This window comes from Pristiophorus japonicus, chromosome 16 (assembly GCF_044704955.1).
Source record: "Pristiophorus japonicus isolate sPriJap1 chromosome 16, sPriJap1.hap1, whole genome shotgun sequence".
Taxonomy (NCBI): domain Eukaryota; kingdom Metazoa; phylum Chordata; class Chondrichthyes; family Pristiophoridae; genus Pristiophorus; species Pristiophorus japonicus.
The window spans coordinates 92,809,519-93,097,876 of record NC_091992.1 but is presented as its reverse complement, the minus strand read 5'-3'; the positions used below and the strand labels follow the sequence as shown (position 1 = coordinate 93,097,876).

At 50.9% G+C, this 288,358-nt stretch overlaps 1 pseudogene; it reads left to right on the top strand.

Annotated features, from left to right (window-relative positions):
* Positions 1 to 145,700: 145,700 nt before the first annotated feature.
* LOC139226209 (sorting nexin-18-like) lies at positions 145,701 to 148,066 on the top strand (annotated as a pseudogene).
* Positions 148,067 to 288,358: the final 140,292 nt, after the last annotated feature.

Here is a 288,358-nt window from a genome sequence, read left to right as displayed (position 1 = left end):
ATTTATTGTGCTTGGCTGACCCCAAGTGGTAAAAGATATTAAATCACCTAAAACAAAAAATTATTGAAAGAAATACGTTCCAGGGAAAGTCCACAAATAGCTTCGAGCTGGGAGAAATTTATTCCATGCTACAGGAATTTATTTTCTCATATTTTCAAGATTTATCTGGGTGTCTGTCATTTCCTAATTTAAAAATGACATTTATATGTACTTGAATTTTATATTTTTCTTTTGAACAACAGCTATCTTGAGTTCCGACTCTAACACAAGCTGCATTGACCTCGAAGAAAACTGTCCACAGAGACCTAGTGAATCCTGTTTACTATTCTTCCTTTATTTCCATATGCTTTAATCTTCTCCAGTAGACCTGACTGTAAGAGGCCCGCGAACATTGACAGATCTGAGGACTGAAAATGCTTCTCTTTAAAAGTTATCACTGTCTAAAAGACCTAGTGGGCCGAAATTGATCAACTCACTGCCCACTGCCACCGACATTCCTCTATAAGATCCGTCCAGTGCCACTTTCGCCTTGGGCTGGAGCGGGTGGGAGGGGAGAGCCGCTAGGAAACGCCCGCTGACGTCAGCGGACGGTCGAGTGGCGCAACTGAGCTCCCGCCCGCCGAGCTCTCATATTGATGCGGGTGGGAGTCGGCGCCAGAACGGGGGTGGACTGCTGGCTGGAGGCTGGTCTGGTCCCCGACGGTAAGTATGAAGATTCTGAAAAAAAGGTTAGTGAACATTTTATATATTTTTTTTCCACAGCGACTTACCTGGATGGGGTCCCCTGAAGGTCTTCCGATAGTTTTTTTATTTTTCCTGATGATTTTTTTTTCAGCTGTTCGACTCTCCGTGGACTCGACTCCATCCTCGGCAGCACTTGGGCGGCAAGCGCCTCTGCCGGCGAGAATGAGACCTCCCGCCCGCTGCCGCCCAGATTGGCAGCGTACATCCTTCATTTGCTGTCCGCCAACCTTCGAGGGACCTCGGCGATGAATATCCCACCCAAAGTACCATCTGGTACCTCGGCGGCACTTTGGGCGGCACTTGGGCGGGCGGAAGCCTTGACCAAATTTGGCCCCAGAACGTAAACAGGCATAAACAAATAAAATACTTACCTACATTTTTTGAGCCATTTTGCTCTCCATTTTGCTCTCTTCCTCTTTCCCTGAAGCTGTTGACTGCTGCTATGGTACAGTTGCATGGGTCCTCAACTGACCCTGACACCCAATCCAACTGGTCATGTGTGAATCCAGACAGTTAGCCGGCTATTCGATCTAGCAGAGCAGTTGAGTCTGATCCTGTCTTCAGCTGAAGTAGTCACATACATACTATCCAGCAGGGGTCACTGGATTATGATGAAGAACAAAAAGAGCAAGAGCTGAATTTCCTTTTTCCTAACCCAGGGACATTGAGGCCAATTGTAACACGCCTAATGCCACAGCAGCAGAGGCCAGCCAACCAAACAGAGAGCAAGGGGTAGATGTTGACTTTGTGCGATAGTGTAAGCGAGTCGGCAGCCAAGAGATGTCAAGCAGGCTGCCGTCTCATTATCACCCATTTTACACTATCGCCCCAAGTCAACATCTATCCCCAAAACTTGATGCTTGAATCTTCTGGACAGTGTGTCAGCTACCAATTACTTTTCCAATGGATCCAACAGGAAAGATTTGCTTACCTGACTTAATTATATGAGTTGCAATGTTATGTGTCTTGCAGCACCTGACTTCGTCTTCCTCTATGGATGCTTTAGGCTTCAACAAGTAACCATCCAGGGTTGACCATTGGCCACCACTTCTGACATCATTGACATGTCTTCTCAAACTCCCAGGAATTCCCGGCCATCCATGTTTTTCTGCTACCAGCTTATTCTAGCAGAACTAAAGCAGACAATTTAGTATGCTACAGTGGTAATCTTGCAGAATAAGAAGAAATCGTGTAAAAGAGTTTTTAAAAAAACTTAGAGCTACAACTCAGCTTTTAAAAAGCAAAGGCTAATGATCATCAAATGAGGCCACATGGGTCGATTTGAAAAACAGAAATGGGGTGATCACACTGCTGGGAGTGTACTATAAACCCCCAAACAGTCAGAGGGAGATAGAAGAGCAAATATGTTGGCACATTTCTGAGAAGTGCAAAAACTACAGGGCAGTAATAGTAGGGGATTTCAATTATCCCTATATTAACTGGGATAAAATGAGCGTGTAAGGTACAGAGGGTGCGGAATTCCTAAAATTCAGGAGAACTTTTTTAGCCAGTATGTAGCAAGTACAAAAAGGGAGGGAGCAGTTCTGGAATTAGATTTAGGGAATGAAGCCGGGCGGGTGGAAGGGGTAGCAGTGGGAGAGCATTTTAGTGCTAGTAATCACAATTCAGTTAGATTTTGGGTAGTTATGGAAAAGGACAAAGAAAAACCAGGAATAAACATTCTCAATTGGGGAAAAGCCAACTTTGCTAAGCTGAGATGTGATTTAGCCATAGTGGACTGGAAACAGCTACTTGAAGGTAAATCAGTGTCAGAGCAGTGGGAGGCATTCAAGAAGATCCTGAGTGTACAGAGCAAGTATGTTCCTATAAAGAAAAAGGGTGGGACTAACAAATCTGGAGCCCCCTGGATGTCAAGGGACATACATGATAGGATAAAGAAAAAAAGGGAGGCTTATGAAAGATATTCAAAAGGGAGTTAGATGAAGTCCTTACTACTCGGGGGATCAAGGGTTATGGCGAGAAAGCAGGAAGGGGGTACTGAAGTTTCATGTTCAGCCATGAACTCATTGAATGGCGGTGCAGGCTAGAAGGGCTGAATGGCCTGCTCCTGCACCTATTTTCTATGTTTCTATGTCTATGATACTGTGGGCTCAATACTGCAGAAAATCTAGAAGACTGCAAAGAGAGCATGAAAAAATGTTGGCAAGTAAAATGAAGGAAAACCCAAAGATGTTTTATAAATACTTTAAGAGCAAGAGAATAACTAAAGAAGGGCCTATTAGAGACCAAAAATGTCATCTGTGTTTGGAAGCAGACGACGTGGGTATGGTTCTGAATGAGTACTTTGCGTTTGTTTTCACAAAAATGGGGGGTAATGCAGACATTGCAATCAGGGAGGAGGAGTGTGAAATATTAGATGAAATAAACATAGTGAGAGAGGAAGTATTAAGGGGCTTAGCAGCTTTGAAAATGGATAAATTCCCAGGCCCGGATGAAATGTCTCCCAGGTTGTTAAGAGAAGCAAATGGAATGTTGGCCTTTATGGCAAGGGGGATAGAGTATAAAAGCAGAGAAGTCCTGCTACAATTGTACAGGGTATTGGTGAGGCTACACCTGGAGTACTGCATACAGTTTTGGTCTCCGTATTTAGGCTGGATATACTTGCATTGGAGGCTGTTCAGAGAAGGTTCACTAGGTTGATTCCGGAGAAGAGGGGGTTGACTTATGAAGATAGGTTGAGTAGGTTGGGCCTATGCTCATTGGAGTTCAGAAGAATGAGAGGTGATCTTATTGAAACTTATAAGGTAATGAGGGGGCTCGACAAGGTGGATGCAGAGAGGATATTTCCACTCATAGGGGAAACTAAAACTAGGGGACATAATCTTAGAAAAAGGGACCGTCCATTTAAAACTGAGATGAGGAGAAATTTCTTCTCAGAGGGTTGTAAATCTATGGAATTCTCTGCCACAGAGAGCTGTGGAGGTTGGGTCATTGAATATATTTAAGGCAGAGATAAACAGATTTTTGAGCGATAAGGGAGTAAAGGGTTATGGGTAGTGGGCAGGGAAGTGGAGCTGAGTCCATGATCAGATCAGCCATGATCTTAGTGAATGGCGGAGCAGGCTCAAGGGGCCAAGTGGCCTGCTCCTGATCCTATTTCTTATGTTCTTATGTTCTGATGAAAGAGCAGAGGCTCTGACGATCATTTTCTAATCCTCTCTGGCTACAGATGTGGTGCCAGAGGATTGGAGGACTGCTAATTCTGTACCGTTGTTTAAAAAGGAAGAAAGGGATAGACCGAGTAATTACAGGTCAGTCAGCTTAACCTTGGTGGTGGAAGAATTATTGGAAAAAATTCTGAGGGACACGATAAATCTTCATTTGGAAAGACACAGATTAATCAAGGACAGTCAGCATGGATTTGTCATGTCAAGATCGTTTCTGACTAATTGATTGAATTTTTTGAAGAGGTAACACGGAGGGTTGATGAGGGTAGTGTGTTTGGTGTGGTATATGGATTTTAGCAAGGCTTTTGATAAGGTCCTATATGGCAGACTGGTTACGAAAGTAAAAGCCCATGGGATCCAGAGCAAAGTTGGATCCAAAATTGGCTCAGAGGCAGGAAGCAAAGGGTAATGGTTGATGAGTTTTTTTGATACTGGAAGGATGTTTTCACTGAGATTCCACAGGGATTAAACCCTTGCTTTTTGTGGTATATATCAATGATTTGGACTTGAATGTAGGGGGTATGATTAAGAAGTTTGCAGATGATACTAAAATCGGCTGTGTGGTTGACAATGAAGAAGAAAGCTGTAGACAGCAGGAGGATATCAATGAACTGGTCAGGTGGGCAGAACAGTGGCAAATGGAATTCGATCTGGAGAGGTGTGAGGTAATGCATTTGGGGAGGGCTAACAAGGTGAGGGAATACACAATAAATGGTAGGACACTGAGAAGTGTAGAGGAACAAAGGGACCTTGGAGTGCATGTCCACAGATCCCTGAAGGTAGCAGGCCAGGTAGATAAAGTGCTGAAGAAAGCATACAGAATACTTGCCTTTATTAGTCGAGGCATAGAATACAAAAGCAGGGAGGTTATGCTTCAACTCTATAAAATACTAGTAAGGCCACAGCTAGAGTACTGTGTGCAGTTCTGGTCACCACATTACAGGAAGGATGTGATTGCACTGGAGAGGGTACAGAGGAGATTTACGAGGATGTTGCCTGGTCTGGAAAATTTTAGCTATGAGGAACAGGCTGGGTTTGTTTCCCTTGAAACAGAGGAGGCTGAGGGGTGATTTTATTGAGGTGTATACAATTATGAGGGACCTAGATAGAGTGGATAGGAAAGACTTATTTCCCTTGGCAGTGAGGGTCAACAACCATGGGACATCGATTTAAAGTAATTGATAAAAGGTTTAGAGGGGATATGAGGGGAAATTTCTTCACCCAGAGGGTGGTGGGGGTCTGGAACTCATTGCCTGAAAGAATAGTAGAGGAAACCTTCATCACATTTAAGGGGTGCTTGGATGTGCATTTGAAGTGCTGTAACTTGCAGGGCTACGGACCAAGAGCTGGAAAGTGGGATTAGGCTGGATAGCTCTTTGTCGGACGGCACGGACATGATGGGCCGAAATGGTCTCCTTCCGTGCCATACATTTCTATAATTCTATGATTCTATGATCATTGAAAGCTGTGAAGTGACTGAAAAACAGGAGAGTGACTCAAACAGTCGCTGAATGTCCTTGATGGTTCAGGGAGTTGCCGTGTGCAACATGTTTGCTGCATTTACCTACATAACAACAGTAACTGCTCAGTGCAAATCATCCTCTGGGAAGCATTTTGGACGTTTTCTAAGACAAGAGATATCATGCAAGTGTAAGTTCTTCTAATTCTTTCTCTTTTGGATGCTTTCTCTTTGAGAGTTCTATAACTAAGCTTAGTGGCCTACAATTTCCCAATGTCAGCTTGTAAATTACAAAACTTAAAAAAATTATCCTCTTCCTGTCCCTGCTATTTATGGTACTACAGTTTGGGAAAAAGCTGAAATGAACCCATAATTTCTCCTTCTCCACATGATGTTCCATTCAGGTACTTTATTATTTGTACACTTTAGCAATTTTTTCATTACTTACAATGCAAAACAATAAATATTTTTAAACTATCATGAGTAAGAACCTGAGGCTTTAAGGCATCCCTAATCTCAGAGGTACAATCAAATTACTTTTTCCCTGTACGATATTGTAAAATATTCCACTGCTGGCACATCACCCCCCTTCTCAAAGCATGCAATCGGATTTGCTCCTCATAATTTAAAAAAAGTTACTAACTTGTTCCAGAAGGCGGTAGTTTGGGGGCTGAGGTTCCTTGAGGGTTGACCCAGTCTCCCGCCATAACTTGTGGGAGACTGGCAGAACTACTCAGACAGTAGCGGAGACCCAGTTGAATGGATTGTGGTGGCTGTTTCTGGGAGTTTCCCATTTGTCTTGAAGGGGGTGGCACCTCTGGAAACTGACAGCAAGGGGCTGAAGCCAGCAGCAGGGACTCCCTGTGGTGAAGTGAGCCATTCCAGAGTCCAATTGAGCGGTTTGGGACGCCCCCCTCCCCCCCACTCTTGGAGTGCTGAAGCTGAATTTCCCAGCAGGAGAGAATCATTGTCGGCTGGCAATACTTTTCAAAAGTTGTGGAATTTCTAGCCCTTATCTTTATTTATAATGAGACAGTAATATGAAGCACAACATCTGGCAAATACTAAAGTGTTATAAATGCATATACAACGAGAACGTCGTAATAAATTCCTGTTCGTAATAATATTTTTGGATTATTTGGATTCTGTAGATTTCACAAACAAATCTAAGTGCAATATTAGACAGCTTTATACATGGACATTGTTCAAAATCCACCAGCGGCTGGTTTGGAACTGCCAAGTGTTGCCATGGTGTAGCAATGCCAGAATTGGCATAGTTTGCGATTCTGGCAAGGCTTGCTGATTTGCTGAGATATCTTGACACCTTTCCTTAATGAAGTGGTCAAATCCTGTTTTAGTCCAATACCGGATGGGAAATTCAACAATTTATTCCTTGCCACAGAGCCATTACTTGCATCTTTCTTCTTCAATTCATTAAACTCCTGTAATTCCTCAGATATACTTTCAGCCAGTCTGAATGTTTCTTATAGATCTTTAGTTCCCTGTCATCCCCAATAGACTGGAGTTGTTCAATTTGAGCCTTCAATCCTGAGAGTTCAGTAAGTGACTGATCCTCAATCTTCTCCACTTCATTACGGCCCAAGTGCTGGTTCATATGTACCTTATAACAAATAAGCAACGTTTTCCAATTACATTCCTTCCTGGAGATAATCACAAGCTACGACTAGATCACCTTTGACAGTTGGGGCAGTAATTCTCTGATTTGAGTCCATACGCTTTCTGATTGATTGGTTATCCAGTGTGACTTGCTCAGATTGAAAGAATAATTGACAAAAGCTGATCCCATCTGTTCTGAGGCTGTGACTAGAAGTAAATGCACAGTGGTCCCAGAAGACAATTATTTTTTTTTGTCTGCAAACTAGACTGCTAAGGGAGCAGCGTGCGGTGGCCCGGCCTGGAAATCGGCGTGGTCCCGGCCTGCAAGACCATCAGCAGGCCGGGGCCATTGGAGGGAGCAGCGTGTGGCAGCATACCAGTTCAGGGAGCATGGCGTGCTGCTGCAGGGGGGCGACAGCTGTGAAGTCAGGTCGCTGATTGCAGTGCGGGCAGGCACAGCAGGAGGGGCGAAGAGCGGCAAGAGTTTGTAGATGGAGGTGACCGGGGCTCAGGAGAGGTGTGAGTTTGGGGCTCAGAGGAGGCGAGGGCCCAGGGGCAGCACGGGCCAGCCCACACTGCTTTATGTGTGCGCGCTAGGTCCGTGCAGCAGAGCTGGTCTCCAGTCGTCTTGGTTAATCCTTGCCACTGGACCAAGACCGAGCTCTGTCAAGCCCGTGTGGTGGCTGGTGTGCAACGGCCACCACATGTTAAAAAAATCCACGCACTGGCATCTTCCACCCTTCAACATTAGTTCGGGACCTGGAATATTAGTTCGGGATCTGGAACATTGAAACACCTGTGAACTCATCCCTTTTTGGCGTGGAAGCAAGTCATCCTCACTTCGAGGGACTGCCGATGATGAGATGATAAGGAGGGGAAGCTCTAACAACTTCTATCATATTTCCACCTGTAAAGAAAGTCTTGTAACTTCTAACAGATCTCTGGGTTATTTTCAGATCAGCATTATTACCAAACCACTTCTATAATATCCGGACTTTGCCGATATGTCTCTAAATGTTGCCAAAAACGTAAGTAAATAAGCTAGGGTAGACTAGTAACTGAATGATGAGCAATTTATTTTGACAAGGATTTTGGCTTTACAACTCGCACTGATATCTTTGCAAATATGACATCTAGTGTACAGGGAGAAATGTGAAACAAGCTCTCTTCTTGTGAAACCTGTACAGAGTAGAACATATTAAATGCCAGTTGACCAATATGAGACAGGTACCACAGTTACACATAATAAAGGCTTTATTGCCAGAGGCAATTTAAACAAGCTGTTTACATAGACTAAAGTACAAGCATAATGCAGTTCAACTAACAAAACAATTTGCATAATCTATACTCTCTCCTAACCTTGATAACAAAAGCCTGTTAAACAAACTCAGATCCACAATGCTGTTTGCAGGTAGGGTGAGTGAGGGGCTATGACACAACATAAATAAATCCTGGCTTTTGTGCTGTACTGAGAGAGACGTGTCCATCTCTGGGATTTGCTGACACTGCTGGCTTGGCCTGGCTTCCTGCTGACACTTTTACTGGCCCTCTTTCACTGTTCTTTCAGAGTTCCGGCCACTGATAGTTTCAGGGAAAAGAGTTTCAAAGACTTCCATCTGCCAGTTAGACCCAGTGTTGACACAATGATGTAACTTTAACCACAAAAAACAGGTGGGTTGGGGAGGATGGGATGTTAAAATTTTAAATATCTCAAACTCGACCACAACCCGTCCAATTCCGGATATAACGGAGGCGGGGCAGCGGGTTAGGCAACCAACCCACTCCCAGGAGGTGTTTTGGCCATCTAAATATTATAATGAGGCTGCGTGCCTCATATTTAACCTGTCTTCCAGGTTTAACCCTGGTCGGCCGATGTTTCACAGGTCTCGGCAAACCTGGCAGATAAAGGGAGGCGGGAAATGCTTCGTGGAGAGGATAAATGCCTTTCCAGCACTGCTCGTGGGCCAGGAGGGGCGGGAGCCTTACTCCTGCCAGTCCCTCCCAGCATTGACACAATGGGGATCATTTTAATTACAGAAAATGGGTGGGTTGGTGTAATGTATTTGCTTCATGGGTTCTTTGCTTAAGAATTCATAGCAACACATTACTATGAAGAATTAGCTGGTTTATTAACAAAGGTTTAACAATCACACTCTACATTACCAGTTCATCCACTAGGCTCACAACTGCATACCTCATCGTGGATGACCTAGACCCAACTGGCTGGGGTTTTATTGAGTCTTGTGAACATCATGTGACTGGCCAAGCCACTCTCAATGCAACAGTTCTACAAACCCGTGAGCATGCTCACACGTGTATATATTACAGTTTGGGAGGAGGGGATGTCAACATTTAAAAATCTCAAACCCGACTACAACCAGCCATTTGGTCCCCCAAGCTTACCTGTTTCCCTGCCCGTCATTGGACTCCCCTTCCTGATCCAGAGAGGCCCCTCCACAAGTATCAGACCTCTTGGTATCGGGGATCGGACCCTCCGCCTCAGTTTGGTGCCCACCCCCACTGCGATCAGACTGCACTGCCCCTCCCCCTCAACCCCCCACCCCCACACCCTCAACCAAGATATGGGCCCCACAACCCCCAAGCCTCCCACTAACCCAGCTGCAGGCTCTCTATCTGCTCCTGGGGCTGCGGCCTCCTCAAGAGCATTCCCTGTCCGGCAGGTAGCCAAACCCGTCAATCAGGCCGGCTCCTGGACTGGAAACCTGCTTGAAAAAAAAAGAAACATGTTGTGGAGTTCAAACTGCACATAGTGTGTGGAAACCTGGGGGGAGAAATTCGGGGCGTTAGTGGGAAACTAGAAGATTGGGAAAATTTTAAACGACAGCAAAGAATGAGTAAGAAAGCAATAAAGAAAGGAAAGATAGATTACGAATGTAAACTTGCGCAAAACATAAAAACAGATAGTAAAAGCTTTTACAGATATATAAAATGGAAAAGAGTGACTAAAGTAAATGTTGGTCCCTTAGAAGATGAGAAGGGGGATTTAATAATGGGAAATGTGGAAATGGCTGAGACCTTAAACAATTATTTTGCTTCAGTCTTCACAGTGGAAGACACAAAAACCATGCCAAAAATTGCTGGTCACGGGAATGTGGGAAGGGAGGACCTTGAGACAATCACTATCACTAGGGGGGTAGTACTGGACAGGCTAATGGATCTCAAGGTAGACAAGTCCCCTGGTGCTGATGAAATGCATCCTAGGGTATTAAAAGAGATGGCGGAAGTTATAGCAGATGCATTTGTTATAATCTACCAAAATTCTCTGGACTCTGGGGAGGTACCAGCGGATTGGAAAGCAGCTAATGTAACGCCTCTGTTTAAAAAAGGGGGCAGACAAAAGACAGGTAACTTTAGGCCTGTTAGTTTAACATCTGTAGTGGGGAAAATGCTTGAAGCTATTATTAAGGAAGAAATAGCGGGACATCTAGATAGGAATAGTGCAATCAAGCAGACGCAACATGGATTCATGAAGGGGAATTCATGTTTAACTAATTTACTGGAATTCTTTGAGGATATAACGAGCACGGTGGATAGAGGTGTACTGATGGATGTGGTGTATTTAGATTTTCAAAAGGCATTCGATAAGGTGCCACACAAAATGTTACTGCAGAAGATAAAGGTACGCGGAGTCAGAGGAAATTTATTAGCATGGATTGAGAATTGGCTGTCTAACAGAAAGCAGAGAGTCGGGATAAATGGGTCCTTTTCGGGTTGAAAAACGGTGGTTAGTGGTGTGCCACAGGGATCGGTGCTGGGACCATAACTGTTTACAATATACATAGATGACCTGGAAGAGGGGACGGAGTGTAGTGTAACAAAATTTGCAGATGACACAAAGATTAGTGGGAAAGCGGGTTGTGTAGAGGACACAGAGAGGCTGCAAAGAGATTTAAATAGGTTAAGCGAATGGGCTCAGGTTTGGCAGATGGAATACAATGTCAGAAAATATGAGGTCATCCACCTTGGAAAAAAAACAGTAAAAGGGAATATTATTTGAATGGGGAGAAATTACAACATGCTGCGGTGCAGAGGGACCTGGGGGTTGTGTATGAATCTCAAAAAGTTAGTTTGCAGGTGCAGCAGGTAATCAGGAAGGCGAATGGAATGTTGGCTTTCATTGCGAGAGGGATGGAGTACAAAAGCAGGGAGGTCCTGCTGCAACTGTACAGGGTATTGGTGAGGCCGCACCTGGAGTACTGCATGCAGTTTTGGTCACCTTACTTAAGGAAGGATATACTAGCATTGGAGGGGGTACAGAGGTGATTCACTAGGCTAATTCGGAGATGAGGGGGTTACCTTATGATGATAGATTGAGTAGGCTGGGTCTTTACTTGTTGGAGTTCAGAAGGATGAGGGGTGATCTTATAGAAACATTTAAAATAATGAAAGGGATGGACAAGATAGAGGCAGAGAGGTTGTTTTCACTGGTCGGGGAGACTAGAACTAGGGGGCACAGCCTCAAAATACGGGGGAGCCAATTTAAAACCAAGTTGAGAAGGAATTTCTTCTCCCAGAGGGTTGTGAATCTGTGGAATTTTCTGCCCAAGGAAGCAGTTGAGGCTAGCTCATTGAATGTATTCAAATCACAGATAGATAGATTTTTAACCAATAAGGGAATTAAGGGTTATGGGGAGCGGGCGGGTAAGTGAAGCTGAGTCCACGGCCAGATCAGCCATGATCTTTTTGAATGGCGGAGCAGGCTCGAGGGGCTAGATGGCCTACTCCTGTTCCTAATTCTTATGTCCTTATGTTCTTATGTTTGTGCCATTACGGGGTGTGGCGCTGCTAACGACTCCCGCGAAATCTAACAGCGGCGGTAACCAGTAGCGCCCCGCTCCCATGCGCCGGCGATGATGACTTCATCACTATGCGCAGCGACCCGTCTTCGCCCCAGAGCGAAAATTCAGTAGCGCACCCTGAAGCTGGGCCTCTCGCGGGAGAAATTTAAAGGAGAGGTGGCGATCTCAAAATTACAAAATGGCCGACTTACCGGTCACGACCATTTTCCTGTTGGATCGCGGGATCCGTGCCACGATCTTTCTGCCTGGCACTCCGCTTGTGTACCGGGCTACTGCCACAGCACTCCGCTCCCTGGTAGTCCAGGGAGGGCCCCGTTTCTCCCCCGCAGAGTCGGCATCTTGGCCCTCCCCTTTAATGAAGGAGAGGGCCCTGTCTACCCGGCAGCACTATGCATCCCACCGCGTAGTGCTGCACTCCTCTCGATCCCTGCCGGCCCACTCGCGCCCCACAGAGCAAGTGGAGCACGATATTTTGCACTCCACCTGCTCTTGGCGGTAACCCGATTATAGGTCGCGGGGCAGGACTTCCGCTCCTGGTGCAGGAACTCCCGCCTCGCGGCTGTTACCTCCCCCAAATGGGGCGTGACCCAATTTCAACTCCTGGAGTTCCAAATTTCCCGAACAAAACTCCTCCCCCAGCCCGCTCACAAATCCTGCATCAGTCAAGATTGGGGCCAATGTCAAATTCCGGAAATAGGGTCATTAACGTAAAGGGGGTGAGCGCCTGTGTCATTTACAGAGCTTCCTGTGTGTCCGCCCTGCTGGGGGGTCAGGGAGGGTAATCGCGTGGCACATTGTCGCTCCTTCGGGAAGTGGGAGCAGTGGGCTTGGCAGTCAAGAAAGAAGAATCTTAAAAAAACTAACGATGGGATTGGCAGTAACCCCCACTTGGCAGTTTCAAGCCACTTTTGGAAAAACACAGACTTTTGAAAATAAAACTTGAAATGATGTTCATATTGGAGAAAGTCTGCCAGGATCAATGTAAGTGTGCAGACGGACTTTGCATTGGGGCAGAGGAGGCAAAGCTGCTGGGATTTGTGGCAGGGGGTGTCCTGCTTACCATACTGATGCAGGGTGAGTGGGTGGGACACAAGACATGTCAGACATCTAAAATCCTCCCTCTACCCATATTGTGCGATTACCTGCAAAAAAACCGACAGGAACTTTGCAACTCCCCGCCCCACAATTTTTCCTTCTCCTGAAAGTGATGACTAATGCTGGGACACTGTTCTGCATTTGCCAGGCATCCTCTGGCACCTTGCCCAGTGCTGTATACTATCAGTTTATTGCTGCCAGCTTCCAACACAAGGATATTGGACAGCTGGAGGCAAACCCCAAGCTAATGTTACGGGACACGGACAGTGGTAAAAAAAAGAATGAGTGTTGTTAATCTCTGACTTCAGTGAATTCTACAAGTTAACTTTGGGGTTGCCACTGGCCGTTTAATCTCTATGTTGGAAGCTGGTGCCACTAAGATGGCAGTGAACCACTCTAAGAGCAGCTTTAGTGGCTATTATTCATGGATGAGCCAAACAGGAAGTGTTGGCAGGTTATACGACTATGGGGGCAACAGAGCTGTGTCTGAAACTGTCCTCATCAAACATCCATATATGTGCACCTTTTAAAGAAAAAGAATGAAAGACATTTATATAATTTATTTTTCATGACCTCAGGATGTTCCAAAGTGCTTTACAGCCAATTAAGTAATTATACTTTTGAAGTGTAGTCGCTGTTGCAATGTAGGAGACGTGGTATCCAATTTGTGCACAGCAAGCTCCCACAGACAGTAATGTGATAATAACCAGATAATCTGTTTTAGTGATGTTAGTTGAGGGATAAATATTGGCCAGGATACCGGGGAGAACTTTCTTGGAGATGGGGCCTTGGTTTAACATCTCATCCGAAAGATGTCATCTCAGACAGTGCAGCATTCCCACAGTACTGCACTGAAAATGTTTCTTCTCCTAGCACAGGGCGCTCTTACTACCAGCACAAATCACTAGCCTTAATTATTTAAGACAAGTGCCTTAGAGAATGAAATAGAGAACAGTATTCTTTCACCTCGAGTGCTTGAGGGTCGGAATGGTCTATTCTTTCCAATAGCTGTGAGGTCCTAAATGAAAAGAATTTGGGCAGTTTAATCCCAGTTTTCATTATCCATAAAAATGGCCTCACAGTAATTAGCATTAAGAATAGAGAATATTCACTCAGGGAGGCTATAATGATGGCAAGGGTCATGGGTTTTTAGATTGGGTTGAGCTACATTGCTGTAGAATTTAGATACGCTTTAATCTACATTCATCCTATGCAATACTAGTTCCGATTTTCTAATGGTAATACTGGTTGCCAAAAGCAGAAGAGCGATTCTTTCTCAGCACTGATTTTTCACTTACCTTGAGGGGCACAAATTCCCTCGCCCCTCCAGAAAAGTCAATGCAAACATCCTTCTGAAGAACAACACCGTATATGATTGTTATGCAAAAAATGTTAGACATGTCAGACTGCTGTACATTTGGACACTTGGACTGTGAAATTGGAGCCTTTAGTGCTGGCCGTTAAGGCAGGTTTGGAAGAAACAATGGCGGGCCGCCCCGCTTCTGCCCGCTTCTGGTAATCCTACGGCGGCTGCCATTTTGGGCAGATCGGCAGCGCTGCCATTGCCTGCGCTCGCTGCACATATTCAGATGAGGCAGATTGTGACGTCAGTGAGTGTGCATCGCCGATTTGTCACACAATTTGCCATTTTCAACGTCGCTGCTCCAATTAAAGCCGGCCCCTAATCACGACCAGCTGACCATGCGTTCAGTAGCAGGAATGACACCCCCAACAAAGCTATTTAAAGGGATCATTAACAACTTTCAGTTCTACAGGCTCTGTGTAAGTTTGTACAACTGTTTGGAGCTTTCTAGAGTTGCTTAAAGTTGCTGAGGTGACAGGGAGTGTTGGTGCAAGTGAAGAACACCTTGCTCCTGACTTAAAGGGTTCTGCTCACGCCACTTGCTCCCGGACATGGGGGCTCTAATTGCAGTCCTCCTCATGCTCGAGTATGACAGGGAGATGGAGCAGAAGCAGTGAAGAAGAGGACAAGATACTCACAGAGGGAGGCAGAGGAGGGGAAGGAGGGCTCTCAGCAGGAGGCCTTACCACCTCGGGTCTTCAGGGATCACTTCTTCTACCTGCACGCAAGCCAGGCTCCGCTTCACCAAGGAGGTGGCTACTGAACTCTGTCACCTCCTGGAACCAGATCTGCTGCCTCTGAGCAGGGCATTAATGGCTCTCCCAGTGGCCCTCAAGGTCACCGTGGCCCTCAATTTTTTCGACACCGGAACCTTCCATTCTGGAGCAGGAGACATAGCTAACATCTCCCAGTTCGTCGTCCGTCCCTGTATCCAGGAGTCATAGAGGCTCTCTACACCAGGAGATGAGACTTCATTGTCTTCTATCTGAATAGGGAGAAGTAGGAGGAGCATGCATATGGCTTTGCCAGGATATTGGGCTTCCCCATTGTGCAGGGCTGCACACATGTGGCTTTGTGGGTGTCGCATACCAATCCTAAGATGTACTGCAACTGCAAAGGCTACCACTCACTTAATGTGCAGTTGTTATGTGACCACGCACAGTGCATCATGATGGTGAATGCCTCGCTATCCTGGCAGTAGTCATGATGCCTTCATCCTGCGCCAGTCTGGTGTGCCAGCTATCTTCCAGCCACCATGTCGAATCCGAGGCTGGCAGCTCGGAGACAAGGGCTTCACCCTCTACACCTGGCTGATAACTCCCCTCCGCAATCCCACCAATTGTGGCCAGCACTCATATAATGGCAGCTATGCTGTCACGAGGAATGTCATAGAGCAGACCATTGGGTTATTGAAGCATTGGTTCTGCTGCCTTGACCGCTCGGGGGACGGCCTGCAGTACTCACTGGGGCAGGTGTCCCATTTCGTGGTGGTCTGCTGCACGCCCAACAACTTGGCCATCATGAAGGCATAGCCCTTGCCACCATGGGTTCCAGGACCACCTCAGGAGGTGGAGGAAAGGAAGGGAGGAGGCAGGCAGCAGATCCCTGTTCCAGACGGGCTGTCCTTGAGCACCTCACCAAACTCTGGTTCCAGTGACTGAAACCCCAGTTCCGCGTTGCTCACCACTTCCTCATCTTCCCATCCCTCTGTCACGGAACATCACAGCATCCTCCTGGTCACAATGCTAAAATGAGAGCCAACACAAAAGAAACATTATTCATAAATTTATCAAATGCAAATCAAAAGAACAAAGTCAGCTAATCACCTTCGTGCATTCCCTGTCTTTCTGTCTTTCGTGTACCTTTTCCTATCTAGTGCTCCTATGAAGTGCACCTCTAGTGGTTGCAGCATGGCTGGTGGAAGGCTGCTGACTTTCAGTGGGGGAGACTGCAGATGGCCTCACAGAATGACCTCAAGCAGCTCTGGGCCTAGAAGGCCCGGCTGTAGACTGCACCACCTCGTCATGGGTGGCAGCAGTCTGGGCTGGCTGGATGACAGACAGCAACAAGAGCACAGGCGGAGTGACAGTGGTGGGAGTAGGAATGATATCATCTTGAGAGAGAACAGCAGGTTCTCGCTCCACTGAATGACTGCCACTCCCCCAGGGTAGTGCCTCAGCATTCCTAGCCATATGTTCGGGGATAGACTGCTGAGACCCTGCAGTGCCCTTTCCACACTTGTAAACCCAACCACGATGGCAGCAGTCTGAGCTTCCCCTGCACCACTGAGAGGTTGGGTCACTTCCGCCTGTGCTGCACTGGAAGCTGCGACATCGCCTGTCACACCCAGCATCATGGTTGGGTCCACAAGTGCTCTAATGGAGATGCCCATCATTTCCATCCTAGAAATGACAGGGTCCATGCTCTGCACAAAGCCCCATGCAACATTGGAGCCGGACTCCTTCACGCTCCGTGACACTGACAAGAGGCTCTCTGCCATTGCACCAAGCATTTCTGTGTGCGTGCCCATCGCCATTCTTCTTTAGGCTGCCACATCGAAGTCATTATCGGAGTCCTGTGCAGCAGAACTCACGCGCGAATTCACCCTCTGGGGAGCTAGCAGCCGAACTACTCTTTCACCCTGCCCTGGCTGCAGCCCACTCGTGCCCACCATGGGCACATCCTACCTCTATACTGCCCTTTAAAGTACGCATAGTGCCATTTTCTGAGCTGGTGCCTGTGAGTGCCGGATTCAGTGTCGGTGTGTCTTCTTCTCCTTCGTCACTGTCCTCCTCCATCACTTCAGGGACAGGCTGGGCTGCTGGCAGTTCTTGGGTGTCTGAAAGGAGAAATGCACAAGACTCGGGTTGTGTTGAGATATCCATGCTTACACCACCTGCAGCTTGTAAGTGAGAAGAGATCGTGGACTGGGGGAAGTGGGATGTGAGAAGCAGGATTAGGTATGAGCATACCGTCATCGTCAGCAATCCTTTCAACTTCCCCGGGCACCACGGATTCTGTGACTGGCCCTCCAACTATTTCGAGAACTGCTTCCTCTAGCTCCGTGAAGTTCTTAATTCTGGTTCCCCGTCCCCTGGGTCTGCTGGTGCTGCCTACGGTTGTGAGCCACCTTTGCCTGCAAGAGAGAGCGAAGTGCGTCAGTGCGTGTGGTGCAAAGTGTTTGGGTGATATGCCTGCCATGGTTGAATAGCTGGAAGTGTGTGCAAGGTGCGAGATGTGGGTGTGAGCCTTGCAGCAGTGGTACGTGTGTGAGGGTGAGGTGAAGTTATGATTGTGAGTGGTGATTGCTAGAGATTGAAAATTTGACACCGAGCCGCACAAGTAGAAATTAGCACAGGTGACCAAAAGCTTGGTCAAAGAGGTAGGTTTTAAGGAGGGAAGAGAGGTAGAGAGGTGGAGATGTTTAGGCAGGGAGCTCACGAGCTTGGGGTCTAGGCAACAGAAGGCACAGCCACCAATGGTTGAGTGATTATAATCAGGGATGCTCAAGATGGCAGAATTAGAGGAGCACAGACACCTTGGGTGGTTGTGAGGCTGGAGAAGATTACAGAGATAGGGAGGGGGCGAGGGCCATGGAGGGATATGAAAATAGGGATGAGAATTCTGAAATCGAGGCATTGCTTAACTGTAAACCAATGTAGGTCAGCGAGTACAGGGGTGATGGGTGAATGGGACTTGGTGTGAGGACACGGGCAGCTGAGTTTTGGACCATCTCTAGTTTGGTGAGAAGACAATCAGCAGCGCTGAAATCATTATAATGAACAGGCGGCACAAATTTTGAATGCATGGGTGCGGGCACATAGCACTGTGCGATGACTGCGCACGTTTAAGGCCTTATCTAATTTCTAGGCCTTGAATTAATTGGGTCATTTGCCCACAATAATAGGAGAGAAGTCATAAAGCCACTTGGTGGAGCTCCTCACCTGTTGTATAATGTACCATTAGCATTAAATGAATCCAGCAGTCTGGTGTACCGGAACGATGGGTTTATTGCTAATCTTTTTTTCCAGGGGCATTGCTGTTAGTTTGTTTGGTTACAAATTAATGTAGAAATGAAAATAAATGTCTTTGACTGTTATCTGCATCATCATATTATTGAGAAGTATAAACATTTTTACTCTTCTTAAATGTATATTAATAGGATGATGATTATTAGATATTGAATATATTAGCTTTCATCTCTGGAGATCTGCAACCCTAGTGATTAATGTCTATTTATTTGAAGTTAATCACAGTTCTATGTTAAAATGTAATTATGCTGCAACATGCAAATGTTAACCCTGAATCCAAATTCAAGCGTGACCATTTACGACATTAATTCTGCAAAGTGGTTAATGGCATAAACTTGGCACCATCAGAATATTGAAATTCTGCTGTAAAACATCGTCATATAAGATCTTAAGTACAGCATATCTGCTATTCGTTCTTTCAAGCAATCTCATAAACAAGTGTAAAAGGCACATTCACAATTTTGCTACGAATAGGAAACAGGAGAAATCTGCCCTGCGCCTATCATTTGATGCTATCTTGGCCTGTTTGCTTTTGTCACAATGCTGGTGGCCCTTTTCATTTTGCTTTTGTCAGAATGTTGCTTCAAGCTAATTGATTACATTAAGTTTGATATCCGTACTTTGGAACTTTTTTGCCTGATTTTGCTCATTAAGCCGAGAGATGTTGGTGTTGCAAATGGAACACTTTTCTATTTCCACTTTTGGCATGCTATGCCAACAAGACTTGCTCGAGAAGAGATATAGGATGGATTACATACAGAGCACCCTGTATTTTGGCCCAACAGTTATGCCACCTGCCTAAACTTGAAAGAACACCTCCCACCGCGCCAGCAGCCGAGACATTTCCACCTCCCATACCAAGCAACCTTGGCTTCTTTCTGAGTGAGTCTCACAATTTAGTGCCCGATTATAGACAGCTTTGTGATATTTATCACCATTCACCAGGGACTGGCTCATACAAAGATAGGTGGGAAAGCAAGTTGTGAGGAGGGCGCAAAGAAATTTACAAAGTGATATAGTCAGGCTCAGTGAGTGGGCAACATTTGGCAGATGGAGTATAATGTGAGATGATGCGAGTTATCCACTTTGGTAGGAAAAATAAAAAAGCTAATTATTATTTAAATGGGAAGCAATTACAAAATGCTGCAGTACAGAAGGATCTGGGGGTACTTGTACATGAAACGCAAAAAGTTAGCATGCAGGTATAGCAAGTAATCAGGAAGGCAAATGGAATGTTGGCATTTATTGCAAGAGGGATGGAGTATAAAAGCAGAGAAGTCCTGCTCCAACTGTACAGGGAATTGGTAAGGCCATGCCTGGAGTACTGCGTACAGTTTTGGTCTCCTTATTTAAGGAAGGATATACTTGCATTGGAGGCAGTTCAGAGAAGGTTCACAAGTTTGATTCCTGAGATGAAGTGGTAGACACATGAAGAAAGCTTGAGCAGGTTGGGCCTATACTCATTGGAGTTTAGAAGAATGAAAGGTGATATTGAAACATGTAAGATTCTGAGGGGACTTGACAGGATAGATGCAGAGAGAATGTTTCCCCTCGTGGGGGAATCTAGAGCTAGGGGGCATAGCTTCAGAATAAGGGGTTGGCCATTTAAAACAGAAATGAGGAGGAATTTCTTCTTTCAGAGAGTCGTGAATCTTTGGAATTCTCTACCCCAGAGGCTGGGTCATTGAATATATTTAAGGTGGAGATAAGACAGATTTTTGAATGATAAGGGAGTCGAGGGCTATGGCGAGCGGGCAGGGAAGTGGAGTTGAGGCCAAGATCAGATTAGCCATAATCTTATTGAATGGTGGAGCAGGCTCGAGGGGCCAAATGGCCTACTCCTGTTCCTATTTGTTGTGTTCTTATGAGACAGCTTGAACTTATTTCACCTTGGATCTTCAGAGCTCACAGAGAGTGGAGACTCCCACCTCATGAGTCTGGGTTGAATTCAAACATAGGTCTTAGAGGTGACAGAACAGTGCTTCAACCCATTGTGCTAATACTGCAGACAAAATCAATGCCTAGAAAGGTCAGGAAAACCTTGCTGCTAGAATCAGAAGTAGGAGAGGCAGCAGTGCTGGTGCGGACAACCTTCTACAATAAATATCTGTGCAAAAAAAAAAGCCTTCAAGCTGGGCCTAATTTTAGTGCAGGCCAGAATGGCCTCCTTTTGTGCTAAAATTTTTACATCTGTGCTGGTCGTTTGCTAGAGAAATCCGAATTGCAAATCCTAATCTCACAGCCCTGCACTTTCCTTTACCTTCTTCAACCTCAAATATGTATCGACTCTTCCCTGCAAAGGTGCAGTGGTCTCTGCCTCAACCACTCTTTACTATGATTTCATGTGCATCATTTTCCCTGTTGTTGCGACACTTCTGAATTAACTGAAGCTCATGATAAAAGCTGAATATACGGGCACCATTGCCTCCCTCACCTCTGATTCTGGCAGCTCTCTCCCTTAGTGTTGCCAACTCTTGGTTGGACGTATTCCTGGAGGTTTAATCACAACCACCCACTCCGCCCAGTAAACATTGTTTTTTTTTACCGCATTTCCAACATTTCTATAACTCATAAGCAAAAGTGTTCACAGAAAATGAAAAAACACACACTATATTTTTAATGTCCCTATGATTATTCTCCTGGATTGCTCACAGCAGTGTCCAGGAAATCAATCTTCAATTCTGGGAGACCCAGGACAATCCTGGAGGGTTGGCAACCCTACGTCGCATTCCCAATTCTGGAAGCTTTCTCTTGCCCCTCATTCTGAGGCCCACTGCTCCTGTATTCTGGAGCGCGAGCCAGTTCAGGAGGGTGACGACTTTCAGGAGGGCGACTGGATTGGATGTCACCAAAATCCAGGTCGCTGATTGGAGCGTGGGCAGGTACAGCAGGAGCGGCGAGGTCGGGGCGAAGGTGCGGCGAGAGATTGTAGAGCAACGTGATCGGGGCCCAGGAGAGGTGTGAGATACGGGGCCCAGAAGGGGCGAGGACTCAGGGGCAGCACGGGCCAGCCCACACTGCAATATGTGAGTGCGCTATCCATGCAGCAGAGCTGGTCTCCAGTCGTCTAGGTTAATCCTTGCCACCGGACCAAGACCTAGCTCTGTCAAGCCCGTGTGGTGGCTGGTGTGCAACGGCCACCCCACATTAAAAAAATCCACACACAGGCATCTTCCACCCTTCAACATGTAGTTCAGGACCTGGGATATTAGATCCTTCATTGAAACACCTGTGAACTCATCCTTTTTTGGTGTGGAAGCAAGTCATCCTCGATTCAAGGGACCACCTAAGAAGAAGGATTCTGGAGCACCTGATGCTCCCTGTTGGACATTCTGGAGAGATGTCTGTTGGACAGCTTGGGAAGTTAAAAGTTTAACAGTCGAACTACTTTGTATCTTAAAGCAACAGGTTTTCCTGGAAGTGTCATAAAAGGAATGTCTTGTCAGGCCTTCTGATATAAACAGAATGACATTGAAGTATCTGAGGAGAAGGCATTGCTTATTTTCTGAAATGCTTGAGTCAGGAAATAAATGTGAGTGATGACATCACCCATGAATGGTTAATGTTTAGTTTTAGGGTAATAAACATGGGAAGTAGGTGTTTATTCAATACAGATAACAATTGGTCAAAAATGCTGGAGAATGTTACATCAGGAAGTCTCGTTTAAGGGAAATAGATCTGAAGTAAACAAGTGCGAACTGTTTTCACAGTCTGTTTTAGATGCGTCATTTTGACATTTTCCTTTGATGTAGTCAAAATGGTGTATAAAGGATCACAGAGTTTTCAACAGTTTGTCAGAGTGTGTTCGAAAGATACAGAAATCGATAAAGTCGCTCTGTGTATGGAGTTAAGACTGATCACCTTTACTGTGTATCAATAAAGTCTGTTCCGTATACTCCATTACGAAGTCTCGTGTTTATTCAAAATGTGTTGTTGTGAACCAGAGGCAAAAGGAGGTTGCGTAACAGCCCCCCCACCCTCCCAACCCACCTCCAACCCCCCCCCCCACACCCATTCCCACCCCACCCCCACCCCACATCCCCCACCCAACATCCCCCACCCCCACCATCCCCCCCACCCCCCCCCCCCACACCCCCCACCCCCACCCCACCCACACACCACCACGGCATCCAATCATTTTGCTGCAGGTGACTTGGCTCCTTGTCCATGGCTGCAGACTGGCTGTAATCACCTTATTGAAACATTATCAAAACACTAACAGAATGCAACACAGCAAGAGCAATAGGCATTGGTAAAAATCTCATGCACCTAAAATCCTGAAACGGTCCCAACAATTACAGAAGGATGATTAATTGAAGCATTCAATAAATGAACAGTCACTTTGACAAACAGCAACACATGACACTCTGACAGTACCAGCGTAATAATTAAAACCCTCACAGAGATCGACATTTCAGAAAACAACTGATGACTCCAAGCGCCACAGCAGATTGCAAAATATATTGAGTTCACGCTAGTTTTGCTTCTGTTTGCGCTTCTGATTTGTGTCATCATTTTAATATTTGCTTGAGTTACTTTGAGGCAAAAATAACAACAACAACAACTTTCAGGTCCTTTAATTAGAAAAATATTCCCGGGGAGGATATCCTCACAATCAACAAAGGTCAACGAAGGAGATACTGGGAAGGGTGACCAAAATCTTGTTTAAAGAGATGGGCTTTAAGGAAAGGAAGAGAGGAATGCGGTGAGGCAAAGGGGTTTAGGAAGGGAATTCCAGAGCTTGGAGCCTAAGCAGCTGAAGACACGGCTGGCTCCTCGGAGACAAGGGCTACCCGCTATGCACCTGGCTCATGACCCCGCTCCGCAACCCCATCACTCTTGCCCAGCACTCTTACAATGACAGTCATGCCTCCACCAGGAGTATCATTGAACAGACCATCGGAGTGCTGAAGCAACGGTTCCGCTGCCTTGACCGCTCAGGAGGAGTCCAGCAGTACTCGCCTGACCGGGTGTCGCTCTTCGTCGTCGTCTGCTGCATGTTTCTCAACCTGGCAACCATGAGGGCACAGCCATTGCCCGAAGACATGGCCATTGCACCTCAGGTGGAGGAGGAGCTGCAGGACCAGGAGGAGCTGCAGGAGGAGGCACGGCCAGCAGTCACGATGCACCAACACCGCCCCGATCCTGCAAGGGAGGTCCGAGACCATCTCATAAGATCTCGGTTCCAATAAGGTTCTCGCCACTTACTGCTTCCTTTGTGCCTCCCCATAAACACATCAATGAGCCCTTCCTTCCATACCACATGCCCAATAGTGAAATGAGAGACAAGACCAAACAGTAAAGAATACAATCAACATTTATGTGTGCAAAAAGTGCAACATTAACATAACATATATCATTCACTTGTGTGCATCTCCTTATATCCCCTTTTACGTAAACCTACTCTATTACTACGTGTAGTGTGTCCCCTGTGGCAGCAGCACGGCTGGTGGAAGGCTGCTGTGTTTCCGGGCCAGAGACTACAGATGGCCTTTTAGGATGCCCTGGGCCAGCTCTGGGCCTGGAAGGCCCGACTGCAGACTGAAGCATCTCAGGCTGGTTTGGCGGCAGTCTAGGCTGGCTGGGTGACTGCTGTGGATAGTTGCAATGACAGATTGGCAGTGGTGGGATCAGAAATGCTGTTGTCCTGAGAGAGAACAGCAGGTTTCCTGCTCCACTGACCCAGTGCCGCTCCCGCAGGGCAGCACCTCAGCCTCTGCACCAATGTGATGGACCACAGATTGCTGGTCTGCTGCGGCACCGTGTGATCCCCGGTGGATTGTGATGGACCCAGCGGCGATGGCAGCAGTCAGGGCTTGCGTGGCATCATACTGAGACTGCATGACATCACCAAGATGTTGCATGGCATCACCCTGAGACTGCATGAGAGCAGTCTGAGCATCCATTCGAGCAATCATTGACTCTATTGCAGCATCAAGACATTGCGTTCCTTCCACCTGTGCCCTAATAGAAGCTGCCACATCGCCCATGAGACACTTTATGAGGTCTGGATCTGCATGGTCCATCTGGATGTCCATCAGCATCTGCTAACTGGCAATGATGGGACCCATGGTGTGCATAGAGCTATCTAAAATGCGGGAGGCAGATTCCTCCACTCTCCTTTCCACTTGTGACAGGCTCTCAGGCACCCTTGCCATTGCACCTATCATGTCGAAGTGCAAGGCCATCACCCTTTGTTGAAACGCCTCCCCAACGAGGTCCTCATCTGAATCTTGTGGAGCAGAGCTCATGTGCGAACTCGTCCTCCGGGGAGCTGGCTCCCGAGCTTGCCTTACCCCTTGACCCTGCTGCAGTCCACTAGGCCCTGGTGCATCACCCAGTGCAGACCCCTCACCTAAGCTCAACTGCAACGACTGCGTACTCCCAGTGTCTGAACTGGTGCATGCGAGTATGAGAAGCAGTGACACAGTGCTTGCATTGTCCTCCTCCTCCCACTCCCCCTCCTGCTCCTCCCCCATTTCTTCTCCCTGCAGACTGGGTTGTGGGGGGAGGGCTCAGGAGCAAGCTGGGCCATGCGCAGGGCATTACCTGAAAGCACAAATGGAACAAGTGGTGTTAAGGTGAGGGAAGGGGCGCAGGCATGCAGGAGGAAAGGTGGTCAGAATGAAGGTGATGAGGCCTTCTGCTTTAAATGGAAGGTGGGATGAGAGGAAGCCTTTCACTGACCAATGTTGGCCCCAGCGGGCTCGACGGTCCCCACTGCCATGGGGATGGTCACCTGCGGGCAAAATAAGGCAAAGGACTCGTTCCTCCAGGTCTGTGAGCTGGCGCAGTTCAGGCTCCCCCCTCCTGTTTGCTGCTGCTGCCATCTTGGCCTGCAAAAGGAAGGAAGCTTGGTGCGTAACAGTGCAGTTATGTATGTTGAAGAAATGCATGGACAGCTTAAGCAGCTGTGATTCTAAGCAAAGCATCAAATGAGGCAATAACTGTGAGCAGGCACATCCTGAGTTCACTGCTGATTTGTTGAGCCTGCACAGAGGCTGCCCTGTAAGGGTTGTGGAAACAGACAGAGGCTCACAGGTTCAGAGGTAAGAGTTGGGGGAACATGTACTCACGCTCACCACATGAGTGAGGTCACAGAACGTCCTGCGACATTGTGAGTGTGCGGTCAACGACGGAGGTGCCTGACATCTCGGCAGCCACCACTGCCCAGATAGCTCTCAGAGGCTGTGGAGCAGACCTCCCAGCTAGAGGGAAAAGAATGCGCCTTCTATCATCCTCTGCCTTCACCAGTGTCTCCAGTCGATGTCTGAGAACTGCATGGCCCTTGCCCTCTCCCAGCTGCCATGCCGGCCCGCACTAAGCAGCTACTGAACTGTGAGGAAGAAGAGAATCAGAAGGACAAACCTGCAAGGCATCCCCTTTAATGACCAGGTGACGCATTATGAGTGAATGAAACTCACCTGAAATTGGCTGCTCATTTCCACCACCGCCCCTCCACCGCCCTTCCATCGCCCCTCCACCGGCCCTACATTGTCCCTGCACCGCCCCTCCATCGCCCCTCCACTGCCTCTCCAATGTCCCTCCAGTGCCCCTCCATTGCCACTCCATCGCCCCTGCATCAGCCCTGCATCACCCCTGCATCACCCCTGCAATGCCCCTGCATCGCCTCTCCACTGCCCCTCCAGCTCCCCTCCATCGCCCCTGCATCACCCCTGCATCACCCCTGCATTGCCCCTGCATCGCCCCTCCACCGCCCCTCCAGTTCCCCTCCATCATCCCTGCAGCGCCCCTGCAGTGCCCCTGCAGCGCCCCTCCATTGCCACTCCAGTGCCCCTCCATCGCCCCTCCAGCGCCCCTCCAAAGCCCCTGCATCACCCCTGCATTGCCCCTGCATCGCCCCTCCACCGCTCCTCCAGTTCCCCTCCATCATCCCTGCAGCGCCCCTGCAGTGCCCCTGCAGCGCCCCTCCATTGCCACTCCAGTGCCCCTCCATCGCCCCTCCAGCGTCCCTCCAACGCCCCTGCATCGCCCCTCCACTGCCCCTCCACTGTCCCTGCATCACCCCTGCATTGCCCTTCCATCGTCCTCCAGCGCCCCTTCACTGCCCCTCCATCGCCCCTCCACTGCCTCACCAGCGCCCCTCCAATGCCACGTGGAGGCCATTTAGTGCTCTCAGATTTCATGAACAAAGTGCCGAAATTACAAATTTCCTCCCGCCCATCTCGGCTGGCGCTAACTTTTCAGTTAATTCAAATTATGCGCCCCAAACTCAGGGCGAGGCAATTTTGGCCCATTTGAAACATAGAAACATAGAAAATAGGTGCAGGAGTAGGCCATTCGGCCCTTCGAGCCTGCACCACCATTCAATAAGATCATGGCTGATCATTCCCTCAGTACCCCTTTCCTGCTTTCTCTCCATACCCCTTGATCCCTTTAACCGTAAGGGCCTCTTCTCCCATTAATTTAGGGATTATGTGGAAGAAACAGGCTGGCAATAATTGGAGCAGCTACTTCACTTTGAACTGCGTCAAAAAGACTTGCTAACAATAAAACTGGGAAATAGGGGTGAGAAAAATGAACTGTAGGAGGTGAAACAAAGGGATTAAGTACTGGTGTATATTATCATGTGTTATGGAAATATCGGGCTGTCATTAATTGCTAATAAATTTAATTGCAATAAAGTAAGATATGTAACAACTTAGACCAACGGACTGAATGCACCATAGAATACCATTGTTTATACATTCAATTAACTCTTTCACATAGATTGACCTGCTGTGTATTTCCAGCAGTTTCTATTTTCGCCTCCAATTAGTTTCACTGGAAGAATTAAAATGACATAAATTGCAAGAGCAAATTGAAAGCCATTCATAAACTAACCTGAATCCCTCGTATGAATAGGTCAGTTTATTTTTTTTAATTTCAAAATTCCTTAAAGAATAAAAAAGCTGGTTCTGAAATTACGTTGTGAGATACTGACTAATTCTGCTGTTTTAGTGGAGACACTAACCTGTTTGAAATAAAAGGGCCAGTGCCTCCACTAAACTATGAGGGAGAGGAATTTCAGACCAAGCATCCAGCACTCATACTCTGGTATCTCACTATTTCTCCATACACTTGAAGTCATTCAAAACTCTGCTGCCCCTGTGCTAACTCGCATCACCCTTTACCCCAGTGACCCAGTTGAAGAAAGCCTCGATTTGAAACTTCTCATCCTTGTTTTCAAATCCCTCCATGGCCTCATCCCTCCCTATTTTTGTAATCTCCTCCAGCCCTATAACCCTCCGAGATATCTGCGCTCCTCCAATTCTGGCCTCTTAAGAATCTTCGATTTCAATTGTTCCACCGTTGGCGGCCGTGCCTTCAGCTGCCTCGGCCCCAAGCTCTGGAATTCCCTCCCTAAACCTCTCCGCCTCTCTACCTCTCTCTCCTCCTTTAAGATGCTCCTTTAAATCTACCTCTTTGACCAAGCTTTTGGTCATCTGCCCTAATATCTCCTTATGTGGCTCGGTGTCAAATTTTGTTTGATAACGATCCTGTGAAACACCTTGGGACGTTTTACTATGTTGAAGGCACTACATAAATGCAAGTTGTTGTTATTATTTCGGGGACCTTATGCTTGTTCTGTGTGATTACAAGTTAGAATTTCACTAAACACTACAGTAGGGGGAGCTCAATAACTTTAGTAATTGAACTGACTATACAACTGCCTCATGAATCCCATGGAGACAGTGTGGGCGAATATTACCTCATTGTTTTTCCAGGAATGTGCGTGCTTATGTTTCATTTGGACGTGCAGCTCCACTAAGCTGGTTTAGTTTTGCTGCCAGAATAAGGGATTTGGCAGAGCTAACTCAGATATTGATCCAATATAATTTGCTGATGAGGGCTTTTTAGTTGATGGGGTCACATAAATTTGCTAAAATCATGGATACATAACAGACTGGTTTTCATTCAGCCGTAAAAACTCATTTCAAATAAAACAAGGCATGGTGTATCATCTTACTCTTTGTGATCTTGTCGATAATCTTCTCTTCCCCCTTTAATCTCAAGTGGATGAATTTTAAAATAACTTACTATTTGATTTTCATTACATGTTCATGAAAATTTTAACTTTTTTTCAAGTTACCTAGAGGTATAAAGCTGACTTAAATTTTCGGGGGGGAAATTCTGGTCGAAGGCTTCCTGCGGGCGAACGCCTTCGCCCAAAATTTTTTTACCGAAAATACCTGGTGGTCCCGGAGGAACGTAGGATTGTGGTCTGAGGCCTAGTTTTGCAGTCCAGCCTACGGGAACATGTCTTCCAGGATCGAATGCAGGTACAGGGATCACGTGGGTCTGGACCACCAATCACAATGTAGTATTCTCATTCATAGTAATGGGAGCCATGTTCCGATTACTATCAATTAGAACACCTCTAAAATCAAATAAAACACAAACATTAATTAAAAAAAACACTTCACTTTTTTAAAATGAATAGAAATTGCATTAAAATAAATGTTTTGGAGAAAAATGTATTTTTTGAAATTTAGAAAGAAATGTTTTAATAGTGTTAAAAATAAACTTACCTTCATAGACGGGGTTTTTAATATAAAAATTTAACATTTAATATAAAAATGTAACATAAAATTTCTCTAAGTTTTAAAACTCTTATGCTGGTAAAAGTAAGCTACACACCTGCTTTTACCAGGCGTAAAAGTTTGAAGGACGTTCGCTGGGCAAGATTTGGACAAATAGCCCAAATCTCCGCCTGCGAATGTCCTTCTCCCGGGGATGCGTGCGATCTGTCACAGATCGCAAAAGCCGGTTCTCAGCACATACGCATCACGCACCAAGAACCTGCATTTTTCGGGTCTATAAATATTTCACAGTGGCATTTCGTTTCATTTTTCCTAGTATTTTTTTTCCACATGCTTACTTCTGACTAGGATACGAGTGGGATTTTGTTGCGGGTCCAGCGAAACCTCTCTCTGACAGCACAGAGTAATGTGAGTAAACCCTTCTGCTATTCCTCCCTCCCTTAGGTGAAGTGCTTCATCTCTCCTGCTTCTCCAGCTGTCTCCCAGGAATTCATCACTGTAGATTAACCAAGGTTATGAGATTTTTTTTTTGTTGTCAAGAGAACCGTCAATTTTTATGAGACACATTGGTTGCATTTAAGATACGGGGAGTGCATTTTCGCTGTTTTATATTTCTGAAGGATAACTTTATAATAATGTATATTGCACTCAGAATGTTCTTCTCATAAACTGCATACATTTATTTATAAACCTACGTTCCCGTGAACACTTCTGAGATTGTTGCATTGTATTACTTTGGGGCCTCTTATGCCGCTGGCGCTGATCGCAGGCTGGTATCTGTAGGCAGTGAAGTAAAAGCCAGCAGGCCCGAGTTATACTGCTGGCACCCATGTTGCTCTCATCCAGTTCTAATAGAACTCTGGGTTGCATGTGCTGGTAGAGCTTTGCTCACTGACTGTAAAATGCTGGTTAAATCCGAATGCTTTAAATGTTATGAGACAGCTGACTCTCTCTTCTGACATAGAAATTAGCTTTGCTCCTGACTGCAGTTATACTTCAACTTGTGCGAAGCCCATGCAATGTGAGTCTACCTCATGGAGATGGCCTGTCACCTCTTGCCTTGAGGTATGGTTGGAAGTCAGATGGTTTTATCTCATAAGAACATAAGAACATAAGAAATAGGAGCAGGAGTAGGCCATTTGGTCCCTCGAGCCTGCTCCGCCATTCAATAAAAGGTCATGGCTGATCTGATTATGGACTCAGCTCCACGTCCTTGCCCGCTCCCCAGAACCCTTTACTCCCTTACCGCTCAAAAATCTGTCTATCTCCGCCTTAAATATATTCAATGACCCAGCCTCCACAGCTCTCTGGGACAGAGAATTACATAGATTTAAAACCCTCTGAGAGAAGAAATTTCTTCTCATCTCAGTTTTAAAAGGGTGGCCCCTTATTCTAAGATTATGTCCCCTAGTTATGGTTTCCCATATGAGTGGAACTATCCTCTCTGCACCCACCTTGTCGAGATCCCTCACTATCTTATGAAGGAGGTGCAAAATTCACAAGAACCACCCCCCCCCCCCCCCGCCAGTGTTTGGGCTCATTCGAATGGAAATTTAATTTGGGACTATCTACCGAAAAGTTTGGAACCCTAAAGTGCTTATGGAAGAAACTACGAACTTTAATAAAATTTTGGATTTTAAAAGACAAATTCAAGACTGTGGGCATGCCTAAGGAACTAGCAGGAGACAACCTGATTAAGTGAGGCTACCTGGGTGTGAGGACTAAGTTAACCTATCTGGAGGAATGAGTATTCGAGAATCCTTTCCACAAGAGACATTAACATCACAAAATCACCCAGAGATAGCTACCCATCAACATGGGTCTGAAAAACCATTTCAGCATATACATCACAAAGAAGCCCAATCCAGCCTGTATGCGATAACTAAGCACAAAAGGACATTGCAATTATCAAACTAATATTTCCATCAGGATTCAGTTTTCGAACATTAACTCACCCAAAACGTATTAACTTTTAATGAGTCCGCCAAAATATTACAAAGAACAGCCAAGCCCGCCAAATTCATACAAAGGATTCTGAACAGATTTGGCGCCAAGATTATAACCACTGAAATCGTATAACTGGCCCCTGTTTCCAACAGAGGGGATGACATACATGACTGACTGGCAGACTAGTACCACACTACGCTGTGTCATCACAACAAGGAGAGAAACCAACGCAACAGTTGTAAACTAACTTCTCCAGCCTCAAAGTCCTGAAGTCCTGAAGGAAGGAAAAACATCACCATCGCGGCAGCAACAGACCATAGTCAATGTGGTATCAACGGAAAACCACCTCGATCGACCAAACTTGAACAAAACTCCAACAGGAAAAAAATGAAGAATCGAAAAGTTTCCACTCTACAATCTAATCCTGACCTACCAACAGGTAAAACATTACCTAATAGACTATAGAAACCTATTTCTAGCCAAAGAAAAAGGGTACTTACCCCACAGATTCAAAACGCACCCTACCACATCAGCGGACTCAACGCAACTGAAGATTGCGCAGCAAGAAGTCTTCTCCGATGTTCGGGGTACGGCAAGCATACCCTACTACATCCAGCGATCTACCGTTAACTGTCAAAAGGATTGGTAAGCATAGTCCCTGCCTGCCCTGGAGTCCAACCTAGCTAGAATTAGGTATTGGGAGGTGTGAGGTATAATTTTACTGTAACCCCCCTTGAATGTGGAGTGTATAGTTCTTTATTAGAGTGATTGTAAGTTTGACCTTGTACCTTTCCTTGTATTGTCCCTTATCAGAACGATTATAAGTTTGGCCTTGTATTTTCTTACTGGAGTAATAAGCTTGTATTTCCTTGACTGTAATAAAAACAAAGTTCTTTTGCATCAAATCAGTGTCCTTTGCACTTTTGTCATACCCCCCAAATAAATCCAGAGTCTAGAACCCAAGGGAGTGGGAGCAATTCGAACCGCTCAAGTTGGTCAGAAGGGAACCTGACCCCCTCATAGAGACCACTCCCTTACACTTATAAGTTTCAATGAGATCATCTCTCATTCCTCTGAACTCCAATGAGTACAGGCCCAACCTGCATAACCTATCTTCATAAGTCAACCCCCTCATGTCCAGAATCAACCTAGTGAACCTTCTCTGAACAGCCTCCAATGCAAGTATATCCTTCCTTAAATACGGAGACCAAAACTATATGCAATACTCCAGGTGTGGTCTCACCAATACCCTTTATAGTTGTAGCAGGACTTCTCTGCTTTTATACTCTATCCCCCTTGCAATAAAGGCCAACATTCCATTTGTCTTCCTGATTACTTGCCGTACCTGCATACTAACATTTTGTGTTTCATGCACAAGGACCCCCAGGTCTCTGTACTGCAGCACTTTGCAATTTTTCTCCATCTAAATTGTAATTTGCTTTTCTATTATTTCTGCCAAAGTGAATAACCTCACATTTTCCCGCATTATGGGCCCAAATTTAGCCAGGAGTTGCTCCGTTTTGTTGGGAGCAACATTTAATTTTCTGGAGTATCTTAAAAATCCCCATTCTGCACATTTAATTTGCGGCAATGTAAATGAGTTAGTTAGGATTTTTTTTCGTTTAGTTTTTTTCAAAAGGGGCGTTACCAGCCACCTATGCCTGTTTTCGCCATTTAAGCCAGTTTGGACAGCTAATAGTTGCTCCAAACTAACTTAGGCTAGCATATGTGGCACTTGTGGCTACACAGAAAATCCTTGCAGAGAGTTAAGAAATCAGCGCAGGTAGCCAGAGATGGGGTGGGAGGGCGGGCGGGGTGGAGGGAAGCGGAGAGGACATTGCAAAGCACAAAACACCTTCACAACAACATTAGAGAAGCATAAAAACCATCAATAATAAATAAAAAAAATAAAATAAAAAAAGAAAACTTAAGTCCTAACTCGACCCTCCGAGGGACTTGACTTCTCTGAGAGACTTGACATCTCTCCGAGGGACTTGACTACTCTCCGAGGGACAGGACTTCTCTGAGGGACTGGACTTCTCTCCAGGGAAGACTTAATCAGTGTTAGGTCATAACGATTTGACATGTGCCCACACAAAATGCAACGTTCTCTCCACATTGCTGCCTGCTGGCCCAAGTTTTATCGGGAGGTGCTGTTGAAGATTATCGGGTCATCCCTTCAGTCAGGGATAGGGGCGGTGGCTTCAGTTCCCGCTCACAGCCTGCAGGACACGCTGGGAGGGCGAGGAACTACTGCGCATGTGCGCAGACTCCATTGCGCATGCGCGCAGCTGCTGGCACTGTTTTCGGCGCAGGGCTGTAGCACCCCCCCCCCACTCCACGGGAAACACCATTCCAGGACCCGGGACACAGAGCAGAGCGGCCAGAATCGTGAGTAAGTTTTTTGGCGCCGTTTTGAGCGCACAAAGTTGGCGCATCTCTGGAGAGTGTGCTGGAAAAAGGGGTTGGGGAAATTTGGGCCCTATATGCCAATGTGCTTCTGAAACCACATCACATCAACACAAAGCCTATAGTTTAACTGGGCAATGAAGGACATTTGGACCTTCGGAGGCCAAGAATAGACTAAAACAAGGCACCCCTGCTGAATGATTAGGGCTGGATTGGAGGGGTGGCAATGGTGGCGGTAAGCACTTCTGGGCAGGTAGCCAGCTTCCTGTTCGCAATCTTGTTGTGTGAGGCCCCTTGGAGAAGAGTAACCATAATATGGTAGAATTCTTTACCAAGATGGAGAGTGACACAGTTAATTCAGAGACTAGGGTCCTGAACTTAAGGAAAGGTAACTTTGATGGTATGAGATGTGAATTGGCTAGAATAGACTGGCGAGTGATACTTAAAGGGTTGATGGTGGATAGGTAATGGCAAACATTTAAAGATCACATGGATGAACTTCAACAATTGTACATCCCTGTCTGGAGTAAAAATAAAACGGGGAAGGTGGCTCAACCGTGGCTAACAAGGGAAATTAAGGAAGAGGCATATAAATTGGCCAGAAATAGCAGCAAACCTGAGGACTGGGAGAATTTTAGAATACAGCAGAGGAGGACAAAGGTTTTAATTAGGAAAGGGAAAATAGAGTATGAGAGGAAGCTTGCTGGGAACATAAAAACTGACTGTAAAAGCTTCTATAGTTATGTGAAGAGAAAAAGATTAGTGAAGACAAACGTAGGTCCCTTGCAGTAAGATTCAGGTTAATTTATAATGGGGAACAAAGAAATGGCAGTTGAACAAATACTTTGGTTCTGTCTTCACGAAGGAAGACACAAATAACCTTTTGGAAATACTAGGGGACCGAGGGTCTAGTGAGAAAGAGGAACTGAAGGAAATCCTTATTAGGTGGGTAATTGTGTTAGGGAAATTGATGGGATTGATGGGATTGAAGGCCGATAAATCCCTGGGGCCTTATAGTCTGTATCCCAGAGTACTTAAGGAAGTAGCCCTAGAAATAGTGAATGCATTGGTGATCATTTTCCAACAGTCTATCGACTCTGGATCAGTTCCTATGGACTGGAGGGTAGCTAATGTAACACCACTTTTTAAGAAAGAAGGGAGAGAGAAAATGGATAATTATAGACCGGTTAGCCTGACATCATTAGTGGGGAAAATGTTGGAATCAATTATTAAAGATGAAATAGCAGCGCATTTGGAAAGCAGTGATGGGATCGGTCCAAGTCAGCATGGATTTATGAAAGGGAAATCATGCTTGACAAATCTTCTGGAATTTTTTGAGGATGTAACTGGTAGAGTGGACAAGGGAGAACCAGTGGATGTGGTGTATTTGGACTTTCAAAAGGCTTTTGACAAGGTCCCACACAACAGATTGGTGTGCAAAATTAAAGCACATGGCATTGGGGGTAATGTACTGACATGGATAGAGAACTGGTTGGCAGACGGGGAGCAGAGAGCCGGGATAAACGGGTCCTTTTCAGAATGGCAGGCAGTGACTAGTGAGGTGCCACAGGGCTCAGTGCTGGGACCCCAGCTATTTACAATATACATTAATGATTTAGATGAAGGAATTGAGTGTAATATCGCCAAGTTAACAGATGACACTAAGCTGGGTGGCGGTGTGAGCTGTGAGGAGGATGCTAAGAGGCTGCAGGGTGACTTGGACAGGTTAGGTGAGTGGGCAAATGCATGGCAGCTGCAGTATAATTTGGATAAAAGTGAGGTTATCCACTTTGGTGGCAAAAACACGAAGGCAGAATATTATCTGAATGGCGGCAGATTAGGAAAAGGGGAGGTGCAACGAGACCTGGTTGTCATGGTACATCAGTCATTGAAAGTTGGCATGCAGGTACAGCAGGCGTTGAAGAAGGCAAATGGTCTGTTGGTCTTCATAACTAGGGGATTTGAGTATAGGAGCAGAGAGGTCTTACTGCAGTTGTACAGGGCCTTAGTGAGGCCTCACCTGGAATCTTGTGTTCAGTTTTGGTCTCCTAATCTGAGGAAGGACGTTCTTGCTATTGAGGGAGTGCAGCGAAGCTTCACCAGACTGATTCCTGGGATGGCAGGACTGACATAGGAGGAGAGACTGGATCGACTGGGCCTGTATTCACTGGAGTTTAGAAGGATGAGAGGGGATCTCATAGAAACATCTAAAATTCTGACGCGACTGGACAGGTTAGATGCAGGAAGAATGTTCCCGATGTTGGGGAAGTCCAGAACCAGGGGACATAGTCTAAGGATAAGGGGTAAGCCATTTAGAACTGAGATGAGGAGAAATCTGTGGAATTCCCTACTGCAGAGAGTTGTTGATGCCAGTTCATTGGATATATAAAGGGATCAAGGGGTATGGAGAGAAAGCAGGAAAGGGGTATTGAGGTGAATAATCAACCATGATCTTATTGAATGGTGGTGCAGGCTTGAAGGGCCAAATGGCCTACTCCTGCACCTATTTTCTATGTTTCTATGTTTCCAGCGCTCCGCCGGGGTTTTCAGGGCCGGTTTCGGTGGGGCGCGGAGCATTACTGCCCGGACAAGGTGAGCCGGTGTGCAACACCCCTGGTTGCGACAGTGGCTCAATTTTCTCCTACTGCCCGACCCTTAGCACTCTGCAGAGCGCTGTGCTGGGACCGCCTTTGAAAATTAATGTGGACCTCAGGTAAGTGTGACTGTTTTTTATTTTACTTTTTTGGCGATTTATATTGTGGTGAGTTATTTATTGGGAATGTTTTTGGTGCTTTTTTTCATGTTTCCCCCCTCCCCGCCCCCACCCCCAGCCCCAGGTCTCTCACACAACGCTCCGAAGCTGGCTGTTTAGCTCAGGATTTTCGTTTGCTCAGCCGGTCTAGCGCCCTAGGAGAGGTGTGCAACGCCTCACTTAGTGCTCCGCCCCACACTCAGAGCCCAGCTGCTGAATTTTGCTGATTGAGGCGCAAACTGTTCCCGGGCGCAAACCTTCCCGCCCCAGTGCCATTACTGCCCCGAAATGAGCAGAAACGGAAATACAGCCTTTTATAAACTTAATTAGATTGAAAAAGAATGCAATATGTAAAAATGAAAAAGTACAATTGACACTTCTCATGTATGAAGATGCCTCAGAACACTTTACAATAGGAAGAGACTGAGCATGGGGAAAAGAGAGAGAGAGAAATGCATTATGGGCGAAGAAAAAGCATTTATCAGGTTTTTGAAAGCAGGGAGGTAGATAGAAAGGCTGAGAATTCCGAAGTGTACTACTTAAACAAGCTACTACCAATGGTGGAGTGCAGAGAGCAAGTGTTAGAGCAGCAGAAGGTGCATGTTAGCGGGGTGGGGGGGGCGTGGGGCGGTGAGGGGGGCATGGAGATCACCAAGTTAGAATGGACCTAGACCACTTGAAAGTGGAGGTGAAAAAAAATGGTTTTGGTTACAGACTGTGTAATGGGGAAGGATGCTGAGCTCAGGGGCCAAGTGGGACACTAAGTTTGCACACTTTCTGACAGCTTGAGATGACAGCTGGAGAGGCAAATGGACTTCAGCCAGAGATATGAAGATGCTGGTGGGAGCTAATGAGGATTGGCTCAGTCTCGGCAACATTCAAACTGGAGGAAGATAGTGAACCAAAGTGAACCAAGGATGGATCCCTGGAGGGCACCAGGGTTCACCATTTGAGCACAGGAAGAGAAGCGATTGACAACTATTAATACCTTTATTGTCAGGCAACAGTAGAATTAAGAGCGACCAGTGGCCCAGAGATGGACTACAGAAGAGGGACATTGGAGAAAAATGGAATGGTCATCTGTTTCAAAGGTGACATTGAGGCCAAAGAGGAGGAAGAGCGATAGGGAGCCATGGTCACATTTGCACAGGTTACCATTTGTGACTTTCACCATGGAGGCTTCAGCACTGTGGAAAGTTGATTGGTGAGTCTTGGATAAGCAGTGGTGACAGAAATGGGAGCATAATTGCAAGTTAACAACATGATTTTGGAGAGGAACGGTAGGTTTGAGCTAGGCCAAGATTGACAGAGCTTCGGCTGAATTCTTTGAGGAGGGAGTGATAATTGTGATGTTACAAATTTGGGTCTGTTGTAGATTCTTTCCTGGGTTCAGTGGTAATAATCACTGTTGTAAATTGATCACGTGTTCCTTATATGATGCAGTGGGCTCTCACTCACTTGTAACAGTGTAACAAGAGCATCCCCTTGTGATCTGAACCAGGGCCACAATCCTGCCAAACATTTCGGATTTTTACTTTAAAAATGAGATGGGTTGGTAAATGTTAACCGCTTTTGTACTTCACACTTAATACATTTTTTAATCATGCAGACTCCCCTCTCCCCCCAAGATGGTGCTCCACTTTCTTGAATTTTTCATTGCTTTCAATATTCTCTGTCTCTCTCTGTCTCTCTCTGTCTCTCACCCTCTGATTAACCTGCTGTCCTTGTGGTCATTTCAGCCGCTGCAGCCTGCGAATTAAATGAGATCCTCACGGAAAATGTGGTCAGGTACCGGCAGGATCGCATGGAATGGCAGGAGCCTGCCCCCACTGTTTTACCAATAGTCTCAGGACAATCCAGGCCTTAATTTGGTTTGAATCTCACTCTAGTGCATATAGACCAGAGTGAACTTAGATTGTTCACGAAGGACAGTTGATTTATAACCTGTTTCATCATCATCATAGGCAGTCCCTCGAATCGAGGATGACTTGCTTCCAAGTCAAAAGGTTCACAGGTGTTTCAATGAAGGACCTAAAATTCCAGGTCCGAACTAAATCTTGAAGGGTGGAAGATGCCTGTGCTTGGATTTTTTTTAATGTGTGGTGACCGTTGAACACCAGCCACCACATGGGCTTGACGGAGCTAGGTCTTGGCCCAGTAGCAAGGATTAACCAAGACGACGGAGACCAGCTCTGCTGCACGGACCTGGTGCGCACACTTATCGCAGTGTTGGCTGGCCCGTGCTGCCCGTGGGCTATCGCCTCTTCTGGGTCCCGAACTCGCGCCTCACCTGGGCCTCGATCACAGCCCTCTACGAACTCTTGCCACTCCTTCTAACCCAGCAGTCTGTGCGGCCCTTGGCCTGAGAGCACCATCAGAGCAGGGCGGGGAGTGGAAGGAGCAGCATGGCGACGTACCACTCCACGAAGCAGCATGTGCTGGAGCAGGAGAGCAACGGCAGTGAAAAGGGACGTCATCAAGCTGCAGGTCAGTGATTGGAGCAAGGGCAGGTACTGCAGGAGCAGCGAGGTCGGGGTGAAGGAGCGGCAAGAGTTTGTAACCTGTTTACAGTAATTATGTATATACTGGAACTGTGATTTCTCATACCAAAACATCAATAAAGGGAAAGTATACTTCACAAATTCATATTACCATTGCCTTCTAATTTGAAAGAGAGATTTAAGAAAGACTTGGATTTATATAGCACCTTTCATGACCACCAGACATCTCAAAGCTCTTTACAGCCAATGAAGTAGTTTTGGAGTGTAGTCACTGTTGTAATGTGGGAAACGCGGCAGCCAATTTGTACACAAGCAAGCTCCCACAAACAGCAATGCGATAATGACCAGATAATCTGTTTTTGAAATGTTAATTGAGGGATAAATATTGGCGAGGACATCGGGGATAACTCCCCTGCTCTTCTTCGAAATAGTGCCCTGGGATCTTTAATGTTCACCTGAGAGAGCAGATGGGGTCTCGGTTTAACGTCCCATTCGAAAGAGAGCACATCCGACAATGCAGTGGTCCCTCGGCACTGCGCTGGAATGTCAGCCTAGATTTTTGTGCTCGAGCCATGGAGTGGGACTTAAACCTTCTGACTCAGAGGCGAGAGTGCTACCCACGGAGCCACAGCTGATGCCTTAAGTAAACAATTATATAATATTGAGGCAACTCTGACAGTGCAGCACTCCCTCAGCACTGCACTGGAGTGTCAGCTTAGATTTATGTGCTCAAGTTCTTGGAGTGGGACTTGAGTCGCAACCTTCTGACTCAGAGGCGAGTGTGCTACCCACTGACTTGCTCATGGTCTACAGGGCTGTAGTGATACCCGCCCTCCTGTATGGCTCAGAGACATGGGCCATATACAGCAGACACCTCAAATCGCTGAGAAATACCACCAAAGGTCTCTCCGCAAGATCCTGCAAATCCCCTGTGAGGATAGATGCACCAATGTTAGCATCCTCGATCAGGCCAACATCCCCAGCATCGAAGCACTGACCATACTCAACCAACTCCATTGGGCGGGCCATATTGTTCGCATGCCTGACACAAGACTCCCAAAGCAAGCGCTCTACTCGGAACTCCTACGCAGCAAGCGAGCCCAAGGTGGGCAGAGGAAATGTTTCAAGGACACCCTCAAAGCCTCCTTGATAAAATGCAACTTCCCCACCGACACCTGGGAGTCACTGGCCCAAGACAGCCGTAAGTGGAGGAAGAGCATCCGGGAGGGCGCTGAGTACCTCGAGACTCATCGTCGAGAGCATGCAGAAAACAAACGCAGGCAGCGGAAGGAGCATGCGGCAAATCAGTCCCACCCACCCTTTCCTTCAATGACTGTCTGTCCCACCTCTGACAGAGACTGTAATTCCCGTATTGGACTGTTCAGTCACCTAAGAAGTCACTTTTAGAGTGGAAGCAAGTCTTCCTCGATTTCAAGGGACTGCCTATGATGATGATGATTGTAAAGTCCTTACACAATACCACAAATCCATATGAGGCACATTTTATGGACAAGGTCACTCCATGACCTGAACCTTTATTCCCAGGACCAAGAAGTGATGACCCTGCGTGGGACCTCCCTTTATATACCTGGGTGACTAGGCGATGAGTGTCTCCCACAAGTTCACCCCCTTTGGTCAAGGTGTGCATTTCTTACGTATATACAGTATTGCAGTGTTGTTACATAAAGGTTACATACATGACATCACCTCCCCCTCAACATCTTATTGGGATCATAGGTTAAGTCTCTCGGGTGGTCTGCGCTCTCTCGTGGAGCGCCTTAGTTGGGGCTCTGGTTGTTGAGCCTTGGTATGCGTGTCTGTCACCTGTGGTGATTCCGGCCTGTTCGGGTTGACTGCAGGGACTGTGCATGCTGTGAATGTTCTTGTTGCTCGTTCACTGGCGGTGGTGTGAATACCATCTCGTTCTCTTCCTCAGGTTCCTCAGTGTTCATGCTGAACCTTTTTTTGACTTGGTCCAGATGCTTGCGGCATATCTGCCCATTTAAGTTTAACCACTATGAACCTATTCCCCTCTTTATCTATTACAGTACCCTCAAGCCATTTGGGCCCCAAAGTGTGATTGAGAACAAATACAGGGTCATCAATTTCTATACATCGCTCCCTTGAGTTTCAGTCATGGTACTTGTTTTGGGACTGACGCTTGCCCTCAACAATGTCGGACAGGACTGGATGAATGAGGGACAGCCGAGTTTTGAGTGTTCGTTTCATGAGTAGCTCCGCGGGCAGGGCCCCCGTGAGCGAGTGCGGTCGGGACCTATAGGCCAACAGGAGGCAGGATAGGCGGCATTGAAGGGTTGGTCCTTGAATCCGGAGCATGCCTTGTTTTATGATTTGGACCGCACGTTCCGCCTGACCATTGGAGGCCAGCTTGAACAGTGCTTACCTGATATGGTTAATGCCATTACCCAACATGAACTCCCGGAATTCGTAGCTTGTGAAACATGGGCCATTATCGCTAACAAGGATGTCCAGCAAGCCGTGGGTCGCAAAGACCGCGCGCAGATTCTCCACTGTGGTGGATGTCGTGCACAAATTCAAAATGATGCACTTGATCCATTTCGAGTACGCATCAACCACAATGAGAAACATTTTTCCCATGAACGGGCCCGCGTAGTCTACGTGAATACGTGACCATGGCCTGGTGGGCCAAGGCCACGGGCTGAGCGGGGCCTCCCCGGGGGCATTACTGAGCTGGGCACATGTCGTGCACCTGCGAACACAGTGTTCCAGGTCTGAATCAATTCCCGGCCACCACACATGTGACCGGGCAATGGCCTTCATCAGCACGATGCCTGGGTGCTCGCTGTGGCGTTCCCTGATGAATGCTTCCCTGCCCCTCTGGGGCATGACTACCCGGCTGCCCCATAGTAGGCAGTTGGCTTGGATGGAGAGCTCATCCATCTGCCTGTGAAATGGTCTGACCTCCTCAGGGCATGCTCTGTGTGCGGGCACCCAATCCCCAATCAGGACACATTTCTTAATCAAGGATAGGAGGGGACCTCTGTTGGTCCAGACTTTTATCTGGCAGGCTATGATGGGGGAGCCTGCGCTATCAAAGGCATCAACAGCCATGACCATCTCAGCGCTTTGCTCCGCTGCCCCCTCGGTGGTGGCCAGTGGAAACCTGCTGAGCGCGTCAGCGCAATTTTCAGTGCAGGGCCGGTGCCGGATGGAGTGGTCATACGCAGCGAGCGTGAGAGCCCATCGCTGTCTGCGAGCTGATGCATTGGCATTGACGGCCTTGCTGTCTGACAGCAGGGATGTTAATGGCTTGTGGTCCGTTTCTAAAAAGGTACTGATGCTTCCTGCCAAAAAGGTACTGATGCATCTTTTTCACCCCATAGGCACATGCGAGTGCTTCCTTCTCAACCATCCCATATCCCCGTTCAGCTTGAGAGAGCGACCTGGAGGCATAAGCCACAGGTTGTAGTTGGCCCTCAGCGTTACCCTGCTGCAACACGCACCCAACCCCATAGGACGATGCATCACATGTCAGAACCAATTTCTTATGGAGGTCGTACAGGGTCAACAACTTATTTGAACAAAGTAGGTTCCGCGCCCGATTGAAAGCCCATTCCTGACAGTCTCCCCAATCACAACTCTTATGCAGGAGCACGTGTAGAGGCTCCAACATTGTGCTTAAGTTCGGTAGAAAGTTCCCGAAATAGTTCAAGAGACCCAGAAATGAATGCAACTCCAATGTGTTGCACGGTTTGGGTGCTCGTCGAATTGCCTCCGTTTTGGATTTGGTGAGCTGAATCCCGTCTGCAGCAACCCTCCTGCCCAGAAACTCGACCTCGGGAGCCAAAAACACACACTTAGACTTCTTGAGTCGCAGGCCTACCCGGTCCAGTCGGCGTAGCACCTCCTCCAGGTTGTGGAGGTGTTCCTCAGTGTCATGACCCGTGATGAGGATGTTGTCCTGAAATACGATTGTTCCAGGAATGGATTTGAGCAGGCTTTCCATGTTTCTTTGAAAAATCGCGGCCGCTGATCGAATGCCAAACCGACACTTATTGTAAACAAACAGTCCCTTGTGCGTGGCGATGGTGGTCAGTAGTTTAGATTCGTCGGCCAGTTCTTGGGTCATGTAGGCTGAAGTGAGGTCCAACTTGGTGAACAGCTTGCCGCCTGCCAGCGTGGCAAAAAGGTCCTCCGTTCTCGGGAGCGGGTATTGGTCTTGTAGGAACACCCGGTTGATAGTGGCCTTGCAGTCGCCGCAGATCCTGACCGAGCCATCCGCTTTTAGGACGGGAAAGGTGGGGCTTGCCCAGTCGCTGAATTCAGCGGGCAAGATGATACCCTCTCTCAGCAACCGGTCCAACTCGCTCTCAATTTTCTCCCGCATCACATATGGCACAGTTCTGGCTTTGTGGTGCACTGGTCTAGCGTCCGGGGTGATGCGTATCATTACTTTGGTACCTTTGAACGTCCCGACGCTAGGTTGAAATAGTGACTCAAATTGCTGTAGGACCTGTGAGCATGAACTTTGCTCCACAGATGACATGGCGTGCAAATCACCCCATTTCCAGTTCATTTCAGCTAACCAGCTCTTCCCCAACAGTGCGGGACCATTGCCCGGGACAATCCAGAGCGGCAACCGGTTCACCGATCCATTGCATGTGACCACCAACATTGCACTGCCTAGCACTGGAATGATTTCTTTGATGTACATCCGTAATTGTGTCTCAATGCATTCTAGTTTGGGTCTGCTGGCTTTGACTGGCCACAGCTTTTCGAATTGTTGAACACTCATGAGTGACTGGCTGGCCCCCATGTCCAGCTCCATGCGTACAGGGATGCCGTTTAAAAGGACTTTCATCATCATAGGTGGCGTTTTGGTATATGAGCTGTGAATGTTTGCCACATGAACTCGCTGAACTTCAGCGTCCATTGATTTGCCCCAAGCGTCATCCTGCCTTGCAGATCCCTCATCTGGTTCATCCGCCTCGTACATTAGCCTGGTTACAGGCTTTCTGCACATTCTGGCTAAATGGCCACTGAGGTTACAATTTCTGCAGACTAACTGTTGAAACCTGCAAGTCCTGGCAGCATGTCTGCCCCCACACCTCCAGCATGAACTGAGATTCCCATTGTTGTGAACAAAAGAGCTGTTGCAAGGCATTCCTCACTGATTGTCCCTTTGACTGCTCTTGAGCACCCTGTTAGTGGGTGTCAATGGCCCCATCCCGGGCCGCATTGTCCATTGGAGGGGCGTAAATGTCCGTTCAGCCTGCCATTGTCTCTGTTGGAGGCGTACTCTTGGGTCTATTGCTGCCTGGGGTGTCTCGAACTGCCCTTGCCTACCTGCGGGGCTCTGTGTCGCAGTTATGATATTTACTCCCTGATCCATCGCCACGTTGGAGGCAGAATTATGCCCGTATATTATCTTGGTTTCCTCCTCCCCCTCCATAAAAGTCTGAGCCATCAACGCCACCGCTTCCAAGGTCAAGTCCTTGGTCTCAATTAGCTTTCTGAAAATCCCAGCATGACCAATGCCCTCAATAAAGAAATCCCTTAGCATCTCCCCCCTGCAGGTGTCTGTGAACTTAGAGGCTGGCCAAGCGCCGGAGGTCCACAACGAAATCCAGTATGCACTGTCCTTCCCGACGTCGGTGTGTATAGAATCTGTGTCGGGCCATGTGTGCGCTGCTCGCTGGTTTGAGGTGCTCACCGATTAGTTTGCTGACCTCTTTGAAGGTTTTGTCCGCCGGCTTCTCGGGTGCTAACAGTTCTTTCATGAGCGCGTAAGTCTTAGGTCCACAGCTGGTCAGCAGATGAGCCCTTCGCTTGTCGGCCGCTGCATCTCCCAGCCAGTCCTTCGTGACAAAACTCTGCTGGAGCCTCTCAATGAAATCGTCCCAGTCCTCATCAACACAGTAACCGTTCATCTGTGCTGCCGGTGGTCATTCTCATGAGTCGTTGATTCCCGTTTCTCTTCGCCAATGTAAAGTCCTTACACAATACCACAAATCCCCACGAGGCACATTCTATGGACAAGGTCATTCCATGACCTGAACCTTTATTTCGAGGACCAAGAAGTGATGCCCTGCGTGGGATCTCCCTTTATATGCCTGGGTGACCAGGTGAGGAGTGTCTCCCACAAGTTCACCCCCTGTGGTCAAGGTGTGCATTTCTTACGTATATACAGTATTGCAGTGTTGTTACATAAAGGTTACATACATGACAATGATGATACAAAATTGTTTGTTTTTAAATCCACAAACCCCGGTACATTTTGTTATACAAAGGCACTTACCCATACCATTCGGGGCCTAAAGTCATGTTATAAAGCTTTTTAATGCAAGCCATTGACTATTTTATAATTATGAGCGGATCTTTTGTTGCACAACTGATAAGTGGTTGAAAGGGGTTTGAAGAGAGAAGGCTGCTGTAGGGTGTGATGTGGAGAATGTTGCCCATTTCCACTGAAATGTGGTATAGAAGATATTTTTTGATTGATTGCTGGAGAAAATTTGCTTTCCTTAGCCTTTATTACAAAAGGATTGGTGTATAAGAGTAAAGAAGTCTTACTGCAATTATATAGGACCCTGGTGAGACCACACCTGGAGTACTGAGTACAGTTTTGGCCTCCTTACATAATGAAGGATATACTTGCTTTAGAGAGAGTGCAACAAAGGTTCACTAGACTGATTCCTGGGATGGGGTATTGTCCTATAAGGAGAGACTAAGTAGACTAGGCCTACAACTGCTTTAGTAGACTAGGGTAGTCTAAGCTTATATTCCCTAGAGTTTAGAAGAATGAGAGGTGCTTTAATTGAAATGCATAATATTCTTACTTGACAGAGTAAATGCTGGGAGGATGTTTCCCCTGGTTGGGGAGTCTAGAACACAGGGTCACAGTCTCAGAATGAGGGGTTGGTCATTTAGAACTGAGATGAGGAGAATTTTTTTCACTCAAAGGGTTGTGAATCATTGGAATTCTCTATCCCAGAGAGCTGTGGAGGCTCAGTCGTTGAGTATATTCAAGACAGAGATCGGTAGATTTTTGTATAATAAGGGATTCCAGGGATATGGGGATAGGGTGGGAAAGTGGATTTGAGGTAGATCAGCCATGATCTTATTGAATGGTGAAGCAGGCTGTAAGGGCCAAATGGCCTACTCCGGCTCCTATTTCTTATGTTCTTACCTTTTGCAAGTAGATAAATAAATACCACCGTACATAAATAGATAATTCTGTGCATGTAACATGGAGAGTAGATTTCTATCATAACTACTCTGCTAATATCTGTTTTAAGTATAAGTTTTTATATTGAAGACAAAGAAAGATTTACATTTATAGCATCTTTCAGGACCTCAGGATGTCCCAAAGCGCTATACAGCCAATGAAGTACCTTTGAAGTGACGTTACTGTTATAATACACACAGCAATTTACTCACAGCAAAGTCCCACAAATGGTTATTGGATAAAGATCAGACAGTCTGTTTTAGTGATGTCGGTTGATATATATATATTGGCCAGGACATCGGGGAGAACTGCCCTGCTTTTCATATAGTGCCACGGGGTGTTTTACATCCACCTGAGAGGGCAGGTTTAATGTCTCATCTGAAAGATGCCGAACTCCCTCAGTACTGCCCCGGAGTGACAGATTTTGTGCATTGTGGTTACAATCTATATTGAATACTGTGATATAGAACATTATTTTTCTCAAGGTTGGGGACAGAGGTGTTTGACAATTCGGCAGGACAGACAGAGAGGAAAAGGAGGTGGGGTAGCTTTGTTAATAAAGGATGAGATCAGTTCGTTAGTGAGAAATGATATTGGCTCAGAAGATCAAGATGTTGTATTAGTTTGGGAGGAGATAAGGAATAATAAGGGGAAAAAGTCGTTGGTGGGCGTAGTCTGTAGGCTCGTAACAATAGCTACACTGTTGGACGGAGTATAAATCAAAAAATAACGGAGGCTTATAAAAAAGGAACAGCAATAATCATGGGTGATTTTAACCTTCATATTGATTGGACAAAGCAAATTGGCCAAAGTAGCCTTGAGGAAGTGTTCATAGACTGTATTCGGGATAGTTTCTTTGAACAGTATATTGCGGAACCAACCAGGGAGCAGAGTAGCTTAGATATGGTACTGTGTAATGAGACAGGATTAATAAATGATCTCCTAGTAAAGGATTCTCGAGGAATGAGTGACCATAACATGGTTGAATTTCAAATTCAGTTGGAGGGTGAGAAAGTTGGATCTCAAAGCAATGTCCTAAGTTTAAATAAAGGAGACTACAAAGGTATGAAGGCAGAGTTGGCTAAAGTGGACTGGGAAAATAGATTAAGGTTGATGAGCAGTGGCAGACATTTAAGGAGATATTTCATAACTCTCAACAAAAATATATCCCAATGAGAAGGAAAGACTGTAAGAGAAGGGATAACAATCTGTGGCTAACTAAGGAAATAAGGGATGGTATCAAATTGAAAACAAGGTCATACAATGTGCCCAAGAATAGTGGGAGGCCAGAGGATTGGGAAACTTTTAAAAGCCAGCAAAGAACGACTAAAGAAATAATATAGAGAGGGAAGATAGATTATGGGTTCGATTTTCCCCAGTGATTTGTGCTGCTTTTTTGGCATGCGCCGCTTTTTTTGACCTAAATTTTAAAATCCAAGTTACCCCAAAGTTTGTGTGCCAGTGTAACTCAGTTAGTTACGATTTTTTTAGGTTAGTTTTTTTTTTTGCGTCATAGGTGGCGTAACCTGATGTCTGCACCATTTTTTCACAATTATGCAAGTTTGGCCAACTTACAATTCTCCGAACATGGGGTATGTGACCACTCCCAAAAAACCTTCTGGGCACTTAAGAAAAACCAGCGCACATTAAAAAAATCGGTGCAGAAAGACGCCATTGTTTTTAGGCGAAGATTTGGAGGGTGTCAAGCACACACGTATATGTATCATGAAGCTTATTTCTTTCCAACTGAAAACGCAGAAAATGGAAGTTTCATGGAATTCTCCAATTTTGGATTTTTAAAAAAGTGCCACGCCACCATCGAACGTCTCCAAACCGGGCTCGAGGACCGGAGCATCAGCCGGCAGAATCGATCCCTCGCCCAGACACAAGGGCTCGGGTCTTGGCTTCAAAAGAAGCCCAGGGTGGTGGGGGGGTGTGGAAGCTGAACTGAAGGGATGAGAACCCTTACACTATGCAGCAAGCAGCATCAAATGATTCCCGGGGGAGCTGGCGGGGGGGGGGGGGGGGCGGTGAGGGGGAGTTGGGGGGGTGATTCCCGATCTAAGCAAGCCCATTGCACATGCTCAGACCTGAGTGTGGTCCATACTAGGGTGTCAACCTTGGGGAGAGAGACAACAAGGAAGCTTGTCCTGCCTGCTATTTTGAGCTTCTTGTAAAGGTATACAATTTAATAATAGGGGCAAAACTGACAATGCCACACCTCGTGCAAGCCTTCTGCATGATGGTGCTGTGGAGGAGACAATTGTTTCGACGTCATCGCATGAGGAACCTCAGAGCACATAAGATAATGGGCAGGAGGCCTTACCCACGTCGGGTATATCGAGACAGGCAATCGTACTTCCACCTGAGTGATGCAGACTGTGTGAGAAGGCTGCGTTTCCGCAAAGAAGTTGTAAGTGAGATCTGTGAGTTAGTAAAAGCGGTCCTGCAACCTAGAAGCGTCAGGAGGGCTGCTTTGTCAGTTGAAGTGAAGGTTACAGCTGCACTTTCATTCTATGCATCTGGATCATTCCAGGCCACAACTGGGGATGTGTGTGCCATTTCTCAACATGCAACACATATCTGCATTCAGCAGGTGACTGCAGCACTATATGCCCGAAGGAATGACTACATAAAGTTCCCCATGACCGTCCAGGCAATGCGTGAAAGCGCTGTGGGCTTCTCCAAGATTGCCGGCTTGCCAAAGGTGCAGGGCTGCATTGATTGTACCTTTGGAGGATTCTAAGATGTACAGGAACAGAAAAAGCTTCCACTCCGTTAATGTGCAGCTCGTGTGTGACGACATGCATCATGTCATGTCAGTTGATGCAAGATACCTTGGGAGCACCCATGATGCGTTCATCCTATGTGAGAGCGCTATATCTGCCATGTTTCAGCAGCAGCCAGAAGGGCAGAGCTGGGAGATAAAGGGTGCAGCCTCACTACCTGGCTCATGATGTCCCTACGCGTAACCCGGATGGAAGCTGACCGGGAATACAACATGTCGCACATTGCAACGCACAGCATAATAGAGAGGACCATTGGCACCTTGAAACAGCGTTTCAAATGCTTGGACCATTCCGGAAGCTAGTTGCAATACTCCCCTGAGATTATCGGTCAGTGCAATGATGACTGTAGCAACTTAATGGATACGTCCTCCAAATGATGGATTCCCTTCAATGTTTTTTTAATGTTGGCAGCAGTTTAATTGCATTCAGCACAGCATCTAGATGTGTTCCTCAAATGGTCAGTTGTGTGCTGCATGCTGCACAACTTAGCCATCATGAGGCAGCAGCAGCTGGTAGTAGAAGACCCAGCTGAGGCGAGAGTGGCTGATGATGAGAAAGAGGAGGACGAGGAAGCCATGCAACTACCTGAACCCAGAGCACGACAGCAGAGGAGGGCGGGCCGTCGTGCCCCTTTAACGATTGCTCGAGCCTTGCGCCAGCAGCTCATCCGTGAACACTTTGCTGCCTGAAGGCTCAACGGCAACTATTCCAAATGGACCATGTTTACCTTTTGGACCTGTTCCGTAATGTTGCGTTGTGTTAATGGAACAAATAATGGAAATGATTCAGTTACAATTTAAAATATATTTTATTCAAAAGTTTAGCAAACAATTGTTTGTATTTAACTTAACTTTAATAAAAATATTCTTGTATCAAACTTTAAAGTTTTCAGTTAAGATGACTTACAAACTGTGATCACTTACAAACTCTAAGATCACTTACAAACTTTTAAACTTGTAAATTTACATTACTTACAAAATTTTTTACATTTGAGAACAGTTACAACAGTAACAACAATAATAACAATAACAACAACAACAGCAGTAAAGAAAGGTTACACCCATCTCTCCTCCACTTTATTCTAAGATCGCTCACTGTGCTTGGTCTTGTTGATTCCACCCCTGCCTGGTACCAAGCTTATTCTTTCGAACATCTCGGGTCATGCGCACTTCTTGATGGAGGGGTGGGGGGCAGGCGGTAATGTGGAAGACCTGGCTTGGGCCTCTTCAGAGGTTGGTCTGGGGATTGGAGTGGGAGTGACAGTTGATTCTGTCAATGGGCGCAGGGTCTGGGCGTGTTCCCTTATTGCAGCAGCTAAATCTGACATTCCCTCCCTCATGTGCCCTGACAGTGTCTCAACTACCTGCAACATTCCCTCCCTCATGTTCTTCGAGAGTGTCTCAGCTACCTGTGACATGTCCTCCTTCATGTTCACCAACAATGTTTCAATTACCTGCGACATTCCCTCCCTCATGTGCACCGACATTGTATCCGCTGCCTGAGACATTCCCTCCCTCATGTTCCCGGACAGTGTTCCCATTTCTCATGAGAGTGTTGTTACTTCTCGCGACAGTCCTGATACCTCATCACTCATCCCACTGATGGTGTCCAGAAGTGAGCTTGTAAGGTCAATGCTCTCCGCACTCATTGCCATCATCTGAACCACATCTGTTAGATCCTGCAACTCAGGAGAGCGCTGTCGAGCTCTCCTTCCCCTCCTCACCCTGGGAGTGGCTCGCTGCATCTCACTGGGACCTACAGCCTCGGACTGTGGGAAACCATGGAATATCCCAGCAAGACTCGTACCACTCAGGAAAGGGGCTGGCACCTCGATGGGCGGCACCTGCACATCCTCTAAAGCGAGTATAACAGTGGGGGGTTTATCCATCACCTCCACCTCCCCCTCACCCCCATGCTCTTGATCTGGAAGGTGCGATTAGAAGGTGTTCTCCTCTTCAGGCTTGTCCGTGTCTGAATCTTCTTCTGCATCATCAGAGTTAGCCTCAAGTTCTGCAAAATATAACAGAACAGATAAATGGTTAGCAGCAGAGGAAGGGGCATGGTGGGTGGCATGAGTAGGCTCACACAGCACAGGCAGCAGGCTGATTTGAAGGACCACGATGAATGATAGTACATTGCATCAACCAAAGCATAGCTGATGGAAACATCCCCATGAACCGAAGCATGGCTAGCCCGCGCAGTATTTAACATTTAGCAAAGGCAGACTGTGGACTTTGCAGGATTTACCCTCTCCCTTGAGTGTGGGTCCAGCTTGTGCAGTTGCTTTTCCCCAGGCAAGACCCATCAAAGCAGCGACTCTTCCAAGAGTATCAGTGGCTGCAGGTTTGCCAGGCCTCCTCCTGTTCCGAGTTCTTTCCCTTTTGTTGTGTGCCACCTTCCTCTGCAAAGATGAAAATATAACTTTCCAGAAGATATTCGATAAGGTGTCACATAAAAGGTTACTACACAACATAAAAGTTCACGGGGTTGGGGGTAATATATTAGCATGGATAGAGGATTGGCTAACTAACAGAAAACAGAGAGTCGGGATAAATGGGTCATTTTCCAGTTGACAAACAGTAACTAGTGGGGTGCTGCAGGGATCAGTGCTGGGGCCTCAAATATTTACAATCTATAGTAGTGACTTGGAAGAAGGGACCAAGTGTAATGTAGCCAAGTTTGCTGATGATACAAAGATGGATGGGAAAGAAAATTGTGAGGACACAAAAAGTCTGCAAAGGGATATAGACGGGCTAAAATGAGTGGGCAAAAATTTGGCAGGTGGAGTGTAATGTGGTAAAATATGAGGTTATCCACTTTGGCAGAAAAAATAGAAAAGCAAATTATAATTTAAATGGAGAAACATTGCAAAGTTCTGCATTACAGAGGGACCTGGGGGTCATTGTGCATGAAACACAAAAAGTTGGTATGCAGGTACAGCAAGTGATCAGGAAGGCAAATGGAATGTTGGCCTTTACTGCAAGGGGGATAGAGTATAAAAGCTGAGAAGTCCTGCTGCAACTGTACATGGTATTCGTGAGGCCACACCAAGAATACAGTGTACAGTTTTGGTCTCCGTATTTAAGGAAGAATATATTTGCATTAGAAGCTGTTCAGAGAATCATAATGTTATATATGCAGACTATAGATATACTCTCTGTGTAGTCACTGTATAGTTGCATAAGATGGAGACTTGTTTACCTGATGTACTATCAATAAGGTTTACACTGTGTATATACCATGCTGGCACCACTAGAGGGTGCAACTGATGGAGACCGGGGTTTCCTGCTCTGGTGGCAGAGGCTGTATAAAAAGGTAGTCATCATGCGGCTGTCTCACTCTGAAATTACGAATAAAGGACCAAAGTAATTCCAGTTTGAGTGCAACATATTGCCTCGTGGAGTCATTCATTAGTACATTACTGACAGAACACATAGAATCATAGAAGTTTACAGCATGGTTGGAGACCATTTCGGCCCATAGTGTCCATACCAGCCAACAAGAGGCTATCCAGCCTAATCCCACTTTCCAGCTCTTAGGTCCGTAGCCCTGCAAGTTACGACACTTCAGATGCACATCCAAGTACTTTTTAAATGTGATGAGGGTTTTTGCCTCTACCACCCTTTTAGGCAGTGAATTCCAGACCCCCATAACCCTCTGCGTGAAGAAAATTCCCCTCATATCCCCTCTAAATCTTCTACCAATTACTTTAAATTTATGCCCCCTGGTTGTTGACCCCTCTGCTAAGGGAAATAAGCCTTTTCTATCCACTATATCTAGGCCCTTGATAATTTTATACACCTCAATGAGGTATCTCCTCAGTCTCCTCTGTCCAATGAAAACAAATGCAGCCTATCTAATAGCTTAGATTCTCCACTCTCGGCAACATCCTCGTAAATCTCCTCTGCACCTTCTCCAGTGCAATCACGTCCTTCCTGTAATGCGGTGAGCAGAACTGCACGCAGTACTCCAGCTGTGGCCTAACCAGTGTTTTACACAGTTCAAGCATAACTCCCCTGCTCTTGTATTCTATGCCTCGGCTAATAAAGGCAAGCATTCCGTATGTCTTCTTAACTACCTTATCTACTTGGCCTGCTACTTTCAGGGATCTGTGGACATGCACTCCAAGGTCCCTTTGGACATGCACTCCAAGTACACTTCTCAGTATCCTACCATTTAATATGTATTCCCTTTCCTTGTTAGCCCTCCCCAAATGCATCACCTCACACTTCTTTGGATTAAATTCCATTTGGCACAGCAGAAGATTCACTACGTTGATTCCGGAGATGAGGGGGTTGACTTATGAAGATAGGTTGATTAGTTTGGACCTCTACTCATTGGAATTCAGAAGAATGAGAGGTGATCTTATCGAAAGATATAAGATAATGAGAGGGCTCGACAAGGTGGATGCAGGGAGGATATTTCCACGTAGGCGAAACTAAAACTAGAGAACATAGTCTCAGAATAAGGGGCCGCCCATTTAAAACTGAGATGAAGAGGAATTTCTTCCCTCAGAGAGTTGTAAATATGTGGATTTCTCTGCCCCAGAGAGCTGTGGAAGCTGGGTCATTGAATATATTTAAGGCGGAGATAGACACATTTTTGAGCGATAAAGGAATAAAGGGTTATCGGGAGCAGGCAGGGAAGTGGAGCTGAGTCCGTGATCAGATCAGCCATGATCGTATTAAATGGCGGAGCAGGCTCGGGGGGCCAAATAGCCTACTCCTGCTCCTATTTCTTATGTTCTTATGTTTTTATGACAGTTCAATGGACTGTTTGTCAAACTAGATATGATTGGGAATCTTATTGGTACAGTGGCCACAGTGTGGGACAGAATAGCCCTTTGTGTTAAGACGTTGTCAATATAATACTTTAGAGTACCTTTTTTATTAACACTTCATCTGATGAAAGACTTTTAGTATTGCATATTATTGGCATTTTACTCTATTTTAGGTGCCGTTTAAACTAACAGTCAGCTCCATTTTGCCAGAATGCCTAACTTTTAAATACATTCTGATCCTGACATTCATTGAAGGAACCTAGCTGGTTAACCGTGCATTAATAGTAGCTAACAGCAGAAAATCATTGTATTTTTTTTAGTAATATTCATGTAATTGCCAATCAGTGCTACACTTTTGCTTTCAATTGAAATGCAGCAGAAATTACATAAGGAGCAAAGCACAACTTGAGGGCACTAATTCCCTTCCCTGTGGATGGACACTGATTATTATATTATGGGGTTATACATGGGGTTATGGGGTACAGCAGGAGCGGCGAGGTCGGGGCGAAGGAGCAGCAAGGTCGGGGAGAAGGAATGGCGAGAGATTGTAGAGGGACGTGCTCGGAGCCCAGGTGAGGCGTGAGTCCTGGGCCCAGAAGAGGCGAGGGCCCAGGGGCAGCATGGGCCAGCCCACACTGCGATATGTGTGCGCACTAAGTCCATGCAGCAGAGCTGGTCTTCAGTCATCTTGGTTAATCCTTGCTACGGGACCAAGACCTAGCTCTGTCAAGCCCGTGTGATGGCTGGTGTGCAACGGTCACCACATGTTAAAAAAATCCACGCACAGGCATCTTCCACCCTTCAGGATGTAGTTCGGACCTGGAATTTTAGGTCCATCATTGAAACACCTGTGAGCTTTTTGACGTGGAAGCAAGTCATCCTCGATTCAAGGGACTGCCTATGGTATAGGAATATCAAAACAAGTCTGTATAAACAATGGACGTGTACATTGCCTACTCTGTTTCATCTATAATCTTCAAGTGCTACACATTTTGTGGGGCATTCCACATTCCTGAAAGGAATTTTACCTTTTCCTCACATTTACACGATTATACTGAACATTGCATGTTGTCTGTATGAACGATCTCTGAAGATTTGATCATAAAATCATGATTTTAGGATTAAATCCTAATTAATTTACTTACACGCTAAAAGAAAATCGATGTTTTTTCATTCTTTTTGTCTTCCCTTGGCAGTGATCTCCAACGAAACATGTGGAAATGTTATTCCGCAAATTCATTTTGCAGTGAATTTGGACAAGGAGCACCATTAAATTGCAGGTTCCCCATCGGCCCTGTTAGAGGTTTGGAGTAATGATTAATGGTACTATTTACTTCACACTATGTAGACTCAACCTTCTGTATAAAGTAACTATGGGCTGAAGTTTCCCCAGGAGTTGCTTTTTTTTTTGGAGCAACTTGATTTTTCTGGACTATCTTTTTAGTTGCAATTTTGGCCATTTAATTTATGCCAGTGTAAGTGAGTTAGTTAGGTTTTTTTTTAAGTTCAGTTTTTTTTTTCAAAAGGGGGCGTTCCCAGCCACTTACCCCTGTTTTAGGCGTTTGGCCAGCAAATAGCTGCTCCAAACTAACTTAGGCGTATGTTGCCACTTCTGTCTACACAAAAAAAACTTACCTTGAGTTAAGGAATTGGTGCAAGTAACTACATTTAAACCATCACCAAGCACCAAACAAAGCACAAAAAGTAATAAGCAATTAATTAACAAATAAAAAATAGAAGGAACCCTGCACCTAAAGCACCAAATCCAAAGTAATAATCAAGGCAAAAAACAAAAAGGGCCACTGTACAGCAAAATTCTAAAGGGTCAAAGTGTAATAAAAAGGCAAGCCTGAAAGCTCAGTGCCTCAATGCGAGGAGTATTCGGAACCCAGGAGAGGGCTCTGAGCTAGTTAGAGTAGGTGAGAGCGCAGATGAACAGGACCCCAAGAAAGAATGCAAAAGGCAGGAAGCAACAGAGCAGAATAGCACTGGGGTAAGTGTAAACCACAAGGTGATAGGAAGGGACAATATGTATGAACATAAAGGGGCTGCAGGAGGGGTCAAAACTAAAAATCATGGTTTAAAAACTAGTATTAAAACACTCGACCTAAACGCACGCAGCATTCGAAATAAAGTAAATGAGTTGACGGCACAAATCATTAAAATGGGTACGATTTGGTGGCCATTACAGAAACGTGGTTGCAGGGTGGCCAAGACTGGGAATGAAATACACAGAGGTATCGGACAATTTGTAAAGATAGACAAGAAGGGAAAGGAGGTGGGGTAGCTCTGTTAATAAAGGATGATATCAGGGCAGTTGTGAGAGATGACATTGGCTCCAATGAACAAAATGTTGAATCATTGTGGGTGGAGATTAGAGATAGTAAGGGAAAAAAGTCACTGGTGGGCGTAGTTTATAGACCCCCAAATAATAACTTCACGGTGGGGCGGAAAATAATCAAGGGAATAATGGAGGCATGTGAAAAAGGAACGGCAGTAATCAGGGGAATTTTAACCTACATATCGATTGGTCAAATCAAATCGCACGGGGTAGCCTTGAGGAGGAATTTATAGAATGCATACGGGATTGTTTCTTAGAACAGTATGTTACAGAACCTACAAGGGAGCAAGCTATCTTAGATCTGCTCCTGTGTAATGAGACAGGAATAATAAACGATCTACGAGTAAAAGATCCTGTCGGAATGAGTGATCACAGTATGGTTGAATTTGTAATATCGATTGAGGGTGAGGAAGTAGTGTCTCAAACGAGTGTACTATGCTTAAACAAAGGGGACTACAGTGGGATGAGGGCAGAGTTAGCTAAAGTAGACTGGGAACACAGACTAAACGGTGGCACAATTGAGGAACAGTGGAGGACTTTTAAGGAGCTCTTTCATAGTGCTCAACAAAAATATATTCCAGTGAAAAAGAAGGATGGTAAGAGAAGGGATAACTAGCCGTGGATAACCAAGGAAATAAAGGAGAATATCAAATTAAAAACCAATGCGTATAAGGTGGCCAAGGTTAGTGGGAAACTAGAAGATTGGGAAAATTTTAAACGACAGCAAAGAATGACTAAGAAAGCAATAAAGAAAGGAAAGATAGATTACGAAAGTAAACTTGCGCAAAACATAAAAACAGATAGTAAAATCTTTTACCGATATATAAAATGGAAGAGAGTGACTAAAGTAAATGTTGGTCCCATAGAAGATGAGAAGGGGGATTTAATAATGGGAAATGTGGAAATGGCTGAGACCTAAAACAATTATTTTGCTTCGGTCTTCACAGTGGAAGACACAAAAACCATGCCAAAAATTGCTGGTCACGGGAATGTGGGAAGGGAAGACCTTGAGACAATCACTATCACTAGAGGGGTAGTGCTGGACAGGCTAATGGGACTCAAGGTAGACAAGTCCCCTGGTCCTGATGAAATGCATCCCAGGGTATTAAAAGAGATGGCGGAAGTTATAGCAGATGCATTCGTTATAATCTACCAAAATTCTCTGGACTCTGGGGAGGTACCAGCGGATTGGAAAGCAGCTAATGTAACGCCTCTTTTTAAAAAAGGGGGCAGACAAAAGGCAGGTTAGTTTAACATCAGTAGTGGGGAAAATGCTTGAAGCTATCATTAAGGAAGAAATAGCGGGACATCTAGATAGGAATAGTGCAATCAAGCAGACGCAACATGGATTCATGAAGGGGAAATCATGTTTAACTAATTTACTGGAATTCTTTGAAGATATAACGAGCATGGTGGATAGAGGTGTACCGATGGATGTGGTGTATTTAGATTTTCAAAAGGCATTCGATAAGGTGCCACACAAAAGGTGACTGTAAAAGATAAAGGTACGCGGAGTCAGAGGAAATGTATTAGCATGGATTGAGAATTGGCTGGCGAACAGAAAGCAGAGAGTCGGGATAAATGGATCCTTTTCGGGTTGGAAATCGGTGGTTAGTGGTGTGCCACAGGGATCGGTGCTGGGACCACAACTGTTTACAATATACATAGATGACCTGGAAGAGGGGACAGAGTGTAGTGTAACAAAATTTGCAGATGACACAAAGATTAGTGGGAAAGCGGGTTGTGTAGAGGACACAGAGAGGCTGCACAGAGATTTAGATAGGTTAAGCGAATGGGCTAAGGTTTGGCAGATGGAATACAATGTCGGAAAATGTGAGGTCATCCACATTGGAAAAAAAATCAGTAAAAGGGAATATTATTTGAATGGGGAGAAATTACAACATGCTGTGGTGCAGAGGGACCTGGGGGTCCTTGTGCATGAATCCCAAAAAGTTAGTTTGCAGGTGCAGCAGGTAATCAGGAAGTCGAATGGAATGTTGGCCTTCATTGCGAGAGGGATGGAGTACAAAAGCAGGGAGGTCCTGCTGCAACTGTACAGGGTATTGGTGAGGCCGCACCTGGTGTACTGCGTGCAGTTTTGGTCACCTAACTTAAGGAAGGATATACTAGCCTTGGGGGGGGTATAGAGACGATTCACTAGGCTGATTCCGATGATGAGGGGGTTACCTTATGATGATAGATTGAGTAGACTGGGTCTTTACTCGTTGAAGTTCAGAAGGATGAGGGGTGATCTTATAGAAACATTTAAAATAATGAAAGGGATAGACAAGATAGAGGCAGAGAGGTTGTTTCCACTGGTAGGGGAGACTAGAACTAGGGGGCACAGCCTCAAAATACGGGGGAGCCAATTTAAAACCGAGTTGAGAAGGAATTTCTTCTCCCAGAGGATTGTGAATCTGTGGAATTCTCTGCCCAAGGAAGCAGTTGAGGCTAGCTCATTGAATGTATTCAAATCACAGATAGATAGATTTTTAACCAATAAGGGAATTAAGGGTTATGGGGAGCGGGCGGGTAAGTGGAGCTGAGTCCAGGGCCAGATCAGCCATGATCTTTTTGACTGGCGGAGCAGGCTCGAGGGGCTAGATGGTCTACTCCTGTTCCTAATTCTTATGTTCTTATGTAATCAATCAATCAATAACAAATAAAAACTAGAAGTCCTACCAAAACCCGGCCCGGGAAGACAGTGGGCCGTCGATGAGGGAAAACCATTTGGCCAGGGCTAGGAGGGGAAGGGAGGGGAGAGGCGAGAGGAGGGGAGGGGAGGGGAGGGGGAAGGATGGGGGGAGAGGAGAAGGGGAGGGAGGGGAAAGGGCTGGGGAAGAGGAGAGGGGGGCAAGATGAGAGGACGGGGGAGAGAGGAGGGGGTGAGGGAGGAGGAGAGGGAGGGGGAGAGAGGAGGGGGTGGAGAGGAGTGGGGGGAGAGGAGGGGGGGAGATGAGAGGATGGGGAGGGGGGGCAGAGAGATGGGGAAAGGGAGGGGGGAGAGAAGATGCGGGGGGGGAGAGAAGTGGAAGTACCCTCTTGACCAAATGGTACAAATCTCTGGAGGGTCTGGAGCCAGCCCCTTGGACTTCAGTATCCTGAGGATCTTGTTCGCCTGAGATACGGTGGATGTTCCCTCGGCTCAGGCGCATCTGTTCCTGCTGTTGGGGCTGCTATTGGGCTGCCTATGTGACGCAGTTACTCCCGTCCTCGCTCACAGAGGGCCTGGCTTCACGTTTGGGGCACTGATCTTGGAGGGCTTTGGAGATGACCGCTTGCTGATGACAATGGTCCACAAACCCCTTCAATCCTGTAAGAATTTGGCACGTCTAGACTAATGTCTGGCATGGCATCAAACACCCGCATGAATCCCCGGTTCATCTGGTCGAGAGTTACAAACCCAGACCCCCAGAAACTCTTCAGGATTTTACAATCAGGTCAGAGTTGACACAACCTTCAGAGCACACTCTGACCGCCAATGAGGGAGCCCATTTGGCCAGGGCTAAGGGTGGCGTGCTGCGGACCCTTCCCACACAGCCTGCAGCGCGCGCTTGCAGAATCGGCCTGCCAGGAACTGCTGCACATGTGCGCAGACTTTAGTGCACATGTGTAGAGGTCCCTGCACTGTTTTCAGCACAGGGTCCTGGCTCTGCCCACCACATGTTCCGATGCACTACCCCACAGGCCACAGGCCTGGAACCAATGGGGAGAATACGGAGGTAAGAAATCGGCGCCGTTTCTGTTCTACAAAGTCGGCGCCCCTCATGGAGGTGCATCGTACTAGCAGAGGGGGCAAACTTGGGTCCTATGAAGCTAATGAATTTTCAAGACAGCTTCAGTTATTTCTTGACTTTTAACCATCTTGTATAGAAAATTATAAATTTATGAGTTAAAATCAACACATGTTACAGTTGTAATGGCAGTACTTATAACACCATTGCCACAGAACAGTGGGACTAATACCCTAAGTACAGGGGAAGTTTTAATTTTACTCATTCTTGGACAGTAGAATGCCTCTTTGGGGTTCAATTTGCTCTTTGGGTTAAAGCTAGCACACACACTAATTGTGAATCAAGGAATAGTAATTCTGTGATTCGATGTTAATATTTCCAATGCATGTAAATACATAGACCCAGGAGTTTCAAAACCAACTCTCTCCTAGCTCACCTTACTCCTGTTCACAGGGAAAAGGCTGTTTTCAAAAGTAGACCTGTTCTCCTATGATCTGAAACTTACAGCCTTATGCTCATTGTCAGATGCTCAGGTCAGCCATGGTCTTATTGAATACTGGAGCAGGCTCAAGGGGCCAAATGGCCTACTCCTGCTCCTATTTCTTATGTTCTTATGTGACTGGAACATTATGCTGAACACCTTAGCTTCTATATTTTTGGAGGGGGTGGGATTTCTGTGCTTTACAAGGTACTGGGGAATGGAATGTTGTTCCATTTCTGTCAATTGGCATTGAGGAGATTGTAGGTTGGGTGTGGTATTGCTCGGTGGAGAGTAAAGTTCAACAAACTCTTCAGGGTGAAAGGTTCTATTTCCCATTGAAGAATCGCTGAGTGTCACTGCTAATTTAGTGTCAAACTGAGGTGAGCCTGGTAACTAATTCATGCTTGCATGAGCTGGTGTTTTGGCCTGATGGACTGACCAATGGATAATATTGTACTTGGGAATTTGTACTTCAAAGTTGTTTTCAACTCCCCAAAATTTGGAGATGTCTATTCAAAAACAAAATCAAAGTTTGCACACAAAATATAGGCCCCGGTTTTCATGAGCTGCAAGGCCCGCCCATTTGCCGCCCAAAGGACCGCCGATGGCCGTCGAGAGACCGGCTGGTACTTTGCCTGAAAGATTCCTCTAAAGGAGGTGGCAGTACTACCGTCAATCTGGGCGGCAGCGGGCGGGTGCTCTCAATCTCGGCAGCAAATGAGATGGAGTCGGGTCCAGGGAGGGTGGAAAACCTGAAAAGTAAAAAACAAATTACCAAAAAAAAACACAACACCTTCAGGGGACCCCATCCAGGTAAGTCGCTGTAAAAATTAAAAGAAAAAGATTTGCACTAACCTTTTCTTGCAGGTCTTCATAACTACCGTCAAGGTTAGAACAGTTTCCACACAGCGGTGCTTCCCCCTGCTGGTGCTGACTCCTGCCCGCACCAATCTGGCAGCTCGGCGGGCGGGAGGACACTTACCTGACTTGGCCACCACAGGACGTCAGCGGGTGGTTCCCGGCGATACTCCCCTCCCACCCACTCCAGCCCAAGTGGAAAATGGCGAGAAGAGGAAAACGCCTGCAAAACTCGCCGGCAGTCGGCAGCAGTGGGCAGTAAGGCCACCAATATCGGGGCCCTAATTTCTAAGGCACTAAGAGTAACTTTTAAATGATCTTGTCTGCACCATTACTGAGACTGTTAATGCACAAACAACAATAAGAATATAACTTGCAAAAACAAATTACCTATTCCATTGAGACCAGCAAACTCTCCGTTGAATACTGATGGCAGCTCTGTGCCACCACAGCTCCAAGGCTGATGCTGGTGCATCTTTGTGTTTTCACCAGGAGGAAGCAAGAACACATGATCCTGAGAGGCTGTTTCTCCTGGCTGGAGAGTCGAGAACCAGGGGTCATAGTCTCATGATAAGGGGTTGGCCATTTAGGACTGAGATGAGGAGTCATTTCTTCACTCACAGGTTGGTGATTCTTTGGAATTCTTTGCCCCAGGGGGCTGTGGGTGCTCAGTCATTGAGTATATTCCAGACTGAGATCGATAGATTTTTGGGCACTAAAGGAATCAAGGGATATGGGGATAATGCAAGAAAGTAGTGTTGATGTAGAAGTTCAGCCATGAACTTATTGACGGGCAGAGCAGGCTCAAGGGGCCATATGGCCTACTCCTGCTTCTATTTCTTATGAAGCCTCACAGGATTTTGAAACATAGAAACATTAGAAAATAGGTGCAGGAGTAGGCCATTCGGCCCTTCGAGCCTGCACCACCATTCAATAAGATCATGGCTGATCATTCACTTCAGTATTTCTTTTCTGCTTTTTCGCCATGCCCCTTGATCCCTTTAGCCATAAGGGCCATATCTAACTCTCTCTTGAATATATCCAATGAACTGACATCAACAACTATCTGCGGTAGGGAATTCCACAGGTTAACAACTCTCTGAGTGAAGAAGTTTCTCCTCATCTAGGTCCTAAATGGCTTACCCCTTATCCTTAGACTATGTACCCTGGTTCTGGACTTCCCCAACATCGGGAACATTCTTCCTGCATCTAACCTGTCCAGTCCCGTCAGAATTTTATATGTTTCTATGAGATCCCCTCTCATCCTTCTAAACTCCAGTGAATAAAGGCCCAATCGATCCAGTCTATCCTCATATGTCAGTCCAACATTCCCGGGAATCAGTCTGATGAACCTACGCTGCACTCCCTCAATAGCAAGGACGTCCTTCCTCAGATTAGGAGACCAAAACTGAACACAATATTCCAGGTGAGGCCTCACGAAGGCCCTGTACAAATGCAGTAAGACCTCCCTGCTCCTATACTCAAAACCCCTAGCTATGAAGGCCAACATACCATTTGCCTTTTTCACCACCTGCTGTACCTGCATGCCAACTTTCAATGACTGATGTACCATTTATCCACATTATACTGCATCTGCCATGCATTTGCCCACTCACCTAACCTGTCCAAGTCATACTTCAGCCTCTTAGCGTCCTCCTCATAGCACACGCTGCCACCCAGTTTAGTATCATCTGCAAACTTGGAGATATTACACTCAATTCCTTCATCCAAATCATTAATGAATATTGTAAATAGCTGGCATCCCAGCACTGAGCCCTGCGGCACCCCGCTAGTCACTGCCTGCCATTCTGAAAAGGACCTGTTTATCCCGACTCTCTGCTTCCTGTCTGCCAACCAGTTCTCTATCCATGTCAGTACATTACCCCCAAAACCATGTGCTTTAATTTTGCACACCAATCTCTTGGGTGGGACCTTGTCAAAAGCCTCTTGAAAGTCCAAATACACCACATCCACTGGTTCTCCCTTGTCCACTCTACTAGTTACATCCTCAAAAAATTCCAGAAGATTTGTCTTGGACCGATCCTGTCACTGCTTTCCAAATGCGCTGTTATTTCATCTTTAATAATTGATTCCAACATTTTACCCACTACTGATGTCAGGCCATCCGGTCTATAATTACCCGTTTTCTCTCTCCCTCCTTTTTTAAAAAGTGGAAATTGAATTCCTCTCTTCTGCACCATTCCTCAAGCCACGTATTCATCTGAGCTATCCTGTGATTCCTACTCTGACTAGCACGTGGCACTGGTAGCAATCCTGAGATTACTACTTTTGAGGTCCTACTTTTTAATTTAACTCCTAGCTCCCTAAATTCAGCTTGTAGGACCTCATCTAATTTTTTACCTATATTGTTGGTACCTATATGCACCACGACAACTGGCTGATCACCCTCCCCCATCAAAATGTCCTGCAACCGCTCCCAGACATCCTTGACCCTTGCACCAGGGAGGCAACATACCATCCTGGAGTCCTGGAGTCTCGTTTGTGGCTGCAGAAATGTCTATCTATTCCCCTTACAATAGAATCTCCTACCTTTATAGCTCTCCCATTCTTTTTCCTGCCCTCCTGTGCAGCAGAGCCATCCACGGTGACATGGACTTGGCTGCTGCTGCCCTGCCTTGATGAGTCATCCCCCCCAACAATACCCAAAGCGGTGTATCTGTTTTGGAGGGGGATGACCGGAGGGGACATCTGCACTACTTTCCTTCCACTGCTCTTCCTGTTGGTCATCCATTCACTATCTGTCTGTGTAACCTTTACCTGCGGTAAGACCAACTCACTAAACGTGCTATTCACGACATCCTCAGAGTGCTCCAGAGTGAATCCACCCGCAGCTCCAGTGCCGCAATGCGGTCTGTCAGGATCTGCAGCAGACTTCCCGCACATTTAGTCGTCAGGGACACTGGAAGCGTCCCCGAGTTCCCACAAAGCACAGGAGGAGCATGACACGTGTCCGAGTTCTCCTGCCATGACTTAACCCCTAGATTAACTTAATTTGGCAAGAACAATGATAAAGGTTACCTATTAATAGGGAAAAGAAACAGAAAAACTACTCACCAATCACCAGCCAATCACTTACCCCCTTGGCTGTGATGTCACCTTTCGATTTCTTTCTACTTCTTTGTTTACCTTCTGCCCCTGCAGCTGCACCGGCTGGCTGGTCGATCTCCCGCCTCCGCCGACTGGTGGGCCTTTTATAGATCTGCATCGTCCTCCTAGTGTGACATTAAACATACAGTATAGCTCCTCATCATGCAGAGATTCATTAGTGTAAGTTTTCTAAATCTCTGGCATTAAATTGACAGCAAGACCGATTCTTTTAAAACAATTTGGAATATGTTTATTAAATACACACACACGCAGAGACAGCCGTCCTACGGATCTACTTAGTTATAACAGATTCAATGATGTTACAATAGTGAGTTACAGATTTATGAATACATATACAGTACCTCCCTCTGGCAAAGCACACGACCTGCTTCTTGGTCTGGTCTTGTGGGGAGGAAGGTTTCCTGCTTTGCCGTGTGGTCAGTAGAAGAGAAAAAAAGAGGCTGAGCAAGCTTTGCGCCTGGGTTTTTATATCCTTTAAGTCCATTGTTTCTCGGAATGCCCCAAGATTAGGTCTTAGTTCCAGGACAATTCCTTATTGGCTCTCCTCACACATGTGTCCGTCTGGAGGAAAGGTGCCATTCTTTGATTAGGTTAATGGCTTTCCAATTAACATCTTTTCTAGCTTGGTGAGTTTCAAAGCCATGTTTCATTTGTTCCTTGAGCTCTGCCCAGCCAGAGAAGACATGAAGTATCCATTTTGTCTCTTCAAACTGCAGCCTTTCCGTATAATCCTCACTTTCAACATTTATACATACACAGAACCAACTTTATCATTAATAAACACTTTTATTCTTACATTAGTGTATCTCTTGTGGCTTTGCCCATGGAAAGTCATAAACAAAGCACATTTGGGATCTGTACCTTCTGGGGCTTATAAAGCTCCATCTAGCAGTAGAAGTGTTCAATTACATGTATGATTATGTGTCAAAGAAATAAAGACTTACATTTTGAAAGCACCTTTCATGGGCTCAAGACATCTCACAGCACTTTAGAAATGTAGTCACTATTGTAATGTGGGAAACACAGCAGCAAATTTGCGCACAAGGTCTACAAACAGCGATGCAATAATGACATGTTTTTTTAGCGATGTTGGTTGAGGAATAAATATTGGCTAGTACACCAGGGAGAACTCCCCAGCACTCCATCACTACTACACTGAAGTGTTAGCCTAGGTTTTGCGCTCATGTCTCTGGAGTGGGCTTTGAACAACCTTCTGACGCAGAGACGAGAGTGCTACCCACTGAGCCATGGCTGACACGTACAGAATGGAGATGCCAGAATAAGAACTGCACGACATACATAGCATATTTAAAGTGTTATAGATTATAAGGAAGACTAGGCGGTATGATGTCTTCTTTCTTCTATGAAGCTTGGGTTTGAATCTAGCTCACACTGATGGGACAGAGGAAGCACAGAAGTTCATCAAGAAATTCAAATTACCTGAAGCTGCAATGAAGCTAACTGTAATGGTTGCCAATTCTTCAGTAAATTTGGACACGGCCATTTCATGTTTAATGTATTAATGTGCATGCATTACCTCTGTGATACGTTGGGAGTGATTTGCGACACTGGTGTACTATTAATTGCAAAATTTGACTGACTGAACAATTACAGTGATCTATAAACTTGTGTAAAACCTCCCCTTCACTTACTGAATCAGCATTGCTGCAGCCTGAATTAGTCTATGGGAAACCTGTGAACTAAGCTGGTGTTGACCTGTACAATTACTGCAAGGGCTTCTGTGCTTCCAGCAACCACCAGGCTGAAATTTATGGGACACCTTTTCTTCTTCCATTGCCTCCAGATACACCCTGTTGTCATATCAGCCGAAAACCTCTCAACCAACATGTATTCCAAAGTTTTTGGGGGGTTTGGGAGAGTTTTAGAACTGGCACAACTTGCATTTTTCTGCATGCTCAGAGCATTAACCATATGTTTAATTATTGAAATGATACGTTGGACAATTCTACGAGGTGGTCATTAATTTATAACCTACTCCTCAAGCAGTTGCTGCCTGCTGAATCCTTAAAGATTTCCCTCCCCGCTTTCAATCCAACTCTGTCTCCTGATATTGGGTTGTCCTTCAGCTTTGATTTTCCAGCACACACATTCGCTTGATATGCGTGATCTTTTCACAGTGTGTGGAGACTTAAGAAACGCAGCACGCCATTTCAAGCAGTTATTTCAGCCATCTCTCTTGCAAAGACCCAAGAGCTTTCCTGTCAGCAATGGATATCTCGCCTCACAAAATGTGCTAAAGGCTTACAATGGGCCTATGTCAAGTCATATGTGGCAAAAGAATGCTTTGATATCAAAAGAAACAAGAATCAGCATATTCTCAAAATCTGAGGGTATTTTATTTTCTAAAAGAACCAGAAACCAATGTATTTATGCCTCAATTAGGAGCTGAACATTGTAAATATGTAAATATTGTTTTATAACTACGTTTAAAATAACTGGATCAGCTAATAATTGCTCAAGTTTCTTCATGTACTTGTGAACAAATAAACATGGAGGATGAAACATTTATTGCAGTCACCACAGACACTTGCTGTGCCTTCAACAAAGCACCTTTGTAACAGACGTATAACTTATAACAGTTACCGAAGGGACAGTTACCGCAGGGTTTGGGCAGCCGATCGGAAAAATCGAACAGCTGCCACATTCGGTTGTTTTTACCTCCCCAAGCCATATTCAGCTCGGGTTGGGGGTGGGGGGGGATTTGAGTGTTGTGCACTTCTGCCGGAAATGGCGGGGTGAAGCCGCGGTAAAGGTAGTTGTGCAGCAGTGACCTCAGCAGCGTGGGGGCCACTGAAATGCGGCCAGGCCAGAGATATTGAGCATCAAACAGGTAGGATTTTTCCCGGCAGTGCCCGTTTTTCAGTCGGTTCTCAAACGCTACGCCGCTGGACTCTTCCCGCGATCGGGTGCATTTTTTCATTTTCGTTTCTCAATAAGATAGTACCAGAGAGGCTTTAACGATGAAAATAGTGTAAATAAACTGGGGCTCTGTTCATCGGAACAAAGAAGGTTAAGAGGAGATCGAATTGAGGTCTAAAAACTCATGAAGAGTTTTGATAAGGTAAACTAGGAAAAAAATATTTCCACTGGTCAATGAGGCATTTATTGTAAGGCATACATTTCAGATCATCATGAAAAGAATGAGGGGAGAGGATAGGCAAAATTCTTTGGAACATTGGAATAGTTAGACAAAAAAATACTAACGTCCATCTACTTCGACTTCTATTATCCTGATAGTTGCAGGTATAATGAGAAAGGAGTGGATTTTTTTTGTCTCCACTAAACCTGCAGAGTGCTGCTCAGAGGTTTTCAGAGACTTTTGGAGGACTTTCAGGTCTGACTCTTTAGGTGAGGCTGTAGATGAAATTCTGGGCTGCAGAGACCTGCTTGGCAGGGTTCACCTGAGGATGGGAGAAGTGTTGGGAGGGCGACACCTGGTACACCTGCTCAGACGCAGGGCGGCGCGCAGGAGAAGGCGTCGTCATCAGCACTGTGCAGACAGGCAGCGGGCAAGGGAGGCAGCAGCCATGATTCGTTCATTCTGCACCAGACCAGTGTGCCCGCCGTCTTCACCGGCCCGAATCAGGATTGCGGTTGGCTGCTTGGGGATAAGGGATATCCCTTGTCCACTTGGTTGCTCACTCCACTGTGGAACCCCAGGACAGTGCCAGAGCATGCATACAGTGAAGCTCATTGTGCCACCAGGTGCATCATTGAGCAATGCATAGGCTTCCTTAAACAGAGACTCTGGTGCCTGGACCACTCTGGTGGCACCTTGCAGTACTCTCCTCAATGGATCTCCATAATCGTCGTGGTCTGCTGCATGCTGCACAACCTGACCATCATGAGGGGACAGCTGCTGGGAGGTCGAGCCAGCAACACCACTTGAGGAGGAGTAGGAGGAGGCGCAGGAGGAGGAGGAGGGTCCCCGTCACCCCAGATCTCGGAGCTGTCGTCCCCATCACCACCCTGGAAAGGAGATGCAGCTGTGTCTCATAGCTGCTCACTTCAGATAATCCCATCCACACATGACTCTTCAGGTCCCACTTTCAATGGCCATCACAATTAATGCCTTAACGCAGAATTGCTCTCTCCCAGATGAAACACCTGGCCCGATATATGTGCCAAAAATCAAAGATTTATCAAATTATTCAAATCACTGCAAAAACAGAATTTAAAGAACAATATAATAATATTGTAATCAGTTTTTACCCCTGTGCATCTCACTATAACACTTGTTACACGTGACTACCCTAACACTACGCCTAAATGTCATCCCTGTGGCTGCATCATGGGTCCGGGAAGGCTGCTGTGGTTGTTGTCTTGGACCTACAGCTGTCATTCTTAGGATGCCCTGAAAGGCCTCTGGGCCTGGAAGGGCCGGGTGCAGACTGGCCAGCACCCTCGGTGCGTTCTCACATATATGGAGGTGCCTGACACCCTTCCTCATGCATTATGTACTGCCTGACTGCCAGGTCTCCCCACGTCAGGAAACTGTATTCTTCTTTTGTCCTCCACACCGTCCATCAGTGTCTCCAGCTCCATATCAGTGAACCTGTTGGCTCTCCTTGCACCTCTTACACCAGCCAAACTTCCAAACTCCTTCCCCCCTCAGGGCCTTGCTGCAAACCTTGATCTTTAAAAAGGCCAGGGAGCAGCTGGCTCCTTAGAAACCCTTACCTGCATTCTGAATTTCTCAGTGGTGATAACACTCAAATTAAGACAGCCATACTGCTGAAAAATCCACTTTGGAAGGGTTCATTAGCGCTGGAACCCTTTTTATTCACTTTTGGAGCTGAATATGGGATGGCCCAGCCACGAAAAAATTTCAGCGCAAATGGTCCCAAAAAGGTGGGGGGAGCACCAGCTTTCCAGTGGGACTGAATTTCGGGCCCTTCACTTCCCATCTGCTGCTGCCTCATTGTTGTGCACAAACAGGGCGGCATGGTGACAAAATGTTAATAGCTAAAAACTGCCTATGTGATCATGGAATTCCATCTTGTCCAGTTTTAGAGATCTAAAAATGTAGATAGCAAAATGCAGTGCTGTCATTGGCGTGTGAAACCCATCTATTAAACCTGATGTTTTTGAAAACCCGTATTTATCTATGAAAGCAATAATAGAGCCTTGAAGCATTTCTCCAGCAGGTAATTTGATAAATTATTACATGCGCCACATGTCCAAAATCACTGAACATACATTGCCCACACCTTTGGCACAACACACAATGCAAGTATTAGAGTAAAGAAAGAGGCTTATAATGTTGCCAAAAAGAGTAGTAAGCCTGAGGATTGGGAGGATTTTAGAATTTAACAAATGATGACCAAGAAATTGATAGAGAGAAAATAGAATATGAGATTTGTGATATCTTCTTTACGACATCATAAACACACAGACTACAAGATGGTTCTACTGAAAACTTGTCAGGTGATCTGGTCACATGACCCTTTTATTATTATACATCATGTGACTTTTATTGTATTTATAGCAGCTGTTGCATTACCACAGTAGTCCACAAGGTGGAGCTATATTACAAGAGTAAACTAGCAACAGACATAAAAACACATTGTAAAAACTTCTACAGGTATGTAAAAAGGAAGAGATTAGCAAAAGTAAACGTGGGTTCCTTACAGGCAGAGACAGGAGAAATTATAATGGGGAATAAGGAAATGGCAGAGGCATTAAACAAATACTTTGAATCTGTCTTCATGGTAGAAGACACAGAAAACATTCCGGAAACAATGACAAAACAAGAGTCTAGACAGAATGAGAAGCTTAAAGAAATTTGTATTAGTAAAGAAATAGTACTGGTGAAATTAATGGGACTAAAAGCCGATAATCCCTTGGACCTGATGGCCTAACCCGAGCGTTCTAAAAAGGGGTGGCTACAGAGGTAGTGGATAACTTTGCATTGGTTTTGATCTTCCAGAATTCCCTAGATTTTAGAATGGTCTCCACAGATTCGAAGGAAGCAAATGTAACCTCAGTATTCAAGAAAGGAGGGAGAAATAAAATAGAGAACTATAGGCCAGTTAGCCTGACATCAGTAGCAGGGAAAATGCTAGAATCTATTATTAGGGATATGGTAAGAAGGCACTTAGAAAATCATAATATAATTGGGCGGAGTCAACACAGATTTCTGAAAGGGAAATTGTGTTTGACTAATCTGTTAGAGTTTTTTGAGTTTGTAACTAACAGTGTAGATAAGGGGGAACCAGTGAAAGTAGTGTATCTGGATTTTCAAAAAGCTTTGATAAGATGCCACATACAAGGTCATTACACAAAATTAGGGCTCATGGGATTGTGGGTAATATACTAGCATGGATTGAGGATTGGTCAGTGGACTGAAACCAGAGAGTAGGAATAAACAGGTCAATTTTGGGTTGGCAGCTGTAACTAAAGGGGTGCTGCAAGGATCAGTGTTTGAACCTCATCTATTTATGATCTATATCAATGACTTAAATGAGAGGACCGAGTGTAATGTAACCAAGTTTGCTGACAATACAAAGCTAGGTAAGAAAGTCAGCTGTGAGGAGGACGCAAAGAGGCTGCAAAGGGATATAGACAGGTTAAGTGAGTGGGAAAGAATGTGGCAGATGGAATATAATGTGGAGAAATGTGAAGTTATCGACTTTGGCAGGAATAATAGAAAAGCAGAATATGTTTTAAAAGGTGAGAGTCTGAGAAATGTTGGTATTCAGAGGGACCTGGGTGCCCTTGTACATAAATCACATTCTCTACTCCCGGAAGACTGTGGTTGCTCAGTCATGGAGTATATTCATCTGAGAGATCGATATATTCTCGGAGATTAAGGGAATCAAGGAACATGGGGACAGTATTATAAGGTTAAGTTGAGGTAGAAGATCAGCCATGATCTTATTGAATGGTGGAGCAGGCTCAAAGGGCTGAATGGCACCTATTTCTTATGCTCTTATGTTCTTAAGTGTCCCATGGGACTCCACATAACATCCCTGCACAATGTATATGAACGGACAATCTCTCCACATAAAACCAAGCTCATCTCTGAATATGTGAAAGTTTGTCCTCTGATCAAAGGATGTAAGCATGTTGCTAACGACCAAAATACAGATGTGCATGCTGTGCTGTTGCGGTCAATTCTCAGGGATGGAGCCCACAGAGCAGTCTCTTGTACTTGTTTGACCAGCAGTTGTGATTCTAATTATTTTTAGCAAGTGGATTTAACAGTGTGCCATGAATTTGAATATATTCTGTGTACGTGCCATCCACCCCATAGAAACATTAGGAACAAGAGTAGGCCATTCAGCCCCTCGGGCCTGCACCGCCATTTAATTAACTCATGGGTGATCTGCACCTCAACTCCATCTGATCTGTACCTCAATGCCATTTAGTTGACCTTGATACCTCTACCTATCCAAAATCTTCACTGTCGGAGCTCTGTCTTTTTTTATTGTTTATTTTTCTTTATCTAATCCAAAAGTGAGGAAGTTATGCTTCAATTATGCACAGCCTTAGTCTGTCTCCTCTGCAGTACAGCATTGAGTTCTGGGCACCGTACCTCAGAATATTAGTAAAAGTGCAGGATCTTTGTCCTACAGTACCCCTGTGCTCGCTGACCTATATTGGCTCCCAGTTAAGCGAAGCCTCAATTTTAAAATTCTCATCCTTGTTTACAAATCCCTCTATGGCCTCGCCCCTCCTTATCTCTGTAATCTCCTCCAGCCCCACAACCCCCCGAGATGTCTGCGTTCCTCAAATTCTGCCCTCTTGAACATCCCTCATATTCACTGCTCAACCGCTGGTGGCCGTGCCTTCAGCTGCCTGGGCCCCAAGCTCTGGAACTCCCTCCCTAAACCTCTCCACCTCGCTACCTCTCTTTCCTCCTTTAAGACGCTCCTTAAAACCTACCTCTTTGACCAAGCTTTTGGTCATCCACTGTAATTTTTGCTTATGTGGCTCAGAGTCAAATTTATTTGTTTTGCCTTAAAACACTTCTGTGAAGTACCTTGGGATATTTTATTACGTTAAAGGCGCTATATAAATACAAGTTGCTGTTGTTGTTACAGTAATCAGATTAAACAAAATATTAATTAAGCACTCAGGCCCAGACAAAGTGTGAATGGCAACTCATGTTATTTCTATGCACCAAATTTACCATTGTGTCTATGAATTGGCTTATTTGACTGTTCTCTATTCAGAGGCATAGAAACATAGAAACAGAGAAAATAGGTGCAGGAGTAGGCCATTCGGCCCTTCTAGCCTGCACCGCCATTCAAAGAGTTCATGGCTGAACATGCAATTTCAGTACCCCATTCCTGCTTTCTTGCCATACCCCTTGATCCCCCTAGTAGTAAGGACTACATCTAACTCCTTTTTGAATATATTTAGTGAATTGGCCTCAACAACTTTCTGTGGTAGAGAATTCCACAGGTTCACCACTTTCTGGGTGAAGAAGTTTCTCCTCATCTCGGTCCTAAATGGCTTACCCCTTATCCTTAGACTGTGACCCCTGGTTCTGGACTTCCAACATTGTGAACATTCTTCCTGCATCTAACCTGTCTAAACCCATCAGAATTTTAAACGTTTCTATAAGGTCCCCTCTCATTCTTCTGAACTCCAGTAAATACAAGCCCAGTTGATTTAGTCTTTCTTGATAGGTCAGTGCCGCCATCTCGGGAATCAGTCTGGTGAACCTTCGCTGCACTCCCTCAATAACAAGAATGTCCTTCCTCAGGTTAGGAGACCAAAACTGTACACAATACTCCAGGTGTGGCCTCACCAAGGCCCTGTACAACTGTAGCAACACCTCCCTGCCCCTGTACTCAAATCCCCTCGCTATGAAGGCCAACATGCCATTTGCTTTCTTAACCACCTGCTGAACCTGCATGCCAACCTTCAATGACTGATGTACCATGACACCCAGGTCTCGTTGCACCTCCCCTTTTCCTAATCTGTCACCATTCAGATAATAGTCTGTCTCTCTGTTTTTACCACCAAAGTGGACAACCTCACATTTATCCACATTATACTTCATCTGCCATGCATTTGCCCACTCACCTAACCTATCCAAGTCGCTCTGCAGCCTCATAGCATCCTCCTCGCAGCTCACACTGCCACCTAACTTAGTGTCATCCACAAATTTGGAGATACTACATTTAATCCCCTCGTCTAAATCATTAATATACAGTGTAAATAGCTGGGGCCCCAGCACAGAACCTTGCGGTACCCCACTACTCACCGCCTGCCATTCTGAAAAGTACCCATTCACTCCTACTCTTTGCTTCCTGTCTGACAACCAGTTCTCAATCCATGTCAGCCAATCCAATATGCTTTAACTTTGCACATTAATCTCTTGTGTGGGACCTTGTCGAAAGACTTCTGAAAGTCCAAATACACCACATCAAATGGTTCTCCCTTGTCCACTCCACTGGAAACATCCTCAAAAAACTCCAGAAGATTTGTCAAGCATGATTTCCCTTTCACAAATCCATGCTGACTTGGACCTATCATTCACCTCTTTCCAAAAGCGCTGCTATGACATCCTTAATAATTGATTCCATCATTTTACCCACAACTGAGGTCAGGCTGACCGGTCTATAATTCCCTGTTTTCTCTCTTCCACCTTTTTTAAAAAGTGGGGTTACATTGGCTACCCTCCACTCGATAGGAACTGATCCAGAGTCAATGGAATGTTGGAAAATGACTGTCAATGCATCCGCTATTTCCAAGGCCACCTCCTTAAGTACTCTGGGATGCAGTCCATCAGGCCCTGGAGATTTATCGGCCTTCAATCCCATTATTTCCCCAACACAATTTCCCGACTAATAAGGATTTCCCTCAGTTCCTCCTCCTTACTAGACCCTCTGACCCTTCTTATATCCGGAATGTTGTTAGTGTCCTCCTTAGTGAATACCGAACCAAAGTACTTGTTCAATTGGTCCGCCATTTCTTTGTTCCCCGTTATGACTTCCCCTGATTCTGACTGCAGGGGACCTACATTTGTCTTTACTAATCTTTTTCTCTTTACATATCTATAGAAACTTTTGCAATCCGTCTTAATGTTCCCTGCAAGCTTCTTCTCGTACTCCATTTTCCCTGCCCTAATCAAACCCTTTGTCCTCCTTTGCTGAGTTCTAAATTTCTCCCAGTCTCCGGATTCGCTGCTATTTCTGGCCAATTTGTATGCCACTTCCTTGGCTTTAATACTATCCCTGATTTCCCTTGATAGCCACGGTTGAGCCACCTTCGCTTTTTTATTTTTATGCCAGACAGGAATGTACAATTGTTGTAGTTCATCCATGCGGTCTCTAAATGTCTGCCATTGCCCATCCACAGTCAACCCCTCAAGTATCATTCACCAATCAATCCTAGCCAATTCACGCCTCATAGCTTCAAAGTTACCCTTCTTTAAGTTCTGGACCATGGTCTCTGAATTAACTGTTTCATTCTCCATCTTAATGCAGAATTCCACCATATTATGGTCACTCTTCCCCAAGGGGCCTCGCACAACGAGATTGCTAATTAATCTTCTCTCATTACACAACACCCAGTCTAAGATGGCCTCTCCCCTAGTTGGTTCCTCCACATATTGATCTAGAAAACCATCTCTTATGCACTCCAGGAAATCCTCCTCCACCGTATTGCTTCCAGTTTGGTTAGCCCAATCTATGTGCATATTAAAGTCACCCATTATAACTGCTGCACCCTTATTGCATGCGCCCATAATTTCTTGTTTGATGCCCTCCCCAACATCACTACTACTGTTTGGAGGTCTGCACACAACTCCCACTAATGTTTTTTACCCTTTGGTGTTCTGCAGCTCTACCCATATAGATTCCACATCATTCAAGCTAATGTCATTCCTAACTATTGTATTAATCTCCTCTTTAACCAGCAATGCTACCCCACCTCCTTTTCCTTTTATTCTATCCTTCCTGAATGTTGAATACCCCTGGATGTTGAGTTCCCAACCTTGATCATCCTTGAGCCACGTCTGCGTAATCCCAATCACATCATATTTGTTAACATCTATTTGCACAGTTAATTCATCCACCTTATTATGGATACTCCTTGCATTAAGACACAAAGCCTTCAGGCTTGTTTTTTTAACACATACGCTGCGGTTTTTCCTATAGTTTGAAGGAGCTATAATATTGCCTTATCCACTTAGAAGCATTACATCAGAAAGTCTATGAAAATTAGTGCCTTGAAGGTTATCAGACTGTGTGATAAACACATTCTGAAGTAGATACTTAAGCTGCTGTGAAAACATTCAATTTGTTGTTTAAGGAGAATTGTTACTATTAGTCTCTTGTGATGTGTTTGTGCATCTGTGTAATTACATGACTTATAAATATACTCACCCATTACTTGTACCCTGAACAATATGGCCTGACAGAATGGTACTTTTAAAGGGGAGAGGAGAATGCATTGTGTAGCCCACATAGGTCTCCAGTATGCCTTACCTGGGTATGTCATAATTGACAGTCTTGTGGCATACTATTCCATTCATATGATGCATAAAAGAGCAAGTGTCAGTTCATAGGAAAGACGGGTCAGCCTATGGAAGCTGCCACTGTAGTGTGTACATGATTAAAGCGTGCTGCAAGAGAATCCAAGCTGTGACAGTGTCAACTAGGTTCCTTGTGAGCACTATCTGCATCACCAAACTTCCCATCATTTGACCAGAATTGCCATTAAGTAAATTGCAGAAGTTCCTAACAATACGATTCAAAAATCAAGTGCCATGTTGCTACCAACTGAATGTTTTATTTTGTTCTGCAATGCTGCATTAGTGATTCAAGCAAGTGCACTTTTTCAAGAAATATGTTTGGGCAATCTATGCTGTGCATACTCAGTAAAATTATCATGAATTATAAATTCAGGCACAATGGTCTTACCATTTCGGATTTAAGAGCTAATATAATGAAGATGCTACCGATAAAATATCCAGAACAATTCATATTTAAGATAAAGTCAATATCGCTATGTAAAAGTACACCAAAATTGGGCAGGGAGGGGTTTTGATATGGAATCAGCTCTCATGCTTCTGTATAAATGTTGCTGCTGCTGTCTGGAATGAAAAGGTGCCACAGAATACTTGATGATCAGACGAAGGACAATGGAATATACAGCAGGAGTGCAGTTATAACCATAGAAATTTAGAACCATATAAATTTACAGCAGAGAAGGAGGCCATTCAGCCCATCGTGTCTGTACTATAGCTCCACCTAGTGGACTACTGTGGTAATGTAACTGTTGATGTATAATAATAAAAGGGTCACGTGACAAGTTTTTGGTAGAGCCATCTTGTAGTCCGTGTGTTTATGATGTCGTAAAAAAGATATCACATTGGCGGCGTAGGATAGGATAATCGGATTCCCTAGCTGAAATTTTTATTGGTGGATGATTCACCCAGCCGACAGAGAGACTTGGAGAGGTTCTTTGTTTTGCAGCACAGCTAAAACTCCAAGATAAATTTGAAGCACACTGTTGACATTGCCAGAGTCCAGATGGCCGTGCCTATGGGAATAATAGGGCACCTGGGTGAGTTCCATCGTGACCGAGAAACATTCGGAGTGTATGTGGAGCGGCTAGAAATGTTTTTCACCGCAAATAGTATCGTCGAAGTCGCAGATGATGATAACCGTAACCGGGTGGTGTTAGAAGGAAAACGGGCTACTTTCCTGACTGAAGCAGGCTCCGGGTGTATGAAACCCTGAAAAATGTGCTTGTTCACGTCAAGCCAAAGGACAAGCCACTGACAGAGCCCTGGAAATTGCTGAAAGTTATCGTGTTAAATGCCAAGAGTATTGGTGAGTAAACTTTAGCATTAAAAAAGCTATCCATTCACTGTCATTTCGGAAACTTTCAGGACCGAGCGTGTGTGACAACTTTGTTTGTGGAATGTAAAATGAAGCCATCAGAAAGAAGTTGTTGACAGCCCCTCAATCTGACTGTTGATTTCGCTTGTCAGACAGCTATGTCAAAGGATATGGCCGACCAATACTCCCGAGAATTTCGTGCCATTTCCTGTCGTCAGCCAACCAAGCTGAATCGCCTGCAGGTTAGAAATAAAAGGCAGTTGATCCCCAAAGCCTCTGCAACTGGACAAGGTAACAACAGTACATTGAAGTCGTGCTATCAGTACCTGGGACAACACATTGCTCAAAGCTGTCCATATGTGAAGGCAGAGAGTGTTTCTTCCGCAAGAAAACAGAGCATTTTGCGAAGGCGTGCTGACTGAAGAGTAAACCAACTTTCTATGCTAGAAGTAGAAATCACCAGAGACTACATAGCATTGAAGGCAAACAACAGGAGGAGGTTTTGGAGATTCACGTCATCAGGAGCACGAGGGTATCCAACAGCGATTCGCGAAGAATCATCATCCAAGTAGACGTTGCAGGAACCAGGATACCCATGGAAATCGACACTGGTGCATCCGTGAGCATAGTACTGGAATCGTTATATCTCGACAAGTTGAGCGATTTTCCACTGGAGAAGTCGAAGATAGAACGGCGAGGCTACTCAAGAGAGCAAATCCCTGTAGTAGGACGTATCACCATACCAGTGAAATACAAGGATCAGTTTCAGAGCTTGCCTCTCTTAGTAGTGTCAGGAGACAAGCCTGCCTTAACAGGGAGAAATTGGTTGGGATCACTGAAGCTGGGTTGGAATTATATTTTTCATGCTAAAATGAGATGATGTCATCAAGCAATATCCGAAGGTGTTCTGCGAAACAGGCAGTCCGATCCAAGGTTTCAACTCGAGTGTCAGAGTACAGAAGGATGCAAGATCAGTTTACTGCAAGCCACGTCTCATACCATATGCATGCAAGGAGAAAGTTAAGCAAGAACTCAAAAGACTAGAAACTGAAAATATTGGCAGACCAATTGAACAAGTACTTTGGTTCGGTATTCACTAAGGAGGACACAAACAACTTTCCGGATATAAAAGGGGTCAGAGGGTCTAGTAAGAAGGAGGAACTGAGGGAAATCCTTATTAGTTGGGAAATTGTGTTGGGGAAATTGATGGGATTGAAGGCCGATAAATCCCCAGGGCCTGATGGACTGCATCGCGGAGTACTTAAGGAGGTGGCCTTGGAAATAGTGGCTCAGAGGTAGGAAGCAAAGTGTAATGGTTGATGGGTGTTTTAGCGACTGGAAGAATGTTTCCAGTGGAGTTCCGCAGGGCTCAGTACTAGGTCCCTTGCTTTTGTGATATACATCAATGATCTAGACTTGAATATAGGGAGTATGATTAAGAAGTTTGCAGATGATACTAAAATTGGCTGTATGGTTGAAAAAATGAAGAAAGCTGCGGACTGGAGGAAGATATCAATCAACTGGTCAGGTGGGCAGAACAGTGGCAAATGGAATTTAATCCAGAGAAGTGTGAGGTAATGCATTTGGGGAGGGCTAATAAGGAAAGGGAATACACATTAAATGGTAGCATACTGAGAAGTGTAAAGGAACAAAGGGACCTTGGAGTGCATGTCCACAGATCCCTGAAAGTAGCAGGCCAGGTAGATAAGGTGATTACGATGGCATACAGAATGCTTGCCTTTATTAGCCTAGGCATAAAATACAAGAGCAGGGAGGTTATGCTTGAGCTGTGTAAAATACTGGTTAGGCCACAGCTGAAGTTCTGCATACAGTTCTGGTCACCGTATTACAGGAAGGACGTGATTATACTGGAGAGGGTACAGAGGAGATTTACGAGAATGTTGCCGGGAGTGGAGAACCTAAGCTATGAGGATAGATTAGATAGGCTGCATTTGTTTTCATTGGAACAGAGGAGGCTGAGGGGGTGACCTCATTGCGGTGTATAAAATTCTGAGGGGCCTAGATATAGTGGATAGAAAGGGCCTATTTCCCTTAGCAGAGAGATCAACAACCAGGGAGCATACATTTAAAGTAATTGGTAGAAGGTTTAGAGGGGATTTGAGGGGAAATGTCTTCACGCAGAGGGTTGTGGGGGTCTGGAACTCACTGCCTGAAAGGGTGGTAGAGGCAAACAACCTCACCACATTTAAAAAGTACTTGGATGTGCACCTAAAGTGCCGTAACCTGCAGGGTTATGGACCTAGAGCTGGAAAGTGGGATTAGGCTGGATAGCCTCTTGTTGGCTGGCACAGACACGATGGGCCAAAACAGCCTCCATCCATGCTGTAAACTTCTATGATTCTTTGATTCTATGAAGTCGGTAGAGGTGTTTCTGATGTGAAACATACCAAGGTTCCACCGTACCACCCTACTTCAAATGGTGCAACAGAGTGCACATTACAAATTGTAAAACCTGCCCTCATCAAGCAAATGTTGGATCCAAATCCAAAGAAACGACAGTTGTCATTGGACTACAAATGAGCAAACTTTCTGAATACTCCTCATACAATTTCTGGTAGAACACCAGCAGAGTTGTTTCTCAAACAACAGCCACGAACCAGGTTCTCGTTCTTAAAGCCAAACTTGGCACAGTCAGTAGAAGAGAAACAATTAAGACAGAAAGAGAATCATGCGAGAGGTAGAGTAAGAGAGCGAAGTGTGAAATTAAATCAGAAGGGTAGAGTGAAGAACCATCACCATAAATAGTTGAAGTGGTTACCAGGAAGAATAGTGAAGAAATGTGGCCCTCGTACATATTTGGTCAAGATGTTTGATTATGGAAAGGTTAGGTTTGTTCACATTGATCATATTTTACCTACAGATGTGGAAGGAATTGAAAGTTGGAATGATTCGATTATTTCTGATAAGTCAGATAGTCTTGTTACAATTAACAAATCCTACATCAGATGTACGAGAAACAAATCCAAGAGAAAGTCAGAATTTAAGTCTGAGTCTAAGTCAGGCAGACTAACAGTCTGAAGTTGTAGAGAGTTCAAATGTAGATCAAGGATTGCCCTTGGAGGAAAACTCTCCTCAGGCTCAGCCTAGAATAAGTCTAAGTTCGACACCAAGTTTGGAACGTTCTGTTCAAGAGCGAAGGTATCCTCTTTGAAACAGAAAACCAATGGTTAAATTTGATTTGTAAATATGGCAAAATAAGTCCATGGGGCCGATTTTCAGCAAGGCCTTCGTCTGCCCTAGTGCCGCTCAACGTGCTGTTGATGGCCGCCGAGGTACCGGACAGTACTTTGGGCGGGATATTCATGAAGAAGGTCCCTCGAAGGACGGCGGGTGCTAAATGGATGACGTACGCTGCCAATCTGGGCAGCAGCGGGCGGGAGGTCGCATTCTCGGCGGCAGCGGCGCTTGCCGCCCAAGTGCCGCTGAGGATGGAGTTGGGCCCACAGAGATTCGAAGACCTGAAAAAACAAATCACCAATAAAAAAATACAAATCTATCCGAAAACCTTCAGGGGACCCCATGCAGGTAAGTCGCTGTTGAATTTTTTATTTAAACTGTTCACTTACTTTTTTTTCAGGTTATTCAGACTCACCATCGGGGACAGTCCAGCCTCCAGCCAGCGGTCCATCCCCGTTCTGCCGCCAAGTCCCGCGACTCCCCCCCACAGGAATCTGGGAGCTCGGTGGGCAGAAGCTCAGTTGCGCCATTCGGCCGTCCGCTGACGTCAGCGGGCGGTTCCCGGCGGCTCTCGCATCACACCCACTCCAGGCCAAATGGAAAGTGGCACTGGGAAGATCTGCAGGTGGAATGTCACCGGGAGTGGGCAGCAGTCGGCGGCAGTGGGCGGTGTGCTGATGAATTTCGGCCCCCATATCCTTTGTTGTGTATAACCATGCAAGTTATGTATGATGATTATTTTGTTATGATTACTTCTTCATTAAACAGGGAGAAATGTAATATTGCTCCACCTGGTGGACTACTGCTCCACCGAGTGGACTACTGTGGCAACTGCTGATATATAATAATAAAGGGTCATGTGACCAGGTCACCTGACAAGTTTTCGGTAGACCATCTTGTAGTGTATATGATGTTGTAAAGAAGATATCACAGTGTCCGTGCTGGCAAGTGAGGTATGTTGAATCAAATTAACCTTATTTGAATCTCAGCAAAACATTAACGTTTTGACCTTTCAATTTGTATGCGTAGCTGGAGTTTGCATTACTCCAAGAGAGGTCATTAGGAGTTCCAGTGAGAGTGGAAGAGAGAGGACGATGATGTGAACCACACAGATAGGATATGGAGTCGATATTTTCAAATGTAAATCAGTGAACAATTCTACCTTTAGGTTAATGCTTTGCCTGAGGTAATCTTGCAGATTCCTACAAGAGATCTCAACATATTCGGAAGCAAATAGTTCATCAAGATTTGAGAACCACAACTGCAATTGAAATCTATGGTTGTCTCGCTGCATTCCATAAGGGGTTATTTGCCATCAATGTTGCTAACTTGATAAATTATCTTAGTATGTATTAGTTGGCACAACTTCATTATTTCAAAAAATAGCATTATGTGAATGTTGGATTGGTTTGACAATAAATGCTGGCAATAATATAGAATGTTATATTTCTACTGATTATTAGAATTGATTGAAAGTTCTTGTATAGTTCAGCCAAATATCATTATAGTACTGCCACTATATTTATTTTATTGACTATCCAAATCTCATTACTTTTGTAATAAAAGGGGAGATTTGTCCTTCTTCTGTCAGAAAAGCGCAAGTATCTTGAATTACCTCAAGGGTAATTACCTCATAATAGATTAATGTGGAATTTTACATTTGCATTGCAAGCTACCAAAACAGATGTGCAATTGTGTGTGCCGTTTTGAAAATATATTCCATAATCATTTGATTTATTAAATAGTTGTTGGCAACCATTCATAAATTAGAACTGGAACTAACTGGGATGGTGGAACAGTTACTGCCTTTCCTTGGCTTAAAGATCACAGTTAAAACGTGGGTCATAGAAAAGAATGATCAGCAAAAGTCATCCATCTGTTGGTGAGCTGGTGAGGTCATGGCTCAGACACGTTGGTAGCCTAGTTTGCAGTTCCCAAAGTCTTTTGAAATAATGTAATTGTGTCAACTAATTATATTATGCTAATATTATTCATCTATCAAGTTAGGGGGTGGAAGGTGCCTGTGTGTGAGTTCTTTTAATGTGGGGTGGCCGTTGCAAACCACACGGACTTAGCAGAACAAGGTCTTGGTCCAGTGTCAACGGGATCCGAGACGACTGGAGACCAGGCACTGCTGTATGGGCCTATCAAGTTAGTAACATTGATGGCAAGTAACTTCTAATGGAATGCAGCAAGATAACCATCGATTTCAACTGTAGTTGTGATTCTAAAATCTTAATGAACTATTTGCTTCAGAATGTGTTGAGATCTCTTGTAGGAACCTGCAGGATTACTTCAGGTAATGCACGAGTCTTCAGCATAAAACTGCTGACAATTTATCTACTCCATTCCGAACGGGACTGTTGAAATGTGAGAACAGAGTTGTTGCACACCATTTGTGAACGTTGTTGGAATAATGTTGGATTGTTGGGGTAAGGACAGAAATGTTTCATTTTACTGCCAGATTTTCAGTACCATTAAAAATAGTAAACCATTGTTATCTCTGTCAAATGGAAAATCACTGAGGCTGCTTTCCGCATTTATAAGCAACAGCACCTATAATGCTGACTTTGTATTAATGCTTGTTTTTCAGTTACATTTATTTTTTAAATGAATTAAGCTAGAACCCAATCGAACTCATTAGATAAAGGTTTCCTGAATTTATTGCATTGCTGATAAAACTGCAATTTGTCTTTAAAAATGTTACTTGACCTCATCAGTGGGAGGTAGGTCAAAGGATCATTGCAACACAGATTAATCCATTAGAAAGTAACACTATGGGGCGAATTTTAATCCCAAAATGTGGATCAGGTGAGAAGTAAAACATTTTAAAATCTCAAACCCGACTTCAACCTTTCTCCAACCTGCCCATTATCAGGTTTTACAGAGGCGTACAAGAGGCAAGCAGCCAACCCACTCTAAAGAGGCAGGTTGGCAATTTAAATATTATAATGAGGCCGAGAGACTCACTTTTAACCTCTTTTACAAGTCTGACCCTGGCAGGCTGGGTTTCCCAGGCCTTGGGAAACCCGGCAGCTCAAGGGAAGTGAGGGCAGCTTCGGGGAGAAGGTAAGTGGCTTTCCAGCACTGGTTGTGGGGCAGGAGGAGCAGGAGTGCTCCCCCTCCACACCCCCTGCTCCACAAGCTACCTGCTTCCCTGTGTTCGCCAACCCCATCAGTCCCCCAGTATCCAAAGACTTGGGGATCGGGGATCAGACAACCCCCTCTGGGATCGGACATTAGACTATCCCCCAGGATCAGATCCACCCCCCCCCCACCACATCTCTTCCCGCCGCCTCACTCTCACTAGCAGCTGCAGGTTCCTTTGCTGCGACTACATCCTGCTTCGGATTGATCTCCGCCCAACTGGAAGCCAAGCCTGTCAATCAGGCTAACTTCTGGGCAGGGATGCGGTCAAAAAGAAAAATACACCCCTACACCCCACCACCCCCCCCTCACTCGGGAAACCTGTCCCTATCAACAACAGGGCCTTTACGTTTTAAGGCAGTTTTAAGTACTGATCAATCACATTTAACCTAACCCCTCCAGCGGGATTTTTTTAACGTGTGGTGACCGTTGCACATTAGCCACCACACGGGCTTGACAGAGCTAGACCTTTATCCAGTGGCAAGGGTTAACCAGGATGACTGGAGACCTGCTCTGCTGCACGGACCTAGTGCGCACACATATCGCAGTCTGGGCTGGCCCGTGCTGCCCCTGGGCCCTCGGCTCAACTGGGCCCCGTATAGGTTGGGAGGATAAAGAGCTGGAGCGCCGGGCCCTGGGACATCGTGGGCCACACTGACCTGCGAATGAACACCACCGCAGATCGGGAGGATAAAGAGCTGGAGCATGCCACTGTAGCTTCCAGCACGAGCTGACACAATGTGCGACAGCTTCGAGGTGGGTGACTGGGTGATGTCAGCAGGACCCAGGTCGCCGTTTGGAGCATGGGCAGGAACATTGGCTGGGCCCTGGTACAGCAGAGGTGTAGGAAGGTTGTGGCGGACTTGCGACGAGTGATCGGGGCGCAGAAGCGATGAGGGATCGTGGCTAAGAATCGGTGGGTGATCATGATGGAGGTTCGTTGAATGTTTGGTGTGGAGGTGTGGCGGGAGATCGTGGCCGAGGTGTGGCGAGTGTTTTTGTGGCAGAGGAGCGGTGAGGGATCGTGGCGGAGGTGCGGTGAATGTTTGTGGCGGAGGAGCAGAGAGAGTTTTTAATATGTAGGAGGCATAAGACCAAGGCGTCATTTGCCGTGGCGCGAAGAACAGCCATTTCAAATGGACATACAGGGTTGCTGGGAGGTCATGGAAAGGGCACAGCAATAAAAATGCAAATACAATATAGCAATTTTGTAACTGTTTCTTTTTCTTCTTATTGGCATTCATGAACCTTTTTGCTGGAATTCTTTGAGGATGTAATGAACAGGGTGGATAAAGGGGAACCAGTGGATGTGGTGTATTTGGACTTCCAGAAGGCGTTTGACAAGGTGCCACATAAAAGATTACTGCACAAGATTAAATTTCACGAGGTTGGGGGTAATATATTAGCATGGATAGAAAATTGGCTAACTAACAGAAAACAGAGAATTGGGATAAATGGTTCATTCTTGGGTTGGCAATCAGTAACTAGTGGTGTGCCGCAGGGATCAGTGCTGGGACCCCAACTATTTACAATCTATATTAACGACTTGGAAGAAGGGACTGAGTGTAATGTAGCCAAGTTTGCTGATGATACAAAGATGGGAGGAAAAACAATGTGTGAGGAAGACACAAAAAATCTGCAAAAGGACATAGACAGGCTAAGTGAGTGGGCAAAAATTTGGCAGATGGAGTCTAATATTGGAAAGTGTGAGGTCATGCACTTTGGCAGAAAAAAATCAAAGAGCAAGTTATTATTTAACAGGAGAAAGATTGAAAAGTGCTGCAGTACAGCGGGACCTGGGGGTGCTTGTCCATGAAACACAAAAGGTTAGTATGCAGGCACAGCAAGTGATCAAGATGGCCTTTATTGCAAAGGGGATGGAGTATAAAAACAGTGTATAGGGTATTGGTGAGGCCACACCTTGAATACTGCGTGCAGTTTTGGTTTCCATATTTACGAAAGGATATATTTGCTTTAGAGAAGGTTCACTAGGTTGATTCCGGAGATGAGGGGGTTGACTTATGAGGAAAGGGTGAGTAGGTTTGGCCTCTACTCATTGGAATTCAGAAGAATGAGAGGTGATCTTATCAAAACATGTAAGATTATGAGGGGGCTTGACAAGGTGGATGCAGAGAGGATGTTTCCACTGATAGGGGAGACTAGAACTAGAGGGCATAATCTTAGAATAAGGGGCTGCCCATTTAAAACTGAGATGAGGAGAAATATCTTCTCTCAAAGGGTTGTAAATCTTTGGAATTCACTGCCTCAGAGAACTGTGGAAGCTGGGACATTGAATAAATTTAAGACAGAAATAGACAGTTTCTTAAATGATAAGGGAATAAGGGGTTATAGGAAACGGGCAGGGAAGTGAAGCTGAGTCCATGATCGGATCAGCCATGATCGTATTAAATGGCAGAGCAGGCTCGAGGGGCCGTATGGCCTACTCCTGCTCCTATTTCTTATTTTCTTATGTTCTTATGTTTATCCCCATTGATGGTAACTAATCATCTTTCTCTCAGTACCGATACTGGCTCCAATGAGTTTCCAAATGGAAATTCCTCTGCCTGATGTTTGCGGAAGATGAGAAGGACCTACGGAGGTAAGGCTTCATGAGGGATGGTCAGTGCCCACCCACATGTCCCTGTGTCTGGAGATGGAGGTGAATATTCTTCACTTTGGCAGTTAATTAAAGCAGTTAGCAGTGCACCTTTCCAAAGGAAGCTGGGAGAGCAGTCAGGATGTCATCACTAAGATGTGAATGTCTGACTAACCATAGTGTTGGATTCTTCCTCAGAAGTACTCAAATCACAGTGGGGTAGAAATTAGATATTGTTGTCTCTGTAAAATGGGCAGGAGGGCCAATTTCAGGGACCAACATTCCCTATTGGGTTGGGCGATAGTTCAGGCATCCCTGGTAGCCACTGAAACAGGTGTGACGCCCCTTACATATATAAATGAGGGACCTAACTCTTATTTAAGGCCCCAGTTACTAAATTGGGCAGTGCGGAGCATAGCAGGAACCAGGCTTGCTCCACTGGGGATTCTTAAATGGTCTCTGGGCTGCAGCCACCAGAATGGACGTTTTTTTTCTTTAAATATTGCTGTGGATTCAGGAGGAGCTGGTGTCTCTCGATTCCACAGTGTCTCGATCAGCCACTTCCCCACTGCTGCTCCAACCCCCTCAACCACATCCCCTGAGGTTTGCCTACAAGCCACTGCCAAAGCGAAGGGTTATGGTTCTCTAAAGTGGACGGGGGTACCGCTGTAGCTTCACCAGCTAAAGCTGCGCCGCTGCTTCTTGCTGCTTGCCCAGCTGCAACCGCTTCATCCATTGGAACATTGGCTTGCAGACTTGCCTGGAGGCAAGTGGGAAGAATCTGGGCCCCAGTGACATGTCTATCCCTCCATGTTCCATTAATGAGCAAGGCTGGCTCCCAACAGTGCCCTATAGCATGACAGACCTGCCTGGTTCAAGCATTGAATTGCCAAATTTGTCACAAAGATTTCAAAGCTTTCATCACCAAGCATGTTGTTTTGATGCCACTTCCATCCCAATGAGAGTCCAGCTTACCTCCATTCCGCAGCACTAAGGAGGATAGTTACTAATTGGTTGGCAGACAGCTGGTAAGTTTGGGCTCAAGCCATCCCTACATGGACAGCAAGTGCCAGCAGCTCATCTTGAGCAGCTTGGTGGGTCGCACAACTCAACATAAGATGTGAGAGTGCATCAATGCCCTCCACAATGCACACAATGTGGACACAAATAATATCCCAGTGAGTTGGAGGTGCAGAATTTCAGCAGTAGTTGTTTACCTCTGTACAGTCCAAACATTGTCGGCACCAGCCCTGGATTATATAAGTGTGTGCTGTCGAACCCGGCCTCTCGGTAACTCCTTGCAGCAGCTGTCATCCCATGTCTCAGAATGTTCTCATTCGCTATACAACAGGCATCTGTTTTCAGTGTGGTAGGAGGATCCATATTGACCAGCTTGATGTTCTGGTGTCTAAGTCTAATGCTGCATGCCAGGCTTATTCATCACCATCTATTAATCCAGGTCCTTATATGAGGACCTTTGCCAAACGGGTGTGGCCATCGTGAGACTGGTAATCAGACTGTCAGCAAAGAGGTGATGTCATCAAGGTCCAGGTCGGTGATTGGAGAGTGGGCAGTTACAGCAGGAGCGGCGAGGTCAGGGCAAAGGAGCAGCGAGAGACTGTAGAGGAACATGATCGGGGCCCAGGAGAGGCGTGAGTTCGGGGCCAGGGGCCCAGGGGCAGCACGGGCCAGCCCGCACTGCAATATGTGTGCGCACTAGGTCTACGCAGCAGAGCTGGTCTCCAGTCGTCTTGGATAATCCTTGCCACTGGACCAAGACCTAGCTCTATCAAGCCCGTGTGGTGGCTGGTGTGCAACGGCCATCACATGTTAAAAAAAATCCACGGACAGGCATCTTCCGCCCTTCAAGGTGTAGTTCAGGACCTGGAATTTTAGGTCCTTCATTGGAATACCTGTGAACTTATCCTTTTTTGATGTGGAAGCAAGTCATCCTCATTTCTAGGAACCGCCTATGATGATGGGTAATCAGATTTCGCCACAGAATATATGATGAATAGACCGGTGTAGACTGGTGCCCTACCTTCCCTTATTTTCCACAGATCTACTTCAGAGCTTGGTCCTGAACCTTGCACATGGGCTGGAGAAAGCCATTCTGTTGGCTATGAGTTCTACATAGACTAATGTGATGTGCTATGTCTTTATTGACAATCTAGTGAAAATGTAATGTGTGCTTAATGTGACTCACTGCTGTACCTATCCCTAGTGCACTATCTACTACTCCTATGTAATGTTCTACTGACAAGTGTAGCTGTAGAAGCCTCCACACAGGTCCACTGTGGACTCATTTTTGATTCAGCTGGCTGCTTACCTCATTTTACAGGTGCCTCAGATGCACCTGCCGATGTGCCTATCCTATTCTTTCCACAAGGGATTGAAGGGTCAAAATTCATGGGAATCCCCCAGTGTTTGGGTTCATTGGAAAGGAAATTTAATTTGGGACTATCTACCGGAAAGTTTGAAATCCTAAAGTGCTTATAGAAGAAACTACGAACTTTAATCGAATTTTGGACTTTTACAAGACAAATTCAAGTCTGTGGGCGGGCCTAAGGAACTAAAGAGGCCCACTTGATTATTGGAACTGTCTGGGTTTTGGGACTAAGGTAAATTGTCTGGAGGAACAATAACTCAGAGATGGCCAGCCATCGAACTGAATTGAGAAAAGCCATCTTCAACATGAATAAGAACAAAGGGCCCACAACAGCCTATATGCAAAAACCTAACACAAAAGGACATTGCGATTACCAAGCTAATATTTCCATCAGGAAACAGATTTAGAAGAGCAACCCACCCAAGACATATTAACTTTTAACGATCCCGCCAAAATATTACAAAGGAATGTCAAGCCCGCCAAATTTAAACAACGCATTCTGGACTGATTTGGCATGAAGATTAGGACAACTCAAACTGTACAACTGGCCCCCTGTTTTAACAGAGGGTATGCCATACTACGTCTAGTACCATACTACGCTCATGTCATCAAGAAGGGAGAGAAACCAACGCGACAGTTGTAAACTAACTTCTCCAGCCTCGAAGTCCTGAAGTCCTGAAGGAAGGAAGAACATCACCATCGCGATAGCAACCGACCACAGCCAATGTGCTACCAACGAAAAACCACCGTGATCGACCAAACTCGAAACAAAACTCCAACAGAAAGAAACCGAAGAATCGAAAGTTTCCACTCTACAATCTAAGTCCTGACTACCAACAGGTGAAAACATTACCAAAAGAGACTTTGAACCTATTTCTAATGAAGGAAACCGGGTACTTACCCCATAGATCCAAAATGCGTCTTACCGCATCAGCGGACTCAACCCAACTGAAGATTGCGCAGTCAGAAGTCTTCTCCGACGTTCGGGGTATGGCAAGCAGAACCTACAGAATTCAACGAACCCCGAAATTGCAAACTACCGCTAACTGACCAGAAAGGATTGGTATACATAGTCCCTGCCTGCCCTGGAGTCTAACCTAGCTAGGATTAGGTATTGGGAGGTGTAATTTTTACTGTAACCCCCTTTGAATGTGTAATGTATTATTCTTTATTCGAGTGATTATAAGTTTGACATTGTATTTTCTTGTCTGTAATAAAATCAAAGTCCTTTTGCATCAAACCAGTTGTACTTTGCACTTTATCACCCCCACACCCCCCCCCAAATAAACCCAGAGTCTAGAACCCAAGGGTGTGGGAGCGATTCGAACCGCTCAAGTAGGTCAGAGGTGAACCTGACCCCCGGGACCACCCCTTATAAAACGGCGACCGCGGCAGGACTCTGGTACAAGGGGTGTGATGCAGAGAGTGCTGGTTTGGGGCAAAGAACCAAAATGGAAGAGAGGATTTCCTCCCATGTGTATAAGAAGGTCAATGTCACCAAGGAATGGGTGTTTTGTCTATTGCGCGCTGAGCACCCACTGGACGCTGCAGCCCAGTGGACAGCAAACAAGGATCACAAAGAAGCAGTAGAGAAGGCAATTTGGTTGGTCTGTCTACAGCGACAGGTCCAACTCCTAGATAACACCAATGAGACACTATAGGCAGAGTTATGGGAATGCACAGAGAACTATCAGGAAAGGGCTATGGCAGAAGAAAGGTTATGGGGAGAACTCCGTAAGCTAAAACAGGAAAGGACCCAGATAATGAAAAGGTTTAAAAACAGTCAGGACTATTTTCAATGTCAGGTCACCGAGGCCAAAAATAATGAAAAGTCACTGAGGAGGAAAGCACTCGCCTCACCCTACTAGTAAAAGAGCTCCAGAAAAAATTAAAAGATGTGCAGATAGCGTATAAAGTAGCTAGCACTTATGGGTTTGAATCGGGAGACCACGATCCCTGCCAGCAACAAATCAAAAGTTCAAACCTTGCTCTGTCCAAGGCAAAAGGCATGGTATGCCTTATAAGCCCGGGTATGCCCCAGGTAAGCCTGGAAGAGAAGGAAGAAACTGTTCAGCCTCCACCTGTGGCACCGGTGACTACACCGGTGCAGCAGCAGGAGGGGCGAACGAGCTGTGAGGCAGACAGGGATAGCGAACCACCACCCCCTGTGGCACTGAGTTTCACCTCGGCCTGGCAGCAGGGAGGAGGGGTAGGCGAGCCAGAACAGGGAGAGCCAGAACCAGGGCCAATGTGCCCGACTGGCAACAGAAGTTTGGCCCGCCCACCAGTGCCAGGGGTCAAGGGCCCGTGGAAAGTCAATTTGTGGTCCCCCACACTCCCCAACAGCTTAGGGCTATGATAAGCCACCTGGGAAAGCTAACTCCAAAGGGAGACCCCTCGGTTCACTTTAAGGAGGTAGAACAGGCAGGGAATATTAATGGGTGCGATGATGCAGAAATGGCTCCTCCTATCCCTGGACAGCAAGCTGTATTAGTCCCTCTCTACTGAGAGGAAAAGGGGACGGAGAACACTTGTCACCGTCCAGAAAGACATTTTAGAAGCCATGGGCTGCAATGATGGGAGTCCCTTTTCCAGAGTAGAGAAAACGGTGCAGCTCACAGGGGAAACCCCACAGGCTTTTGCAGACCAACTGTGGCCTGTGTACCAGAGCGCCTGTAGTGGGGACATCGACTGAGATAACTTAAGCCCAGATGAGTTAGCCCGCTGGCTCCGAAGCCTAGTAGCTAACAGTTTACCCCGAATAAGAACCAAGGCTGAGGCCTGGTTCGACCCAAGTATCTCCAAGCCACCGAACAGGGTGTGTTTAGGCAGCTGACCCTAGCTTACCGGAACGTCAGAGGGACGGAAGAGCTCCCACAAAAGGGAAGGGTTCACGAAATCCGACCTAGTCAGGATAAGAGGGAATGGTGCCACGAGGGGGGCATCCCCTCTGATACAAAACGTACCTGCTTCGGTGCGGAAAAAGTGGGCACTGGAGAAAGGATTGTAGAAATCCTTGGAAGAGTAGTGCAGGAAAGAGTTCTCCAGCGCCGGCCAAAAGGGCCGAGACCGATAAGCCAGTCCCTCCCCACTCATTCGATATCTTCCTAACCGCACTCCGGACCATGTTAGATGGCCCTGGGAAGGTAGCCACTGCCACCGGTACCGAAATCCCATCTGCCCCCTCCCAATCAAAACCGTGACTAGGACAGGCGCAGCCTGCCCACCTGTGTTCCCTCGAGTATGATGTGTGGGGGAGACGGACCGTTTAGATGGAAGCGGAAAAGGTGAAAGGGACTTACCTGCTGGACACTGGTGCCTCAAGCACCTTTGTCTATGCAGCCAACCCCGCCGCCTCATCTCTGTCTAACGGGGTCCCCTACAGCTTGGTGGGTTTCACAGGCACTGAACAGACTGGCTCATTCTCCATTCCGCTCTCCATTCATTTAGGTACATGCCACACTAAGTGGACTTGTGTCCTGATGAAGTGGGAACAGGAAGGGAGAGGGATCCTGGGGGCTGACTTCATCCTAGGCCACAGGATCCTAGTGGATTTAAGAAACCACTGTCTTTGGGGGTCAATCTGTACTGGACAGGAGAGTGAGGTGATGGTTATCTCAGGAAAACAGGGAAAAGGGACGGTGTGCACCATGAAACCAAAGGAGGGTTACGACCTTGAATCACTGGTCAGTAACACTCCGATAGAATACCAAAAATATGTGAGGAAAAACCTTGCAGCTTTTGCCACTCACAAACACGACTGGGAGAATAAACGGGGTCGAGGTTAGCACAGATGGGGACCCCATGACCCGACCACAGAAACAGTATAACTTCCCCAGGGAGGCGAAGGCAGACATGGAAACAGCCTTGGGCTCTCTGGTAAAACAGGGGGTATTGAGACCAATAGCTACCCATGTGAACTCTCCATTGTGGCCGGTTAGGAAACCGGACAACTCCTGGAGAGCCACGGTGGATTATCGAATACTCAACCGTAACATCCCCGCCTGTGCACCTACCGTTGCTGCTGTCGCCGACCTCATTGGAAGTATCCCAGCCTCCGCGACCACCTTCACCTGGATATTTCCAACGGGTTCTGGTCCATACCTTTAAGAAGGGAAAATCAGTACAAGTTTGCTTTTACCTTTAAAGGACAACAATACACTTGGAACTTCACAACAGCCCCAGTATTTTCCATCAGTGTATGGCCAACTGTTTAAAGAGCTTCAGCAGATCCCAGCAGCTAGTACAGTATGTGGATGACCTGCTCTTGTTCACCGATGAGGGGGAGGAGCTTTCAACTGCTGGAGCTGCTGAAAGAAGAAGGGTTTAAAGTAAACCCCAAGAAGGCACAGATCGGCCTGAAGGAAGTAAAATTCCTGGGACTGGATGTGCGCGCTGGAGAAAGAGACATTGACAAAGCTAGAAGGGAAGCAGTGCAGAAGTTACCCACCCCCAACACAGTGACAGGAGTAAGATCTTTTCTAGGGCTAACCAGGTACTGCAGAGATTTCATTGAGGATTATGCAGCCACCGCAGCCCCTCTGCTCCGACTTCTACATAAGGGAGTGGAGTGGGAGTGGGACAAAGATTGTGAGGCAGCATTTATCCAACTCAAGAAAGACCTGCAGACCGCACCAGCTCTAGGGGCCATCGATGGGGGTAAAGAGTTTTTCCTGGAGGTAGCAGCCAGTGGGGACAGCCTGAGCGCAGTACTGCTCCAAGAGTGGCATGGCCTGTTGAGGCCAGTGGTCTACTCCTCCAGGATACTCACGGACGTGGAGAAGGGATACTCCAACTGTGAGAGGCATCTCCTAGCCACTCACTGGGCTGTGAAAAGATCACCGATCTTCGCAGGGGTGGTCCCCAATCACACTTCTTACCCACCATACGCCCACCCAAATGCTCCTGGATTGGAAAATCAAGGACGGGACAGTGAACAGTGCCCACATTGCTCGCTGGACCCTGCTCCTCTCTCAAATGGACCTAAGGATAAAGTGTCTCTGCGAGCCAAGACTCGCAGCCAACATGATTTATCCAGGGACAGCCCACCGGTGTTCCATAGAAGGAGTATGGGAAATTAACATAGGCTTTCGGGCTGGGTTACACCCCACAGATCGAGAGATCTATGTGGACGGTTCAAGCACAGTATCTGCGGGTGAACGACTCATAGGCTGCAGAGTTTATGACCCCGAGGCAGGCATTGCCCTGGCGATTAAACTCCCCAGCACTATGAGCTCCCAGCATGCTGAACTGTCTACGCTGGTATAGGTAGTCACACACCCCAAAGAATTCCCTACCCCATACACGATTTGCTTGGACAGTATGTTCACCTGCAATTCGTGTACGGAGTACCTGCCGCGGATACACATCCGCAGATAGGAGACCCCTGGCAATTAAACCCCTACTGGAAAAGATCATGAAAGCATTAGGGGAGGTAGGGAATATCTATACACATAAGGTGAAGGCACATTCCCCCACTGAACCCCATAGCGAGTGAAACCAGCAGGCTGACATGTTGGAAAAGCAGGGGGCCCGCACGGGCAAGCTCTGGGATCTGTACAACCCAGGACCCATCGCAGCAGTCAGGGGCAGGATGGGGACGGCAGGGAAGGCAGGGATAGCTCTGCCCCCGGACCTAAAGATGGTTCAGACCCAAGACCATGTCCGTAAAACTGTCCTGATCACACTAGCTAAAGGGGAAAGGGTAGGTTGCCCGTATGGCACCGCAGCAATTGGCATTAAAGAAGGCATGCTGTTCAGGGGGGAGCAACAACACTGAAGAGAATTCCTCCAGCTGGCCCACGAGGGTCCAGGAGCAGGACACCCCGGACCTGAGACCACTTGGCAGTGGGTGAAACAGGCAGGATGGTGGCCAGGACTCAGGGAAGATGTCCGCTAGTTCTGCGCCAGTTGTCTGGTGTGCGCGGCCAACAACCCTGACCCCCAGAAAAGAAAGGTGTCTATGGGACATATCAGGAGGGTAGAGGGACCCTGGCAGTCAATCCAAATTGATTAAATCGGGCCCCTACCCACTGCCCAGGGTGGCTACAAGTACTGCTTAGTATTGGTGGACGTATTCCATGCCGAATAGCCACTGCCCTGTGAACAGCCAAGATCCTGGTCAGAGAAGTGTTCTCCCAATGGGGACTACCACAATACGTGGAGTCCAACCAAGGGAGTCACTTCACAGGGCAGGTGATGCAGGAGACCCTTAAGATGCTCGGCATCAAAGGAAAATGGCATGTCGCCCACAACCCGCAGTCATCCGGGCCTGTGGAGCATTTAAACCACACCATCAAAGAAAGGCTGCGCAAAGAGACAGGGGACTCTCCCAAGGGGTGGGTAGAGGTCCTACCACTGGTCCTCATGTGGATCCGGGCCAGCCGGTCAAAGAGCACGGGGTACTCCCCGTATGAGCTCATGACCAGCAGAGCCATGCGAACCCCCACCCATGTGTTAGCCCCGGTACTCACGGAAGGTCAGCTTAGGGAAGCAAGCCGGGACAACTTTGTCAGGAATCTGTTTGAACACCTCAAACAGATTCACTGGCGGGCTGCTAACAACATGGGAAAACACCATCGGAGCAACCGACTGCTGCTGGAGCGCCGCAAACACCATGAGTGGGAGATAGGAGGCCAGGTTATGGTGAGGAACTACGCTAGAGTTGGGGTCTTTGAGGCACTGTACATGGGACCGTACCACATTGTCAACAAGGCAAGCCCCATGGTCTATGCCATAAAAATGCCCCACCGTACAACGTGGTTCCACATAAACCAGTGCAAACTTTTCAACCCAGGGGCAGCAGCTAAACGTAAGGGACAGCCAAAACCTGTAAACCGTACTAAAGACAGGGACCCCCAGCCAGCATCCCCCGACTGTGGAATTCCCACTGGGGACGTGGCAGACCCACAGACTGCACCTAGAGGGCCGGTAGACTGTGTTACTGGAGGAGCTGTCCCTCCAACCATTTAGGACTCGGACGCACCCCCAGCAACCAGAGCCTTAAGAAGGACTCCCCGCACACCACGGCCAAAGACACCATGTTCACCAGTGCCCCAATTTAAATGGTTCAGCCCTGGGAAAGGGACCAGCCGCAAAAGGGTACCTAAGGTCAGAGACCAGCCCGCGAGCAGGGACACCCAGCCGGTAGTCTCGGGCAATGAGGGACCCTCAGAAGAGATAGCGGTGGACCAGCCACCAAGCGGGAATCCCCAGTCCATAGCCCTCGATCAAGCAGAACCCCCAGGGGAAGAAATGAACCAGGCAGCCACCCCTAAAAGAGCGGTGTGCTGCAGCATCGGAGGGAATGTTCCCCCTGATAGTGTGGGACTCAGACCCACGTCCGGTCAGGACAATCCGGGTCCTGCGGTACAGGCCGACTTACTACCGGCCCCGCTGGACACCCAGAGGCAAAAGAAGAAAGAAAGAAGGCAGGAATTACCCTGGAGACGGGTGGCAGATGTACATATATAGTACAATATGAATTTAAGAATGTCTAGTGAGTAATTTAGAGTAGTGTTAGATTCGTCTATGTAATGATAGTGATATATGAATTAGTTACTGGAGTAAGGAAAAGAATCTACCTTTGCAGCTATTAAAAGAGGCACAGGCCGGGTAATACCCGGGAGTAAGAAGAATCTACCGGTATAACTATTAAGGGAAGTACCGGTGAGATAACAATCAAAACGGCTGTGAGATAAAAGTTAGAAGCAGACATCAGTCCATAAGGAACTGAATAAGACAGTCAGTCGATTAAAGACTATACTATGTCTGAAAGGAAGAGAGCCCAAATTGGAACCTTTGTCAAGCCAGAGAGCTTTCTCAGGGCTAGCCAATTTGTTTTATGTGCCCTTACAGGAAAGAGAACAACATGAGAAGGGCCCTGTTCCTGCTCACCCCATGGGGGACGATGGCCAGGGTGGCTGGGATCTAATTCTACCCGCTACTCCAGCCAGGAAGGTTTTACTTATGGGGAGGCCTCAGTTCAATGCCCCCGGATACGGATCATCGCTGCCCGAGTCAGTGTTACAGAAGGAAAACGTGTATGTTTGACTTGCAAAGGAAAGATTCCCCTGGGAAGATGGTGGTGGCTCAGAAAACTTAGCAAGGATGCATGGGACCAGGAATCGGACTGGGAAAGACTCAGTAATGATACGTACCGCACCATCACGGGGAGGAATAAAAGTGTGTTGGGACAAATGGTGGAAATCCGAACAAGGAATTTACATTTGCATGTGGGGATCAGAGAATATTTGTCCTGCAGGCATATCGATTGCCTTCGCAGGCAATGGCAAGCTGAAGGGGAAGGGATGGGGTGAGATTCCAACTTACACGGGTGCGTGGTCCCACACTCCCCACTCCCAATTAACGCCACCGAACTGAGAGCACACATTAAGAAACCCCTGCCCATGACCCCGCCAATACGCACAGAAATAGAAAGGTGTCCTAACACCACCAAGGGACCTGGGAACGGATTAGTATTGGTACCGACCGAAAACGTGTTATACCAGGGGGTACATTATGCAGTAGCTTCAGTAATTTTAAATCTTACCGAGGTACACCTACCTGCATGGTGCCCGAAGGAAACAGAGCTGCGATGCCAGGCCCTACTTAGAGACATGTTCAAGAAATTTTATGAGTTAGATTTTGGAAATGTAGACAAAGCAGACCTATACACCTTAAATGCTAGGGACACCATGGGCTTGGCGAGACCTAGAAGGGAATCATAAACGACGTTTTCACTGCCTACAATACAGGATCCTCTGTAATAAATAGCCTAGATGACATAGCACTGCAAACACAGATAAACGGTTTAAAGAACCAATTGAGGAAAATCCTGAAACAAGAGAACACAGTAGTAGGTTCAGAACCACACGAGGACCAGGCAATGACTGTCCATTTAAAAGAAATAGTGGCTGAGCTGGAAAAACATGCACAGACAGTGAATGCACTCATACGGGAGGATAGAAACGCTTCAGATCAGGCTGCACAGAAAGAGGTGTGATAACTGTATGGGGCATGGTTGTTGGGCGAGGGCCGCAACAACCTGGAGGATTTAAAACAAGGTTTAGTCCCCTCCTGGATCAGGAACAAGCACCTCGCAGCTCTCCACCCGTACAGAAATTCACTAAGCCCGTGCCAGCTCCGCCTAGCTTCTGAAGCCTACCCTGTCCCAGTAGACTGTGGGAAATCTAACCACACCATTATAAGAATCATACTAAGGATGCTGGTCATGGGTGGGACAGCCCGACCCGCACCGGTATACCAGGTGGAGAATATTGGAGTTATTCAGGGAGGTGCACACATTTGTTTCGCAGCGGTCCCACCCTATGTCATAAAGTGGGAACACGCTGTAACGGGTACTGACCTCCCCGGGTGCCGGAGCCGGGGTGCACACGTAATACTGTGTCCCCAGCACTTGAGTGCCCATTCAAAGTCACAGTGTGGATTTAAAGCTGCTGGCGCACAGCCTATTAACTGCACCATGGAGGTAATGGTACAAGACCACGTCCCTCCACAGCTAACATACATAGGAGGTGGAACATATTGTGTAACCACCAGTGCGCCCCACTACTAGCATGGACACTTCTGGCGTCCGATAAGTGACAGCAGTTTTTGCTTCAAACCTGAGGCATCAGTTCACGTGGCCCAGGAACGGATTGTCCCTATTCCTGAACCCTCCACTGTCCACCTCACTGTGAAGGAAAACATTACAAACCTGCAGGATTATGTTGTACATTTTGGCTATGCAATTCCCCCTCTACCCGAACATCTTACCGCTCTGCTAAAAGTTGCAATTATCTCACAAAAACATTTCTACACTCTAGAACAGAAAACAATTGAGATAGGAAAAAGATTCTCGAGATCACAATTCCACCTTGGTGGGACCTTTTCAGGAATATAGAAGTCCCACTCTGGATCCGAATCGCTTCCCACACTTCAGTTATCTGTCAACTCGCGATTATTCTTCACTCATGGTGTCTCACTTGCCGAGTGAAATGCAGAGGCCGTCAGTTCAGGCACCAAAGGGTGCTGTACGCTCCTTGGCCGAACTTGGGAATCACATAGGGAGGGGTGACACCATACTACCATGTTTAATTTGTGTTTGATAACTGACCGCTAACTGACCAGAAAGGATTGGTAAGCATAGTCCCTGCCTGCCCTGGAGTCTAACCTAGCTAGGATTAGGTATTGGGAGGTGGGAGGTGTAATTTTTACTGCAACCCCCTTTGAATGTGTAATGTATTGTTCTTTATTAGAGTGATTATAAGTTTGACATTGTATTTTCTTGTCTGTAATAAAATCAAAGTTCTTTTGCATGAAACCAGTTGTCCTTTGCACTTTATCACACCCCCCAAATAAACCCAGAGTCTAGAACCCAAGGGAGTGGGAGCGATTTGAACCGCTCAAGTAGGTCAGAGGTGAACCTGACCCCCGGGACCACCCCTTACAGGCTACTTGTGTCACTCAGCTTGAGGCAGCTGCAGACAAATAACCAGCAGTGACTTTGGAGCCATCTCTGGTGGGCCGAGAGTGATAAATGTTCACGAACGGTTCTCTCGGGTCTGTCTCCAAATGTGTTGAAGGGGTGGGTGGTGTGATGGGACATGGATCTCAGCTTCGCAACATAATCAGTGCATGTGTTCCAGAGTCAGGCATGGCTCACTTGGTTGTACCCTCACCTCTGAGTCAGAAAGTTGTGGGTTCAAAGTCCCACTCCAGGGACTTGTGCACAAAAATCGAGGCTGATATTCCAGTGCAGTGCTGAGGGAGTGCTGCACTGTCAGAGATGCCGTCCTTTGGATGAGATGTTAAACTGAGGCCCCATTTGCTCTCTCAGATGGTCGTAAAAGAACCCGTGGCACTATTTTGAAGAAGACCAGGCGAGTTATTCCCGGTGTCCTGGCCAATATTTATCCCTCAATCAACATCAGTAAAATAGATTATCTGGTCATTATCACAATGCTGTTTGTGGGAGTTTGCTTGTGTACAAATTGGCTGCTGCGTTTCCTACATTACAACAGTGACCACACTTCAAAAAAGTACTTCATTATCTGTAAAGCATTTGGGACGTCTGGTGGTTGTGAAACATAGAAACATAGAAAATAGGTGCAGGAGTAGGCCATTTGGCCCTTCGAGCCTGCACCACCATTCAATGAGTTCATGGCTGAACATGCAACTTCAGTACTCCTTTCCTGCTTTCTCGCCATACCCCTTGATCCCCCTAGTAGTAAGGACTACATCTAACTCCTTTTTGAATATATTTAGTGAATTGGCCTCAACAACTTTCTGTGGTAGAGAATTCCACAGCTTCACCACTCTCTGGGTGAAGAAGTTTCTCCTCATCTCGGTCCTAAATGGCTTACCCCTTATCCTTAGACTGTGACCCCTGGTTCTGGATTTCCCCAACATTGGGAACATTCTTCCTGCATCTAACCTGTCTAAACCCGTCAGAATTTTAAACGTTTCTATGAGATCCCCTCTCATTCTTCTGAACTCCAGTGAATACAAGCCCAGTTGATCCAGTCTCTCTTGATATGTCAGTCCCACCATCCCGGGAATCAGTCTGGTGAACCTTCGCTGCACTCCCTCAATAGCAAGAATGTCCTTCCTCAAGTTAGGAGACCAAAACTGTACACAAAACTCCAGGTGTGGCCTCACCAAGGCCCTGTACAACTGTAGTAACACCTCCCTGTTATATAAATGCAAGTCTTTCTTTCTTTTCCTGAGAGGAGCTCCAACTGTACTCGCCACCTGCTTGTCTCAGATCTCTCTGCTGAGGCCATATGTTGCTTAATGGCGGACTGCAGAGCAGGAAATCTTATTTGTGTCAACACTCAATTGTATAGTATCATAGAATCGCACAGCACAGAAGGAGGCCATGTGGCCCATCGTGCCTGTGCCGGCTCTTTGAAAGCACGATCCAATTAGTCACATTCCCTGCCCTTTCCACAAAGCCCTGCAAATTTTTCCCCTTCAATTATATTCTCAACTGAAACAAACCTAGTTTGCAGCATAATCTACAATGAGACAAGTGATTGACGTATGCATTCATAGCTTGCCCTGCTCAGCAGCAACTAATTGTGCTTCATTCTGCACTTCTGGCCCTTCTACACCCATGAGCTGTGACTAACCCTTCAATTCTCCCAGCAAATCCATGAAATCCTTCAGTGGTTATTGATTGTTTCACATGGCGGTGACGCTAATTGCCAGAGTGAGGCTTGTTGGTGAGAGGGCATGGCTTGCTGCTCCTGGGGTTGAGAGATATTCTCAACGAAACAAGAAATAATATATCAATGCACCTAGTTAAGCATACTGTTGCTTCGGAAGTCATACATAGCATCATTTTGTGAAATAACAGCCACTGCTTTACACCTGAGGAAACACATTTTGCACAGAGGTAGGCAGTTATAATTGCACATAGCCAGAATGTATTCCTCTCATACAACTTGCATGTCACCCACACCGTGTATAGCCTCCCAACTGATGACCTCTGCGATAGCATCTTCAAAGGAGGTGAGAAGTTTAGCCTGCTGAGACTTCCACCCGTCTGTTCTGTGCCTTCTGTTGAAGGCAGCCTTTTTGTGTGAGAAGGTAACTGTGCACTGAATGAGTGAATATTTAGGGCAGTATATTTAGGGAGCAGCTCCACAGCCTTATGGCCTTATGCTTAGCTTACCTGAATGTAAAGTACCTTGCCCTACAGAAGGTTGGTGAAAATATTAGGACTGGGTGAGTGCACAGTAACTGTCAGCTGTATGTCTGAATAATTATTGTCAATCTTTCTCAGCTACATCATTGTGGGCTTTCATTTTTCTGCTCCCGCTGTGCGAGTTCTCAACCTTCTTCATTATTTCTCTCTAGGTCACATTTGCAGCAGAGCAAGGGATCAATTCAGATTATGTAAGGTAAGATATTCGAGCATACTCAGCTGACTTCTATAACTGGCTTTGGTGTGCATCAGCAGATACCTACACAGATGGCAGCCTGTATATGGCATAGAATCATAGGCATTATTCATGTTCATTTCTCTTTTTCTCACCTTGGCAACTTTCTTCAAGTCTGACAGCGTCTTTGCAATATCTTTCCAGCATCTCCTGGTGCAGAGCTCCATGCTGACATGCAGTGTGATAGCTTTCTGTGTCTCTTTCAGTCTCTCAGTATTAATTCCTCATCTTCCTCCTGGAGAGCAACTGCAGTGTGGCCTAGATAATATAGACCATGGCGAGCCTTGTCCAGAGCAGTAGAACCAGAGTAAATTCAAAACGAATCTGAAGAAATTCAGTGAGTGAATGGTCAATCTATGGGACAGGATCCATAGGGAGATGGTGGAAGCCATTAGAATTGATTCATTCAAATGCAAATTAGATAGATGTCTTTCAGAAAATAACATTTTAAGGGTATATGAGTAATTTGAGATGAAACATGTGGTTAAGTGTAGCATGCTGGGGAGGAACAGGTAACTTTGAACCTATGGTTCCCAAAGTTCTCCATTTTCCTTGCATCATGTATGGGTGTGTTGTAGACTAATTGATGGAGATTGATTGCCATTATTAGTCAACAACTCAATTAACGTCTCGTGCAAAACCAGGATGGTAGAAAGCGAACTAGATGGACTTTGGGCTTTTATCGCCTAGCAATTCTTATGGTCCTAAATGTGTTCCGATGGATCTTGATCTGTAAATCAAGCAGAAGCTATGAGGAACATGAGGGAGAAGGGAATAGAAGGATATGCTGATAGGGTGAGATGAAGTAGGGTAGGAGGAGGCTCATATGGAGCATAAACACTGGCATAGACCAGTGGGCCAAAAGGCTTGCTTCTGTGCTGTAAATTCTACATAATTCTGCATATTCTATGTAAATTGGTTTATGCCTTCTCCAGTTTCCCTCCATTTCTCACATAAATTGCATAAGCTGCAGCTTGATTTTTTTTTTTTACTATCCTTGTGGGCCAGGAGGAGCAGGCCCCCCTCCCCCCACCCCCCTCTCCGACACCACCCCCCCCACCCCCACACACACACACATCCACTCCGACCCAAGGAGAAAAGAACAGTCCTGGTAAACTATCCTTTCTAAAATGTTACCTATCTTTCAAATGATGGCTAACCTGCTATGAATTTCCAGCATTACCTGCTTTTGCTTCAGATTTCCAGCATTCCTTTTCGTATAATCTCTGCTTGTAAGGCCTTTGTGGTTTAAATTGAACAAACATCTATGAATGCAATTATATCTTGCATGTAATTGAAAAGCACCAACTTTATTAATATAATAGCTGGGGGAAAATACCCTGCTCTTCTTCTCTGCTCTCCCGTTCTGCCTCCATTTCATGAGATATTGGGATTTTTTGCACAGCATTGGGAATTCTCCAACCACTCTCCCTGTGTTCTCCACAGTTATTCTCTGTAAGTTCCTGTTCACATACCTCCCCTTTTGCACCCATAACTAAAGACAGAAAAATGTATGGCAATAATGAAATGGCAATGAGAATTAGCTAAATAATTAATATTATTTGCTCATTATTTCCCTCTGGTCTCGTTTAACTGATACTCAGAGCCCATATTTCCAATTTAGATTTGAGAGAACGGGAGCTGCTCTTTTGGAAGTGGCCCGTATACAATGAGAGCGCAAACGCCTATTTGATTGAATCATTTTGCCATTTTCCTTCCCCTGCAGTTGAAACAGTTGTAAAAACAGAAAAGTCCCAGTAATTCTGGGAGCAGTGAGACCGTTAAAAAATGTGCAATTTTGTGGAAACGCATACATGTTTAAATACACATACAAATAATGTAATGGGCCAGAGTTTGCTGTGGCAGGACATCTAGCAGTGTCTGCCGTTAGTTAGACTTGCCCCTGCACCCTTCAGCTCAAAACGTTTTGCCCACAAAATTGCTGAAAGTGCGAGCTGATACATAAGAACATAGGGCCCAAGTTTCGGGCCACGCCTAGAACGGCGCAGCCCCGACCTGGACGCCCGTTTTTCGCGCCACAAATTGCGCCTAAAAAAAACTTACCTATTCTCCGGCTCCGTGCAGGTCCTCTGGAGCTGGGCACGGCGCAGCACGAGCTGTGGGGGGCGGAGCCAGGTCCCTGCGCTGAAAACAGTGCCGGGACCTCTGTACATGCGCGCTACAGTGGGCGCCCATGTGCAGTAGCTCCAGGCGCCCAAAACTGTGTGGGAGGGGCCCGAAGCACGCAGCTCCTAGCCCTGGCCCAATGGCCTCACTGGGGCTGCATGGATGAGGCTGCCTCCCACACCCAGCTCCTGCTTCCTCTCGACCGGACCGGACAGGACCGGACTTGATTCCTGCTCCCCCACCCCCGACCTCCGCTTCTCCCCCCCCCGCCCCCCCCCGGACCCGACCTCCGCTTCCGACCCCCGCCCCCGACCTCTGCTCCCGATCTCCGCTCCCGCTCCCGACCCCCCCGACCTCCACTCCCGACCCCCCCACACCGACCTCCGCTCCTGACCCCCCCCGACTTCCGCTCCCGACCCCCCCACCGACCTCCGCTCCCGACCCGCGCTCCCGATCCCCCGGACCCCGGACCCGACGCCACCTACCTGTCAATCCGGTAAATCCAAGCCTGAAGTCTTGGGCCCGGCTGGGTCCAGCCCGTGCAGCCTCCCTCTCCTTTCTTTCTTTCTCTCCCTCTCTTCCTTCTCTCCCCCCTCCCCTCCCTCCCTTCTCTCCCCCTCCCCTCCCTCCCTTCTCTCCCCCCTCCCCTCCCTCCCTTCTCTCCCCCTCCCCTCCCTCCCTTCTCTCCCCCTCCCCTCCCTCCCTTCTCTCCCCCCTCCCCTCCCTCCCTTCTCTCCCCCTCTCCCCTCCCCTCCCTTCTCTCCCCCTCTCCCCTCCCCTCTCGCTGCACCCCCTCCCCTCCCTTCTCCCTGCCCCACTCCTCCCCCTCCTCCTCCCCACCCCCCCTCCTCCTCCCCCTTAACCCCCTCCTCTCCACCCCCTCACTCCCCCTCCTCTCCACTCCCCCTCCTCACCCTCCCCCCTGTCAGAAACACAGACACTGACAGACAGAGAGTGAGAGACACACACACAGACAGACAGAGAGATAGAGACATTGACAGGGACACATGGGGGGGGCGTCCCAGCACGCTGTTGGAGGACTCCCGGTGCTGCAGTCGGTAAGTAGAAAATGTTTTATTTATTGATTTTTTAACATTTTGTTTATTTTTTATAATTTTTTTTTGATTGCTTTATTGGTTGATTTATTGATGGATTTATCATTTATTATTGATGATGGCTCTTTATTTGTAAAACTGAAGTGTTTAATGTTTGTAAACTTTCCTTTAAACCCCCCCTCCCCATTCCCTACGCCTGATTTTCTAAGTGCAGACAAGGTTTTTCTGAGCGTACAAAAATCTACACTTACTCCATTCTAAGTTAGTTTGGAGTAAGTTTTCACTGCTTAAACTTTCAAAACGGGCGTAAGTGGCCGGACACGCCCCCTTTTGAAAAAAAAAATCTGTTCCAAATTGAAATTGTTCTAACTGACTAGAACTGGAGCAAACTAAATGCCGAGAATTGCAATTTCTAAGATACTCCATTCTAAACCAGTTGCTCCAAAAAAACAGGAGCAACTCAGGCCGAAACTTGGCCCCATAAGAACATAAGAAATAGGAACAGCAGTAGGCCATACCGCCCCTCAAGCCTGCTCCGCCATTCAATAAGATCATGGCTGATCTGATCATGGGCTCAGCTCCACTTCCCCATCCGCTCCCCATAACCCCTTATTCCCCTTATCGTTTAAGAAACTGTTTATTTCTGTCTTAAATTTATTCAATGTCCCAGCTTTCACAGCTCTCTGAGGCAGCGAATTCCACAGATTTACAACCCTCTGAGAGAAGAAATTTCTCCTCATCTCAGTTTTAAATGGGTGGCCCCTTATTCTAAGATCATGCCCTCTAGTTCTAGTCTCCCCCATCAGTGGAAACATCCTCTCTGCATCAAGCCCCCTCATAATCTTATACATTTCGATAAGATCACCTCTCATTCTTATAACATTGCAGCGAGGATAACAGGGCATCTGGGACCTGAGTGAACAGGGAAAGCAACAGGGTATCTCCTCAACCAATCAGATGGAAGGATTGTAAAATTAACAGCGCAGGGACTGAGAAAAAAGTATAAAGTAGAGTGGGCGGCTTCAATGTCAAATCAGGTAGAGAAAGAGAAATAAGGAGAGGGAAGGAAAGCTTGGATTAAGAGAGGGAGAAAAGAGGCAGAAAGAAAAAGTAAATTTTTCTTTAACATTTTAAACTTGCCACTTTTAAAACCTCCCCTGCTCTTCTTCGAAATAGTGCCATGGGATCTTTTACATCCACCTGAGAGCGCAGATGGGGCCTCGGTTTAACATCTCATCTGAAAGACGGCACCTCCGACAGTGCAGCACTCCCTGAGTACTGCACTGGAGTATCAGCCTAGATTTATGTGCTCAAGTCCCTGGGGTGGGTCTTCAACCCACAACCTTCGGACTCAGAGGCGACTGAGTCACAGCTGACACAGGGGAAGAGGGGAGGTAATTTGAAACACTATTTATCCAGCTGGGAGAGTGTAGTCACGCAGGTATCGCTCCATGTAAAGCTCCTGGATGGAAGGGAGAGAATTAACAAGAATGTGGTTGTTAAATGAGTTGGCAACAACAACAACAACTTGCATTTATATAGTGCATTTTAATATAGATGAATTTTCCAAGGCACTTCACAGAGGCGTAATCAAAATTAACTAGATGCTGTGCCAAAGAAGGAAACATTAAGACGGGAAAACAAAAGCTTGGTCAAAGAGGTGGGTTTCAAAGCAGGAGGAGAGGGAGGTGGCGAGAATTGAGGCCGGGAATTCCAGAGCATGGGACTTAGGTAATGGAAGGCACTGCTGGCAATGGGGCAAAGAGAGGGGAGTTATACACAAGAGGCCAGAGTCAGAGAAACGGAGGCTTCAGGGGAAGAAGTTGTAGACCTGGAGGAGGTTACAGGTGTAGGGAGGGGGTGAGGCAAAGAAGTGATTTAAATACGAGGAGGAGAATTTTAAATTGGAGGTGTTGGGTGACCGGAAACCAATGAAGGTCAGCAAGGATAATTGAGGGGCAGTTGGTGCAGGATAGGGCACAAGAAGCAGTGTCTTGGATGAGCTGAAGTTTATGGAGGGTTGGGTATAGAAGGCTGGCCAGGGGGAGACATTGGAATTGTCCAGCCTGAAGGTGACAAAGGCATGGGGTGAGTGTTCCAGATGGCAACAAATGGGCTGAGGTGGAGGAGAGGCATATGATGCATGAAAGTGAAAGCAGACGATCTTTATGATGAAGTGGATACGGGGTCAGAAACTGAGCTCAGGGTTGAATAGGATGTCAAGGAACAGGAATAAATGGACAGTGACCTTGTAAAAGAAGTAATTTCTCATTCTTCCCTCCCCCCAAAGTCTTATTGGGATCTTAGGTTTAGTCTTTCAGGTGGTCTGCGCTCTCTCGTGGACCGCCGCAGTTGGGGCTCTGTTGTTGGACACTGACGTGAGTGTCTTTCACCTGTGGTGATTCCGGCCTGTCCGGGCTGACCGCAGGAACTGTGCATTCCTCTGATTGCTCTTGTTGCACGTTCATTGGCGGTCGTGTGAGCTCCATTTCATGGTCTTCTTCAGGTTCCTCCGTGTCATTGCTGAACCTTTTTTTTACTTGGTCCAGATGCTTACGGCATATCTGGCCATTGTTGAGTTTTACCACAATGACCCTATTCCCTTCTTTGTCAATTACGGTACCCTCAAGCCATTTGGGCCCCATGGCGTGATTGAGGACGAATACAGGATAATTTATTTCTATACATCTCCCCCTCGAATTACGGTCATGGTACTTGTTTTGTGCCTTACGCTTGCCCTCAACTATGTCGGTCAGGACTGGGTGGATGAGCGACAACTGAGTGTCCGTTTCATGAATAGCTCTGCGGGCGGGACCACCGTGAGCGAGTGCGGGCGGGACCTATAGGTCAGCAGGAGGCGCGATAGGTGGCATTGTAGGGAGGGTCCTTGAATCCTGAACATCCTTTGCTTAACGATTTGGATTGCACGTTGCGCCTGGCCATTGGAGGCAGGCTTGAACAGCGCAGTCCTGACGTGGTTGATGTCATTGCTTGACATAAACTCCTGGAATTCGTAGCTCGTGAAACACGGGCCATTATCACTAACCAGGACGTCTGGCAAGCCATGGGTAGTGAAGATCGCACGTAGGCTTTCCACAGTGATGGATGACATGTATGAATTCAGGATGATGCACTCGATCCATTTCGAGTATGCATCGACAACGATAAGGAACATCTTCCCCATGAACGGGCCTGCGTAGTCAACATGAGTGCGTGACCATGGCTTGGTGGGCCAGGGCCACGGGCTGAGCGGGGCCTCCCTGGGGGCATTGCCCAACTGGGCACATGTCGTGCACCTGCGAACACAGTGTTCCAGGTCTGAGTCAATTCCGAGCCATTAAACGTGTGACCGGGCATTGGCCTTCATCATCACAATGCCTGGGTGCTCGCTGTGGAGTTCCCTGATGAATGCCTCCCTGCCCTTCTGGGGCATGACTACCTGGCTGCTCCATAGTAGGCAGTCAGCTTGGATGGAGAGCTCATCCATCCGTCTGTGGAATGGTCTGACCTCCTCAGCGCATGCTCCGTGTGCGGGCGCCCAATCCCTAGTCAGGACACATTTCTTAATCAGGGATAGGAAGGGATCCCAGTTAGTCCAGATTTTGATCTGGCGGGCTGTGATAGGGGAGCCTGCACTGTCGAAGGCATCGACAGCCATGACCATCTCAGCGCTTTGCTCCGCTGCCCCCTCGGTGGTGGCCAGTGGAAGCCTGCTCAGCGCGTCAGCGCAATTTTCAGTGCCGGGTCGGTGCCGGATGGAGTAGTCATAGGTCGCTAGCGTGAGAGCCCATCGCTGTACTCGAGCTGATGCGTTGGCATTTACAGCCTTGCTGTCTGACAACAGGGATGTGAGTGGCTTATGGTCCGTCTCTAATTCAAACTTCCTACCAAAGAGGTGCTGATGCATTTTCTTTACACCATAGACACATGCGAGCGCTTCCTTCTCAACCATCCCATAGCCCCGTTCGGCTTGAGAGAGCGACCTGGAGGCATAAGCCACAGGTTGTAGCTGACCCTCAGCATTACCCTGCTGCAACACGCACCCAACCCCATAGGACGATGCATCACATGTCAGAACTAAACTTTTGCAAGGGTCGTACAGGGTCAACAGCTTGTTTGAACACAGGTTTTGTGCCCGATCAAAAGCCCGTTCCTGACAGTCCCCCCAAAACCAATCGCAACCCTTACGCAGGAGCACGTGTAGTGGCTCCAATATCGCCTCTGTTTTGGATTCGGTGGGCCGAATCCCATCTGCAGCAACCCTTCTGCCCAGAAACTCAACCTCGGGAGCTAAGAGCATGCATTTAGACTTCTTGAGTTGCAGACCTACCCGGTCCAGGCGCCGTAGCACCTCCTCCAGGTTGTGGAGGTGTTCCTCGGTGTCTCGACCTGTGATGAGGATGTCGTCCTGGAATACGATCATTCCAGGGATGGATTTAAGCAGACTTTCCATGTTTCATTGAAAAATCACGGCCACTGATCGAATGCCAAATGGGCGCCTGTTATACGCCAACAGTCCCTTGTGCGTGGTGATGGTAGTCAGCAGTTTAGATTTGTCGGCCAGTTCCTGGGTCATATCGGCTGAAGTGAGGTCCAACTTGGTGAACAGCTTGCCGCCTGCCAGTGTGGCGAAGAGGTCCTCTGCTCTTGGGAGTGGGTATTGGTCTTGTAAGGACACCCGATTGATGGTGGCCTTGTAGTCGCCACAGATCCTGACAGAACCATCCGCTTTAAGAACTGGGATGATGAATTCAACAGGCGAGATGATGCCCTCTCGCAATAGCCAGTCCAATTCGCTCTCAATTTTCTCCCGCATCACATACAGCACTGCTCTGGCTTTGTGGTGCACTGGCCTGGCGTCCGGGATGATGTGTGTCACTACTTTAGTGCCTTTGAAAGTCCTGACGCACGGTTGGAAAAGTGACTCGAATTGTTGTAGGACTGGTGAGCACGAACTTCGCTCCACCGAGGACACTGCGTGAACACCCCTCATCTCGGCTAACCAGCTCCTCCCCAACAGTGTGGGACCATTGCCTGGGACAATCCAGAGCGGCAGCCGGTTCACTAAGCCATCGTGCGTGACAGCCAACATTGCACTGCCTAGCACCAGAATGATTTCTTTGGTGTAAGTCCTTAATTGTGTCTCGATACGTTTTAATTTGGGTCTACTGGCTTGGTGTGGCCATAGCTTCTCGAATTGTTGAACACCCATGAGTGACTGGCTGGCCCCCGTGTCCAGCTCCATTCATACTGGGATACCATTCAATAAAACCCTCATCATCATTGGTGGCGTTTTGGTGTATGAACTGTAAATATTCGCCACATGGACCCGCTGAACCTCGGCGTCCATCGATTTGCCCCAAAAGTAATCCTGCCTCACAGAACCCTCTTCTGGTCCACCTGCCTCATATATCAGTCTGGTTGCAGGCTTTCTGCACATACAAGCTAAATGGCCACTGAGGTTGCAGTTTCTGCAGACAAACTGTTGGAATCTGCAAGAACTGGCTGCGTGTTTTCCCCCACACCTCCAGCACGAGTTAAAGTTTCCATTGTTGGGGACAAAAGGGTTGTGGCCAGGAATTCCGCACTGACTGTCCCCCTGACTGCTCTTAAGTACCCTATTAGTAGGTGTCAATGGTCCCATCCCGGGCCGCATTGTCCACTGTGATGGCGTGAATGTCCGTTCAGCTTGCCATTGTCTCTGTTGAGGTCCTACTCTGGGGTCTATTACTGCCTGATGAATGTCGGACTGCCCCTGCCTGCCTGCAGGGCTCTGAGTAGCATTGAGGACGTTGACTCCCTGATCCATCGCCGCATTGGAGGCAGAATTGCGCGCGTAAATAATTTTCATCTCTTCCTCCCTCGCCATGAAAGTCTGAGCCAACAACGCCGCCGTTTCCAAGGTCAAGTCCTTGGTCTCAATTAAATTGTGAAAAATCCCCGCATGACCGGTACCCTCGCTAAAGAAGTCCCTTAGCATTTCCCTTCTGCAGGCGTCTGTGAACTTACAGAGGCTGGCCAAGCACCTGAGGTCTGCTACAAAGTCCGGTATGCTCTGTCCTTCGCGACGTCGGTGGGTGTAGAATCTGTGTCGAGCCATATGTATGCTACTTGCCGGCTTGAGGTGCTCCCCAATCAACTTGCTAAGCCCTTCAAAGGTTTTGTTCGACGGCTTTTCGGGTAGTAAGTCCTTCATGAGCGCATAAGTCTTTGGCCCACAGTTGGTCAAAAGATGAGCCCGACGCTTGTCGGCCACTGCATTCCCCAGCCAGTCTTTCATGACAAAGCTCTGCTGAAGCCTCTCAACAAAATCGTCCCAGTCTTCCCCAACACAGTACCGTTCTTCTGTGCTACTGGTGGCCATTCTCGTGGGTCGTGAATTCCCGTTTGTCGTTGCCAATGTAAAGTTCTTACTTTACAGCATTAAACCACACAAGGCACATTCCAGGGATGAGGCCACTCAGTGACCTTAACTCTTTATTCAGCACTCCAGAAGTGATGACCCTGCATGGGACCTCCCTTTATATACCTGAGTGATCAGGTAAGGAGTGTCTCCCACAAGTTCACCCCCTGTGGTCAAGGTGTGCATCTGTGTTGAGTGTATACATTAATACAGTGGTGCTACATTGTAGTTACAAACATGACAACAGGTGTAGGGGGGGGGTGAGGCAAAGAAGTGATTTAAATACGAGGAGGAGAATTTTAAATTGGAGGTGTTGGGTGACCGGAAACCAATGAAGGTCAGCAAGGATAATTGAGGGGCAGTTGGTGCAGGATAGGGCACAAGAAGCAGTGTCTTGGATGAGCTGAAGTTTATGGAGGGTTGGGTACAGAAGGCTGGCCAGGGGGGGACATTGGAATAGTCCAGCCTGAAGGTGACAAAGGCATGGGGTGAGTGTTCCAGATGGCAACAAATGGGCTGAGGTGGAGGAGAGGCATATGATGCATGAAAGTGAAAGCAGACGACCTTTATGATGAAGTGGATACGGGGTCAGAAGCTGAGCTCAGGGTTGAATAGGATGCCAAGGAACAGGAATAAATGGACAGTGACCTTGTAAAAGAAGTAATTTCTCGTTCTACACACTCAGCAGTCATTTGTCTCACTCTTGGCCGGGAAACAGTGCATGTCAGGCAGGGCCTGGAAAAGAAAGATGAAAAAGAATATATAATATAGTTAACACAACAGCTTTGAAATAAATATAATCCAGGTCTATGGGTATTGGCCACATAATCTACTTTCTGTTATTACTTACATAATTGCCTATTATAAAATGTGAGAAGTCTGAAATTGTAAAATAGGCTTCCGAGCATTTTTTCTGAAATGCATTAGCTAATATACAAGCAACTTAAACTCTCTGCAGAAAGGCCTTATGTGCCCGAGGTAGTTGTTCATCAGCCCACATAATTGCCTGGAAAAACATTACAAGAAGAAAGAAATAACTTGCATTTATAAGAACATAAGAAATAGGAACAGGAGTAGGCCATACGGCCCCTCGAGCCTGCTCCACCATTCAATAAGATCATGGCTGATCTGATCATGGACTCAGCTCCACTTCCCTGCCCACTTCCCATAACCCCTTATCGTTTAAGAAACTTCTATTTCTGTTTTAAATTTATTCAATGTCCCAGCTTCCACAGCTCTCTGTGGCAGTGAATTCCACAGATTTACAACCCTCTGAGAAAATAAATTTCTCCTCATCTCTGTTTTAAATGGGCAGCTCCTTATCCAAGATCACGCCCTCTAGTTCTAGTCTCCCCCATCAGTGGAAACATCCTCTCTGCATCCACCTTGTCAAGCCCCCTTATAATCTTATATGTTTCGATAAGATTGTTATGTTCATAATAAAACAATGTAACTGAGTACTGTAGACATGAGTAAGTGTGACCTTAGCTCCTTTATTCAAATTGCAGAGTGTTGGTACAGCATGGGAGGCCTGCTTATATACCAAGGGATGCCCTCTGGTGGCAGTATGATACAGGTTGCATAGGGTTGCATACATAATATCACTCCCTCCCATTTATTTACAGGGTGAGACGATCTGGGGCTTTTCGCTCCCTTGTCGATCGTCTCGGTACAAATGCAGGTGTGGGTGAGTTGGTTGGTTCTTCACTGGGCTGCTGGGCAGCTGGCCTTGCCGGGCTGCTGGGGATGGTGAGTTCAGCTTTGTGGTTGACCGTGATGTAGGTTGCCACTTGTGTGGGTGTTGGAGGGTCGAAGTTAGTGGTGTCCTCTTCAGATTGCTCGTGGCTGTCTGATTCGCAATTTGGTTTGGCCCAAATGCTTTCTGCAAGTTAGTCCATTAGCAAGTTTGATCTGAAACACCCTACTCCCTTCTTTGGCTATGACAATGACAGCAAGCCATTTGGGACCATGTCCATAGTTGAGTACAAATACAGGGTCATTGACTTCAATACTGCGTGACAAGTTTGCGCGATCATGGTACATGTTTTGTTGATGCTGCCTGTCCTTGACGTGATCATGGAGACCAGGATGGACAAGAGAGAGCATTGTTTTGTGCGCCCTTTTCATGAGCAGCTTGGCTGGGTGACCCCCGATGAGCGAGTGGGGTCAGGTGCGGTAGCTGAGCAGGACTTGGGACAGGTGGGTTTGCAGGGAGCCTTCCGACATGCGTTTCAAGCTTTGCTTGATGGTTTGGACTGCCTGTTCTGCCTGGCCGTTGGATGCGGGCTTGAACGGGGCAGATGTGACGTGCTTGATCCCATTGCGGGTAATGAATTCCTTGAATTCAGCACTGGTGAAGCACGGCTCATTGTCGCTGACAAGGACATCAGGCAGGCCGTACGTGGCGAACATGGCTCGTAGACTTTCAATGGTGGCAGTGGACGTGCTTACAGACATTATTACACACTCAATCCATTTTGAATAAGCATCCACAACAACCAAAAACATTTTGCCTAGAAATGGGCCCGCATAGTCAACGTGGATCCTAGACCACGGTTTGGAGGGCCGTGACCACAAACTTAGCGGTGCCTCCCTGGGTGCATTGCTCAGTTGAGAGCAAATGTTGCATTGGTGCACTCATGACTCCAAGTCTGAGTCAATGCCAGGCCACCACACATGGGATCTGGCTATAGCTTTCATCATTACTATGCCTGGGTAGGTACTGTGTAGGTCACGTATGAATGTTTCCCTGCCTTTCTTAGGCAAAACCACACGATTGCCCCACAAAAGACAGTCCGCCTGTATGGACATTTCATCTTTGCCCCGCTGGAATGGCTTGATTTCTTCATGTATCTCCGCTGGGACGCTGGACCAGCTCCCATGGAGGACACAGTTTTTTACAAGAGACAGTAAAGGATCCTGGCTAGACCAGGTCCTGATCTGCTGGGCCGTAACGGGTGACTTTTCGTTATCAAATGCATCCATCACCAAGAGCAAGTCTGCAGGCTGTGCCATTTCCACCATGGTGGTTGGCAATGGTAGTCGACTGAGAGCATCAGTGCAGTTCTCTGCCTGGTCTGTGGCAGATTACATAGTTATATGCAGACAGCGCAAGCGCCCATCTTTGGATGCGGGTAGAGGCATTGGTATTAATCTCTTTGCTCTCTGAGAATAGCGATATGAGCGGCTTATGATCGGTTTGTAACTCAAATTTGAGACCAAACAGATACTGGTGCATTTTTTTCACCCCGTAAACCCATGCCAGAACTTGTTTTTCAATCATGCTGTAGGCCCTTTCGGCCTTGGACAAGCTTCTGGACGCATAGGCGACCGGTTGCAATGTTCCCGATTCGTTTGCTTGTTGTAACACACACCCGACCCCCTTATGAAGGCGCATCGCAAGCTAGCCCTAAACGTTTACATGGGTTGTACAGAACAAGCAGTTTGTTGGAACATAACAGATTTCTGGCTTTCTCAAAAGCAGCCTCTTGTGATTTCCCCCATACCCAGTCAGCTCCCTTGCATAGCAGCACATGTAGGGGTTCTAGCAAGGTGCTTAACCCGGGTAGGAAATTAACAAAATAGTTGAGGAGTCCCAGGAACGACCGCAGCTCCGTCACATTCTGTGTTCTCGGCGCGTTCTTGATGGCCTCCGTCTTGGCGTCGATGGGTCTGATGCTGTCTGCCGCGATTCTTCTCCCTAAGAACTTGACCTCTGGTGCCAGGAAAACACACTTCGAGCATTTCAACCTGAGTCCCACATGATCTAGTCGACTTAGAACCTCTTCCAGGTTCTTTAAGTGTTCGGTGGTGTCCCAACCTGTAACCAGTATGTCGTCCTGGAAAACCACGGTGCGCGGAACCGAATTTAGCAGGCTGTCCATGTTCCTTTGAAAGATTGCCACGGCCAATCGAATCCCAAATAGGCATCTATTATAGATGAACAGACCTATGTGCGTGTTGATGCAGGTGAGGCTTTTCGAAGATTCTGCCAGCTCCTGCGTCATGTAGGCCGAAGTCAGGTCCAACTTGGTGAACGTCTTTCCTCTAACCAGGGTCGCAAATAAGTCGTCTGCCTTGGGTAGCGGGTACTGGTCCTGTAGCAAAAAATGGTTAATCGTTACTTTATAGTCACCACAAATTCTGACCGTACCATCACCTTGGAGAACCAGAACAATCGGACTGGCTCACTCGTTGAACTCCACCGGCGCGATGATGCCTTCTTGCTGGCAGCCTGTCCAGCTCCAATTTCCACTTTCTCTTGCCTCATATATGGCAACGCCCATGCCTTGTAGTGGATGGGTCATGTATCGGGAACCAAGTGGATCTGCACCTTCGCCCTCGAGAAACTTCCGATGTCTGGCTCAAACAACGACGGAAATGTGCTCAGAACCTGGGTACATGAGGCAACGTCGACAGACGAGAGCGCTCGAATGTCGTCTCAGTTCCGGCGGATTTTCCCCAGCCAGCTTCTGCTGAACAGTGTGGGGCCATCTCCTGGTACAATCCATAGTGGGAGTTCGTGCACTGCTCCATCATAGGAGACTTTTACTGCTGCGCTGCCAATTACAGGGATCAGCTCTTTAGTGTAAGTTCTTAGCTTGGTATGAATAGAGCTAAGTTTGGGCCTGTGTGCCTTGTTGCACCACAGCCTGTCGATGGCCTTTTTGCTCATGATAGACTGACTTGCATCCGTGTCCAGTTCCATGGATACTGGAATTCCATCCAGTTCGACTTTTAGCATGATCGGTGGACATTTTGTGATGAAGGTGTGTACCCCGTACACTTCTGCCTCTTGGTTCGTGTCTCTAGTTCAGTCTGATCCACCATGGATCGATCTTCCTCTGCAATGTGTTTGCAGTGTTTGCAGCTCGTCTGCACATTCGCTAGAAGTGTCCCATTGTTCCGCAGCCTTTGCACATAGTGTTTGAGGTGGCATTGATGGGCTCGATGATCACCTCCGCAGCACCAACAAGGTGTTAACTGCCTCGCTTTAACCTTTGATGGTGGACTCTGGGTCATCTGAGGTCGTGCAGGTGCAGGCGTGTACATTCTGCCATATGCATTCCTGCCTGAAAATGACATTACTTTGTGTACAGTACTTGGCGAAACCTCTTTATGCTGCAAAATTTGTTTGGTGTTATCGCTGGTGGACATAAATGCCTGGGCTATCGTTATGGTTTTGCTCAGGTTCGGTGTTTCAACAGTTAATAGTTTGTGAAGGATAACCTCATGGCCAATGCCAAGCACAAAGAAGTCTCGTAGCATTTGCTCCAGGAATCCATCGAATTCGCAATGTCCTGCAAGGCGCCTTAGTTCGTGGACATAGCTCGCCACTTCCTGTCCTTCAGACCGCTGACATGTATAAAATCGATACCTTGCCATCAGAACGCTTTTCTTCGGATTTAGGTGCTCCCGGACCAGCGTACACAGTTCTTCATACAATTTGGTTGTTGGTTTCACCGGAGCTAGAAGATTCTTCATGAGGCCATAGGTTGTTGCCCCACAGAGGGTGAGGAGGATCGCCCTTCGTTTGGCAGCGTTCTCATCCCCTTCCAGCTCGTTGGCCACAAAGTATTGGTTGAGACGCTCTATGAAGGCCTCCCAATCGTCCCTTTCTGAGAATTTCTCCAGGATACCAACAGTTCTCTGCAGTTTCGCCTGATTGTTCGTTATCTCATCGCCAGTTGTTATGTTCATAATAAAACAATGCAACTGAGTACTGTAGACGTGAGTAAGTGTGACATTAGCTCCTTTATTCAAACTCCAGTGTTGGTAAAGCATGGGAGGCCTGCTTATATACAGTGCTCCCAAGGGATGCTGGGATCCCTTGGGACTCCAACAGGTATGCCCTCTGGTGGCGGTATGATACAATTTGCATAGGGTTGCATACATCACAAAGATCACCTCTCATTCTTCTGAATTCCAATGAGTAAAGGCCCAACCTACTCAACCTTTCCTCATAAGTCAACCCCCTCTACCTAGTGAACCTTCTCTGAACTGCCTCCAAAGCAAGTATATCCTTTCGTAAATATGGAAACCAAAACTGCATGCAGTATTCCAGGTGTGGCCTCACCAATACCCTGTATAGCTGTAGCAAGATTTCTCTGCTTTTATACTCCATCCCCTTTGCAATAAAGGCCAAGATACCATTGGCCTTCCTGATCACTTGCTGTAACTGCAGACTAACCTTTTGTGTTTCATGCACAAGTACCCCCAGGTCCCGCTGTACTGCGGCACCTTGCAATCTTTCTCCATTTAAATAATAACTTGCTCTTTGATTTTTTTCTGCCAAAGTGCATGACCTCACACTTTCCAACATTATACTCCATCTGCCAAATTGTTGCCCACTCACTTAGTCCTTTTGCAGATTTTTTGTGTCTTCCTCACACATTGCTTTTCCTCCCATCTTTGTATCATCAGCAAACTTGGCTACGTTACTTGGTCCCTTCTTCCAAGTCGTTAATATAGATTGTAAATAGTTGGGGTCCCAGCACTGATCCCTGCGGCACCCCACTAGTTACAGATTGCCAACCAGAGAATGAACCATTTATCCTGATTCTCTGTTCTCTATCCATGCTAATATATTACCCCCAACCCTGTGAACATTTATCTTGTGCAGTAACCTTTTATGTGGCACCTTGTCAAATGCCTTCTGGATGTCCAAATACACCACATCCACTAGTTCCCCTTTATCCAGCCTGTTCATTACATCCTCGAAGAACTTCAGCAAATTTGTCAAACATGACTTCCCCTTCATAAATCCATACTGACTCTGCCTGACAGAATTTTGCTTTTACAAATGTCTTGCTACTGCTTCTTTAATAATGGATTCCAACATTTTCCCAATCACAGATGTTAGGCTAACTGTTCTATAGTTTCTTGCTTTTTGTCTGCCTATTTTTTGTAGCATCTTTCATGACCTCAAGAGATCTCAAAGTGCTTTACAGCCAATGAAGTACTTTTTGTAGTCATTGTTGTAATGTGGGAAAACCTATAATACTGGTCGCTGTTTACTGTGAACCTTTTAATAAGATAACATTTTTACTATTGATGATTGCATTGAGAACCGAGTGCAAGATAATTGTAATCTGTCCAACTGTGACAATGAAATAAAATATAATGGCAATAGGAAGGCCTGGAAATTGCATGTTATATGCCAAAAGAAAGTGAGAAGTTGTACCTTGGATGTGGTTATTTCTGTCAGTATCTGTCATGATTCCTTTCTTTGGATAAAAGACATGACAAAAAATGGCGAGAAAAAAATCTGCTATGAGTTCTTTGCATTTTTCCTCTCCCATTACCTTGCTTCCTCCATTGAAGCCACCAACTATTGCTGGGGGTACAGTTCCATGAGCCCTGGCTGCCTCATGTATCTCACACGAGTGGCCATTCTTCATGTGAAACCTAGCCAACACGTTTTGGAAAGCGATTTGATTGTGGATAGCATCAAAGTTGAACGCGATCTAGTCCTCATCCGAAGTCCACACACACACACACACACACGTTATTTTCTAGCTGGAATCGTTGAATATTAATCTGGAGCAGGAACCATGGCTGACTTATCTCCTCCCTAGCCCAGGATCAGAAAGACTGAGTGTTTTATTCATAACAATGTCTCCAGCTCAGACCTCATTATACCTGAGCTACAGCTGTCTAATAGTGAGAAATTTTGTGAAAATATTGGTTTGAACTTAGTGTAAAAAAAAGTCTTCAGTTGCTGTACTCTAAAATAAAATTTTTCATCTAGCAGTATGAATTGTTACATTGTAAACTAGATCATTGAGCCCAGCATGCTTTTATTTGTTGGTACTAGTTTAATTATAGTAATCTTAATATACTTTTATGTGCCTTAAGCCACCTTTTTATTTGCATGTTTGAATTTAACATTTAATTTTATTCTAGAGTGTTTCGTGTCAATGGGATTCAATAAACCAAAGTTAAGACAGATCAAATTCACATGGTAATGGAAGTGAAACCAGAAGCTATTTACATTTAGATACAACCTCTAGAAAGAGCATACCTACTCTAAACAAGGACCATAAACTTTATACTTCCAACAGACGAACGGCAGACCAAACCAAGGATGAATGTAATCTCAAAAGTGGATCATCGTATGAATCCTGAATACTGAACTAAATGGTCTGATTGCCCGAAGGGTTGGTTCTAAAGGTCAGAGTTCACTGTCAATAACGTTTGGATTCCCAATCGATTAGCAGCTCCCCATCAGATTCCAGTTTCTCGTAAACTGGTTGAAATTGATTGAAAAACATCACAACATTCAAATTTAAAGATGGTTTTTGCTTATAAAAATACATCAACCTCACCACCTCTGAGCACTGATAGAAAGCTGAAGATTTCAAGATGTCCACTATTTATGCACAACAATCTTTCACAATCAAAATTAGAATAGAAAGGTAGGTAGCACGCTTGAGTTATCTGTTTCCCCTTCTTTCAATGGTTTGATCGGTGTATCTTACAGAAAGTTGCCTCCATTTCCTACAAGTGGAATATGTACTGTTTGGGACAAATTGAAGTGGTTCAGATGTCATGCACTGTTTTCTAATATTACATTTCCTGTCATTTACAGCTGCTGCTTCTTCCATCATGTTTTAGCATTAGAACGCAAGTCTGTTGCTCACAAGTGATGCTGCATCGTGCAAAAAGAAGAGGTGAGACTGAACAGGACACTCAACACCATGTACATGTTCTCAACCATTTATTAATGGCCCTACTATCATAAATCATAGAGCCTGTTTTGTTTTATTCCTCTTCCGTTGGTCACAAAGACACAAATGCAATTTGGTGATTTGCAATACCATTCACCTCCTGGACAACCCAGTGTGGAACTTTCTCTCTTTTAATTTCTCAGATTGGCAGAGGCAGCAGGTCAGTTGCTGGTGCAATGTATCAATGGCTTTCGTGTTTCACAAGAAATTAACCCACTGAAGAGCCAATTTTAATACGGGAGAGGTAAAGCCAGGCAAAAGCTGTCCTTTGTCCACAAAAACAAGCAAGGTAAATACTTCTCACAATGAATAAGTCCATGTCGAAGTTCCCACAATGGCTCAAATGGTCAAGTCATTATCCCATGTGGATTTGAGTCCCATAGACCAGCGAGTACCAGATTTGATCTCCAGTCCATGGGAAGTTAGTTCATCTTAACCAGTGGGGACAATAATTGGCCTTGGTGCTTCCATGCCCCAGGCTAGGTAAAAGAACATTCAATCAAGACTCTAGCTTCTGGGCACTATAAAGTTACTCATGGTGGAAAGATGCTCATGCGTGGATGTCAGAGGAGGCCACAGCCAGGGTCAGTCGTGATGTTCCCCACACTTGAAAAGTTTGCTAGCGCCCACTGGGAGCAAGAGTAGAATAATTTCCTGCAGGATAGCCGGTGCCTGTTGAAACCTTATGAGGGGTATGTTAACCCACAATAACGGGAGGGTATGGGTTGGGTGAGACATTAAAAATCTCAAACCTGAACCCAATCCGCCTCGAATCTGCCCACTTCTGGTTTGAACGGAGGTGGGACAGGGATGGGGTGGGCGACCAATTGGCTCAGAAAAGGCTCGTCCCTCATTTAAATATTTTAATGAGGCTGCATGTGCAGCAGCTAAAGGGAGGCGGGGACTGCAGCTTGGAAGAGATAAATGCCTTTCCGGAGGAGTAGGAGTGCTTCCCCTCAGCTCTCCAAGCTAACCTGCTTCATTGTTCATTCGGTGCGATCAGCAGCCCACCCACTGGCGATCGAACACCGCCCTCCCCCCTCCCCGGCCCCCGTCCCTGGCAATATCACGACCCTCTGCCATGATCACCGACCCCCCCTCCCAAATTTCTGTACCCGATCTGCCTCCAGCCCCTCATGATCACCCTCGACCCTATGAACCATGCTGTACTCAACCCGTCTAACCACGTCGCAATCTCTGCCCCGAGCAGCAGGAAACCTACGTGGTTCTGGGCTGTTGCCTCTGCTGCAGCATTCCCGGCCTGACAGAGCCAAGCCTGACTTCTGGGCAGGGTTCCTGTTGAAAAAGTTGTGCCCTCTGGTTCTATTCTGATTGTAATGTATTTGCTTCATGGATTCTTTGCTTAAGAATTCATAGCAACACATTGCTATTAAAAAGGAGTTGATTTAACAATCACACTACACATTACCAGTTCAACCACCAGGCTCACAAGCACCTGTCTCATCGTGGATCCCCTGAACCCAACTGGTTGGGGTTTTATTGAGTCTTGTGAACATCACGTGACTGGCTAAGCCACTCCCAACTCAACAGCTCTACAAACTTGTGAGCGTACTCATAGGTACATACATTAGAGTCATCGTCTACTCTATCTAGATCACAGTGAAGTTGCTCTCCACAGGCAAGATAGAGAAGTCGTCACACTGAGAGGCTGAAAGAGACACAGAAAGCCATCACACTGTATGTCAGCATGGAGATCTGCACCAGGCGATGCTGGAAAGATATTGCAAAGAAGCTGTCAGACTTGAATAAAGGCGCCAAGGTGAGAAAAAGAGAAATGAACATGAATAATGCCTATGATTCTATGATTCTATACCATATACAGGCTGCCGTTTGTGTAGATATCTGCTGATGCACACCAAAGCGAGTTATAGAAGTCAGCCGAGTTTGCTCGAATACCTTACCGTACAGAATCTGAATTTATCCCTTGCTCTGCTACAAATGTGACCTAAAGAGAAATAATGAAGAAGGTTGAGAACTTGCAGAGCAGGAGCAGAAAAATGAAAGCCCACAATGATGTAGCTGAGAAAGATTGACAATAATTATTCAGACTTATAGCTGACAGTTACTGTGCATTCTTCTCGATCTTCCTCCCTGCAATGCTCCATCTCACACTCAATAAGCTCCTCACTCGAGTGGAACTAACTATAGACCCAGTGGGAACCTGTTCAACCTTCATTGCCTCCAGGCCAGATCCAAGACCACCCCATCCTCTGTTGTCGAACTGCAATATGCGGACGACGCTTGCGTCTGCGCACATTCAGAGGCTGAACTCCAAGTCAGCGTCAACATCTTCACCAAGGTGTACGAAAGCATGGGCCTTACACTAAACATCCGTAAGACAAAGGTCCTCCACCAACCTGACCCCGCCACACAGCACTGTCCCCCCAGTCATCAAGATCCATGGTGCGGCCCTGGACAACATGGACCACTTTCCATACCTTGGGAACCTATTATCAGCAAGGGCAGATATCGATGACGAGGTTCAACACTGTCTTCAGTGCGCCAGTGCAGTCTTCGTCCACCTGAGGAAGAGACTGTTCGAAAATCAGGCCCTCAAATCTGGCACCAAGGTTATGGTCTACAGGGCTGCAGTGATACCCGCCCTCCTGTATGGTTCAGAGACGCGGACCATATACAGTAGACACCTCAAATCGCTGGAGCAATACCACTAACGATGTCTCCGCAAGATCCTGCAATCCCCTGGGAGGACAGATGCACCAACATCAGTGTTCTCAATCAGGCCAATATCTCCAGCATCGAAGCACTGACCACACTCGACCAGCTCCGTTGGGCGAGCCACATTGTTCGCATGCCCGACACAAGACTCCCAAAGCAAGTGCTCTACATGGAACTCCTACACGGCAAGCGAGCCCCAGGTGGGCAGAGGAAACTTTTCAAGGACACCCTCAAAGCCTCCTTGATAAAATGTAACATCCCCACTGACACCTGGGAGTCCCTGGCCAAAGACCGCTGTAAGTGGAGGAAGAGCATCGGGAGGGCGCTGAGGACTTCGAGTCTCATCGGCGAGAGTATGCAGAAAACAAGAGCAGGCAGTGAAAGGAGCGTGCGGCAAACCAGTCTCACCCACCCTTTCCTTCAACGACTATCTGTCCCACCTGTGACAGAGACTGTAATTCCCATATTGGACTGTTTAGTCACCTGAGAACTCAGTTTTAGAGTGGAAGCAAGTCTTCCTCGATTTCGAGGGACTGCCTATGATGATGACTCACCCAGTCCTAATATTCTCACCAACCTTCGGTAGGGCAAGGTACTTTACATTCAGGTAAGCTCAGCATAAGGCCATGAGGCAGTGGAGCTGCTCCCTAAATATACTGGGGAGTGGAATTCTCAGCCGGCTAAAATTCTCACCTCCTTTGAAGGTGCTATGATCGAGGTCATCTGTTGGGAGGCTATACACGGTGTGGGTGACATGCAAGTTGTATGAAGGAATACCTTCCCCCCCGCCCTGGCCCACCAACCTAATCGCTTCCCTCGCCTGTGATCCGACAGCAAACCGCGATCCAATGCCCCCCCCCCCGCCCCGCCTCGGACGTAAACTCCATTGCACCCTGTTAGCGCCCCCCGGAGATGCTAATGGGGCTATAAAAAGAGGCAATTTCACCCCCCTTGTATCAATAACACACTTTATCCCCTCCTCAGGGTGTCTCAGAATGCTTTACACTTAATGAATTACTGTTGGAAGTCCAGTCAATATTGTTACATTGGCAAACAAGGCAGTCAATTCGGACGAAGCAAAGCCCCATGAACAGCAAATGAGATGAATGATAAAATAAAATATGTCTTTGGTGGTGATGGTTGATGGAGAAATGATAGCCAGGCTGCCTGGAGAACTCATGTCCCACTTCAGACCCTTGCATGAGGTTTTTTTATCTCCACCTGATCAGGCTGATAAGAATTCAGTTTAGTGTCTCATCTGAAAACCAATGCAGGACTCCCTCATATCATGTATCTCACACTACTGTATCTTACCATGCTATACATGACTGTAACTAGATATGACCTGTAACCACACAGGTATATAAAGGCAGGTCTCAGGCAAGTGTGGCACTCGAGAGTTGTGAAATAAAGGTGCAGGTTCAGAGTGACCTTGATTTCAGCATGTGCCTCGTGTATGTCTGTACTGCAGGGTCAGGACTTTACAGTGGCGATGAGTTACGGGATCACAGAATCCACAGAATGGTTACCCACGGCTCAGATGAGAAATACAATGCTGGAGACAATTGGAAGGACTTTATAGAAAGGCTCCAGCAAAGCTTTGTAACCAAAGACTGGTTGGGCGATGATAAGGCAGATAAGAGAAGAGCCCATCTCTTGACCAGCTGTGGTTCGAAAACATACGCCTTAATGAAAGACCTGCTGGCACCCGAGAAACCAGCAAGCAAGTCATTTGAGGAGTTGAGCACATTGGTGAGAGATCACCTGAAGCCAGCGAGCAGCCGACACATGGCCAGACACAGGTTCTACAACTGCAGACGCTGTGTGGGCCAGAGCATACCCGACTTTGTGGCGGAACTTCGGAGGCTGGCTAGTTTATGTGAGTTCTCCGATGAACTAAGGAGAGAAGTACTGAGAGACTTTTTTATTGAAGGAATAGGCCACGCTGGCATATTCCGAAAGCTTATAGAGACCAAGAACTTGACCCTAGAGGAAGCAGCACTGGTCGCACAGACATTCTTGTCAGGAGAAGAAGAAACGAGGTTGATCAATACTGCGGGTACGACAACTAACAAAACATCGGAACAAGAGGTTCACAGCGTGAAACGAGCCGCTACTCCCACACACAGACAAAGGCAGGAGAACAGGCCTTCAACAGCAGGCAGTGGCGCCAGAAGCCATCAAGGGCCACATGAACGGCCGTTCACACCTCATCAACCCACAATGCGAGCAATCAACTACATACTGAGAGAAGCTCAAGAGAGATCAGCCAGACGCAGCTCATCCTTCAGAAACAATGGAAGCGGTCTGTGCTGGAGAGGTGGGAGAAGGCACTCAACAAGGGGGTGTCAATTTCAGCATGCTGTTTGCAGAAACTGCAACTATACAGGGCATCTTGCTCACATGTGCAGAAAAACAACAGCTCGGCTGGTATACAAATCGGAAGGGTCGGAAAGTGGACCAGAAGACGGAGGGGGCAGTGCCTGGGATGCCGGGGCACAGCGGGTCAACACGATCAATGTCCACTGTTCTTACAACAAGACGCCTCCAATAATGATGAAGGTCCTACTCAACGGGATACCCATCAACATGGAACTGGACACGGGAGCTAGTCAATCTCTCATGAGCATCCAACAATTTGAACAGCTGTGGCCGCACAAAAGCAACAGACCAAAACTCACAAGGAGCGACACCAAACTAAGGACCTATACCAAAGAAATCGTCCCAGTCCTTGGCAGCGCCATGCTCTCAGTCACACACAAAGTGACGGTGAACCGACTTCCCCTGTGGATTGTCCCCGGAGATCTCCCAGCACTGTTGGGGAAAAGCTGGCTGGCAAAACTAAATTGGAAATTTAGTTCACGCCATGTTGTCAGAGGAACGGATCTCCTGCTCAACAGTTCTAAGTCGTTTTGAACATCTCTTTCAGCCAGGTGTGGGCACCTTCAAAGGGGCTAAAGTTAAAATCTACATCACACAGGATGCCAGACCGGTCCATCACAAGGCTAGAACTGTGCCTTATGTGATGAGGGAAAAGATTGAACACAAACTGGACCGGCTTCTGCGGGAAGGCATTATCTCACCCGTGGAATTTAGCGACTGGGCAAGTCCCATCATCCCAGTCATGAAGCCTGATGGATCCATACGAATCTGTGGGGATTACAAGTCTACCATAAACAGAGTCTCCCTATAGGACCAATACCCGCTGCCCAGAGCGGAGGACCTATTTGCCACATTGGCTGGAGGAAACTTTTCTCGAAACTAAGTCTCACATCTGCGTATATGACGCAAGAACTGACCGAAGAGTCTAAGCTGCTCACCACCATCACCACACAACGAGGCCTTTTTATGTACAATCGATGCCCATTTGGCATCAGGTCGGCAGCTGCTATATTCCAGCGCAACATGGAAAGTCTGCTCAAGTCCATCCCGGGGACGGTTGTGTGTCAAGATGACATACTCATCACGGGCAGGGACACCGACTCCCATCTCCGCAATTTGGAGGAAGTACTAAGTCGATTGGATCGGGTAGGCCTAAAAGTTAAGAAATCCAAGTGTCTGTTTCTCGCGCCCGAGGTTGAATTTTTGGGCAGAAGGATTGCCGCTGATGGAATCCGCCTAACAGAATCCAAAACTGAAGCAATTCGTCTGACACCCAGGCCCCGGAATGTCTCGGAACTGCGTGCCTTTCTCGGGCTACTCAATTAGTTTGGGAACTTTAAGCAGAACTTGAGCACGGTGCTGGAGCCTCTCCATGTGCTACTCAGAAAGGGGTGCGATTGGTTTTGGGGGAACGCGCAAGAACGCGCCTTCAATAAGGCACGCAACCTTCTATGTTCCAACAGTGTTTTAGCCTTTTTTGACCCAGGTAAAAAGCTAGTTCTTACATGTGATGCGTCAGCGTACGGGGTCAGGTGCGTTTTACAGCATGTCAATGATGCGGGTAAATTACAACCCATAGCTTATGCCTCCAGGTCACTTTCGCGGGCGAAGCGCGGGTACGGTATGGTTGAGAAGGAGGCGCTCGCGTGTGTGTACGGTGTCAAAAAGATGCACCAATACCTTTTCGGGGCTAAGTTCGCGTTAGAAACTGACCACAAACCCCTCACGTCCCTACTATCCGAGTGCAAGGCAATAAACGCCAACGCCTCGGTCCGCATTCAGCGGTGGGCACTCATGCTGGCATCTTACAACTACACAATAAGGCACAGACCAGGCACAGACAATTGTGCCGACGCGCTTAGCAGGTACCCCTGGCGACCACGGAAGGGTCCAACGAACAGGACTGTGAGATGGTCATGGCAATCAATGCCATTGAATCCACAGGTTCGCCCATGACGGCTCGCCAAATCAGAGCCTGGATGACCAGCGACCCCACGTTATCCTCAGTCAAAAGATGTGTTTTAACCGGTGACTGGGCAGAGGCTCGCGATGCCTGCCCAAGGAGATCAAACCTTTCCATAGGCGCATGCATGAACTATCACTACAGGCAGACTGCCTGATGTGGGGCAGCCAAATAGTTATGCTCTTGCGAGGCAGAGAGGAGTTTGTCCGGGAGCTCCACCGCGAGCACCCGGGGATCGTCCTTATGAAGGCCGTAGCCAGATCCCACGTCTGGTGGCCTGGCATTGACGCGGACTTGGAGCTCTGCGTCCGGCGGTGTACCATTTGTGCCCAACTCAGTAATGCCCTCAGGGAGGCCCCCCTAAGCCCCTGGCCCTGGCCCACCAAACCGTGGTTGCGGGTGCACGTAGACTATGCGGGCCCATTCAAGGGCAAAATGTTTCTCGTAGTCGTCGATGCATTTTCAAAGTGGATCGATTGCACCATTTTAAACCCGAGCACCACCTCCACCACTGCGGAAAGCCTTAGAACCATGTTTGCAATGCATGGAATTCCTGACATATTGGTCAGTGATAATGGTCCGTGCTTCACCAGCGCAGAATTTCAAGATTCTATAGTTGACCACAGCATAAATCACATTAAGACGGCACAGTTCAAGCCGGCCTCCAATGGCCAGGTGGATCGAGCAGTGCAACTTGTTAAACAAGGCATGCTAAAAATCCAAGGTCCCACGCTGCAGAGCCGCCTGTCGCGACTGCTGCTGGCATACAGATCTCGTCCGCATTCATTGACTGGGGATCCCCCCGCACAACTATTGATGAAACGGACCTTAAAGACTAGGCTCTCGTTAATCCTCCCAGACATGCATGAAATTGTTGAGGCAAAGCGCCGGAAGCTAACTGAGTACCGTGAACGAAATTTGAGGGGGAGGTGGAATGAGATAGGGGACAACGTGTTTGTGCTAAACTATGGCAGGGGTCCCAAATGCAGAGACAGTAACAGGCAAGGAAGGAAATATGCTACTGGTTGTACATGTGGACAATGGCCAAACCTGCCGGAGGCATGTAGATCAAGTAAAAAGTAGATTCACTAACAACACTGCAGAACCAGAGGCAGACTACAATGTGGAACTCACACCACACCTGGTGGACAGACAGAGGGAACAACCTGAGGAAAGGGCAGTCTCAACAGACAGCCCAGGCGAGATACCAGCAATCATACTGAATGAAACAGACAGCCCAGGCGAGATACCAGCAATCATACTGAACGAAACAGACAGCCCAGGCGAGATACCAGCAATCACACCGAAAATAAAACAGGCACCAAGGCGAACAACTGAACCACAACTAAGACGCTCTACGCGAGAGCGTAGACCACCTGAGAGACTGAATCTATAAAGACAATAAGACCTTGGGGGAGGGTGATGTCATGTATCTCACACTACTGTATATAACTGTATCTTACCATGCTGTACATGACTGTAACTAGATATGACCTGTAACCACAAGCATACTTTACCACCAGGGGTGCACTTGCAGGAGATACTGCATACCTGTTCCACACAGGTATATAAAAGCAGGTCTCAGGCAAGTGTGGCACTCGAGAGCTGTGAAATAAAGGTGCAGGTCCAGAGTGACCTTGACTTCAGCATGTGCCTCGTGTAAGTCTGTACTGCAGGGTCAGGACTTTACACCTCAGTACTTCACTAAAGCATTTTATTCTGAGCTATATCGTCTATAGTGGGACTTGAGCCCCAAAATTGCTAATGTAGGCAAGTTTACTACCAACTGACCATAAACTCGCACTAGTCAAGTGCAGAACTCCCTTCTAGAGTAATCTGTTATAGATTGCATTCTGCCACCAACTGCTATTTTGGAAAAGTGGTCCAACTGTGTGGGGCACCAAGCCCCATCAGAATATCTGTCTCTGGGGCAGGTCAAATAAATGAATGGAGCTGGGGCAGCTCCCTGATATAAGGGAGAGAGTGTATAGCACTGCTTTAGTATTTTATATGTATCTTATAATCACTATAGGAGACATTGCACCATTTCAATAACTACTCAATTACATTTATTTTATAAACACAATACTGTGTAGTCGTAACAAAACAAATTGAAAATTTCCACTCAATTCAAACTTTCAGCTAAGATTATTTTCTGAAGGGGAATGTGGACAATAGTTACAATTAGAAAGATTTTTAATGGGGTGGGGGCGGGGGTGGGTATGGTGCGCCCGAGTCCCAAAGAGGGCGGGGAATCCATGGAATCCAGGGTCGTGAAGGCCCGGCCAATCTTACCAGCCACTACCTGCCTGCTTGGCAAGATTTGGGATTTCGGGTGAATGGTGGCAGTCAACTACACGATCAGAGAGGCGGTGGGGGCGGTGGGGGGGGGGGGGGGGCGGGGAAGGCTTGGGCATGCGATCGAGGAGGAGAGTAAGGAAGGCCCAAGGCCTACTTGTGGGGTTCGGAGAAGTACTCCTGTGCTTTGCGGCCCATAAGGACACGTAAAATAATAATTCTTCCTGCCCAGGACTCATCTGGCCCACAATCCCCCTTCCAGCAAGTTTGGCCTTGAAGGAAGCTCCCCCACTCAGGCCTTTGACTAAAATTGCAGGTCGGGTCCCAAAGATGTCACCAGGCTCCGATCTGCAGATTTAATCAAGACTCCGTCAGCTTGGGTCGGGTATCCTGCTCATCTGCTCAAAAGATCAGGTTAACATCGGCGAAAAGGTCGGGGGAATCAGAGGGGGTAAGTTGCTGCCCTCATTTTAACTGCTCCCCCCGCCCAGTTTCCACCAGGTGGAGGCCGTTTCCTTTACAAATCCACTCAGTTTGATTAGAGTGCCACAGCAGAGTTTGCTTCTTGAACTGTCTCTTGGTCTAATGTCCCCTCCATTTTTGTCTCTGATGGTGGGGTGCTCAATTATGTTTTTAACAGAACTGGTTGAAAAAAACTATAACCTTTTGACTCAGTGGTAGCAGTCTCGCCTCTGAGTCAGAAGGTCATAGGTTGAAGCCCCACTCCAGGACTTGAGCACACAACTTCAGCTGACACTCCAGTGCAGTACCTCATGGGCTGTGATGCACTTTGGGATGTCTTGACACTCTGAACAATGCTATGTAAATGCAAGTTCCTTCTTTCACTGTTGTGCATTAATACTTTTTGAGGATAATGTTATTGTTAGCTGTTAGAAAAATTGTGTTAGCTTTAAGTTGTTTTGCAATCATTTAGTCATTTGAAATTCGGAAACTGTCTGTAGTTCTGATAGTAACAAAGTCTTTTGGATTGGTGCTGAATGTGAAGAGAATGGTTGCCATTTCAAACCATTCAGGCAGAGCCTACATTTAAAAGGGTGCTGTTTTCACAAAGAAGTGTTTGGCAAACCTTTCCTTATTTGATGAATGGAAAAATAAATTAACCTTGTTCAACTTCACTTCTCTTTTTCTCAACTCGGCATCGTTCTATACATCCGACAGCGTCTTTGGAATATCTTTCCCGCGTCTCCTGGTGCAGATCACCACGCTGACAATGTAGGACCATTGCAGATGCCCTAACTATAATCTTCCAAAGCTCTCTCGATTTGGGAACCATTCCTTTAGATTGGAAAATTGCACATGTCACTCGCTATTTAAGAAAGATGAGAGAGGGAAACCAGGGAATTGTAGACCAGTTAGCCTAACATCTGTTGTCAGGAAATTACTAGAGTCTATATTTAAGGAGAGAATGTCTGAACACCATGAATATTTTCAGCTGATTGGAGAGAGCCAGCATGGATTTGTAAAATGGTGGCCATGCCTGACGAATTTTTCAATTTTTGAAGAGGTAGCTGAAGTAGTGGACAAGGGAATGCCTTTAGATGCTATTTATATGGATTTCTAGAAGGCATTTTCTTTCAGAAGCTGACTCATCTAACTGACTTAGGCGATGTCATCCATTTTAGATCCAGGAAAGAAATATCAAGAATATTTTCTAAATGGTGAGGAACTAGGAACGGTGGAGGAAGAGAGAGATTTAGGGTCCATGAACACTAAAAACTAGTGTGCAGGTACAAAAAGTAATCCAAAAGGCTAATGGAATGTTGGTCTTTATCTTAAGGGGGCTGAAATACAAAGGAGAGGAAGTTGTGCTTCAGTCGTACAAAGCCTTGGTCAGACCCCATCTGGAACAACTGCATTCAGTTCTGGGCACTGCATCTCAGGATGGATATATTGGCCTTGGAGAGATGCACACAGATTCAACAGAATGATACCAAGGCTGAAGGGTTACATTACGAGGACAGGTTGCATAAACTTGTATTCCATTGAGGATAGAAGACTGATCCAATCGTGGTGTTTTGAATGATCATTGGATTTGATTGGGTCGATTAAGAGAAACTGTTTCCTCTGGTGGGGGAATCTAGAACAAAAGAGGCAAAAAATAAAAATTAGAGCCAGGCCACTCACGAGTGGACTCAGGAAGCACTTCTACGAACAAATCTGAAACTCTCCCCTAAAAGGCTGTGAGTGCTGGGCAATTGAAACTTCCAAGACTAAGATTGAAACATTTTTGTTAAGTAAGGGTATCAAGGGATATGGAGCAATGGCGCATACAGAGGTACAGAGGAGCCATGATCTGATTGCGTGGCGGAACAGGCTCGAGGGGTTGAATAGCCTCCTCCTGTTCCTCTGATGTGTATCTCCAGCATTACCATTTTTCTTGATTCACCATTCACAATTCTTTTTACTTCATCCTGCTTTCAGCAGGGAGAGGTTAATGTTGATATGGAAAGCAGGCATACTGCTCCATTATCTCATTCATTCAGAAAAATGGCAAAATATATTTCCACTCACAATATTAATGCTTTCTTTTTCCAACAACTGCATACAGAGTTGATCGAAAGTGAAATAGATCAGTTTTAAAAAAGAGTAGTGATAGTGTAAACCCTCGTACCTGAAACGGAGTTAATACTATTTTCCAATTCGCTATATTGTTATGATTAAGAGATAATTGACTGATGAATGACTGTGTTAGCCGTGGTCTATAATTAAGAACGATTGGATGTGAACTCTGTAAAAGCAACTCGTTGCACAATGTGCACGTTCACCGGGAGAGGGAAGTGAAAAGGTTATCTCTAATTTACTTTGGTACTAAAACTTCAATTTCCAAAATTACAGCCTGCCGCTCACACGGTGACATGATTTATGCCCTGCTGGCTTTCCCACTTTTAGCGCAACTTTGTCACTAGAAAAATCAATTGAATTCTGCCTCGTCTAAGGCATGTTACCCAAGAGAGTAATTTATGTGCTGCACTAGAAATTCCACAAGAAAAGATGATCTTGTGTTTACCATGCCCTTGTTTTTCCTTTTTATTCTTCAAAGAACAGAAAGATCCAATTGTACAAAATCCTTCCAAAAGTAACCAGTATGTGCTATGTACTTCAGAGAGAATAGTTAAAAGGTGGGAATCTAAATTAATTTCACTCCATTGCAATTATGTGGAATGATGTAGTTGGACATAAATGAATGTGCTGAACAGCCACAATTAATTAGATATTTTTTGACATAGATTGACGAGACTGCTGTATTGGATTAAAATAGTTATAAATTTTATATATGAAAGCACATACATATTAAGTTCAGGTCATATATTATCCAAAAATAAATTGCTAAGTACTGTGTACAATGATTTTACAGTCAAATTATGATTGTTTCTATTCACAGATTAGTTTTTGTTATGTAAATTCCCCAGATGGGGAAGGAGCAGGGAGTGGGACTAATTAAATCACTCTTTCATAGAGCTGGCACAGGCACAGTGTGCTGAATGGCCCCCTTCTGTGCTGCATGATTCTATGAGACTCAATGAGCTAAAAATTTGTTATAACCCGTTAGAGGCGGGGACATTGTTAATTTAGCGCCGGGCGATGTTTACTGCCTCCAACCGGGATATTCCCTATTAGCGCCCCAAGAGGGGAGTGGAGCACTAAGGGAAGCATTCCCTGCTACTCTCAGGGTGCTACGGGCCGGTAGTGTTGCGGGGATAATGAAGTTCTGGCGCTAGGAAACCGGCATCCGAGCGCCTAAAGGGGAGGTCAGCTGGACCACCCGGAAAATGAGAGAAAGCTGAAGGGAGCATTGGAAACATCAGCAGCAGAATGTCAGGCCTCACAGAATCACAGCAACGTTAACAGATTTTACACTGAACACCCACCTGCTCCTGTTTTATCATATCACCCCAGGAGCTCCCACAGAACTCCTGCTCTCCCTGTCGGTGACGGCGCCGGGCGCTACGGCAGGTGAAAGGAATAAAGTTCAGGATCGCAGCACTATCATGGCGTTGCACACTCGTGACATCACCAAGAGGGTGGCGCTAGAGTGTGCAGCGCTAACTGATAGCGCCGCCTCTAAACCACCAATGAAGTTAGCGTCAGGCACTAACAGCGCGCGCTCGGGCGGTAAGTGCTTAGAGAATGAATTTTTAGCCCTATCAGATGCCTTGGTAGGTAAATGCCCCACTAAAGAATACAGTGCAAAATATAGGCTGACTTTAGTGCAGAACTATGGAAGTGCTCCATTATCAAGGATGCTTTCAAATCTTTCCAATTTGCCATTACACTAAACCCCATCTGCCTATTCGGGTGGTGGTAAAAGAGCCCATTGCACTATTTAAAGAAGTGCGGGGCATGTCCTGGCCAACATTCATCCTGCAACCAACAGCACCAGAAAGAGATGATCTGGTCATTTATCTCATTTGCTGTTTGTGGGACTTTGCTATGTGCAGGTTTACTGCCACATTTGATGACATAACAACAGTGACTGCATTTCAAAAATAATTGATTGGCACACCACACAGACCAAGAAGGTCACAAGTTTGGTCTCCAGTCCCCTGTGATGATTTAGGTGATCTCAGACAGGGTGGTAGCAGGGATACGATTATTTTCTCAGCGCCGCATGGAGGCAAAACTTTGGCAAGGAGGGATATTGGAATAGAGGGAAAGAAAAGTACAGGCAACTTTCAATTATCTGGGTCCCTCGGGGATTGGGTTATGCCGGGTAAATGATTTCTCTGTTACAGCGAGTTGACATTATAAAGTTAAAACTTCAATGAATAAATACTGTGAAATCAGCTACAAACAGTAACAAGGCAGTTAAGTATGGACATTACCAGCATGCATGCAGGTGGCCTCGAGGAGGAGATTATCTAGCTCCGGGGTTCCAGAACGCGCTGCCTCCCCGGGCCAAAAGGACTCCAAACACACCGGCCCAATGCCCTCCCCGGGCCGAAAGGACTTCGACGTCAGCGGCAGCCGCGAGAGACAGCGGTTGCAGCAGCGCGCACACACACTGAATTTTAAATGCCGTTACAACGGTCTCCCGTTGCATCCGTGTACGGATAATCGAGAGTTGTCTGTATTTAAAATTTTAAAAGGCTCTTAGAACCAATGTGCTTAAGGGTGAAATATATTGTATGGTTAATCTGTACAGATTATCGGCTCACTTATCTCATTACTGTTTGCAGGACCTTGCTGTGTGCAAACTGATAACCATTGTGCTTACATAGCAGCAGAGGTTTCATCCCAAAGTAATTCTTTGGCTGTGAAGCACAATTTGGACATCCTGAAGGCATGAAAGGTGTCTTACAAATGTAAGTTCATTTTAATTTGCTCATTTGGGGTAGGTTTTTAATCTATCTTTTGCTCCATTAGGACACCATGGTAGCCTGCAACATGTCCTGATCGACAGGACAGTCAGTAATCCAGGCCAAACCTTTGCTTATGTTGAAATGTAACCAGCTAGCTAAGGTGTGGGGAGAGCGGCTCGAGGTATCCCACTCCACAGCTCAATAACAACAATAACATCTTGCATTTATATAGCACCTTAAACATGTCCCAAGATGCTTCACAGGAGCTTTATCAAACAAAATTTGACACCAAGCCACATAAGGAGATATTAGGGCAGATGACAAAAAGATTGGACAAAGGGTTAGGTTTTAAAGAGTATCTTAAAGGAGGAAAGAGAGGTAGAAATGCGGGAGGACTAAGGGAGGGAATTCCAGAGCTTAAGGCCTAGACAGCTGAAGGCACAGGGGTCAATAGTGGAGCGATTAAAATCGGGGAGGCCAGAATTGGAGGAGCGCAGAGATCTTGGAAGGTTGTAGGACTGGAGGAGATTACAGAGATAGGGAGAGGCGAGGCCATGGAGAGATTTGAAAACAAGGGCGAGGTCATTATAATTGAGCCGTTGCCGGACCGAGAGCCAATGTAGGTCAGCGAGCCCAGGGATGATGAGTGAGCGGGATTTGGTACAAGTTAGGATAAGGACAGCAGAGTTTTGGATGAGCTAAAGTTTATGGAGGGTGGAAAGTGGGAGGCTGGCCAGGAGAGTATCAGAATAGTCTAGTCTAGAGTTAACAAAGGCATGGATGAGGGTTTCAACAGCAAATGAGCTGAGGCAAGGGCAGAATCAGGCGATGTTAAGAGGTGGTGGTAAGGTTGAGCAGGCTGTCATTCAGCATACATGTGGAAACTGACGCTGTGTTTTCGGGTAATGTCGCCAAGGGGCAGCATTTAAGTGAGAAATAGGAAGAGGCCAAGGATAGCTCCTCGGGGGAATCCAGAGGTAAAGTACAGGAGTGGGAAGAGAAGCTGTTGCAGATGATTCTCTGGCTGGATACATAAGAATAGAACCAGGCGACGGCAGTCCCAGCCAGCTGGACTACGGAGAGAGGCATTGGTGGAGGATAGTGTGGTCAATCATGTCAAAGGCTGCACACGGGATGAGAAGGACGAGGAGAGATAGTTTACCTTTGTCACAGTCTCAAAGGATGTAATTTGTGACTTTAATGATGGCCATTTCAGTGCTGTGGAAGGACGGAAATCTGATTGGAGGGATTCAAACATGGAGTTTCGGGAAAGATGGGCATGGATTTGGGAGGTGACAACGCATGCAAGGACTTTGGTGAGGAAAGGGGGGCTGAGATGGGGTGGTAGTTTGCAAGGACAGAGGGATCAAGGAGGGATTGTTTGAAGAGTGGTGATGACAGCAGATTTGGAGGGGACTGTACCTCAGGAAAGGTAACCATTAACAATATCAGTTAACATAAGAGCCAGGAAGGGAAGTTGGGTGGTCAGCAGTTTGGTGGGAATAGGGTCGAGAGAGCAGGATCACATAGACAAGACAAGCTAGGAGAGGGCATGAGGGGAGATAGGAGAGAAATTAGAGAAAGATGCGGCTTCAGGGCTAAGGCGCGCGGGAACCTTGGCGGAAGTTTTTCCGGTGGGCTAGGGGAAAGAAGGGAAGCCGCAGAAGCAGCAAAAGAATGGTCTCAATCTTAGTGACAAAGATGATCATGAGCTCCTTGCACTTAGAAACATAGAAACATAGAAAATAGGTGCAGGAGTAGGCCATTCGGCCCTTCGAGCCTGCACCGCCATTCAATGAGTTCATGGCTGAACATTCAACTTCAGTACCCCATTCCTGCTTTCTCGCCATACCCATTGATCCCCCTAGTAGTAAGGACTACATCTAACTCCTTTTTGAATATATTTAGTGAATTGGCCTCAACAACTTTCTGTGGTAGAGAATTCCACAGGTTCACCACTCTCTGGGTGAAGAAGTTTCTCCTCATCTCGGTCCTAAATGGCTTACCACTTATCCTTAGACTGTGACCCCTGGTTCTGGACTTACCGAACATTGGGAACATTCTTCCTGCATCTAACCTGTCTAAACCCATCAGAATTTTAAACGTTTCTATGAGATCCCCTCTCATTCTTCTGAACTCCAGTGAATACAAGCCCAGTTGATCCAGTCTTTCTTGATATGTCAGTCCTGCCATCCCGGGAATCAGTCTGGTGAACCTTCGCTGCACTCCCTCAATAGCAAGAATGCCCTTCCTCAAGTTAGGAGACCAAAACTGTACACAACACTCCAGGTGTGGCCTCACCAAGGCCCTGTACAACTGTAGTAGCACCTCCCTGCCCCTGTTCTCAAATCCCCTCGCTATGAGTTTAAGAAGATGGCTTGTAATGGAAAAGAGTAGCTGAGGGTTATCTTTGCATTCCAGGATGATCCTGGAATAATGAACAGTTTTAGGAGAGGAAAGCACGACCTGATAGTGCTTTATGTGGTCCAGCCAGATCTGACAACGAATGGCTAAACCAGTTGTACACCATAAACTTTCAAGTCTGCATCCCTTGGATTTATGGGAATGGAGATGAGGGCTGTCATGTATGTAACCATCATGCAACGGTAATCTTCATGTAACTGTAACCTTCATGCAACTCCTGTACACTGTCCTTATACCTTAGAAATGTACACCCTGACCACAGGGGGTGAACTTGTGGGAGACACTCCTCACCTGGGTTTCCAGGTATAAAAGGGGAGGTCCCACCCAGGGTCAGCATTCCTTGGTCCTGGGAATAAAGGTTAAGGTCACGTAGTGACTGTGTCTGCAGTACATGCCTCGTGTGAGTTTGTAGTACGGTGCAGGGACACCACATTTGGCGACGAGAAACGGGAATTACCGAACCACGAGGATGGCCACCGATAGCACAGAGGAATGCTTCTGTGTGGGTGAGGACTGGGACGACTTCGTGGAAAGACTCCAGCAGAGCTTTGTCACGAAAGACTGGCTGGGAGTGACAGCAGCTGACAAGCGGAGGGCACATCTACTGACCAGCTGCGGACCACAGACGTATGCGCTGATGAAAGACCTGCTCGCATCCCAAAAGCCAGCGAACAAGTCCTTTGAAGAGCTCAGCCAGCTGATCAGTGAGCATCTCAAGCCGGCGAGTAGCATACACATGGCCCGGCACCGGTTCTACACACACCGACGTCGGGAGGGGCAGTACATTTCGGACTTCGTTGCGGACCTGCGGCACTTGGTCGGTCTCTGTAAGTTAACAGACGCCTGCAGGGGGGAGATGTTAAGGGACTTTTTCATTGAGGGCATTAATCATGCCGGGATTTTCAGGAAGCTTATAGAGGCCAAGGACTTGACTTTAGAAGGGGCGGTGTTAATAGCTCAGACCTTCATGGCAGGGGAAGAGGAGACCAAGCTAATTTACGCACACAGCCCTGGTCCCAACGTGGCGATGGACCAGGGAGTTAACACTGTGAACATGGCTAGGGACCCCGCAGGCAGGCAAGGGCATTTCGAAACCGCCCCAGCAACAACAGACTCTAGGGTGGGCTCACAACAGGGACAATGGAAAGGGGATCGGCAATTCACGCCATCACGCGGAACAATGCGTCCTGCGATGGGACCATTAACACCCACCATCAGAGTGCTTAGAAACAACCAAATGGGCAATCAGAGAGGAATGCCTGTTAACAGTCCTTTTGTTAACAACAATCTCAGCTCATGCTGGAAGTGCAGGGATAGACATACAGCGAAAAGCTGCAGGTTCCAGCAATATACCTGTAGGATTTGTAACGTCAGTGGACACTTGGCCTGGATGTGCAAAAAGGCTGTGGCGAAGCTAATCTGCGAGACAGAGAAACCAGACGAGGGGTTTGCAATGCAGGATGTTGCTTGGGGAAAAGCCATGGATGCTGAAGTTCAGCGGGTTCACGTGGCTGACGTCCACAGCTCATACACTAAAATGCCACCCATGATGATGAAAGTTTTATTGAATGGCATCCTGGTGTGCATAACTAGCCAGTCACTTATGAGCGCCCAACAATTTGAGAGACTATGGCTACACAGAGCTAGCAGGCCCAAACTGGAACACGTTGACACGCAGCTACGGATGTACACCAAAGAGATCATCCCAGTGCTAGGCAGTGCAAACTTGGTGGTAACACATAATGGATCACAGAACCGGCTGCCACTCTGGATCGTCCCAGGAAATGGCCCCGAGCTCTTGGGGAGGAGTTGGCTAGCCGAGATGAATTGGAAATGAGGGGATGTGCAAGCCATTTCATCTGTGGAGCGAAGTTCATGCTCACAGGTCCTACAAAAATTCGGGTCACTGTTTCAACCACGGTGTCGGAACGTTCAAGGGTACCAAAGTAGTGATACGCATCACTCCGGACACCAGACCAGTGCACTACAAAGCCAGAGCGGTGCTATATGTGATGCGTGAGAAAATTGAAAGTGAATTGGACAGGCTGCTCAGAGAGGGCATAATTTCAGCCGTTGAATTCAGCGACTGGGCAAGTCCCATCGTTCCTGTCCTTAAAGCAGATGGCTCGGTCAGGATTTGTGGCGACTGCAAAGCCACCATCAACCGAGTGTCGCTGCAAGACCAATACCCGCTCCCGAGAACGGAGGACCTTTTTGCCACGCTGGCAGGTGGCAAACTGTTCATGAAGCTGGACCTCACTTTGGCCTACATGACTTAGGAACTGGCTGAAGAATCCAAGCTTCTGACCACCATCACGACGCACAAGGGATTATTTATCTACAACAGGTGTCCGTTTGGCATTCGTTCGGCAGCAGCTATCTTGCAGCTGAACATGGAAAGCTTGCTCAAATCCATTCCTGGCACAATCGTATTCCAAGACGACATCCTTATAACGGGTCAAGACACCGAGGAACACCTCCACAACCTGGAGGAGGTGCTATGCCGACTGGACCGGGTAGGCTTGCGGCTGAAAAAGGCCAAGCGTGTGTTTTTGGCCTCAGAAGTCGAGTTTTTGGGCAGGAGGGTTGCCACAGATGGGATCCGGCCCACTGAATCAAAAACGGAGGCGATCCGTCATGCGGCCAGACCTGGAAACATGTCGGAGTTGCGATCATTCCTGGGACTTTTGAACTATTTCGGGAACTTTCTGCCGAACTTAAGCACATTGTTGGAGCCGTTACACATGCTCCTGTGTAAAGGTTGTGAATGGCTTTGGGGGGACTGTCAAGACCGGGCTTTCAACAAGGCGAGGAACCTGCTGTGTTCTAACAAACTGTTGACTTTGTATGACCCCTGTAAAAAACTGGTTTTAACGTGCGATGTATCGTCCTACGGGGTTGGGTGTGTGTTGCAGCAGGGTAATGACGACGGCCGACTCCAACCGGTGTCTTATGCCTCCAGGTCACTCTCCCAGGCAGAGCGTGGATATGGCATGGTCGAAAAGGAAGCACTCGCTTGTGTTTACGGTGTTCAAAAGATGCACCAATAGCTTTTCGGTAGACGGTTCGAGCTAGAGACGGACCACAAGCCATTAACATCCCTGTTGTCCGACAGCAAAGCTGTCAATGCCAATGCATCAGCTCGCATACAGCGATGGGCTCTCACGCTGGCTGCGTATGACTACACCATACAGCACTGGCCAGGCACCGAAAATTGCGCTGACGCGCTCAGCAGGCTCCCACTGGCCACCACCAAGGGGGCAGCGGAGCAAAGCGCTGAGATGGTCATGGCCATTGGGACTTTTGACACCGCAGGCTCCCCGTCACAGCCCGCCAGATCAAACTCTGGATCAACAGAGATCCTCTCCTATCCATGATAAAGAAATGTGTCCTGACTGGGGATTGGGCGCCCGCACACAGGGCGTGCACTGAGGAGGTCAGACCGTGTCAGAGACGGATGGATGAGCTCTCCATCCAAGCTGACCGCCTGCTATGGGGCAGCCGGGTAGTCATGCTCCAGAAAGGCAGGGAAGCGTTCATCAGGGAACTCCACAGCGAGCACCCTGGCATCGTGTTAATGAAGGCCATTGCCCGGTCACATGTATGGTGGCCGGTGATTGAGTCAGACCTGGAAAACTGGGTTCGCAGGTGCACGCCGTGTGCCCAGCTGGGCAATGCCCCCAGGGAGGCCCCACTCAGCCCGTGGCCCTGGCCCACCAGGCCATGGTCACATATTCACGTAGACAATGCGGGCCCGTTCATGGGGAAAATGTTCCTGATGGTGGTCGATGCATACTCGAAATGGATCGAGTGCATCATATTAAACTCGTGCACGACATCCATCACCGTGGAGAGTCTGCGTATGGTTTTCGCGACCCACGGCTTGCTGGACATCCTGGTCAGCGACAATGGCCCGTGTTTCAGCAGCCATGAATTTCAGGAGTTTATGTCGGGCAATGATATCAAACACGTCCGGACAGCGCCGTTCAAGCCGGCTTCCAATGGCCAGGCGGAACATGCGATCCAAGTCATAAAACAGGGCATGCTACGCATCCAAGGACCCTCCCTTCAGTACCGCCTATCGCGCCTCCTGCTGGCCTACAGGTCCCGCCCGCACTCGCTCACGGTAGTCCCGCAGCGGAACTCCTCATGAAATGCATGATTAAAACGTGGCTGTCCCTCATTCACCCAGCCCTGGCAGATATTGTTGAGGGCAAGCACCAGTCCCAAACCGAGTTCCATGATCGAAACTCAAAGGGGAGGTGTATAGAAATGGATGACCCGGTATTTGTTCTTAACCATGCTTTGGGACCCAAGTGGCTTGAGGGCACAGTAATTGGCAAAGAAGGGAATAGGGTCATAGTGGTCAGACTAAACAATGGGCAGATATGCCGCAAACACTTGGACCATGTAAAGAAAAGGTTCAGCATGGAGGAACCTGAAGAAGAGCATGAGGTGTCACCCACACCACTGCCAGTGGACGAGCAACAAGGACAGTCCACAACATGCACCGTCCCTGCGGCCAGCCTGGACAGGTCGGAATCACCGCAGGTGACAGAGACGCATGCCGAGGCTCAGCCACCAGAGCCACAACTGCGCCGCTCCACGAGAGAGCGTCGACCACCTGAAAGACTTAACCTTTTGACACAAAAAGACGTAAGGGGGGAGGTGATGTCATGTTTGTAACCATCATGCAATGGTAATCTTCATGTAACTGTAACCTTCCTGCAACTCCTGTACACTGTCCTTATACCCTAGAAATGCACACCCTGACCACGGTGGGTGAACTTGTGGGAGACACTCCTCACCTGGGTTTCCAGGTATAAAAGGGGAGGTCCCACCCAGGGCCAGCACTCCTTGGTTCTGGGAATAAAGGTTAAGGTCACGTAGTGACTGTGTCTGTAGTACATGCCTCGTGTGAGTTTGTAGTACGGTGCAGGGACACCACAAGGGCCATACTGGCGGAATGACCAGGGTGAGAGAGAGTAATGGTTTTAATGGGGGACAAGGGCATCAAAGGCCATGTGTTGCCACAATAAGCTCATGGATGACAAGGATCTTGTTCACAAATGAACGGACATTCTGGAGGGAGATGCAGAGAGGGGCAGTGATAGCTAATCCAGCGGTAAAGACTACAGGTTCAGCATTGGGAAGGGTGAGTGGGACATGAAGGAGGTTGGCAAGATTAGCCCCCAGTGGGCGCGCTGGGCAAGATGGTCGGTGAAACACTAATGGGGCAGTTGGGGTTGCTGCTCATAAGGAGACAGTGATGAGTACCTTGATGGGCCCTCCTGAAGATGCCAAGAGAGGCACAGAGGGAAGCTGTAGACTTATCTAAGTGGGAATCAAGCCTGGGACGGCAGCAAGAGAGTAGGAAGTTCAAGGGGTACTGAAGGGTTGTGGTAGGGATTTGGGAGGCAGAGTACCCGAGAGGGGAGAAATGAAAGGAGGCATGTCAACAGCAGAGAGGGGTACAGGAGGGGTAAAGAGAAAATAAATAAAGGGGAAAAAATCCCACCATATTGTTCGGAGAATCAGAACTGGTGAATGTGGCGCTAGATTGCTTTAGACCTAATAATCTACAGACTCCACTATGAACAATGTGGATCCAAACTTGGTTCTTATAAGTGATCAAAATAACATTCACAATATAGAATCAGTGCAGCCTTTGAGGATTAGTGACCAAACAATGGTCATTGAAATATAGCAAATTAAATTTCACATTGCTTTGCATGTTGGTTGAAAAATGTGTATCATAAATTTATAACGTGTATAACTGGATTGGGTGAAGAGGACTTACAAAGATCTGGGATTGATGATAGACTCATCACTGTCAATGTCTAGATAAAGGCTAATAGAATGCCAGAATATATAGCCTTAACTGTATAGTACAAGTCTCCAGAGATTATGGTGAGGCTTTGCAATGCACTGGTCAGATACCTCCTGCAGTACTGTGTTCAGTTCTGCTCTCCACAGCACAAGATACCATGTGTATACTGAGTATAAGGTGCAGAGTTACAGGCCTACTCCTGTGTATAAAGGAGATGAGCTGTGAGGAAAGATTAGAGAACCTCAAGTTCAATAGTCCAAAAAGCTGGTCAATGGGTATTGAGGTATATGAAATACTAAATGATGTAGACAAGATAAAAATCAGAATATCACTTCAAAATAAGGTCGAAAAAATAAGATCAGAAAACATGAATTTAAATGAGTGAACAGTATAATTAAAACACAAAAAGTGGAATGATTTACCAACCAGGGGAGTAGAGGCAAAAGCATTAGTGACATTCAGTACACAACTAGATGGTATAATGGGGGAGTTGAGATACAAGAGGGATGAAATTTGAAGGGCCCTTTCTTATCCTGTTTTATTGTTATGTTTTTCTGTACCCCCACATTTCAGGACAATTTCCATTTTTGTAGTCTTGCATCAGACCACTCTTTAGTTTAGTTTGGTTTCCTTTCCTCTCCACCCCCTCCATACTCTCTCTTCCACTTCTCCTCCATATTCTCCGGCTTCCCATCATCCCTGTTCTCCTTCCTCTTTCCCTTCCACTTTCCCTCCCTCACCCCTTCCCTCTCTTGCTCCTTCCCCTCTCCCTATCATTCTCCCTTCCCATTCCTCTCCCTTCTACCTCTCCTATGCCCTCCACTCTCCCCTCTTTCTGTCCCTCTCCTTATGCGTTCTCTCTCCCACTCTCTGCTTTCCCATTTCTCTCTGTCGCTCACCCCATTCCTCTTCCCCTCTTCTCATTCCACTTCTTCCCCTTCCCCTCTCCTCTCGCCCCAATTGCTCTCCCCTCTCTTTTCCCTTCCCACTCTCTCCCGCCTTCCCCTCTCCCCTCCCCTTGCCTTCTCCTCTACACTCCACTGTTTGCCTATTCCCCCTCCCTGCCTCCCCTTTCACTTCTCTTCCCCACTTTCCCTTAATCCTCTTCCTCTTCTCCTTGCTTTTGCCCATCTCCCCCTTCCACCTCTCCCTCACTTCTCTTTCCACTCTCCCCTTCCTCTATCTTCCCCCTCCCTTTTGTTAAAATAGCGCATATAGGAATTTTACATCATGCTGTTAACCACACTACGATTCTGACATTATTCTACACTGATTGTAACACTCAAAATAATATATTACACATTTAAAAATAATGCTCACAATCACATTTATTCCTTAATGAACTATGGTTCATTAATATGCGTTCATAATGCACGATTCTCTTCCCATTCCGAATCCTCACTATTTAACCCCATTTTTTTCTACTTCATACCGGCACCATTCATACTTCAGTCAGAAGGGGACATCGGATTTTGCAATACTGTGGATCCTGTTGATTGACTATTGGACTTTGTGTATTTATATAGCTACCTTATTACTTCATGCAGCAGTTAAATGTTGAAGGGTTCAAGCAGAGCAAAGTTCTGTTATGGTAAACCATTGTTTAGAGCAATACCCTTTTACCTTTGTGTTGGAATCTGGGTACTGAGCAGTTGAAGATCTCTTCTATGTTTAATGATCCTTTAACGTTCGAGATGAAATGTCTTCAGGCAGACGAATTCCAGTTCTCCATACAATACTGCAGAGTCGGAAACTAATTAGCACCAATTTGGCACTCTCACTGACAGACCATGAGAACAGAGAGTGAGTGGAATAGACATCCAGTGTTGTGATGTTGCATTCTTTAGCTTCTGGTATTATTCCACATTAACGGTCACTTCTGGAACTCTCAGAACAATATTGTGAATGCTTAAAGCCAGAAAATTGCAGTCAATATTTGCTTTATTATATCCTTTGGTCAATGACAATTTTAGTACAGCCTTTGAGTATAGTGTATTCTGACCATATTTTAATCAATGACAACAAAAATTCTAAATCCACTTTATAGTTTTTTTTGAAGGAGATAACTGACCACCCTCAAAGATTCAAGATCATTCCCACACTTAACCAGTAAACTCCATAAACCAATACCAATCAGGTCCACAGTAAGATGCATGCACCATCAGAAAACAGATTCACAGTAACCTAAATACAGCTACATCAAACGGATCCATAATAGGATGCACACACCAGCATCAAACAAGTTCACAGTATGATGCATACGCTAACCTCAAACAGGTCCACAGGAAGCTCCATAAACCAACATCAAACAGGTTTACAGTATGATGCAAACACTAACCTCTGACAGGTTCACAGTGAGATATATACACCAAGTATCAAACAGGTCCACAGTAAGCTGCAAACAATCCAAGTTCCCTTATGGCCAAATAAGTAAAGATCTGTGCATAGTCAGACAATCAGCGCCTGGGTATTACAATTGACCTCAGTGTCACAGGCCAGGCTTGGGAAGAAAATCAGCCAGACTTGTTGCTCCCGATCAGTGCCCAGTGGCCTTCGCTGGAAATTATGGGAGCAAAAACCCCTATTTCCCGAATACCTCACTTTCGGCACTGTCTGAGATGACACATGCTGGGTTAAAAGTTCAAGCGGCTTTTCTAATGAGCATGGGTGTAAATTAAAGTTTAGATCAAAGCAGAGAATATCTCTACAGGAAAGGAGATACTAGAAGATGTGAGAGTTATTCAGCCATATTCAAATGTGCCAATTTGGTCACCTGTGTGTTATAATAATAAATTCATGACAAGAGTTGATTGCGGCAATAAACCAGTCTCAGGCCAGAGAATGGCTGTTTTTTTAGTTTACATCGTCCTATTCCATTTCGGATGCCCCCAAAAGTTCGTCACCATCCTCCGCCTGTTCCATGACGACATGCAGGTCATGATCCTTACCAATGGATCCATCACAGACCCAATCTATGTCCGGACTGGGGTCAAACAGGGCTACGTCATCGCCCCAATCCTCTTCTCAATCTTCCTCGCTGCCATGCTTCACCTCACAGTCGACAAGCTCTCCGCTGGAGCAGTGGCATAACTAGAGGACGTGGGCCGCAATGCAAACATAGATTAAAAAAAATTACAGTGACAGGGAAAAGTGCAGCTGTCCAGGGAAGACTCTGTGCAGCAGTCCCTTGAGTGAGGGGGTCCGGGGGGGGGGCCGAAGAGGGAGTTCGGGGTCTGGGGAGTCGGTGTGAGGGAGGGTTAACCGGGTGGGGGGTTGCCGTGGGGTCCAGGAGCGGAGCTGAGCCGGATGCAGACAGTGGGATGATGGCACTCTAGGCTCGGGCTCGGTACGATTTCCAGAGCGAGAATGTGGGCGAGATCTCGGAGCGGGAGACGAGGTGCTGACTGTGTACAGCGAGCACGACATCGAGAGCTGGCTGGAGGGGGCCAACAGCCGCTGGCCAAAGGGGCCTCTTCCCGGCCTGATACGTGCAGATCCTGTGGGCCGGGAATGGGGGCGATGCTGCGTCCGGTGTCGGTACCGGTGCCACTGAGCTCCCCGCCTCCCAGTATGCCAACATGCCGACCGGCGGCTATGACAGCCCGGTGTTTCCTCAGCCCCCCAGTGGCTTCCCTCTGCCAGCCTGGCCCGCCGCCAGCACCTTCTGCTCCCTGCGCCTTGCCCAAACGGGCGGCGGTGGCCTCGGGGGGCTGGTCCTGGCGGGGCGGCAGCCCCAGACGTCGGGCAGCGGCGACAACGATGACTGGGACAATAACTCGACGGTGGCGGAGGAGCCGCTGTCCGGGGGTGGCGGGAGCGGGGGATGCAGTGGCGGCAGCGGCGGTGGGTTCTCTGATTTCGATGGGATGGGCCGTTATCGAGTGAGCACGGGGGCCGGCGGCCGGAATGCCGGTGTCCTCCTCCTCCTTGGCCGCCACCTCCTCCTCCAAGAGCATGACCACGATCAGCAGGAACCTCAACCACTTCTCCACCTTCGTCAAGTCTGGTGGCGAGGCGTTCATCCTGAGCAAGGTGGCCGGCTTCGTCAAGGACGGTTACAAGATCTGTGTGGCGGCCGGCCCGCACGGCCCTGAGTGGCAGGAGAACCCTTACCCGTTCGCCTGCTCCATCGATGAGCCCACCAAGCAGACCAAGTTCAAGGGCATCAAGAGCTACATCTCGTACTGGCTGGTGTCTGGTGACCCTGCGCTACAAGCACTTCGACTGGCTGTACGGCCGGCTGGTGGAGAATTCCTCGTCATCTCGGTGCCCCACATCCCCGAGAAGCAAGCCACCAGCCGTTTCGAGGAGGACTTCATTTCCAAGCGGAAGAAAGGGCTGACCCTGTGGATGAATCACATGACGAGCCGCCTGGTGCTGGGCCGCTGCGACGCCTTCCAGCATTTCCTCACCTCTAACAACGAGCAGGCTTGGAAGCAGAGCAAGAGGGAAGCCGAAAAGGACGACATGGTGGGGGGCAACTTCCTCCTGACTCTCAGCACCCTGCAGAGCCTCCTCGACCTGCAGGAGGTGGAGAGACGGGTTCAAAATTTTCACCAAGAGGATGGATGAGAGTGTTTTCCAGCTGAGCCACACCGCCAACGAGTTCGCGAGGAAACAGGTGGTGGGACCCCCTTCAGTAGTTACATCACTGCACTGGAGTGGAACTAAACTACAGAACCAGTGGGAACCTGATCAACCTTTGCCATCACCAGGCCAGCTCCAAGACCACTCCAACCTCTGTCGTCGAGCTACAGTACGCGGACGACGCCTGCATCTGCGCACATACAGAGGCTGAACTCCAGGACATAGTCGACGTATTTACTGAGGCATATGAAAGCATGGGCCTGACGCTAAATATCAGCAAGACAAAGGTCCTCTATCAGCCTGTCCTCACCACACAGCACTGTCCCTCAGTTATCAAGATCCACGGCGCGGCCATGGACAACGTGGACCACTTCCCATATTTCGGGAGTCTCTAATCAACAAGAGCAAGCATTGATAACGAGATCCAACACTGCCTCCAGTGCGCCAGTGCAGCTTTCGGCCGCCTGAGGAAAGGAGTGTTTGAAGACCAGGTCCTCAAAACTGTCAACAAGCTCATGGTCTACAGGGCTGTAGTAATACTCGCCCTCCTGTATGGCTCAGAAACATGGACCATGCACAGTAGACACCTCAAGTTGCTGGAGAAATACCACCAACAATGTCTCCACAAGATCCTACAAATTCCCTGGGAGGACAGATGCACCAACATTAGCATCCTCGGCCAGGCTAACATCCCTAGCATTGAAGCACTGACCACATTTGATCAGGCCACATGCCAGACACGAGACTCCCAAAGCAAGCGCTCTACTCTGAATTCCTTCACGGCAAATGAGCCAAAGGTGGGCAGCAGAAACATTACAAGAACACCCTCAAAGCCTCCCTGATAAAGTGCAACATCCCCACTGACACCTGGGAATCCCTGGCCAAAGTGGAGGAAGTGAATCCGGGAGGGCTCGAAGCACCTCGAGTCTCGTCGCCGAGGGCATGCAGAAATCAAGCGCAGGCAGCGGAAAGAGCATGCGGCAAACCCACCCACCCCTTCTCTCAATGACGATCTGTCCCACCTGTGACAGAGACTGGTTCTCATATTGGAATGTATAGCCACCTAAGAACTCATGTTAAGAGTGGAAGCAAGTCTTCCTCGATTCCGAGGGACTGCCTATGATTACATTGTTAGTCTGTTAGTATTCATATATACATGTAACATGATTTATTGATAGTATGTATGGAATATAGAGTTCAAAGATCTGTTTTTGTATAAGAGATGTGAGCGAACACTGTTTAGCAGAGATACTGGAAAAGGGAACGTGTATGTCTTAGGAGCAAGGAGCATGCACTGGTTTGTGAACTGTATGTCTCAGTAACTTTCATATTGTTTTTTGTGTAGTATGAAGTTTAAATAAAGACCTGATCCTGCCATTACTACAACTGAGCATATGTGTGTAATCTGACATTTAAAACAAAATGAAAAAGAGCAAGTGTGTGAGTGTGAATGAGGTAGGGTAGTGTCATGTATTCAACTGTCATTGTAGCCCATGTATAAGCTGACCTAAGTTGTATACCTTGAGAACACTGACCACAGGGGGAGAACTTGTGGGAGACACTCCTAACCTGGACTTTCCGGTATAAAAGAGGACGCTCCACCCACCGTCTGCCTCTTGAGATCTTGATAATAAAGGTAACTGGTCACAGAGTGATCTTTTCTCAAGTATGGGCCTCGTGTGCATTTATACTGTATAGTAAGGACATATTATTGGCGACGAGAAATTGGGATTTAAACCACGCGAGCATGGCCACTAGCAGCACAGAAGAGAGGTACTGTTTTGGTGATGATTGGGACGACTTTATTGAGAGACTACAACAAAGTTTTGTCACTAAGGAATGGTTGGGACAGGATTCGGCCGACAAACGCAGGGCTCATTTCCTGACGGCTTGTGGATCCAGAATGTATTCCCTGATGAAGGACCTTCTAGCGCCAGAGAAGCCGATGGACAAGACGTTCGAAGAGCTCAGTAAGTTGATCAGGGAACACTTTAAACCGGCAAGCAGCATGCACATGGCGAGAAACCGGTTTTACACGCACCGGCGGAGAGAAGGGCAAAGAGTTCCAGACTTCGTGGCAGATCTCAGGCTGGCGAGTCAATGTAAGTTCACAGATGCATGCAGAGCGGAGATGTAGCGAGACTTTTTTATTGAGGGCATCGGGCACGCTGGGGTTTTCAGGAAACTGATTGAGACCAAAGACTTGACCTTGGAAGCGGCTATGATAGCCCAGACAATTTTCTCAGGAGAGGAAGAGACCAGAATGATTTATGGCAGAATCTTGGCTCAAGTGCGGCAAACAACCAGGGAGGCAACATTGTTAACGCGGCACACAGTTCTCTCGGCAGACAAGGGCAATCGGACATGCCTCAGCATGCAGTCGAACCAAAGGGGGAATTCAACAGAGACAATGGCTAGCTGAACGGCGATTCATGGCATCGCAATGGACAATGCGGCCAGTAATGGGGCCATCAACACCTGTTAATGGTGCACTTAAGGACAGTTACAGAGACGGTCAGAGACGATCGACTGGTAATGGACCTTTTCTTTCCAACAACGGGGCCTCCAGCTCATGCTGGAGGTGTGGAGGCAAACACCCAGCCAGAGCTTGCAGGTATCAGCAATATACCTGCAGAAACTGCAACGTCAGCGGTCACTTGGTGTGTATGTGCAGGAAGCCTGCAGCCAGGTTGATGTACGAGGATGACAGGCCCGATGTAAGTCCTACGAGGCCAAATGAATACTGGGGGAAATTGTTGGAAGCTGATGTTCAGCGAGTTCATGTGGAGCACGTATACAGTTCATATACCAGGACGCCACCGATAATGATGAAAGTGCTCCTCAATGGCATCCCAGTATTAATGGAGCTATACACGGGGGCCAGCCAGTCCCCGATGAGTATCAAACAGTTCGAAAGGTTGTGGGTGTCCAAGGCCAGGAGGCCAAAATTATTGCCGATTGACGTACTGTTACGGACATACACAAAGGAGATCATTCTGGTGCTAGGCAGCGCCACGGTAGTCGTGACCCACAAAGATTAAGAGAACAGGTTGCCACTCTGGATTGTCCTGGAGGACAGTCCTGCACTACTGGGGATGAGTTGGCTTGCTGTCATGAACTGGAAATGGGGCGATGTCAATACAATTTCTTCTGTGGAGCGAGTATCATGCTCACAGGTCCTGGACAAATTTGACTCATTATTTCAACCCGGCATCGGCACTTTCATGGGGATCAAGGTAGTGATTCACATAAACCCGGACGCCAGGCCAGTACATCACAAGGCCAGAGCGGTACCGTACGTGATGCGGGAAAAGATAGAATGCGAATTGGACCGCCTGCTGAGGGAAGGCATCATCTCGCCAGTCGAATTCAGTGACTGGGCGAGCCCGATCATGCTGGTGCTCAAGGCGGATGGGATATGTGGTGATTACAAGGCCACCATCAATCGGGTGTCACTCCAAGACCAGTACCCGCTACCGAGAGTGGAGGACCTCTTTGCGACGTTATCCGGTGGCAAACTTTTTTCAAAATTGGATCTGACCTCAGCTTACATAACCCATGAGCTGGTGAGTGAGTTGAAGAAGCTGACCACCATCACGGCACACAAGGGGTTGTTTGAGTATAACAGATGTCCATTCGGGATTCGTTCGGCCGCCGCGATCTTGCAGCGAAATATGGAAAGTCTCAAGTCGATTCCAAGGTCGGTGGTTTTTCAAGACGACATCCTCATCACGGGTCGCAATACTGAAGAACACCTCCACAACCTGGAGGAGGTGCTGTGCAGACTGGACTGGGTAGGGCTGCGACTGAAAAAGGCGAAGTGCATCTTCTTAGCTCCAGAGGTAGAATTCCTGGGGAGGAGGGTAGCAGCAGACGGGATCAGATCTACTGCATCCAGGACGGAAGCGATCCAGAGAGCACCCAGACCCTGTAACACGACGGAGCTGCGTTCGTTCCTGGGGCTCCTGAACTATTTTGGCAACTTTCTTCCCAAATTGAGCACGCTGTTAGAGCCGCTACACGTGCTCCTACGCAAAGGTCGCAATTGGGTCTGGGGGGACAGCCTAGAAAGGGCTTTTGATAGAGCACGCAATTTGTTATGCTCCAACAAACTTTTAATGTTATATGACCCGTGTAAGAAACTAGTTTTAACGTGTGATGCGTCGTCCTATGGGGTCGGGTGTGTGTTGCAGCATATGAATGCCAATGGTCAGTTACAGCTGGTAGCTTATGCCTCCAGAAGTCTGTCCCAGGCAGAAAGGGCCACGGGATGGTAGAAAAGTAAGCGCTAACATGTGTATATGCAGTAAAAAAAAATGTTTGGCAGGAAATTTGAGCTGGAGACAGATCGCAAACCCCTAACGTCGCTTTTGGCCGACAACAAGGCCATAAATGCGAATGCATCGACCCACATACAGAGGTGGGCACTTACATTAGCCGTCTATGACTATACAATTCGGCACAGAACGGGCACTGAAAACTGTGCCAATGCACTCAGCAGAATACCACTAGCCACCACTGATTGGGCAGCTGAGCATGATGCTGAGATGGTCATGGCTGTTGAAGCTTTCGAAAGCGAAGGCTCACCTGTGACAGCCCATCAGATTAAAGTCTGGACAAATAAAGACCCGCTACTGTCTTTAGTTAAGAAATGTGTCCTGAATGGGGACTGGGCAGCCACGTACGGGGCATGCCCTGAGGAGTTTAAACCATTTCATAGGTGCAAGGATGAACTCTCCATTCAGGCCGATTGCCTACTATGGGGAAACCGAGTAGTCATGCCCCAGAAGGGCAGAGAGGTGTTTATCAGAGAACTTCACAATGAGCACCCGGGCATTGTCATGATGAAGGCAATTGCCAGGTCACACGTTTGGTGGCCAGGGATAGATGCAGACCTTGAACTTTGTGTTCTCAGGTGCAACACGTGTGCTCAGCTGAGCAACGCACCCAGGGAAGCCCCCCTTAGCCCCTGGTCCTGGCCCGCCAAGCCATGGTCACACATTCATGGGAAAAATGCTTTTGGTTGTAGTAGACGCCTACTCCAAATGGATTGAATGTGCCATTTTAAATTCAAGCACATCCTCTGCCACGGTAGAAAGTCTACGGGCAATGTTCGCCGCCCATGGTCTACCGGATGTCTTGGTCAGTGGCAATGGCCCGTGCTTCACAAGCACTCAATTCCAGGACTTCATGGCAGGCAATGGAATCAACCATGTCAGAACGGCACCGTTCAAGCCAGCCTCAAACAGCCAGGCAGAACGAGCAGTGCAGATAATCCAACAGGGGATGCTCAGAATCCAAGGGGGTTCCCTACAAAGCCGCTTATCATGCCTCCTGTTGGCCAATAGATCCCGACCACACTCGCTCACAGTGGTTCCATCCGAAGAGCTGCTAATGAAAAGGATGCTCAAAACCAGGTTATCCCTTATACACCCTACTGTGAAAGAAATTGTTGAGAGCAGGCGTCAGTCACAATGTGACGACCACGACGGGAATACGAGGACGCGATGTATTGATGTCAATGACCCTGTTTTTGTCCTTAATTACACTGCAGGGCCCAAATGGCTTGCAGGCACTGTGATTGCCAAAGAGGGGAATAGAATTCTGGTAATTAAACTTACCAATGGACAAATCTGCCGCAAACACGTGGATCAAACGAAAAGAAGGTTCAGCAATTCCATAGAAGAAGCAGAGGAAGAACACGACGTAGAGTTTACTCCACCACAGGTGACCGAACACTGGAACCAAGTGGAGGAGAGCCCCGTCACTGTGGGCATCCGGACAGGCCTGAGGCACCGCAAACAGCAAACACTCAGGCCAGCGCCCAACAACCAAAGCCCCAACTCAGGCGCTCTACAAGGGAGCGTAAACCACCAGAGAGACTTAACCTGTGATCCCAATAAGACTTTGGGTGGGGGGTGGGGGGGCGGGAGAGGTGATGTCATGTATTCAACTGTCATTGTAACCCATGTATAAGCTGATCTAAGTTGTATACCTTGAGAACACTGACCACAGGGGGTGAACTTGTGGGAGACACTCCTAACCTGGACTTTCTGGTATAAAAGGGGAAGCTCCACCCACCATCTGCCGCTTGAGGTCTTGATAATAAAGGTAACTGGTCACAGAGTGATCTTTTCTCAAGTATGGGCCTCGTGTGCATTTATACTGTATAGTAAGGACATATTAGGTAGGATTTAATATATCACGTTATGCAACAAAAATCAAAAGGGACAAGAAATGATCTGTCTTCGATGTTTGGTGACATTGTAGATGCATTCAAAAGGAACATGTTGTTGCCGTTCTCTATTAATTTGGAATGCAACTTTAATGTTTTTGTATAAAAGTGTTTGCCACTACTTGTACTTGCCTGGTTCATAGTGAATGGATTAAATAGCGCTGTACAGGTTTGATGGCCATTTTCCAATAATCTTGGAGCAGCTAATTAAAATTAGTTCTCCTCTATCTGGCAAAAAATAACATTAAAGAAAGCAAAATATTGCCAATGTTAGAAATCTGAAACAATAGCAACAAAAATAAAACTGGAATTGTGCAGCAAGTCATCAGCATCTTTGGAGAGAACAGTTAGGGCTTTCAGCTCATTTCAGATCTGGAAAATAAAGGATGAACAAAAATATTAATAGAATCAGAAAAAGGCAGAGGGATGGGGGTGGGGAGGGGAGGGGGGGGGATAAACAGACAAAAAAGACAGAGAAAGCCTCTATTCCACTGACCTGCTGTGTGTTTTCCAGCTTTTTCTGTTTTCGATTTTGAAAGAACAACATGGCCCCAAAAATCCGCTGGGCGGCACATCTTGGAGTGGGTGCCGAAATGTGCCCAGATCCCAAACCCTACCATTGGCCACGCCAACAATTGCAGGGTTCCAGGGATGTCCTGCAATTTGCTTTGTTTCCTTCTTCCAAAGATTCTGTTATGTTCAGCTTAAAAACCCCAAGCTGGGGGAGGGGATAATGTCTAAGCTCATCGGGAAGCAACTTTTAGCTGTCCTCTTGGCAGTCTTACTGAGTGGGCTGCTTCGAACCTGGAAAACAATTCCTGCCCAAATCTTTGGCAGTCTCGTCCACAATCTTGGTGGGGAACCCAAGGTGAGCCATGCTTCTGCCCCTTGGTTGGCCTGTACACATAATCTCACCAGGGAAACCTGGGTCTATCATATTCTGGGTCCTGAAGAAGGCTCAGAACATGGGAACCCTGACATTTGAAGTCCCCAGCAGAAAGCCCCACCCATGGACATTGAAGGCCCTGTAAGTGGGGGTGAGCGGAGCCTTCAACCACACAAGGCCATCTTGGACACGTTAACACTTGAGCAGGATTTAGCGTAACTGGGTCCCGGCCTGGTTTCCATCCATTCCGATGGACTTCTGCCAAACTTACAGCATAGTCCACTGGAATAGCCATGAATCTTTGCTGCATTACATAGTAGTTTGAATTTACTGTTTAAGGCTCATTGGACAGTAAAGCAACAAATGACCTTCTGCTTCAGTTGTTCGCACTCTTGCCTCTGAGTCATAGGATTGTGGGTTCAAGCCCTGTACCAAGACTTGAGCTCATAGAAACATAGAAACATAGAAAATAGGTGCAGGAGTAGGCCATTTGGCCCTTCGAGTCTGCACCACCATTCAATAAGATCATGACTGATCATTCACCTCAGTACCCCTTTCCTGCTTTCTCTCCATACCCTTTGATCCTCTTAGCCATAAGGGCCATATCTAACTCCCTCTTGAATATATCCAATGAACTGGCATCAACAACTCTCTGCGGTCGGGAATTCCACAAGTTAACAACTCTCTGAGTGAAGAAGTTTCTCCTCATCTCAGTCCTAAATGGCTTACCCCTTATCCTTAGACTGTACTCTGGTTCTGGACTTCCCCAACATTGGGAACATTCTTCCTGTATCTAACCTGTCCAGTCCCGTCAGAATTTTATATGTTTCTATGAGATCCCCTCTCATCCTTCTAAACTCCAGTGAATAGAGGCCCAGTCGATCCAATCTCTCCTCATATGTCAGTCCTGCCATCCCGGGAATCAATCTGGTGAACCTTCGCTGCACTCCCTCAATAGCAAGAATGTCCTTCCTCAGATTAGGAGACCAAAACTGAACACAATATTCCAGGTGAGGCCTCACCAAGGCCCTGTACAACTGCAGTAAGACCTCCCTGCTATTATACTCAAATCCCCTAGCTATGAAGGCCAACATACCATTTGCCTTCTTCATTGCCTGCTGCACCTAGTGCCAACTTTCAATGACTGATGTACCATGACATCTAGGTCTCATTGCACATCCCCTTTTCCTAATTTGTCGCCATTCAGATAATATTCTGTCTTCGTGTTTTTGCCCCCAAAGTGGATAACCTCACATTTATCCACATTATACTGCATCTGCCATGCATTTGCCACTCACCTAACCTGTCCAAGTCATCCTGCAGCCTCTTAGCATACTCCTCACAGCTCACACCGCTGCCCAGCTTAGTGTCATCTGCAAACTTGGAGATATTACACTCACTTCCTTCATCTAAATCATTAATGTATATTGTAAATAGCTGGGGTCCCAGCACTGAGCCCTGCGGCACCCCACAAGTCATTGCCTGCCATTCTGAAAAGGACCCGTTTATCCCGACTCTCTGCTTCCTGTCTGCCAACCAGTTCTCTATCCACGTCAGTATATTACCCCCAATATCATATGATTAATCTTGCACACCAATCTCTTGTGTGGGACCTTGTCAAAAGCCTTTTGAAAGTCCAAATACACCACATCTACTGGTTCTCCCTTGTCCACTCTGCTAGTCACATCCTCAAAAAATTCCAGAAGATTTGTCAAGCATGATTTTCCTTTCATAAATCCATGCTGACTTGAACCAATCCTGTCACTGCTTTCCAAATGCACTGCTGTTTCATCTTTAATAATTGGTTCCAACATTTTCCCCACTACTGATGTCAAGCTAACCGATCTATAATTACCCATTTTCTCTCCCTCACTTTTTAAAAAGTGGTGTTACATTAGCTACCTTCCAGTCCATAGAAACTGATCCAGAGTCGATAGACTGTTGGAAAATGATTACCAATGCATCCATTATTTCTAGGGCCACTTCCTTAAGTACGCTGGGATGCAGACTATCAGGCTTCAGGGATTTATCAGCCTTCAATCCCATCAATTTTGCTAACACAATTTCCCGCCTAATAAGGATTTCCTTCAGTTCCTCCTTCTCACTAGACCCTCGGTCTCCTAGTATTTCCGGAGGTTATTTGTATCTTCCTTCGTGAAGATGGAACCAAATTATTTGTTCAACTGGCCTGCCATTTCTTTGTTCCCCATTATAAATTCACATGAATCTGACTGCAAGGGACCTATGTTTGTCTTCACTAATCTTTTTCTCTTCACATATCTATAGAAGCTTTTGCAGTCAGTTTTTATGTTCCCAGCAAGCTTCCCCTCATACTCTATTTTCCCCCTCCTAATTAAACCCTTTGTCCTCCTCTGCTGTATTCTAAATTTCTCCCAGTCCTCAGGTTTGCTGCTATTTCTGGCCAATTTATATCCCTCTTCCTTGGATTTAATATTATCCTTAATTTCCCTTGTTAGCCATGGTTGAGCCACCTTCCCTGTTTTATTTTTACTCCAGACAGGGATGTACAATTGTTGAAGTTCATCCATGTGATCTTTTAATGTTTGCCATTGCCTATTCACCATCAATCCTTTAAGTATCATTTGCCAGTCTATTCTAGCCAATTCACGTCTCATACCATCGAAGTTACCTTTCCTTAAGTTCAGGACCCTAGTCTCTGAATTAACTGTGTCACTCTCCATCTTAATAAAGAATTCTACCATATTATGGTCACTCTTTCCCAAGGGGCCTCGCACAACAATTGTTAATTAGTCCTTTCTCATTACACATCACCCAGTCTAGAATGGCCAGCCCTCTAGTTGATTCCTCGATATATTGGTCCAGAAAACCATCCCTAATACACTCCAGGAAATCCTCCTCCACCGTATTGCCAGCAGTTTGGTTAGTCCAATTTATATGTAGATTAAAGTTGCCCATGATAACTGCTTTACCTTTATTGCATACATCCCTAATTTCTTGTTTGACAATGTCCCCAACCTCACTACTACTGTTTGATGGTCTGTACACAACTCCCACTAGCATTTTCTGCCTTTTGGTATTCCGCAGCTCCACCCATACCGATTCCACATCATCCAAGCTAATGTCCTTCCTTACTATTGTGCTAATTTCCTCTTTAACCAGCAACGCTACCCCACCTCCTTTTCCTTTCTGTCTATCCTTTCTAAATGTTGAACATCCCTGGATATTGAATTCCCAGTCTTGTCACCCTGGTGCCATATCTCCGTGATGCCAATTATATCATAGTCATTAATTGCTGCCTGTGCAGTTAATTCATCCACCTTATTATGAATACTCCTCGCATTGAGGCACAGAGCCTTCAGGCTTGTCTTTTTAACACACGTTGTCCTTTAGAATTTTACTGTAATGTGGCCCTTTTTGATTTTTGTCTTGGGTTTCTCTGCCCTCCACTTTTACTTTTCTTCTTTCTATCTTTTGCTTCTGCCCCCATTCTACTTCTCTCTGTCTCCCTGCATAGGTTCCCATCCCCCTGCCATATTAGTTTAACCTCTCCCCAACAGCACTAGCGAACACTCCCCCTAGGACATTGGTTCTAGTCCTGCCCAGGTGCAGATTGTCCGGTTTGTACTGGTCCCACCTCCCCCAGAACCGGTTCCAATGTCCCAGCAATTTGAATCCCTCCCTTCTGCACCACTCCTCAAGCCACATATTCATCTGAGCTATCCTGCAATTCCTACTCTGACTTGCACGTGGCACTGGTAGCAATCCTGAGATTACTACCTTTGAGGTCCTACTTTTTAATTTAACTCCTAGCTCCATAAATTCAGCTTGTAGGACCTGATCCCGTTTTTTTACCTATATCGTTGGTACCTATATGCACCACGACAACTGGCTGTTCACCCTCTCCCTCCAAAATATCCTGCAACCGCTCCGAGATATCCTTGACCCTTGCACCAGGGAGGCAACATACCATCCTGGAGTCTTGATTGTGGCCACAGAAATGTCTATCTATTCCCCTTACAATAGAATCACCTACCACTATAACTATCCCATTCTTTTTCCTGCCCTCCTGTGCAGCAGAGCCACCCACGGTGCCATAGACTTAGCTGCTGCTGCCCTCCCCTGAAGAGTCATTCCCCCCAGCAGTACCCAAAACGGTGTATCTATTTTGGAGGGGGATGACCGCAGGGGACCCCTGCCCTACTTTCCTTCCTCTGCTCTTCCTGTTGGTCTCACATTCCTTATCTGTCTGTGTAACTTTTACCTGCGGTAAGACCAACTCACTAAACGTGCTATTCACGGCATCCTCAGCATCGCGGATGCTCCAGAGTGAATCCACCCGCAGCTCCAGTGTCGCAATGCGGTCTGTCAGGAGCTGCAGCAGGATACACTTTCCGCACATGTAGTCGTCAGGGACACTGGAAGCGTCCCTGAGTTCCCACATAGCACAGTGTCCGAGCTCTCCTGCCATGACTTAACCCCTAGATTAACTTAATTTGGCAACAACAATGATGAAGGTTACCTACTGATAAAGAAAAGAAAAAGAAAAACTATTCACAACTCACCAGCTAATCACTTACCCCTTTGGCTGTGATGCACCCTTCGATTTCTTGCTACTTCTTTTTTGCCTTCTCCCCCTGCTGCACCTGCACTGGCTGGCCTTTCCAACATCCCGCTGGCTGCTACCCACCTTTATAGGCCTCCCGACGCTGCCACTCCGCCTCCTCGATGTCCCGCTGGCTGCTCCCCGCCTGTTGGGCCTTTATAGGCCTCCTGACGCTGCCGCTCTGCCTCCCCACTCCAGAATATGGGTTGACATTTCAGTGTAGTACTGAGAGAGTGCTGCCTGGCTGTGTTTCAGATGAGTTGTTACTGCTACTATTTCCAAGAAGAGCAAAGAGTTTTCCTACTCACACCTAAGTCAATACTCACACCTGAGTCAATGCAAGCAAAACAGATTAACTGGTCACTTATCTCATTTGCTGTTTTGAGAGCATGCTGTGTAAAAATATGTTGCCATGTTTGCCTACATAACAACGATGACTATACTTCAATACAAATTCATTGGCTGCGAAGCTTTTTGGGATGTCTTAACATGAAAGGCACTATACAAAACACACGTCCTTTTCTCTTTCTGAAAAATCATTGGAATTTTGAAGATATTATATAACACAGACTCCGTGATTGTTATAGCCTACCAACTAAATAATCGATGTATAGTGATTAAGTCCATCTTTCGGATGAGACATTAAACCTGCTCTCTCAGGTCGACCTAAAAGATCCCATGGCACTATTTCGAAGAAGAGCAGGGGAATTATCCCCAGTACCATGGCCAATATTTATCCCGCAATTAACATAACAAAATATATTTCAGCATTTTCTGTTTTAGTTTCAGATTTCCAGCATCCGCAGTATCTTGTTTTTGTAACAAAACAGATTATCTGGTCATTATCACACTGTTTGTGGGAGCTTGCTGCATGCAAATTAGCTGCCGCGTTTCCTACATTACACCAGTGACTACACTTCAAAAGTACTTCATTGACTATAAAGTGCTTTGGGACATCCAGTGGTCGTGAAAGGTGTTATATAAATGCAGGTTTTTCTTTTTTTTCTTTTTAAACAAAAACCAACATGAGTCAGTTTCAATGTCAGTGCTTTCAGGCTGTAAATCTGAAAGATGGCAACTTGAAAATAAAGACAGTGAACTGGTAAAGAGGCCAATCAAGTGTATGTAGATGGACTTCACGACAGCTATGTACCTGCCTAAAATAGATGCCTTCTGACTCCATCTGTGTGTAAAGACAATTAAGGTTTTTGAATTGGTCGGTTGTAATTTTAATGCAGGTGACGTCAGTCAATCGATCATTGACCTTTAAGGTGTAAGATCTTAGCTGGAAGGCATAAGAATCAGAATAATGGCATGGTCCTCAGTAAGTAATTCAGACTCTCACTGCTCTATTGAGCTTTAACCAGTAAATTGTACACTGTGAGATATTCGATGAAGCAGAGAACCTTTGCATGCAGCTGCCCCTGCCGCCTCCAAACTGTATACAAAGGAGATCAGGTTCATGAGACATCAGAAGCATGTCAATGAATGGTTGTCTGTAATGTTAGTCAGGCCGACGGGTAAAGTGCACCATAAGGGGGAGCGCTGGTTGCCAGTAGCAACAATTCATTAAAACAAAATGCTTATTTTAAAAAAGAAACTGCTGCAATATTTTCTTTTTAGTCATGATCAAAGTGTTGTAGCTTGAAAGTAAATGCACATACACAAGCTTTTCACTTACTGGGTAAAATGATTGGAATTCCTATCCTCCTTTATTAAGGCATCAATTAAAATCACAAAGCTTTGGAATCTGATGCCCAGTCCCTTCCTGCCGGAACAATTTGTGTTTTAGTAAAAACAACTTAAGTTATTGACCTTATTTTTTTCCAACTTGCTGCAGTATTGCTCTCACTTTTGCATGTAGTAAGGCTGGTGGGAGAAGTCACGGAACAACATGCGGCTAATATGTCCAGACCAATGCTGATCATGTGGAATACATCAAAGTTTGCCAGTGGAGCCAGGGGGGACTGGACGGTGCGGAGAATGGACGGTGCGGGGACTGGACGGTGTGGGGACTGGACGGTGTGGGGACTGGACGGTGCGGGGACTGGACGGGTTGGGGTACCTGGACGGTGCGGGGACTGGACGGTGCGGGGACTGGACGGGTTGGGGACTGGACGAGTTGGGGACTGGACGGTGTGGGGACTGGACGGTGTGGGGACTGGACGGGTTGGGGTCTGGACGGTGTGGGGACTGGATGGTGCGGGGACTGGACGGTGCGGGGACTGGACGGGTTGGGGACTGGACGGTGTGGGGACTGGACGGTGCGGGGACTGGATGGGTTGGGGACTGGACGGTGCGGGGACTGGACGGTGCGGGGACTGGACGGGTTGGGGACTGGACGGGTTGGGGACTGGACGGTGTGGGGACTGGATGGTGTGGGGACTGGACGGGTTGGGGTCTGGACGGTGTGGGGACTGGATGGGTTGAGGACTGGATGGTGTGGGGACTGGATGGTGTGGGGACTGGACGGGTTGGCGACAGGATGGGTCGGGGACTGGACGGTGCAGCGACTGGACGGGTTGGGGACTGGACGGTGTGGGGACTGGACGGTGCGGGGACTGGACGGTGCACGGACTGGACGGTGCGGGGACTGGATGGGTTGGGGACTGGACGGTGCGGGGACTGGACGGTGCGTGGACTGAACGGGTTGGGGACTGGACGGTGTGGGGACAGGATGGGTCGGGGACTGGACGGTGCAGCGACTGGACGGTGCGGGGACTGGACGGGTTGGGGACAGGACGGTGTGGGGATTGGACGGGTTGGGGACTGGACGGTGCGGTGACTGGATGGTGCGGGGACTAGACGGTGCGGGGACTGGACGGGTTGGGGACTGGACGGGTTGGGGACTGGACGGTGCGGGGACTGGACGGGTTGGGGACTGGACGGTGCGGGGACTGGACGGTGCGGGGACTGGACGGGTTGGGGACTGGACGGTGCGGGGACTGGACGGGTTGGGGACTGGACGGTGCGGGGACTGGACGGTGCGGGGACTGGACGGGTTGGGGACTGGACGGTGCGGGGACTGGACGGTGCGGGGACTGGACGGGTTGGGGACTGGACGGGTTGGGGACAGGACGGTGTGGGGACTGGACGGTGTGGGGACTGGACGGATTGGGGTCTGGACGGTGTGGGTACTGGATGGGTTGAGGACTGGATGGTGTGGGGACTGGACGGTGTGGGGACTGGATGGGTTGGCGACAGGACGGGTCGGGGACTGGACGGTGCAGCGACTGGACGGTGCGGGGGCTGGACGGGTTGGGGACTGGACGGGTTGGGGACAGGACGGTGCGGGGACTGGACGGGTTGGGGACTGGATGGTGTGGGGACTGGATGGGTTGGCGACAGGACGGGTCGGGGACTGGACAGTGAGGGGACTGGATGGTGTGGGGACTGGACAGAGCGGGGACTGGACGGGTTGAGGACTGGACGGTGCGGGTACTGGACGGGTTGGGGACTGGATGGAGCAGGGACTGGACAGTGAGGGGACTGGACAGTGTGGGGACTGGACGGAGCAGGGACTGGACGGGTTGGGGACTGGACGGGTTGGGGACTGGACGGTGCGGGGACTGGATGGGTTGAGGACTGGATGGTGTGGGGACTGGACGGTGCGGCGACTGGACGGTGCGGCGACTGGACGGGTTGTGGACTGGACGGGGTCGGGACTGGACGGGTTGGGGACTGGACGGTGCGGGAATGGACGAGTTGGTGACTGGACGGTGTGGGGACTGGACGGTGCGGGGACTGGACGGTGTGGGGACTGGACGGTGCGGGAATGGACGAGTTGGTGACTGGACGGTGTGGGGACTGGACGGTGTGGGGACTGGACGGTGCACGGACTGGATGGTGCGGGGACCGGATGGTTTGGGGACTGGACGGTGCGGGGACTGGACGGTGCGGGGACTGGATCGTGGGGGACTGGATGGGTTGGGGACTGGATGGTGCGGGGACTGGACGGGTTGGGGAATGGACGCGTTGGGGACTGGACGGTGCGGGGACTGGACGGGTTGGAGACTGGATGGTGCGGGGACTGGACGGGTTGGGGACTGGACGCGTTGGGGACTGGACGTTTCGGGGACTGGACGGGTTGGGGACTGGACGGTGTGGGGGCTGGACGGTGTGGGGACTGGACGGGTTGGGGACTGGACGGTGTGGGGACTGGATGGGTTGGGGAATGGACGCGTTGGGGACTGGACGGTGCGGGGACTGTATGTGTTGGGGACTGGACGGTGCGGGGACTGGTTGGGTTGGGGACTGGACGGTGCAGGGACTGGACGGGTCAGAGACTGGACGGTGCAGGGACTGGACGGGTTGGGGATTGGATGGTGCGGGGACTGGATGGGTTGGGGAGTGGACGGAGCGGGGACTGGACAGTGAGGGGACTGGATGGTGTGGGGACTGGACAGAGTGGGGACTGGACGGGTTGTGGACTGGATGGGGTCGGGACTGGACGGGTTGGGGACTGGACGGTGCGGGAATGGACGAGTTGGTGACTGGACGGTGTGGGGACTGGACGGTGCGGGGACTGGACGGTGTGGGGACTGGACGGTGCGGGGACTGGACGGTGCGGGGACTGGACGGTGCGGGGACTGGACGGTGCGGGGACTGGATCGGTTGTGGACTGGACGGTGCTGGGACTGGACGGGTTGTGGACTGGACGGTGCTGGGACTGGATGGTGCGGGGACTGGACGGTGCGGGGACTGGACGGGTTGGGGACTGGACGGTGCGGGGACTGGACGGGTTGGGGACTGGAGGGTCCGGGGACTGGACGGTGCGGGGTCTGGACGGGTTGGGGACTGGACGGTGCGGGGACTGGATGGGTTGGGGACTGGACGGTGTGGGGACTGGACGGTGCGGGGACTGGACGGTGCGGGGACTGGACGGTTTGGGACTGGACGGTGTGGCGACTGGACGGGTTGGGGACTGGATGGTGGGGGGACTGGACGGTGCGGGGACTGGACGGTGCGGGGACTGGACGTGTTGGGGACTGGACGGTGTGGGGACTGGACGGTGCGGAGACTGGACGGGTTGGGGACTGGACGGGTTGGGGACAGGACGGGTCGGGGAGTGGACGGTGCGGGGACTGGACGGGTTGGGGACTGGACGGGTTGGGGACAGGACGGGTCGGGGAGTGGACGGTGCGGGGACTGGACGGTGCGGGGACTGGACGGTGCGGGAATGGACGAGTTGGGGACTGGACGGTGTGGGGACTGGACGGGTTGGGGAATGGACGCGTTGGGGACTGGACGGTGTGGGGACTGGACGGGTTGGGGACTGGACGGTGCGCGGACTGGACGGGTTGGGGACTGGATGGATTGGGGACTGGACGGTGTGTGGACTGGACTGGTTGGGGAATGGATGCGTTGGGGACTGGACGGTGCGGGGACTGGACGGGTTGGGGACCGGACGGTGCGGGGAATGGACGGGTCGGGGACTGGACGGTGCGGGGACTAGATGGGTTGGGGATTGGACGGTGCGGGGACTGGATGGGTTGGGGAGTGGACGGAGCGGGGACTGGACGATGAGAGGACTGGACAGAGCGGGGACTGGACGGTTTGAGGACTGGACGGTGCGGGGACTGGATGGGTTGGGGACTGGACGGAGCGGGGACAGGACGGTGAGGGGACTGGATGGTGTGGGGACTGGACGGAGCGGGGACTGGACGGGTTGAGGACTGGACGGTGCGGGGAACGGACGGGTTGGGGACTGGACGGAGTGGGGACAGGACGGGTTGGGGACTTGATGGGTTGGGGACTGGACGGTGTGGGGACTGGACGGGTTGGGAACTGGATGGGTTGGTGACTGGACGGTGCAGGGACTGGACGGGTTGGGGACTGGACGGGTTGGGGACTGGACGGGTTGGGGACTGGACTGTGTGGGGACTGGACGGTGCGGGGACTGGGCGGGTTGCGGACTGGACGGGGTCGGGACTGGACGGGTTGGGGACTGGACGGTGCGGGAATGGACGAGTTGGTGACTGGACGGTGTGGGGACTGGAAGGTGCGGGGACTGGACGGTGTGGGGACTGGACGGTGCGGGGACTGGACGGTGCACGGACTGGACGGTGCGGGGACCGGATGGTTTGGGGACTGGACGGTGCGGGGACTGGACGGTGCGGGGACTGGATCGTGGGGGACTGGATGGGTTGGGGACTGGATGGTGCGGGGACTGGACGGTGTGGGGACTGGATGGTGCGGGGACTGGACGGTGCGGGGACTGGACCGGTTGTGGACTGGACGGTGCTGGGACTGGACGGGTTGTGGACTGGACGGTGCTGGGACTGGACGGTGCGGGGACTGGACGGTGCGGGGACTGGACTGGTTGGGGACTGGACGGTGCGGGGACTGGACGGGTTGGGGACTGGACGGTGCGGGGTCTGGACGGGTTGGGGACTGGACGGTGCGGGGACTGGATGGGTTGGGGACTGGACGGTGTGGGGACTGGACGGTGCGGGGACTGGACGGTTTGGGGACTGGATGGGTTAGGGACTGGACGGTGTGGCGACTGGACAGGTTGGGGACTGGATGGTGGGGGGACTGAACGGTGCGGGGACTGGACGGTGCGGGGACTGGACGTGTTGGGGACTGGACGGTGTTGGGACTGGACGGTGCGGAGACTGGACGCGTTGGGGACAGGACGGGTCGGGGAGTGGACGGTGCGGGGACTGGACGGTGCGGGGACTCGACAGTGCGGGAATGGACGAGTTGGGGACTGGACGGTGCGGGGACTGGACGGGTTGGGGACTGGACGGTGCGCGGACTGGACGGGTTGGGGACTGGATGGATTGGGGACTGGACGGTGTGGGGACTGGACTGGTTGGGGAATGGACGCGTTGGGGACTGGACGGTGCGGGGACTGGACGGGTTGGGGACAGGACGGTGCGGGTAATGGACGGGTCGGGGACTGGACGGTGCGGGGACTAGATGGGTTGGGGATTGGACGGTGCGGGGACTGGATGGGTTGGGGAGTGGACGGAGCGGGGACTGGACGATGAGAGGACTGGACGGTGTGGGGACTGGACAGACCGGGGACTGGACGGTTTGAGGACTGGACGGTGCGGGGACTGGACGGGTTGGGGACTGGACGGAGCGGGGACAGGACGGTGAGGGGACTGGATGGTGTGGGGACTGGACGGAGCGGGGACTGGACGGGTTGAGGACTGGACGGTGCGGGGAACGGACGGGTTGGGGACTGGACAGAGTGGGGACTGGACGGGTTGTGGACTGGGCGGGTTGGGGACTGGACGGTGTGGGGACTGGACGGGTTGTGGACTGGACGGGGTCGGGACTGGACGGGTTGGGGACTGGACGGTGCGGGAATGGACGAGTTGGTGACTGGACGGTGTGGGGACTGGACGGTGCGGGGACTGGACGGTGTGGGGACTGGACGGTGCGGGGACTGGACGGTGCACGGACTGGATGGTGCGGGGACCGGATGGTTTGGGGACTGGACGGTGCGGGGACTGGACGGTGCGGGGACTGGATCGTGGGGGACTGGATGGGTTGGGGACTGGATGGTGCGGGGACTGGACGGGTTGGAGACTGGATGGTGCGGGGACTGGACGGGTTGGGGACTGGACGCGTTGGGGACTGGACGTTTCGGGGACTGGACGGGTTGGGGACTGGACGGTGTGGGGGCTGGACGGTGTGGGGACTGGACGGGTTGGGGACTGGACGGTGTGGGGACTGGATGGGTTGGGGAATGGACGCGTTGGGGACTGGACGGTGCGGGGACTGTATGTGTTGGGGACTGGACGGTGCGGGGACTGGTTGGGTTGGGGACTGGACGGTGCAGGGACTGGACGGGTCAGAGACTGGACGGTGCAGGGACTGGACGGGTTGGGGATTGGATGGTGCGGGGACTGGATGGGTTGGGGAGTGGACGGAGCGGGGACTGGACAGTGAGGGGACTGGATGGTGTGGGGACTGGACAGAGCGGGGACTGGACGGGTTGTGGACTGGACGGTGCGGGAATGAACGAGTTGGTGACTGGACGGTGTGGGGACTGGACGGTGCGGGGACTGGACGGTGCGGGGACTGGACGGTGCGGGGACTGGATCGTGGGGGACTGGACGGTGCGGGAATGGACGAGTTGGTGACTGGACGGTGCGGGAATGGACGAGTTGGTGACTGGACGGTGTGGGGACTGGACGGTGCGGGGACTGGACGGTGTGGGGACTGGACGGTGCGGGGACTGGACGGTGCGGGGACTGGACGGTGCGGGGACTGGATCGTGGGGGACTGGATGGGTTGGGGACTGGATGGTGCGGGGACTGGACGGTGCGGGGACTGGATCGGTTGTGGACTGGACGGTGCTGGGACTGGACGGGTTGTGGACTGGACGGTGCTGGGACTGGATGGTGCGGGGACTGGACGGTGCGGGGACTGGACGGGTTGGGGACTGGACGGTGCGGGGACTGGACGGGTTGGGGACTGGAGGGTCCGGGGACTGGACGGTGCGGGGTCTGGACGGGTTGGGGACTGGACGGTGCGGGGACTGGACAGGTTGGAGACTGGACGGTGTGGGGACTGGACGGTGCGGGGACTGGACGGTTTGGGACTGGACGGTGTGGCGACTGGACGGGTTGGGGACTGGATGGTGGGGGGACTGGACGGTGCGGGGACTGGACGGTGCGGGGACTGGACGTGTTGGGGACTGGACGGTGTGGGGACTGGACGGTGCGGAGACTGGACGGGTTGGGGACAGGACGGGTCGGGGAGTGGACGGTGCGGGGACTGGACGGTGCGGGGACTGGACGGTGCGGGAATGGACGAGTTGGGGACTGGACGGTGTGGGGACTGGACGGGTCAGAGACTGGACGGTGCAGGGACTGGACGGGTTGGGGATTGGATGGTGCGGGGACTGGATGGGTTGGGGAGTGGACGGAGCGGGGACTGGACAGTGAGGGGACTGGATGGTGTGGGGACTGGACAGAGCGGGGACTGGACGGGTTGTGGACTGGATGGGGTCGGGACTGGACGGGTTGGGGACTGGACGGTGCGGGAATGGACGAGTTGGTGACTGGACGGTGTGGGGACTGGACGGTGCGGGGACTGGACGGTGTGGGGACTGGACGGTGCGGGGACTGGACGGTGCGGGGACTGGACGGTGCGGGGACTGGACGGTGCGGGGACTGGATCGGTTGTGGACTGGATGGTGCTGGGACTGGACGGGTTGTGGACTGGACGGTGCTGGGACTGGATGGTGCGGGGACTGGACGGTGCGGGGACTGGACGGGTTGGGGACTGGACGGTGCGGGGACTGGACGGGTTGGGGACTGGAGGGTCCGGGGACTGGACGGTGCGGGGTCTGGACGGGTTGGGGACTGGACGGTGCGGGGACTGGATGGGTTGGGGACTGGACGGTGTGGGGACTGGACGGTGCGGGGACTGGACGGTGCGGGGACTGGACGGTTTGGGACTGGACGGTGTGGCGACTGGACGGGTTGGGGACTGGATGGTGGGGGGACTGGACGGTGCGGGGACTGGACGGTGCGGGGACTGGACGTGTTGGGGACTGGACGGTGTGGGGACTGGACGGTGCGGAGACTGGACGGGTTGGGGACAGGACGGGTCGGGGAGTGGACGGTGCGGGGACTGGACGGTGCGGGGACTGGACGGTGCGGGAATGGACGAGTTGGGGACTGGACGGTGTGGGGACTGGACGGGTTGGGGAATGGACGCGTTGGGGACTGGACGGTGTGGGGACTGGACGGGTTGGGGACTGGACGGTGCGCGGACTGGACGGGTTGGGGACTGGATGGATTGGGGACTGGACGGTGTGTGGACTGGACTGGTTGGGGAATGGATGCGTTGGGGACTGGACGGTGCGGGGACTGGACGGGTTGGGGACAGGACGGTGCGGGGAATGGACGGGTCGGGGACTGGACGGTGCGGGGACTAGATGGGTTGGGGAGTGGACGGAGCGGGGACTGGACGATGAGAGGACTGGACAGAGCGGGGACTGGACGGTTTGAGGACTGGACGGTGCGGGGACTGGATGGGTTGGGGACTGGACGGAGCGGGGACAGGACGGTGAGGGGACTGGATGGTGTGGGGACTGGACGGAGCGGGGACTGGACGGGTTGAGGACTGGACGGTGCGGGGACCGGACGGGTTGGGGACTGGACGGAGTGGGGACAGGACGGGTTGGGGACTTGATGGGTTGGTGACTGGACGGTGCAGGGACTGGACGGGTTGGGGACTGGACGGGTTGGGGACTGGACGGGTTGGGGACTGGACTGTGTGGGGACTGGACGGGTTGGGAACTGGATGGGTTGGTGACTGGACGGTGCAGGGACTGGACGGGTTGGGGACTGGACGGGTTGGGGACTGGACGGGTTGGGGACTGGACTGTGTGGGGACTGGACGGTGCGGGGACTGGGCGGGTTGCGGACTGGACGTGGTCGGGACTGGACGGGTTGGGGACTGGACGGTGCGGGAATGGACGAGTTGGTGACTGGACGGTGTGGGGACTGGAAGGTGCGGGGACTGGACGGTGTGGGGACTGGACGGTGCGGGGACTGGACGGTGCACGGACTGGACGGTGCGGGGACCGGATGGTTTGGGGACTGGACGGTGCGGGGACTGGACGGTGCGGGGACTGGATCGTGGGGGACTGGATGGGTTGGGGACTGGATGGTGCGGGGACTGGACGGTGTGGGGACTGGATGGTGCGGGGACTGGACGGTGCGGGGACTGGACCGGTTGTGGACTGGACGGTGCTGGGACTGGACGGGTTGTGGACTGGACGGTGCTGGGACTGGACGGTGCGGGGACTGGACGGTGCGGGGACTGGACTGGTTGGGGACTGGACGGTGCGGGGACTGGACGGGTTGGGGACTGGAGGGTCCGGGGACTGGACGGTGCGGGGTCTGGACGGGTTGGGGACTGGACGGTGCGGGGACTGGATGGGTTGGGGACTGGACGGTGTGGGGACTGGACGGTGCGGGGACTAGATGGGTTGGGGATTGGACGGTGCGGGGACTGGATGGGTTGGGGAGTGGACGGAGCGGGGACTGGACGATGAGAGGACTGGACGGTGTGGGGACTGGATGGGTTGGGGACTGGACGGTGTGGGGACTGGACGGTGCGGGGACTGGACGGTTTGGGGACTGGATGGGTTAGGGACTGGACGGTGTGGCGACTGGATGGTGTGGGGACTGGACGGAGCGGGGACTGGACGGGTTGAGGACTGGACGGTGCGGGGAACGGACGGGTTGGGGACTGGATGGATTGGGGACTGGATGGTGTGGGGACTGGACTGGTTGGGGAATGGACGCGTTGGGGACTGGACGGTGCGGGGACTGGACGGGTTGGGGACAGGACGGTGCGGGGAATGGACGGGTAGGGGACTGGATGGGTTGGGGAGTGGACGGAGCGGGGACTGGACGATGAGGGGACTGGACGGTGTGGGGACTGGACAGATCGGGGACTGGACGGTTTGAGGACTGGACGGTGCGGGGACTGGACGGGTTGGGGACTGGACGGAGCGGGGACAGGACGGTGAGGGGACTGAATGGTGTGGGGACTGGACGGAGCGGGGACTGGATGGGTTGAGGACTGGACGGTGCGGGGACCGGACGGGTTGGGGACTGGACGGAGTGGGGACTGGACGGGTTGGGGACTTGATGGTTTGGGGACTGGACGGTGTGGATACTGGACGGGTTGGGAACTGGATGGGTTGGTGACTGGATGGTGCAGGGACTGGACGGGTTGGGGACTGGATGGGTTGGGGACTAGACGGGTTGGGGACTGGACTGTGTGGGGACTGGACGGTGCGGGGACTGGACGTTGCGGGGACTGGACGGTGCGGGGACTGGACGGGTTGGGGACTGGACGGTGCGGGGACTGGACGGCTTGGGGACTGGACGGGTTGGAGACTGGATGGGTTGGGGACTGGACGGGTTGGGGACTGGACGGGTTGGGGACTGGACGGGTTGGCGAATGGATGGTGTGGGGACTGGATGGTTTCAATACTGGACGGTGCGCGGACTGGTCGGGTTGGGGACTGGACGGGTCGGGGACTGGACGGGTTGGGGACTGGACTGTGCGGGGAATGGATGGGTTGATCACTGGATGGTGCGGGGACTGGACGGTGTGGGGACTGGACGGTGCGGGGACTGGGCAGAGCGGGGACTGGACGGTGCGGGGACTGGACGGTGCGGGGACTGGACGGTGTGGGGACTGGACGGTGCGGGGACTGGACGGGTTGGGGACAGGACGGGTCGGGGACTGGACGGTGCGGGGATTGGACGGGTTGGTGACTGGACGGTGTGGGGACTGGACGGGTTGTGGACTGGACGGGGTCGGGACTGGACGGTGCGGGGACTGGACGGTGCGGGGACTGGACGGTGCGGGGACTGGACGGGTCGGGGACTGACGGTGCGGGGATTGGACGGGTTTGGGACTGGAGGGTCCGGGGACTGGACGGTGCGGGGTCTGGACGGGTTGGGGACTGGACTGTGTGGGGACTGGATGGGTTGTGGACTGGACGGTGTGGGGACTGGACGGTGCGGGGACTGCACGATTTTGGGAACTGAATGGGTTAGGGACTGGACGGTGTGGGGACTGGACGGGTTGGGGACTGGATGGAGGAGGGACTGGACGGTGCGGGCCTGGACGGTGCGGGGACTGGACGGTGCGGGGACTGGACGTGTTGGGGACTGGACGGTGTGGGGACTGGACAGTGCGGGGACTGGACGGGTTGGGGACAGGACGGGTCGGGGAGTAGACGGTGCGGGGACTGGACGGTGCGGGGACTGGGCAGAGCGGGGACTGGACGGTTTGAGGACTGGACGGTGCGGGGACTGGACGGGTTGGGGACTGGACGGAGCGGGGACAGGACGGTGAGGGGACTGAATGGTGTGGGGACTGGACGGAGCGGGGACTGGACGGGTTGAGGACTGGACGGTGCGGGGACCGGACGGGTTCGGGACTGGACGGAGTGGGGACTGGACGGGTTGGGGACTTGATAGGTTGGGGACTGGACGGTGTGGGGACTGGACGGGTTGGGAACTGGATGGGTTGGTGACTGGATGGTGCAGGGACTGGACGGGTTGGGGACTGGACGGGTTGGGGACTAGACGGGTTGGGGACTGGACTGTGTGGGGACTGGACGGTGCGGGGACTGGACGGGTTGCGGACTGGACGGTGCGGGGACTGGACGGGTTGGGGACTGGACAGGTTGGGGACTGGACGGTGCGGGGACTGGACGGCTTGGGGACTGGACGGGTTGGGGACTCGACGGGTTGTGGAATGGACGGTGTGGGGACTGGACGTTGCGGGGACTGGACGGTGCGGGGACTGGACGGGTTGGGGACTGGACGGTGCGGGGTCTGGACGGGTTGGGGACTGGATGGATTGGGGACTGGACGGTTTGGCGAATGGATGGTGTGGGGACTGGATGGTTTCAATACTGGACGGTGCGCGGACTGGACGGGTTGGGGACTGGACGGGTCGGGGACTGGACGGGTTGGGGACTGGACTGTGCGGGGAATGGATGGGTTGATCACTGGATGGTGCGGGGACTGGACGGTATGGGGACTGGAAGGTGCGGGGACTGGACGGGTTGGGGACAGGACGGGTCGGGGACTGGACGGTGCGGGGACTGGACGGGTTGGTGACTGGACGGTGCGGGGACTGGACGGTGCGGGGACTGGACGGGTCGGGGACTGGACGGTGCGGGGACTGGACGGTGCGGGGACTGGACGGGTCGGGGACTGGACGGTGCGGGGATTGGACGGGTTGGGGACTGGAGGGTCCGGGGACTGGACGGTGCGGGGTATGGACGGGTTGGGGACTGGACGGTGCGGGGACTGGATGGGTTGTGGACTGGACGGTGTGGGGACTGGACGGTGTGGGGACTGGACGGGTTGGGGACTGGATGGAGGGGGGACTGGACGGTGCGGGCCTGGACGGTGCGGGGACTGGACGGTGCGGGGACTGGACGTGTTGGTGACTGGACGGTGTGGGGACTGGACAGTGCGGGAACTGGACGGGTTGGGGACAGGACGGGTCGGGGAGTAGACGGTGCGGGGACTGGACGGTGCGGGGACTGGACGGTGCGGGAATGGACGAGTTGGGGACTGGACGGTGCGGGGACTGGACGGGTTGGGGAATGGACGCGTTGGGGACTGGACGGTGCGGGGACTGGACGGGTTGGGGACTGGACGGTGCGCGGACTGGACGGTTTGGGGACTGGATGGATTGGGGACTGGACGGTGTGGGGACTGGACTGGTTGGGGAATGGACGCGTTGGGGACTGGACGGTGCGGGGACTGGACGGGTTGGGGACAGGACGGTGCGGGGAATGGACGGGTTGGGGACTGGATGGATTGGGGACTGGACGGTGTGGGGACTGGACTGGTTGGGGAATGGACGCGTTGGGGACTGGACGGTGCGGGGACTGGACGGGTTGGGGACTGGACGGGTCGGGGACTGGACGGGTTGGGGACTGGACTGTGCGGGGAATGGATGGGTTGAGACTGGATGGTGCGGGGACTGGACGGTGCGGGGACTGGACGGTGCGGGGACTGGACGGGTTGGGGACTGGAGGGTCCGCGGACTGGACGGTGCGGGGTCTGAACGGGTTGGGGACTGGACGGTGTGGGGACTGGATGGGTTGTGGACTGGACGGTGTGGGGACTTGACGGTGCGGGGACTGGACGTGTTGGGGACTGGACGGTGTGGGGACTGGACGGTGCGGGGACTGGACGGGTTGGGGACAGGACGGTGCGGGGAATGGACGGGTAGGGGACTGGATGGGTTGGGGAGTGGACGGAGCGGGGACTGGACGATGAGGGGACTGGACGGTGTGGGGACTGGACAGATCGGGGACTGGACGGTTTGAGGACTGGACGGTGCGGGGACTGGACGGGTTGGGGACTGGACGGAGCGGGGACAGGACGGTGAGGGGACTGAATGGTGTGGGGACTGGACGGAGCGGGGACTGGACGGGTTGAGGACTGGACGGTGCGGGGACCGGACGGGTTGGGGACTGGACGGAGTGGGGACTGGACGGGTTGGGGACTTGATGGGTTGGGGACTGGACGGTGTGGGGACTGGACGGGTTGGGAACTGGATGGTTTGGTGACTGGATGGTGCAGGGACTGGACGGTGCGGGGACTGGACGGGTTGGGGACAGGACGGGTCGGGGACTGGACGGTGCAGGGACTGGACGGGTTGGTGACTGGACGGTGTGGGGACTGGACGGGTTGTGGACTGGACGGGGTCGGGACTGGACGGTGCGGGGACTGGACGGTGCGGGGACTGGACGGTGCGGGGACTGGACGGTGCGGGGACTGGACGGTGCGGGGACTGGACGGTGCGGGGACTGGACGGTGCGGGGCTGGACGGGTCGGGGACTGACGGTGCGGGGATTGGACGGGTTTGGGACTGGAGGGTCCGGGGACTGGACGGTGCGGGGTCTGGACGGGTTGGGGACTGGACGGTGCGGGGACTGGATGGGTTGTGGACTGGACGGTGTGGGGACTGGACGGTGCGGGGACTGGACGGTTTGGGAACTGAATGGGTTAGGGACTGGACGGTGTGGGGACTGGACGGGTTGGGGACTGGATGGAGGGGGGACTGGACGGTGCGGGCCTGGACGGTGCGGGGACTGGACGGTGCGGGGACTGGACGTGTTGGGGACTGGACGGTGTGGGGACTGGACAGTGCGGGGACTGGACGGGTTGGGGACAGGACGGGTCGGGGAGTAGACGGTGCGGGGACTGGACGGTGCGGGGACTGGGCAGAGCGGGGACTGGACGGTTTGAGGACTGGACGGTGCGGGGACTGGACGGGTTGGGGACTGGACGGAGCGGGGACAGGACGGTGAGGGGACTGAATGGTGTGGGGACTGGACGGAGCGGGGACTGGATGGGTTGAGGACTGGACGGTGCGGGGACCGGACGGGTTCGGGACTGGACGGAGTGGGGACTGGACGGGTTGGGGACTTGATAGGTTGGGGACTGGACGGTGTGGGGACTGGACGGGTTGGGAACTGGATGGGTTGGTGACTGGATGGTGCAGGGACTGGACGGGTTGGGGACTGGACGGGTTGTGGACTAGACGGGTTGGGGACTGGACTGTGTGGGGACTGGACGGTGCGGGGACTGGACGGGTTGCGGACTGGACGGTGCGGGGACTGGACGGGTTGGGGACTGGACAGGTTGGGGACTGGACGGTGCGGGGACTGGACGGCTTGGGGACTGGACGGGTTGGGGACTCGACGGGTTGTGGAATGGACGGTGTGGGGACTGGACGTTGCGGGGACTGGACGGTGCGGGGACTGGACGGGTTGGGGACTGGACGGTGCGGGGTCTGGACGGGTTGGGGACTGGATGGATTGGGGACTGGACGGGTTGGGGACTGGACGGTTTGGCGAATGGATGGTGTGGGGACTGGATGGTTTCAATACTGGACGGTGCGCGGACTGGACGGGTTGGGGACTGGACGGGTCGGGGACTGGACGGGTTGGGGACTGGACTGTGCGGGGAATGGATGGGTTGATCACTGGATGGTGCGGGGACTGGACGGTGTGGGGACTGGATGGTGCGGGGACTGGACGGGTTGGGGACAGGACGGGTCGGGGACTGGACGGTGCGGGGACTGGACGGGTTGGTGACTGGACGGTATGGGGACTGGATGGGTCGGGGACTGGACGGTGCGGGGATTGGACGGGTCGGGGACAGGACGGGTTGTGGACTGGACGGGGTCGGGACTGGACGGTGCGGGGACTGGACGGTGCGGGGACTGGACGGTGCGGGGACTGGATGGGTCGGGGACTGGACGGTGCGGGGATTGGACGGGTTGGGGACTGGAGGGTCCGGGGACTGGACGGTGCGGGGTCTGGACGGGTTGGGGACTGGACGGTGCGGGGACTGGATGGGTTGTGGACTGGACGGTGTGGGGACTGGACGGTGCGGGGACTGGACGGTTTGGGAACTGAATGGGTTAGGGACTGGACGGTGTGGGGACTGGACGGGTTGGGGACTGGATGGAGGGGGGACTGGACGGTGCGGGCCTGGACGGTGCGGGGACTGGACGGTGCGGGGACTGGACGTGTTGGGGACTGGACGGTGTGGGGACTGGACAGTGCGGGGACTGGACGGGTTGGGAACAGGACGGGTCGGGGAGTAGACGGTGCGGGGACTGGACGGTGCGGGGACTGGACGGTGCGGGAATGGACGAGTTGGGGACTGGACGGTGCGGGGACTGGACGGGTTGGGGAATGGACGCGTTGGTGACTGGACGGTGCGGGGACTGGACGGGTTGGGGACTGGACGGTGCGCGGACTGGACGGTTTGGGGACTGGATGGATTGGGGACTGGACGGTGTGGGGACTGGACTGGTTGGGGAATGGACGGGTTGGGGACAGTGCTTTGCGGGGAATGGACGGGTTGGGGACTGGACGGGTCGGGGACTGGACGGGTTGGGGACTGGACTGTGCGGGGAATGGATGGGTTGAGGACTGGATGGTGCGGGGACTGGACGGTGCGGGGACTGGACGGTGCGGGGACTGGACGGGTTGGGGACTGGAGGGTCCGCGGACTGGACGGTGCGGGGTCTGAACGGGTTGGGGACTGGACGGTGTGGGGACTGGATGGGTTGTGGACTGGACGGTGTGGGGACTTGACGGTGCGGGGACTGGACGTGTTGGGGACTGGACGGTGTGGGGACTGGACAGTGCGGGGACTGGACGGGTTGGGGACAGGACGGGTCGGGGAGTAGACGGTGCGGGGACTGGACGGTGCGGGGACTGGACGGTGCGGGAATGGACGAGTTGGGGACTGGATGGTGCGGTGACTGGACGGGTTGGGGAATGGACGCGTTGGGGACTGGACGGGTTGGGGACTGGACGGTGTGGGGACTTGACGGTGCGGGGACTGGACGTGTTGGGGACTGGACGGTGTGTGGACTGGACAGTGCGGGGACTGGACGGGTTGGGGACAGGACGGGTCGGGGAGTAGACGGTGCGGGGACTGGACGGTGCGGGGACTGGACGGTGCGGGAATGGACGAGTTGGGGACTGGACGGTGCGGGGACTGGACGGGTTGGGGACTGGACGGTGCGCGGACTGGATGGGTTGTGGACTGGATGGATTGGGGACTGGACGGTGTGGGGACTGGACTGGTTGGGGAATGGACACGTTGGGGACTGGACGGTGCGGGGACTGGACGGGTTGGGGACAGGACGGTGCGGGGAATGGACGGGTAGGGGACTGGATGGGTTGGGGAGTGGACGGAGCGGGGACTGGACGATGAGGGGACTGGACGGTGTGGGGACTGGACAGAGCGGGGACTGGACGGTTTGAGGACTGGACGGTGCGGGGACTGGACGGGTTGGGGACTGGATGGGTTGGGGAGTGGACGGAGCGGGGACAGGACGGTGAGGGGACTGAATGGTGTGGGGACTGGACGGAGCGGGGACTGGACGGGTTGAGGACTGGACGGTGCGGGGACCGGACGGGTTGGGGACTGGACGGAGTGGGGACTGGACGGGTTGGGGACTTGATGGGTTGGGGACGGGACGGTGTGGGGACTGAACGGGTTGGGAACTGGATGGGTTGGTGACTGGATGGTGCAGGGACTGGACGGGTTGGGGACTGGACGGGTTGGGGACTAGACGGGTTGGGGACTGGACTGTGTGGGGACTGGACGGTGCGGGGACTGGACGGGTTGCGGACTGGACGGTGCGGGGACAGGACGGGTTTGGGACTGGACAGGTTGGGGACTGGACGGTGCGGGGACTGGACGGTTTGGGGACTGGACGGGTTGGGGACTCGACGGGTTGTGGAATGGACGGTGTGGGGACTGGACGTTGCGGGGACTGGACGGTGCGGGGACTGGACGGGTTGGGGACTGGACGGTGCGGGGTCTGGACGGGTTGGGGACTGGACGGGTTGGCGAATGGATGGTGTGGGGACTGGATGGTTTCAATACTGGACGGTGCGCGGACTGGACGGGTTGGGGACTGGACGGGTCGGGGACTGGACGGGTTGGGGACTGGACTGTGCGGGGAATGGATGGGTTGATCACTGGATGGTGCAGGGACTGGACGGTGTGGGGACTGGACGGTGCGGGGACTGGACGGGTTGGGGACAGGACGGGTCGGGGACTGGACGGTGCGGGGACTGGACGGGTTGGTGACTGGACGGTGTGGGGACTGGACGGGTTGTGGACTGGACGGGGTCGGGACTGGACGGTGCGGGGACTGGACGGGTTGGGGACTGGACGGGTTGAGGACTGGATGGTGTGGGGACTGGTTGGTGCGGGGACTGGACGGGTTGGGGACTGGACGGTGCGGGAATGGACGAGTTGGGGACTGGATGGTGTGGGGACTGGACGGTGCGGGGACTGGACGGTGTGGGGACTGGACAGTGCAGGGGCTGGACGGTGCGCGGACTGGACGGTGCGGGGACTGGATGGGTTGGGGACTGGACGGTGCGCGGACTGGACGGTGCGGGGACTGGACAGTGTGGGGACAGGATGGGTCGGGGACTGGACGGTGCGGCGACTGGACGGTGCGGTGACTGGACGTGTTGGGGATTGGACGGGTTGGGGACAGGACGGTGCGGGGTTGGGGACTGGACGGTGCGGGAATGGACGAGTTGGGGACTGGACGGTGTGGGGACTGGACGGGTTGGGGACTGGACGGTGCGGGGACTGGACGGTGTGGGGACAGGATGGGTCGGGGACTGGACGGTGCGGCGACTGGACGGTGCGGTGACTGGACGTGTTGGCGACTGGACGGGTTGGGGACAGGACGGTGCGGGGTTGGGGACTGGACGGTGCGGGAATGGATGAGTTGGGGACTGGATGATGTGGGGACTGGATGGGTTGGGGACTGGACGGTGTGGGGACTGGACGGTGCAGGGACTGGACGGTGCGCGGACTGGACTCGTGCGGGGACTGGATGCGTTGGGGACTGGACGGTGCGGTGACTGGACGGTGTGGGGACTGGACGGTGCAGGGACTGGATGGTGTGGGGACTGGACGAGTTGGGGACTGGACGGTGCGGGGACTGGACGGTGCGGGGACTGGACGGGTTGGGGACTGGACGGTGCAGGGACTGGACGGTGCGGGGACTGGACGGTGCGGGGACTGGACGGGTTGGGGGCTGGATGGGTTGGGGACTGGACGGTGCGGGGACTAGACAGTGCGGGGACTGGACGTTGTGGGGACTGGATGGTGTGGGCACTGGACGGTGTGGGGACTGGACGGGTTGTGGACTGGATGGTGCGGAGACTGGACGGTGCGGGGACTAGACGGGTTGGTGACTGGACGGTGCGGGGACTGGACGGTGCGGGGACTGGACGGTGCGGGGACTGGACGGGTTGGGGACTGGACCGTGCGGGGACTGGACGGGTTGGGGACTGGACGGTGTGGGGACTGGACGGTGCGGGGACTGGACGTGTTGGGGACTGGACGGTGTGGGGGCTGGACGGTGTGTGGACTGGACGGTGTGGGGACTGGACGGGTTGGGGACTGGACGGTGTGGGGGCTGGACGGTGTGGGGACTGGACGGTGTGGGGACTGGACGGGTTGGGGACTGGACGGTGTGGGGACTGGATGGGTTGGGGAATGGACGCGTTGGGGACTGGACGGTGCGGGGACTGGATGGGTTGGGGAGTGGACGGTGCGGGGACTGGACGGGTCAGGGACTGGACGGTGCAGGGACTGGACGGGTTGGGGACTGGATGGTGCGGGGACTGGACGGGTTGGGCAATGGATGCGTTGGTGGCTGGACGGTGCGGGGACTGGACGGGTTGGGGACTGGATGGTGCGGGGACTGGACGGGTTGGGGACGGGATGCGTTGGGGACTGGACGGTGCGGAGACTGGACGGGTTGGGGACTGGACGGTGTGGGGGCTGGACGGTTTGTGGACTGGACGGGTTGGGGACTGGACGGTGTGGGGACTGGATGGGTTGGGGAATGGACGCGTTGGGGACTGGACGGTGCGGGGACTGGTTGGGTTGGGGACTGGACGGTGCGGAGACTGGACGGGTCAGGGACTGGACGGTGCAGGGACTGGACGGGTTGGGGATTGGATGGTGCGGTGACTGGATGGGTTGGAGAATGGACAGAGCGGGGACTGGACGGTGAGGGGACTGGACGGTGTGGGGACTGGACGGAGTGGGGACTGGACGGGTTGAGGACTGGACGGTTCATGGACCGGAGGGGTTGGGGACTGGACGGAGTGGGGACTGGACAGGTTGGGGTCTTGATGGTTTGGGGACTGGACGGGTTGGGGACTGGACGGTGTGGGGACTGGATGGGTTAGGGGACTGGACGGTGTGGCGACTGGACGGGTTGGGAACTAGATGCGTTGGGGACTGGACGGTGCGGGGACTGGACTGTTTCGGGACTGGACGGGTTGGGGACTGCAAGGTGCAGGGACTGAACGGGTTGGGGACTGGATGGTTAGGGGACTGGACGGTGTGGGAACTGGACGGTGCGGGAATGGACGAGTTGGGGACTGGACGGTGCGGGGACTGGACGGGTTGGGGAATGGACGCGTTGGGGACTGACAGTGCGGGGACTGGACGGGTTGGGGACTGGATGGATTGCGGACTGCACGGTGTGGGGGCTGGACTGGTTGGGGAATGGACGCGTTGGGGACTGGATGGTGCGGGGAATGGACGGGTCGGGGACTGGACGGGTTGGGGACAGGACGGTACGGGGAATGGACGGGTCGGGGACTGGACGGTGCGGGGACTGGATGGGTTGGGGAGTGGACGGAGCGGGGACTGGACGATGAGGGGACTGGACGGTGTGGGGACTGGACAGAGCGGGGACTGGACGTTTTGAGGACTGGACGGTGTGGGGACTGGACGGGTTGGGGACTGGACGGAGCGGGGACAGGACGGAGAGGGGACTGGATGGTGTGGGGACTGGACGGTGCGGGGACTGGACGGGTTGGGGACAGGACGGGTCGGGGACTGGACGGTGCGGGGACTGGACGGGTTGTGGACTGGACGGGGTCGGGACTAGACGGTGCGGGGACTGGACGGGTTGAGGACTGGATGGTGTGGGGACTGGACGGGTTGGGGACTGGACGGTGCGGGGACTGGACGGATTGGGGACTGGATGGTGCGGGGACTGGACGGGTTGGGGACTGGACGGTGCGGGGACTGGACGGATTGGGGACTGGACAGCGCAGGGGCTGGACGGTGCGCGGACTGGACGGTGCGGGGACTGGATGGGTTGGGGACTGGACGGTGCGGGGACTGGACGGTGCGGGGACTGGACGGTGTGGGGACAGGATGGGTCGGGTACTGGACGGTGCGGCGACTGGACGGTGCGGTGACTGGACGTGTTGGGGACTGGACGGGTTGGGGACAGGACGGTGCGGGGACTGGACGGGTCAGGGACTGGACGGTGCAGGGACTGGACGGGTTGGGGATTGGATGGTGCGGGGACTGGATGGGTTGGGGAGTGGACGGAGCGGGGACTGGACGGTGAGGGGACTGGACGGTGTGGGGACTGGACGGAGCGGGGACTGGACGGAGTGGGGACTGGATGGGTTGGGGACTGGACGGAGTGGGGACTGGACAGGTTGGGGTCTTGATGGTTTGGGGACTGGACGGGTTGGGGACTGGACGGTGTGGGGACTGGATGGATTAGGGGACTGGACGGTGTGGCGACTGGACGGGTTGGGAACTAGATGCGTTGGGGACTGGACGGTGCGGGGACTGGACGGGTTCGGGACTGGACGTGTTGGGGACTGCAAGGTGCAGGGACTGAACGGGTTGGGGACTGGATGGTGAGGGGACTGGACGGTGTGGGAACTGGACGGAGCGGGGACTGGATGGGTTGAGGACTGGACGGTGCGGGGACTGGATGGGTTGGGGACTGGACCGGTCGGGGAGTGGACGGTGCGGGGACTGGACGGTGCGGGGACTGGACGGTGCGGGAATGGACGAGTTGGGGACTGGACGGTGCGGGGACTGGACGGGATGGGGAATGGACGCGTTGGGGACTGGACAGTGCGGGGACTGGACGGGTTGGGGACTGGACGGTGCGCAGACTGGACAGGTTGGGGACTGGATGGATTGGGGACTGGACGTTGTGGGGACTGGACTGGTTGGGGAATGGACGCGTTGGGGACTGGATGGTGCGGGGAATGGACGAGTCGGGGACTGGACGGTGCGGGGACTAGACGGGTTGGGGATTGGACGGTGCGGGGACTGGATGGGTTGGGGAGTGGACGGAGCGGGGACTGGACGATGAGAGGACTGGACGGTGTGGGGACTGGACAGAGCGTGGACTGGACGGTTTGAGGACTGGACGGTGTGGGGACTGGACGGGTTGGGGACTGGACGGAGCGGGGACAGGACGGTGAGGGGACTGGATGGTGTGGGGACTGGACGGAGCGGGGACTGGACGGGTTGAGGACTGGACGGTGCAGGGACCGGACGGGTTGGGGACTGGACCGAGTGGGGACTGGACGGGTTGGGGACTTGATGGGTTGGGGACTGGACGGTGTGGGGACTGGACGGGTTGGGAAATGGATGGGATGGTGACTGGACGGTGCAGGGACTGGACGGGTTGGGGACTGGACGGTTCGCGGACTGGACGGGTTGGGGACTGGATGGATTGGGGACTGGACGGTGTGGGGACTGGACTGGTTGGGGAATGGACGCGTTGGGGACTGGATGGTGCGGGGACTGGACGGGTTGGGGACAGGACGGGGCGGGGAATGGACGGGTCGGGGACTGGACGGTGCGGGGACTAGACGGGTTGGGGATTGGACGGTGCGGGGACTGGATGGGTTGGGGAGTGGACGGAGCGGGGACTGGACGATGAGAGGACTGGACGGTGTGGGGACTGGATAGAGCGGGGACTGGACGGTTTGAGGACTGGACGGTGCGGGGACTGGATGGGTTGGGGACTGGACGGAGCGGGGACAGGACGGTGAGGGGACTGGATGGTGTGGGGACTGGACAGAGCGGGGACTGGATGGGTTGAGGACTGGACGGTGCGGGGACCGGACGGGTTGGGGACTGGACGGAATGGGGACTGGACGGGTTGGGGACTTGATGGGTTGGGGACTGGACGGTGTGGGGACTGGACGGGTTGGGAACTGGATGGGTTGGTGACTGGACGGTGCAGGGACTGGACGGGTTGGGGACTGGACGGGTTGGGGACTGGACGGGTTGGAGACTGGACTGTGTGGGGACTGGACGGTGCGGGGTCTGGACGGGTTGCGGACTGGACGGTGCGGGGACTGGACGGGTTGGGGACTGGACAGGTTGGGGACTGGACGGTGTGGGGACTGGACGGCTTGGGGACTGGACGGGTTGGGGACTCGACGGGTTGTGGAATGGACGGTGCGGGGACTGGACGGGTTGGGAACTGCACGGGTTGGGGACTGGACGGTGTGGGGACTGGACGGGTTGGGGAATGGATGGTGTGGGGACTGGAAGGTTTCGGGACTGGACGGTGCGGGGACTGGACGGGTTGAGGACTGGACGGGTCGGGGAATGGATGGGTTGAGGACTGGATGGTGCGGGGACTGGACGGTGTGGGGACTGAACTGTGCGGGGACTGGACGGGTTGGGGACTGGACGGGGTCGGGACTGGACGGTGCGGGGACTGGATGGGTTGGGGACTGGACGGTGCAGGGGCTGGATGGTGCGCGGACTGGACGGTGCGGGGACTGGACGGGTTGGGGACTGGACGGGTTGGGGACTGGATGGTGCGGGGACTGGACGGTGCGGGGACTGGACGGTGTTGGGACAGGATGGGTCGGGGACTGGACGGTGCGGCGACTGGACGGTGCAGGGACTGGACGGGTTGGGGACTGGACGGGTTGGGGACAGGACGGTGTGGGGACTGGACGGGTTGTGGACTGGACGGTGCGGGAATGGACGAGTTGGGGACTGGATGGTGTGGGGACTGGACGGTTAGGGGACTGGACGGTGTGGGGACTGGACGGTGCAGGGACTGGACGTTGCGTGGACTGGACTCGTGCGGGGACTGGATGGGTTGGGGACTGGACGGTGCGGTGACTGGACGGTGTGGGGACTGGACGGTGCGGGGACTGGATGGTGTGGGGACTGGACGGGTTGGGGACTGGACGGTGCGGGGACTGGACGGTGTGGGGACTGGACGGGTTGCGGACTTGACGGTGCGGGGACTGGACGGTGCGCGGACTGACGGGTTGGGGACTGGATGGGTTGGGGACTGGACTGTGCGGGGACTGGACAGTGCGCGGACTGGACGTTGTGGGGACTGGATGGTGTGGGGACTGGACGGTGTGGGGAATGGACGGGTTGTGGACTGGACGGTGCGGGGACTGGACGGTGCGGGGACTGGACGGGTTGGGGACTGGGCGGTGCGGGGACTGTACGGTGCGGGGACTAGACGGGTTGGGGACTGGACCATGCGGGGACTGGACGGGTTGGGGACTGGACGGTGCGGGGACTGTACGGTGCGGGGACTGGACGGGTTGGGGACTGGACGGTGTGGGGACTGGACGGTGCGGGGACTGGACGGGTTGGGGACTGGATGGGTTAGGGACTGGATGGTGTGGGGACTGGACGGGTTGGAGACTGGATGCTGGGGGGACTGGACGGTGCGGGGACTGGACGGTGCAGGGACTGGACGGGTGGGGGACTGGACGGTGTGGGGACTGGACGATGCGGGGACTGGACGAATTGAGGACAGGACAGGTCGGGGGCTGAACGGTGTGGGGACTGGACCGTGCGGGGACTGGACGGTGCGGTAATGGACGAGTTGGGGACTGGACGGTGCGGGGACTGGACGGGTTGGGGACTGGATGGTGTGGGGACTGGACGGGTTGGGGAATGGACGCGTTGGGGACTGGACGGTGCGGGGACTGGACGGGTTGGGGACTGGATGGTGCGGGGACTGGACGGGTTGGGGACTGAACGCGTTGGGGACTGGACGGTGCGGAGACTGGACGGGTTGGGGACTGGACGGTGTGGGGGCTGGACGGTGTGGGGACTGGACGGGTTGGGGACTGGACGGTGTGGGGACTGGATGGGTTGGGGAATGGCCGCGTTGGGGACTGGACGGTGCGGGGACTGGATGGGTTGGGAACTGGACGGTGCGGGGACTGGTTGGGTTGGGGACTGGACGGTGCGGGGACTGGACGGGTCAGGGACTGGACGGTGCAGGGACTGGACGGGTTGGGGATTGGATGGTGCGGGGACTGGATGGGTTGGGGAGTGGATGGAGCGGGGACTGGACGGTGAGGGGACTGGACGGTGTGGGGACTGGACGGAGTGGGGACTGGACGGGTTGAGGACTGGATGGTTCGGGGACCGGAGGGGTTGGGGACTGGACGGAGTGGGGACTGGACAGGTTGGGGTCTTGATGGTTTGGGGACTGGACGGGTTGGGGAATGGACGCGTTGGGGACTGGACGGGTTGGGGACTGGATGGTGCGGGGACTGGACGGGTTGGGGACTGAACGCGTTGGGGACTGGACGGTGCGGAGACTGGACGGGTTGGGGACTGGACGGGTTGGGGACTGGACGGTGTGGGGGCTGGACGGTCTGGGGACTGGACGGGTTGGGGACTGGACGGTGTGGGGACTGGATGGGTTGGGGAATGGCCGCGTTGGGGACTGGACGGTGCGGGGACTGGATGGGTTGGGGACTGGACGGTGCGGGGACTGGTTGGGTTGGGGACTGGACGGTGCGGGGACTGGACGGGTCAGGGACTGGACGGTGCAGGGACTGGACGGGTGGGGGATTGGATGGTGCGGGGACTGGATGGGTTGGGGAGTGGATGGAGCGGGGACTGGACGGTGAGGAGACTGGACGGTGTGGGGACTGGACGGAGTGGGGACTGGACGGGTTGAGGACTGGATGGTTCGGGGACCGGAGGGGTTGGGGACTGGACGGGTTGGGGACTGGACGGTGCGGGGACTGGATGGTGCGGGGACTGGACGGTGCGGGGACTGGACGGGTTGGGGACTGGACGGTGCGGGGACTGGACGGTGCGGGGACTGGACGGTGCGGGGACTGGACGGGTTGGGGACTGGACCGTGCGGGGACTGGACGGGTTGGGGACTGGACGGTGTGGGGACTGGACGGTGCGGGGACTGGACGTGTTGGGGACTGGACGGTGTGGGGGCTGGACGGTGTGTGGACTGGACGGGTTGGGGACTGGACGGTGTGGGGACTGGATGGGTTGGGGAATGGACGCGTTGGGGACTGGACGGTGCGGGGACTGGATGGGTTGGGGAGTGGACGGTGCGGGGACTGGATGGGTCAGGGACTGGATGGTGCGGGGACTGGACGGGTTGGGCAATGGATGCGTTGGTGGCTGGACGGTGCGGGGACTGGACGGGTTGGGGACTGGATGGTGCGGGGACTGGACGGGTTGGGGACGGGATGCGTTGGGGACTGGACGGTGCGGAGACTGGACGGGTTGGGGACTGGACGGTGTGGGGGCTGGACGGTTTGTGGACTGGACGGGTTGGGGACTGGACGGTGTGGGGACTGGATGGGTTGGGGAATGGACGCGTTGGGGACTGGACGGTGCGGGGACTGGTTGGGTTGGGGACTGGACGGTGCGGAGACTGGACGGGTCAGGGACTGGACGGTGCAGGGACTGGACGGGTTGGGGATTGGATGGTGCGGTGACTGGATGGGTTGGAGAGTGGACAGAGCGGGGACTGGACGGTGAGGGGACTGGACGGTGTGGGGACTGGACGGAGTGGGGACTGGACGGGTTGAGGACTGGACGGTTCATGGACCGGAGGGGTTGGGGACTGGACGGAGTGGGGACTGGACAGGTTGGGGTCTTGATGGTTTGGGGACTGGACGGTTGGGGACTGGACGGTGTGGGGACTGGATGGGTTAGGGGACTGGACGGTGTGGCGACTGGACGGGTTGGGAACTAGATGCGTTGGGGACTGGACGGTGCGGGGACTGGACGGTTTCGGGACTGGACGGGTTGGGGACTGCAAGGTGCAGGGACTGAACGGGTTGGGGACTGGATGGTTAGGGGACTGGACGGTGTGGGAACTGGACGGTGCGGGAATGGACGAGTTGGGGACTGGACGGTGCGGGGACTGGACGGGTTGGGGAATGGACGCGTTGGGGACTGACAGTGCGGGGACTGGACGGGTTGGGGACTGGATGGATTGCGGACTGCACGGTGTGGGGGCTGGACTGGTTGGGGAATGGACGCGTTGGGGACTGGACGGTGCAGGGACCGGACGGGTTGGGGACTGGACCGAGTGGGGACTGGACGGGTTGGGGACTTGATGGGTTGGGGGCTGGACGGTGTGGGGACTGGACGGGTTGGGAAATGGATGGGATGGTGACTGGACGGTGCAGGGACTGGACGGGTTGGGGACTGGACGGTTCGCGGACTGGACGGGTTGGGGACTGGATGGATTGGGGACTGGACGGTGTGGGGACTGGACTGGTTGGGGAATGGACGCGTTGGGGACTGGATGGTGCGGGGACTGGACGGGTTGGGGACAGGACGGTGCGGGGAATGGACGGGTCGGGGACTGGACGGTGCGGGGACTAGACGGGTTGGGGATTGGACGGTGCGGGGACTGGATGGGTTGGGGAGTGGACGGAGCGGGGACTGGACGATGAGAGGACTGGACGGTGTGGGGACTGGATAGAGCGGGGACTGGACGGTTTGAGGACTGGACGGTGCGGGGACTGGATGGGTTGGGGACTGGACGGAGCGGGGACAGGACGGTGAGGGGACTGGATGGTGTGGGGACTGGACAGAGCGGGGACTGGATGGGTTGAGGACTGGACGGTGCGGGGACCGGACGGGTTGGGGACTGGACGGAATGGGGACTGGACGGGTTGGGGACTTGATGGGTTGGGGACTGGACGGTGTGGGGACTGGACGGAGTGGGGACTGGACGGGTTGGGGACTGGACGGGTTGGGGACTGGACGGGTTGGAGACTGGACTGTGTGGGGACTGGACGGTGCGGGGTCTGGACGGGTTGGGGACTGGACGGGTTGGGGACTGGATGGTGCGGGGACTGGACGGTGCGGGGACTGGACGGTGTTGGGACAGGATGGGTCGGGGACTGGACGGTGCGGCGACTGGACGGTGCAGGGACTGGACGGGTTGGGGACTGGACGGGTTGGGGACAGGACGGTGTGGGGACTGGACGGGTTGTGGACTGGACGGTGCGGGAATGGACGAGTTGGGGACTGGATGGTGTGGGGACTGGACGGTTAGGGGACTGGACGGTGTGGGGACTGGACGGTGCAGGGACTGGACGTTGCGTGGACTGGACTCGTGCGGGGACTGGATGGGTTGGGGACTGGACGGTGCGGTGACTGGACGGTGTGGGGACTGGACGGTGCGGGGACTGGATGGTGTGGGGACTGGACGGGTTGGGGACTGGACGGTGCGGGGACTGGACGGTGTGGGGACTGGACGGGTTGCGGACTTGACGGTGCGGGGACTGGACGGTGCGCGGACTGACGGGTTGGGGACTGGATGGGTTGGGGACTGGACTGTGCGGGGACTGGACAGTGCGCGGACTGGACGTTGTGGGGACTGGATGGTGTGGGGACTGGATGGTGTGGGGAATGGACGGGTTGTGGACTGGACGGTGCGGGGACTGGACGGTGCGGGGACTGGACGGGTTGGGGACTGGGCGGTGCGGGGACTGTACGGTGCGGGGACTAGACGGGTTGGGGACTGGACCATGCGGGGACTGGACGGGTTGGGGACTGGACGGTGCGGGGACTGTACGGTGCGGGGACTGGACGGGTTGGGGACTGGACGGTGTGGGGACTGGACGGTGCGGGGACTGGACGGGTTGGGGACTGGATGGGTTAGGGACTGGATGGTGTGGGGACTGGACGGGTTGGAGACTGGATGCTGGGGGGACTGGACGGTGCGGGGACTGGACGGTGCAGGGACTGGACGGGTGGGGGACTGGACGGTGTGGGGACTGGACGATGCGGGGACTGGACGAATTGAGGACAGGACAGGTCGGGGGCTGAACGGTGTGGGGACTGGACCGTGCGGGGACTGGACGGTGCGGTAATGGACGAGTTGGGGACTGGACGGTGCGGGGACTGGACGGGTTGGGGACTGGATGGTGTGGGGACTGGACGGGTTGGGGAATGGACGCGTTGGGGACTGGACGGTGCGGGGACTGGACGGGTTGGGGACTGGATGGTGCGGGGACTGGACGGGTTGGGGACTGAACGCGTTGGGGACTGGACGGTGCGGAGACTGGACGGGTTGGGGACTGGACGGTGTGGGGGCTGGACGGTGTGGGGACTGGACGGGTTGGGGACTGGACGGTGTGGGGACTGGATGGGTTGGGGAATGGCCGCGTTGGGGACTGGACGGTGCGGGGACTGGATGGGTTGGGAACTGGACGGTGCGGGGACTGGTTGGGTTGGGGACTGGACGGTGCGGGGACTGGACGGGTCAGGGACTGGACGGTGCAGGGACTGGACGGGTTGGGGATTGGATGGTGCGGGGACTGGATGGGTTGGGGAGTGGATGGAGCGGGGACTGGACGGTGAGGGGACTGGACGGTGTGGGGACTGGACGGAGTGGGGACTGGACGGGTTGAGGACTGGATGGTTCGGGGACCGGAGGGGTTGGGGACTGGACGGAGTGGGGACTGGACAGGTTGGGGTCTTGATGGTTTGGGGACTGGACGGGTTGGGGAATGGACGCGTTGGGGACTGGACGGGTTGGGGACTGGATGGTGCGGGGACTGGACGGGTTGGGGACTGAACGCGTTGGGGACTGGACGGTGCGGAGACTGGACGGGTTGGGGACTGGACGGGTTGGGGACTGGACGGTGTGGGGGCTGGACGGTCTGGGGACTGGACGGGTTGGGGACTGGACGGTGTGGGGACTGGATGGGTTGGGGAATGGCCGCGTTGGGGACTGGACGGTGCGGGGACTGGATGGGTTGGGGACTGGACGGTGCGGGGACTGGTTGGGTTGGGGACTGGACGGTGCGGGGACTGGACGGGTCAGGGACTGGACGGTGCAGGGACTGGACGGGTGGGGGATTGGATGGTGCGGGGACTGGATGGGTTGGGGAGTGGATGGAGCGGGGACTGGACGGTGAGGAGACTGGACGGTGTGGGGACTGGACGGAGTGGGGACTGGACGGGTTGAGGACTGGATGGTTCGGGGACCGGAGGGGTTGGGGACTGGACGGGTTGGGGACTGGACGGTGCGGGGACTGGATGGTGCGGGGACTGGACGGTGCGGGGACTGGACGGGTTGGGGACTGGACGGTGCGGGGACTGGACGGTGCGGGGACTGGACGGTGCGGGGACTGGACGGGTTGGGGACTGGACCGTGCGGGGACTGGACGGGTTGGGGACTGGACGGTGTGGGGACTGGACGGTGCGGGGACTGGACGTGTTGGGGACTGGACGGTGTGGGGGCTGGACGGTGTGTGGACTGGACGGGTTGGGGACTGGACGGTGTGGGGACTGGATGGGTTGGGGAATGGACGCGTTGGGGACTGGACGGTGCGGGGACTGGATGGGTTGGGGAGTGGACGGTGCGGGGACTGGATGGGTCAGGGACTGGATGGTGCGGGGACTGGACGGGTTGGGCAATGGATGCGTTGGTGGCTGGACGGTGCGGGGACTGGACGGGTTGGGGACTGGATGGTGCGGGGACTGGACGGGTTGGGGACGGGATGCGTTGGGGACTGGACGGTGCGGAGACTGGACGGGTTGGGGACTGGACGGTGTGGGGGCTGGACGGTTTGTGGACTGGACGGGTTGGGGACTGGACGGTGTGGGGACTGGATGGGTTGGGGAATGGACGCGTTGGGGACTGGACGGTGCGGGGACTGGTTGGGTTGGGGACTGGACGGTGCGGAGACTGGACGGGTCAGGGACTGGACGGTGCAGGGACTGGACGGGTTGGGGATTGGATGGTGCGGTGACTGGATGGGTTGGAGAGTGGACAGAGCGGGGACTGGACGGTGAGGGGACTGGACGGTGTGGGGACTGGACGGAGTGGGGACTGGACGGGTTGAGGACTGGACGGTTCATGGACCGGAGGGGTTGGGGACTGGACGGAGTGGGGACTGGACAGGTTGGGGTCTTGATGGTTTGGGGACTGGACGGTTGGGGACTGGACGGTGTGGGGACTGGATGGGTTAGGGGACTGGACGGTGTGGCGACTGGACGGGTTGGGAACTAGATGCGTTGGGGACTGGACGGTGCGGGGACTGGACGGTTTCGGGACTGGACGGGTTGGGGACTGCAAGGTGCAGGGACTGAACGGGTTGGGGACTGGATGGTTAGGGGACTGGACGGTGTGGGAACTGGACGGTGCGGGAATGGACGAGTTGGGGACTGGACGGTGCGGGGACTGGACGGGTTGGGGAATGGACGCGTTGGGGACTGACAGTGCGGGGACTGGACGGGTTGGGGACTGGATGGATTGCGGACTGCACGGTGTGGGGGCTGGACTGGTTGGGGAATGGACGCGTTGGGGACTGGACGGTGCAGGGACCGGACGGGTTGGGGACTGGACCGAGTGGGGACTGGACGGGTTGGGGACTTGATGGGTTGGGGGCTGGACGGTGTGGGGACTGGACGGGTTGGGAAATGGATGGGATGGTGACTGGACGGTGCAGGGACTGGACGGGTTGGGGACTGGACGGTTCGCGGACTGGACGGGTTGGGGACTGGATGGATTGGGGACTGGACGGTGTGGGGACTGGACTGGTTGGGGAATGGACGCGTTGGGGACTGGATGGTGCGGGGACTGGACGGGTTGGGGACAGGACGGTGCGGGGAATGGACGGGTCGGGGACTGGACGGTGCGGGGACTAGACGGGTTGGGGATTGGACGGTGCGGGGACTGGATGGGTTGGGGAGTGGACGGAGCGGGGACTGGACGATGAGAGGACTGGACGGTGTGGGGACTGGATAGAGCGGGGACTGGACGGTTTGAGGACTGGACGGTGCGGGGACTGGATGGGTTGGGGACTGGACGGAGCGGGGACAGGACGGTGAGGGGACTGGATGGTGTGGGGACTGGACAGAGCGGGGACTGGATGGGTTGAGGACTGGACGGTGCGGGGACCGGACGGGTTGGGGACTGGACGGAATGGGGACTGGACGGGTTGGGGACTTGATGGGTTGGGGACTGGACGGTGTGGGGACTGGACGGAGTGGGGACTGGACGGGTTGGGGACTGGACGGGTTGGGGACTGGACGGGTTGGAGACTGGACTGTGTGGGGACTGGACGGTGCGGGGTCTGGACGGGTTGCGGACTGGACGGTGCGGGGACTGGACGGGTTGGGGACTGGACAGGTTGGGGACTGGACGGTGTGGGGACTGGACGGCTTGGGGACTGGACGGGTTGGGGACTCGACGGGTTGTGGAATGGACGGTGCGGGGACTGGACGGGTTGGGAACTGGACGGGTTGGGGACTGGACGGTGTGGGGACTGGACGGGTTGGGGAATGGATGGTGTGGGGACTGGAAGGTTTCGGGACTGGACGGTGCGGGGACTGGACGGGTTGAGGACTGGACGGGTCGGGGAATGGATGGGTTGAGGACTGGATGGTGCGGGGACTGGACGGTGTGGGGACTGAACTGTGCGGGGACTGGACGGGTTGGGGACTGGACGGGGTCGGGACTGGACGGTGCGGGGACTGGATGGGTTGGGGACTGGACGGTGCAGGGGCTGGATGGTGCGCGGACTGGACGGTGCGGGGACTGGACGGTGCGGGGACTGGACGGGTTGGAGACTGGATGGTGCGGGGACTGGACGGTGCGGGGACTGGACGGTGTTGGGACAGGATGGGTCGGGGACTGGACGGTGCGGCGACTGGACGGTGCAGGGACTGGACGGGTTGGGGACTGGACGGGTTGGGGACAGGACGGTGTGGGGACTGGACGGGTTGTGGACTGGACGGTGCGGGAATGGACGAGTTGGGGACTGGATGGTGTGGGGACTGGACGGTTAGGGGACTGGACGGTGTGGGGACTGGACGGTGCAGGGACTGGACGTTGCGTGGACTGGACTCGTGCGGGGACTGGATGGGTTGGGGACTGGACGGTGCGGTGACTGGACGGTGTGGGGACTGGACGGTGCGGGGACTGGATGGTGTGGGGACTGGACGGGTTGGGGACTGGACGGTGCGGGGACTGGACGGTGTGGGGACTGGACGGGTTGGGGACTTGACGGTGCGGGGACTGGACGGTGCGCGGACTGGACGGGTTGGGGACTGGATGGGTTGGGGACTGGACTGTGCGGGGACTGGACAGTGCGCGGACTGGACGTTGTGGGGACTGGATGGTGTGGGGACTGGACGGTGTGGGGAATGGACGGGTTGTGGACTGGACGGTGCGGGGACTGGACGGTGCGGGGACTGGACGGGTTGGGGACTGGGCGGTGCGGGGACTGTACGGTGCGGGGACTAGACGGGTTGGGGACTGGACCATGCGGGGACTGGACGGGTTGGGGACTGGACGGTGTGGGGACTGGACGGTGCGGGGACTGGACGGGTTGGGGACTGGATGGGTTAGGGACTGGATGGTGTGGGGACTGGACGGGTTGGAGACTGGATGCTGGGGGGACTGGACGGTGCGGGGACTGGACGGTGCAGGGACTGGACGGGTGGGGGACTGGACGGTGTGGGGACTGGACGATGCGGGGACTGGACGAATTGAGGACAGGACAGGTCGGGGGCTGAACGGTGTGGGGACTGGACCGTGCGGGGACTGGACGGTGCGGTAATGGACGAGTTGGGGACTGGACGGTGCGGGGACTGGACGGGTTGGGGACTGGATGGTGTGGGGACTGGACGGGTTGGGGACTGGATGGTGCGGGGACTGGACGGGTTGGGGACTGGACGGTGCGGGGACTGGACGGGTTGGGGACTGGATGGTGCGGGGACTGGACGGGTTGGGGACTGAACGCGTTGGGGACTGGACGGTGCGGAGACTGGACGGGTTGGGGACTGGACGGTGTGGGGGCTGGACGGTGTGGGGACTGGACGGGTTGGGGACTGGACGGTGTGGGGACTGGATGGGTTGGGGAATGGCCGCGTTGGGGACTGGACGGTGCGGGGACTGGATGGGTTGGGAACTGGACGGTGCGGGGACTGGTTGGGTTGGGGACTGGACGGTGCGGGGACTGGACGGGTCAGGGACTGGACGGTGCAGGGACTGGACGGGTTGGGGATTGGATGGTGCGGGGACTGGATGGGTTGGGGAGTGGATGGAGCGGGGACTGGACGGTGAGGGGACTGGACGGTGTGGGGACTGGACGGAGTGGGGACTGGACGGGTTGAGGACTGGATGGTTCGGGGACCGGAGGGGTTGGGGACTGGACGGAGTGGGGACTGGACAGGTTGGGGTCTTGATGGTTTGGGGACTGGACGGGTTGGGGAATGGACGCGTTGGGGACTGGACGGGTTGGGGACTGGATGGTGCGGGGACTGGACGGGTTGGGGACTGAACGCGTTGGGGACTGGACGGTGCGGAGACTGGACGGGTTGGGGACTGGACGGGTTGGGGACTGGACGGTGCGGAGACTGGACGGGTTGGGGACTGGACGGGTTGGGGACTGGACGGTGTGGGGGCTGGACGGTCTGGGGACTGGACGGGTTGGGGACTGGACGGTGTGGGGACTGGATGGGTTGGGGAATGGCCGCGTTGGGGACTGGACGGTGCGGGGACTGGATGGGTTGGGGACTGGACGGTGCGGGGACTGGTTGGGTTGGGGACTGGACGGTGCGGGGACTGGACGGGTCAGGGACTGGACGGTGCAGGGACTGGACGGGTGGGGGATTGGATGGTGCGGGGACTGGATGGGTTGGGGAGTGGATGGAGCGGGGACTGGACGGTGAGGAGACTGGACGGTGTGGGGACTGGACGGAGTGGGGACTGGACGGGTTGAGGACTGGATGGTTCGGGGACCGGAGGGGTTGGGGACTGGACGGGTTGGGGACTGGACGGTGCGGGGACTGGATGGTGCGGGGACTGGACGGTGCGGGGACTGGACGGGTTGGGGACTGGACGGTGCGGGGACTGGACGGTGCGGGGACTGGACGGTGCGGGGACTGGACGGGTTGGGGACTGGACCGTGCGGGGACTGGACGGGTTGGGGACTGGACGGTGTGGGGACTGGACGGTGCGGGGACTGGACGTGTTGGGGACTGGACGGTGTGGGGGCTGGACGGTGTGTGGACTGGACGGGTTGGGGACTGGACGGTGTGGGGACTGGATGGGTTGGGGAATGGACGCGTTGGGGACTGGACGGTGCGGGGACTGGATGGGTTGGGGAGTGGACGGTGCGGGGACTGGATGGGTCAGGGACTGGATGGTGCGGGGACTGGACGGGTTGGGCAATGGATGCGTTGGTGGCTGGACGGTGCGGGGACTGGACGGGTTGGGGACTGGATGGTGCGGGGACTGGACGGGTTGGGGACGGGATGCGTTGGGGACTGGACGGTGCGGAGACTGGACGGGTTGGGGACTGGACGGTGTGGGGGCTGGACGGTTTGTGGACTGGACGGGTTGGGGACTGGACGGTGTGGGGACTGGATGGGTTGGGGAATGGACGCGTTGGGGACTGGACGGTGCGGGGACTGGTTGGGTTGGGGACTGGACGGTGCGGAGACTGGACGGGTCAGGGACTGGACGGTGCAGGGACTGGACGGGTTGGGGATTGGATGGTGCGGTGACTGGATGGGTTGGAGAGTGGACAGAGCGGGGACTGGACGGTGAGGGGACTGGACGGTGTGGGGACTGGACGGAGTGGGGACTGGACGGGTTGAGGACTGGACGGTTCATGGACCGGAGGGGTTGGGGACTGGACGGAGTGGGGACTGGACAGGTTGGGGTCTTGATGGTTTGGGGACTGGACGGTTGGGGACTGGACGGTGTGGGGACTGGATGGGTTAGGGGACTGGACGGTGTGGCGACTGGACGGGTGGGGGACTGGACGGTGTGGGGACTGGACGATGCGGGGACTGGACGAATTGAGGACAGGACAGGTCGGGGGCTGAACGGTGTGGGGACTGGACCGTGCGGGGACTGGACGGTGCGGTAATGGACGAGTTGGGGACTGGACGGTGTGGGGACTGGACGGGTTGGGGACTGGATGGTGTGGGGACTGGACGGGTTGGGGACTGGATGGTGCGGGGACTGGACGGGTTGGGGACTGAACGCGTTGGGGACTGGACGGTGCGGGGACTGGACGGGTTGGGGACTGGATGGTGCGGGGACTGGACGGGTTGGGGACTGAACGCGTTGGGGACTGGACGGTGCGGAGACTGGACGGGTTGGGGACTGGACGGTGTGGGGGCTGGACGGTGTGGGGACTGGACGGGTTGGGGACTGGACGGTGTGGGGACTGGATGGGTTGGGGAATGGCCGCGTTGGGGACTGGACGGTGCGGGGACTGGATGGGTTGGGAACTGGACGGTGCGGGGACTGGTTGGGTTGGGGACTGGACGGTGCGGGGACTGGACGGGTCAGGGACTGGACGGTGCAGGGACTGGACGGTGCAGGGACTGGACGGGTTGGGGATTGGATGGTGCGGGGATTGGATGGGTTGGGGAGTGGATGGAGCGGGGACTGGACGGTGAGGGGACTGGACGGTGTGGGGACTGGACGGAGTGGGGACTGGACGGCTTGAGGACTGGATGGTTCGGGGACCGGAGGGGTTGGGGACTGGACGGAGTGGGGACTGGACAGGTTGGGGTCTTGATGGTTTGGGGACTGGACGGGTTGGGGAATGGACGCGTTGGGGACTGGACGGTGCGGAGACTGGACGGGTTGGGGACTGGACGGGTTGGGGACTGGACGGTGTGGGGGCTGGACGGTCTGGGGACTGGACGGGTTGGGGACTGGACGGTGTGGGGACTGGATGGGTTGGGGAATGGCCGCGTTGGGGACTGGACGGTGCGGGGACTGGATGGGTTGGGGACTGGACGGTGCGGGGACTGGTTGGGTTGGGGACTGGACGGTGCGGGGACTGGACGGGTCAGGGACTGGACGGTGCAGGGACTGGACGGGTGGGGGATTGGATGGTGCGGGGACTGGATGGGTTGGGGAGTGGATGGAGCGGGGACTGGACGGTGAGGAGACTGGACGGTGTGGGGACTGGACGGAGTGGGGACTGGACGGGTTGAGGACTGGATGGTTCGGGGACCGGAGGGGTTGGGGACTGGACGGGTTGGGGACTGGACGGTGCGGGGACTGGATGGTGCAGGGACTGGACGGTGCGGGGACTGGACGGGTTGGGGACTGGACGGTGCGGGGACTGGACGGTGCGGGGACTGGACGGTGCGGGGACTGGACGGGTTGGGGACTGGACCGTGCGGGGACTGGACGGTGCGGGGACTGGACGTGTTGGGGACTGGACGGTGTGGGGGCTGGACGGTGTGTGGACTGGACGGGTTGGGGACTGGACGGTGTGGGGACTGGATGGGTTGGGGAATGGACGCGTTGGGGACTGGACGGTGCGGGGACTGGATGGGTTGGGGAGTGGACGGTGCGGGGACTGGACGGGTCAGGGACTGGACGGTGCAGGGACTGGACGGGTTGGGGACTGGATGGTGCGGGGACTGGACGGGTTGGGCAATGGATGCGTTGGTGGCTGGACGGTGCGGGGACTGGACGGGTTGGGGACTGGATGGTGCGGGGACTGGACGGGTTGGGGACGGGATGCGTTGGGGACTGGACGGTGCGGAGACTGGACGGGTTGGGGACTGGACGGTGTGGGGGCTGGACGGTTTGTGGACTGGACGGGTTGGGGACTGGACGGTGTGGGGACTGGATGGGTTGGGGAATGGACGCGTTGGGGACTGGACGGTGCGGGGACTGGTTGGGTTGGGGACTGGACGGTGCGGAGACTGGACGGGTCAGGGACTGGACGGTGCAGGGACTGGACGGGTTGGGGATTGGATGGTGCGGTGACTGGATGGGTTGGAGAGTGGACAGAGCGGGGACTGGACGGTGAGGGGACTGGACGGTGTGGGGACTGGACGGAGTGGGGACTGGACGGGTTGAGGACTGGACGGTTCATGGACCGGAGGGGTTGGGGACTGGACGGAGTGGGGACTGGACAGGTTGGGGTCTTGATGGTTTGGGGACTGGACGGTTGGGGACTGGACGGTGTGGGGACTGGATGGGTTAGGGGACTGGACGGTGTGGCGACTGGACGGGTTGGGAACTAGATGCGTTGGGGACTGGACGGTGCGGGGACTGGACGGTTTCGGGACTGGACGGGTTGGGGACTGCAAGGTGCAGGGACTGAACGGGTTGGGGACTGGATGGTTAGGGGACTGGACGGTGTGGGAACTGGACGGTGCGGGATGGACGAGTTGGGGACTGGACGGTGCGGGGACTGGACGGGTTGGGGAATGGACGCGTTGGGGACTGACAGTGCGGGGACTGGACGGGTTGGGGACTGGATGGATTGCGGACTGCACGGTGTGGGGGCTGGACTGGTTGGGGAATGGACGCGTTGGGGACTGGATGGTGCGGGGAATGGACGGGTCGGGGACTGGACGGGTTGGGGACAGGACGGTGCGGGGAATGGACGGGTCGGGGACTGGACGGTGCGGGGACTAGACGGGTTGGGGATTGGACGGTGCGGAGACTGGATGGGTTGGGGAGTGGACGGAGCGGGGACTGGACGATGAGGGGACTGGACGGTGTGGGGACTGGACAGAGCGGGGACTGGACGGTTTGAGGACTGGACGGTGCGGGGACTGGACGGGTTGGGGACTGGACGGAGCGGGGACAGGACGGAGAGGGGACTGGATGGTGTGGGGACTGGACGGTGTGGGGACTGGACGGGTTGGGGACTGGACGGAGCGGGGACAGGACGGAGAGGGGACTGGACGGTGTGGGGACTGGACGGTGCGGGGACTGGACGGGTTGGGGACAGGACGGGTCGGGGACTGGACGGTGCGGGGACTGGACGGGTTGGGGACTGGACGGTGTGGGGACTGGACGGGTTGTGGACTGGACGGGGTCGGGACTAGACGGTGCGGGGACTGGACGGGTTGAGGACTGGATGGTGTGGGGACTGGATGGTGCGGGGACTGGACGGGTTGGGGACTGGACGGTGCGGGGACTGGACGGATTGTGGACTGGACAGCGCAGGGGCTGGACGGTGCGCGGACTGGACGGTGCGGGGACTGGATGGGTTGGGGACTGGACGGTGCGGGGACTGGACGGTGCGGGGACTGGACGGTGTGGGGACAGGATGGGTCGGGTACTGGACGGTGCGGCGACTGGACGGTGCGGTGACTGGACGTGTTGGGGACTGGACGGGTTGGGGACAGGACGGTGCGGGGACTGGACGGGTCAGGGACTGGACGGTGCAGGGACTGGACGGGTTGGGGATTGGATGGTGCGGGGACTGGATGGGTTGGGGAGTGGACGGAGCGGGGACTGGACGGTGAGGGGACTGGACGGTGTGGGGACTGGACGGAGCGGGGACTGGACGGAGTGGGGACTGGATGGGTTGGGGACTGGACGGAGTGGGGACTGGACAGGTTGGGGTCTTGATGGTTTGGGGACTGGACGGGTTGGGGACTGGACGGTGTGGGGACTGGATGGATTAGGGGACTGGACGGTGTGGCGACTGGACGGGTTGGGAACTAGATGCGTTGGGGACTGGACGGTGCGGGGACTGGACGGGTTCGGGACTGGACGTGTTGGGGACTGCAAGGTGCAGGGACTGAACGGGTTGGGGACTGGATGGTGAGGGGACTGGACGGTGTGGGAACTGGACGGAGCGGGGACTGGATGGGTTGAGGACTGGACGGTGCGGGGACTGGATGGGTTGGGGACTGGACCGGTCGGGGAGTGGACGGTGCGGGGACTGGACGGTGCGGGGACTGGACGGTGCGGGAATGGACGAGTTGGGGACTGGACGGTGCGGGGACTGGACGGGATGGGGAATGGACGCGTTGGGGACTGGACAGTGCGGGGACTGGACGGGTTGGGGACTGGACGGTGCGCAGACTGGACAGGTTGGGGACTGGATGGATTGGGGACTGGACGTTGTGGGGACTGGACTGGTTGGGGAATGGACGCGTTGGGGACTGGATGGTGCGGGGAATGGACTGGTCGGGGACTGGACGGTGCGGGGACTAGACGGGTTGGGGATTGGACGGTGCGGGGACTGGATGGGTTGGGGAGTGGACGGAGCGGGGACTGGACGATGAGAGGACTGGACGGTGTGGGGACTGGACAGAGCGTGGACTGGACGGTTTGAGGACTGGACGGTGTGGGGACTGGACGGGTTGGGGACTGGACGGAGCGGGGACAGGACGGTGAGAGGACTGGATGGTGTGGGGACTGGACGGAGCGGGGACTGGACGGGTTGAGGACTGGACGGTGCAGGGACCGGACGGGTTGGGGACTGGACCGAGTGGGGACTGGACGGGTTGGGGACTTGATGGGTTGGGGACTGGACGGTGTGGGGACTGGACGGGTTGGGAAATGGATGGGATGGTGACTGGACGGTGCAGGGACTGGACGGGTTGGGGACTGGACGGTTCGCGGACTGGACGGGTTGGGGACTGGATGGATTGGGGACTGGACGGTGTGGGGACTGGACTGGTTGGGGAATGGACGCGTTGGGGACTGGATGGTGCGGGGACTGGACGGGTTGGGGACAGGACGGTGCGGGGAATGGACGGGTCGGGGACTGGACGGTGCGGGGACTAGACGGGTTGGGGATTGGACGGTGCGGGGACTGGATGGGTTGGGGAGTGGACGGAGCGGGGACTGGACGATGAGGGGACTGGACGGTGTAGGGACTGGACAGAGCGGGGACTGGACGGTTTGAGGACTGGACGGTGCGGGGACTGGATGGGTTGGGGACTGGACGGAGCGGGGACAGGACGGTGAGGGGACTGGATGGTGTGGGGACTGGACAGAGCGGGGACTGGATGGGTTGAGGACTGGACGGTGCGGGGACCGGACGGGTTGGGGACTGGACGGAATGGGGACTGGACGGGTTGGGGACTTGATGGGTTGGGGACTGGACGGTGTGGGGACTGGACGGGTTGGGAACTGGATGGGTTGGTGACTGGACGGTGCAGGGACTGGACGGGTTGGGGACTGGACGGGTTGGGGACTGGACGGGTTGGAGACTGGACTGTGTGGGGACTGGACGGTGCGGGGTCTGGACGGGTTGCGGACTGGACGGTGCGGGGACTGGACGGGTTGGGGACTGGACAGGTTGGGGACTGGACGGTGTGGGGACTGGACGGCTTGGGGACTGGACGGGTTGGGGACTCGACGGGTTGTGGAATGGACGGTGCGGGGACTGGACGGGTTGGGAACTGGACGGGTTGGGGACTGGACGGTGTGGGGATTGGACGGGTTGGGGAATGGATGGTGTGGGGACTGGAAGGTTTCGGGACTGGACGGTGCGGGGACTGGACGGGTTGAGGACTGGACGGGTCGGGGAATGGATGGGTTGAGGACTGGATGGTGCGGGGACTGGACGGTGTGGGGACTGAACTGTGCGGGGACTGGACGGGTTGGGGACTGGACGGGGTCGGGACTGGACGGTGCGGGGACTGGATGGGTTGGGGACTGGACGGTGCAGGGGCTGGATGGTGCGCGGACTGGACGGTGCGGGGACTGGACGGGTTGGGGACTGGACGGGTTGGGGACTGGATGGTGCGGGGACTGGACGGTGCGGGGACTGGACGGTGTTGGGACAGGATGGGTCGGGGACTGGACGGTGCGGCGACTGGACGGTGCAGGGACTGGACGGGTTGGGGACTGGACGGGTTGGGGACAGGACGGTGCGGGGACTGGACGGGTTGTGGACTGGACTCGTGCGGGGACTGGATGGGTTGGGGACTGGACGGTGCGGTGACTGGACGGTGTGGGGACTGGACGGTGCGGGAATGGACGAGTTGGGGACTGGATGGTGTGGGGACTGGACGGTTAGGGGACTGGACGGTGTGGGGACTGGACGGTGCAGGGACTGGACGTTGCGTGGACTGGACTCGTGCGGGGACTGGATGGGTTGGGGACTGGACGGTGCGGTGACTGGACGGTGTGGGGACTGGACGGTGCGGGGACTGGATGGTGTGGGGACTGGACGGGTTGGGGACTGGACGGTGCGGGGACTGGACGGTGTGGGGACTGGACGGGTTGGGGACTTGACGGTGCGGGGACTGGACGGTGAGCGGACTGGACGGGTTGGGGACTGGATGGGTTGGGGACTGGACTGTGCGGGGACTGGACAGTGCGCGGACTGGACGTTGTGGGGACTGGATGGTGTGGGGACTGGACGGTGTGGGGAATGGACGGGTTGTGGACTGGACGGTGCGGGGACTGGACGGTGCGGGGACTGGACGGGTTGGGGACTGGGCGGTGCGGGGACTGTACGGTGCGGGGACTAGACGGGTTGGGGACTGGACCATGCGGGGACTGGACGGGTTGGGGACTGGACGGTGTGGGGACTGGACGGTGCGGGGACTGGACGGGTTGGGGACTGGATGGGTTAGGGACTGGATGGTGTGGGGACTGGACGGGTTGGAGACTGGATGCTGGGGGGACTGGACGGTGCGGGGACTGGACGGTGCAGGGACTGGACGGGTGGGGGACTGGACGGTGTGGGGACTGGACGATGCGGGGACTGGACGAATTGAGGACAGGACAGGTCGGGGGCTGAACGGTGTGGGGACTGGACCGTGCGGGGACTGGACGGTGCGGTAATGGACGAGTTGGGGACTGGACGGTGCGGGGACTGGACGGGTTGGGGACTGGATGGTGTGGGGACTGGACGGGTTGGGGAATGGACGCGTTGGGGACTGGACGGTGCGGGGACTGGACGGGTTGGGGACTGGATGGTGCGGGGACTGGACGGGTTGGGGACTGAACGCGTTGGGGACTGGACGGTGCGGAGACTGGACGGGTTGGGGACTGGACGGTGTGGGGGCTGGACGGTGTGGGGACTGGACGGGTTGGGGACTGGACGGTGTGGGGACTGGATGGGTTGGGGAATGGCCGCGTTGGGGACTGGACGGTGCGGGGACTGGATGGGTTGGGAACTGGACGGTGCGGGGACTGGTTGGGTTGGGGACTGGACGGTGCGGGGACTGGACGGGTCAGGGACTGGACGGTGCAGGGACTGGACGGGTTGGGGATTGGATGGTGCGGGGACTGGATGGGTTGGGGAGTGGATGGAGCGGGGACTGGACGGTGAGGGGACTGGACGGTGTGGGGACTGGACGGAGTGGGGACTGGACGGGTTGAGGACTGGATGGTTCGGGGACCGGAGGGGTTGGGGACTGGACGGAGTGGGGACTGGACAGGTTGGGGTCTTGATGGTTTGGGGACTGGACGGGTTGGGGAATGGACGCGTTGGGGACTGGACGGGTTGGGGACTGGATGGTGCGGGGACTGGACGGGTTGGGGACTGAACGCGTTGGGGACTGGACGGTGCGGAGACTGGACGGGTTGGGGACTGGACGGGTTGGGGACTGGACGGTGTGGGGGCTGGACGGTCTGGGGACTGGACGGGTTGGGGACTGGACGGTGTGGGGACTGGATGGGTTGGGGAATGGCCGCGTTGGGGACTGGACGGTGCGGGGACTGGATGGGTTGGGGACTGGACGGTGCGGGGACTGGTTGGGTTGGGGACTGGACGGTGCGGGGACTGGACGGGTCAGGGACTGGACGGTGCAGGGACTGGACGGGTGGGGGATTGGATGGTGCGGGGACTGGATGGGTTGGGGAGTGGATGGAGCGGGGACTGGACGTTGAGGAGACTGGACGGTGTGGGGACTGGACGGAGTGGGGACTGGACGGGTTGAGGACTGGATGGTTCGGGGACCGGAGGGGTTGGGGACTGGACGGAGTGGGGACTGGACAGGTTGGGGTCTTGATGGTTTGGGGACTGGACGGGTTGGGGACTGGACGGTGTGGGGACTGGACGGGTTAGGGGACAGGACGGTGTGGCGACTGGACGGGTTGGGAACTAGATGCGTTGGGGACTGGACGGTGCGGGGACTGGACGGTTTCGGGACTGGACGGGTTGGGGACTGGAAGGTGCAGGGACTGAACGGGTTGGGGACTGGATGGTGAGGTGACTGGACGGTGTGGGGACTGGACGGAGTGGGGACTGGATGGGTTGAGGACTGGACGGTGCGGGGACTGGATGGGTTGGGGACTGGACGGTGCAGGGACTGGACGGTGCGGGGACTGGACGGGTTGGGGACTGGACCGTGCGGGGACTGGACCGGTTGGGGACTGGACGCTGTGGGGACTGGACGGTGCGGGGACTGGACGGTGCGGTAATGGACGAGTTGGGGACTGGACGGTGCGGGGACTGGACGGGTTGGGGACTGGATGGTGCGGGGACTGGACGGGTTGGGGACTGGATGTTGCGGGGACTGGACGGGTTGGGGACTGTACGCGTTGGGGACTGGACGGGTTGGGGAATGGACGGTGTGGGGGCTGGACGGTGTGGGGACTGGACGGGTTGGGGACTGGATGGTGTGTGGACTGGATGGGTTGGGGAATGGATGCATTTGGACTGGACGGTGCGGGGACTGGATGCGTTGGGGACTGGACGGTGCGGGGACTGGTTGGGTTGGGGACTGGACGGTGCGGGGACTGGACGGTGCAGGGACTGGACGGTGCGGGGACTGGACGGGTTGGGGACTGGACCGTGCGGGGACTGGACCGGTTGGGGACTGGACGGTGTGGGGACTGGACGGTGCGGGGACTGGACGGTGCGGTAATGGACGAGTTGGGGACTGGACGGTGCGGGGACTGGACGGGTTGGGGACTAGATGGTGCGGGGACTGGACGGGTTGGGGAATGGACGCGTTGGGGACTGGACGGTGCGGGGACTGGACGGGTTGGGGACTGGATGGTGCGGGGACTGGACGGGTTGGGGACTGGACGGTGTGGGGACTGGACAGGTTGGGGACTGGATGGTGTGGGGACTGGATGGGTTGGGGAATGGATGCATTGGGGACTGGACGGTGCGGGGACTGGATGGGTTGGGGACTGGACGGTGCGGGGACTGGTTGGGTTGGGGACTGGACGGTGCGGGGACTGGACGGGTCAGGGACTGGACGGTGCAGGGACTGGACGGGTTGGGGATTGGATGGTGCGGGGATTGGATGGGTTGGGGAGTGGACGGAGCGGGGACTGGACGGTGAGGGGACTGGACGGTGTGGGGACTGGACGGAGTGGGGACTGGACAGGTTGAGGACTGGACGGTTCGGGGACCGGAGGGGTTGGGGACTGGACGGTGTGGGGACTGGACGGGTTAGGGGACTGGACGGTATGGCGACTGGACGGGTTGGGAACTAGATGCGTTGGGGACTCGACGGGTTGGGGACAGGACGGTGCGGGGAATGGACGGGTCGGGGACTGGACGGTGCGGGGACTAGACGGGTTGGGGATTGGACGGTGCGGGGACTGGATGGGTTGGGGAGTGGACGGAGTGGGGACTGGACGGTGAGGGGACTGGATGGTGTGGGGACTGGACAGAGCGGGGACTGGATGGGTTGAGGACTGGACGGTGCGGGGACCGGACGGGTTGGGGACTGGACGGAGTGGGGACAGGACGGTGAGGGGACTGGATGGTGTGGGGACTGGACAGAGCGGGGACTGGATGGGTTGAGGACTGGACGGTGCGGGGACCGGACGGGTTGGGGACTGGACGGAATGGGGACTGGACGGGTTGGGGACTTGATGGGTTGGGGACTGGACGGTGCAGGGACTGGACGGGTTGGGGACTGGACGGGTTGGGGACTGGACTGTGTGGGGACTGGACGGTGCGGGGTCTGGACGGGTTGCGGACTGGACGGTGCGGGGACTGGACGGGTTGGGGACTGGACAGGTTGGGGACTGGACGGTGTGGGGACTGGACGGCTTGGGGACTGGACGGGTTGGGAACTCGACGGGTTGTGGAATGGACGGTGCGGGGACTGGACGGGTTGGGGACTGGACGGGTTGGGGACTGGACGGTGCGGGGACTGGACGGGTTGGGGACTGGACGGGTTGGGGACTGGACGGTGTGGGGACTGGACGGGTTGGGGAATGGATGGTGTGGGGACTGGAAGGTTTCGGGACTGGACGGTGCGGGGACTGGACGGGTTGAGGACTGGACGGGTCGGGGAATGGATGGGTTGAGGACTGGATGGATTGGGGACTGGACGGTGTGGGGACTGGACTGTGCGGGGACTGGACGGGTTGGGGACTGGACAGGGTCGGGACTGGACGGTGCGGGGACTGGACGGGTTGGGGACTGGACGGGTTGAGGACTGGATGGTGTGGGGACTGGATGGTGCGGGGACTGGACGGGTTGGGGACTGGACGGTGCGGGGACTGGACGGTGCGGGGACTGGACGGTGCGGGGACTGGACGGGTTGAGGACTGGATGGTGTGGGGACTGGATGGTGCGGGGACTGGACGGGTTGGGGACTGGACGGGTTGGGGACTGGACCATGCGGGAATGGACGAGTTGGGGACTGGATTGTGTGGGGACTGGATGATGCGGGGACTGGACGGTGTGGGGACTGGACGGTGCAGGGGCTGGACGGTGCGCGGACTGGACGGGTTGGGGACTGGACGGGTTGGGGACTGGATGGTGCGGGAACTGGACGGTGCGGGGACTGGACGGTGTTGGGACAGGATGGGTCGGGGACTGGACGGTGCGGCGACTGGACGGTGCGGGGACTGGACGGGTTGGGGACAGGACGGTGCGGGGACTGGACGGGTTGTGGACTGGACGGTACGGGAATGGACGAGTTGGGGACTGGATGGTGTGGGGACTGGACGGTTAGGGGACTGGACGGTGTGGGGACTGGACGGTGCAGGGACTGGACGTTGCGTGGACTGGACTCGTGCGGGGACTGGATGGGTTGGGGACTGGACGGTGCGGTGACTGGACGGTGTGGGGACTGGACGGTGCGGGGACTGGACGGGTTGGGGACTGGACGGTGCGGGGACTGGACGGGTTGGGGACTGGACTGTGCGGGGACTGGACAGTGCGCGGACTGGACGTTGTGGGGACTGGATGGTGTGGGGACTGGACGGTGTGGGGAATGGACGGGTTGTGGACTGGACGGTGCGGGGACTGGACGGTGCGGGGACTGGACGGGTTGGGGACTGGGCGGTGCGGGGACTGTACGGTGCGGGGACTAGACGGGTTGGGGACTGGACCGTGCGGGGACTGGACGGGTTGGGGACTGGACGGTGTGGGGACTGGACGGTGCGGGGATTGGACGGGTTGGGGACTGGATGGGTTAGGGACTGGATGGTGTGGGGACTGGACGGGTTGGAGACTGGATGCTGGGGGGACTGGACGGTGCGGTGACTGGACGGTGCAGGGACTGGACGGGTGGGGGACTGGACGGTGTGGGGACTGGACGATGCGGGGACTGGACGGGTTGAGGACAGGACAGGTCGGGGGCTGAACGGTGTGGGGACTGGACCGTGCGGGGACTGGACGGTGCGGTAATGGACGAGTTGGGGACTGGACGGTGCGGGGACTGGACGGGTTGGGGACTGGATGGTGTGGGGACTGGACGGATTGGGGAATGGACGCGTTGGGGACTGGACGGTGCGGGGACTGGACGGGTTGGGGACTGGATGGTGCGGGGACTGGACGGGTTGGGGACTGAACGCGTTGGGGACTGGACGGTGCGGAGACTGGATGGGTTGGGGACTGGACGGTGTGGCGGCTGGACGATGTGGGGACTGGACGGGTTGGGGACTGGACGGTGTGGGGACTGGATGGGTTGGGGAATGGCCGCGTTGGGGACTGGACGGTGCGGGGACTGGATGGGTTGGGGACTGGACGGTGCGGGGACTGGTTGGGTTGGGGACTGGACGGTGCGGGGACTGGACGGGTCAGGGACTGGACGGTGCAGGGACTGGACGGTGCAGGGACTGGACGGGTTGGGGATTGGATGGTGCGGGGACTGGATGGGTTGGGGAGTGGATGGAGCGGGGACTGGACGGTGAGGGGACTGGACGGTGTGGGGACTGGACGGAGTGGGGACTGGACGGGTTGAGGACTGGACGGAGTGGGGACTGGACAGGTTGGGGTCTTGATGGTTTGGGGACTGGACGGGTTGGGGACTGGACGGTGTGGGGACTGGACGGGTTAGGGGACAGGACGGTGTGGCGACTGGACGGGTTGGGAACTAGATGCGTTGGGGACTGGACGGTGCGGGGACTGGACGGGTTCGGGACTGGACGGGTTGGGGACTGGAAGATGCAGGGACTGGATGGGTTGGGGACTGGACGGGTTGGGGACTGGACAGGTTGGGGACTGGACGGGTTGGGGACTGGTTGGGTTGGGGACTGGACGGTGCAGGGACTGGACGGTGCGGGGACTGGACGGGTTGGGGACTGGACGGTGCGGGGACTGGACGGGTTGGGGACTGGACGGTGCGGGGACTGGACGGGTTGGGGACTGGATGGTGCGGGGACTGGACGGGTTGGGGACTGTACGCGTTGGGGACTGGACGGGTTGGGGACTGGACGGTGTGGGGGCTGGACGGTGTGGGGACTGGACGGGTTGGGGACTGGATGGTGTGGGGACTGGATGGGTTGGGGAATGGATGCATTGGGGACTGGACGGTGCGGGGACTGGATGGGTTGGGGACTGGACGGTGCGGGGACTGGTTGGGTTGGGGACTGGACGGTGCGGGGACTGGACGGGTCAGGGACTGGACGGTGCAGGGACTGGACGGGTTGGGGATTGGATGGTGCGGGGATTGGATGGGTTGGGGAGTGGACGGAGCGGGGACTGGACGGTGAGGGGACTGGATGGTGTGGGGACTGGACGGAGTGGGGACTGGACGGAGTGGGGACTGGACGGGTTGGGGACTGGACGGGTTGGGGACTGGACTGTGTGGGGACTGGACGGTGCGGGGTCTGGATGGGTTGCGGACTGGACGGTGCGGGGACTGGACGGGTTGGGGACTGGACAGGTTGGGGACTGGACGGTGTGGGGACTGGACGGCTTGGGGACTGGACGGGTTGGGGACTCGACGGGTTGTGGAATGGACGGTGCGGGGACTGGACGGGTTGGGGACTGGACGGGTTGGGGACTGGACGGTGTGGGGACTGGACGGGTTGGGGAATGGATGGTGTGGGGACTGGAAGGTTTCGGGACTGGACGGTGCGGGGACTGGACGGGTTGAGGACTGGACGGGTCGGGGAATGGATGGGTTGAGGACTGGATGGATTGGGGACTGGACGGTGTGGGGACTGGACTGTGCGGGGACTGGACGGGTTGGGGACTGGACAGGGTCGGGACTGGACCGTGCGGGGACTGGACGGGTTGGGGACTGGACGGGTTGAGGACTGGATGGTGTGGGGACTGGATGGTGCGGGGACTGGACGGGTTGGGGACTGGACGGTGCGGGGACTGGACGGTGCGGGGACTGGACGGTGCGGGGACTGGACGGGTTGAGGACTGGATGGTGTGGGGACTGGATGGTGCGGGGACTGGACGGGTTGGGGACTGGACGGGTTGGGGACTGGACCATGCGGGAATGGACGAGTTGGGGACTGGATGGTGTGGGGACTGGATGATGCGGGGACTGGACGGTGTGGGGACTGGACGGTGCAGGGGCTGGACGGTGCACGGACTGGACGGTGCGGGGACTGGACGGGTTGGGGACTGGATGGTGCGGGAACTGGACGGTGCGGGGACTGGACGGTGTTGGGACAGGATGGGTCGGGGACTGGACGGTGCGGCGACTGGACGGTGCGGGGACTGGACGGGTTGGGGACTGGACGGGTTGGGGACAGGACGGTGCGGGGACTGGACGGGTTGTGGACTGGACGGTACGGGAATGGACGAGTTGGGGACTGGATGGTGTGGGGACTGGACGGTTAGGGGACTGGACGGTTTGGGGACTGGACGGTGCAGGGACTGGACGTTGCGTGGACTGGACACGTGCGGGGACTGGATGGGTTGGGGACTGGACGGTGCGGTGACTGGACGGTGTGGGGACTGGACGGTGCGGGGACTGGACGGGTTGGGGACTGGACGGTGCGGGGACTGGACAGTGCGCGGACTGGACGTTGTGGGGACTGGACGGTGTGGGGAATGGACGGGTTGTGGACTGGACGGTGCGGGGACTGGACGGTGCGGGGACTGGACGGGTTGGGGACTGGGCGGTGCGGGGACTGTACGGTGCGGGGACTAGACGGGTTGGGGACTGGACCGTGCGGGGACTGGACGGGTTGGGGACTGGACGGTGTGGGGACTGGACGGTGCGGGGATTGGACGGGTTGGGGACTGGATGGGTTAGGGACTGGATGGTGTGGGGACTGGACGGGTTGGAGACTGGATGCTGGGGGGACTGGACGGTGCGGTGACTGGACGGTGCAGGGACTGGACGGGTGGGGGACTGGACGGTGTGGGGACTGGACGATGCGGGGACTGGACGGGTTGAGGACAGGACAGGTCGGGGGCTGAACGGTGTGGGGACTGGACCGTGCGGGGACTGGACGGTGCGGTAATGGACGAGTTGGGGACTGGATGGTGTGGGGACTGGACGGGTTGGGGAATGGACGCGTTGGGGACTGGACGGTGCGGGGACTGGACGGGTTGGGGACTGGATGGTGCGGGGACTGGACGGGTTGGGGACTGAACGCGTTGGGGACTGGACGGTGCGGAGACTGGACGGGTTGGGGACTGGACGGTGTGGGGGCTGGACGATGTGGGGACTGGACGGGTTGGGGACTGGACGGTGTGGGGACTGGATGGGTTGGGGAATGGCCGCGTTGGGGACTGGACGGTGCGGGGACTGGATGGGTTGGGGACTGGACGGTGCGGGGACTGGTTGGGTTGGGGACTGGACGGTGCGGGGACTGGACGGGTCAGGGACTGGACGGTGCAGGGACTGGACGGTGCAGGGACTGGACGGGTTGGGGATTGGATGGTGCGGGGACTGGATGGGTTGGGGAGTGGATGGAGCGGGGACTGGACGGTGAGGGGACTGGACGGTGTGGGGACTGGACGGAGTGGGGACTGGACGGGTTGAGGACTGGACGGAGTGGGGACTGGACAGGTTGGGGTCTTGATGGTTTGGGGACTGGACGGGTTGGGGACTGGACGGTGTGGGGACTGGACGGGTTAGGGGACAGGACGGTGTGGCGACTGGACGGGTTGGGAACTAGATGCGTTGGGGACTGGACGGTGCGGGGACTGGACGGGTTCGGGACTGGACGGGTTGGGGACTGGAAGATGCAGGGACTGGATGGGTTGGGGACTGGACGGGTTGGGGACTGGACAGGTTGGGGACTGGACTGTGTGGGGACTGGTTGGGTTGGGGACTGGACGGTGCAGGGACTGGACGGTGCGGGGACTGGACGGGTTGGGGACTGGACGGTGCGGGGACTGGACGGGTTGGGGACTGGACGGTGCGGGGACTGGACGGGTTGGGGACTGGATGGTGCGGGGACTGGACGGGTTGGGGACTGTACGCGTTGGGGACTGGACGGGTTGGGGACTGGACGGTGTGGGGGCTGGACGGTGTGGGGACTGGACGGGTTGGGGACTGGATGGTGTGGGGACTGGATGGGTTGGGGAATGGATGCATTGGGGACTGGACGGTGCGGGGACTGGATGGGTTGGGGACTGGACGGTGCGGGGACTGGTTGGGTTGGGGACTGGACGGTGCGGGGACTGGACGGGTCAGGGACTGGACGGTGCAGGGACTGGACGGGTTGGGGATTGGATGGTGCGGGGATTGGATGGGTTGGGGAGTGGACGGAGCGGGGACTGGACGGTGAGGGGACTGGATGGTGTGGGGACTGGACGGAGTGGGGACTGGACGGGTTGAGGACTGGATGGTTCGGGGACCGGAGGGGTTGGGGACTGGACGGTGTGGGGACTGGACGGGTTAGGGGACTGGACGGTATGGCGACTGGACGGGTTGGGAACTAGATGCGTTGGGGACTGGACGGTGCGGGGACTGGACGGGTTCGGGACTGGACGGGTTGGGGATTGGAAGGTGCAGGGACTGAACGGGTTGGGGACTGTATGGTGAGGGGACTGGACGGTGTGGGGACTGGACGAGCGGGGACTGGATGGGTTGAGGGCTGGACTGTGCGGGGACTGGATGGGTTGGGGACTGGACGGGTTGGGGACTGGACAGGTTGGGGACTGGACAGTGTGGGGACTGGACGGTGCGCGGACTGGACGGGTTGCGGACTGGACGGTGCGGGGACTGGACAGGTTGGGGACTGGACAGGTTGGGGACTGTACGGTGCGGGGACTGGACGGGTTGGGGACTGGACGGGTTGGGGACTGGACGGGTTGGGGAATGGACGGTGTGGGGACTGGACGGTGCGGGGACTGGACGGGTTGGGAACTGGACGGTGTGGGGGCTGGACGGTGTGGGGACTGGACAGGTTGGGGACTGGACGGTGTGGGGACTGGATGGGTTGGGGAATGGACGCGTTGGGGACTGGACGGTGCGGGGACTGGATGGGTTGGGGACTGGACGGTGCGGGGACTGGTTGGGTTGGGGACTGGACGGTGCGGGGACTGGACGGGTCAGGGACTGGACGGTGCAGGGACTGGACGGGTTGGGGATTGGATGGTTCGGGGACTGGATGGGTTGGGGAGTGGATGGAGCGGTGACTGGACAGTGAGGGGACTGGATGGTGTGGGGACTGGACAGAGCGGGGACTGGACGGGTTGAGGACTGGACGGTGCGGGGACTGGACGGGTTGGGGACTGGAAGGTGCAGGGACTGAACGGGTTGGGGACTGGATGGTGAGGGGACTGGACGGTGTGGGGACTGGACGGAGCGGGGAGTGGACGGGTTGGGGACTGGACGGGTTGGGGACTGGACTGTGTGGGGACTGGACTGTGTGGGGACTGGACTGTGTGGGGACTGGACGGTGCGCGGACTGGACGGGTTGTGGACTGGACGGTGCGGAGACTGGACGGGTTGGGGACTGGACGGGTTGGGGACTGGACGGGTTGGGGAATGGACGGTGTGGGGACTGGACGGTGCGGGGACTGGACGGTGCAGGGACTGGACGGGTTGGGGACTGGACAGTGCGGGGTCTGGATGGGTTGTGGACTGGACGGGTTGGGGACTGGACGGGTTGGGGACTGGACGGTGTGGGGACTGGACGGGTTGGGGAATGGATGGTGTGGGGACTGGACGGTGGGGGGACTGGACGGTGCGGGGACTGGACGGTGAGGCGATTGGACGTTGAGGGGACTGCACGGTGCAGGGACTGGATGGTGCAGGGACTGGACGGTGCGGGGACTGGACGGGTTGGCGACTGGACGGAGCGGGGACTGGACGGTGCGGGGACTAGACGGGTTGGGGACTGGACCGTGCGGGGACTGGACGGGTTGGGGACTGGACGGTGTGGGGACTGGACGGTGCGGGGACTGGACGGGTTGGGGACTGGATGGGTTAGGGACTGGATGGTGTGGGGACTGGACGAGTTGGAGACTGGATGCTGGGGGGACTGGACGGTGCGGGGACTGGACGGTGCAGGGACTGGACGATGCGGGGACTGGACGGGTTGAGGACAGGACAGGTCGGGGGCTGAACGGTGTGGGGACTGGACCGTGCGGGGACTGGACGGTGCGGTAATGGACGAGTTGGGGACTGGATGGTGTGGGGACTGGACGGGTTGGGGAATGGACGCGTTGGGGACTGGACGGTGCGGGGACTGGACGGGTTGGGGACTGGATGGTGCGGGGACTGGACGGGTTGGGGACTGAACGCGTTGGGGACTGGACGGTGCGGAGACTGGACAGGTTGGGGACTGGACGGTGTGGGGGCTGGACGGTGTGGGGACTGGACGGGTTGGGGACTGGACGGTGTGGGGACTGGATGGGTTGGGGAATGGCCGCGTTGGGGACTGGACGGTGCGGGGACTGGATGGGTTGGGGACTGGACGGTGCGGGGACTGGTTGGGTTGGGGACTGGACGGTGCGGGGACTGGACGGGTCAGGGACTGGACGGTGCAGGGACTGGACGGGTTGGGGATTGGATGGTGCGGGGACTGGATGGGTTGGGGAGTGGATGGAGCGGGGACTGGACGGTGAGGGGACTGGACGGTGTGGGGACTGGACGGAGTGGGGACTGGACGGGTTGAGGACTGGACGGAGTGGGGACTGGACAGGTTGGGGTCTTGATGGTTTGGGGACTGGACGGGTTGGGGACTGGACGGTGTGGGGACTGGACGGGTTAGGGGACAGGACGGTGTGGCGACTGGACGGGTTGGGAACTAGATGCGTTGGGGACTGGACGGTGCGGGGACTGGACGGGTTCGGGACTGGACGGGTTGGGGACTGGAAGGTGCAGGGACTGGATGGGTTGGGGACTGGACGGGTTGGGGACTGGACAGGTTGGGGACTGGACTGTGTGGGGACTGGTTGGGTTGGGGACTGGACGGTGCAGGGACTGGACGGTGCGGGGACTGGACGGGTTGGGGACTGGACGGTGCGGGGACTGGACGGGTTGGGGACTGGATGGTGCGGGGACTGGACGGGTTGGGGACTGGATGGTGCGGGGACTGGACGGGTTGGGGACTGTACGCGTTGGGGACTGGACGGTGCAGAGACTGGACGGGTTGGGGAATGGACGCGTTGGGGACTGGACGGTGTGGGGACTGGACGGGTTGGGGAATGGACGCGTTGGGGACTGGACGGTGCGGGGACTGGACGGGTTGGGGACTGGATGGTGCGGGGACTGGACGGGTTGGGGACTGTACGCGTTGGGGACTGGACGGGTTGGGGACTGGACGGTGTGGGGGCTGGACGGTGTGGGGACTGGACGGGTTGGGGACTGGATGGTGTGGGGACTGGATGGGTTGGGGAATGGATGCATTGGGGACTGGACGGTGCGGGGACTGGATGGGTTGGGGACTGGACGGTGCGGGGACTGGTTGGGTTGGGGACTGGACGGTGCGGGGACTGGACGGGTCAGGGACTGGACGGTGCAGGGACTGGACGGGTTGGGGATTGGATGGTGCGGGGATTGGATGGGTTGGGGAGTGGACGGAGCGGGGACTGGACGGTGAGGGGACTGGATGGTGTGGGGACTGGACGGAGTGGGGACTGGACGGGTTGAGGACTGGATGGTTCGGGGACCGGAGGGGTTGGGGACTGGACGGTGTGGGGACTGGACGGGTTAGGGGACTGGACGGTATGGCGACTGGACGGGTTGGGAACTAGATGCGTTGGGGACTGGACGGTGCGGGGACTGGACGGGTTCGGGACTGGACGGGTTGGGGATTGGAAGGTGCAGGGACTGAACGGGTTGGGGACTGTATGGTGAGGGGACTGGACGGTGTGGGGACTGGACGAGCGGGGACTGGATGGGTTGAGGGCTGGACTGTGCGGGGACTGGATGGGTTGGGGACTGGACGGGTTGGGGACTGGACAGGTTGGGGACTGGACAGTGTGGGGACTGGACGGTGCGCGGACTGGACGGGTTGCGGACTGGACGGTGCGGGGACTGGACAGGTTGGGGACTGGACAGGTTGGGGACTGTACGGTGCGGGGACTGGACGGTTTGGGGACTGGACGGGTTGGGGACTGGACGGGTTGGGGAATGGACGGTGTGGGGACTGGACGGTGCGGGGACTGGACGGGTTGGGAACTGGACGGTGTGGGGGCTGGACGGTGTGGGGACTGGACAGGTTGGGGACTGGACGGTGTGGGGACTGGATGGGTTGGGGAATGGACGCGTTGGGGACTGGACGGTGCGGGGACTGGATGGGTTGGGGACTGGACGGTGCGGGGACTGGTTGGGTTGGGGACTGGACGGTGCGGGGACTGGACGGGTCAGGGACTGGACGGTGCAGGGACTGGACGGGTTGGGGATTGGATGGTTCGGGGACTGGATGGGTTGGGGAGTGGATGGAGCGGTGACTGGACAGTGAGGGGACTGGATGGTGTGGGGACTGGACAGAGCGGGGACTGGACGGGTTGAGGACTGGACGGTGCGGGGACTGGACGGGTTGGGGACTGGAAGGTGCAGGGACTGAACGGGTTGGGGACTGGATGGTGAGGGGACTGGACGGTGTGGGGACTGGACGGAGCGGGGAGTGGACGGGTTGGGGACTGGACGGGTTGGGGACTGGACTGTGTGGGGACTGGACTGTGTGGGGACTGGACTGTGTGGGGACTGGACGGTGCGCGGACTGGACGGGTTGTGGACTGGACGGTGCGGAGACTGGACGGGTTGGGGACTGGACGGGTTGGGGACTGGACGGGTTGGGGAATGGACGGTGTGGGGACTGGACGGTGCGGGGACTGGACGGTGCAGGGACTGGACGTGTTGGGGACTGGACAGTGCGGGGTCTGGATGGGTTGTGGACTGGACGGGTTGGGGACTGGACGGGTTGGGGACTGGACGGTGTGGGGACTGGACGGGTTGGGGAATGGATGGTGTGGGGACTGGACGGTGGGGGGACTGGACGGTGCGGGGACTGGACGGTGAGGCGATTGGACGTTGAGGGGACTGCACGGTGCAGGGACTGGATGGTGCAGGGACTGGACGGTGCGGGGACTGGACGGGTTGGCGACTGGACGGAGCGGGGACTGGACGGTGCGGGGACTAGACGGGTTGGGGACTGGACCGTGCGGGGACTGGACGGGTTGGGGACTGGACGGTGTGGGGACTGGACGGTGCGGGGACTGGACGGGTTGGGGACTGGATGGGTTAGGGACTGGATGGTGTGGGGACTGGACGAGTTGGAGACTGGATGCTGGGGGGACTGGACGGTGCGGGGACTGGACGGTGCAGGGACTGGACGGGTGGGGGACTGGACGGTGTGGGGACTGGACGATGCGGGGACTGGACGGGTTGAGGACAGGACAGGTCGGGGGCTGAACGGTGTGGGGACTGGACCGTGCGGGGACTGGACGGTGCGGTAATGGACGAGTTGGGGACTGGATGGTGTGGGGACTGGACGGGTTGGGGAATGGACGCGTTGGGGACTGGACGGTGCGGGGACTGGACGGGTTGGGGACTGGATGGTGCGGGGACTGGACGGGTTGGGGACTGAACGCGTTGGGGACTGGACGGTGCGGAGACTGGACAGGTTGGGGACTGGACGGTGTGGGGGCTGGACGGTGTGGGGACTGGACGGGTTGGGGACTGGACGGTGTGGGGACTGGATGGGTTGGGGAATGGCCGCGTTGGGGACTGGACGGTGCGGGGACTGGATGGGTTGGGGACTGGACGGTGCGGGGACTGGTTGGGTTGGGGACTGGACGGTGCGGGGACTGGACGGGTCAGGGACTGGACGGTGCAGGGACTGGACGGGTTGGGGATTGGATGGTGCGGGGACTGGATGGGTTGGGGAGTGGATGGAGCGGGGACTGGACGGTGAGGGGACTGGACGGTGTGGGGACTGGACGGAGTGGGGACTGGACGGGTTGAGGACTGGACGGAGTGGGGACTGGACAGGTTGGGGTCTTGATGGTTTGGGGACTGGACGGGTTGGGGACTGGACGGTGTGGGGACTGGACGGGTTAGGGGACAGGACGGTGTGGCGACTGGACGGGTTGGGAACTAGATGCGTTGGGGACTGGACGGTGCGGGGACTGGACGGGTTCGGGACTGGACGGGTTGGGGACTGGAAGGTGCAGGGACTGGATGGGTTGGGGACTGGACGGGTTGGGGACTGGACAGGTTGGGGACTGGACTGTGTGGGGACTGGTTGGGTTGGGGACTGGACGGTGCAGGGACTGGACGGTGCGGGGACTGGACGGGTTGGGGACTGGACGGTGCGGGGACTGGACGGGTTGGGGACTGGATGGTGCGGGGACTGGACGGGTTGGGGACTGGATGGTGCGGGGACTGGACGGGTTGGGGACTGTACGCGTTGGGGACTGGACGGTGCAGAGACTGGACGGGTTGGGGAATGGACGCGTTGGGGACTGGACGGTGTGGGGACTGGACGGGTTGGGGAATGGACGCGTTGGGGACTGGACGGTGCGGGGACTGGACGGGTTGGGGACTGGATGGTGCGGGGACTGGACGGGTTGGGGACTGTACGCGTTGGGGACTGGACGGGTTGGGGACTGGACGGTGTGGGGGCTGGACGGTGTGGGGACTGGACGGGTTGGGGACTGGATGGTGTGGGGACTGGATGGGTTGGGGAATGGATGCATTGGGGACTGGACGGTGCGGGGACTGGATGGGTTGGGGACTGGACGGTGCGGGGACTGGTTGGGTTGGGGACTGGACGGTGCGGGGACTGGACGGGTCAGGGACTGGACGGTGCAGGGACTGGACGGGTTGGGGATTGGATGGTGCGGGGATTGGATGGGTTGGGGAGTGGACGGAGCGGGGACTGGACGGTGAGGGGACTGGATGGTGTGGGGACTGGACGGAGTGGGGACTGGACGGGTTGAGGACTGGATGGTTCGGGGACCGGAGGGGTTGGGGACTGGACGGTGTGGGGACTGGACGGGTTAGGGGACTGGACGGTATGGCGACTGGACGGGTTGGGAACTAGATGCGTTGGGGACTGGACGGTGCGGGGACTGGACGGGTTCGGGACTGGACGGGTTGGGGATTGGAAGGTGCAGGGACTGAACGGGTTGGGGACTGTATGGTGAGGGGACTGGACGGTGTGGGGACTGGACGAGCGGGGACTGGATGGGTTGAGGGCTGGACTGTGCGGGGACTGGATGGGTTGGGGACTGGACGGGTTGGGGACTGGACAGGTTGGGGACTGGACAGTGTGGGGACTGGACGGTGCGCGGACTGGACGGGTTGCGGACTGGACGGTGCGGGGACTGGACAGGTTGGGGACTGGACAGGTTGGGGACTGTACGGTGCGGGGACTGGACGGGTTGGGGACTGGACGGGTTGGGGACTGGACGGGTTGGGGAATGGACGGTGTGGGGACTGGACGGTGCGGGGACTGGACGGGTTGGGAACTGGACGGTGTGGGGGCTTGTCGGTGTGGGGACTGGACAGGTTGGGGACTGGACGGTGTGGGGACTGGATGGGTTGGGGAATGGACGCGTTGGGGACTGGACGGTGCGGGGACTGGATGGGTTGGGGACTGGACGGTGCGGGGACTGGTTGGGTTGGGGACTGGACGGTGCGGGGACTGGACGGGTCAGGGACTGGACGGTGCAGGGACTGGACGGGTTGGGGATTGGATGGTTCGGGGACTGGATGGGTTGGGGAGTGGATGGAGCGGTGACTGGACAGTGAGGGGACTGGATGGTGTGGGGACTGGACAGAGCGGGGACTGGACGGGTTGAGGACTGGACGGTGCGGGGACTGGACGGGTTGGGGACTGGAAGGTGCAGGGACTGAACGGGTTGGGGACTGGATGGTGAGGGGACTGGACGGTGTGGGGACTGGACGGAGCGGGGAGTGGACGGGTTGGGGACTGGACGGGTTGGGGACTGGACTGTGTGGGGACTGGACTGTGTGGGGACTGGACTGTGTGGGGACTGGACGGTGCGCGGACTGGACGGGTTGTGGACTGGACGGGTTGGGGACTGGACGGGTTGGGGACTGGACTGTGTGGGGACTGGACTGTGTGGGGACTGGACTGTGTGGGGACTGGACGGTGCGGAGACTGGACGGGTTGGGGACTGGACGGGTTGGGGACTGGACGGGTTGGGGAATGGACGGTGTGGGGACTGGACGGTGCGGGGACTGGACGGTGCAGGGACTGGACGGGTTGGGGACTGGACAGTGCGGGGTCTGGATGGGTTGTGGACTGGACGGGTTGGGGACTGGACGGGTTGGGGACTGGACGGTGTGGGGACTGGACGGGTTGGGGAATGGATGGTGTGGGGACTGGACGGTGGGGGGACTGGACGGTGCGGGGACTGGACGGTGAGGCGATTGGACGTTGAGGGGACTGCACGGTGCAGGGACTGGATGGTGCAGGGACTGGACGGTGCGGGGACTGGACGGGTTGGCGACTGGACGGAGCGGGGACTGGACGGTGCGGGGACTAGTCGGGTTGGGGACTGGACCGTGCGGGGACTGGACGGGTTGGGGACTGGACGGTGTGGGGACTGGACGGTGCGGGGACTGGACGGGTTGGGGACTGGATGGGTTAGGGACTGGATGGTGTGGGGACTGGACGAGTTGGAGACTGGATGCTGGGGGGACTGGACGGTGCGGGGACTGGACGGTGCAGGGACTGGACGATGCGGGGACTGGACGGGTTGAGGACAGGACAGGTCGGGGGCTGAACGGTGTGGGGACTGGACCGTGCGGGGACTGGACGGTGCGGGGACTGGACGGGTTGGGGACTGGATGGTGTGGGGACTGGACGGGTTGGGGAATGGACGCGTTGGGGACTGGACGGTGCGGGGACTGGACGGGTTGGGGACTGGATGGTGCGGGGACTGGACGGGTTGGGGACTGAACGCGTTGGGGACTGGACGGTGCGGAGACTGGACAGGTTGGGGACTGGACGGAGTGGGGGCTGGACGGTGTGGGGACTGGACGGGTTGGGGACTGGACGGTGTGGGGACTGGATGGGTTGGGGAATGGCCGCGTTGGGGACTGGACGGTGCGGGGACTGGATGGGTTGGGGACTGGACGGTGCGGGGACTGGTTGGGTTGGGGACTGGACGGTGCGGGGACTGGACGGGTCAGGGACTGGACGGTGCAGGGACTGGACGGGTTGGGGATTGGATGGTGCGGGGACTGGATGGGTTGGGGAGTGGATGGAGCGGGGACTGGACGGTGAGGGGACTGGACGGTGTGGGGACTGGACGGAGTGGGGACTGGACGGGTTGAGGACTGGACGGAGTGGGGACTGGACAGGTTGGGGTCTTGATGGTTTGGGGACTGGACGGGTTGGGGACTGGACGGGTTGGGGACTGGACGGGTTAGGGGACAGGACGGTGTGGCGACTGGACGGGTTGGGAACTAGATGCGTTGGGGACTGGACGGTGCGGGGACTGGACGGGTTCGGGACTGGACGGGTTGGGGACTGGAAGGTGCAGGGACTGGATGGGTTGGGGACTGGACGGGTTGGGGACTGGACAGGTTGGGGACTGGACTGTGTGGGGACTGGTTGGGTTGGGGACTGGACGGTGCAGGGACTGGACGGTGCGGGGACTGGACGGGTTGGGGACTGGACGGTGCGGGGACTGGACGGGTTGGGGACTGGATGGTGCGGGGACTGGACGGGTTGGGGACTGGATGGTGCGGGGACTGGACGGGTTGGGGACTGTACGCGTTGGGGACTGGACGGTGCAGAGACTGGACGGGTTGGGGAATGGACGCGTTGGGGACTGGACGGTGTGGGGACTGGACGGGTTGGGGAATGGACGCGTTGGGGACTGGACGGTGCGGGGACTGGACGGGTTGGGGACTGGATGGTGCGGGGACTGGACGGGTTGGGGACTGTACGCGTTGGGGACTGGATGGTGCAGAGACTGGACGGGTTGGGGACTGGACGGTGTGGGGGCTGGACGGTGTGGGGACTGGACGGGTTGGGGACTGGATGGTGTGGGGACTGGATGGGTTGGGGAATGGATGCATTGGGGACTGGACGGTGCGGGGACTGGATGGGTTGGGGACTGGACGGTGCGGGGACTGGTTGGGTTGGGGACTGGACGGTGCGGGGACTGGACGGGTCAGGGACTGGACGGTGCAGGGACTGGACGGGTTGGGGATTGGATGGTGCGGGGATTGGATGGGTTGGGGAGTGGACGGAGCGGGGACTGGACGGTGAGGGGACTGGATGGTGTGGGGACTGGACGGAGTGGGGACTGGACGGGTTGAGGACTGTATGGTTCGGGGACCGGAGGGGTTGGGGACTGGACGGGTTAGGGGACTGGACGGGTTAGGGGACTGGACGGTATGGCGACTGGACGGGTTGGGAACTAGATGCGTTGGGGACTGGACGGTGCGGGGACTGGACGGGTTCGGGACTGGACGGGTTGGGGATTGGAAGGTGCAGGGACTGAACGGGTTGGGGACTGTATGGTGAGGGGACTGGACGGTGTGGGGACTGGACGAGCGGGGACTGGATGGGTTGAGGGCTGGACTGTGCGGGGACTGGATGGGTTGGGGACTGGACGGGTTGGGGACTGGACAGGTTGGGGACTGGACAGTGTGGGGACTGGACGGTGCGCGGACTGGACGGGTTGCGGACTGGACGGTGCGGGGACTGGACAGGTTGGGGACTGGACAGGTTGGGGACTGTACGGTGCGGGGACTGGACGGGTTGGGGACTGGACGGGTTGGGGACTGGACGGGTTGGGGAATGGACGGTGTGGGGACTGGACGGTGCGGGGACTGGACGGGCTGGGAACTGGACGGTGTGGGGGCTGGACGGTGTGGGGACTGGACAGGTTGGGGACTGGACGGTGTGGGGACTGGATGGGTTGGGGAATGGACGCGTTGGGGACTGGACGGTGCGGGGACTGGATGGGTTGGGGACTGGACGGTGCGGGGACTGGTTGGGTTGGGGACTGGACGGTGCGGGGACTGGACGGGTCAGGGACTGGACGGGTTGGGGATTGGATGGTGCGGGGACTGGATTGGTTGGGGAGTGGATGGAGCGGTGACTGGACAGTGAGGGGACTGGATGGTGTGGGGACTGGACAGAGCGGGGACTGGACGGGTTGAGGACTGGACGGTGCGGGGACTGGACGGGTTGGGGACTGGAAGGTGCAGGGACTGAACGGGTTGGGGACTGGATGGTGAGGGGACTGGACGGTGTGGGGACTGGACGGAGCGGGGACTGGACGGGTTGGGGACTGGACGGGTTGGGGACTGGACGTGTTGGGGACTGGACTGTGTGGGGACTGGACTGTGTGGGGACTGAACTGTGTGGGGACTGGACGGTGCGCGGACTGGACGGGTTGTGGACTGGACGGTGCGGGGACTGGACGGGTTGGGGACTGGACGGGTTGGGGACTGGACGGGTTGGGGAATGGACGGTGTGGGGACTGGACGGTGCGGGGACTGGACGGTGCAGGGACTGGACGGGTTGGGGACTGGACAGTGCGGGGTCTGGATGGGTTGTGGACTGGACGGGTTGGGGACTGGACGGGTTGGGGACTGGACGGTGTGGGGACTGGACGGGTTGGGGAATGGATGGTGTGGGGACTGGACGGTGCGGGGACTGGACGGTGCGGGGACTGGACGGTGCGGGGACTGGACGGTGAGGCGATTGGACGTTGAGGGGACTGCACGGTGCAGGGACTGGATGGTGCAGGGACTGGACGGTGCGGGGACTGGACGGGTTGGCGACTGGACGGAGCGGGGACTGGACGGTGTGGGGACTGGACGGTGTGGGGACTGGACGGGTTTGGGACTGGACGGTTTGGGGACTGGACGGTCCGGGGACTGGACGGGTTGGGGACTGGACGGATTGGGGACTGGACGGTGCGGGGACTGGACGGTGCGGGGACTGGACGGTGCGGGGACTGGACGGGTTGGGGACTGGACGGAGCGGGGACTGGACGGGTTCGGCACCGGACGGTGCGAGGACTGGATGGTGCGGGGATTGGACGGGTTAGGGACTGGATGGTGTGGGAAATAGACGGTGTGGGGACTGGACGGGTTAGGGATTGGACGGATTGGGGACTGGACGGTGTGGGGAATGGATGGTGCGGGGACTGGACGTTGTGGGGACTGGACGGTGCGGGGTCTGGACGGTGTGGGGACTGGATGGTGCGGGGACTGGACGGGTTCGGCACCGGACGGTGCGAGAACTGGACGGTGCGGGGATTGCATGGGTTAGGGACTGGACAGGTTGGGGACTGGACGGTGCGGGGACTGGACGGAGCGGGGACTGGACGGTGAGGGGACTGGACAGGTTGGGGACTGGACAGGTTGGGGACTGGACTGAGCGGGGACTGGACGGTGCGGGGACTGGATGGTGCGGGGACTGGACGGAGCAGGGACTGGATGGTGAGGGGACTGGACAGGTTGGGGACTGGACAGGTTGGGGACTGGACTGAGCGGGGATTGGACGGTGAGGGGACTGGACGGGTTGGGGACTGGACGGGTTGGGGACTTGACGATGTGGGGACTGGACGTTGCGGGGACAGAACGGGTTGGGGATTGGACGGGTTGAGGACTGGACGATGTGGGGACTGGACTTGTTGGGGACTGGACGGTGTGGGGACTGGACGCTGTGGTGACTGGACGCTGTGGGGACTGGACGCTGCGGGGACTGGACGCTGTGGGGACTGGACGGTGCGGGGACTGTACGTGTTGGGGACTGGACGGGTTGGGGATTGGACGATGCGGGGACTGGACGGGTTGGAGACTGGACAGTGTGGGGACTGTACGATGTGGGGACTGGATGGTGTGGGGACTGGACAGTGCGGGGACTGGACGGGTTGGGGACTGGACGGGTTGGGGACTGAACGGTGCAGGGACCATTCCCCATACACACTCCTCAGTTTTCCTATCTTCCTTAGCCATACTCATCTATGGGGATGTTTTCACAAAGAACACTTACACAATTTTGCTGGACATTCTGATCAGGGGAAACCTTCCTGCTTTGGGTCATGATGTTGCGATATGAAGTGACCAGAGGAAATCATCCTCCAAAGTTTTTCGTGATGAGTAGACACCTTCTCATCCCTAATGAGCAACATTCAATCACAATATTGTGTTGCTGTTCTGAACCTGAAAATATTGATGAAGCAGAAGTGGTCATAGAGATAAAAGAACTGGAGTTTCAACTAAATCTGGACAGGATGCCGAAGGTCAATGTTACTATAAGGATTTGCCAGAACTTTGAAGATGAGAAAGCTGACTTTTTAAAATGATGCAAAAGTAGTTGATAATGGGCCTCGATCATTTACATCTATTTCAAAGTCTTGCATGCAAAGTATTTCATAAATTGCTTCATATGAACAGCTGAGATGGTTGTGTCTGAAGTAAAATAATACTGGTTTAATAAAGTAACAGGACACTGACTAAAATCGTTGGGAGTCAGAGTAGGTGATTCACAAGTGGGATATATTGTGTTCATTTTTCTGCCTACATTCGGGCTTTCTTCTTTGGCATATTGGTCTTTTCCATTCTAGTGGGTTTTTTTTGGGGGGTTAAATCACGGTCGTCATTACTCGGCTGTATGCCACTGCTGTGCTTCTGACACACAACACTACTTTCTGTGGTGATCAGGGAACCAGACCTCAGGGGTAGGTCTGAGACATGATGGGGTGGAAATTCGGTTGGCAGCTAATTAAGGTGCAACTGTCGGCAGGATGGCAAATTTTGCGCCGGGAAATGGTTTGTGTCTACAGCCACAAAATGAATCAGCTGGGCCCTGTGTGTGGAGCGGGGCACTAAGGGAGGCGTTCCACACTTCTGTTAGAGCACTTGGCCGGCTGAGCAACTTAAAATCCCCAGCTAAAGAGCCGGCCTCGGAGCGCCATAAGAGATCCTACCCTGGGAAACAAAATAGCAAAAAAAAACACAAAAAATATTCCCAATACCTTGCTCACCCCACATAAACATAATTCGCAAAAATAAAAAAAACAGTCACACTTACCTGATGTATTCATTCCTTCCTTCACCAAAAGCTTAAATGTAAACTCACCTGAAAGATGTGTGTGTGTCCCTTTAAGAGGTGCTCGCACCGCTGTCAGATTGCTGAATGCTGGGTTTTCCTAGTGACCTTCGGACCCAGCACTGAACTCAGTGCTAAAGGTCCAAGTTCGCTGAGGTGACGTTAAGTCGGAGTGCGTCACCCTCTGTTAATTTACAGCTCCAGGGCCAGTGCTATCAGCAGTGCTAAGGCGCTTATCAAAATGGCGGCCGCTGAGTCACACGCCAGAGCAGAGCGCTAGAGTGGCGGCCGCCATTTTTCGACCCGACCGCGGCAAAAACTCGTGGCGGTAAGTGGGCCAATTTCTAGGCCGTTAAGTTTTCTCTCCTTATTTGCAGCAGATGCCATTTTTATCTGTTTACTGGCTGTGCAGATTGGAAAAAATCATTTGCATAGGTGATGTGTCATAGTCCAGCTAGTTATGATGCTAATTGTCAGTAATTAATCATTTTGGTGTTGTGCTGTTTTTTTCCCCTACAAACCAATTGAAAATCTACCAAATAGAATGTATATTTAACATAACCATTCCCTTAGGCTGAGACAGAAATCAAGATACAGCTTGGAAAATAAACAGTTGATTTAGCTCAAAACACATGACATTATATAGTTATTTCACTCTGCACAATACCGCCATGGCTGCAGATGCGTATTCTCTGTACTGGCTTTGCCATGTGACCTAGCTAAAGGCCTTGCCTAATGCTTCTCTATGTTCATTAAAACCACTTCTATCTTCTCGTTTGATACTACATCTTATGTTGGAAGAACAACATCCATTCACCTCTCTTCCTCTTTTTACATTCAGAGAAGTAGAGGATGAGAGAAGATTAAGTTTTCCTTACCTAGTGCCAGCCTCGGCTCAGATGTAGCAACCTTGTGTTTGTGTCAGAAGAGCATGGGTTCAAGCCCAATCCAGAGACTTGAGCATGTCATCTAGGCTGATACTTCAGTGGAGTGCAGTAGTTTTGGAGGTACCATCTTTTGGATAATATGTTAAACCAAGGCCCTGTCTACCCTCTCAAGTGGACATAAAACATCCCATGGCACTATTTGAAGAAGAGCAGCGAATTTCAAAGCATCATAGAAATTTACAGCACGGAAGGAGGTCATTTCGGCCCATCATGTCCGTGCCGGCCAAAAAGAGGCTATCCAGCCTAATCCCACTTTCCAGCTCTTGGTCCGTACTCCTGCAGGTTACAGCACTTCAAGTGCACATCCAAGTACTTTTAAAACATGGTGAGAGTTTCTGCCTCTACCACCTTTTGAGGCAGTGAGTTCCAGACCCCCACAACCCTCTAGGTGAAGAAATTTCCCCTCAAATCCCCTCTAAACCTTCTACCAATTACTTTGAATTTATGCCCCCGGAAATAGGCCCTTTCTATCCACTATATCCAGGCCTCAGAATGTTATACACCTCAATGAGGTCTCCCCTCAGCCTCCTCTGTTCCAAGGAAAACAAACCCAGCCTATCCAATAGCTATGATTCTCCACTCCCAGCAGCATCCTTGTAAATTTCCTCTGTACCCTCTCCAGTGCAATCACATCTTTCCTGTAATGCGGTGACCAGAATTTGCACGCAATACTTTAGCTGTGGCCTAACTAGTGTTTTATACAGTTCAAGCATAACCTCCCTGCTCTTGTATTCTATGCCTCAGCTAATAAAGGCAAGCATTCCCTTTGCATTCTTAACCACCTTATCTATCTGGCCTGCTATCTTCAGGGATCTGTGGACATGCACTCCAAGGACCCTTTGTTTCTCTACACTTCTCAACACCCTAGTGACTTCCATTTGCCACTGTTCTGCCCACCTAACCAGTTGATTGAAATCTTCGTGTAGTCTACAGCTTTCTTCTTCATTATCAACCATACAGCCGATTTTAGTATCATCTGCAAACTTCTCAATCATACCCCCTATATTCAAGTCTAGATCATTGATGTATACCACAAAAAGCAAGGGACCTAGTACTGAGCCCTGTGGAACCCCACTGGAAACATCCTTCAAGTCACAAAAACACCCATCAACCATTACCCTCTGCTTCCTGCCTTTGAGCCAATTTTGGGTCCAACTTGCCACTTTGCTCTGGATCCCATGGGCTTTTGCTTTCGTGACCAGTCTGCCATGTGGGACCTTATCAAAAGTCTTGCTAAAATCCATATACACTACATCAAATGTAACACCCTCATCGCCCCTCCTAGTTACCTCCTCAAAAAATGAAATCAAGTTATTCCCTTAATAAATCCGTGCTAACTGTTCTTGATTATTCCGTGTCTTTCTAAATCAAGATTTATCCTGTCCCTCAGAAAGTTTTCCAATAATTTTTCCACCATCGAGGTTAGGCTGACTGGCCTGTAATTACTCAGTCTATCCCTTTCTCCCTTCTTAAACAAAGGTACCACATTAGCAGTCCTCCAGTCCTCTGAAGCCAGAGAGGATTGGAAAATGATGGTCAGAGCCTCTGCTATTCCTCTTTTGCTTCGCTTAACAGCCTGGGATACATTTCATCTGGGCCTGGGGACGTATTCACTTTCAAAGCTGCTAAACCCCTTAATACTTCCTCTCTCACTATGTTTATTTCATCTAATATTTCATACCCCTCCTCCCCGATCGCAGTGTCTGCATCACCCCTCTCTTTTGTGAAAACAGAAGCAAAGTATTCATTAAGAACCATACCCATGTCTCCTGCCTCCACACACAGTTTACCTTCATGGTCTCTAATAGGCCCTATCCTTTCTTTAATTATTCTCTTGCTCTTAATATATTTATAAAAACATCTTTGGGTTTTCCTTGATTTTATTTGCCAAGAATTGTTCATGCTCTCTCTTTGCTTTCTTAATTTCCTATTTAATTTCACCCCTGAACTTTCTGTGCTCCTCGAGAGATTCTGCAGTATTTAGCCCTTGGTATCTGTCATAATCCTCCCTTTTTTTCTTTATCCTACCCTGTATGTCCCTTGACATCCAGGGGGCTCTAGATTTGTTAGTTCCACCCTTTTTCTTTAAGGGCACATATTTGGCTTGAACCCTCCGGATCTCCTCCTTGAATGCCTCCCACTGCTCTGATATTGATTTACCTTCAAGTAGCTGTTTCCAGTCCTCTATGGCCAAATCACCTCTCAGCTTAGCAAAATTGGTTTTTCCCCAGTTTAGAACTTTTATTCCTGGTCTAGCCTTGCCCTTTTCCATAACTACCTTAACTCTAACTGAATTATGGTCACTCACACCTAAATGCTCTCCCACTGATACCCCTTCCACCTTCATTCCCCCAAACTAAATCCAGAACCGCACCCTCCCTTGTTGGGCTTGGTACAAACTGGCTAAAAAAATTCTCCTGAATGCATTTTAGGAATTCCGCACACTCTATACCCTTCACACTAATTGTATCCCAGTTACTATTAGGGTAGTTGAAATCTCCTACTATTACTGCCCTATAGTTTTTGCACTTCTCAGAAATTTGCCTACATATTTGCTCTTCTATATCCCTCTCATTGTTTGGGGGGTCTAAAGTACACTCCCAGTAGTGTGCTCACCCCTTTTTTGTTTTTCAGTTCGACCCATATGGCCTCGTTTAATGATCCCTCTGACATATTATCCCTCCTCACAACTGTAATAGTTTCTTTAATCAATACCATGACACCCCACCCCCTTCCCTTTTTACCCCTCTCTCTATCCCATCTGAAAATCTTGTAACCAGGAATGTTGAGCTGCCATACCTGCCCCTCTTTTAGCCATATCTCGTAATAGCTATAATATCATACTCCCAAGAGTCTACCTGTGCTCTCAGCTCATCTGCCTTATTCGCTATATTGCTTGCATAGAAGTATGTACCATTTAGTACAGCCAACCTCCTTGTTGACTACTTTCTAGCCCTTATTTCCCTTGTCCTTCAAATTCACTTTCTATGTTTTTGCTTTCCAATTCCGGCTTTACTTCCCTCCCTACTAAATCTATTCTCAGGTTCCCACCCCCCTGCCAAGCTAGTTTAAACCGCTCCCCCCTGCACCCCCCGGCAAGGTTATTGGTCCCGGCTCTGTTGAGCTGCAACCCATCTGGCTTGTACAAGTCCCACCTCCCCCAGAAGAGGTCCCAATGCCTCAGGAATCTAAAGACCTCCCTCCTGCACCATCTGCCCAGCCACGTATTCATCTGCTCCATCCTCCTATTTCTGTACTCACTAGCTAGTGGCACCGGGAGTAATCTGGAGATTACTACCTTTGAGGTCCTGCTTTTTAATCTCTCTCTTAGCTTCCTAAACTCTGCCTGCAGGACCTCATCCTTCTTCCTACCGATGTCATTGGTACCGATATGGACCATGACCTCTGGCTGTTCACCCTCTCCACCCAGAATGCCCTGCAGCCGCTTGGTGACATCCTTGACCCTGGCACCAGGGAGGCAACATACCATCCTGGAGTCACGTCTGCGGCCGCAGAAATGCCTGTCTGCTCCCCGACTATTGAATCCCCCATCACTATAGCTCTTCCATTCTTCTTCCTCCCCCCCTGTGCAACTGAGTCACCCGTGGTGACATGGACTTGGCTCTGGCTGCATTCCCCAGAGGCATCATCGCCCTCACCAGTACTCAGAAGGGAATACCGGTTGGAGCTCGAGATGGACTCAGGGGACTCCTGCACTACCTGCCTGCTCCTCCTCTTCTGTCTAGCGGTCACCCACTCTCTCTCTGGCTGTACACTCTTAAGCTGTGGTGCGACCACCTCAAGAAACGTGCTATCCACGTAGCTCTCAGCCTCACAGATGCACCGTAGTGACTCCAGCCGCCGCTCAAGTTCCGAAACTCAGAGCTCGAGCTACTGCAGCTGGAGACACCACCTGCACATGTGGTCGTCCAGGCTGCGCAAAGCGTCCAGGACTTCCCACATGCCACAGGATGTGCACTCCACGGGACTGAACTGCCCTGTCATGCCTCTAGTTACACTTGGAACTATCGAGCAGAAATAAACACTAAAACTTAGCAAAACAAACCCAGCAGCTCCTCCCGAACCCCGGCTCTCCCGCTCTCGGCGCTGCCTTTTGTAGCCCAGCTCTGGTCAGGTCTCGCGATACATGATTGCTCCTCCCGAACTTCCCTAGAGTCCTGCTCAATATTTAACCTTCAACCATCATCATCAAAACAGATTATCTGGTCATTTATCTCATGGCAGTTTGTGGTAGCTTGCTGTGTGTAAATTGGCTGCTGTATTTCTCTACATTACAACATTGACTACACTTCAAAAGTACTTGACTGGCTGTGAAGCTCTTTGCAACATGTTGAAATGGTAAAAGGTGATAAATTAATGCAAGTTCTATCCGTTGGTACGTGGTTTTAAAAGATTTACAGAATTTTCTAATCCAGCTGCCACCACCTACCAGTTGAAACACACTCCTGAGCCAATGAGCACAACGGGTGCTAAATGTAACAATACGGTGCAGAAATCAGCAATTCTTAATTTCAGAACATTCTTCATTCACAGGCAAAGACTCGAAGCACAGTCAGGACAGGAGGCTCTCGAATGCTCACGCAGATCAAATCTCTTAGCCAGTGTGTGATCTTACGGTAGTTACAAACTCTTACATTGCAGCTACAATCTGCCCTTTGAAATTGATTCTGAGTCCTGTACAGGTGGGGCAGAGGACTTGCTGAATGTAGCAACCCCTGACCTCTGCAGCAAATGTGCTTGTATTCAACATGCTCATTGGCACAGGACCACTTCAGAAGGTGCTGCAATACTTTCCAAAGTATGTGCTCGGTACAGTAACCTGCTTCATGATTGCAATTAGCTGCACTTTTGTCATTCAAATCAAGGCCCATAGTGCAAGGACAGCACCAAGGCTAAGAATAGTAAGAGAGAGGATTTGATAAATCAAGAAGCAGTGGATGGTTAGCTTCCTAGGGAAGCTTTCTTTCTAATATAGTCAAGTATGAAGAGATTGAGAAGGAAATTTCTCTTTCCTCTCTCTAGGAAAGAAAATGAAAGCCCAGCACTGATGAAGCATCAAGGAAAGCAAGTTTTCTATCGGTGAGGTCAAATGAATCTTTAAGAACATAAGAACATAAGAAATAAGAGTAGGAGTAGGCCATTTGACCCCTCAAGCCTGGTCCGCCATTTAATAAGATCATGGCTGATCTGATCATGGACTCAGCTCACTTACCTGCCCACTCCCCATAACCCTTTATTCCCTTATCGCTCAAAAATCTGTCTATTTCAGCCTTAAATATATTCAATGACCCAGCCTCCATAACTCTCTGAGGCAGAGAATTCCACGGATTTACAATCCTCTGAGAGAAGAAATTTCTCCTCATCTCAGTTTTAAATGGACAGCCCCTTATTCTGAGACTATGCCCCCTAGTTTTAGTTTCCACTATGAATGGAAATATCCTCTCTGCATCCACCTTATCGAGCCCTTAATGATCTTATATGTTTCAATAAGATCACCTCTCATTCTTCTGAACTCCAATGAGTATAGGCCCAACCCACTCAACCTATCTTCATAAGTCAATCCCTTCATCTCCGGAATCAAACTAGTGAACCTTCTCTGAACAGCCTCCAATGCAAGTATATCCTTCTTTAAATACGGAGACCAAAACTTTACGCAGTATTCTAGGTGTGGCCTCACCAATACCCTGTACAGTTGTAGCAGGACTTCTCTGTTTTTATACTCTATCCCCCTTGCAATAAAGGCCAACATTCCATTTGCCTTCCTGATTACTTGCTGTACATGCATACTAACTTTTTGTTTCATGCTCAAGGACCCCTAAGTCCCTCTGTACTGCAGCACTTTGCAATTTTTCTTCATTTAAATTATAATTTGCTTTTCTATTTTTTCTGCCAAAGTGGATAACCTCACATTTTCCCACATTATACTCCATCTGCCAAATTTTTGCCCACTCACTTAGCCTGTCTATATCCCTTTGCAGATTTCTTGTGTCCTCCTCACAATTTGCTTTCCCATCCATCTTTGTATCATCAGCAAACTTGGTGACATTATATTCGGTCCCTTCATCCAAGTCATTAATATAGATTATAAATAGTTGAGGCCCTAGAACTGATCCCTGCGGCACCCCACTAGTTACTGTTTGTCAACCGGAAAATGACCCATTTATCCCGACTCTCTGTTTTCTGTTAATTAGCCAATCCTCTATCCATGCTAATATATTACCCCAACCCCGTGAACTTTTATCTTGTGCAGTAACCTCTTATGTGGCACCTTATCGAATGCCTTCTGGAAATCCAAATACACTACACCCACTGGTTCCCACTTATCCACCCTGCTTGTTACATCCTCAAAGAACTCCAGCAAATTTGTCAAACATAGAAACATAGAAACATAGAAAATAGGTGCAAGAGTAGGCCATTCGGCCCTTCGAGCCTGCACCACCATTCAATAAGATCATGGCTGATCATTCACCTCAGTACCCTTTCCTGCTTTCTCTCCATACCCCTTGATCCCTTTAGCCGTCAGGGCCATATCTAACTCCCTCTTGAATATATCTAACGAACTGGCATCAACAACTCTCTGCGGTAGAGAATTCCACAGGTTAACAACTCTGAGTGAAGAAGTTTCTCCTCATCTCAGTCCTAAGTGGCTTACCCCGTATCCTTAGACTGTGACCCCTGGTTCTGGACTTCCCCAACATCGGGAACATTCTTCCTGCATCGAACCTGTCCAGGCCCGTCAGAATTTTATATGTTTCTATGAGATCCCCTTTCATTCTTCTAAACTCCAGTGAATGCAGGCCCAGTCGATCCAGTCTCTCCTTATATGTCAGTCCTGCCATCCCGGGAATCAGTCTGGTGAACCTTCGCTGCACTCCCTCAATAGCAAGAACATTCTTCCTCAGATTAGGAGACCAAAACTGAACACAATATTCCAGGTGAGGCCTCACCAAGGCTCTGTACAACTGCAGTAAGACCTCCCTGCTCCTATACTCAAATCCCCTAGCTATGAAGGCCAACATGCCATTCGCCTTCTTCACCTGCATGCCAACTTTCAATGACTGATGTACCATGACACCCAGGTCTCGTTGGACCTCCCCTTTTCCTAATCTGTTGCCATGCAAATAATAATCTGCCTTCCAGTTTTTGCCACCAAAGTGGATAACCTCACATTTATCCACATTATACTGCATCTGCACATGTTTTTATGAAAGGGAAACATGATTTCCCTTTCATAAAAACATGTTGACTCTGCTTGATTGAATCTTGCTTTTCCACATGTCCTGCTACTGCTTCCTTAATAATGGACTCCAGCGTTTTCCCAGCGACAGATGTTAGGCTAACTGGTCTATAGTTGCCTGCTTTCTGGCTGCCTTCTTTTTTTTAAATAGGGGCAGATGCAAAGAAATGATTGGATTATATGTACTTTGGAACACCATGTTCTGTTAAACAATATGAGTTCTGTATTGACCTTGAACCAATTTAAAATTAAGCAAACACTTCTGAGGTGTTATGAAGACACAACTGGATATACAAATTCCATTTCAGACTGTTTTTACACAGTTCTAATTTGCATCTCAAGGTAACGAGCGACAATGCACTGGAACATAACAATGGAATGCTGTGACATTTATATCCATAATGTGGCAACATTAGCCGCCTGTCCATTGTTCAAGGAATGAAGGAGCAGCTTGAGTCTTGAAAGTTAATTTTTAAAAGGTTATTATAATAGTCAGTGAGATGAAAGATATCAAGTTAATTACCACAAAGATCAGAATAAATTTAAGGGTGTCGTGATGTGAGTGATCTATCTGCTAAGAATGTGTGATTATAAGACAAACTGGAATGTTTAATTTTCTAAAGCTACATCCATGAAATGGTACCCATTCTACAGTAAGCAGGCTGCCTTTTAAAGTAAAATCTAAGCTTCTCACACCTCCATAGGCAGGTGAGAGACGGGGTTGGGGGTTAAATCTCTTGTCATTTGGGGAATGTTTAAAAGATTCAAACAACTTCACACCAAAGATATTTTGCTGAAAAAGTGTTGAAGGTGACCCAGCCTTAGCAAAACTCCAGCAACAGGCTCCTCGTCTAAAAAACAACACGGAGTCTGCTTTATTTATCTAAAAAGACAGTGTAGGTCTCTAGTTTTCTCTCTCTCTCTTCTGACCTAGTTTCTCAGAATCGGTGAACCAACAGTACCCAGGGAGCCGAAGCTTAGTTGTATGGGCCAGCATACCTGAGCCCAGAACTCTCCTTGCATTTATAGAGTGACCCTTGAATAAAAGGACATTGCAGAGAACTTTAAAAATAAAGAAACAACTTGCATTTATATAGCAACTGTCATGACCTCAGGATGTCCCAAACTACTTTACAGCCAATGAGGTACTTCTTGAAGTGTAGTCACTGTAGGGAACACAGCAACCAATTTGCAAACTGCAAGCTCCTGCAAACAGCAATATGATAATGACCAGATAATCTGTTTTTTTTATGTTGATTGAGGGATAGGGATAAAGCAGGTACGGTAGCATACTGGTTATATTACTGGACTAGTAAACCAGAGGTCTGGACTAATAATCCAGAGATAGGAATTCAAATCACACCATGGCAGCTGGGGAATTTAAATTCAGTTAACTAAATAAATCTGCAATAAAAAGCTAATATCAGTAATGATGATCATGATCACTACCAAAGTGTTGTAAAGACCCATCTGGTTCACTAATGCTATTTCGGTAAGGAAATCTGCTGTCCTTACCTGGTCTGGCCTATATGTGACTCCAGACCCACAACAATGTGGTGACTCTTAACTGCCCTCTGCAGTTCAAGAAGGCGGCTCACCACCTTCTCAAAGGCAATTAAGGATGGGCAATAAATGTCAGCCTGGTCAGTGACACCCACATCCCATGAAAGTATTTGTAAAAATTGACCAGGACACACTTTTTTGTAATAGTGCCCTAGGATCTTTTACGTCAACCTGAGAGGGAAGACAGGGCCTTGGCTTTAATGGTTCATCTAGGAGGCAGCACCCCTGACAGTGCAGCTTTCCCTCAGTACAACACTGGAATGTTAGCCTCGATCATGTGCTCAAATCTCGGAAGAGGGACTTGAACCCACAACCTTCTGACTCAGGTGCGAGTGAGCGACAGCTGACACAAGGGGCAGAGATTTGTTATCCAGCAAAAAGTGAGTGCCCTTTAGGGGGAAGTCCAGGTGCATTTGAAAAAACAGGTTGTTCAGATGTTTTGGCAGACAGAATAATAGATAAAAGAGCAAAGTGATTTTAGAAGGGAATTCCAGAGGGCAGTGTTTCATGGCTAAAATTTTGAACACAGGTGGTGGCAAGTAAGCAATAAACCAAGAGAATGCTGAAAGACCTGTACCCAAAACATTTTTTCTCTATACAAACGCTGATGGACCTGCTGTGTAATTCTAGTATGTCTGCTTTTATTTCTAATTTGTGGGTAAACCAGAGTCAATAAAATGCAGTTGGTAAACTTTGAGCAGGAGAGAACTGAGGTTTGGCGAGGAAACTATTAGAGAAAGCCATTTTGAGATGGTGAACTCATGGCAGCAATAGGGGTGGGGTAGTGGTGTAAGTGTAAGTGCTCCAGGGTCAATAAAGGGAAAGCTACAGTTCACTATGGACAGAAAGCCTGGGAGTCAGAGGGTTCCTGTGAAAAGTAGCAGGTATTTTATTTGATTAGTTACTTTCTCTGCTACCTATGTGCTTATATCAGGATTAGTGGCTTAATATGGGGATATGGCAGGAAAGTGGAGTTGAGGTAGAAGATCAGTTATGACCATATTGAATGGCAGAGCAGGTTCGAGGGGCCGTATGGCCTACTCCTGCTCCTATTAATAGAATTGCAGTCTAGTGCTGTAACCCATGGGTAACAAAGCACATATCAAAAACAAGTGAATGAGGTGTTCAGAGCTAACAAAACGTTCATTTTATTATTGTTGTCTCTGATGCCATCTATCATATAAACCTCAATTTCACTTGGCTTCACTCGATGAGCTTTGTTCCCCATGTTTTGGTCACATCTACACTACCTATATCATTAGCCCAGGTATTGTACGATTTACATGCAAAATAATACATCACTGCTCCATTTTGAAAATGTTCCCACAATGCAGAAAACCTATTTGTGTTGCTTTATTATGCTGTTTGAGACCTACTGAACATAATATAAGATGTTAAATAAAGTTCCATTCATTTTTAAAGTTTACGATTTTAAGGAATTCTGCCTATGTTTACAATGTCATTACGCAAAGTAATGGAATCATAGATATTTACGACACAGAAGAAGGCCATTCGGCCCATCGTGTCTGAACTGGCTGAATAAGAGCTTTCCAGCCTAATCTCACTTACCAGCTCTTGGCCCGTAGTCTTGAAGGTTACAGCACTTCAAGTGCATATCCAAGTACTTTTGAAATGTGATAAGGGTTTCTGCCTCTACCACTGTTTCAGGTAGTGAGTTCCAGACACCCACCACCCTCTGGATTAAAAAGTTTCTCCACAACTCTCCTCTAATCCTTCTACCAATTACTTTAAATCTATGCCCCTGGTTATTGACTTCTTTGCTAAGGGAAATAGGTCCTTCCTATCTACTCTATCTAGGCCCCTCATAATTTTATACATCTCAATCAGGTCTTCCTCAGCCTCCTCTGTTCCAAAAAAAACAACCCCAGCCTATTCAATCTTTCCTCATAGCTAAAGTTCTCTAGTCCTGGCAACATCCTCGTAAATCTCCTCTGTACCTTCTCTAGTTCTTTTGTATCCTTGGTGATGACAAAAACTGCACGCAGTACTCTAGCTGTGGCCTAACTAGCGTTTTTATACAGTTCCAGCATAACCTCTCTGCTCTTGTATTCTATGCCTGATCTAATAAAGGAAAGTATTCTGTATGCTTTCTTAACCACCTTATCTATCTGTCCTGCTATCTTCAGGAATCTGTGGACATGCACTCCAATGTCCCTCTGTTTGTTTTCACTTCACAGTATCTGAACATTTAATGTGTATGCCCTTGCCTTGTAAGCCTTCCCCAAATGCATTACCTCACATTTCTCTGGATTGAATTCCATTTGCCACTTTTCTGCCCACCTGACCGTCCATTGATACCTTCCTGCAGTCTGCAGCTTCCATTCTCACTATCAACCACATGGCCACTTTTGTATCATCTGCAAACTTCTTCATCATGCCCCCTACATTGAAGTCTACATCATTGATATATACTGTAGCACAAAAGCAAGGGACCTAGTACTGAGCCCTGTGGAACCACATTGGAAACAGCTTTCCAATCACAAAAACACCCGTCAACAATTATCCTTTGCTTCCTGCCACTGAGTCAATTTTGGATCCAACTTGTCACTTTCCCTTGGATCCCATGGGCTTTTACTTTTCAGACCAGTTTGCTATGTGGGACCTTGTTAAAAGCCTTGTTAAAATCCATATACACTTCATCGACCCTCCTCAATAATTCAATCAATTTAGTCAGACATGACCTTCCCTTAACAAATCCATGCTGACTGTCCTTGATTTATCCGTCCCTTTCTAAATGATGATTTATCCTGTCCCTCAGAATTTTCCCCAATAATTTGTCCACAACTGAGGTTAGGCTGATTGGCCTGTAATTACTCAGTCTGTCCCTTTCTCCCTTTTTAAACAATGGTACAATGTTAGCAGTCCTCCATACCACACCCGTAGCCAAAGAGGATTGGAAAATGGTGGTCAGAGTCTCCACTATTTCCTCCCTTGCTTCTCTAACAACAGAGTCAACAGAGAAAATCTTCACACGATGATTGCAGTGTCATTACAATAGCCACTTGCATTTATATAGTGTCTTCAATGTAAACACAAATCTCAAGGAACTTCATAAATAGGCATGAGGACAGCAGATGCCAAGCCAGCAAAGGAGATATTAGGATTGCTGACCAAAAGCTTGCATGAAGAAACAAGTCCTACTGAGGTTTTTAACAAAGAGGCGAGAGATGGAAAAGTGGTGTGGTTTAGCCAGAAAAGTCCAGAGGGTGCGATCCAGGTGGCTGAAGGTAAGATGAAGAAAGGAGGGAAATGCACAAAAAGCCAATTTCAGAGCGGGAGACATAGGGCTGGAGGAGATTACACAGATTGAGAGCACACATTGGCCTGGGTTTTTATCTGGTTTTTGCCTCTCCCAGGAGATCGCATGGCTCTGGTTGGGGTGGAGTGTAGAATGTTTTAGTATAAGGGGTGTCGCAGTTGTGGTGAGGCAGACTGGTTGGGCTGGGTGCTCTTTGCCTTTCCGTCATTGTTCATAGGTTTATATGTAACCTTTAGGGCTGCTGACCAAGATGGGCCGAGATGGCCTCCTTCTGCGCTGTAAATTTCTATGTTGCTATTGCGAGCAGAGGAATCTTCCCACTTGGAGGACAAGGGAACAATTTTGTTTTATCCGCCCAAGATATTTAGTTGCATTCTAGAGCTCAAACTGTGATATTCCCCACAACATTGTTTTAAAATCCCAGAATAGGAAAATTTTGACGGATGTGGGCCTGCAGAGTAACTACGCTAACAGTAACCTACAGTATCTAAGAGACGCACAAGCTTTTATCAGTGCAGCACTACAATGCAGTTATTACAAAAAAAATAGTAAGTACCTACTTGGGTACATTAAAATCCATTAGGTTATGCATTTTATATGCAATTCATGAAATAATGCAGTTCACATAACGCCTCCGTTAGACCAGCAGACAAAGGAATTCAATCCATACACACCAACCATTTCAACGCTAATTTGCAAGGTTAAGAAATAGAAAAAGTAAAACTACAAATGCTGGTGTTAAGTCCTGTCCCCTCAGTACAGATTCACACGAGGCATGTAGTGAAGTCAAGGTCACTCTGGACCTGCACCTTTATTTCACAGCTCTGGAATGCTGCACTTGCCTGAGACCTGTCCTTATATACCTGTCTCTTGCAAGTGCACTCCTGGTGGTAAGGTATGCTGGTGGTTACAGGTCATGTATAGCATGTTGGGATACAGTTATATATAATAATGTAAGATACATGCCAGCTGGAAATCTGAAAGTACAGCAGAGAAAGCTGGAAACATACAGTCAGTATCAATGAAGAAAACAGACATATTAACACACCCTCCCAGAACTGAAAAAATGAACAAACATTTTAATGTTTTTCTTTTGGACCTGCTTTATATGCTTTCAATCCCCTTCCTCTTTCTTGGATTGCTTTCCACTGCCTTAGCTATTCACAAGTTATTTTGTTTCTCTCATGCCTTTAATGCTTCTTGTCTGACGTAAGGATCATCTCAGTCTTCTCACAATCTTCTGTTTCTCTTTTAATGTTACAGGTCATTCGATCGATACTTCCTCTCTTGTCTATTTTTCCCTTCCCCCTCTCCAGTGTTCCAATTCTATTATAATGCATGTTCAGCTTTCATTTGTTTCAGTTGTGATGAAGGTACTGGGTGTATGGCTGAAATGTTTGTTGATCTGTCCTCTCCATGGATGCTAACTGACCTGCCATGGGTCTCCTGCATTTTCATGTTTTGCTTGTAACCTCCAGGTCATTGTGCTAAACAACACATCTCACTGTCAGTGTCCCTTTAAAACGCAGACTGTTAGAAAGAACTATGATTAAAATCCTGATGAGTATGTTTGAATTTTTGTTTACTGTGCTATTCCTGATCACATAATTAGCATCATGCAGTACAGAAGGAGGCCATTCGGCCCATCTCGCTTGTGCCAGCTCTTTGAAAGAGCTATGCAACTAGTCCCACTCCCCTGCTATTTCCCCATATCCCTGCAAATTTTTCTTTTTCAATTATATATCCAATTGCCTTTTGAAAGTTACCACTGAATGTGCTTCCACCATCCTTTCAGGCAGTGCATTCCAATCATAACAACTCGCTGCATAAAAGAATTTCTCCTCATCTCCCCCTGGTTCTTTTGAGATTAGAGTTGATAAAAAAAAACGGCAAATGTGTTCTGGTGATGGTCCAATCCAAATTGTTCCTCTGGGGGTAATTTTAATCAGTCTCAGTGGGAAAACAGGTGGTTAAAATGTCTGCCTTTCTCTATCTTATTTGCTGGACATTTCCAATATTTTCTGTTTTTATTACATAAAATCCAGGGGAATGAGCATTGCTGAATTGACACACAACCTTGAAAATAATGAGATTGCTGAGGCACCTTCAGATAATGACTTTACCTCCATTGAGGTAGCTTCAATCTTTCACATGATGCCAGGCTTAGTAGCTTGTCCAAACCAGTTCTTCCGATGATGTCAGCACCACCTGCCGCTTAAAGGTGAACAGTGTCCTTGTTTGTCAAATGATTATTTAAGTGGGGTCAGGGACCAATACATAATTTTAAGTCCTGCATATAATACATCGTACATTAAAACTGTGAGAAGCACATTAGATTTATTCACAGCAGAAAAAAACACGTGTCACACTTCTCATTGGCTCTAAAGGAACAAGGAATTTACAAGCAGTTGCCAATCTCGAGACAAACTTCCCTTCGCAATTATGCTCCAATTGACTGAAGGATTAACCTATTGATAGCAATGATACATTGAGGCCTGAAAGGGACAGGTCACATTAAACATGACTCCATCTTAACAGCAGGCAGTGGGCCCGAATTTGATGAAGGCCTCCACCCGCCCAAGTGCCACCCAAAGGACCGCTGATAGCCACCGAGGTACCTGACGGTACTTTCGGCAAGATTTCCATCGGAGAGGTCCCTCGAAGGTCGGCGGGCGGCAAATGAGCGACTTACGCCGCCAATCTGGGCGGCAGCCGGCGGGAGCGCTTATTCTCGGCGGCAGAGGTGCTTGCCGCCTAAGTGCCGTTGAGGATGGAGTCGGGTCCACAGAGGGTCGAAGAGCTGAAAAGCAAAAGCATTAAAAAAAAATGTTTAATCCATCTGAATGACCTTCAGAGGACCCCATTGAGGTAAGTTGCTGTAAAGAAAAAAATTACAAAAAGTGTACTAACCTTTTTTTCACCATCTTCTTACCTACCGTCGGGGACAGACCAGCCTCCAGCCAGCAGTCCACCCCCGTTCTGCCGCCGACTCCCGCCCGCATCAATATCGCAGCTCGGCGGGTAGGCGATCAGGTGCGCGACTCGGCCGTCCGCTGATGTCGGCGGGCGCTTCCCAGCGGCTCTCTCCTCCTACCCGCTCCAACCAGCTCCAGGCCACGTCGAAAGTGACACTCGGCGGTTCGAGCAGAGAAATGTCAGCAGCAGTGGAAGGCAGTCGGCAGTAGTGGGCGGTAAGTTCTTCAATGTCGGGCCCAGTTTTCCCCATGACATTCTTTTCATGCCCATTGAGAAAGGATTATTGAGATGTACACTTTCCTTCTTACATAAGAATAAATACATTTTGTATTGCATGTTATAACACCCCTGTCCTAATAAAGTAGTGTATCTGCAGGTTCACAGCACCATGGCCAATCACTATATTCATAATGCAATAACCTTGATCAGTGTATAATTAATGCAGGAGGACATAAGTGACATAGTTTAATTCAATAAATGTAATTAAAATTAGTTTAATAAATTTTGACTGTTTGGAAAAGCCTGTTATTTAGAAAGAAAGAACTTGCATTTATATAATATCTTTCCCACAACTCAAAGTGTTTTGCAGCCAATTAAGTACTTTTGAAGTCTAATCATTGTTGTAATGTAGAAAACACGGCATCCAATTTGCAACACCCCCAAACAGCAATAGGATAAATGCCCAACTAATCTGTTTCAGTGATGTTGGTTGAGGGATATATAAGACAAGCACACTGGGAGAACTCTCCTGTTCTTCTTCAAATAGTGGCACGGGATATTTTATGGCTGCCTGAAAGGATCGACAAGACTATATTTAACATCTCATCCAAAAAGACAATAGTACCAAGGTCGCAGAGTGAGACGAGCCCATACTCTTCTGATTCAGAGGTGACAGTGACATCACTGAGCCAAAGCTGACACTAGGTAAGGAAAGTTCCTTGGAGGTGAAATTGGGTTATGCCCCGTTTGGGGGCGGTAACCGAGGGGAGGCAGGACTTCCTACGCCCGGCGCTGAAGTCCCGACCCGGTTGCGAAATTGCGGTTACCGCCCCTCACAGGAAGTGGAGTGCATTGTTGGCGGCACTACTCAGGCGGGTTCGGCAGCTCTACGCTGCTTCTCTGTCTGGCGCTGACACGTTTCAATGCCCTTCTCCTTCCGTTAAAGGGGAGGCATGCTGCAAACTCTGCACGGCCATTTCAAGGCCTCCACTGGGCCATCGGGGCTGCATGGTGCCGTGGCCACAGCCCGGCACTGAGACAGAGTGCCGGCCCGCACGATGCCGGCCCGGACCACGCGGCAGCAGAGCAGAACGGGCCGACCAGTGAGTCGGCCAAAGAAAAAAAAAAAGGTGGTGAGCAATGCTGCGTGCCTCCCCTTTAATTTCCCGGGATCGGAGGTCAGCCCGGTTCGTGACCTGCGAGGCTGGCACAGGCATCACCCGCAGCAGCCCCGCGGAGCACCAGCCAATTTCTGCCACGGGTCGGAAAGGGGTCGCCGCGCATTACGTCATCACCGGAGGTGCTAACGTGAGGCATAGAACGGGAATTTCCGCCCCGAAGTGTCTGCTCCTCCATTATCATTGCTTTTGCAACTTGGCTGGCTGCTTAGGGACAAGGGTTAATCCCTGTATACTTGGCTTAAGACTCTTAGGGTAACCATGCTTGGCAGCCAAACGGTGTGACAGTCAAAACCATGGGTCAACTACAGCCCTTATCAAGCAGACTATTCTAGTCCTTAAACAACACTTCAGATAACTGGACAAGTGTGCTGGCTTCCAGCAATACAGCCCAGAAAGAGTGTCTTGTGGGATGGTCGTTTGCTATTAGCTGCATAACTTTGCTTTGTAATGGGGACAAATGTGGATCCAACATTGGAGGAGGGCCTTTCGACATGATGAGGGGGTGGACTTTGGTGACATAGAGGATGGTGAGGAAACGGGATGGTTCAATGGTTGGACGCAGCCAGAGCTGTTCAGCAGCAGCTTATTGAAGAGGATGTCAACTGAACAATCTAAGCTCCCCTGCATTAACCGCCATGTCCAACATATCTCCCCGTCCTTCCTCCCTACAGTTAACAGCATCTGCTCAAAGACCAAAACTGATATTCATGCTAACAGATGTTGCAAATCAACAGTTACTGAAGGAGCATTCTGCACTGAAAGATTTCAAAACGCATTATGATTTAATAGCTTACAGGAAGGCCTACACACATTAATAGTGCATGCCCTTCATATCTGTCCAATTGCTCTCCTACCTCCTGTAGTGCCTTTATGAGGTACTCCCTCACTGGCTGCAAATGGGAGGAGAGAGGCTGCTATGGCTCAATCAAGGACTCATGAGATGTCCGTGGTCGGTGAACTCTAGGAGTTTTAACCTGAGAGGACTCAGCTGCAGACTGCAACAGCTCATCCTCTCATGGGGGAGGCTGACCCAGCTTGCTCTCTGGAACTAGGGTGGGCATTGGCTTCGGATGTTGCAAAGATACAGAAGTGCCGTCATCATGAGAGATGACATTATGTTCCAGTCCCATTGCGTGACTGCTGATCTGCAGAAGAGCAGACCCTATGGAGATCAGTAATCCAAGTGAAACGTCTGTCCATCTGCTCCCCAGCCTGTCCGAAGCAAAGCAAGGCCCAAGTATAAGCATACCTGAGCGATGTTATTTGGCCTGAATTCGTGCACCTCACGGGCGGGTATGAAGTGCACATGCGCCCGTGGGGTCCCCGCAAGTTCTGGGTTTAGGTATGCGAAGAAATTTATTTTGACAGATTGCACGCATGCGAAGGAAAAAGTCCTCCACGGGCGGAGATTTGGGCTTTTTGCCCAACTCCTGCCCAGCGAATGTCCTTCAAATTCTTACGCCTGGTAAAAGCATGTGTAAGGCCTGCGTTTACCAGCATAAGAGTTTTAAAAAATAGAAAAATAAAATGTTATCACTCATTTATATACTGAATAGCTTGTCCATTAAGGTAAGTTTATTTTTAGCCCTGTTAAACATATTCAAATAAAACTAAAAAAATATTTTTGTATAAAATATTTAATTAAATTGCATTTGAATTAATTATAAACATGTAATGTGTTTTTTAAATTTTCAGTGTTTGTGTTTTGGGGGGTATTCCCATTTATACCTATGGTGGTTCTGTATGTACGGATTCACCATAATTATGAGTGGGGATGCCCCTACTCTGATAGGTTGGGTCGACCCACGTGATCCCAGAAATCCGTACGGAACCCGTCCGACCCTGGGATACGTGAGCCCCAACGCTAGCCTTCGCGTAGAGCCCCAGGACCACAAGTTGCCGAACCTCTGGGACCATCAGGTACTTGCGGAGAAATTATTGCGGTCAGAGGTATTCACCCACGGGAAGCTTCACCGCAATTTCTGGGCCAACTATTCATGTTAGAGTCCTGCAGGCAAGGCCTAGCTAGAACAGCCAATAAGGTGACCACATGCTCTGGGGTTGACTGCAGTGTCGATGCCAGGTGTGAGAATCTCACACGAGCTGGCAGTGAACTCCACCATAATATCCAACAATTTTGGAAGCTCCCTGGCAGGCAGTCCAACACATTCAGAAATTGTTGCACAGAAAAGGTCTTTCTTTTAAAAGCTGGCCCCCTGAAATCTACAGCCCTGTCCTCTTCAGCAGAACCAGGATGTGAGCTCGCCCTCTGCTTAGCTCTATCCAGGGCCTTCCTTGCTACCACCACTGGCTCACTTATGCTCAGAACATCTCCCAGTGCAGTCCCTTCTAACTCCCCTGCGTTGCTGATATCTCTGCAGGGCAAGAGTCATGTATCGACATTAGGGTTTTCTTCATCAGGTTATCTGGCACTAGTGACCGAGCCTTCTGATGAACTTAGATAAAGGGGAGGGGGGACAAAGATTAGGATGTAATTGGAAGGATAAATACAAGCAACTTGGTAATAGTGCAATGCAATACAAGGTTGTCATATTCAGTATGTGACAGAGTTAAGTAGAAAGGGAAGATAAAGGGAAGATGCCAACAAAACTTGCTGTGTCAGGTCTCCAGCCTCATCATCGCAAATAATGGCTGTTGTGAATTATGTCAGCGGTAGCTTTTTCCATAGTCAAGGGTTTGCAATATGGTGGGACCTCCTCCTATGCTGGTTGTGTCACTTCTGTTGTGTGCCGGCTTCCCGGGCAGGAATAGTGGGAATAGATGAATGTGTGTCGTGGGCAAGAGCTTTCGACTCTTACCATGTGTGAGCAGTTTACCCTAGCGTGCATGATGACAGGGAAAAGCGGCGAATGAGGTGAAGGTGGAATGATCTTTGGGACTTACCTGGACCCCGATGCTGCCGCGATCCGGCCCGATCAGCCCAATGCAGTGCAACAGAGTGCCGGACTGATCGATCGCAGGCAGGAAACCAGGTAAAAAATTCGAAACAGAGATTGGAATTTTTTTTTTTACTTATCGCTGCCACCTCTTCTTTAAGCATCGCTCCCGAAGCACCCGACCTCCCGATGAATGCTCCTGCAGCAGCCGATGTGTTCACCGGTGATGCTGCAGGGGGCAGGATGCAAGTTCGGGTCCGGGGCGCTACCGGGGCAATGCGTATGGCGATGACATCATGATCTCTGGGCGAAGGAGATCAGGGTGCAACACAAAACTCCCGCTGAATATGCCGGGTGTCGATGTTATCGGCACTCCCGGTTGGAACCCAGTTAGTGCCCCGTCATCGCCCCCTGGAGGCGATAACAGGAGGTGCTAAGGAGGCCGATTTCTAGGCCACAGCATTTATAAAGCACCTCATCAGGTCCTCAGAACATTGCAACCAACATATTAATTTTAAAGCATTGCTACACTTGCTACAGAGTCAAATGCAAAATACACACAGCAGGATTCCATGAACAGCAAATTAGACGGATGACCAGCGAGGAATGTTGACCAGCGAACCGCCTTCCCTTCTTCAAATCTTTGATATCTGCTTGAACAGGCAGATAGGGTTCCCTTTAACATCTCATCTGAAAGGCAGCACCTCTAACAGAGCAGCACTCCCTCAGTACTGCACTGGAGTGTCAGCTTAGAATAGATGCTCAAACTTTGGAGTGGAGCTTGAACCCACAACCTTCGACCAAGAGGCGAGAGTGCCACGCATCTTATTATGTTTCAAAAACAACATGGGCTAGAAATTGCGTAGCGCCCTGTTTGGGGCGATAACTTTTCAGGGAGTGCATAAGTATCACTGGGCAGAAAAGATTTGCTGCGGCCAGGAACTTCTGGTTTCGTGCTCCAAGCGGAAAGTGGAGTGCTAACTCAAGCACTATCACTTCGCTTACAGCGCTAAGGTGTGTGAGAGGGGCCGTGTTGGCAGAAGCGCGGAACAATGTTCCGTGCAACGCTGCTGTTTTTGCAGGCTCCTTCTCTCGCTTAAAGGGAAGGGCCAATGATGGGGTGAATGAGTTTTCATGCTGTCTGTGTTGTGCCACGGCACCTGTGCTACATGCATGGCACCCCCAAGCATCCTAAGAGAGTGCAGGGCTGAGCAATTGCGGGGGCAAAAGAAATCAGGAGGCACCAGAATGGGGAGATAAATACATGTTGCCCTAGCTGACCTCCACCGCCTTTAATTAGCGTTCCCCAAGCGGCGAGCCAAAGTGACAATGCCTCCTGTAGCTGCCGTTGTTGACGCCCGGCAATGCTGCAGAGGGCGGGAGCGAATATGACATCCTGGGCGGTAACGGGTTGCTGCGCACCAGTTGTCGTCTGGGTCACAAAAGAGCGAAGTGGTAAGTGTAAACGCCAGTGCAAAGCCACCAGGGAAGTTGACGGACATCGGTGATTTTGCCGCACCCAATCGGTAACCCCTTAGCTCCCCGTTACAAACCCCCGCAGGCGCTAATGGAAGGCGCAAACCAGACCAATAGCTCCCCCTAGAGGTTTAGGGGTCAAAATTTGGTCCCGCCGCTTTTGAGGCGGTGACTCCGGCTGAGTGTTGATTTTAACGCCAGGCGGTAGGTGCCGCCTCAAACTGCAAAATTCAGTTTTGCCGCCCTGATGAGAGAGCAGCGCTAAAAGTGGTGTTGCACATTCATCCCCAGGTGCCAAGGAAGCTCAGGAGGCTGACCAAATTTCCCGACGGTAGGCTGCCGGCGTGCGAGTTTAAAAAAAATGAAACAAAAAAAAGTTTCCGATACTTTCCCTCACCCACACTTCCCCACTGATCCCATTAATACCTAAATGCAAAAAAATATAAGCATAAACACTTACCTTGATCCCCGGACTCTACTGACCCGGGATCCCTGATGCCCCACCACCTTTCCCAGGCTGGCCTGCCGGTAAGGACACTGGTAAGAAGCCGCAATGGCAAGGGGGTGTTGTACGCTCGATGACATCACACGTGGGTGGCAGCCGAGCGCGTAGCGGTACGTCTTTTTGCCGCCCCGACCGCCGGACTAAATTTCCAGTCAGCCCAGGAACCCAGTCACCGCTGACGGTAAAGACTGAGCCGTCCCTTTCCGGCGGCAACGGGTGGCGTTAAAAAGCGAATTTCAAACCCTTAATCTTAAATATTTCAATCCTTTGTATGTTTGGTTTTCATATGATTTTTCTGGTATTCTTTTTCTCCAATTGCCCATGATAATCCAGCGCCTCTCTCTTCTGATTGTCACTAGAGCACTGTCCTCCAAAAAGAAAATAAACTGTAGAACCTGTTTTATTGTGTATTATGGTCAGAAGAGAGAGTGTAGATCAGTAGATATGGACAATCAAAAAAGAGTGCGTGTGAGAGAGACCGAGAATTATGAATGATGTAATTCATTCCTATCCTTGTGGTACATTGTTTGTGCCCTGTTAAAGAACATCCCAGGTACACTATGTGCACAGCAAAGGCTCACATTTTACCTAATGGAGTGTAATTAATTAGATGTCATAATCATTATTCATCACTTCCACAGGCAGCATGATATTCAAAAAGAGAAGAAAAATAAGTGTCATATTTCTTTTGAGTGTCATACAGTAAACAACAGGATATTGAAGAATGGGGCAGATTTTGTTGTCACCGACCTGCGAGAGACCATCAGTGGCAGGTCAGGGTCATAAAAAGCGAGTGGCGAGCAGGGGCCTGGAGCAGTATGGAGCATACCACTGCAACGTACAGCACGAGCTGGTGCAAGAGGGTGATGGCAGTGAAGCGGGTGACTGGATTGGACATCAAGGTCCAAGTCGGTGATTGGAGTGTGGGCAGGTACAGCAGGAGTCGCGAGGTTGGGGCGCAGGAGTGGCGAGTGATTGTGGAGCGATGTGATCGGGGCCCAGAAGAGGTGTGAGTTTGGGGCCAGAAGAGGCGTGGGCCAGAGGCAGCATGGGTCAGCCCACACTGCGATTGTGTGCGCACTAGGTCTGTGCAGCAGAGCTGATCTCCAGTCGTCCTGGTTAACCCTTGCCACTGGACCAAGACCTAGCTCGGTCAAGCCTGTGTGGTGGCTGGTGTGCAATGGTCACCACACGTTATAAAAATCAATACGCAGGCATCTTCCACCCTTCAATATGTAGTTCGGGACCTGGAATATCGGGTCCCTCATTGAAACACCTGTGAACTCATCCCTTTTTGGTGTGGAAGCAAGTCATCCTTGATACGAGAGACTGCCTATGACGATGATGATCTGGTGGAGTAGATTGTCCGCTGCCCTTTATTGAACCCACCTGATTTTCATTCTACAATGTCACTATCTGGGCAGTAATCTGGCAGATCCAATGAAAATCTACTCACATGTGCTTGCCTGCAGTGTTTGTGCCATCTTCAAAATGAATTCAGAAATACAGTAGGATTCTATGAGATGCTCCCTTTTATTGCTGAGGTACAGAATAACAAAATACGTATTAAAAAGCACTGAAAATTCCACTAAAACACAGTGCATCCACTTTATAAAGTATTTGTACAAATACATCATCAGGTCCGTTCTACCATCATATCATAAACCCTGTGCATCGAGCCCATTACAAGTATAACGTTGCTTGTTTAAACTCTCAGTTTCAATTAACAAGGACAATGATGACAATGTGCTAGTCCAAGCGTAAACAAGAAATAATAATTTAGTCCCCAATGTTGGCTGTTGTGAGAATTCAGCCTATCCGTACAATATACCATAAAACATACAATCATTTTAAATATTTTTTTTGAATTGCATTGAAATTTAAATTTGATTAAGCATTTTCATCACATAATAAAATGATTAGAAAACTTCTACAAAAATAGTTTACACAGATAAATAACTTTTATGTCAGTATTGCAAATAGAATAATAATTGTAACCTTTAAAAACACACATATATAGATATATATATATCTGTACCATATTCAATATTATGCATTTGACTATGCTTTAACATGATATATTACTTAAAGAAACTGAATCCATCTTTAGCTCAAAGATGGTATCCCAAAATATTCAAATTTTGCTACTATTTTTGAAGCAAACATATTGGGGGACTTTTAACCCAATGGACAGGCGAGGGGGAGGTTAAAACTTAAAAAATCTGAAACCCGACCCCATCCATCTCGAAGGCACCCACTTCTGGTTTTAACAGCGACAGATTGGGGGAGGATGGCGGTGGGGGGGGCGCGGGTGACTAACCTGCTCAAGAGAGGTGGGTCAGTTATTTAAATATTCTAATGAAGCTGCGTGCCTTAAACTTTGGCCTAGAAATTCGGGTCATTTGTGCATCCCGTTAGCGCCCCTGGGGGAGGCCAATGGGGCAGAAATGACTTTTCGCCCGGTGCGGCACCGCTAACGACTCCCACTAAATTCGGCGGAGGTTTAGCGGCGGTACCTCATAGCGGCCCGCTCCGCTGGCGACGATGATGGCATCACTGTGCTTAGCACCCCGGACCCTAAATTGGGTATCACCCACTGAAGATGCGGCGGGCAATGACAGCAACAGATTCAGGGCATGCGTACCGGCCGGCTGCTCACGGGGCGCAAGTTAAAGGGGAGGTGAGGTGCTTTAAAAAGAAAATGTCTCCGAGTTTGTAGCTTGGGCCCTTCCCTTTAATTGAGGGAAGAGCCCCTCCTACGTGGCGGCGCTATGTGGCCCAGTGCGTAGCACTGCGATCTGTTCCCGACATGTCCGCCCTGCTACTGCCCCAGAAAGGAAGTATAGCGCTTTATTTAGCGCTCCACTTCCTTTCGGGGGCGGTAACCCCACTATCTCGCGAGAGGTGAGACTTCTGGCTCTGGCTGCAAAGTCTCGCGCCTCGCAGGTGTCACCGTCCCTAAACGGGCAGTATCCAATTTACCTCCCCTCTAGATTTAACACCTGCAGGCCAGGTTTCCCAGGGCTCAGGAAACCCGGCAGCTGTAGGGAGGCGGGGAACGGCCAGATGCAGCAGGTAAATGCCTTTCAATCACTGCTTGTGGGGCAGGAGGAACAGGAGTGCTTTTCCTACTCCCCCACCCCCCCTAAGCCCCCCCACTGGCTCCTCAAGCAAACCTGCTTCCCAGCATGCGCTCAGCCATCCACAACGCCACAATCCAAAGCCCCCCACCCCCCCCATGCTCTCCACTTCCCCCCGCGATCTCTCATGATCACCACCTCCCGACCAGCGATCTCATCAACCCCACATCCCCTTCATGATCGCCTCCTCCCTCCCTCCTCTCCGCTGCCTCTCAATCTGGCTGACTGCCAGCCAGGAAATGGAGAAACATCATTTAAATGAGTTTGTGCCTCTGCGTTACCCCCATTTCTGGGTTTCCCAGCAGCTACGACCACCCCGCAGCACCCCCGCGCTTCATTCCCATAAATATCGGGGCTATTATATTTTTAACATAAACTGCAAAGTTCCAATCTCATTCTCTTTCTAAGCTTATAAACTGAAGACAAATGTTCTCTTTCACAGTGCTTACATGCTTCATTTGGAATGTTGCTTTATTTCTGAATCTTTTTCAGTATTTATTGGCCCAAAATATAAATGAATAAAGTTCTTCTACACCTCCATGGAACACTATTCAGATGGTGTCCAAGATCAAAGGGAAGTAGGCAAATCCAATTCTATCTCCCCAAGGCAGTTAAAATTTGAATAATGAGGAAAATGGTCCTAAAAGACTCCTGAAAACATCTATGTGACTTTATCGTATTTTGTATGTGGCATATTTAATCTTATTCTGTCTAATTACACTTCTGCAAAAATAAAGAACCTTATTCTGCATTGTTTTTTCAGAAAATGTGCTCCTGATAAAATTCTTCAAATGCAAAATTCTAAAAATATGCTTTGAATTGACAAAATGCGCCAAAACCGTTGCAAAGTGCTTTTAACACACTACCAAATATTTTAAGACTAGACCTTGCATTCAAATTCATTTTCCCATTTACATTCAAATAACTTGTCATGCTTTGAAAGACCCATATTTTTTCTCAAAGGTATGCTGGAGTTGGACTTGCCAGTGGTCAAGGATTGCAGTTTGACTCCGATCAGGTTCATCTTCTAGGTATGATAATGGGCGAGGGTTTTCAGGTAAGGTCAGGATACAGGGAGAATCAGCAAACTGAGCAAACTGAGTTTCCATGGCTGAGTTGTACCTGCAGTACTCGATGGCCTTCCTCATCAAACAGAAGAACACAATGGTCACCATGGTGATGGCAAGTGTAATGATTATCCAGATCAAAATCGGCTCCAGTTTACTTTTTTCGGGGTCTTGGTAAAAAATAGAGTTTTTGACGCTTGAGCTTGGGACTGGCCTAGAAACCTTTATCTGGTATAGACCGACTGCTGAACCCTCAGTGTTTGATGCCAAGCAAGCATAGATCCCAGAGAAATGTATCTGTGCTGATATTACATTCAACATGCCATTCTTCTCCTCCATAAAAGAGGAGACTGTTGAATTCAATGCCTGCACATCATTGGGAAGAAACCATCTCACATTTGGCTTGGGAAATCCATGTGCATCACAGGACACGGACAAAGAAGAGAATTCAGTTATGTGGATCTCTTTGTAGACTGGTGAAAAGTGTGGTGTGTCGCATGGGGGAGTGGGGTAGTTCCAACTGCAAGTCCAATTATTGACTGCAGTAGCCTGGCTGAACCACTGGTTCTCTTTATACATGGTTCCTCTGTACTGACACTCACACGTCAGGTTGTTTCCAAGAAGATTCAACTGAAAATCTGTCTTGTGAAACGCAACACTGAACCAAAGAGGTGTCACAGTTATGAGCCTATTTTTGGCCATGTTTAATTTATTAAGTTTAGTTAAGCTTGCAAATGCCTTGTCCTCAATAAAGTTGATTTGGTTTCCTGAAAGGTCAATGTCTTCAAGATTCTCGCTATCTGCAAATATTTGTTGGTCTACCATATACAATTTATTGTTTTTAAGAGACAAAGTCTTTGCCCGAAGACCAGAAAAGGCACTTTGATGTATTACTGCATTACTAAGGCTGACATTCTCCAAAATTAACGTCTCAAGACAAGTGAGAGGACTGAATGCATAAGCGCCAATATGTGCAATAGTCATTTGCTGAATTCCGAGGCATCTGACAAGCAGGAAATTCTTGAAAGTTGAAACATCGATTATGAAGGTATCACCCAGGGTCAGCTTTCTCATGTTTTTGTCACCAGTGACTGTTGGAGGAAGAGAAATGTCCTCAACTTCACAGCATGTAATCGTGAGTTCAGTGCAATTGCAGCTTGATGGACACATCCAGACTGTGGAGCACTGGATTAGGAGCAGCATAAAAATGCAAAGGAATGTTCCCATGTTCCTACAGAGAAACAAAAGTGATATTAATTTTGTTAATGCAGAAAACATTAATTGCTGCATTTTGCAGTGGATGATGGTGAGGTTTGCTGCTAATGCTGTTAGAAGGTTTTTTATGTGAATATTTAATTAGGCCACTATTTTATGTCATACAAGACTACCAGAGGACAGGCAAGTGTCAGGACATCTAACCCAAGTAAAATAGGTAACATGGGTGGTTCTGGTGATGGAATGGATGCAAATAAATTGTTCGATTCCAACCCATATTCAACTTGAAACACGACTTTTAAACAAGCAATAGTCCCCCCAATGCTGTTGGTCACAACCAACAATCTTTGTGACTGTGACCATGGGTTAGAACCTCCACTTTTTTTGCCTGCTTAATGCCCACTTAACGCCCATTTTACTGCTGAAATTATGTATATGTTGCCCATTTTGGCACAAAATGGAGACTGGCGGGCATTTTTTGGAAACTTATCGCCGAGCATTACTTTCCCCATGTGCTTAACACCGAAAAAAATATTACCGCCCGGCCACTTTTTTTGGGTGGAATCAGCAGGATGGGTGAACTCAACGCCCATAATATCGCCCAGCATTACTTTCCGCATGGAATTAACGCCGAGATTCAATATTAACGCCTGGCGACTGTTTTTTGTCGTAAAAAGTTATTTACCCAAACTAGAGATCACGCATTGTCAATTTCACCACCTCGCACACATCGCCCACAATATCGCTCACTCAAAAAACCGCCCACAAAAAGTGGAACTAACTGGGACGAATCACAGTGTTATGGGCGCGGTGTTGTAAATTACATGTCGCGTCCTTTAAAAGGCTGCTGTGCTTTAACCTCGGCAGAGTTCGGATGTACTCTGCAGGTTGTTGGAGTTGATGTGTACATTTCTAAAAACATCTTGACCACACTGTGACCGAGTGGAATTGAAGAGGTGTGTTCGTCGGGACATTCCTTGTTTGTGAGCAATCGGCGGAAAACAGGGAACTACTGCAATGGGGCCTGTCCTTTCTCACCCTCTTTTGGTGACCAAATACATGCAGCAGACTCGACATAGCCAAAGGAACACTCCACTGCATTATGTGCCCAATGAACGAAATGACAGGCAGATGAGGAGGACCAGACGTTACACCCCCCCGCAAGTACAAGGAGAAGCATTCCTACCTCGACTTGCCCGACATCACCTGCCTTCGGAGACTGCGCTTCCAGAAAAAGGTTATCACTGAGGTATGCCAGCTGATGAGGGAAGATCTGCAGCCTGCCAGCACCATCAGAACTGCACTGTCCATCGAGGTCAAAGTCACCACGGCACTGTTGTTCTATGCCTCGGGTTCTTTTCAGGCCACAGCTGGCGACATTTGTGGACTTTCTCAGCATGCCACACATCGCTGCATTAGACAGGTCACTGAAGCCCTGTACACACGCAGGAGGGACTTGATCAGCTTCCCTATGACCAGAGAGGCACAGAGTAAGAGGGCTGTAGGTTTCTCCAGAATTGTAAATTTCCCCAAGGTGCAGGGAGCAATAGACTGTAGGCACATCGCGATGCAGGCACCTCTTCAGGATGCTGAGGTTTTCAGGAACCGCAAGGGATTCCACTCCCTGAATGTCCAGCTGGTTGTTGACCACCAGTAAATTATACTGGTTGTGAATGCTCAGTTTCCGGGCAGCATCCATGATGCGCACATCCTGTGTGAGAGCACTGCATCAGACTTGTTTAACAATGAGCCACAAGGTCAATACTGGATGCTTGGGGACAAAGGATATGGCCTCGCCACCTGGCTGATGGCCCTCCTGCGTGACACCCACACCGAGGCTGAGAGGCGATGCAACGAGAGCCACAAAGCTACTCACAATATCATTGAGAAAACCAGATGCCTGAGCCACTCAGGAGGCGAGCTCCAATATCACCCTGAGTAGGTACCTCAATTCGTGGTGGTGTGCTCCATGCTGCACAAATTGGCTATCAGGAGGGGACAAGAATTGCCTGATGAGCCTGACAGTCCACCTCACCAGAGAGAGGAAGAGGAGGATGAGGAGGCGGATGCTGATATCGGGCCAGACAATCAGGCTGACACTGAAGCCGTGCCCCCGCCCCTCTGTAGACCGCATGAAAGGGCCCATGGTGGCATGACAGCTGCAAGAGCCTTATGTCAGGAGCTCATCAATGATCGCTTTGCCTGAAAGAACGTTGGTGTTATTTACAAGGTTGACACACTGCTGGGTGTGCAGGTCATAAATCAATGGTGGGCATCACCTTGGTGACAGTTAAAGTTTAAGTTGATTGAAGTTAAGTGTGATTGTACCCGTTGATGTTAAAGAATCACCAGTGTGTAATGGTGCAGCTATCTGAGCCAATGTGCTGCAAGGTTTTGTTAAATAAAAAACATTTAAACCGAATATTAGTCTGAAATCATCAGTATTTCTGTACAAACCAACCCTTCCCCCCACCCCCCCATTTCTCCTCCCCACCTCTACCCCTTCCCCTTTCCCTCCTGACTCTAAGTCGCCTGGCCGAGGAGGTCCTGAGGTGCTGCTTCATTGGGGTGGGGGGCGCGGAGGGGTGGTGACAGCCAAAGCACTGCTTGGATGGATACAGGAGAGAACTGTCCCGAGGTGGGAATGTGCTCCAAGCCATAAGCAAGATGTTGCTGCTGGCTCTCATGTGTGGTTGGCAATGGGGGTGCATCACCTTGGGGTGCAGTGCGTCGCTCCGGGACCACTGGGAGCCCTCTGCCACCAGTGTTCCTGGCTACCAGCTCCAGGACCTCCTCCATCCCTTCCATTTTATATGTTATTTGTTGGACAAAAGCTTGGTGCCAACTATGTTCTTGGTGCTTAGTGGGTTTTTTGCTGCTGGTGAACCTCCGTCGTTCCTCCCACAACAGCCAAACAAGCACACACCTCAGCCACACACGCTTTCAGTGCCTCTGAGCTCCCTCTCTCTCTGTCTCCTCTTCTGCGCATGTCATGATGACCCTTGACCTCCTGAATCACGGGAATCGAGTGTTTCCATGCCATTGCTAAGGACGGCCACACTTTATGGCAAAAGGTCAGAAAAATTTTACGCTACCGCCCATTTGATATCGCTCGTGGTAACGCTCAATTTCAAAAATGTAAACTAGGTGTTTTGAGAATGGGCGCGAAGCCGGCGATCTGAAAACCCTTTTTTAACCCCCATTTTTGGGCGCTAAGCTCAAAAGTGGAGGTTCTAGCCCCATGTGTCATATCCCTACTATTTCTTCTTGGCCTATCTTCAGTGTTTGCTATGGTGGATCGCACCATTCATCTGCACTGCTTCTCCTCCACTATCGAGCTCTATCAGACTGTCTTCCCGACCTATCCAAATACAATCAGTGCATTCATCACCTGCACAACATTGCCTACTGCCCTCTTAACTCAGCCCCTCCACCACTGAAACCCTTCAATATGCTTTAGTTACCACTAGCCTCACATACCTTAACACCTTTCTTTCTGGCTTCCCATCGTCCACAAACTCCGACTTGTCCAAAATGCAGTCACCTATCCTGTCCTGCATCAAGTTCGCTTGTCCATCACCCACATCCATGCTGACATAAGCTGGCTTCCTATCCCCCATTGCATTACATTTAAACTCCCTGTCTTTATTTCTGCAATTGCACCCAACCTTTCATCTCCTCCTCTACATCCATGAGTCCTTTAGCACTGGTCTTTTGTGCATTTGGTCCATCACAGGTAACGGAGCAATTAGGCACCTTGGCCACACTCTTTGGAATTCCCTCTCTAAACCTTTCAATTTCCCCCTCCTCCTTTAAAAGCCATCCCAAAAGCTATCTTTTTGACTGAGCTTTCAGACACCCCCTCAATGTCTTGCCATCTGTTTCCCTGTCTATTTACATTGTGAGGCACCTTGGGAATTGAACTCTCAAAGAAAAGATCTTTGAGACATCCGGTGGTCATGAAAGGCACTATATAAATCTTTTTTTCTTTCTTTCTTTGTGTCACCAGGCCTAATTTATTGCAATTACTATGAAGTAGGTTATAGTTGGTACTGTCCCCATTTCCACTACAGGTCTTCATTAGCTATATGAAAACCTATTGGATACTGCGGGGCAGAATTTCCATGAGGTTTCTCCTGATCATCTGCCATAACTTTAATGGAATATCCCTGACAAATGGCATGAGCGTCATTTATGCAGTTTCTGAGGGACTTCTACGGATCGTCCAACAAAGTTCGGGTCGACGATAGGAAGAACCTGCACAGAAATTCGACCCCTTAAGAACAAGGAGGCACAATCTTCAAATTAGAGCTAGGCCTCTCAGGAGCAAAATCAGGAAGCACTTTTTCACTCAAAGATGTGTTGCAATCTCCTGCAAAAGTCTGTGGATGCTGGGGATCTTTCAAAACTGAGATAAATAGATTTTTGTCAGGTCGGGGTATCAAGGGATATGGAGCAAAGGTGTCTAAATGGCATTGAGGTACAGATCAGTCAAATCTACTTGAATGGTGAAGCATGATGTTCTTATGCTTTGGTTCTGTGCTGTATATCCTATGCTGTATATCTGTGCTGTATATCCTATGCTGTACATCTGTGCTGTATATCCTATGCTGTACATCTGTGCTGTATATCCTATGCTGTACATCTGTGCTGTATATCCTATGCTGTACATCTGTGCTGTATATCCTATGCTATACATCTGTGCTGTATATCTGTGCTGTATATCCTATGCTGTACATCTGTGCTGTATATCCTATGCTGTATATCTGTGCTGTATATCCTATGTAAGTCCTGGATGCCAACCAGCTACCTACACATTGATCTCACTAAACCACAGACTTCCATGACAGTAAAGTTCCTCTCAAAAACACCTCTTGTTTATGAAAAGAAAGTGAGGTAAATGAGTTCACCAAATATTTGGTACAAACAAAGTTGTGATAGGAGTCAGCGGTAAACTGAGTTTATATTTTCAGTGAATTTTCATGTGCGTCCTGTACTTGTTTTTGACACTAGAGTGGTATATGTGTGGCACTTAGTAGTACATTTACAAGTCTTGCAATTTTATTACACCTTGCTTAACTTCACATTCTGCATATGGATTAAAATAATATTAATGCTCGGCAAGATAGGACAATGTCCTCCAAATCTTCTTCTTGCTGTTTTTTTGACTGGATTTACAGTGTACACCAGTCACTGTGAAACACATTAACAGGAAAGGAAATGGCTGTGCCAGCATATTAATAGCTGAAATACTACTGCAAAACTCAGCCAGCCTTTCAGAAGGCATTGATTTTGGCAGCAATGCAATATTTTTCATAAATTGGCTCTAAAGTCATGGTGCAATTAACCCAATTGCAAAGGTCTATTGGTTTTCATTTTCTTTTGCTTCCATGTTCATGGAGATGGAACAGTTTTTGCAATGCTACATTTAGCAGGACTAGCCACGCAGATACACCTGCTCACACAAATAAATAAATGAAAGATCAATCATTCCTCAGTGTGTAAATTATGAAAGAACGTTCCTTTCATTGTCAGTCATCAAAAGTACATCAGAAACAGTATTGGCTTACTTCCTCTTGGCATAAATTATTATTTTTTGGAAAAGTATTGGCCTAGAAATCCTGGTCCTCTGCTCCCCACGGGCACTCGACAGGAAATATTAAAAAAGATACACACCTACCTGTTCCTGCTGCGCCCACCAGTGATCCCAGTCCTGAGGCCTCCTCTCCCTGTGCATCGCAGTGCGTGCACGTTGGGATGTCTGTATGCTGAAGCTGGAGTCACATGGCACTGGGTAGCCAATCCAGATACAGTATTTTCTCATTCATAATAATGGGAACTCTGTAAGTAGAAGTTCTCATTATTATGATTGATAAATACCCCCCAAAACACTCAAACACAAATAAACAATAGAAAAAATACAACACATATTTAAGATTACTTTAAATTTAAGTTAATAAATGTCTTAAAATATAAGTTTTTCCGATTTTTAAATAAAGTTTTTTAATTATGGTTTAAAATAAACTTACTTTAGTGGGCAGTGTTTTTAACATTAAAATGTGTTTTTAAAATTTATTTTACTATGTTTTTGTATGTTTTAAAACTCTTATGCTGGGAAAAGTAGACTACGTGCCTGCTTTTACCAGGCGCAAGAATTTTCAGGACATTCGCTGGGCAAGAGATGGGTAAATACCTCAATCTTGCCCATGTGAATGTCCTGGCTGTGGGGATACGGAGGATCTATCCAGCCAGAGCTTGACAGATTGGAAAAGCTGGTTTTCGGCGCATGCGCATTGCGCGCCGAAAACCAGCTTTTGCGATGCCTTCCCGGGTCCGTACACTCTCGGTCCGGATCCGGGGAGGCCGGGATTTCCAGCCCATTACTTCCAAAAAATGTGGTTGAGGATTTAACAATTTTTTTTCGCCGTGTACAATATGGCTGGGCAGTTACCACTTTAAAAACATCCATCAAATGCTGGGTGTTTTATTGAGCCATCATGTTTCCCAGTCCTAGCACCAGGTTCAAATATTACATCGAATGACATAGAATGTACAGCACAGAAACAGGTCATTTGCTCCAGCAGGTCTGTGCTGCTGTTTATGCTCCATAAGTGCCTCTTCCGACCCCTCTTACTCTGCCCTATCAGCATAACCTTCTATTCCTTACTCCATCATGTGTTTATCTAACTTCCCCTTAAATGCATCCAGGTGATTCAACTACTCATTGTGGCAGAGAATTCCATATTCTAACCACTCTCTGGGTAAAGTAGTTTCTCCTGAAGTCCCTATTGGTTTTATTAGTGAATACCTTATATTTATGGTCCCTAGTTTTGATATCCACCACAAGTGAAAACATCTTTTCTACGCCAACCCTATCAAATCCTTTCATAATCTTAAAGAGCTCAATCAGGTTACCCCTCAGCCCTCCCTTTTCTAGAGATAAGAGCCCCAGCCTGTTCAACCTTTCCCAATAGGTATAACCTCGCAGTTCTGGTATCATCCTTGTACATCTTTTTTGCATCTTCTCCAGCGCCTCCATATCCTTTTTATAATATGGCAACCAGAACTGTGCACCGTACTCCAAGTGGGGTCTAAACCAAGGTTCTATACAAGTTTACCATAGCTTCTCAATTCTATTCCTCTCAAAATGAAGCCCTGGAAAAATGGCAAACACTGTAGGCTAGATCACCCAAGAGGGGAGGGGCTGTGGGTCACAGAGTGATATTTAATTCCAATGCAAAAATAAATTACAAAACAGTTCAGTAAATAAAGGGCGAGAAATTGTCCTCCTTTGCACCTCGCTTTAGCACTCCTGGGGGAGTGGTAACGTGGCACTAACAACCAGGCCAGGGGAAATTACTGATGCCCGCAAACTTCCATGACGTGTTAGCTCTGTCGCTAAAACTTACCATCTTGATCTGCACCCCTTAGATCATGATGTTATCGCCCTGGATGTAAAATTGTCAACACCGGCAGCTGCAGGAAGCGTTGTGACATCGGCTGGCCGCTTGGGGAGCGGTAATTAAAGGCATTGGTGGTCAGGTAGGCCAAAATTTAATAATATCCTCATAGTGCTGTGTTTTCATTTTTTTCCTGGTCGCGATTGATTAGCCCTGCACTCTCTTAGAACGCTTGGGGCTGCTCCTTGCAGATCGCAGGTGCCGTCACCGACCAATCCTAGCCTTAGCCTCCAATGACCTCTTCATTGGCCCTTCCCTTTAAGGGAGGGCAGGAGCCTGTGATTCCGGCAGCGCTTCACGAGACATTGCTCAACGCTCTGTCGCTACCACCCCCCTTGCTCTGTTTAGCGCTCCAAGGGAAGTGGAAGTGCTTGATTTAGTGCTCTACTTCCCTCCTGGAGCGCTAAACCGGAAGTTCGCGTCGGATTCAGTTTTATAGCACCCGGCGATACTTTGGCGTTCTCGCAAAAGTTAGTGCTCCAAATGGGGTACTCCGCAATTTCTAGCCCAAATTGTCCAATGGAAAATTTAGGAGGCCCAACAGAAAAAGTCAACAGTAGCAGAGAAAAATAAATCCTACCACCAGAATGGAAAGAGCCATTGAATTAGTAGCAGGGCATTCGGGGAAGTCAGAGCTTTCCAGCTAAGTAGAATATTACAACATAGAGAAGACATAATTATCGCCTTTATCAAGCAGTCACTTCAATTTGAGCTTCACTGCAACACATCACATCGGTTTAGCTGAGTTTAAGTCATGTCTGACAGTGTGAAGCTTTAATAGGAAGCTCGATCAGATCAGTAACACTCACAAATAACATTAATCTAGATTGATGTCCTTGACCTTGTTAAATTCCAAATGTTTAAGTGATGCGCTGTTGAAAAGTTGCAAACTTCTGCAAATTTGACGAAATAGTCTGAGAAAAAGAGCAGTTATTAAGCCCATCACCAAGTTTTCCTGCAGTTTCTTTCATTGCATGCGGCATTTTATATTTATATAATTTCACGTTTACATCTTGAATTTGGCTCAATTAAAATCAGGTGGTCGGGGCCAACAAATGTATTATTAACCATATTATGATCTGTGAGCAGCAATCCTGCTCTAAATGGGTATTCTCATGACTCCTCAGCCTGGAGGAGTTGAGCCGTTATGAAAGAGCAGGAATGAGAACTACTGCCACTTATTTGCAGAGCTAAATTTTAGGCTTTCCAAAGCTGAACACAAAGAGGGCAATTTTGACTTTAGACAACAGTATAAAGGTGTGATATCAGCCTGGTCACCTGTTAAATAGCTCTCCTGATTTGTGCTTCCTCTGAAGTCAATAGAAATTAAAATCGGGAGAGGTGTTTAATGGGTGGCCGAGCCGATGTCGCCCATTTCACACTATCGCCCAAAGTCAAAGATAACCCCCAAAATCAGGATTTATCTAAATGCACACTTCAGTTAGCCCAATCGTATATATTGGTGACGGTCTAATTAATTGGAAGCTTTTTCTCTCTATTTGGAAAGTTAATTTCTCCACTTTCTAATAACAATAAAACACCAACAGCATAGAAAAACGTCCCACGGTGATTCACAGAGGTGTAATCAAAAAATGGACCCTGAACCAAGAAGATGTTTGGAGGAGAGACCAACATCAGACCAACATCTTGGTCAAACTGGTGTATTAAAGGAGGAATGGGAGGTAGAGGGGGAGAAGGAGGAGATTCCAGAGTGTGGGGCCCGAACAGCTGAAGGCATAGCCACTTATGGTGGTGTAAAAGTTGTGGGGGTGGGGAGACAAAGGAAGCCAGAGGCAGAGGAACAGAAAGTCCGGGGAGAGAGGCTCATAGGCCAGGAGGAGGTTACAGAGATAGGGTGGGGCAAGGTCGTGAATGGAATTCAATATGAGGGTGGGAATTTTAAATTGGAGGCATTGGGGGATCGGGAGCTAATGTAGGTCAGTGAAGACAGGGCTGATAGGTGAACAAGACGTGGTTCAAGATAGGGTGCGGGAACCAAAATGTTAGCTGATATAAATTTTACAAAGCATGAGAGAGATTATGTGGAGAGCATTGCCACAATTGATGTTGGGGGAGATCTTGGAGTTGGGAGGGGGGGGGAGCCGGGCGTTTGCAGGTTTGCTTGTTGGTCCTGGAGGAAGCACTCCTGCTTCTCCAGGCCTACAAACAATGGATAGAGCCCTTTTAACTCCTTCTACATGCCGAGTTTCCCGAGCCCCAGGAGATCTGGCTAAAGATTGAAACACTGTTAAAATGCAGGCACGCAGCCTCCTTAAAAGGTTTCAACGACTGACTCGGCTCCTCAGATCTGATTGGCCACCCGCCCTTCCTCCTACCTCTGTTAGGGGTGGAAGTGGATGGGTTTGAGGCGGGTTGGGCTCCTATTTAAAATTTGTACATTTTTAACCTCCCAGCTGACCCAAACCCATCCATTTTTGAGGATTAAAATTAACCCCTATGTCTAGGGATGACATCGTCAAGGGGCAGCATGTACATGAGGAAGAGAAGTGGGCCAACGATAGATCCTTGGGAAACTGTAGAGGTAACTGCCCAGGCCAGGACCACTCGGCTCCAGACCTCATTACAGCCTTGATCCAAACATGAACAAAAGAGCTGAATTCCAGAAGTGAGGTGAGAGTGACTGCCCTTGACATCAAGGCAGCATTTTACTGAGTGTAGCATCAAGGAGCCCTAGTAAACTTGAAGTCAATGGGAATCAGGGGAAAACTCTCCACTGGCTGGAATTATACCTAATACAAAGGAAGATGGTTGTGGTGGTTGGGGTCAATCATCACAGCCCCAGAACATCGCTGCAGGAGTTCCTCAGGGCAATGTTCTAGGCCCAACAATCTTCAGCTGCTTCATCAATGACCTTCCCTCCATCATACCGTCAGAGGTGGGGATGTTTGCTGATGACTGCATAGTGTTCAGTGCCATTCGCAACTCCTCAGATAATGGAGCAGTCCATGCCCGCATGCAGCAAGACCTGGACGACATTCAGACTTGGGCTGTTAAGTGACAAGTAATATTCGCACCACCCAAGTGCCAGGCAATGACTATCTCCAACAAGCGAGATTCTAACCACCGCCGCTTGTCATTCAACAACATTATCATCACTGAATACCCCACCATCAACATCCTGGGGGTCACCATTGACCAGAAACGTAACTGGACCAGCCACATAAATACTGTGGCAACAAGAGCAGGTCAGAGGCTGGGTATTCTGCGACGAGTGTCTCTCCTCCTGACTTCCCAAAGCCTTTCCGCCATCTACAAGGCACAAGTCAGGAGTGTGATGGAATACTCTCCACTTGCCTGGATGAGTGCAGCTCCAACAACACTCAAGAAGCTCGACACCATCCAGGACAAAGCAGCCCGCTTGATTGGCATCCCATCCACCACCTTAAACATTTACTCCCTCCATCACCGGCGCACCGTGGCTGCAGTGCGTACCATCTACAAGATGCACTGCAGCAACTCAGCAAGGCTTCATCGGCAGCACCTCCCAAACCTGTGACCTCTACCATTTAGAAGAACAAGGGCAGCAGGTGCATGGGAACACCATCACATCCATGTTCCCCTCCAAGTCACACACCTTCCTGATTTTAAAGTATATCGCCATTCCTTCATCGTTGCTGGGTCAAAATACTAGAACTCCCTCTCTAACAGTACTGTGGGAGTACCTTCACCACAAGGATTGCAGCGGTTCAAGAGACAGCTCACCACCATCTTCTCAAGGGCAGTTAGGGATGGACAGTAAATGCTGGCCTTGCCAGAGACGGTACACATCCCATGAATGAATAAAAAAAAAGGATAAGGTATAGAAATCACTGCTGGAAATGCTCTGGCTATGATTGGATAGATAACAGTGGAAGCAACCAAGGGCAGTCTCACTAAGGTGGCCAATGAAAGAGTGGCAGTGATGGAAGATGGTATCGTCAACCATGTCAAAGGCTCCATATAGGTTGAGGCGGATGGGGAGGGATAATGCACATGATCACAGTCACCGAGAATATCCTTTGTGATTTCAGTTAGAGCTGTTTTGGGGCAGAAACCGGATTGGAGCGAAGATGATGAAAGGTCATCAACCTGAAACATTAACTTTGTTTCTCTCTCCACCAATGCTGCCTGACTTGCTGAGTGTTTCCAGTATTTTCTGTTTTTATTTCAAACAGAAATTTGTGACAAAGATAGACACAGATTTGGGAGGCTACAACATGTTCAAGGACTGAAGAAAGGAATTGGACGTTGACGATGAGGCAGAAGTTTGCAGGACAGAGAGGTTCAGCGTGAGTTTTTTTTAAGCAAGATGAAGGCTGATGATGGTGACCTTGAAGGGAAAGGTCACAGTACCTGAGGAGAGGAACATTTACAATGTCATCTAGCATGGGAGCCAGGAAAGGAAGTTGGGTGGGCAGCAGTTTAATGGGAATGGGGTCAAGGGAGCAGGTTCAAAGGAGGAAGTTCAAATGGATGGGATCAACTCAGAGTAGGCATGGGGACAGATGGGAAAGAATCAAGAGAGAGAGAGATTTATTGAGCCAGGGAGAGCCTGAGGGGAGGTTTGACATATTGAGCAAGACAAAGAAGGAAGAAGCAGCAGAGACAGAGGGAATGATCTCCATCTTACGTACGAAGAAGTCCAGGAGTTCCTTGCACTTGTTGGAGATAAGGGCGGATAGAGCAGGAAAAGGGGTTCAAGAGACCATTGGTAGTGGAGAAAGGAAGCTGGAGATTATATTTGCTCTCTGAGACATATTACTGAATGAATGTTATTCTCCTCTGTGGCAGAGGAGAGTAAGGCACAATAGCGCTTTTATGGCCTACCTAGATTTGATGATGGATGTCTAAGCCAGTTTTGTGCCAGATATGCTTCTCAGCATTGCTTTGACTTGAGGGAGTGAAATAGGAGCCATACCAGGAGGAATGACTGGCAGGGGAGGAAGCAAATGTTTGCTGGGTATAAGGGCATCAAGGATGGAGGCGCAGGAATGGTTGAACAAATTGATGGCTGCAGATATATCATAGCAAATGGAAGGCCAAATGCTAAATAGTTGGGAGTTAAAAAGTATAGTTGTAAGTGAGTTGGCTAAGAGATTTTTCCAGCTCTGCATGCAGAAGGAAGTGAGAATGAGAGGAGGTATGATGGTGAGGGATACAGGGAAGTGGTCGAAGGTGACCTTGTCAGTATTCAAGACCATGGGAGTAGAGAGGCCATGGGAGATGGCAAGGTCGAGGAGATGACTGCGAATATGGAGAGTTTATACAGAGGGAAAAGTTTAGGTAGGAGTGAGGGTAAGGGGAGCAGAGGTGAAGATTGAAATCACTAAGATGAGTAGTCAGACAGTGCAGAGGCTAAGGGTGGATATCTTGGGGAGAATTTCAGGGTGGGGCTTGATGAGCGAAGAAAATTATGATTTTCAGGAGTCCACATTACTTAAAACATTGAGTTTAATAAAGTCAAGGATAAGGACAACAACTAAGATTACTGTTACCTGTAAGGTTTACTGAACTGGTCAAGTCTGATAATAAAGCGCCACACTGACAAACATGGCTCAAATTAAAGTGAACATTTGTTTAATTAAAGGGAAAAATATAACTTTATATTGTAACATTATACTAATCCAAGGACTCAAACAAGCTGTAGAAGAAAATGTTTTATACTCACCAGTTCTGAGTATGCTCATTTCATAGGTTAACAAAAAGAACTTAATTTTCTTTTTGAAGTCAAATTCTCTTGTCCCAAGCATTACATTTTTTCTGCATTAGAAACTGGTACAAGATGACTCATTCGAGTGGGAAGACATGAGTCCCCACAAGGCAGGTTCCAGATCTCAGCCAGATGGTAGAGGGAGACACTGATCAGAAGCTAGGAGCTCCCACAGAGAAGGATAGTGCTATCAAGATGCTGGATAGTGACTTGGACTGCCTTTGTATACCGCCTACTGGGTGATAAGATGCGGCGTTCGCAAGTAGACGTGAGCAACTCGATACTCTGCCACATTGGCCAGAGAAACAAATCCCACAAGTGATAAAGTAACTTCAAACAAATTAGACTATTCAAAATATAATTTTGTTTGATTCAAGTAATATATGAATATATTTCCAAAAGGATTAGCGAATGAAAGATTGAATATGCTTTCTTAATAGAAAAGGAACCTCAGTTTAAAGCAATTTATGTGCTGAGGCATCCTCAGTGCATTAGGGAATTAAATGTAATTGGCCTCTCGCTGTTACCGATCACATGGACCAACTGGGACACATTCAGCATTTAATAGCTGGTAGCCTGGAACCAAAATATCTTTCATGGACTTTCCAGTACCGCTGTCGTAAACACCAATTAAAAATTAAACTAAAATGCTCAACCAAGTTTCGCAGCATTTCGAAAGTTTTTGTTTTCCTACATTAGGAACAACAGTTCAGTTTTCAAAAGTACTGCACAAAGGAGAACAAAATTCATTCAGTAACATGTCAGATTTGCGACTGCTTATTCAACATGCATTATAAAATATTCACCACTCTGTGAGAAAATCATGCAAGTAAACAACATTTATTTTGTACTCATTACTTCTTCTGACAGATACGTTCATTAACACATCTAAAGATGCAGCATTGATTTTTATTGGTCAATATGTTCCACAGGAAAATGCAAAAAAAAAAGCGATGCCACGAAACAGTCCCAGACGTTATTCTCAGTGATAGTTCTTCAAGTCTAGGAAACTGAGCTTAGTTATAAAGGAGAGATGAAGCTGCCTCTTGTGACAGTTGTTTAAGGTCATCTAGTGACTCGAGAGCTATAATTCCCGTCAAATAGATCCATGTTATTAGCGCATCTCAACTTTATACCTAATCAATCATACAGGATGCAGAGTAATATCGGTTGATGCAGCACAAAATGCTCATTTATAGTTGAGGTATTAGATCTTTGGGCGGCAATGTGTGTATGAGACCAGAATCAGGCTTGGCGGTGGTGACTTTCATGCTCACTCCAAGTCATAGGGCTCAATTTTCCCCAGTGATTTGCACCATTTTTTTGAAGCAGGCGGCTTTTTTTGGTCTAAGTTTAAAAAAAAGACAGTTTCCCCAATCAATTTGTATCAGTGTAACTCAGTTAATTACGATTTTTTTAAGTACGTTTTTTTTTCAGCCAAAGGGGACGTAACCTGCCACCCGCACCAATTCTGGCCATTTAGGGAAGTTTGGCCAGCTGAGAGTTACTCCAGTTCTTCTTAGGCCAGTGTATGTGGCCTCTGTAGAAAAACCTTCTGGAGAGTTAAAGAAATCGGCGCAGGTAAGGAAATCGGCGCAGGTAAGTGCAGCAGATGCCCGGACAGCAGCAGCAGGAGAGGTAAGAGAGAGCAGGGGAGTGGGGGGGGGTGGGCGGGGGGGGGGGAAGCCTTTCGGGCGTAGTTAGATGTGCGGGAACCGGGAAGAAAGAGACCATTCGGCCTGGGATAGGGGCGGGGGAGCAGACCGGGAGGCCCTTCGGCCAGGGCTAGGGGTGGGGGAGCGGACCGGGAGGGTACTCGGGGATAGGGGGAGTGGACCGGGAGGCCCTTCAACCAGGGCGGGGATTAGCACTGGCATCGGGGTGGGGGGGGGAACTTTAATATTTGGAGGTAAATTGCTGCAATGTATTTTAATGTGTTGCAAGCTGGCTGTATGTTTCACTTTGCAGCCTCAGCTCGCATTATGTCCCTGGTTACCGTGGCAACCCGATCTTTTTGGCACAGATCAAGGCTCCACCCACAAAACTAAAGGACAGGTTAGGCTGCACCAAAATGAAGAAATCAAACGGGGAAACTCAGAACAATTTTCTTTGGCTTACTTGGACCCCCAAAAAACGGGCGTAAAAAAAAGCTTTGGGGAAAATTCAGTCCATTGAATATTTAGGTACAAGGACAGGCCATTTGGTCCATCAAGTCTATACCAGTGCTTTTCTCCATATGAGCCCCCTAATTCAATTGCACTTTTGTGCTCGCTTCCACATCCCTGTCAATATTGCTCTTTTTCAAGTAACTCCCGAATTCCTCTTTAGAAGAATGTATTGACACTACTTCAACAATGGTTTGCGGCAGACAATTTTATAATCATCCATTCACTATGTAAATCATTTTTTACTACCCTACCATTTACTTAATTTTGTGATTAGCTTAAACTGATGCTCCTTCATTACTATCTTGCGGAATAATGGAAACAAACTGTTGGGCTAGAAATTGCATAATGCCCCATTTGGGGTGATGCCTTTTGAATTATTGCTAAGGTATCGCCAGGCGAAAATTATTTTCTGCTCCTGGAAACTTCCGTTTTAGCGCTCCAAGAGGGAAGTGGAGCATTAAATCAAGCGCTACCACTTCCCTTGAGAGTGCTAATGTGTCATTATCATTATCATAGGCAGTCCCTCGTATCGAGGATGACTTACTCCCACGTCAAAAAGGGATGAGTTCACAGATGTTTCAATGAAGTCCCGAACTACATCCTGAAGGGTGGAAGATGTCTGTGTGTGGATTGTGTGTGAGAGGGGCGGTAGTGGCAGATCATTGAACAATGTTCCATGCAGTGCTGCCAGCATTAGAGGCTCCTTCCCTCGCTTAAAGGAAAAGGCCAATGATGGGCTGAAACATTATTATTGCTCTCTCTCTGGGGCCACGGGAGCTGGGCGACTTGCATTACAGCCCCAAGCACTCTGAGAGTGGAGGGCTGAGGAACTGCGCAGAAATCAGCGATGAAAAGCAATCAGAAGGCCCCAGACTGGTGCGAGGAATTCAGTTTGCCTTACCTGACTGCCTTTAAATATCACTTCCCCCAGCGGCCAGCCGAGGTGACAATGCTCCTGTCTCTGCCGTTGTTCACGCCCAGCAATGCAGCAGGGGGCCGGACCAAATATCACATCCGGAGTGCTGCGTACCTGATGACATCTCGATCTCCGCGGCACAAGAGAGCGAGGCGATAAGTGTTCGATTAACTTGTGAAGTATAAAAGCAATTAACATTAATCTGAATGGACTACGTTAATTTAAATGTCCAAGAATTTCACCTACACATTCACCACCAGTTAGCGTGGGTGGCGGAATGTGTGGTAAGAGAATGTCAGCATTTGCAAGGAGTGAGTACAACTCCATAATTCTTTCTTCCAGCCTTGACTGGAATTATCCCATGGTCAAGTCCTCCTATTTGCTATTTGTCAATTTATTTTTCAAGAAAATTAATTAAAACTTTGTTTTCTTCTGGTAATGAGTATTTTCTAAGTCTGGGGAAAAGGAGCCATAATTATGCAGATTAAAAACATAACACACAATTCTGTGTAGCTAGTGATTGCAAAGAAAATGCTGATATATTCAAACACAAGAGTGCTTATTAACATGTTCAAATTTATGGAAACAGCAAAAAACTTCAACATTTTCATGTTATCCCTTTATCCCAAATGGCAGATAGAGAGTAGTATTCAATAAAACTGAGCAAATGACCCTTCCCTTTTAGATAAAAATAAATGCAATGCGAAAAAGAAATCCACTGTCTTCAACACAAGTTGTAATCCTCTACAGACTTACATGTAATTAGTTTGTGCAAGTGCAGGGACATTGGATATACCAACACCTTTCATCTGTGTCTTGCTGCACTTTCCCTATAATTACCTGTTATATGGCAGTAGCTCATATTCAGCGCTGTTTTTCGGCTATCTGCCTTTCGGTAGTATATCAGCTTTTTTTAATTAATACAAAAGCAAAATACCGCAGATGCTGGAAATCTGAAATGAAGACAGAAAGTGCTGGAAATACTCTGGTCAGGCAGCATCTATGGAGAGAGAAACCGGGATAACGTTTCAGGTCAGTGACCTTTATGGATGTGCAGGAACAGGGAAAGGGAGTGGGGAAGAAAGAACAAAAGAGAAGGGGCTGGATTTTCGATTGTCTATTGCCTCGGTTAGCGCACAGAGGGGGGCGCTAATGCGAGCATTAGAGTTTAACGACGGGACGCGCGGCTTATAGCGCCCCGATGGAAAATTCATTAGAGGCTCACCAGGGGGGTTGCAAACCATTAGCGCCTGGCTGCTGATGATCATTGCGATCCTGACGTCAGTCCTGGTGCAACGCCCATGCTTGTGCCCAGTTCGGTAAATTGGGTGCGGTCGCCACATTTAGCGACTGCCAATAATCACGTCCGAAAAAACAGTCGGTACAGCCTTCCAGAGGTGTTAAATGGTGGCTACTTAAAGGGATGAGGAAGCGCTTCCCTCGGAGGTCACAGTCAATGCAACGTTTACACAGAGCACGGTGTGTGAGCCTCTGAGTTTGCAGCCGGCAGACAGATATAACAGTACAGGTTGGAATGAAGTGATTTAAAAAGCTTTAATGGGTGCATTACTATGCCGCACCTTTAAGGCTCGGATTTTCCCGTGATCTGAATCGGAGTTCGGCGCATGCGCAATGGCTCCGCAAAATTTAGTGACAGAACTTTCGTTAGCGCCCCCACCCCCTCCAGGTCAAGTGGGTAATGGCTGATTTTGCGCCACCTTCAGGTCTTCGCCCAATCCTGACAAATTTCTCGGTGGGAGACGCAAACTTTTTCGAGGCGCTAAAATTCCCCGCTCCGCCCCAACTGAAGCGTGACCAAATATCTCCCCCGAGGTCCAATAGGGTAGAAGGCAGGAGAGATTAAAAGGGATGATAACACAAAGCAAAAGGAGATGGTAATGGGACAAGTAAAGAAACACAAGATGTGTGTAGAAGAGGTGTAAATGGGAATGGCAGCATCATCAACAGCTGCCATGTGAAAAAATAGCACTCTGAAATTGTTGAACTCGATGTTGAGTCCAGAAGGTTGTAAAGTGCCTAATCGAAAGATGAGGTGCTGATCCTTAAGCTGAGCTTCATTGCTACAGTGGAAGAGGCAGAGGACCAAGAGGTCAGAGTGGGAATGGAGCAGATAATTAGCTATTTAATGTTCTTTTGCTAGATTCCTGGAATGCATAACGATCACCCTTTCTTTCTCAAATGGCGCAAAATGTCTACCTTTTTAGTGGCCGAAAGAAAACGTCAATTGTTAAACTGTCCTTCTCTCCCTTTTTATCCAAAGCAATACCTCCTCTCCATTTATTTTGTTTTACTCTTCCCTTTCAAAAACATTTCACATTTGGTTAAACATGTTTAATTCACTTGGATTCACGTGTTGTACAAATATGTTGAAACATGATCTGTCTACTTGGATCCTTTGCATTTGATAACTCTCTCTGTCTAGTTTCAAGCAACTTTTCACGACAGGACATGAATATTTATCACTGATTGTGTTAAAATGTCCTCGATTGTAACTGTTTAGTAAATGGAACGGCAAGTTACCTGAGAGTTCCTGCGTAACTGCGTAAATTAAACACAAATAAAATGAACCTGGTTTTGCGTCCACATTTTGGAGACGTAGGCTTTGGTCGCAGCGAATACATATTATTATACTTTAATTTAGTATAATGCACTTAACAATATTCACAGTTAATGAGAGTCCTTGGATCAAGTTCATGAAATTCTATGGGAAAAACTGACCGTGACTCTTACTGAAACAGATAGATCTGTGAGAACAAAAGCAAAATACTGCGGATGCTGCAAAGCTGAAATAAAAACAGAAAATGCTGAAAATACTCAACAGACCAGGCAGCATCTGTGGAGAGAGAAACAGAGTTAACGTTTCATGTTGATGACCTTTCATCAAAACTGGAAAAAGTTGGAGATGTAACAGGTTTTAAGCAAGTACAGTGGTAAGGAAAGACAGGTAGGGGAGGAAAGAAGAAAAGGAATGGTCTGTGATAGAATGGAAGGCAGGAGTGATTAAATGACAACAAGGATAACAGCACAAGGCAGAAGGGGATGGTAATGGGACAAGTAAAGAAACAAAAGTTGGGTCTAGAGGAGGTGTAAATGTGAATAGCAGAATCATTAGCAATAGCAGCTGTTCAAAAACATGGGAGCAGTGGTTATGATCTGAAATTGTTGAACTCTATGTTGAATTCGGAAGGCTGTAAAGAGCCTTAGTGGCTAATGTATAAGAACATTCGCTTAGGGCCTTTGTGTACATGAATGGTAGCTCTGAGGATTTTTTGATAATTTTGTCTTTTAAAGAGCCTCCGCTTTTCTAAAAAATTTTAATTTTTAAGTTTTTAATTTTATACATTTGTCAAGTATTGTGATGTAATGAGTTAGAAATAAAGAAAGACTTGCTTTTATACAGTACACTTCACAACCTCAGGACATCCCAAAGGACTTTATAGTACTTTTTTAGTGCAGTCACTGTTGTAATATAGGAAACGTGGCAACAAATTGGCACACGGCAAGCTCCCACAAACAGCAATATAATAATTACCAGATCATCTGTCTTAGCAATGTTGGTTGAGTGATAAATATTGGCCCAGACCCCCTCCCATTGTCTTCTTTGAAATAGTGTCATGTGATCTTTTACATCCACCTAAGGAGTAGAGAGGGCTTTGGTTTAATGAGGGAGAAGGTCATGAAACCATGAGGGAGGAACTTGAGCAGGGGGAGAAGATCAGGTTCCCAAGGGTGGTGCAGTGGGGGAAGAAGGTCAACTACTTGGGCAGGGGAGAAGGTTGAAAGCTGGGGTGGGAGGGAGAAGGTCAGGTACTTGGGCAGGGGAGGAGGACAGGAACTCGGGTGGCGGGGGGGGGGGGGGAGATCAGGCACTTGGGTGGGTGGAGAATGTCAGAAACTTGGGGGGTGGGACAAGAACTTGGGGGGAGGAGATCAGGAACTTGGCGGGAGGAGATCAGGAACTTGGGCTGGGGAGAGGAGGTCACGAACCTGGGCAGGGTGGTGATGGGAGATCTTAAACCATGAGAGTGAGCCCTGTCTGTTCCAAGTGAGCTCTGTACTGTCTGGAGTCGGCAGTCAGAATGGCTCGAATTACACTTTGCAACATCATTGATTACGTAGGCAGGGCGGTTCTAATTATACATCCCAGAGAAATTGAGTGTGTCTTATCCTCCAAGGGGACCCAATCAGCAATCAAGTCTTGTGATCAAGGAACCCAATCAGAGCTTTAGTTGTTACAAATGAACGCATCCTTTTTTATTCATTCATGGGATGTGGGTGTCGCTGGCAAGGCTAGCAGTTATTGCCCAGCCCTAATTGCCCTTGAGAAGATGATGGTACGCCACCTTCCTGTCCATCATTCTTCTTTGTAACAGTTTGGTACAATTGAGTGGCTTGCTACGCCATGTCAGAGGGCATTTACGAGTCAGCCACATTGCTGTGGGTCTGGAGTTACATAGAAAGCCAGGTAAGGACGGCAGATTTCCAGATGGGCTTTTGCGGCAATCCGGTAGTTTCCTGGGCACCATTACTGACACTAGCGTTTTATTCCAGATTTATATGATTAAGTAAATTTAAACTCCCCAGCTGCCATGGTGGGATTTGAGCTCACGATTCCAGATCTTTAGTCCAGACATCTAGATTACTAGTTAACTACCATACTATCATACTACCATACTACCGTACTGACCCACACTGGCTTCTGGTACCCCCAATGCAACATATTTAAAATCCTTGCCCTCACATATGACCCCCTCCATGGTCTTGTGCTATCCTATGTTGTTAATTATCCCTATATCCCTCTTGAATGCTCCATTCCTACAACTCTAGTCTCTAGTGCAGCAATCCCCTTTCTTCGATACCCTGGTGGCATATCAATTAGCCATCACAGCTCTTCTCTACGGAACATCCTCCCTAACGCTCTCCACCTCTTTGCCCCTCTCTCTATCCCCCTGCACCTTTAATAGCTTCCTCCAAGACCATTTTCTTTGGCCAAGCTTTTATAGGAACAAAGAAACAAGCACAGGTTATTTAGTCCCTTGAGAAGGGGGCCCATGGAGGAGTTTGGAGGCACAGGGCTGTGGTGAAGATCGTAGGCCAGGGAGGACATCAGATCATGGGGAGGGGTGGGGGGGGTGGGCGGTGTCCGATCGCTGGGTAGATTAACAGGTTGCGTGGGGGAGCCAGGAGAAAGCTCTTCTGCTCCTCCTGGCCCACAAGCAGTGCTGGAAAAGTACTTACTTGTTCCGTCCAGCAGTTCTTGCCTCCTTGCAGCTGGCAGCTTTCCTGAGGCCTGTGAAACCCAGCCGTCCAACGCTAAAGCTGGATTAAAGCTGGGCAAGGAAACCTCCTGTTGATTACCACCTACCACCCTCCCACAGCCAATGAATCAGTCCTCCTCCATGTTGAACACCGCTTGAAAGAAGCAATGAGGGTAGCAAGGGCACAGAATGTATTCTGGGTGGGGGGACTTCAATGTCCTTCCCCAAGAATGGCCCGGTAGCACCACTACTGACCGAGCTGGTCGAGTCCCGAAGAACAAAGCTGCCAGACTGGGCCTGCAGCAGGTGGTGAAAGAATCAACTTGAGGGAAAAACCTACGTTACCTCATCATCACCAATCTATCTGTCGCAAATCCATCTGTCCATGACAGTATTGGTAGGAGTGACCACTGCACAGTCCTTGAGGAGTCAAAGTCCCGTCTCCACACTGAAGACAAACTCCATCATGTTGTTTGGCTCTAACATTGTGCTAAATGGGATAGATTCATAACAGATCTAGCAGCCCATAACTGGGCATCCAGAAGGTGCTGTGGGCCATCAGTAGCAGCAGAATTGCATACCACCACAATCTGTAACCTCATATCTCTCACTCTACCATTACCATCAAGCCAGGGGACCTGGTGAAGCTACAACACAGGACTACATGCATACTAAACAGTGGAAACAGCATGCGATTGACAGAGCTAAGCAGTTCAGATCAAAGCTCTGCAGTCTTGTCATAACCAGTCGTGAATGATGGTGGACAATTAAACAACTAATGGAAGGAGGAGGCTCCATGAATCAACTCCATTCTCAATGATAGCAGAGCCCAGCACGTGAGTGCAAAAGACAAGATTGAAGCATTTGCAACTGTCTTCAGCCAGAAGTACCAACTGGATGATATATCTCGGCCTCCTCCTGAGCACTCCACCATCACAGAAGCCAGTCTTTCCACCCCTCCCTCACCTTCACATGATCCATCTTCCCTTCCCTTCCTCAACTTCTCCGTCTCCATCTCTGGGAATAGGCTTTCGACCAGTATCCACTATAAGCCCACTGACTCCCACAGCTACCTGGATTACACTTCCTCCTACCCCGCTTCCTGTAAGGACTCCATTCCATTCTCCCAGTTTCTCTATCTCTGCCACATCTCTCTGACGACCCCACCTTTTACACTAGTGCCTCTGACATGGCTTCCTTTTTCCTCAACAGAGGATTCCCCTCCGCTGTAGTTAACATGGCCCTCGACCGCGTCCGTTCGATTTTCCATACCTCTGCTCTCACCCCCTCCTCTCCCTCTCGGAACCATGACAGAGTTCCCCTTGTCCTCACCTTTCACCCCACCAGCCTCCACGTTCAATGGATCATCCTCCTCCATTTCCACCACCACTCACATCTTCCCCTCCCCTCCCCTCTCAGCATTCCGAAGGGACCGCTCCCTCCGTGACACCCTGATCCATTCCGCAGTCACCTCCAGCACCTCCTCCCCTTCCCACAGCACCTTCCTGTGCAAGCACAGGGGATGCAACACCTGCCCTTTTACCTCCTCCCTTCCCATTATCCAGGACCCCAAATACTCCTTCCAGGTGAAACAGCGATTTATTTGTACTTATTTCAATTTAGTATACTGTATTCGCTGCTCACTATGTGGTCTCCTCTACACTGGGGAGAACAAGTGTAGATTGGGTGACCACTTTGCGGAACACCTCCGTTCAGTCCGCAAGTGTGACCCTGAGCTTCCGGTCACCTGTCACTTTAATTCTCCACTGCATTCCCACTCTGACCTCTCTGTCCTCGGTCTCCTACACTGTTCCAATGAAGCTCAATGCAAAATCGAGGAACAGCACCTCATAGAAACATAGAAACATAGAAAATAGGTGCAGGAGCAGGCCATTCAGCCCTTCGAGCCTGCACCGCCATTCAATGAGTTCATGGCTGAACATGAAACTTCAGTACCCCCTTCCTGCTTTCTCGCCATAACCCTTGATCCCCCGAGTAGTAAGGACTTCATCTAACTCCCTTTTGAATATATTTAGTGAATTGGCCTCAACTACTTTCTGTGGTAGAGAATTCCACAGGTTCACCACTCTCTGGGTGAAGAAGTTTCTCCTCATCTCGGTCCTAAATGGCTTACCCCTTATCCTCAGACTGTGACCCCTGGTTCTGGACTTCCCCAACATTGGGAACATTCTTCCTGCATCTAACCTGTCTAAACCCGTCAGAATTTTAAACGTTTCCATGAGGTCCCCTCTCATTCTTCTGAACTCCAGTGAATACAAGCCCAGTTGATCCAGTCTTTCTTGATAGGTCAGTCCCGCCATCCCGGGAATCAGTCTGGTGAATCTTCGCTGCACTCACTCAATAGCAAGAATGTCCTTCCTCAAGTTAGGAGACCAAAACTGTACACAATACTCCAGGTGTGGCCTCACCAAGGCCCTGTACAACTGTAGCAACACCTCCCTGCCCCTGTATTCAAATCCCCTCGCTATGAAGGCCAACATGCCATTTGCTTTCTTAACCGCCTGCTGTACCTGCATGCTAACCTTCATCTTTCGTTTAGGCACTTTACAGCCTTCTGGGCTCAAAATTGAGTTCAACAATTTCAGAACATAACCGCTGTAATCTTTGACTCCCTTTCCCTCACCCCTCCCTCGCCTGAGTCTGTTTCTTTCTTTCTTTTTTTCTCCTTGTCTCTAATGCCAGCTGGTCATTATCCCGCCATTCACACCCTATTTTCACCAATGTTTTTCTAACTCCTGGCATTACCATTTGAATTTGGCCATCATTCCTTTTGTTGCTCTAATCTCTCCTGTCTGCCACCCTATCACAGACCTTCCCTTTTGTTCTTTCTTCCCCTCTCCCTTTCAGTGCTTGTTAAGAATGTGTTCTTTCCGAACAATCTCCAGTTCTGATGAAGGGTCATCGACCTGAAACGTTAACTCTGCTTTTTTAGATGCTGCCTGCTAAAATTTCCAGCATTTTCTGTTTTTATTTCAGCCAATTTAATTCACTCCACGTAATATTACAAAGTGACTGAATACACTGGATATGGCAAAGACTATGGGCCCCGACAACATCCCGGCTATAGAGCTAAAGACTTGTGCTCCAGAACTAGCTGTGCCTCTAGCCAAGCTGTGCCAGTACAGCTACAACACTGGCATGTACCCAACAAAGTGGAAAATGGCCCAGATATCTCCTGTCCACAAAAGGCAGGACAAATCCAATCTGGTCAATTGCAGCCCCATCAACCTATTCTCAATCATCAGCAAAGTATAGAAGGTGTCATCAATGGTGCTATCACTTACTCACCAATAACCTGCTCACTGATGCTCAGTTTGGGTTCCGCCAGGATCACTTGGCTCTAGACCTCATTATAGCCTTGGTCCAAACATGAACAAAAGAGCTGAATTCCAGAGGTGAGGTGAGAGTGACTGCCCTTGACATCAAGACAGCATTTGACTGAGTGTGGCATCAAGGAGCCCTAGTGCAATTGAAGTCTTTGGGAATCAGGGGGAAAACTCTCCACTGGCTGGAGTCATACCGAACACCAAGGAAGATGTTTCCGGTTGTTGGAGGCCAATCATCTCAGCTCCAGGACATGGCTGCAGGAGTTCCTCAGGGCAGTGTCCTAAGCCCAACTATCTTCAGCTGCTTCATCAATGACCTTCCCTCCATCATAAGGTCAGAAGTGGGGATATTCACTGATGATTGCACTGTGTTCAGTTCCATTTACAACTCTTCAGTTAATGAAACAGTCTGTGCCCACATGCAGCAAGACCTGGACAACATTCAGGCTTGGGCTGATAAGTGGCAAGTAACATTAGCACCAAGCAACAACCAGTTCCAACAAGAGAGAGCCTAGCCACCTCCCACTTGCCTGGACGAGTGGAGCTTCAACAACACTCAAGAAGCTCGACACCATCCAGGACAAAGCAGCCCACTTGATTGGCACCCCATCCACCAGCTTAAACATTCACTCCCTCCACCACTGGCTGCAGTGTGTACCCTCTACAAAATCCACTGCAGCAACTCGCCAAGGCTTCTTTGATAGCACCTCCCAAACCCGCGACCTCTACCACATAGAAGGACAAGAGCGCAGGCACATGGGAACATCATCAACTTCCCCTCTAAGTTACACACCATCCTGACTTGGAAATATAGCGCTGTTCCTGCATTGTCGCTGAGTCAAGTTCCTAGTACGCACTCCCTAACAGCACTGTGGGAGTACCTTCACCACAAGGATTGCAGTGTTCAAGAAGGCAGCTCACCACTACCTTATCAAGGGTAATTAGGGATGAGCAATAAATGCTGGCTTTGCCAGTGACACCCACATCCATGAATGAATAAAAGAAAAACACATAAAATCTTTGGCACGCAGTCTCATTAAAATATTTAAATGAGGAATACCCCTCCTGAGAAAGGTTGGTCGCATGCCTTGCCTTCCAGCACTGTTAAAACCAGAAGTAGGCAGGTTCGAAGTGGGTTTGATTCGGGTTTGAAATGTTTTACATTTAACTTCCCACCTGTTTTGGGGGGTTAAAATTACCCCCAGTGTTTTATCAGAACTGGAAGAAGTTAGAGATGGGCCAGGTTTTAAGCAAGTACAGAGGCAAAGAAGGCGGGGGTAGAGGAGGAAAGAACAAAAGGGAAGGTCAGTGATAGGGTGGAAGGCAGGAGAGATTAAGGGGTGGAAATTGCCCCCCGACTGAAAGTACGTGTACCATCCATTTTCTGAAGATTTTTCTCTGCCCCAATCCATGAGGCAGAGAGTAGAGCGATATTGAGGGTGGTGTTTGGGTCAGTTGCGGGGCGGAGCGGGTCAGATGCTGATACGTGTAATCACAGTGCGCTGATTACGTCAGGACATGCCGCATTGCACTGATGTGTCACAACGTCCCTCCCCTTCAGTTAAAGGGGAGGGCCGCTGCGAGATCTGCATTCACTTCAGTGGCACCCACTGGGTTACCAGGAAGGTGTTTTAGCTGGGCCAAGGAGGAGTGCCGGGCTGCCTGTTGGCGGCCCGGCTGAACCCGTGGCTGTCATTGTTGGGCCGACCTCGGAATCGGCCGACAATAAAAATAAAATGGCGGCCAGGCCAATGCGCCCTCCTCTTTAAGGGCAGCTGCACCGCCCAGCCAGTGGAAGCCTCCCGCAGGGGAACGCAGTCAATGGTACCGACCGGCGGCCGATCCACTCCCGTGGGACAATTTCCCTTGCGGGGCAGAAAGGGGTCACTGCCGGTCGGAAGAGGGTCAGCGCGTGCCTGATGGGGCAGCAACATTTCGGTCCCAAAATGATAAAAAGGACAATGTGAAGGTGAAACAAATGAAACAAATAAAGAAACAAAAGATGAGTCTAGAGGAAGTGTAAATGGCAACAGCAGAACCAAGATCACCTTTCCCTGCCCCTACACTTGATTAAAAATTGTTACCTCTCCAACTTCTTCCAGTTGTGACAAAAGGTTATCGACCTGAAACGTTAACTCTATTTCTCTCTCTCCACAGATGCTGCCTGACCTGCTGAGTACTTCCAGGATTCTCTGCTTTTACCTTTGGAACTAGATTTGAACCCAGCTCAGATTCATGGGATGAGAATGTTATTTCTTTGTTGAGTACAAGGGTACTTTAATAATTTAATTTGGGTATTTGCAATTCCACTTCCAGTGGCGATGGATGGAGAGCGGAAAACCATCCATAATGCAGCAGTCTTATTCAGGGACCATGAGAGAAACAGAAAATACACACTGATGCAATTGGGATTTTAGTTTTGAGAATAGAGTTAAGGAACCTAACTGGGTCAGAGTGTAGGGATCTTCACTCAATATTCGCCATTGCCTGTCCTGGAGGGAGGTGATGACGATACTGGTTACCAAAGTGCAAAAATATTCTGCTCACCAGCACTGACATTCCTTACTTGATACATTCACTAAAAGAACATAACAAGTTTCAAGTGTACTTGAAGAATCTAATCACGAGGTTTGCTTTATTGGCTAGATAGTTGCAGAATAGCACTTAGATTTACACTATAAAGAAGCAGGAGTTGTATTCCATTTGTTACATTATTGCAGTTTCCTGTTCGACCTCATACTTTCTCAGGACCTTGACAATCTAGAACTTCTTACCTCCCTCAGTCTTCCCTTTCTTCTCCAGCCTACTGGAGTTTGGAACCCTAGTTTACCGTCACCTTGATTAACCTGATCTTCTCTACACTTTTCAACCTCTATGGACTAAGGCCTTTCATCTACCTAGGTTTCTCAATGAAAATATAGTGATTTTGGCACTGGCATTTTCATTATGTGTGGATTCCAAAGTACAGAAATTAATCTATTCTAAATTCTCTTAAAATTACCTTAAAATTGATGTGGCTGATTGCAGAAATGAAAGAATCACTTCAGTCAGTTGAACAAACCTGACACTTTAATGCAACTAGACAGTGTTATGTAATGATGTGTGTATCGTCCCAGTACCTTAAATGTAATGTAAGTACTATGCCACACCACAGAGGGCGCTGCCGTGGGAAACGCTGGTAGTACCTGTAACAAGGACTATATAAGGGTGACCACCACACCTGGGAGGCACTCTGGAGCTGAACAATAAAGGACGAAGGTCACAGCAGTTAGACTTACACCAGACCGTGTGGAGTCAGTGATTTGTGTGCTACATACACCACAGACAGAAGTCAACATTTGTCTTTTTTTCTCAGATCAAATAATTTGCGGTGAAATTCAGATGTCAACCTAAGACTGATTGAACATTTTCTTGTAGAAAATTCCATGATTTCTTCAACAAAAAAAAAGATGAAATACTGCGTGCAGTTTTGGTTTCCATATTTACAAAAGAATATACTTGCTGTGGAGGCAGTTCAGAGAAGGTTCACTAGGTTGACCCCGGGGATGAGTGGGTTGACTTATGAGGAAAGGTTGAGTAGGTTGGGCCTCTACTCATTGGAATTCAGAAGAATGAGAGGTGATCTTATAGAAACATATAAGATTATGAGGAGGCTTGACAAGGTGGATGCAGAGAGGATGTTTCCACTGGTGGGGGAGACTAGAACCAGAGGGCATGATCTTAGAATAAGGGGCTGCCCATTTAAAACAGAGATGAAGAGGAATTTCTTATCTCAGAGGGTTGTGAATCTGTGGAATTCGCTGCCTCAGAGAGCTGTGGAAGCTGGGACATTGAATAAATTTAAGACAGAAATAGACAGTTTCATAAACGATAAGGGGATAAGGGGTTACGGGGAGCGGGAAGGGAAGTGGAGCTGAGTCCATGATCAGATCAGCCATGATCTTATTGAATGGCGGAGCAGGCTCGAAGGGCCTTATTGCGTACTCCTGCTCCTATTTCTTATGTTTTTATGTTCTTAAAGGGCTAACCATCTTAACCCATTGGGTACAATTTCTGTCAGAACTATGTTGTACCTAAATATGGGCATACGACAAAAGTGGTTCAAAATACACTGACAGATGCATGCACCTGGAGTCACTCCAGCCCACTGCATCACAGAGCACTTCCTCTTGGCATTACCATGACAACAGCACCATTGCTCAAACAGAACAATGGGTATCCATAGAGGAAGACCAAAGATGTTCTCCCTTCCGATGTAGTCTGATACAATCTGGTCCTAATTTAATTTCTAGCTGCGGAGAATGTGTTTGAGTAACAGAGTTGAACTCCATGATTATCAACAATACATGACATTAGAAATAATTAAAAAAATGAAACATGGTATAAACAGAAGACACATTGGGGCCGCAATGGACACAATATTTGACAAGGAGTCCCGACATCACAATGCAATCAACCATTGAATAAATACTGTTTCCAGTGGGAGCCAGCTATGTCCTCTGTATATGAGATCTAAGAAGCTAGTCTAAAAGTATAACCTAACTGAGGCATTATACACTGCTGAAAATCTTTGTAATGTTTACCTTCTGTGTTTTCCAGGAGTTGGAATTTTCTGACAACTTTAGGGCTAGAAATGAATTATAGCCCAGGAATGGGCTGTATCATTAGATAAGTTTGCGACTTAGCGCCAGGTGCTAGTGCGTTAGATTGCACGCAAAATTCACCCTTACTGCTCAAAGAAATGATTGGAAAGTTAATTTGAATCTTAAAGGCCGAGCTCATTGGCGGTACATTTAAAGGGTGGACCAATACCGGGTGCAGTCTAATCGCAACTCATCATTGCCACAGGCTTTTCCCAGTACTTAAAGGGGAGGATCATTGATACTGCAGCACCTCAGTCTCAGCATTGCTGGCTGTGCAGCAAGGAGAAAGATGCAGGGGACTGAAGCAGGTGTGCTCATGGCAGATCCACCTCAGTCGAGTGGTCAGGGTGAGTGAATGCTTCAACAAATGCTACATACCACCATCTGTACCATAAGCTTCACACACTGCCCAAAGCACCACATCCCCAGCACTCACCCACCAAGAATCTCTATCTACCAACATACTCATCTCATACCTTGCACACAATGATAGCTGTTCAACAATGACAGGCACAAGGGTCATTCATTATTAGAATGAATGTGATATGTGTGATATGTTTATGCATAAATTTATTAATGGGGTTTATAAGAATATAAGAACATAAGAATTAGGAACAGGAGTAGACCATCCAGCCCCTTGAGCCTGCTCTGCCATTCAATAAGATCATGGCTGATCTGGCCGTGGACTCAGCTCCACTTACCCGCCCTCTCCCCGTAACCCTTAATTCCCTTATTGGTTAAAAAATTATCTATCTGTGACTTGAATACATTCAATGAGCTAGCCTCAACTGCTTCCTTGGGCAGAGAATTCCACAGATTCACAACCCTCTAGGAGAAGAAATTCCTTCTCAACTTGGTTTTAAATTGGCTCCCCCGTATTTTGAGGCTGTGCCCCCTAGTTCTAGTCTCCCTGACCAGTGGAAACAACCTCTCTGCCTCTATCTTGTCGATCCCTTTCATGATTTTAAATGTTTCTATAAGATCACCCCTAATCCTTCTGAACTCCAATGAGTAAAGACCCAGTCTACGAAATCTATCATCATAAGGTAACCCCCTCATCTCCGGAGTCAGCCTAGTGAATCGTCTCTGTACCCCCTCCAAAGCCAGTATATCCTTCCTTAAGTAAGGTGACCAAAACTGCACGCAGTACTCCAGGTGCGGCCTTACCAATACCTTATACAGTTGCAGCAGGACCTCCCTGCTTTTGTACTCCATCCCTCTCGCAATGAAGGCCAACATTCCATTTGCCTTTCTGATTACCTGCTGTACCTGCAAACTAACTTTTTGGGATTCATGCACAAGGACCCCCAGGTCCCTCTGCACCTAAGCATGTTGTAATTTCTCCCCATTCAAATAATGTTCCCTTTTACTGTTTTTTTTTTCCCAAGGTGGATGACCTCACACTTTCCAGCATTGTATTCCATCTGCCAAACCTTAGCCCATTTGCTTAACCTGTCCAAATCTCTTTGCAGCCTCTCTGTGTCCTCTACACAACCCGCTTTCCCACTAATCTTCGTGTCAACTGCAAATTTTGTTACACTACACTCTGTCCCCTCTTCCAGGTCATCTATGTATATTGTAAACAGTTGTGGTCCCAGCACCAATCCCTGTGGCACACCACTAACCACCGATTTCCAACCCAAAAAGGACCCATTTATCCCGACTCTCTGCTTTCTGCTCGCCAGCCAATTCTCTATCCATGCTAATACATTTCCTCTGACTCTGCGTACCTCTATCTTCTGCAGTAACCTTTTGTGTGGCACCTTATCGAATGCCTTTTGGAAATCTAAATACACCACATCCATCGGTACACCTCTATCCACCATGCTCGTTATATCCTCAAAGAATTCCAGTAAATTAGTTAAACATGATTTCCCCTTCATGAATCCATGCTGCGTCTGCTTGATTGCACTATTCCTATCTAGATGTCCTGCTATTTCTTCCTTTAATGATAGTTTCAAGCATTTTCCCCACTACAGTTTGCACTATCGCTCTCATTTCACCTTTGCACCCAGGAGTACGCTGTGATATGGCACGACACAGGGAAGGTATGATGGGGATGTGGTGAGTAAAAGGGATCTGGGGTTTAAGTCATGTTGGTGTGAGTTTGGAGGTCTGTTTGGAAGAGGTGGCAGAGTTCTGCGAGTGCTATCTTGGTGATGTGGAGCCATCCAATACACTGCTCATCGTTCAATTGAAGATAGAAGAAATGCTGACTGAACACCCACAGAGGGTACGGCCTCCTGGTGTGAGCCCTGATATCCCTCCTCATCTCTCTGCACATATATTCCCATATTTCTCACTGCCTACGCTCCCTCCACCATGGATCCTGGAGAGTGAGGTGGCATGGCAGTACAGCCCCCATTAATGTTGCCAAGTGTTTTAATCTTTGAACAATAAATGTAGCTACTTTGTAGTTGCCAGAAGACTGCTGATACAAAGGAAGCTTGAAATTACTCATAGGAACTGCTCTAGTGGGTGCAACTGACAAGAAACCACTGAAACTAACCTGCCCTGAGAGCTGGGAGTGATTAATGCTGATGTCTTTATATAACGTCGCTGGAGGCGGCTTCCTGGAGCTGCACGCCAGTTCTCCCTGTCACTGTCTGGTCAAGGTGCTAAGGTAAGTGGCAACAATGAATTTTCCAGATCAGGCCAGTGAGCATACACGCTCACTGATGTAACGATCTGCTTGGCATTGAAGTCCCTGGCGATACCTCCTACCAGTGGTGCAATTGTGTGTGGGGGTGGGGTGGGGCTGCTAACAAGAGGTGCTAAAGTACTGAATTTTTAGACCTTGAATCTTTGGAGTGATTATGTGCAACTTCTGCGCATGTTTGCCCTTTACTCTGCCCCATTTTTGCGCATGCACGCTCGATTCGGTTGCTCGTGCGCAGTGCGACATACGAAGAAGCCAGAAGTGGGGCAGAACACTATCTGCGTGGAGCTCTGCCGCTGGAGCTGCTTCTCAGGTTTTGGATTATCTCCAGGACTTTTACCTAAAATATCGCTGTGATTATCTACAAGAACATTTTTGCGGCCTTCAGAGAGAGAGAAAAATTGAGGTAGTGGGGGGGGGAGAGAGGCAGACGGGGAGACTGGAGACTGGAGACTGGAGACTGGAGACTGGAGACAGACAGACAGACAGACGGTCACATTCTTCTAACCCCACCTCCTTTACATCCACACCCAATTTCTCGGAAAGCTCAGTGTGTGTGACAAGTGACATTGGAGTGGATGTAATCCGGAAATCACAACACTGTCACTGTTCATTTCATACCCAATAAACTTGTTAACACTCCATGACCTACACGCAATGCCCCATCTATGGCACGATGGGGGGGGAGGGTAAGATCAGGAACTTGGGCTGGGGGAGGGTCAGAAACTTGGGCTGGGAGGTATCAGGAGCTTGGGCTGGGGGATGGGACATGGGCAGGGGGGGCATGAACATGGGCGGGGGAAGGGAGAAACTTGAACTGGGGGGGGAGGAACTTGGGTTGCGATAAGGGAGGAACTTGGGCTGGGGGTGATCAGGAATGTGAGGTGGGATGGGGCGTGAACTTGGGCTGTGGGTGCCAGGAACATGGAGTGGGATGGGGCATGAACTTGGGCTGTGGATGCCAGGAACGTGGGGTGGGATGGGGCATGAACTTGGGCTGTGGGTGCCAGGAATGTGGGGTGGGATGGGGCATGAACTTGGGCTGCGGGTGCCAGGAATGTGGGGTGGGATGGGGCATGAACTTGGGCTGCGGGATGGGGCAGGAACTTGGGTTGGGGGATGGGGCAGGAACTTGGGCTTGGATGGGGCAGGAACTTGGGCTTGGATGGGGCAGGAACTTGGGCTGGGGGATGGGGCCGGAACTTGGGCAGGGGGGAGGTTTTAACCTGTGTGAGTGAACTCTCTCCTGTCTGGAGTTGGCATTTGACTGACTCAAATTACACTTTGCTAAATCATTTAGGCAGGGCGGTTCTAATTACACATTCCAGTCCTCCAAGGTCTGTAATCAGGTCACGTGATCAAGGGGACCCAATCAGAGCATTTTTCTGTTGCAAATAAATGCATTCATAAATCTTGAGGTGACTGTGGTTGAATAAGAATGATAAAATATTAGTGTTGCTGCTTGGGGTCCTGATTACAAAATGGCAATGTTAGGGAAAGATCAGGTTTAAAAATAAAAGGAATGCATTGTGGAGACCTTGCCTGATCATTGAATGACTAAAGTGCCATGCTTTTAATTCATCTGAAAATATACAAATGGGAACAAAAGCACTCAGCTAAAACTAGTCAGATAGATTGCCGCTTAATAAAGAGTGGAATCACTGACAGAGTGCCTCTGCTGCATATAGATTCAAAGAATAAAAAATATATTAAATTTAGTACTGGCTTGTTCCCCAGAAATGCTTTGATTTGTGAAACTCATTTAGGTTCTACACACTTCAACTTTTTATAATCGTCATCACTCTAACAGTTTTTAAAGAGAAGCTCAACTGGTCTGTGCTACTGACATTTTGCTACCGCCTTGAACAATTGAAATTTATCAAGATAAGTGCACAGCAGCAATAAGCCTGAAAGACGTCTTTGTTCAGCTTATTCCTTTCTGTAAAAAGAATCCCAGGTGACAGGATGATGTGCCATTTAAACAAGATAATTCCCTAAAGTAAGGAACACTAAGAATTTGTGTCTCCAATCTTACTCTGAGGAAAAAGTTGACCAGACCTAGAAATGATGCACGATTTCTGCAGAATGAAATGGATGCTTAAATAAGTAATCTTCTGGTCTTTTTGATCACTGCCAATGAGAGACTTAACCCTTTATTATCTAGGTATTGAATATCTAATAAAAGATAAATGACATGTTTCATTTGTTCTTGGGTTGTGGGCGACATGTGCAATCCAATATTTTTGCCTATCCCCAGTTGTCCTGGGGGCATTGAGAAAAAAAAGAAAGACTTGGATTTATATAGCGCCTTTTACGACCACCGGATGTTTCAAAGTGCTTTACAGCCAATGAAGTATTTTTGGAGTGTAGTCACTGTTGCAATGTGGGAAACGCAGCAGCCAATTTGTGCGCAATCAATTTGTGCACAGCAAACTCTCTCAAACAGCAATGTGATAACGACCAGATAAACTGTTTTTGTTATGGTGATTGAGGGATAAATATTGGCCGGGACACCGGGGATGACTCCTCTGCTCTTCTTCGAGATAGTCCTATGGGATCTTTTATGTCCACTTGAGAGAGCAGACGGGGCCTCGGTTTAACATCTCATCTGAAAGACAGCACCTCCGACAGTGCAGCACTCCCTCAGCACTACACAGGAGTGTCAGCCTAGATTTTTTTTTTGTGCTCAAGTCCATGGAAAGGGACTTGAACCCACAATCTTCTGACCCATAGGCGAGAGTGCTACCCACTAAGCCACAGCTGACACTATGGAAACAAATATATTGTCAATCTAAAATTTATTTTGATTAGTGATCTGCTAAGTATTTACTCCTCTTGTTTTGTCAGAGATGCCTGCCCAGGTGGGTGGGTGTCAACGATCCCTAAAAGGTAAGGGCCTGATTTTAACCCAACCTAACCCGGGCGTGTGGTTAAAATGGTGGGGATCCACCTATCAGCCCAGTCCCTCTGTGATCATCATCATAGGCAGTCCCTCGGAATCGAGGAAGACTTGCTTCCACTCTTAGAATGAGTCCTTGGGTGGCTGAACAGTTCAATATGAGAACCATAGTCCTTGCCACAGGTGGGACAGAGTGTCATTGAGGGTAAGGGTAGGTGGGACAAGTTTGTTGCACATTCCTTCCGCTGCTGCGCTTGTTTTCTGCTTGCACTCGGCGATGAGACTCGAGGTGCTCAGCGCCCTCCCAGATGCACTTCCTTCAATTAGGGCGGTCTTTGGCCAGGGACTCCTAGGTGTCGGTGGGGATGTTGCACTTTATCAGGGAGGCTTTGAGGGTGTCCTTGTAAAGTTTCTCTGCCGACCTTTGACTCGTTTGCCATGAAGGAGTTCCGAGTATAGCGCCTGCTTTGGGAGTCTCGTGTCTGGCATGCGGACAATGTGGCCTGCCCAGCGGAGCTGATCAAGTGTGGTCAGTGCTTCAGTACTGGGGATGTTGGCCTGGTCGAGGACACTAATGTTGGTACGTCTGTCCTCCCAGGGTATTTGTAGGATCTTGCGGAGGCATCGTTGGTGGTATTTCTCCAGTGACTTGAGGTGT